The 240,738-nt window shown below is 39.3% G+C and overlaps 14 protein-coding genes, 2 long non-coding RNA genes and 1 other non-coding gene across 48 annotated transcripts; 9 read left to right on the top strand and 8 right to left on the bottom strand.

Annotated features, from left to right (window-relative positions):
• Positions 1–11,139: 11,139 nt before the first annotated feature.
• LOC138180708 (uncharacterized) lies at positions 11,140–41,735 on the top strand. Its single transcript, XM_069114794.1, has 8 exons — positions 11,140–11,434; positions 22,543–22,791; positions 23,422–24,142; positions 27,584–27,735; positions 29,569–29,806; positions 34,843–35,064; positions 36,301–36,496; positions 38,956–41,735. The coding sequence occupies exons 2-8, from the start codon at positions 22,564–22,566 to the stop codon at positions 38,963–38,965; spliced, it is 1,767 nt and encodes a 588-aa protein (XP_068970895.1). The 5' UTR covers positions 11,140–11,434; positions 22,543–22,563; the 3' UTR covers positions 38,966–41,735.
• A 41,436-nt stretch (positions 41,736–83,171) lies between these two features.
• On the top strand, positions 83,172–83,243 carry TRNAP-UGG (transfer RNA proline (anticodon UGG)). The gene has a single exon. It is a non-coding gene; the product is annotated as a tRNA-Pro (tRNA).
• A 7,776-nt stretch (positions 83,244–91,019) lies between these two features.
• LOC138181307 (GS homeobox 1) lies at positions 91,020–92,173 on the bottom strand. Its single transcript, XM_069116053.1, has 2 exons — positions 91,909–92,173; positions 91,020–91,786 (listed from the first exon to the last, which is right to left on the bottom strand). The coding sequence occupies exons 1-2, from the start codon at positions 92,171–92,173 to the stop codon at positions 91,020–91,022; spliced, it is 1,032 nt and encodes a 343-aa protein (XP_068972154.1).
• A 16,558-nt stretch (positions 92,174–108,731) lies between these two features.
• LOC138180582 (uncharacterized) lies at positions 108,732–112,935 on the top strand. 7 transcript variants are annotated; one of them, XM_069114589.1, is made up of 3 exons: positions 108,732–109,624; positions 110,242–110,397; positions 112,777–112,935. In XM_069114589.1, the coding sequence occupies exons 1-3, from the start codon at positions 109,222–109,224 to the stop codon at positions 112,797–112,799; spliced, it is 582 nt and encodes a 193-aa protein (XP_068970690.1). In that variant the 5' UTR covers positions 108,732–109,221; the 3' UTR covers positions 112,800–112,935. The 7 variants fall into 7 exon arrangements, 2 of the variants coding, with proteins under 2 accessions (XP_068970690.1, XP_068970689.1); XR_011173342.1 differs by having other exon boundaries at positions 109,482–110,132; XR_011173340.1 differs by having other exon boundaries at positions 109,482–110,155; positions 110,240–110,397.
• On the bottom strand, positions 110,695–117,269 carry cmb (combover). Of its 6 annotated transcripts, none has more exons than XM_069114584.1 (18): positions 116,965–117,269; positions 116,671–116,864; positions 116,058–116,175; positions 115,844–115,983; positions 115,637–115,735; positions 115,428–115,541; positions 114,870–115,244; positions 114,459–114,788; positions 114,151–114,393; positions 113,939–114,071; positions 113,734–113,874; positions 113,225–113,657; positions 112,290–112,406; positions 111,955–112,212; positions 111,691–111,865; positions 111,428–111,613; positions 111,235–111,354; positions 110,695–111,145 (listed from the first exon to the last, which is right to left on the bottom strand). In XM_069114584.1, exons 2-18 carry the CDS (start codon positions 116,818–116,820, stop codon positions 110,990–110,992), a joined length of 3,288 nt encoding a protein of 1,095 aa, XP_068970685.1. In that variant the 5' UTR covers positions 116,821–116,864; positions 116,965–117,269; the 3' UTR covers positions 110,695–110,989. The 6 variants fall into 6 exon arrangements, with proteins under 6 accessions (XP_068970685.1, XP_068970684.1, XP_068970686.1 ...); XM_069114583.1 differs by having other exon boundaries at positions 116,671–116,847; XM_069114585.1 differs by having other exon boundaries at positions 116,671–116,823.
• A 611-nt stretch (positions 117,270–117,880) lies between these two features.
• On the top strand, positions 117,881–139,840 carry ATP8A (ATPase phospholipid transporting 8A1). 13 transcript variants are annotated; one of them, XM_069115762.1, is made up of 24 exons: positions 117,881–118,326; positions 125,143–125,575; positions 126,693–127,047; positions 130,296–130,534; positions 130,618–130,716; positions 130,786–130,896; positions 130,984–131,231; positions 131,306–131,586; positions 131,660–131,954; positions 132,031–132,260; positions 132,338–132,714; positions 132,793–132,930; positions 132,999–133,151; positions 133,226–133,423; positions 133,500–133,599; positions 133,670–133,914; positions 134,014–134,139; positions 134,220–134,360; positions 134,447–134,565; positions 134,636–134,770; positions 134,838–134,942; positions 137,247–137,344; positions 137,902–138,094; positions 139,626–139,840. In XM_069115762.1, exons 3-23 carry the CDS (start codon positions 126,708–126,710, stop codon positions 138,045–138,047), a joined length of 3,924 nt encoding a protein of 1,307 aa, XP_068971863.1. In that variant the 5' UTR covers positions 117,881–118,326; positions 125,143–125,575; positions 126,693–126,707; the 3' UTR covers positions 138,048–138,094; positions 139,626–139,840. The 13 variants fall into 13 exon arrangements, with proteins under 13 accessions (XP_068971863.1, XP_068971865.1, XP_068971862.1 ...); XM_069115764.1 differs by lacking the exon at positions 125,143–125,575 and having other exon boundaries at positions 117,881–118,105; XM_069115761.1 differs by lacking the exon at positions 125,143–125,575.
• Positions 126,100–128,409, bottom strand: LOC138181147 (uncharacterized). The gene is made up of 2 exons (XR_011173449.1): positions 128,273–128,409; positions 126,100–127,088 (listed from the first exon to the last, which is right to left on the bottom strand). It is a non-coding gene; the product is annotated as an uncharacterized LOC138181147 (long non-coding RNA).
• Positions 139,841–139,917: 77 nt separating the features above from the next.
• On the bottom strand, positions 139,918–143,838 carry LOC138181146 (uncharacterized). The gene is made up of 5 exons (XM_069115775.1): positions 143,130–143,838; positions 142,759–142,992; positions 141,727–142,683; positions 140,673–141,296; positions 139,918–140,581 (listed from the first exon to the last, which is right to left on the bottom strand). The coding sequence occupies exons 1-5, from the start codon at positions 143,483–143,485 to the stop codon at positions 139,918–139,920; spliced, it is 2,835 nt and encodes a 944-aa protein (XP_068971876.1). The 5' UTR covers positions 143,486–143,838.
• Positions 143,839–143,969: 131 nt separating this feature from the next.
• Positions 143,970–181,507, bottom strand: LOC138181145 (uncharacterized). Of its 2 annotated transcripts, XR_011173448.1 has the most exons (15): positions 181,174–181,507; positions 153,903–154,140; positions 153,116–153,224; positions 152,987–153,011; positions 152,712–152,892; positions 152,175–152,521; positions 151,328–151,394; positions 150,895–151,203; positions 150,519–150,627; positions 149,798–150,132; positions 148,806–148,922; positions 147,810–147,896; positions 144,836–145,459; positions 144,222–144,567; positions 143,970–144,153 (listed from the first exon to the last, which is right to left on the bottom strand). XR_011173448.1 is itself a non-coding variant. In XM_069115774.1 (14 exons), the coding sequence occupies exons 1-14, from the start codon at positions 181,209–181,211 to the stop codon at positions 144,400–144,402; spliced, it is 2,754 nt and encodes a 917-aa protein (XP_068971875.1). In that variant the 5' UTR covers positions 181,212–181,507; the 3' UTR covers positions 143,970–144,399. The 2 variants fall into 2 exon arrangements, 1 of the variants encoding a protein (XP_068971875.1); XM_069115774.1 differs by having other exon boundaries at positions 143,970–144,567.
• A 6,573-nt stretch (positions 181,508–188,080) lies between these two features.
• Positions 188,081–196,628, bottom strand: Tsp74F (Tetraspanin 74F). Of its 3 annotated transcripts, none has more exons than XM_069115663.1 (7): positions 196,315–196,628; positions 190,489–190,584; positions 190,211–190,405; positions 189,943–190,113; positions 189,718–189,810; positions 188,860–189,000; positions 188,081–188,578 (listed from the first exon to the last, which is right to left on the bottom strand). In XM_069115663.1, the coding sequence occupies exons 2-7, from the start codon at positions 190,564–190,566 to the stop codon at positions 188,531–188,533; spliced, it is 726 nt and encodes a 241-aa protein (XP_068971764.1). In that variant the 5' UTR covers positions 190,567–190,584; positions 196,315–196,628; the 3' UTR covers positions 188,081–188,530. The 3 variants fall into 3 exon arrangements, with proteins under 3 accessions (XP_068971764.1, XP_068971766.1, XP_068971765.1); XM_069115665.1 differs by lacking the exon at positions 196,315–196,628 and adding an exon at positions 195,663–195,681; XM_069115664.1 differs by lacking the exon at positions 196,315–196,628 and adding an exon at positions 191,111–191,129.
• Positions 196,629–197,910: 1,282 nt separating this feature from the next.
• Positions 197,911–198,949, bottom strand: LOC138181101 (uncharacterized). The gene is made up of 2 exons (XR_011173441.1): positions 198,516–198,949; positions 197,911–198,214 (listed from the first exon to the last, which is right to left on the bottom strand). It is a non-coding gene; the product is annotated as an uncharacterized LOC138181101 (long non-coding RNA).
• Positions 198,950–199,071: 122 nt separating this feature from the next.
• Positions 199,072–202,486, top strand: Tdrd3 (Tudor domain containing 3). Of its 2 annotated transcripts, none has more exons than XM_069115655.1 (11): positions 199,072–199,423; positions 199,533–199,617; positions 199,700–199,899; positions 199,997–200,144; positions 200,203–200,436; positions 200,506–200,636; positions 200,714–200,959; positions 201,039–201,684; positions 201,772–201,885; positions 201,966–202,065; positions 202,140–202,486. In XM_069115655.1, the coding sequence occupies exons 1-11, from the start codon at positions 199,383–199,385 to the stop codon at positions 202,301–202,303; spliced, it is 2,109 nt and encodes a 702-aa protein (XP_068971756.1). In that variant the 5' UTR covers positions 199,072–199,382; the 3' UTR covers positions 202,304–202,486. The 2 variants fall into 2 exon arrangements, with proteins under 2 accessions (XP_068971756.1, XP_068971755.1); XM_069115654.1 differs by having other exon boundaries at positions 202,137–202,486.
• A 439-nt stretch (positions 202,487–202,925) lies between these two features.
• Positions 202,926–206,198, top strand: SAK (polo like kinase SAK). 2 transcript variants are annotated; one of them, XM_069115653.1, is made up of 11 exons: positions 202,926–203,134; positions 203,203–203,298; positions 203,408–203,734; positions 203,824–203,916; positions 203,996–204,277; positions 204,344–204,883; positions 204,956–205,261; positions 205,327–205,390; positions 205,463–205,608; positions 205,670–205,849; positions 205,931–206,198. In XM_069115653.1, exons 1-11 carry the CDS (start codon positions 203,078–203,080, stop codon positions 206,108–206,110), a joined length of 2,271 nt encoding a protein of 756 aa, XP_068971754.1. In that variant the 5' UTR covers positions 202,926–203,077; the 3' UTR covers positions 206,111–206,198. The 2 variants fall into 2 exon arrangements, with proteins under 2 accessions (XP_068971754.1, XP_068971753.1); XM_069115652.1 differs by having other exon boundaries at positions 205,327–205,608.
• A 735-nt stretch (positions 206,199–206,933) lies between these two features.
• Positions 206,934–210,324, top strand: M6 (neuronal membrane glycoprotein M6). 2 transcript variants are annotated; one of them, XM_069115661.1, is made up of 5 exons: positions 206,934–207,361; positions 207,857–207,993; positions 208,079–208,261; positions 208,339–208,489; positions 208,579–210,324. In XM_069115661.1, the coding sequence occupies exons 1-5, from the start codon at positions 207,358–207,360 to the stop codon at positions 208,893–208,895; spliced, it is 792 nt and encodes a 263-aa protein (XP_068971762.1). In that variant the 5' UTR covers positions 206,934–207,357; the 3' UTR covers positions 208,896–210,324. The 2 variants fall into 2 exon arrangements, with proteins under 2 accessions (XP_068971762.1, XP_068971760.1); XM_069115659.1 differs by lacking the exon at positions 206,934–207,361 and adding an exon at positions 207,428–207,712.
• A 37-nt stretch (positions 210,325–210,361) lies between these two features.
• PIG-L (phosphatidylinositol glycan anchor biosynthesis class L) lies at positions 210,362–212,208 on the bottom strand. Its single transcript, XM_069115662.1, has 5 exons — positions 211,358–212,208; positions 211,208–211,289; positions 210,897–211,093; positions 210,698–210,828; positions 210,362–210,613 (listed from the first exon to the last, which is right to left on the bottom strand). The coding sequence occupies exons 1-5, from the start codon at positions 211,668–211,670 to the stop codon at positions 210,473–210,475; spliced, it is 864 nt and encodes a 287-aa protein (XP_068971763.1). The 5' UTR covers positions 211,671–212,208; the 3' UTR covers positions 210,362–210,472.
• A 121-nt stretch (positions 212,209–212,329) lies between these two features.
• LOC138181100 (mitochondrial fission process protein 1) lies at positions 212,330–213,894 on the top strand. The gene is made up of 4 exons (XM_069115666.1): positions 212,330–212,453; positions 212,534–212,646; positions 212,740–212,867; positions 212,951–213,894. The coding sequence occupies exons 2-4, from the start codon at positions 212,592–212,594 to the stop codon at positions 213,236–213,238; spliced, it is 471 nt and encodes a 156-aa protein (XP_068971767.1). The 5' UTR covers positions 212,330–212,453; positions 212,534–212,591; the 3' UTR covers positions 213,239–213,894.
• A 3,968-nt stretch (positions 213,895–217,862) lies between these two features.
• Positions 217,863–240,377, top strand: Lim1 (LIM homeobox 1). Of its 3 annotated transcripts, none has more exons than XM_069115658.1 (8): positions 217,863–218,155; positions 222,131–222,323; positions 232,731–232,963; positions 235,181–235,402; positions 236,433–236,674; positions 236,905–237,190; positions 237,617–237,784; positions 239,037–240,376. In XM_069115658.1, exons 2-8 carry the CDS (start codon positions 222,151–222,153, stop codon positions 239,150–239,152), a joined length of 1,440 nt encoding a protein of 479 aa, XP_068971759.1. In that variant the 5' UTR covers positions 217,863–218,155; positions 222,131–222,150; the 3' UTR covers positions 239,153–240,376. The 3 variants fall into 3 exon arrangements, with proteins under 3 accessions (XP_068971759.1, XP_068971757.1, XP_068971758.1); XM_069115656.1 differs by having other exon boundaries at positions 218,026–218,155; positions 235,202–235,402; positions 239,037–240,377; XM_069115657.1 differs by lacking the exon at positions 239,037–240,376 and having other exon boundaries at positions 218,026–218,155; positions 237,594–237,717.
• The last annotated feature ends 361 nt before the right edge of the window (positions 240,378–240,738 follow it).

Genomic DNA, 240,738 nt, shown 5'->3' with positions numbered 1-240,738 from the left:
GCCTCTAATAATGTCGAGCTAATTTCCAACTTTTTAAAAACGATCAAATTAACCTGATGAGAGGTATTAACGAATTTCATCCGCTTAAAGCGATATAAAAATAATTGTCCCAAATCAAAGGACTGGATTTATTTCGTAGACGTGTATCCTTGCACTATGTAACGATCACATATTTCGTTCATAAAAGATATAATATTATCCATAAGAGGAATGAATGAATTTGCCAGCTATGTGTCAACCACAAGAATGCTGCTATACTCATCGCGTCCTACAAGGCTGCAATTACAAGTTCGTATACAAACCAGTTGGCTGTCTTGTTCGCATAATCCATGCTGTCGAGCGTGTATTCAATGGAGACATATACAGAAATCCCGATGGCGAAACGGTAAGCTTTACGTAATTGGTACCATTTACTTGAAAGTGATTCCAATTATAATACATAGCTGTTCATTTACTGGAAATTTACGTGCTTCTTCCACGAATAAGGTTCCGAATAAGGCTTGGAAAGGACAAGATATTTCGAAGTATTTGGAAAATAAAGATTTCCTTTGAAAGATTATAGTTTCCAAAGATATGAAATAAAAAGCATTATAAGCAGCGAACACATGGTTCTAGGCGTCGCTCACAGTAGCACAGTCCATTATTGATCAGACGGCGTTGAAGAGAAGCTGTAGGACCGCTTAATTCAATTTTAATATTTTACACGAATTGTTTTTCAGTCAATTCGAACCGAGCTAATAACAAACTTAATTTAAGTTATTCTGTAGAATAACTGAACATAACATTTTTTAGAATAACTGAAGCACAGCAGTTATGACATTACATGCCTAACATTCTTCCTTTATTATTTCAATTTTTCATTCCTGAATATCGGTGTAAGGTTCCTGGAAAAATTTTCATTCTATTAGCGGAATTCACATTGCTTCCAAGAATATTCTCTTTGAATCCTCGTAATATCAAATGCTATTGTAGAACAGCAGTAACTGCTAAGTTATGTCAAACACGATGCATTTGGCTCTGGATAAAAGTTGCAATAAAATGACGTACGAACCGCTATTTTCATTCGTCGATGGCGACATAGGCGTTCACATTGCCACCAGGCTGGTATCAGAGCAAGTGTATTAGAACATAGAATAGCGTTATCGTTCGTAATGATAAAGGCCATTATTCGTCGGACAAAGTGAAACGTTCTATTACATGTCCTACATGGGATACTCGATTGTCGGTGAAATATTATTGGGTCGCTAGATCAATCGTAAGCTATTGACGTTTCTGTATTAATACACGCAAAATACCTTACAGTTCCAGTTGAATACAGGGCAACGTGCAACTATGAATACTAATCTTAATTACTGTTGAATTGTGTCTGGGATCAAACATTGACACGTGTCGTTATTTCAATAGACGGAATTTGGCATTCGACCAATTCTCTTAACTGTTAAGTACATACTGTTTTACATTCTCGTGCATGCAATGCAAGTGACAGGTTTCGATCGTTTCCAACGTTAAAAAGTATAACCGTTTCATGTTAGGAAAATTTTTATTTTACTTTGCATAAAATTTTCAACTTCTTTCGAATTCTGCCAAACTCTAATTTTAAGCCATTTGAAATTAATTGCCGTTCCAAATGCAGTGATCCATAAAATACAAGAATCGTCGACAGAAATTCACCACCCGTAAAAACAAGAAAGGTCATAGACCGGAAGTTCTAATGATCGATGGAGTCGGAGCGGCAATTTCATCTGAAGCTCTTAAGGGTCAGTGACCCTTGTATGTACTCATCGAAAGGTTTAAGGTTACCGCAAATATTCGTCCGATTTAGAAACGAGCGACAGAACGAACTGCCTAAATTTCTTCTTTTGCCTCATAACAGCAAATGTATCTGACTATCATTCTGACCCAATTTGATCTTATCATTTTACTGACGGATAGGTAAAAAAGTCATTACTCCAGTTACAATATCGTTGTTAGGTGGATCGAGAAAATAACTGCAGGCATAAGACTTGATGAAAGGACTCAACGGGAATCGCGTTCACCGTTCGATGAATCGATGTTTTCTCATAAAATACTTCGGTTAAGGCCATACCAGATAATGAAGAAATTTTCCTGAATTCTTTCTACCAACCATTTCAACGCTCGTGGTGGTTATTTTAACGAAAGGGAAAGAATATCGACGGTTAAACGGGCTTGATTAAAATTTCGAGTAATATGGTGCCTTCAAGCGCGGAAGGAAGGATTATCCTATCCGGCGCCTAAGTTGCTTTATGAAAGTTTTTCCTTCGGTTAACTAAATTTGTGATGCTGAAAGACGTATCCAAACTTTCCCTGAAAAAATTGCCGCGTAGTAAATTTTCGTAAATCATCTGCTATTTACGTACTGCAGATTTTTTCGTACTTTAAGTATAGTAAAGTTAACGTATGAAAAATTAGTATGCTCAGATGTATACCTGCTAGAGTCGATGGAATTTCATCGAACAGAAAATCTATTGGTAGAGCTGTTCCCTCCGGGAAGTAATTGTTAAAATAACCCGATTTTGAATTTATATAGCGTTAGTCGTTGAATATTTTGCTTATAACGAAGGTGAAAAATGATCATTAAGTCACTCGTTTATTTATAAGAACAATGTATTTTGGAGAGTTAAATTTGAGGCAGAAAGTTTAACATCTCGTGGCCCTATTACGAATAAAGTCCTTTCCGGTGGAAAACGTTATCAAGGAATTAACGTTATTCGATCGATGTTTGCAGTTGCCAGTACGTGCGTTTCCAACGCGACGCGCGACGTTTCGAAAGAAATGCTCATTCGTGTTGCAAACAAATAGAACTCGTCGATTTTTATATTTTCGTTTACGGCTAACTGCTGTTACGGATGAACAACGATTAAACGAAAAAGAGAGAGAGAGAGAGAGAGAGAGAGAAATCAACAAGGGAATTGCACATTAATTAACAACCAATACATATCCAGGAAATTGGTATTGCGCAGCTTTAAATGAAGCAAGCCTGTTTAATTTTTTAACTATTTTGGAACGTCTGTTCGTCATTAAACTAACTTCGAGAGTGTACGCTGCACTTTTTCCATCCGATTTGGAACTTAATTCATCCTAAAGTAATACGTTTTTAAGGAGTAAGATAGATAAAATGCTTCTACAGATTCGAAGTGGCGGCTAATCTCTTCTTGGAACAGTAGAGCGAGGAATAAAGAAACGAATTAAAAGATAGTGCCTACGTCGTCGACCCTGTACGATCGATCAGAATTCTGTCCTTTCGCTTTGGACTGAGAACGGAAGCTGACCGCAGACAGATTGCCGGCTGTACCAAAAGAATAAAAGAAAAAAAATCTGGCTGTCAGTACACGAGAATTCCATTTTCCACTTTATTCTTTTCACTGTTCCTGGTATTAATGAATAATTTAAACACTGCGGTAACACGGATTTTTACGTCCCAATCTTACGACCATCCGGAATCTTGTAACTTTATTTCCTCAGTCGCTCAGCGATTTCATATCACTGCTAAAAATGAAAAATCTTCTCCCTCGCCTTATCTCCGTGTTTTCCAGGATACATATGTATTTATCAGAGCGACGTCGAGGAAACGCGAGCGATATTATGGAAATATTACTTTATACGCTTTATGCGTTTCTGTACCCATCTACAAAGTAAGTATATTCATAAAGTATGCACGTGCAGAGTCAAGGTAGTCATCAAGTTTGAAAACAATTGAAGGGGCAAATTCATTCTGCCTGAAACTATGCTCTCCCCTTTAAATCCAATACACTCGCGTTCTCCTTCTTATCTTTTATACACCATACGATGGTATATGTAAGAATGGGATGTCCCGAAGGTGAGAGCGCTCCTCTATCTCGAAACAGATATTTCTACAATTTTCGTAGCATACATTCCCTACGTGCGACGGTAATTCGAGCGTATAACGTCGCCTGAATTTCCTGCTCCGACAAACAGCTTAAATGGGATCATGTCCGACATATCCGTCGGAGAACGATCATGTACCGGAAGACAGAAAGAAACTGCATATTTCACATTTCGGTTAAATTAATTCGTGAATTCAGGAACGTGCAAGTAAAAGGTTCTTCTTGGAAAACGAAGTAACGGCGGAAAATTATTCATATAATTGTCGTTAACATTTCTTCGATCAAAATGTTCGAAATAAAGGCACGACAGGTCTGCATAAAATTTTCCATCGATTCCCAAGGGATCACAGCTTGGAATTTTTGAATAAACTTTCCAAATAACATTTGCATCGAAAAGCGAAGTGGAAGCGATCTGCGCGATGTCAGCAGAATCGGTTTCACGACCGACCGAAAGAATGCGTGGAAAATAGGTCGGAGGAATATCTTTTATTCTCTAAGGAGCGTCAAGTGTGTTGGCCCCATGATAAGATGGTCGTCACAGTAGTTCGCGAGTCACCTTCTTTCAAATATTCACGACATTTCGAGATCGGTCCGCTCGTTCTTGACATCTCGTTTCTTAGAAACAATCGTGTTTCCTTGTTGGTTACTCGTGACGGGGTAACGGTCGAAATTTATCAGGTGAATAATTCCGTATCCATTGTATATTTTGTCGATAATTGCTCAGTTATTATATCTATCAGTCAGCAAAAATAAATTGAAAAATTATCACGCGACGTATTCGCGCGCGATATTATTCATTTACACGGAATTAGGTTGCTATTGTACGCATTTGCAAGGCAAATAACCGGAACAAATATATTCAAATCTTCATTTTCATGTGTGCTCTTTCAAAAACGTCATCCTTTAATCCTATTGCGGTGTACCGAGACTTAATTAAAGTGAAACAGAAAAGAGTAGATTCGAAGATGGTGACAGACGAATGGACAGCCTTTGCATCAAGGTTGAATGGAAGGTATAACAAAGTGACCGCTAATGGAAGAAGCATTTTAAGAGAATGAAAAAAAAAAACGATACTAATAGTATCCTCGATTCGACATCTATGGAGAAGCGTATACCTTTCAAGGGGTAATAATACAAAGAATGTAGTGTACCGTCGAGGAAGTGACTTTTTTTTAATAAAGATAAGCACGGAGCTATTAAAAGGGTTAATGAAGGGCGCAGGAAATTTGATTTATCTGCCGTTAATAGGCTAGATGATATTTATTCTTTAAAAAGGGGAACGATTGACGATAAAAATAACGACAACGACAACTTGTCGAACGGGATCGAATCGATTCTTCTAAGAAGTTCATTAATACAGTTTGTAAGTTGATTGTCTGTCCGTGTTGGGTGGAATTTAATTCCAAAGCTCATTTTCATGGCAAATATCTTGCCGGCAGGCAGTACTGTTTTGATTGAAATCGAAATTCGATTCCGAAGAGAATGAAACTTGTTTAGTGGCGTAACAAACGATTCATTCTTTTACGTCATCCTTCGCACATCCCATTCCATTAACTGCAATATAGTAATTTAAATCTAAAGAGACTTTGACAAACGTGATTGTCAGTTGATCCAAGGGAATATATTTGCAATCTTCGGTAACGGGAAATATTTACAAGAAGGATTCCGATCAGACTCCGTTCGACGTGGTAAATCGTTCAATCACTGATTCCAACCTTCTCGCCTTCGTTTTACGAATTCTGAAACGATGATGATAACCTTGAAGCAATCTGAATTTCGTTCCATACATAAAAGAATCATGCGCTATTTATCTAACAATAAGATTATACTTATACGTCTGTTCAAGTATCTTGGGACAGTCCCAAGGTATTTTGAGATTTACACGATAAAGAAAGTGTACGCTACTAATGTCTTCGTGTTAACGATTTCGTTGAAAAATGAATGTATTAGGTTTAGACGAAAAGTGTCTTTCTTTCGCAGACGTGTTTTTTACAACTGTCCACCTTCATACAAACGTGAAACCAAGTCTGTGAAATGTCGCGGTGTTTATCTCAACAGAACAAAATGGATCGTACGTAATTCGATAAAATAATATAAAACAAAAAACGTTGTGCGTCAATTATTTCCTCATAAAACGAAAGAAACTTTTCGGACAACCTAATAATTTAAAATCCACAAATACCAAAGTATTTATTTAAAAAAACAGCAAATATTGTAAGACTTTCTAGCATAAGTGGATAATCGAAGCAAATTTCCTGCCAATTCGAAATTCTCCCAATATGTGTTAGTAAAAGTTTTCTTTAATTTTACGGACACTTGACGACAGAATTTCCTAAGATAGTAAAATTTTAAGTAGTCTTTCTTATAAATTCTCGAATTTTATGCGGCAAGTATTATACCTAGTGGGACAGTAACAGTGCAACCATTGTTACTTTCTCGTTGAATCCTTAAGAAGTGTTTACAATTATCTCGAACCTAATCTCTATCACAAACAACGATCGTGTGTTTACAAACGAAGTGGGGGGCGTGCCAAAAGCTAACTGGCGATCCCGCAAGCAGCATTATGATACTACAAACAATGTTTCAACCTGCTGGAGCATTTATGATAGTTCGGTCAGCTGGCTTTGTTTCAAAGCCAAACTCCAAAGCTTACATGACAAAGAGAAGAATTAAATTATCAACGAAACGGATATCGGCTCTTACACTTGCAGTCCTAAGTCGTAAGTTTAAGCTGACAACTGTACGCGTAGTTTAATTAATTTTACTCTGACGAATTGCACGGTCGTGCTCACCGCGATACAGTTTCATCGCGTTCCACGTACTCGGTGCTCGGAAGACGTTCCAAGAACGCACAATAACAATCTCGAGAAAATTACTTCTTGTTTCAACTTCAGGTACATACTCATAGCTATTGGATACGATCCTTGGCGATCGTGCAATTGCGATAGAACTATACATAAGCAGCGTAGTTGAGAAATAAAATCATCTGCTAGCTGTTCCAATATGATTTCCAACGAGTTCATAAATTCGAAGACATACATACGATTCGGTATTATCGTCCAGTTTCCTTTTCTTCGGTGAACAATTTCAGTCTTGTCTATCATTTATTTGCAGGATAGATTTTAACTTAAAGACCAATACAAAATAATGGAATGGAAAGGGAAGAGGATAAATTTATGAAATTAGACTATTGAGTTAGTTTGCATGATCTTCAAGGCAGGAGCAAGCTTTAAACGATATTATATAGTCTTAAGGATATTTTAAAATGATCTTGGAATGATTTTGCATGTCTTTTAAATGACCTTATATGATCTTGACTGAAACATTCCAATGATATCGAATAATTTTCGAATAATATTCAGAAGCACAATGACAGTCAGTGGGATGTACTTTTGCTACGGGATCTGCAAAGAGAAATTTAGTTTCTCGTTAGCTGGTTATAACCGGATTAACTCATCGCTTTTCAACTCTTCCAGCGTATCTTAACGCTGCTTTCAATTAGCGTGGAGCGAAGCAATCGTTAAATTCTCTACGAAAATAATAAAGGTCGACAAGGTTTCGATTATTTGGACGAGCCGTATGATAAAGTTAAAGTTAGCCGTATGGTCAAGTTAGAATGACGTGTAACATGCTGCAGGTATCTACGAAGAGGAATATTCAGCGAGTCGTGTTGTGACGCCCCAGTAAAATGTCGTGGATAAGTAGAAAATGTTGCACGACAATGCGCGCAACACGACACACGGTGTGTGTACCGCTATCTTGAAATAAATTACTTAATTTAAACATCGCGTTAAGGTGGAATTAAATATTTCAATAGGGAAATTGATCTAATCTCTAAGCAATTAGACTCACTACTAGATATCTCTATCTGTGTGACTGTACGTTGCACTAAACTTGGCACTTTGAACACGGGCAACATCGACCTTTTTAACAGCATCAAATTACAACTGTCAGGGACAGAATTGATCTAGCTAAAAGCGCGCTTTATTAAGCTGTTCATTATCGGAAATTGTCGAGTCACGCTTGCAAAATTATAGAAGCACGCTCTTTTCTCTGGTTCGTTAATCTTTTGGTCGAAGTTATTGGTGTCAAAAATTACACATAGCCAGCCGCTTTTTATTTCATTTAACGCATCGCTGAAAATCGTTATTTTTATTTCAACCTCAACCCGATGCACCTCGCTGGAAACACTATAAACGCTGTAAACGATTCCAACTATTTCGCTCCGTTTCGATTAACAAATCGAAAAATCATTAAGATTACCGTCGAAACGCACTAATCGCGTTCGACTTATTCGAGCAGGAATTGCAACGACTTTCCTACAAGTGGAATTGGTTTCGTGAAATCCAATGCCGACGATAGAGAGTTGACAACGAACCTTTGCAAACGACAAGTCTAACTTCAAATTAACTTCATGTTTGGAATTGTGCAAGTGCCCTTGTTCGAAGTTCGAATAAGGTCAGATAATTTCCACCTTCTATAGCGTGAACAACGATTTAATTGGGCAACGTCGATACTAGACAGATTTTAAAAATAGGCGACCGTCGTATGAGATTGCAAGTGTTCCTCGTATTTTAAATCATTTAGTATTCGCGATGAAATCTACTTTCTTGTCGACAACGTCCTTGCTTGTACATCGCAGAGGGAAATAATTGAGGATGCCATACAGGTTACAGGAGATTGACTAGCATCGAAGGAAATAGTGCTGAAAGAAATTTGATACGAAACTTTTTTTATCCTATTACCGTCCTATCGCTCCTTCGTTTAAGGTTGAAGTTCATATTACGCGGCTGAAAAATGCTTTCGCAGCACGTAACCAATGATAAACCAAAACATCAGTTTCCAGATGAATTCCTCTGTCAAAAAGTTTGACATTTAGCGGTATTCTTCCTTTTTCCTTTTTTTCTTTTTTCTCAAGAATTCTGTACAGACGAGTTGAAAAGGTTCACGTTTGTAATGAAAACTGATGGGAAACTGGTGGTGAGAAAATGCGAAGAGTCAGAAACCAACACGACGGTATGACGATGAAAAACCTGAAAAAATGGCTACGTTTAAATTATAAAATTTCCTCAAGATCGTCTCCTATGAACGATTGCAACAGGCAGGTGGATATTTAATCAATTCAATGAAAATGAATTGTAAACAACGTACAGTGAATATTTATGTATGTTTCGCGATACGAAAGAAAGAATTTAAATTTCCAATGTCTGCGAAGTTCCGAGTAACCACGTGTATCCGATTGTTGCCTTCAGGCGGTAAAAATACCGATAGAAATATCTCAGTAAATAAACTCTGTTTATGCTGCATCAACGAAATAAACATTTCTTCTTCGTCTTTAGTATTAAATGAGCCACGCGTGCGTTATACGTACTTTTTACGATGGGAGAGGATTCGAATGTCACACGAGTATCCGTGTTAAAGGTATCGTGAAAAATTCGTTACATTCTAATATTAAACGCTATGGTACACGGAATTTTCTTCTTTTTCTTTTTATTCTATCTGTCGGAGAATAAACTAAACGTTTCATCTAATTATACGCAATTATACGTAATTATAAGAAGGAAATAAGTACACGAAACAGAAATGTGACAATAATAACCAACGGCATGTACACAAAGTGTATACGGTCGACAACATGTAGGAAGACAAAGAGGAACGCGTTTTTTGTTCGAACCGTTTGATCAGGCTGTAGTCGCGACGTACAAAGAACGTCTGTTCAACTATTTAGTCGTTAAAAGTCCCGCGGGCATCGAGGATTTTCCACCGATAAAATCACGAAACGTGAGAATAATTATATGAAAAATATACAACAAAAAGACGATTTGATCGCATTATCGAGAAAAAATAGACGATTAACCCTTGCTCCTACGGGATTTCCTGTTTGTCGTGTCGTGTTTTCGTAACATAACGGTATAGCCAGGGTAAAAAAATAACCACGCGTCTAATTTTATCGAAGCATGAAGCGTTCGCCAATAAAAATGCAGCGGGTGTACATACGTTAAAATTTCAACGAGAATGTAGATCCTACTTATTAAGATCGTAACGATCGCTCGATTTCGTTGCTTCCGTTTTTCATGCATAACCGATGCCACGGTAATTTTCTTTGATATATTACAAAAGTCCATCGATCATGCTGGTCAAACTGTATTCCTTTCGAAGCAGCGGAATCGACCTTTGGGTCGCATAAAAATAATCCCTTTATTGCAATACCTACTTTAAAATGCTACTTCCCTTCCTGGTTTCCGTTTCTTTGTAACGTGCTGCGATGTATTTTTAACGAAAGATTCGATTCTCTCATAGGTCCATGCAGACTGAAAATCAATTAGCTAGGGAAAAGATGAGATAAACAAACAACGATCGTGTATTTATTTTCGTACGCAATCATTTCGTAAGAATTCAGAGTGCTTACCAGAGAAATTGAAAACTGTGCCAAGTTACGGCGTGGAAGATTCATAATAGATGAAAAATTCTTACAGTATGAAAAAATCTGCTGCCGTAAAGACAAAAGAGCTATTAAACATTCCAAAACTCTTTAGGACAGGCGAAGTTTCATTCTGCTGGTGCCTGGAAACTCTAGCGCGGATAAAGCGATCGTCAACCGAGAAGATGCAAAATGAGGATAAATCAATTAACTTACCATCAACTTTGTTTAAGGTGTGAGTCGTGCTGCTATAACGCTATCGCATTGCTTGAGCAAAACGGAAGGAAATTCGCCGCTAGATAACATAACTTTTCAAGACAAATAATTCATCTGGTATGTTTATAATGTACATCTGATTAATATCAATAATCATCTCATTAATATCAATATTGTGGTAATATCGTGAATGTTATGTGATTTTTCAAGATCTTCGTACGACGTTGTTTCGGCAATGTAAAACTCCAAAAACAAAATAAATTATGCACATGGAATGTTCTTAAACAACGTCTGCCGGATATTCCACTCGATTCAAATAATACCAATTATATTCCTTTCCTTCGGTAAGTTAGTTCCTTCCACAAATTTAAATAAAACTCACAAGTTCTCATCCTACGGTATAATCAATAGCCATTTCATCCACGATTTTTCTAAAAGTTCTACCATACTTCCAAACGATTTTAATAAATTAAGATCAATCACGAAAGGATCGATGAGTCGTACAATCGTCGTAGAATCGCGTCTAAGGTTGAGCCCACAATCACGGGGCGTATCAGTGAGAGCGTCTCCGTTCTGCGCGTCATGCTATTCGCTGGCCTGAGCTGCGGGGCGCGTTCAGTCTGCTCCAAGCCGCGACTGCGATAACCTGCGCTGCGACCGGCTGCCGCGACGAAAACAAACCAACCCCCGGGATATCTTGTCGTCAGAATCGAATAGAAAGTCAAAATTGTATCTTCAATCAACATCGAGTAACTAGATTTGTTTGTCGGGCAACCTTTCGACAAGAAGCGAGTACGCCTCCGTTTGCAATCTTTTGCCAATCCGCGAGCTAAAACTATTTTAACATATGATACCAACGGGAGAACGTGATACCTCGCGATCGTACTCCTTGGTGGACATGAACACGTTACCACCGTTTTCGTACACGGAGGTAAGTCGACTTGGAAAGTTTCGTCTTCGAGCTGCTTGTCATAGAGTGCATGCCTCTCGGTGTAATTGATTTTGAACAGAAGAGTCGTTCAAATAATAATCGCCTCGAACTCTTTTCATGCTCATTATTTTTTAATTTTTCCGGAATTTTAGTCCCTCGGTGTTCTCTAAAGGAAACTACGTTTGATTCTTTCAATTACGTTTAACTGTTGTATTGCTACGAACATCGGCTGACCCTATAGAACGTTACTCCGTTTCGCAAGGGCAAAACACAGAATTTGGTTCGAGGTGAAACAGCTTTTCAAATGGCCTAACTACGTTTCACGTCGAATGGATGGCTTAGTGACATAGAACGGAAGATCGATTGTGACAATAGCGACACTTAGTGTTGACTTTTCGCGGGGATGTTATTGACACGAGAACGGAAACGGAAAGGAGTAAATAACTCAAACGAGCTGGTTGAGCAACCTCTAAAGCACGGCGACTCTCACCGACGTGATTAAACCGCTCGTTTTTTGATGGTCCATGAAAGAATTCGGGGAAGAGCCGTACGCTATAGTTGTTCAATGGAAAAAACCAAATGCCTGACATATAATTATGCCTCGTGCAGCAGGCCTCTCTTTTAAAGGCGTTTGTAAACAGAGGGAATATGTTTGGGCGTTGACCCTGTTCTTGATGCGCTTAAAGTCTTGTCCTAATTATGTTAATTTCCATTCATCGCGAATTTTCGCTGCTTAAGTTTCGCTGGTAAAACGGAAAATTTTTTGCAATAAAAGATTCAACGTACAAGTGGGTCAAGAACGTAGATATCTCGTGGCTTTAGGGTGGTCAGAGTGTAGAGCGAGTAAGGACACAGAAGCCAGGCGAGGATTTCATCGCAATGTAAAGGGAGAAATAGCAGAAAAAAATGTTTAAAGAAATTAGTACAGACTAATTCGAGCTTAATTCATCGAACTGCAGCATTGATTCTGCGAAATACTTTGTTCGCGATAGTGAATTTAAATTACAGGGACATTCGCATTCCTTCTAATTTTACCGCTACAACGATTGATTGGATTTAATTGCTAAGCGTGCGCGGGGAATGGAGCGGTCAAATAAAATTGTGTTTCTAGAACATATCCCTGTAACGATATCCTCATGGAAGAAATTTCAATGGATTTTTAAGAGTAATCATGCCATATTCGTAATTAACATTTATCTGTGTACTTACTTCTTTTTGACATTGAAGAGCGGTACTTACAAAATTCGGTCCTATATGCAAAATACATTGCATGCTTCTATTGAGAGAGAATCGCTATATCGTATTAATTTTCCTCTTCTTTTTCACGAAAATTTTTCTCTCACATCGCAATCCTTTGATCGAGCTCTACGCAGATGGTTCAACATGAATTCGTTTTGGAAAGATAACAGAATATTTTTTTCTGCTCGTGGCCTTTATAATATTATGCGTTTCTCGTTCAAAATCCGATCAAGATTCTCTTAATGAATTCCGGCACAAAAATTTCTTCTCTGACTAAATTTTCCAAATAAAATTAAACGTCTGGCCACGTTCGTTATTTCAAGCGACATCGTTAATAGTGATGTAAAGGTATTTTCATCAATGGTATTAACAAATATTCCTTTACAAAAATATAAACTATATACCGTGTACATCGTGCATATAGTTTAATTCAAAGAAGCAAGCTAATTGACCTCTCGAAAAGATTTAATATTTTCATGGATATATCAAGGAAATCAAATTTTTAATCCTATCTCTTCAATTTCAACATTTTTTACGCTACTTAATAAATATTCATTAAAATAAATCACGACGAAGAAGACACGGTCAAAGGGATCCAGTCCTTTTCTTCGTTTAATCACAAGCTTTTTAGAGAAAGCCTATTAATATCATTTTTTGTTTTTCATCTCGTCTTGAGAACGAAACGCGAAGCAGAAGACCTTCGCTATTAACATTCTACATCCAGGAATACGTAATACCGTGAAATGTGTGCCCCGGCAACAAATTACACTAAAAGATTCTCGCGATTTCCTAAGATTTTCCATAGCAAGCTTTGCAACGTTGCACCGTCTCTTGCTTTCTGAAGCGTATTTCGAAATCACCCTCTCTGTATGCAATCGATTCTTCAAAGTATTCATCCTCGATTCTTCGGTTCGTGAAATCGTAAACGTGGATCGTGAAACTAATCGACTAATTTCAGAAATACACGGTGTACTTAACTCTCAAAGTTCTAGTTCCGCGTATGTTCAATTAATATCGAAACTTACGATCCCTGTATTACTAGAATCGTATCTTTTGCTATTTAGCTTCTCTGCAAACGTTCTCGAACTTCGATGTTATCTCGTTCGATCGCATAGATTCTCGTCACGTTGCCAAAAAAAAAAAAAAGAAAGGTGAGAAAATAGCAATACGAGTTCAGTACGAAGAATATACTTCATATGCGAACACGCTTGACTATTCATTAAGATTCTCGTATAATAAACGTCAATTATCCATTCCACGATCTCAGTATACGATCTGCTGTTTTATGGATGAGCGGTCGTGATGCGGGACACCGGCGTTGCGACGCGAAATTTTTCATTTATATACCGAGAACTTTTCACTCGGTCGTCCGTTTAAAGAAAGCATATGTTCTTGTAGCAAGTGGCAAGTGCGTGTATATCTGTGACTAAAATGGCCGTAAGGTAGACAGCAGGTCTATTCACACGAGCTCATCTAAATCTAAAATGTTAGTCACCAACTCGTTGGTTCGCGCTGGATACGCCTTCCACGCTATGCCGGCTGACACGTGAAAGACTGACACTACTGTACCGACAACACGATTTTTTGGGACGCTCTATCGCGTCTGACCACGACCAATCGGCTTGATAGAAAATAAGTGCATTACGTTCTATTTTTGTTTGCACAATATCGATCGCGAATCGTCAGTACGCCAAGTCGTATAGAGTCAGTTACGTGTTACATTTACAGGGAGGAAACGTAAACGCGCAATCAGTTCATCAATGCTTTACAAATCTACTCGTTTTCCAGTTAAATAGCTTAAAATTTAATCCACGCGTAACATTGTACAATGTTTCGTATCACTAATGGGATTGAAACGTTTAATGCTCTCGGTTGACAATTTTCCAATTCACATACCGCGAACAAGTACGACGTTCCGTATTTTTCCTTTCTTGTGAAATGATAGCGTTTGGAAGTAATAGAGAGACTAAATTAGGTAAAGTATTGCGTCAATATAATCGTGTTCGTGAATTTGAATAATTTGAGTAACCGAATTAATTACCATCGTTAACAGGTATTGGAATATTCCACGTCAAAGAGGAAATGTGCCCCTGAGCGACGTAATCTTGCGTATAAGAGCAAACTTGACTCGCATTCTCCGCGCAATTAGAGGCAGACAAATGATTGTTGCAGACGCATCAGCTTTTATTCAGCATCTCAGAAACTTTGACACACGAGCAAGCAAACAACCTTCAGAAGTGCTCGTGTTCTTACACGCCTTGTCGTTTTTATACGACAAGGTGAAACAATAGGCGAAATATTTTCGCTTTGTTCTTAATCGTGACTGCAGTTCCACCAGCCTCAGGTTCCTTTCTTTGACCGAAAACAAATTCAGGAATGCTGCTCATAGATAAAAACAGAGCTAATTGAAGGCGTAGGTAGCAAGAACTTCTTGCTCGACAAACCCCACGAATCCGATTCAGGCCGCGAGAGCTCTTCAGTATTCACCGTAATCATGCGACCGATTATACACTTTGGTGCAGCATTGCATGATTCTAAATATACTCGGTTTATCGTTCCTTGGTGAAAAGTGAGTCATACATGAAAGCACAATGTATTATACTTCTCTCTAAATATAAATATTGCCTCTAATATATTCAGTGTCACATCGTAATCGCCATACTCTCAACGCGTTGATATTTCACATGTCATTTTGAGTAACCCAGAAGTGAAGATTTCCAATAGAAATAAACTACACATTTCCATTCATTTTTTGACGCTTACGTTCTTTTTCACTAGGACAGTATCGATTGTTTCGGCGTTTGCCATTTTTACAGATTCAGAGATACAATACAAAATTTATTTTCCATCACGATATAGGTTCCATTTTAATTACTCCAGCCCTTATAATCTCTTCGTCCTATCTCATGTACAACTTATATTATCATAAACAAATCGATTTCTGTTTTTCTTTTTTCTTTTTCGACACTTACGACTTTTATTATTTCAATGCTTTGCTTATATTTACAAAAAATGGAATAATGTAGTATAGCAAAGCGTGGGATACGTTATCTATCGTATTTTACGAAATTCAATGCTGTATTGTTAATGCGAACAAAGAATCAGCGAATTAACGGTAGTGAATTCATTAACTTCCATTGTAATTTTAATACCAGTTTACTTTCCGGTAGATTGAACGTTGTTTATCGGTGACTCGCTGGAATCCAGGTTCATCTAGCGGCCGTCGCGAAACCGTATTCCGGTGCGCATCTTCGGATTACTCAAACGCCGAGGAACTCACGGTCCTATGTACACCACGTTTGCATTATGCAAACTTCCTGGGATATGGTCGAATTTCAGCTCATATAATTACGTTATCCATTCAATTCCGTTCAGACATTATTAAAATAGTTGCGTGTCGATGCATTATCGGAATCCTTATCTGTTGTTATTCAGCACGTTCTTTCTACGAAATACTTTAAATAATCCGGTTAAATCACAATTTTTAACGGAAGATTACATCTTCAACAGCACATTGTTTCCCGCTGTTTCACAAACGTCGACCATTTTCGTAACGTTCAGAATGTCCGCGCCATACAACGCATTAGATTAAACAGCCATCGTTGGAATTATTTGTAAACCTACGTTAAAAGCGGAAAGTACGCCACGTGGATTAACGCAACTCAGCTCAGGTCATTCGTATAAATTCCCAGCGCTACTCGAGGTTGAATAGCTAATGGCCCGAGTTACATTTGTTGTAGTACTTGACTTTCGACTCGACGGGACTAATGCGATTCGAACGCAGTTTCTACGCTGTTCCGCCAACTTCTCATTCCGACGGGAACGTCAAAGAACGCGAAATAAAAGAGAGACTAAAGGGAACCGGGATTAAGATTCTCGTTTCGGAAACGGAGATTCCGTCTCGCTCCATTTACTGATTACGCGCAGGAAGATCCGATCCATTCAAATCCTTCATCTATCATACGACAATGTTCGATTTACAGAGATGAAAATCTTAAATAGATAAGGACGTGAATTTCCTTAACGCGTTCACCTGCGAAACGATTCGAATCGGAGTCCAATAATTTTTCAAGTGCTGGCTACTACTTTAGCTATCCAGCGATACTCAGCTTCCTAGAACGGATAAGAAGAAATAAATGGAGCTTACGTCATGATAAGCATCTTTCATCTTTTCCACCGGATTAAAATTGTTCGCGTAAAACTAAATGAATGCGTTCCGGTGACTTTTTCTAAATGAAAACCTCCACCAGCCGGCCAACCGTTTAAAGAGAGAGAGTGGCATTTAGACGTTTAACAGATGAAGCGCTCGAAGTTTCGGTCGATTGCCTGTGGCCTTCGCTCGCGCGTGCAACTTTACCCGATTGTCACTATTCCCCTTTTCCCAGATAAATATCCGACAACACGGATATGCCAGAACGTTATTCTACTCTTTTTCATCCCCTTTTTTCTGCCTTTAACAATGCTGTTCTACCCTTATCTTCGAAATGCATGAAGTTCGGAAACGATGTTCTGTATGAAAAATACGCTGGTAGGATAAACATTAGACAATGAGAGTCTATCTTTATGGTATTCCTTTTATTCTTCTATTCTGTACAAGTTTATCGAAAGCAGCTTATTTCTAGGAAAAAGAACTGTATTAAAATGTTATCGATTCCGATTGTTTATTTCATTATTTCACGTCTGAAATCTCGTTTTTACTATACCGAGAACGTAATATCTAGCCGATCGATCGTTACATCGCTCGTTAAGACAATTAGCGTTAAAATATCGCTCGATATCATTGATACTTCTTTTTCATTTTGTCTGGCCGTTGGAAATTTCTCTGCAAAGAATAGACTTCGATAATTTCAATTACCTCCCATTCTTCGAAAAGAAAATAGTTTCCAAACTTCGCACGAGGACTTCGTTACCATTAATAACGTCGTACTACTGGGGAAACGCAGCTGATTTCAATATAAATTTTTAATCGTTACAGCGGAACGAGTATTCGATTGAACCTATCTCGCCGAGAATTTAAAATCTCCGCCACGTCGAAGACGTTCATTTCCACCATGCCATTGAAATAAATTTCCTACTAGATAGAAGTAGTCAGCCTTCACACATCCACCTTGTTCGACTTCCATTTCTCAAGCAATTTCCTCGTAGCGGATGACCAGACCGTCCTCAACAGCCGCTAAAATCCCTAACAGTGTTCTAATATTCCGCCAAGCAACATTTCTGAAATTACGAAGAATATGAAGAGTAAAAGGGTATATTTGCCTTCAAAACCAAATAGGAAGATTTTTAGAACTGAATTTTACATCCTCGTCCCTGTGAAGAGTGGAAAATATAGCTCATAATATTATGCTCTCTCCTCGCATTCTTCATTTTCTCAAACTCCAGCGTATTGTAGTTTATATTATTACGTTATCGTATTCGTTGCTCGGGAAAAATCCTCGTCCGAAAGGATTAAATTACCAACTTTTGCGATAATGGAACGCATCGATCTTCCCGCAAATTCGTCGTCTTCTTCAGCTTTGCTTCTAACGAAGATCGAACGATCGTTTCACGCGTTCGTCACGCTGAGTTTTTCATTTCCGTTCGCCTGAAACGCACTTATCTTTGCCTTCGTGACGGTCGAAACCGGTTGGAAAAATCCGTCTTCAGAGTAATCCAGTCGCAATAGAAATTGAGCCGAACCGTGGCACCATGCACGCGCAGCCAGAGCTCGCTGAAATTGGCCCCGATTCCGTGCCGTTAAACTCATCGGCCCGTTTCCCTCGTCAGCCCCCCGCCACCGGTGGAGACAAATGGATTTCGGGGAAACGATGGAAGAAATTCCGTGGGATGAGCGTAGGATAGACGAGAAGATGAAGGATGATTGCGCTTCCTCTCATCGAGTAATTGTAATGGGCATTTCTGAAAAAATTCAAAATATTTTTTTGTACAATAATATATGAAGATTTCAGGAGGAAAAGCCGATAGGTAGAGTCCTGTTAATATATTTTCATCTTAATATCGCTTCATGAGTAAAAAGGGGTGTTCTGATACGACGTAATAAAGCTATAAATTCTTCTAAAGAAATCCAGCGAATTCTCGGCCTGCCGATTTCAACGTAATGAAAAGGCAAAGTAATCAATCGGCGGATTACATATCGCCTTCTAAATCCCAAATCACTGCCGACATATGAGATGTTTTTCAAGATATCGTATTACTTTCGATCCGTTAAAAGGAACTATCGCTAATTAAATTGAAATGGAACAAAAAGTCATTGAAATTTTAAAATTTTCACAGGCTAAGACACGATCGTGCGATTCGATTATCATTGGGCGTGGGACACGTTGGAAAACGCATTATGATGATATATCGGGATAATCGATGTGGTTCGTTATAATAACGAGTTATCGGAACAATTAACAATTGGAATACACTGGTGGCGTTTGGTTAATTCATTTCCGACTAGGGAACGGCTTGCACAAAAATGTAATTGTATCGACCACGAGCGGCATGAATTTCATTCCTGCCCCGGCTGCAATTAACAGGTAACAGTTCACGTCATTCAACCGTAATACTTTCTGTGTACAATATTCCTACATTGTTTCATTTAGTAGTTGAATTATTATTGCCGGCAATATTTCATTCTTTGTATACTTTATTCCTCGGTAGTACTTCAAGCGTCCATTTTACGATTAATATCGCAGAATATTCTTAATAATCTCAACGTTGAACACGAAAAGCAGCAAAAGTGCATTATTTCCTCTTATCGTGATCATCGTTACCTTTGTAAAACTATTACCTGCGGACACAGTATTTCGTTAACGAAGTAGGACGGTAAAGCGAACGAATGTAAGAATATGGAAAACGTACATGTGTGTATATAGTGATAAAGTAATCGATCGTGTTTAATCGATTAATATATTTCCAAGTCTGGCGCATATCATTTGCAGCGTAACGAAACGACGTTGCCGACGTGATTTCGTATTAACCTCAGCCATTTATCTTCAATCCAAGCTTATTAATTTTACATCGAAAAGTTTGATCAAAATCTAACAGAACTCAAAGTTTCGTGTTTTCGTAGAAACATTTCAAAGTACCGAGTTTAGCAGCGGACACAGACGCGTTCAGTAGAGGTTTCTTCCTATTTACCCCAGGTGAACAGTTTCACCATCGCAAAATGCTAATCGATCGAAGAAGTCGCTTAATTCTATACCTCATTCATAGTTAACAGACTCAAAAAATTGCTCGAGTACTTGTTCCGCTTGCAGCAGCCAATAAAACGAACGATGTTCTAACGATTCGGCGAATCGAGTCACGTTCATGTGTTAACGACGATGGTCAGTATGAAACGAAGTGAAAAACACGTTGCTTTAGTCCATACAGAAACGTACTATTTTTCTCCCTTGTTTGTCGCTCCTTGAGAAATTATTGATCAACTCGTAATATTACAAAGTTTGTAAGTTACGTATCGTAATTTATAGACTTCCTTTGTACAACTTTACAGTTTTACAATTTTACGTCAAATAAGATGATCAACTAACTTGTAATTTGCAAAATTTCGATACTCTTGAAATATTTTGTCAAGGTCAGCATTCTGAATAACTTTTTCCAATACAGAAAATAAGAGAAAGTTAATCGGAATGGTGATCTTGACACCGTATTTCAAGGCTATCGAAACCAGCCAAGAGATAACTATTCGACACCTGGACCCGAAACGATTATAATATTTTATGTGTAGATACAGTACTTTAATTAAGTTTTACAGTTTGAAAGATTACTTCAGATTTTTTTTAAAAGAATTTCAAATCACTTAAAAGTAAGCTGGATCCTTCCACTTAAAAATCGGAAAATATTGTAATAACATTTAAGTCTTTTAATTTTCTTCAATCCACAAGCTTTCTATGTACTTCGATTCGCGTTCAAGTAGTTCTACGGTAAATCACGTGCTGTTGGATGGATTGCTGTTCCACATTTCTTTTCTCATATTCGCGATACGATGCCATTTCGATTATATTTAAGAAAAGTTAGACGATTACGCAATGGACGCACGCAATATTCATTCGATTTACATAAATTATTGCCGTTTCCCCTTCGAAAAAAGGCATCGAGAACATTAATTACCAATGACCACGTATCCTCTGTCGAGCTTAATGCTAGCAGCAGCGGATTATTAAATATCCGATGACTGGCACGGAATGCAATTTTCTCGGATAAAAAGCTTCGCTCTCGGGTGTATCGCTTTATTACGACTTCGTAAGATCTGTCGAAGTGAACAAGTATACCAGTCTGAAGAAGCAAAACGAATAAAAAGCGCTTTATGTTTATATCTTTGTAACTTTGAGTAGATTTAGTCTCAAGAAATACATTTATGAGATCCGACGTGTTTATAAGTCCACGAAGAACTTTTAAAATATATTATTTTCGATAATTAGAATACGTAATTATAATTCACATAATATTATAGGGACCAGAGATTTATTAATTAAGGGGTTGAAAAGATAAACAAGGGAAGATTTTCAATAGAAACGAGAATCGTGTTTTTATTAATTTTGAATTTATCGGTTGAAAGAGCTTTTAGCGTTTGCCACCTTTAAAAAATGTATCGAAATAGTTCAATTTATCTGATCAGATTTAACCACCAATGTTGTCAAAATAATTAATTCACGATCTTTTATGGAAATTTTATGGATTTACAATGATACGCTTTGTGTAGAGTGGACGCTGTTCTAGCGTTTCATCGTATACATCAAATTTACATACTCTTCTACAGGAAGATTATTTTTTTATTTTTCCACCATTTGTTTCATTTATCGTTTCAATATCTCGATTCTCGATTGTGTTAAATTTCCAATTACAAACCGAACATTATCGTATCATTGACTACGTTCGGTAAAACGGAAGTGATTCAACGAACTCAATAACGTGAAAATTCAATTACAGTTCGTTTGATGGTTGAAGGATAGCTTTTATTAGATAAAGGACCTATTTCCTCCTGTTGATCGGTCACGTTTATGATTAATCGTTCGAATGGATCACTGCTCGCTTACTTATTCCTGGCGCTATTTCATGGAAATATTCGTCGCGATCACGAGTCAGCGAATCGAAACCGATGAGCGATGCAACGCGACGCGTACGTATCTGGGTCATCTTTATAAAAGCCGGTTTATTACGTACCTGGCGTGTTCTGTAGCTTGCGGGAAATTGATTCCATACTGTTGATTATCTTTTCCAGGCTAAGCGTATACCGAGGATCGTACGTTTCGTGTTCGTGGACACTTCGCATGCTGACCGAGTAAAAATATTCGATAAAAGAAGTAAAGTACGATGATTAGCTTTCCGTTTCTCGACATTTCGTCAAATGGTCTCGTTTACCAGTACTTTATGGGTCTTTACTATGCCTATCAGTCGAAAAAGACACGAAGTTCTCTGTTTACATGAAACTTCTTCGTAAAGTTTAATCGAAAAATTTAATAAAGCGAACGTGACTTGGCGAATACGCAATACAGAAAATATTTGTTAAGATCGATGTGAAGAAGCAAAAGAAATATATTTGACTCGATATGCGTTACAGCGTGCTATATAAACTGTCGTTTCTCCTAAGTTTAAATTTCGCACGTCAATATCATCTATTAAATTTTGTTACATCGTCGATTATCGATCGCATTAAAGTTGAAAAAGTTTGTTGAAAAACATTCAGAGAAATTGTAAACGATGAAATTATAACGACTCTTTTCTGCGAACTTTTTAATTCCAACACAGATAATTCCTGCAAATCTGGAATAATGAAATTCTAATCAGTCGCTGGAAAAACAATCAGTAAAAATTGAATCAGTAGAAATTACTTTAATTAAATGTCATCTAATTAAAAAGATTTTTTTACCTTCGTTTTTCAGGGATGAGAAAATGCCTCTGTGATGTTGCATCGAAGCACATCATCGCGACGCTCTAGAGCATCGCGCAATATGACGAATTTTGGTCATACGTCGCCGATCGCCGGACCAAGAGGACGACGCGCGAGCGTGGCAACCGATAAACCTGTCGATTTGCCACCGACGAGCCTACGAGGAACTATGGAACGTCAACGCTCTCCACGGGGCAGTATCGTGCCCGATATTGCTCTATCAATGGGAAACGACATCGAGGTTGTTCATAATTGACAATTCTATCTATTTAGATTTATCCCCTCGCATCCTGTAAATTTGCATGAACAACGAGACTCGTACGAGTCGTACGAGCGTGCTAATGATAAGACAAGCTGATGTATCGCACAATACGGAAGCTTCAAACACGAAATGATCTGCAAAATATTTCACGTACCCCGCATAGGTGAATTGGAGACGAGAAAGTAGAAAATCTAAATCGATACTGGCACACGACGAGTAACGCGTATCGACACTTAAATGTGACGGAGCATGGCTTCGAAACTTTCCAGAAATCCGCAAAACTTGTTATGGAAAAAATTTATTCTTAGCGAGCTCGACGTGTGCCAATACTCGAACCATCTTTGGAAATAATTATCGAACGACGTACCTTGTTCCACGTCATACTTGTCCCCCGCCTTGCAATGATTAATTGGTTAGAAAGGTGGTTGAGATGAACGAAATTGAGGTGAAAAATAGGGCATGGTTATATCGTAGTGTGTGTTCCACTCGAATCTCCTAGAACTTCTTGGCATCAGCGAAATTCCCCCATAGAGATTCACCACGCTGGTTATATTCTTACGATTTCCTTTTGCTTTCATCAATTTCGAGGATATACCCTTGACCTTTCAGCCCATCCACCACAAGCCTCTGCTGGAGCGAGATCAATATGGCGACACACGGAACATGTTCACTCAGAAGATCAGTCGCAGCCCGCGAAATTCTCTGGTTCCGGACGATTATTACAGAAGTTCCCGTAACGGAGTTCGAAGTCCTCGGAACAGTTTGGTTCCAGATACGAGCTTGGCACCTGACATGTTATACAGTTCGCGACATTCTTTGGTTCCGGAAGCTCCTTTGAGTCCCAGAAATTCCTTAGTACCGGACGTTACTCACAATAGAAGCCCGAGGAACAGTCTGATTCCTCTGAACGCTTCAAGGACGTCCCTGATGTCTGAAAATGGAAATCCTCCTTCTCGCAGTCCTCGACACTCTTTGATACCCAATTCTTCGAGAAGCCCCCGTGGAAGCATGACCAATATGGAACTGGTCGATCGTAGCCCGCAGAGAAGCCCGCGAGGTTCCATAGCCTCGGAGTGCTTGAATCAGAGTCCAAGAAACTCGATCATTCCATATGAGGTGAACAGATCCTCGCGAGGGAGCATTGGCATGAACGACGCGCCCAGAGGATCGATCAGTGCTAATGAGGAAGAGACGAGAAGCACACGGCGAGGTATCGATTCTGACACGATCGACAGAACTCCGAGGGGTAGCCTCAGTGGTTTGCAAGACAGAAGAGCCGCAAAGGCGAGCATGGTGGCGCACGATCCGAGAAGGGCCTCTGCCGATCAAGGTAAGAGTTTGTTTGTTCTAAGAGAATGCTAGAATGCTAATGCTGATCCGATTGGCGATGGGATACCGAAAATCGAACACGAAATTTTCTCTGTCTCTCTTAAAATAGAAAGTGAAAACTAATTATTTATAACTAGGTTTCTCTATCCAATGATAATTTCTACGTAATTTTGAAGTTGATAGTATTAGATCAGTGACGGAATTCTTCGTATACCATATAGTAAAACTATTTTTATTGAAATAAAATTTCATCACGAAATTAGTATATTTTATGTGAAGATTAATGGAGAGCTACTTTAGAGGTACTATAAAACAAGCTTCTCACAAAATAACGATATGTATGGTTTGAAATAATAAGCCTATACGAATTGTATTTTTTCTCTTCTTGTCCCTGTTTGAATATTTTTGCGAAGCAACACAGTTTCCTACAAAATAGCTATTGTCGCGTATGTTGATAAAGATATAATTTATTTCAACGGATATAGAGCTTCTACAGAATGTGCAAAAACTTTGGCGAGTAAATGTGAACAAACGAAGTCCAATAAAATTTAATAGCATATAAAAGCGACGAGATTTTGTAATCTTCTAAATGCTCAGCCATAATATCGTTAGCATCGCAGCTGCGTTTTTAATGTACGCGAATACGGGCATACTAAAGCTATACGGCATGTGCCTTGCTTGTATTTACGAACAAGAACAAGTGTTATAGGATTCAGTTTCATCCACGATATTCACCACTCCATGGAAACGAAAACCGTTATAACGCTTCAACGGCGTCATCGATATGGCGTTACATTCGATGAAATAATTAATCACGTTAATCCTCTCGATGCCGAGTTCTCTCGCTGTAGATCGACGTATGACGCTTTCCAGCAAACGTGATTGAATTACGTTCTCGCCGTATCCGGAGTCTTATAGCAATTCGATGCTCGTTACCAACTAATTTGACGCGACATCTCAAGAGGGCCGTAAATTTTATTCGTTTTGCCGAGCAGTTTCATAGATCGTTGATTCCGCCGCGTCGTAATCGAAGTACAGACAAGCGAATCTGATCACACGTTGATTAACAGGGATTGATATCAAATTTTCAAGTATAAACTGATGCAAGTGATATTACAAATTTAACATCGAGGATCAAGACGAGGATGAGCGACACTCAGGACGATCATTCCTCTAAAAATAGGATCTCTTGATAAGCTAATAATCCTATCTGATCGCCGGAGTTATTATAGCCGAGTGTAGTATGGATAATGATAGGAGCGAGTTAGCATCGTGACACTTCGTCGCTTTTCACGCAACCGCATTAATCTAGCTGAGCAAATCTTGTAAATGTGTACGTAACACACCAGGACAACGGAACACGGTTTAGAACCGAATAGGCATCGTGTGAAACTGAAGACAAAGTCATCGTTGAGATAGTTGGTCTATGAATACTATTATACGATTTGTGTAGTTTGATACGAGCATTGAAAATAGTTACACGGAATAATAATACGAAATAACGTAATGACCTAATTTTTGTCGATCATGTGGCATTATGAATCGGTGCTGTTAAAAAGTTTACGATCACGTATTATTTTCGGTAAACATACGTATATTGTCGGTTAAAGGAACAAACTAATTAAGAAAAATAAATTTTTCCATTATTTAGCAATGAAACATTTCTTTCTTTTATAGTCTTGGTTTTCAGGTTCCTTAGTAAAATATGTACACCATATCGTTCATGCGTATTGCTCGCTATTAAAAAAGAAATGAAACTCTTACGTTGAATTGTTCTATCGTCCTTGCTAAAGAGAAAAACTTTATAAGAAAAAGCTATGGTACTTGCCAACGACGCAATAAATAATGTATCGAACAAAAGTAATTTGCTTTGAAATAACCTTAGGAAACAGCGAATTATCGATGCGTTAAAGATTACGCGCTATTATTGATTATCTCTGAGACACTACGTGGAACTCTACTTCCATAAATTCCGGCCAATCGTAAAATAAAAACGTGTACGATTTATTGGCACGGAAAGAACAAGCTCACAAAGAAAATTAATAACTGGATTCTGTCGTGCGACCAATGCCGAGGATAAAAGGAGTTGAACCGTTTAAAACGAAATTGTTCGTGTTTTTTAAACTGTTATGTCTGAACCCGATTTATACCGATTACTCCGTAGTTTCTGTAAATACACTGTTTACAATAAAGAACATAAGATTGATCGTTAGTTTGTTTATCTAAGGAATAACTATTCATTGGTTTTAAAAATACAATGATCTTCGAGTTTACGCTTAACTGACAATTGCAAAGATTGATAGCTAGTTATAATTATTTCTCTTTTAACTTTCAAGTTTAACTTAACAATTGTCAAGACTGGTAGTTAGTTCACTAAAAATCTACATGATTACAAATTACTACTGATGTAAAATGTTGAATGCTTGAACTTTATAAATAATCCTTGAGAAAACTAATTATCTTTTCACTAATTCTTTGCGGTAAAAACGTGAAAAAACATTGGTTTTTTTCAAGTAAAAAGTTTTAAACACAGTTAATTATACGAGACTTTTATTGAAATCTCAGTTCCCTGCAGATAATTATTTTAAAAATGCCGGTAAAATCTCATACATGTTTTATTTGTTACTTATTTGTCTGGTAACTTTTGTAGCAACACCAGTATGTGCTCTGCCATACCGGAAACTTGTTACAATTCGCAGAGGAAATGAAAAAGTGTGTGGACGAAATTATTACCCATTTCTGTAGAATCAACCATATCATTCTATGGTCCATAAATTCATTCGTGTTTCATTTCGTATTGAACGTAAATTATAATATTTGCCTATCTCCTATGCATCATGGATCGTACAATAGCTCTCATATAAAAATGTTCTTGTTGTTAATATAAAATATAAAGATTTATTGGACAACAGACATTATTTCATCGCAATAACGCCAAAGGTCACGCCGTAAATTTAACAAAAATGGCTCTCCCAGATCCTGGATGGAAAGCTCCGTTGTAGTATTCGCCTTACTCATCGGACTTTACTTCGATGAATTACCATCTTCCCCGTTCTCCTCGAAATGCTTTAGCTGGAGTTTCCTCCGACAACATTGTAAAATTGCGAAATCTACTCAAAAATTCATTTGCGTTAAAACCAACGGAATCGCTGAAGCAAAGAATACAGAAACCTTCACAATGTTAGGGGAAAAGGTTGCAAATAATGATAGAAAATACATGGTTCGTTAAATCGTATCAAACGATTGTGGAAAAACTGAAAATCGCATTCGTAAAAGCCATAAATTCATGGACTAGCCTAATATTAATACGTTAGGTATTAAGACAATATTTTGAAAGTATATATATATATATGTCAATGACTTCTTTGACCGTTACTTAATTCTTATCTAAAAGAAACTTGTGGTATCAGTGACAAAAATTTTGTTTTTTATGTTTCCGCAGGTGTATACGAGAATCGAAATTCATCCCCATCTCGGCAAAAGGAGGTAAACTCGGGCAGCGCCAAATCTCGCGGAAGTACGGTTCAGATCTCTCTAGGATATGGCCCAAATACCTTCGAAGACTCTAGACGAGCCAGCAGCTCTGTATCGCAGGTACGATATTTTTCATTCACCTTTGACACAGAGGCGAAGTTCAACATTTATTATCCGGGATATTCGATAACAAAAACAAAAGGGGACGCCATCAAAATGGATAAAGCATTTTCTTCTTGTACACTATAAGCCAGTACCCCCGTTCTTGAAAGCCTTAAAACCTCTTGTATCCTCTTAAGAAAATTTCGTTAGGCAAAGTACAAGCCAACACTACAATTCCTTGAAAGCATCCTACGGATTCATTTCCGAAGGGTATTTTTATTCGTATCTCATATCCCAACAAAACAAACTTTTTCAGCGAAATTTTACATTTTTTCATCCAGGTTTTACCATGGTGAAACATTGTTACGCGAACGCAGAATTTTTCACACGCTCTAGGATTATTTCCCTCTATTTTTTCGAGGTGTATTCGTCGAACAAAGTATCGACCGAGCCTGTATACTCGAATAAAATACTCCACGCGATGATTAGTTCACAATTGTCTAAAACTTTTTTTTTTCGACGCGTCGTCAACGCTGTTATCGAATTTTGTTAGCGAGGACGATGTATATGGTCAGAGTTTGACGCCCAGCGATGACACGTTTGATACGTTTGACAATTTCATCATGAAATACGGTCGCGTGTTTTTCATCTTGTCGCGTAGTCTGCGACCTTGCATCCACCATCGTGTCGGCTTAAAATCTTTATGATATAACGAACTGCCCTGTGGTCATGTGTAGAAACAATCCCGGGAGGATCAAAGAAATGGCTGGATCGTAAAAAGCAGCCAAGCTCCAGACGGTCTATCCGGTTGGATCGAAACGACCGCTTTACAGCCACGAATTCGCGCGATCATCCTAAGATTCAGACTCATTCGAGTAAACTGAAACGAGAAGGTGACCCTACAGATATTTTCTGACCTCTGGATATTTGAAACCACGAGCCATACCTTGGAGTTTCTGTTTATTTTTCAAAGTGTACGAGAACGACATACTAAAGTTGAAATGGTCAGTGTTCATATTTTAAAATCACCTTTCCACTTGGCCTTTTCGACGGCGATGGCGATTATCATTTATATCTTCTTTCTAAACAAAAATGCATCGATAGTCTCGGTTCAGCTCGTATAATCACGAAGACGAGGCACATGAATTTTGATTATTCGCCAGAAGAGCCACGTTTAGAAATTGTATCATTTACAATTGTAAATGTGTAATTGTTTAACCGAGAAGAAAGGCAACAGGATATATATGGAATAATTATGTATCGAACAGGATATATATAGTAGTCGATATTTACCATTCACACGCAATTACTACCACACAAAGCTGTCGAACGTAGACCGTGTCCAATAGAAATATTACCTCAATGTTTCGTCAGCATTGTAGCTATATTTTTCACAGATTAATTATTCAAACGACACGCCGAAACTGCCGTATATAAAATATTCTATACATGTATATCATTCATCATGGAACAATGACTATTAATTACAATCAGTCTAATAACTGCGTAAACTAGAGAACCTCTAGATATTCGCCACATATACATATGTGTATCAATTCTACTATAATTAGACGATCACAGACATTGACTTCCTCCAACTTCAAGTTAGAAGCTTGTGGCTTATCTATCGTCCTACGCTCGAGTTTGTGTTTTGCGACCTGAAATCATCGCAAATCGTTTTGATTCTTTTCCATTTGACGAGCTTCAAAACTTAATAACTCGCCAACCTTCGATATTCATGTTAAATAGCTTCTTGTTGAGTAGCTCTTAATATAATTAGTTAACGACGTATACGATAGCTAGTACGGTAATTAGAAGGCAATTAACGTGAATGTTTCTGTTGATGTTCAGTTTTCAGGCGATGAGTCGCGACGGCTTTTCACCAGCAGCGCCAAAGTGCCGGAGAACACAATGGAGAACAGGAACCTCACCTACGGTTCCGTGGTGTTTCAATTGAAGGACGCGAATCTTGAAGCGAACAACATCTGCGACTTTGTGTTTCGAGGGCTGAAGGTTGTCTGCAGAACCAGGGTGGTTACTGTTTGCCTGATGTGCTTGTCCCCTGTCCCGGTTCTTATGTTTATTTACGGTAAGTGAAGGGAATTGAATGGTCGCTTTTACCGCATTCGCAATCGGACTTCCACTTCGTATGTATGTATTTTGCAAGTAAAGACCACAGGAGAAAATATAATAAAATTTTTGTTGATTTTCTGACTTATATGTCGCTCGGTGGCTAAATTGGAATATTTCAACGTGAAATCGTTGAAAAAGCAATTAACCTGAGAGATTCGAAAATTTTCACCTTTTAAGAACAGGTAATAGATCCATTGTGTTTCGTAAGAAACAAATAACATTAGTTCGGTTATTAGGTTAATGTAAGTTTATTAATATTAATTTGCTAATGTCGATAATTATTTACGACGCGGACGATGTCACCAATTTCAATGATCTTGAAATATATTCAAAAAGCTTCAGTTCGATTTTTGTTACGATTAGCCCTCATTCTGGCTACACCTCACGGCACCAGTACTTTTATATAATCCAATCTAATCCATTTACGATAATCATTTTCAACTCATACAGGAAAGAAAAATCAATTTGTTAGGTTTGCTATAGATAATTATTTGCTGCTGTGAAATAAGCTAAGGAATTAAATAATAAGACAGATGCAATTTGTATTAAGCTTTATATCGTATTGTTGTTATTCGAAATTGAAAGCACTTCAACCTTCATTTCCAAGATATTGGAAAAAGCGATTATTCGATCATCAAAATCATGCTATCGTCGAAATGGGAACTTTTACGAATATCACGGAAACTAACGCCAGGACGACGGAAATCGATGATGTTGTCCGCTTTGTAAATAATTACCGTAATATTATTAATATTCTGTCAGAAATACATATTTAGTCTCAAACGCAAAGTTAATTTTAATGTACAATTGGCTGACAACCTATCGAATTAAAAAATTCTGTTTTGTAAAATACAGGAAATCTGATTTATCACGTTTTTCATCCGTGGTCTGTAATTGCAATATACTTTTAACCGAAGGAAACTTTAATTCGATTTCCAGATATTAGAGTGCTTCAGATATTTTAAAACGTCATCGTTCATTTAATTTCTGTATGACATTAATTTCTCGTCGAAATATTCACATGATTAGATGTGTTTTAATAGAAGTAAATCCACTTGACGGTAATAGCATAGCATGGATACTCTTCTGTACCGTGTCAATAGCAGCGTGAACGTTTTACTAATCAGATGACGATCGAATAGCGTTTGTATGTGCCTCGTATATTGATAACGAGGCATTTATCACTGGTAACGCGTCGATAACGATATAACGTACACGATGGACAACTGGTTGATAAAGTTACTTTGAAAATATTGATTTTTGTTCAGCGTTTCTGTCACCATAATGCTCATCATAATATATGAAATTTACATTCGTGTTTTCTCAACGTATTCGTTGCCACAGTGGATTGGAACAAAACGTCTACCTTAAATCGTATTTTATTTATACATAGTTAGGAACACGAGTATTGTCACGCTCTTTAAAACAGGATAGTCTTTTTAAAGTTAGCTCAAACGACTCGAACTTCTTTTAGAAATCTAAGGGATATTAATTTACTAGATGACGTGCAATAAAAAATGTTTGGAAAAATAGCAGTTGGTCGGAATCGCGAAGAAAGTAGCAAAGATCACTTTTAACTTTTTTATCTGAACCTATAATGAAAATTTAAATAGTACGCTTTGTAGACGTTAATTCTATGTTGGCATTAATTATATACGTGAAAATTTTCATCAAAATCGGTTGATGAAAAAACAAGCTACAGGTATCGAAGAACGAGTTATAGGTCGAAAGTCATAGAAAATTGAGATTTTCATCAGTGTTAACTGTTTGCAGCTGATAACAAGGTTAATCGTTTTCGATGAAATTCTCAGCATGCTTATGACTGACATATCCAGGAAACGTGTTGTTTATAAATTTTCATTACAGGATCAGATGAAAATGTTGTAAAAAGTGACCTTTACTATCTTTTTCGCGGTACCGGTCAACTGCAATTTTCCCAAAATTTTTTTACGCGTTATCTAATAAATTAAATCCTCCTAACTTCTCAAAAATATTCAACTCGCTTGATCCAATTTTAAAAAAGTTATTCTGTTTTAAAGCGTGTGCCAATACTTACATTTCTAATGTTTATTCTGAACAATGAATGTTCGAGAATTATCTTTTTCCTCCTCTTTAGTTATTTCCCCACTTCAAAATTATATCTAAATTAACATCGTGTACATGTATGATGCTGGTAGCGAACGTGTTAATTATTAAGTACACAATAAATAACATCGATGCGTGGACAACTGAACGAACGTTGTTGTTTTGGTGTCGCGTTATCGAATGGTCGGTAATTATGAATATGTCAATGTTGGTCTAGTATTATTCATATATTTATACTGTTAGTTGGATGACAAAATAATATTTCGAACTGTATAATATTTGCATTACTTTTGTTATGAATTGTCAAGAAATAGTTTGCTACGAAGTTGTAAGAAATAGCACGAGATAGTAGTACCATGTACAAAGCATCAATCTACGAACACCTAACAGACCGCTTCGTGTTCACGTCGAATCAATACTCGGCTTATCAATAAATTAGTTGCGAAACTCGGAGAGCTGTCGTTACTTGTAACGTTATCACCAATCCTGGTTTCCACATCCATTAGTTTGAAAAGAGTTAACTTGACAACTAACTTGTCCATAGTACGGTAAAAATCCCACGAGATTATCTTTGTTGTTCGTATCGAGGTGAAGCTTCGTAATTAACAAATAGTAGTAACTTCATTTTACGACAGCCGCAATATAAATTAAGAAAAACGATTTAGTCTGCCAGTAATATCCCTGCGAAGTTTTATTTAAACTTTCAGTTTTCATATCGAAAGTATATCTCACGTTACGATCCGTTGACATGCACGAAGGGTTTTCCTCTTTTCTAAAAGCCTCTCGATTCCTAAGCCGATCATATCAAAATATATGCAACAATGCGTAAAACACACGTTTCAATTTGCATACGATTGGACGTTAATACGATGCAGGAAATGTACCGGTGATGTCGAAGCAGCTCGTTAATCTTATTTCTCTGATAGGTCGCGATTATCGTATTAACGCGATTCCGTATAATTTACCGGTATAGCACGACTCAATCTGCTCCGAACGATACGACACGATAAAGAACGAGACTCGACAAATCTTAGAAAACATCGAAACATTCCAGTTCTTCGATCGTTAACTATCTCGTTAAACTATCTTCTAACATTTACATTTATCTACCTACAAGTCATTATAACTTACTATTATATCCACAGTTCAGATATTAAAATTAATTAACAGGCCGTTGGAAAAGTCCTGGTTTCTCAAGTAAGAGGAACGCGAATATCAGATACACCAGCCTCGAAGGTGAATAATAGAAACTCGGCCGGTTAGATTCAAATCTGCAGCGAAACGTGGGTAAAGATGCAGATACTGACGGCTCTTGCCGCGCCGCCGCGCCGCACCGTCACGAAACAGCATTTTACGGATCGAAGCATGTTCTCGAGGTCCTGAGCCGAGACTCGGTGAAACGCGGGCATCGGTTCCAAGCTAATTGACCCTGCCTGGTTTACGACACGCAAGCTCGCGCGCTACTTATGACATGCGAAACAACACCGCCAGCGAGTTTCCCTCGCGGACTATGAATTCGCGCGAGTCGCCCAGGACAGCGCGTTCACCTCTTCTTCGAGTTATAGAACGTTCTTCGAATCGATAAAGAGTACGTGGTCGGAGAAACGGGAATAACCAACATCGATGAACCTTCCAACCGCGTGAATTCCAGAAAATTTAACAGCGCAGCGGGATAAATGAAATCTACGGTGTTTACTTATTTCACGTGTATCTATGAATAACACTCGTCGCTAATCAGTTAGTATTAGACTCTGCAGTAGTATAACTGTTACTGTACACAAATTACACAAAGTTGAGAAAAGAGCTATTTCTTCGTCGAGTTGACGCGTTGAATACAAGGCAATTTTACGTGTTTTGCCCTCTGCATCAGGGTACTTATCTCAGTATGACGTATTGTTAAATACAGTTACAGTGGAGGAACAATATTGTTTAATACCAGAGCTACCAAATCAAAATAAACGGCTCAGGGTGTTTGTTTTTGTAATTACTAAAGCATGTATGTGCTTCGGGAAAAACTAATGACTCTTATCGTGTATTTAATTATGACTTAAAATACGATTATATGCACTTGTTTGTTTTTATCATACCACTTTGATTCTAATCATTTATGCGTGGTATAGCGAAGTATATTTTTTGTAATTCTAAAATTAGCCTCATGATGCGTGTAATATTTTATTGTAATATTCAAAACATTACAAATTTTACAAATGTGATCGTTTCATTAATTTATATATTTTTTTTACTATTATATTATTTACTATTTATATTACTATTGACCATCAACGAAGTCATTGTCCGATCTAGTGTCAGTCGTCGGGAAGCTTCGCAATATTCGACATTGACGTGTTAATAATATCAAATGATCGATTTGTCTGACTCGATGCAAAGAATCCAAACTCAGGCAAGAATACAAGAAAAAGTTGATCGGTTCAATCAGGTTTAATCGCATGATTTCCAAAAAATTCAGAAAATCCTAAACCTCGATCTTCTTCTGATGTATCCTGATATTAAAATTACGAGGCTTTCAGAAAACGTAGAATTTGCCTTGTAAATGGTTGACACGTTGTTCGGAGGTTCTTTGAAGATTAGTGATAAATAATCGTAGGTCGCGAAGGGGCAAGGGAGTAAGAATCAGGCGTGTAAGAGTCGCATGCCAAGTTATCCTTAGTTAAGTATCGAAATAGGACGCGACACAGTGAGCAGAAGTCAGGCAACGTCATTACCATTACATTATTCAACGCAGTCAGCGCGAAAACTTTTTGATATCGATCCAAGCGATATATTTGCTCGTTCGACTGTAAATGAACACGAAAATAAAAACGATTATACTGGAGCGTGCGTGCCGTTAGAAAGGAAACGTCGGAAAATCGTTCCTCTTTCGTACAACTCGTCCTGATTTTGTTTCAGGTTTGAGTTTCTCGAAAGAATGTCCCAGAGAGCGAAGGATACCCATATACATGGTGATTGGTGGAACATTCGGAAGCATGCTTATGCCGTTGCTTATCTACTCGCAGATACGTTCAAGGAGACCAGAAATGCTCTCGGTTCCATCGACCAGATCGCAAATTTCTTTCAGGAAATTGATCATCATCGTCTTATCATGCTTCTTACTGGGGTGGTTCGTGATGGGTAAGTCGAAGAAAAATTCGAGATTACTATAATGCAAGAGCGAGAAATACAAAAGTTCTTTATTACTGCCATCCAGATAACATTTATCCCGTGAGAGTTTGTTTCTTGCGTGAAATACATCTTTCACGTGACTCGGTTTAATTGTTCTCGTATGTTAATGCTTTTGTCACGAGCGTCGAGTCGCACGCTTTAATCTTCCAAATGCCACAGTTCTAGATACAATATGAGCATAATCTCTGTCTTTCTGGATACGTAACAACAGGTTTCAAGAGTTTTTGTTAGAATACATGTAAAATATTTATTTTCTTATTTTCCTTGAGGATTACAGGATTTTTATTATATCTCGTTATTTTAGTCGGTAACGGGAAAATGTAACGTTACAATGAGAGAATTAACGAGATAACACGAATAATGGTATGGCAGTACAAATAACATTCAAATATTACTACTGTATCAGTGCTCACGTAATATTCAAAGGGAGACGATGCTATTAGGTTTCGAATGCATATGAAGCCTTGAATGGACGAAAATGCAGGAATAAATGTTACGTTTAATTACGTTTAATTACGAATTTAACGTACTGAAATAGATATTTTAGTAAACTACGCGTTCGAAACCTATGATTCGTGTTCGAAATAAAATTTCCATCGTTCGAGGGCGGTTTATTTTTGAATGACGAAAAAGAACGCTATAAATTATAAAGAATTTAGGTGTAGAGGTACTCGATCCCCGAATACTCGCATCGCACCGAACGGGTTTTTGAACGGCTCGAAACAATGCGAACAAAAGCGATCGATTGCGTTCTGCCGCCGGGTAATTGCTAGACGTCGGTGGTAAACTGCACCGATGCAACCTAATTTTCGTTTCGTGATCGCGTTATAAAGCATGCCGTACGTTTACAGACGCAATTGCGTCCGTTTAAAAACAGTAACGAGTTCAAAGTTTTACACCCCTTCTGTTCTCTCGTGTTCGCGACCAGGTCGTTGCTGTTGCTTCAAGTGTAACACGAGCTCGCTCGTTACCGCTTACACGAAACTTTTTACCGTTGTGAAAGTTTTCGCAAATCGTGGTTCGAACCTTACTTCCACGAACAAACTTGCAGTTTAATTTTGTAAAAACCTGCTCGCCATGAAGCAGATTTTTAAATTCTATTTATGATCCAGTTAGACATTTTCTAACATGCATTTTCAAACGACTCTTCCTCCTACGAGCTACTTGATCTTCTTTGTGTTACAGGAAATTACTGGATACTTCACATCATGTGGCCACCGTACACGTACATTATACACACTCCGAATGATCACTGTCACAGAACTCTTTATCTGTTTTCCTTGGCACATCTGGGCGTGATATATATCACTTTCGGAATCATACTGCTCGTGATAACCGTACTGGCGTCTTTCAGAATCCTAGCGTGTCCGTTGCTAGAAAGGTAAGCCTTGATCAATCGTAAATCGCCAATTCGATCGAATCGAAGCGTTCGATACGCCGCCCGCTGATTCCTCCTCAATCGCGACCCGATCTGCCGTACACGCTGGTCTGAACGTGGAATTACCACATTGTAGAATTCGGTCGATGAGACTGCTATTTGATCATGCGATAAATCCTACATTCGTTGCTGCGAATTTGCGTATACGAAGCGAAAAAAAGAAAGGAAATCTATTCGAAGGTAGCGAGATAGATAGTAGTACCGGTTAATCCCTCTGTTTTCCTTATGGTTCGTTTGGTTCCAACTATTCCCTCGAACGAAAGTTCAAGGGTTATAAAGTAGTATCGCTTCACCGATATCGATACTCCAGCACGCTCTTTGTCATAGAGAGTGATCGTTTCTTACAAGCACGGCCCATTGAAATGTATAATCGAATTAAGCGTAAACAGAGACCGATACCACAGTCCCTATCGATTTACCTTCTGGTTAACCGAAAGTTTTATTCAAATTAGACAGAACCAGAACGTATCTACATCCACGCGATTCTCCTATCCCTTCTCCATTATCCCAGAGCACGGAGCTCTTGAGCCAAACTTTAGACAGCACCGTTCGAATAATCTGGTTCGTTGCAGACAACCTGGCAAGACGTCGACGAACTTCTTGCCCCTCATGTAGCGCAAGGTATTCTAGGGTATCGGGTCAGCGTGAGTCGAGCGCGGGTGTTCCGCATGCGACGCGAAAGTCAAATATTCTATACCCGGAAAGCAATCAGCCTCTGTACGTATACGTACACTTACACGCTAACTAGATGTACGTGCAAAATAGTAGGTCAACGAATTTGGTCGCGTGTCAGCGCGGCAGCCTCATAAATACCCGAGGAGGCCGCGAAACCAGGAACGAACGGTGTCGTTGCAACGCGTCGATGAACCAACCGTTTCCCGTTTTGCGTGCAGCGAAAAACCGCCGGTTTTTTGCTCTTCTTGTTTCCTCCTGTCTTAGTGTTAAACGGAGGTTCGCGTGACCACAGACATCGACAGAGAAAGAATTGCACGACACGCATACCGAGCATTGTGCGCCAGTTGACCGGGTCGCCGCGTTTCCTCCCGGATCGATCTCGACACGCGGCGATATATTCAGATTGTTCAAGCAGTGTTATGCTTCAGTTTTCCAGCCTGAGCACCAGGAAAACTCGCTGGTGATTCAAGGTTACAGTAGAACTCCATCTATTCGAATCCGTCGGCAGACAAATATCCAGTTCCATGAAAAGTTAGTACTTTTGTCAGTAGATTTATTTTACTCAGTTATAATCGTGATATAACCGGTGTTTTTTTGGTTAATACATATTTTAGAGGTTGATAATTTTATTGGATTTTCGAAGTACGAAACTAGAAATTTCTGAAATTGAGGAAGGTACAAGAGAAGCGTAGTTTCATATATGATGCGTTGTACTACTTATTATTATTAAGTGGGATAAATACAAGAAATTCTACCTTCAAATTTTTCTCAAAATTCACTACAAACTAATCAATGATTTACATTATATACGACTCTAGTGGAGTTCATAAGTATAACAGAATTATGATTTCTTTCGTATAATAGAAATTCACAGTCACATAGATTCACATTCACATAGATAAACAGATTCAATCAACAGAAACTCGATTTAATTTAATATTAGTTAAAATTTCGTTCCAGTAAATGGAATTTCTCGCAGACGTAACGAATCTTAACACTTCGGTAGATGGAGAAATATTTATGTAGAAATTTTCTAGAATATAAGCAGAAGTGGGAACAATGGAACATTTGTGACAATAGTAGATGATAGTAGGATCGTTCGATCGAGACTGCTTGAAGTAATCCGTCTTATAGATGCCGGATAGTGTTCTAAAAGGTCGACGTCGCGTGATCTACAGCACGGATACTTACGACACAAACCTACTGTAACAAGACCATCCATCGAGAAATGAATCTTGGAAATTGTACGAAATATTACACATCGACTTTTACGAAACATCGTTCTTTATGTCATGAAACACCACTGTTAAACAAATGGCAGTAAAATAGTATATTGGTAATATTTGACTAATATTATATTATTTTACTACTTTTATTTTATTTTAGTAATATTTCATCGGAACAAAATTCAAATATTTTCCATTTCTCCAAACGTTCGCGATATTTCGCGAATATAAACTGCCGAGTTAACACTATGACAAACGATATTATATTAAACACATGGTGCCAACATTTCGACTGTGCATTTGGTACCTACGAGAAAGAATTTTTCATTGAAATCGATGCGTAACATTTTCTACAAAATTTCAAGTTCCAAAAGCCATCCGTCATTCGTCGAAATATTTCGAATAATTTTTTACTCGTGTTTTCATGGTTTCGCGTTTATTACTAAGCTAAACTAAATACTTCGCGATTTACATCGATTCGTATTGACTTCTTTCTTCCAGATACAGATAACAACAACGATTTAATTACGTAAATGAAGCGGTATCACAGAAACGACGCGTGCAAGTAGAATATGGCCAGAACATCGTCCAAGGGCACATTTTGAAATCTGTCGTAAAACGGAATGACGATTGCGTCAAGCATGACAGCGTTTCCAATGATCAAACCTGCAACCGAACCTACAACCACTATCACTATTACAAACTATTACCGACGGCTCAAAAACTTGGACCCTCGAGTTGCGACGGAAAGAAGAATTTACATTTACAGTTTAACATCGGCTGCGACGGCGAATCGAAAGTAAATTATGGAAATCGACAATTCGTAACTTAGCAAACTCCAGGAGAATTGGAATTATGCGAAGATAGCTGAAAGCATGATCGTGTCGATCGAACACCGTAGAATCTGGCAAATTACCATCAAACCCCAAGGAAACAAACGACTTTCAAAGAAGATTCTTATCTACCGACTATATTCACGCACTAAGCAGTAACTTTGACGAGGAAGAATCGATTTCGCGAAGATTGAACTTCCTCTGCCAAAACGAAAACATCTCTTCCAAGAAAGAAAGAAAATAATCAGAATACACGTGCAGCTACGGAAATTGTATGTAGGTGGTAAACTTACGTTACTGGAATCTATTCAAGAGAAGTTTATCGCTTGGGATTTTGTGAGAAACCCTGCCTGCATCGTAAAATTCGAATAATCTGGATGAGAAGAGGCGAAGAGGAAAATACCAGAAGATTCTTTCGAAGTAAAAAATCGTGGAAGATAAAGAAACCGTTGGAACAATTCACGAGAAGGAGCAGACGATAAAGAATACTGGATGTTTATTGTCACGAGACACGCGTAGGCGTATATACGTAATAAGCTGTTATTCAATTTAAAGCTGGGATCTAATCAGCAAATCAAATTCAACGACGCAGCTCTCTCCGACGAGCAGCGTTTCCGGGACGTAAAGAAAAGGAGGGCCACAAACCGTACACGAAGCGAACAGCAAAGAAGGATACATCAGAAAATTCCCGACAATTTCTGCCTATATTTTAAGAATTATGAAAAATATCCGGCTCATCGAAGAAGATCTTAGATCTTTCACCAGGATTTCACCAAAATCAGAAAAACAGCGACGAAGAAAAAAGCTTTGTAATGGTTCATCGATTCTTGACGGTAATGTTTATTAAGAAAACCGAAGGTAAGCGACGCTTTTATTGTTCCTTTTCTTTGGATACTTTCGACGATCTCGAAAGTTCGCGCTTGATGGAGCTTGTATCAAATAGGTGTAAATCTTGTCAATCAATAACAATTACGTCGTGACGTGTAATATTTACGAAGGTGGATGTACTTTTTGTCGATACTTTTATCCAGGTCCATTTGAAGAGCTTTCCGCATATATATCGACTGGCTAACACGTTTTATTGTCACGTGAAAATCCGTACAAAGGAGTTTTGTTGTACATAATACTTTTTATAAGTGTTTTTATCGGCGGTTATGGGGTTCCATTCATGTTGCATGTTATTCGAACTACGAGGTCGGTACAAACGTATCTGTGTAGCTAACACTGAAATCCATTTAACTGTTAACTGGTCTGTCACGCTAACCAATGTTTCTCTTTACCTTCATTCGTTTCTCGTTTTTTTCTTATTTAATCGCAATCGTTTATTTTAACCACTATATTCTTTCGTTTATACACCGCGTTCAATGTTATAACAAAACGTACGCATTCTGTTGAAACAAACCCTCGTAGATCTTCTTTCTCGCGAACAACGTGGGTCTGCGGTTAACAGTTAAACTCCAATTAATACGATGTCACAAGGTTACCAGAATACAACAGAAAATCGCGATGTTTAATGTTTCATCGATTTATGTCCATCATCTTCAACTCGAGGTGACGGAAATCGTCGTCACGATGTTGAACAGTGTCAAGAAAAAAAAAAAAAAAATTATGTGTATTTCGTTCGTGTCTGTTACTAATCACGAAGGCTCGAATATATCACTAACCTGATACAATGATAAAGCCTAACAAAGGATATGTTGTCTGTAAACTATTTTAAGGATGATGTATCGTTCGATGTATTTTCGTTCCTTTTCACGAGGTAACGCGATCAGGACGATCCGCGTGACTTTCGCTGAAAATTCTCTTAGCTCGGTGTGTGGCAAGTACATACCAATGACTGTCGACTATGGAAATAAAAAAGAAGCAAAATCTAATTGGAAAGAGGACAAAATGAATAAGTGTCAATTAAATCAACGCATCGGAAATTTCATTCCATCGCCGTGGAACACTAACGGTCGATGACACTTTGATGTATACATACACGTATATATATATTCTGTCTATATATCTACATATATACAATAAATACCTATACACGTACGCTCTTACGCTATTAAATAGTCGTTATTAAAGAATCGACCAAAACAAGATGAAGAAGAGCTCTATAGGTATTTTTAGAGACACGACACGAACGAGACACGTTCATTGATAGCGTGTGTTTCTCGTTCGGCACGCGTGTCATCTAAATGAGAGTATAAACGTATAGAGAAAGGCTCATCTTCAGTTCTACGTACGACGTCCATGATTGCGTGGCGATTCGAAAACGGGTCCATACTTATAGTCGTCCGTACGAGTAAATGTTACTAATCTGTAATCGTGTACACTTTGTCGATGTAAAAAAAAAAAAAAAAAAAAATGTGTGTGAACCATCTTAGTTAAACAACTGTATTCGTTTATCGCGTTCGCGATCGTTCTTCTGAGTTTCTGCCAAGATGGCGATTGAATCGTTTCAAAATCAACGTACAATTTTCAATGGAACAAAGAACAAAAGAATACGGTAGACGAATAATGCGAAGATGTTTACTTGCTCTATTAAATTGATATATGTTTGCCAGTGACTGTGTCGACGAGTTTATGACACTTCGTTGAGAACGCAGATCGTCTATTAAATTGCCGACGGGAAAATCAGCGGAATCGTTGCCCGATTTTCGCGAAAACCGTGCCTGGCGAACTGAAATCAACTGAAAATTTCATTTCCGAGCTGTCAAACGTGTACGTGTAGCGTGTTGTGATTTATGAGATGCAAAATTCTTTACCATCGTCTACTGACAATTTGGCTCGACAGGAAAACGCACTACGACTGAATCAAACGAAAAAAAAGATATTATTTGGAGAATCCAAAATCATTAACAAAATCAACAGATCATCCTATATGCTCGCATAACGATAAGATCGAAACGGGTAAGCACATACAGGCTGCAGGCGCCAGGCACGAACCTCGTCCATGTGCACAACGAAGTACAAAGAAAAAGAAGGAATCAGCCAGAAAATTTAGCAGAAATTCACACACATCGCGTACATGATAGAATTCAACTCGGAGGCGTATAAAATTAGAGGCACACGAAGTGAAAAAAGGACTTGAATATGTAGTTACGTCTGAAATTTAACGCGTAACACGCGCCAACGTTTCGAGGGATTTTCTAACGAGTTTCGTTGAATCTACTCGAAACGATGTTTTACAGGAGTCTCGTGGGATCTGCGACACTATGAACGAATAGGATTACCGAGAAACGAGAACGCTCAACTTCCATCTGCACTGCTTGCCGGAAACAAATATGTACTTATCTTCGATCATTCCATTCGCTTAAAACATTGACTATCGCGACATAGCAAAAATCACAGACGTAAGTGCGTTCACCATCGAATCTTTCGCAGTCACTATTTACGCGGTAGCTCGTATCGATAAAACTTGGTTCACAATCGTATTAAGGAATCAACGAAACGAAGTATTCCCATGACGTGGTTACATTGATTAGCTGAATAGCAGCGAAACAGTTTGCTCATTAGTTGTTTCACAACAATTTATCGTATACTATTAATCATTGCAGATTTTCGTTAGCGCCGTTCACGGCCGTACGAGTAAGTGTGAACGACTGAATGACACGAGTGAATGCGTTGTAACGCTGGCTAAAATTTTACAATGAAGATTATCGGGAAATCGTGAAAACGTAAATCTGTATTTGCCTCGCCTCCCTTTTTCTGTAGAAAAAGTTATATAGTTTGATTTTCGAATTCGCGAAATAAAAGTGGAGTGGAACAAACGGTTCGACCGAATGCGACGACGATTTTAATCGGGGCCGGTAACTCGCCATTTCGATAGTCAACTGAAATCGACAGGCGCAAATAAACCCACCGTTTCGATATTCTTCCGAGGGTGACAATATTCGCGGAAATATTTTTTCGCAGACGCGAAACCAGTGATACCGGCCTAAGGTACTCTGAAATTTCAATTAAAACGCTGCGCCACGACAAATATGAAATTAATCAACAAAATGATTTCGCGATTTGATTTAACATTTCCACGAATCCCGATGCCCTGTAAAGTGGATGTAATATAGATCTATATATATATATAGTATATACATGTATATCTGTCTCTGTACGTGAGTCGTGAAAGAGAAATCCTGTTACTCTGTACGGAACCGAGCTACAATAGGACACAAGGTTCCTCTTTGGCGATCTCCTCTAATCCGTAGCACGTAAGAATTAACAATTGTGTTGATATATTTAATATAAACGTGTCGTTGGATTTATATAGAATAGAGAGCTTATTTATTTTTATACTGGATGGTTTGATAGCGTCCTATATATTTAATTAAACAACGCGCAAGCGGCGAAGAGATGCTATTTATTATTATCGCGAGATTTCTTCGTTTATTCAGATTTCGCTATACGCGTGACTCGCGTCGGTTAATTTTGTCGTTGATTAACAGATCGTCGTATTAATTAAAATAAATATCATACGTGTACGTAATAATACATAAACGTAATACATATCTTGTAATTATGTGACAAATATAACGTTTTTCAGTGAGAACATTTTAGAAATGCGTGAAGTGCGTTTAGTCGTGTCGTAAACTATTTAAGTAGTGGTTAGAATTATTTGCACGCACTAACATCGCGAATGTGGTCCAGGCTTTAACGTAGAATTCACGTCGTTAACACGTTCCAGTGTTTCCTTCCTTGGTACCCGAAAATAGCGGTGGAAACCATCCAAATGTTACCAGATCAATCGAACTTTCATTTTGCGACCTTGAACAATATCCCAGTACCATTGTAACTTCTATATCTATATCCGTATCGCGCAGTCACTCTTTCCAGCGATACTACAAACTAATTTCCTGTCCCGTGCTTCATCATCGATATTATTACGCCTTCGTTCAAGAAACAGAAAAGTTGCCAGCGCTATTTACGGGGCCGAACCAACTATGTATCGCATATACATCGATTACATTTTTCTACACCATTTGCACTATACCAACGAGCATGCTACGACTCGTGTTCTTTCGATATAAATATACCTCATTAATCGTCCGTGCGTAGAGAATACGAGTTGGGAGATCGCATCGTGCGCGAAATTAACATCGAAAGCAGTACCTCTGAGGGCGAGGCGCCATAACTGGGCGCCAGCTCGTACACGCGTATTCTTGTTCGACCATTAGTTTCGACCGTTAATTAGGTCGACCGATTAATACGAGCGTGAAATAACGTTAAAAAAAAACGAACAAAGGCAGAAATGAAACGATATAGATGCTAATAAACAGTGCACGTTGCAACATGTCCACCAAAGTACTCTGCGATTACTAGATAGCGCCGTGCTGCTATTGATTTTCCACGGTTTATAGAGAATGGCAAGAAGAACGCTACGTCTTTTTCCTTTTCTGTTATCGGTACGATCTCGATTAAAATATGAACTGCTATGTGTAACGAATGGCTTCTTTCAGAATTGAATATCAAGCATACAAACAGGAAAGTGAGGAGTGAATGAAAATGGGATTCGTATTGAATAAATAAAACGTCCCTATTTTGTCGCGAGAGTCAGCAACACCTTGTACTCGCGTCGGGGCCGAAGTAGTTTCGTCTTGATATTCTTTCGCGAAGCCATTCGAACGAGTACGGCGCGAACGTTTGTTTGTCTAGTCTCTCTCGTTAATATGGCCATTTAACGTGTTCTCATTTGCCCGAGAAATTAACGCCTCAGCTCGATTCATAAAATCGTGTAACATCTACACACCTCCGCGTCTACCAAAGGCAGCTCGTTTCGTCGAACAGCCACACGAAGCGGAATTGCACGTCAAGCAGTCATAGCTGTCGAATTACCATCGATCGTGTCACTGGTGACATTTTTCCTTACCTGGCGCGAACACACCGTTTCCCAAGGCCCACGCTCAAGCCAACAAGCAAGAGATCATATTCACGCGAACCTGGCAGCGAAATATCGGCCAATCATCGGATATCGTCGATTCGAATGCGAAATAGACCTTGTCGCAGGACTGGCAGAACGTCCGAAAGGGAGCACATCGAAAATTATTTTTTTAAAAGCGCCATGTTTCGAGTGACTTTACACCGCGACCAATCGTGAACCTGTACCTTATTGTTAGAGCAATGTCTTCGAAACGACGATACGTACTCGTACTTTCGGTCGACAGAGAATATCTGTACTGGTAATTATTCGTTGTTTTATCAATTCCGCTGATTTATCGTGTTGCCAGGTGAACAATAGCTCGTATAACGTTTACACCTCGTTTCGACGATAGATACACGTCGATTACGCTTCCGTGCGTATTATACTTAATCGTTGTAACGTCTTTACACAAAGCGGTAGCGTGACGATATGACACGATTCGAGCGTGTATAACGATCTCTTGGAACGTGTCCCAGGAAGTTGTACATCTTTTGTGAACGCACAGTTGCACGGCTCATATATGGGATGCGCGTCGCTTTTTGTTCTTATATCCCTGTCAGTCAGTTTATGACTACTTCGTGTTATAACTATAAGTTACGAGGCTATATTTCATTGCCGCGACCAAGGAACAGCGAATAAATTCACAGAGAATACTTAATAACGACATGATCGCCAGTAAATGTAACTTTCAGAGGAGGCGTTCCGTCAATAAACGTTGCGGCTATTTAAAGTAAATTGAACCTCGAATTGCGATGTATTATCTGCATGTAGCAGGCGACGAGACTTGGCTCGACATCATACAGTACCGGAGCTTATCGCCTCGACATGTTTCGTTAAATTAAATTACCCTCGAAACCGGCGAATTTGCCTCTTCCTCTCCATAGCTTACAACGCCGACACCCATTGCGCAGCTGCTGCTAATCAAGCACGCCTATGATACAATCTATCGCGCGTATCCCAATTACGTGATACGAGCAATATTTCCGTGCTCGCGATAATAAAATTCAAATAAGGAAGGTTCAAAGGGAAAAGCGAAAAGGAAATGAAAAAGGCGAGAAGAGGGAAAGAGATCGAGAAGAATGTCGGAACGCGTTCCCTCTACTGTCGAGGGAAAAACGTGCAATCAAACGATGGAGCAGTGCCAGTGCACGCATATCCTTGGATCCGCGAGCAAACATACGCGTGCACGTTATCTATCTATCGTATCTATCGCTGTAGAATCAAGAATGAATCGAGTATGTAAGAAGAAATTCGTTTAATTCTGTACGTGTACACTTGCGATATTAACATTCAATTTGCGAGTAAAACAATTGTAAACGATGTGGTGGACTCATATTGTGACCCATTTGTAACGTAACCGCCGAGTACTGTGAATAAAAAGTGTCTACGTGGTACGCATGATGTCTACATTGAACGTGAAACGACCTCTTTAACCTAAATCATTGTCCATCTTCGGGCTTCACGTTCCCTTTTCTTGTCACATCATATACTCTGACCATTTCGTTATTACCATCAAACACCGTGATATGAAACGCAACGAAGACGAAGGACGGAGCTAGTGGAAAGTCTTCAAAGGTATACGCGTTGGCCTCTTTCGGTCAGAAAATATTTTTCTTTGATGCTTCTCGTGAAAGTACAAAATTGAATTAAAAAGAAGATAAAACGATACCGCTGGAATGTTTTAGAGTAAGTGCTTTTTGATAGCATGAGAGAAAGAGTAACGAAGCGGAATGTTCGCGTAGATTCGTGGACACGTAGCTGATAAAATTCGAAGTTTCCAACGTCGTCATAAATATAAAGATCATTGATTTAACAAAGAGACGAAGGGAATAATCGTGTTCGACTAACAGAAAAAATAATCTAATAAATACAACGCATTAATGCAAAGGAACATTAGAGCACACGATTCAAGACAGTGATGAAGTTAGAATTAGCATAATCACGCTGTTCTTTAATTTCAATGCGCTACCATCGATCCACGTACTCGAATAATTTTTCGAACAATTTTTCCATTCGTTCGCTTCTTTTTTTCATGCTTGTTGCTGTTTAGTAAATTTATGCCTGGAAAATTTAAAAAATTGCTATAATCACGGTACGTTCTTTTAAATTCGTTCGCGTAGATATAAGCAAGATAAAAGAGGATAATAGGATAAAAGTAAGTAGCAGCGCCTTTATCGTTGAGCTGCAAATCAGCGTAGTCCAGCGCTGCGTAGTTGCTCCAGACAAATACGGAATTCAATCTAAATGTAAATATAGGTCGAGCCGTATTCCGGAAGGACGAGTTCGGCCGCGAAAAGGAGGATACGGAAACAACGGAGGATGAACTCCGTCGAGTGTGCCGTTTCCGAAAGTTGCCGTAAACTTTTATTCCAACAGCCCTTCCACCTGCTATTCCTCCTAACCTTCAACGAAGGAATCATACAGGCATTATTTCATCTCTAGAAAAACATAATCGACGAAATCACGTCGAATTTTGTCGAAGAAAATATTAGATTGTTTTACGAGTTTTGTCAATTTTTATCATAAAGTTCCGAGTGAAATTCCTCCTGAATTCGAAACTAGATTTTCCATCCCGAACTTCTTCAGTGATTTGGGATTTGGTTAAAATTTGTTGATCTCTCTCTCTCTCTCTCTCTCTCTCTCCTGGATCCTCGAAAAATTATTGGTACGTCTTTACAGTTAAAGATTGCGAATAACTTATGGAAGAGATTTTCGGTTATCACTGCTGTTTTACTTGTTTCTCACGAAATTCAGATTCCTGTGTTGTCATTCTTTTATCATTCTGCCGAAAGATCAAATACCAATTAAGGAAGTAAACGATGAAAAAGTAATGTGATTTTTACATTGTTAAGAAACGATCGAATTGACGATAAGAGAAAGACGTAATTATTTATCGCGACTACTGGTTTTCGCTTCCCTGATGTATCATCAGAAATTGGAAAACAGAGTTGATAGTCACAAATTTGCTGATAGATCTCACGTAAGGCGCTTAAATTCCATTGGCGAAGGATCGTCGCAGCGTTTTACCGGGAAAATGTAAGAGGATTACCGATGTGGATGCCGATAGTTTGCAGAAAATAGCGCTAGGAACCTGCTCTCTGTGACATTGACGCTTCCTTATCACGAATAAAATGACTTGACGACGAATGAATGAATGCTTCGAGTACGAGCAAAAATCATTTTACTTCTTCCCAGAACTTTGAAAATCAGCCATCAAAGTTATCGTATTTTTGCGTAATTTTTACGTGACGAGCTCTCGATTTGCTCGTCGATTTTCGCCCATATTCTCGTCGCCCAATTTTACTGTATAATTTGAATTTTTATTCGTTCGGATTGTGGCAAAAATCACTGAATTTTCCCTTGTTCCCTGGGGACTGTGCAAACTGCTGTGAAAATCGAAACTGCATAGTGAAATATACACACACATACACCAGGCAACTTCTAAAAATTCTGACGAATTAATCACGCATTTGTCGCGTGAAATCTTTGTCGGCCAGAACAGTATTAGATTAGAATATTTGAATATCCAGTTAAATCAAAGAGAATCGTACGAATTTTTCTCCGTCGGAGAAACCAATGTTAACTGTGTAACCGACAGAAATCCCAGAGTCGGGCTTAGAGTCGGAGACTAAAAATCTGGACTCGTGTTTCCCTTCCAAGTAACTCGAGTGGCTGCTTTTGGGGTTGACATTTGACGACACGACGATTTTATTCGAACCATACGCACGTACACACGGCAATTCTACTCGTGTCACGTAACACATGACCTACGAAAAAAGGATCGCACAAAGGAAACCGCTAGGAGAATGCCTGAAAGAGGTGACATTAATTCTATGTAGACGTATGTATACGTGTATGTGTAAATGGTCGCGTTCGTCCTGACAGCCATTTAATCGTCGTGCATAAAGCTGTTGCGGCCAACCAATTAAAATTGTGGGAACCGCTTGGATCGAATAATTTTACTACGCAGTTGTTTATCATGTGATGTCATTATGTCGTGGAAATCGTGCGACGGACCACGGGTTTATCGATTATTATAACGATTTATTATCGCAAGGGCTTCCCCTCTCTGCAACGTAGTTCATGGTTTTCTAATAACGATAAAGTGGTCTTTGGAATTTCTGTTGTTATGAATCTCGATCGATAGTATGTATAATCGATAGTAGACGTACAATCGTCTGCTCGATGTAGAGCGGAGCGAGTTTTGACGCGCCAGTGTTTTACACATATTTTACCGGTACGTTGCATTATATGGAAAAATACATACAAGTGGGTGCTGTGCTCGTGACGAATAGAAATTGCGAGCGTATATTTACATACACGTATATGTATGTACACAATTGACGCTCTTTTATTTCTATATACCGTTGCGACGCGCGAGGGAAGAACACACATCTGCATCGACCATTAAAACTCGAATATTCATCGAAAATAGGGTGCCATAGCAGTTTCAAGTTGTAAAGTAGTTCGTTTACTTTGTGTTCGTTTGGTCGTTTATTTTCACAACGACGACGCGTTGGTGGCGCCAGTCAGGAGGGCGAAACGATGCCACCTTAATGTCCTTTGGAAGGGGCGAATCAACTCGATGGAACAGATTATGGAAATTTATTGCGCAGTGTTTCGAATAGGGTCAAGGTCGGTCAAAGTCGAGCACTGTTTTAAATAATTCGAGCGTAAGGCCGCTTGGACCGCCAGTTGCCCCGATTCCTTGTTTCTCCATGTTCGACTTCCGCGAGTAATGTCACTGTATTGCAAGATCGATTCATTATGATTCGAAACTTTTCGTTTAGTTAATAAAAGATCGCCAAACTTCGAGGTACCTGGAAGGTTTTCAAGCGCAGCAGGAATTCATGAAATTTGTAGTCGTTGTAGACCTATTTACGTCGAAGCGGAACATTGATAGTCAGAAAGCTAAAAGCGAGCAAGTTTCATATCATATATGTACCTACAGAGTGAGCAGTTCATCGGAAATTACAACTTCGAATAACTTTTGCTACTCGGATAGCCTCTGGCAACATGATAACGACTTCCATGCCTCTGGGTGCGTTCAGTGACCGTCACATCCGCCACAAATAATCTCACGAAGATCTCACGATAAATCGTGAAACGAGACTGTTCCGAGTTTTATGAGTGTCTCTTACGACATTGCGAGAGAAACAGTCACGAGCAAACGCGACAGAAGAGTCAAAGTACGCGCCATTCAAGGTGGATACGAGAAATCTGTGGAGGCGTATAGAGGATGGTTGATCGTGAGATTTATAAAACGAGACTGCTCGTTGTTGAAATCGTCAAGTATATTTAAAACGATGAATAAATCAATACTAATCGCTCGTACTAACAAATTAGCTAAGACAGTGTATAATCGCTAAAATATTCGCTGATAACTCGTTGGTAACTGATAGATACTTCTTCGCGCGATTAACTGATAACTGATTGATAACTGAACTCCTTACGATCCGTTTATTTATACTGGTTGGTGGAGTACCGGGAAATTCAAATTCGTCTTCGTTTGACGGTTGCACATAGCGGCGACATTGTTTTGCCCGGAATTTATTTATTATTAAGTAAACTCCAAAGTAAAACAACAACATGGTTCGAATTGTCCTTTAGTTCATGTGCCGCTACAAATGTAATCAAAATCAAATGATTACCCATATCTCCCAATCCAATAATGGGTAGAACTTATGGCTGGCAGCCGGTTGGATCTTATCGCGAAAAGTTAATATCCTGTTGAGCACGTCGAATACGTATTTCGAGCTTATGATTAAAGAGGTAACGCAATCCGGTGTCGCGTTACCAGCCATACTGGCTTGGACGCAACAATCGTGGTGCTAAACTCTACATGAAGCGGCATTGTACAAAAAGTTTTTCTATTACAGGTCACTTAGTGGACCATTAACTGGCTGTAATGGATGCTTTATACCAGGTAGAAACTCCGGCATCGTACTTTCTACCCAGTGAAACTGCTTCCTCTCGTTTAATGTATTATACTTGTTCTACGAGATCGATACCCTCGACAATGAATGTCGTCATGAGTCGATTTACGCGAGATAAAGTTAACCGTTTAGCAACTTAGCATGATCTGCATATTATTAACGAGTCGTTCGAACAATCTGTCGTTGAGACGAAATTGTATGAAAGAAATCGCGTTGGATATTTGATTTTTCGTTAATTTCGCCGGCGATCGTTTCGAATCTCTTATCGTTTAACCTCAAAGCTGTGCAAATTGGAAACGCAGACTCACCGTCGGCAAATTGAAATTTTCCGCGATTCTTTCTCTCTCAGGAGTCACGTACAGGCCGTCGCTCGCGCTCGCGTGTGTTATACTCGGAAACGAAGAAAAAAAGAAAGGAGCGGCGACAGTAAGCTTCGAACACCGACTCTCTGAGAATCGTAAACTAAATTAAGTCGAGTTATCGTTGCAAATTGTTTCATCGGTTCTCTGTAGAACAGAACGAGAACCGGTCCGCGTTGGTTCGAGTTTATCGCGAAATCTGACATCTGCCGAAATGCACAACGATCAGCTCGGATCTAATTCAGTTACGAAATAACAGAGACGCGGAACAGATCGGCGCAATAGGGAGGGTTAAACGGCGTTGTCAAAACGAATTAAGCCTCTCAGATGAATCTTAGACGTGAATGTTGGACAACGTCGCTTTCATCCGAAACCTCGAACCCGAGCTTTCCGCAGATGGGGCGGCGCGATTGCATTCCCCGATCCCGTCGTTTAACCTCTTCGATACATCGATAAAGGAAGGGTGGCATCTACGCTGTTTCAAAGAAACCTTCGATCGATCCTATATGAAAGGACACATTGTAAGGAACAGGTAAATGCCCCGCAGACATCGACAATGTGTACAACGTTTGGATATTGCGGCCGATTGTGGTTGTTCCTGCCTGAATTTCTCATTGTCCCCATTGATGAGACTTACTCGTTGATAAATCGACTCATCCTCAACAACGACGACCTCGAATCGAGATCAATTGGCCTCTATAGTTTATGCGACAGATAGTTTGCCTAAATCTTGCTCGAAAGTTCCATTAGTTGACCGTTAGCTAACAGGCGTATTCACGCTTGTTAGCGAATAATTTGATCGAGACGCGTACTTCCCTTTTTCTATTTTTTTCCAGTAGATAGTAAACGCACACATCGAACCGTACGTCGAGAATCAAACGTATCGATCGAGCGAAATTCGTTAAAAATTCGTTTGATTCGTAACTGGCTCGGCTGGAAATGGATCGTTTACGAAAAGGGAGAAAGAGATTAACAGGGATTTCTGGCGGAGCAGAAGTTAGCTTAACTTTTCGAGGTGTTCCTTAGGATGATCACGGTCGCGTAATTAAGAAGTTTAAAGTTCAAGGGAAAAGTACGTTCAAGGTACGAGAGGAGACTGGTTGCCAGTGACACTCGTGTAAACACGTGGCTGATGGCTATGTCGCGTCGCCTCTCGCCTCGAATATTTGCTGCTACAAGTTTTTCGCTCGACTGAATATCGCACTTCTCTCTGTACACAGTTGTCAAAGGCGCGAGCAGGAACACCAACAAACTCGGTAATTAATCTCAGCATCAAGGTTTCACGTTTCCAACTTTCCAGCACTTCGATGTCGGATCACTGCGCGATTCGAAAAAAGACAGTGGATTCTTAAAGGCTTATTGGGATTATCGCTTTAACGAACAGAAAATTAGCTTACAAATTTCAAATAAACAATTTAAATCGATTAAGATGTAAAAGAATTATCTAAATCCAACGCGATATTATGAGAAGTACAATAGCCAAAATGAGTTGTACGTTTCTTTACACTACGTATATTTCCACTCACGACTAAATTATCACATTTCCAGCCCACGTTTTAACCCGAACCGGGTCCATCTTTCCACACCAACCCCTCTCTTTCGACGAAACCTGTCGCAAAGGCGAGGCAACTGCCAACAGGGTGGTGCGATACCCAACGTACGGTCGTTCAAGAAAAAACTATATTTATGGTTGCAACCCCTTGTTTCCTAGGCGCTCTCTTGCCCCAGCTTTATTTCTCCTATTCGAAATCGCTCAAGCATACATCGAAAGACGATTTGTCGGGCGCGGCACGCCCACCGTGAACAACACACGCATTCGTATGATTCGCGATGCGACCGGAAAACCGGATCCCCAGTCAACCGGAACTTTTCACGCGGCCTTTGCCTTCAGACCGCAACAATCTCTTCGCTATCGTTACATCTCGTACGATATATACAATAGCGACGATATCTAGGATTATATTATTCGCTTACAAAGAGGTTAGTAGGAAGTTAATTCCGATAGGAATATCTTTGCAAATAATTTTCGAAACAATGTAGCTTTCTCTGGATTCATATGTTCGTTAAACCTTTGTGTTAGTAGACTTGTGTTAGTAATTTGAAAACTGGTTTTCAAACAATAGGCATCTATCTAGGGTAAAATATTGTATCACAAAATATAATAAAATTATCTATCCAAATTATCGTTGAAGAAAGATAATATATATCACAAATCTAAGTTAAATAATGTATGGACGATATTTGACGCTCCGTTTCTACGAGAAAGTAACGTAATAAATTAAAAAATATTAAACTTTTGGATATTCATAGCATTGTAGGATAGCAACTGTGTGATGTACTTTTCATATGCTTCCCCGCATTACGAACGAGGCGTTAGATTTAATCTATCAATTCCACTGCAACGCCAGTCACTGCAGTTTCAAATAGCATTGGATAGCATGTGTGACTACATGCACATAGCGCACCGTTTCCGATGCAATTTTGTTGTCTATCACGCTCAACGAGCGTGCATGCTCACGGGAAACGCGATTCACATTCGCGTAAACCATTTTGCGTGGATTTATGGTCGCACGAGCAAAGATTCACTTTAACGTTTCATTTAATACGATGCACGTTGCGATCGCAAACGTTGTTCTCATTTCCTCACCTTCTTTTACTGCTTTTTGCCATACATTGTGAAATACACGATTTAATTTCTAAATTGTAACATTTCCGTCAAACCTATAATCTTAATAGGTGTGGTTATGACTCTATCATTCTTGATGATTTTTTACATCCATATCACTCTTCCAGAAAATTGACGATATTATTCGCACTAAAAATACCACAGTGATCAAAGTATACAATTTATAGCTTTTTCTTTCTTTTTGTTATTCTTTAACCGTCGGTAGTTCTGATAGTAAGCAAAATATAAGTATCGCGTTACAGTATATAACTCCTGTTTTCTCCTATACATACTTGCAAAGCACGTACGCTTGGAAAACGCACGCTCCGTCGGCCATGGAAAAACAGCCGCCTTACCCGAGAATAATTCAATCTATGCTTGATATTTCGTGATGCCTTATGATGTCGAATGGCTCCGTAACATGCATGCGATCGCGTTCTAGCCATCGCTGCGATAGCAACATTTTCACACGGCTCTTATCCTTTTATTTATCAAATTCACATGTCCGATTCAGGAGCGACAGTGAAAAAATTCACTTCCAACTAAAGGTCACTTCTGTATGATCAGTCCGTTTATATGTTAAATAACGCAGTTTCTAGATTAACACACAAAGTCCGCGGTAAAATCAATTTTTGCCCTAAAAGCCTTTTTTTTTTTTTTTTTCTTCATAAACACGCAAGAATTCTGCGGCTAGGAAGTACAAGTATAAGAGAGACTGGAGAAAAAAATTTAATATACCATGCATGAAGGAAGCGAGCGAACGCAGCGAAGCAAGTAGAAGATATGAGAAACCAGAGGAAGATACGACGAGGATAATGCAAAGACACGCAAAAGAGCGAGAGGCGAACTAGTAAACAAAAGGAAGAAGCGAGAGAAGGAGAGCTGGTAAAACTTGCCCTGGCTTTATTGATTTCGTTCTCTCGCAGTCGGAGGGTGGCTATCATTGGGCATTTGCTCTCTTGCTTCTTCACCGGTAGCTCGTATCGGCGAGAATCGCCGGACAACGGGCTGAAACGAAACGAAGTGACGGAGGATGATCGTTAAGAGAACAAGGAGACTTTTGATATCTCAGCTTCGATAGCCGAACTATGATTTCTTACGCGTAGAAGCCATTCAAAACTCGTCCCACTTCCAACAGAAAATCATCATTCCCTTTCCTGAACTCGCACGGATATTTGCGTGCTTATTTCCTACCAACAGTCACGCAGAGTCTTTGAAGACGAGACCAATGTAAACCGTATACAGAGTTCACAGGAAATTACCGCTTTCCACGGGGAAAATTATAAAATACGGTCCTTCCTAGAAATCGTTATTCGTGGGAGTTTCATGGAAGCGGGAGCTTTTTGTACTCTCTAAGCGTAAACTTTTCAAAGAACACCCCTTATTACTATATATATAATGAGTGACCGAATATGAAATATTTATACTCTGACGCATTAAAGATAGAATCGCTGCAGAGAACATGGCGCTTTTGTTGGAAAATATAATAAAATCTAATAAAGGGAAGATGAGCAGGTGAATTTACTTTTACCGCGTATCGTCGCACAGACGATAGCGAAGACGCCACAAGACCCTTTCTCTCCCCTTCGTGGCACCTAATATTTGCATATTTTTCACCTTCCTCGTTGGAAAATGGCACGTTTTATTTCTGCGATATTCGCTGCTTTTCTTCCGCGGTAAAAGAGCTTTTGAACTCGTTCATGCCGTGACAGAGAAATAAATTTTCTATCGGTTGTTTGGCCGTCGAAGCCGCAAAAGGCTCTTTCCATCGATTCCCACTGTCGGAAGTGTTCTTCAATGGAATAAGATTTTCAATTTTTAATTTGCATAACCCGGCACAAAGTTCCAACTTCTCTCGCTCGCAAATAGAATATTCGTTTATCCGTGTAATTCCGTCATTTGTGCGTTCCTACTATCGGTTTTTAAGACAAAACGCAACTATTTCAACGTCGAGGATCTCTGTCTTGTCTGTTTCGTTGGATGGAATAAAGCCGATTCACAGCGAGAGCTGTCGAGAATACGGTGCGATGTACCTAATCGAATTCGTACGCCAACCTCAACTCCCTGACTAACAAGCTATTTCGCACGCGTTACTCTTGCTTCTGCGAACAGAATGCCACTACGCAAATTCTACGCGATACAAGAATTTTACAAATCCTCCACATTCTCTTCGACCATTTTCCGTTCCGGGTTAGAAATCTCGTTTCTGCGTTTCCCAATAAAGATAGAACGTTTTGATGAATGTTATCGTTAAATGCATATGTATAATTCGTACGCGAACCTCGAATAAGCGATGCATGTAGCAGCCAAATTTGCGTACAGACTATCGCGTATCTTCGCATAAAATTAAACGTTGCATCCTTCCGTTAAGCCTCTGTCACCGTTGTAGGGATATTGGATGTCACGCAGCGTTTTGTTCATTAAACGTAATATCGCGCAAATGAAAATGCATTAACGGTAATATAGGAATCAAACACGATCCAATTCTACGAATTCTAAAATTATCGTCTTTCGACTCCTTAACGATTCACGTGCAAGCAAATCTCTGTATGGTGTCACGCATAGCGATCCTTACGTGCATTTCAAATATTCCGATATTGTTTACTCGCAAACAGTCTGTTAAACTAAACATTGAATCAGTTCTCTATATCACTCGTCACCCACTCGAACTTACTCGTATATATTATTCGTCGAAACACAAAGTCTATCATTTTGTCCTTGTTCATAAACGTGGAACAAGAGCGATGACGCACATGTCGTGAAGAACGCAATTTTACCTGAAACAAAGTAGATTAGCCGCATGAGCAAACTGCGACAAGCAAAGCAGATCTACCCCAGAGAATGCACAGGTCTCTAATCCTTTGGGAAGAAACGTACGGTCCGTCTAATACGAGCCGAGGTTATTTGTCCAATTAACGTTGTTCGTCGCGCAGGAAGCCCCGGTCACACGTGGCTGCAGAATTTCCTGGTGTCCTGCATTTGCTAGTCTTCCGTCATTTGCCAGCACAATCATGGAAACCATACCTGGACAGAGAATTTACTGCGTAGGCTTACGCGAGATCATGGTTTTTGCCCCTATGTGAAAAATTGATTGCTTTAATTGCGATTACCTACGTATCAAAGCAAACTTTCAAGCGGCCGACGAATTAACTTCAGCCAACGTAACAGCCGGAGAAATCCAGGGGTATACTGTTTAATCAAAAGTTAATTAGTTTTTATAGCGAATACACGTTCCAGACATAGTGCATTACAGTCGGTAATTGAAACAGAACTGAGATAGCGTAGAGTTCGATTGGTTGAAACTTTTGAATGAAAAAGAACGAAGCGATGCCGGGTAATTTGCCATCTCATCCACCCGATTATTCGCCGTCCTTATCATCGTAAATATTAATTTCGTCGCTTTCTGGAATACGGTAAATTAAATTGGCGAATTAAATCGGCGAATTAAGCAATCTGTAGGTTCACGTATGTTAGATGTTAATGCAATCCTAACTATGTTGTCACTCTTTCTACTCGCGAAAGTTTTTCTAACTTTACCAGGAAGCGGGAATTAATTTAATTTACAGTTACGAACTCGGAAGATTACATTTCCCAATGTTATTCGATTACACAGGCACCAAACGAATCTTTAAGAACGAAAGAACACTCCAATCCTACCGCCATCTTAAAAACATCCTTTTCAAGAATGGCTCGTAGGAAAATTCATGTCACGAAGTACTCAAAGGAGGACACGAACAAATGTTCAACCGTGTAACGTGGCACTTTTAGAGGAAAAGAGAAAATTGCAAACAATTGGCTCCTCGTCGGATATTATTTCAATGACACTGAAGCGTTGGGCTCGAGTCAAATAAAGGAAACGGGAAACCAGAAGCGAACAGACATCTATAAGAGAACTAACATAGAACAACGTACCTTAGAGATAATTTTTGCTTTGAATTCGCGCGATTCATACGAACGCGTATTGGAAAAGGCAGACGGATAAAAGTTCAAAGAAAAGCATCAGGAAAAACGATACGTCTTCTTTCGCAACCGTTAACATTCCCTTTATCGAAAGACTGTTTTTCTCTCTGACAATTATAATAAATTGCCAACTGAGTAAGGTATCTGCCATCTCTTCTATTCCATCGATAGATTTTTAAACTCCGAAGAATCGCTACAACAGCGTAATTTGATCTTATTGTAATTCCGCAGGGACTCGTAATTTCAGTAAGACAATAATTGAAAGAATCGATGAAACCGCAAACGTCACACAGACACAACATTACCACTGTCTTACCTTTCACAGACGTTTAACGAAGATATATGGACACGAAAGGTTTCCATCCTCCTGTGCACGTACCTTTGCGCAACAGAGCAGAAAACGTTAAACTACCATCTTTCCACGAGAAAGGGAGGGAAAAAAAGAAGTTTGGCACGGGCGTGGGTCATTAACGAGATCGACCACGCGCCAATGGCTCCGGTCGAATGGCGCGTAGAGGGTGTCCCGGGTATTGACACGAAAAAACTCGGGGCCGCAACGAAAGGAAAAATCTTCGGGATCTCGCACAAAAGATCGACATATGTTCTTGGAGCGTGCTGACGGCAAAGGGTCGTGACCGCTCCAAGGCTTCACGAAAAATTTTCGGTGTCAGTGAAAGATGGACCGGTCGTCCGAGTATTCTCGGGCCGTTCTCGCAAATAGGTGTTAAACTAACCCAACTTCCTGCGACTTCTGCAAAGTTAGCGTTGTAGAGAACCAATGTCCCAGAAAATTGCCAGATTACTTATATTACCAACCAAGCTCGCTCCGGATGTGCATCTTCGCTTGGCTTTCCTCTTCTAAATTCTCGTCTCGCTTTGAACTCCTTAAAGTGTTCTGTTCTCCACCCGTCGTTAAACTCTTGGCTATACGTCGGACCATTTAGTCGCCAGATACGCGATCTTCAGCTTTTTGCAATGCCCATACGTACACACTTGTATGCGGTCTGTAGTTCGTGGTTGCTTTACGATCATAGTTACACAGGGTGAAACTGTTACGTTTGTTCGCGGCAATAGCGAGGTCTGTCCACAATGGCGCATTCGTTGCTGGAAAACGTTGAAAGGCAACGAAACGTTCCAAACATTCCTTTGATCCGCGTTTGATAAATTAAATTAACCGTAATGAATCACACAGAAGATGTTAAACAGTACGCGAACACTGCTTACGTTTCATCGACGCGGAGCTTTTATCGTGAACGATGATTTTGTTGTAGTTATATCTTTTAAATTAATGACAATGTAATGATATATCAGAGAAACTTTAATTATTATTCCCGCGTTATTCGTTTATTATTCAAATTACATATTATTCGAAATATTTATATTTCGTATTTACATATTACAATGCAATTATGTTACACAGGATAGCAAATTATGTGACCTATCGTGCCATTAATGCGACCAATATCCATCAATGAATATTTAAAATAAACCATAGAAACAGGAATGCCGTTATCAAACGTAGACTAGTCAAACAGCTGGTTAATTATACCTGTCCCGAATTAACCGGTTCCACTGACATAATCACCGTTACATACGTGTCCTGAAATTATGCAACTTGCTACCATGTATACGTATACGTACATGCGTTCGTTCACTGTCGAGGAGTTTAATGAATCGCGGTCGATTCACGCGCTCACTTAAATCAGAAAGTACGAATACATATGAACACGGGCTTCGCTGTTTCCCACCGATAAGCAGATATAATGGGGCAACGGTGTCGGGCGAATCGATTCCCCGGTTGCTTGTATCCCGACGAAACATTAAATCATACAGCTGAGCGAACGGCCATCGGCAATATGCTACTTGTTTACTAAATCACTTCTCATTGACTACTTCGCCAGGCAAATAACCGCGGACAATGACGAGGGACACTTGATTGTGCAGCAAAGCCGAAGACGCGTGCACCGACTGTGTTCTTCCGTTCCTGCTTTCGATTATACGCGTGTACATGTGCCGAACCGAGAGCGTGTTTAATACGTGTGTCTGCGTACGTATACGTGTTTGGATATCATCCCACGGGAAGCAAACACGATGAGCAAAAATCGTGCGTATTTGATGAGGCCCGCGATCTCAGGCCTGTGTCGTTGAATATTATAAACTCGCGAGATAACGAGTAGCAAACAGAAGTGGAAGTTAGGGCAGTTCCAAGGGGATAATGAATCGAGGGAATATTGGGTCTAGTTTGCGGATGAGTATGTCGTTTCGTCGCTCTTCATATTTCATTTCTGTAGGTTATCTTTTAGCAGAAAGCAACCAAAAACATTAAAAAAGAAAACAGTTACTTTTTATATCATCCGCATTCGATGTTTGTATTACGAAGCTGCGATGCACCTGAATCCATAATGTTCTCAAATACGACATTTGACTCTATCTATGCCCGATTTCAATGACGCTCAACGATTCCCTATATATGATTAGTACTCTTGGTTGTAGATAAAAGTAATTATTTGAGGGTAAATACCATTCACCGACGTTATTTATTTTATCAACACGAGAGAAGAATGTAAATTTGCAGTCCCTTCTCATCCCGATGACGCTACAATCAATAATCCCACTGGTAAATTAATTATACCGAGCCGGACTCTCGCGTAGAATCAACCGTCACCACTGGCTATAATCGAGATCTGCATGACAGAATGTCGAACAACGCCTTCTCCCGCCAGTTTTCTTCTTTCGACATGTGATCGCGGAGCAATTCGAAATCGACAATAGAAGAAACTCACGATCGAATCTATCCGCTACCAACTGTTACGTCGCATATTGCGCTGGCGATGAGTATGCAAAAACCGATGGAAAGGAAAGTTGCCTGGTCATTAATACGAATTTGTCGTAACATCGGCCACTGTGGATCGATGACGATTCCATTTCCATCACGACTTTTCGACCAATTTAGCCAGTCGGTTATCGACGAACGACTACGAGGATCATTAATTTTTTTTCTTGTATCCCATACTCTGTATACTCGCTTTCGTTGTATACCAGCCTACGTAAACACATTTTTTTGAGAACGTTTTTTGGATCTGCAAATGATCTGGAATTGTTCGAATATCGCAGCGCTGTAGTACACCACTATTCTATTTTTCTTCTTTTTCCTTTGGCTTTTGCTGCATTCGCTGACCTATTTCCATTTGCTCTCGGGCGCAATATTCACGCAATATACGCAACAAAAATTAAGCAACGACCAAACGATCCTGCTCGTAATACCTTCTAAGCGGTGTGCAATATAAACACTGGATGGATATATAACGCGTATTAACGTGTATTAACACGCGTGATCATAGGTTGCATTGGAAACCAGAAGCATGACGAATTGTCGGATCGTACACGTGCAACGTACACCGAGCAGAGAGGGTGTCGAAACTACCCCGCATTTCAGTGTTCCGCCTCCAATGGCGCCGCTATAGACGAATGCCGCGAAACTATCGGTTAAAACTTCTATTATACCGTGCAGTTATTTGCCTCTGCTCCTGCTCGAAACGATTGAGCAAGTTTTGTTTCTGTGTGAATACAATTTACATTGGATCGGGCGAAACTTACAAACACGGAATACCACCGAGTGTCTAGGAAAATTTCATACAGGTTGAATCAACATTTGCAGTTAACCGTACTTTCAGACGAAATTTCAAACAACGCTCTCTGAATCGTAAATTTTAGTTACAACGTTTCGTCTTCAATTATTGTCTGTTTTCTAGGAAAAGATTTTTAACGAAGTAATATATTTTCCGTCAAATAAATTGCTTATCCCGTAGACGGAGGGGAGGGGACTTGCAAAAAGATAATTTCAAAGTTTTTAACGAAAGGTCCATTCGATCGCTGCGCCACTGCATCATTGAAGAGATCTATGTGGATTGAACACGTTGCCTCATCTTTTTCAACTCGACAGTTTAGGGTCGAGGACACATATTATTGCCCACGCTTCGAGGACTCGTCCAGGGTGACGCGTATTTGTTTTCGCTCGCTATGCGCTTAATGTTCTACGGATTCCACGTGGCGTGTCGAAGAATGGCGCAGGCGTGCAGGTGCGTTTGGACAGAGGGTAGCTCGATGGCGCGTAGCAAATCGTCCTCGTGCTTTAATTAAGAATTAAATTTCGTCACCGTGAGAAAGGAAGAAAGAGAAGTCCAACTGCTTTCGCGCTACTGTTTCTCTCGTTGAAACATGGCCGTTGTCGCCGTTTAGTTTGTCGTGTGTCCAGCAAATGGCGGAACCAATTCGATCGATCCGCCCTTTGCGTTGAATCTTCCGAAGATTCACGAGCGATTACACCGACAAATAATTGCATTCTTCGCGTGCCACGAGCGTAAGAAGGAATTACGCCGAGCCAAACGGAAAGAGGACATCGTCGACGATAATAAACATACTCCGATCGAAGACGATGTTTTGATATTATTTATGTCACGATATCTTGTTTCTATCTCGATGGATATTTATCAATCGTGATACACGTTCGATCATATTTATCGTAGTTTCAATTATTATTCCATGCAATTATAGCAGCGGTTAGATTGATCTCGTTCCAATCAATCGAAATTTATTAAATTATTGATTGCATCAAATAGGGTATAGTGGATTACGTGTAACGGAAATGAATGTATTCAGCACAATATCATACGAACCGTCCTTTACAGTGTACAACTACTGTAGTTTATGCAGGTTTCGGATGCTCTTCATGCAGAATCAGTGATTGATATAACATACTAGATCGATTTCATTATACGGAATTATACATTCATTTGAAATTAAATCGTAAATAGTTTATCGTCTACGCTTGATCATTGAAAATTCCTACAATTCACGGAACACGTCCGAAACGTTATCGATATATATCGAAACGTCGAACGATTTGATCGTAGATCGAGAAACCGTATTGCCCTCGTACGTAGAATCATCATCAATAACGTTCAACGGGTCCTGAAACGACCTATAGCGACCTATAGACTCCACCCAGTTTCTCGCTTCACTGCTCCCATCTAACAAGGCAGGTTCAAGTGTCCATTGTCGAGTTATGAATACACGAAACATATTCAATCTTGACCCCCTTCCCCTGAACAGGCTCCCCCTTCACTGGTTTTTTTCAGACCAGTTACAAAATTATGATATATCGCGCGTCACCCGGACAGGCCACAGCGATGTATGCACTGGTAGCTAAACACGCGCGATTTCGCGGACGATCGCCTTCAGCTGCATGCAACTACAACGAAATTACATGTTTTTTCGTCTTCTGTTTACCTAAGAAATGGTGAGCATGCAAGATCGGTGACAGTGAAGAATGATGGAACTTGGAGAGAAGCGACCGCCATCCGCTATTTTTATGAAAATTTTTATGGAAATTCTAGAGTTAGTGTCGCGAGTAGAAGCAATGCGGCACGGTCGTTATACCAGCCGGCAAGCGAAGTATCCGTGTTCCGGGAACAAAAACATGTACCTAATTTAAGAAATTTTTGGAAGATTTTAGAGAGTTTCATTTCCCTTCTGAACATTGCGATGGCAATTAGGAACCGTTTTTCTTTACATTTTTCAAATGTACATGTTTTATCACAGCTATGCCCAAACGCTCGCCTGCGATGATTTACAAAACAAGTAATTTTCTCTCTATTTGTAGTGTCAATTAAATGTATTCTGTAGTCATCTTTCCAAAAAAATATTAAATACTTTTGTTTAGAAACAGTGCATAAAATAAAATACGTAGAATGAAAGCAACGCATTTGAGTTAGTCTTTGGAAGTTAATTCTTACTAGCGTAACAAATGTCATTGAGCAAGAAGTGAGAAATAGTTATATCACATAATGGAAGATCATAAGCAGAATATTAATTTACAAGTAACTTTCGCAATACAAGATTAAATCGAATCAAATTTTTAATCATTTCCACGATACGCCTGTTCTAAGTGCAACTACATCGATGCCCGTCTCTGCTTGAAACCTTAATTTCGTCTTTAACCTCGAGTACCCGTCTTTTAGGCGTCTTTGTTGAATTATCCACGATGTTTATTATTATTATCTCTATTATTAGAATAAATGAAAGCTTATTGTCATCCGAATGATTCCGACGAGACCTCGACCGATCCACCGCGAAAATTAAGCGCGAACAATTAAACGATCGTTCGAAATGTCTGGTATCGAGGCGTTTCACTTTGGAGTGTACCGCGTTCAGTCAGCAACGGCGTCCTATCACGTTGTGTTGACGAAATACGCTGTACACAACGTGCTCGATATAACGAGGTACTCCACCGAACCAAGTTTCACAATGGATCTGCATCACGGCGTCGAAACTGTTATATCACGCGTTTATTAAGACTGCAAAGTTCTACCGAAAGATTAATGCGATGGCAAACCGGGCCTCCCATGGCTACCTGGTCGTATAACGATCGTGGAATTATTGGTTTTCGAGGCACGATGAATATGCAGTGAACCGGTGCGCCATCCAATGAATCTGCAAGTTCTTAGCGTAATGAATCTAGGATGATGCGATATTAATGCTCCGAATCGGAGAGCAACACGACTGATTACACTCGAAATCCGTCAATATCTGGTGTAAATGGCATTTAAACGATTCATTCGCGAAAACGTTGAATGGATATCTCTATATCCTTCAGGAGTATGAATATTCGTATTTATTTTTGAAGGCATTTCCTTTTATCCTTTATCGTTCTGGTTCCTTTGTACACTGATAGTGCGAATATTGGGTCGTACTTTTGTTAAACGATAAAATGCTAAATATGAGTAAAAAATTTCTACTTTCAGTTCAAAATTAAATGCGACAAGTACAGAGAAAACTCTGATGATTTATTAACAGGAAACATGTCATTTTTCAACGAAACAACGTTAGGTTTTATACCGATGAAATGCATATACCGAAAAATGTTTGATCTTACAATTAGTTGAAGTATTTAACGATCATCTCCATTATTATTGTCGCTATGAAAGCCTCTCTTTCTACAGCAACAGACTAAATATTTTACGCGTCTACATAAACCTTCGTAATGAAATCGTTGCTATCTTCCAAAAGAATTATCATAAAACGATGGAATAAAAAAAAGTTACAAAAAAGAATTACATAGATACTATTTAATAAAATGCCAATTTTTATAAAAATACATTACGTAAATTTTTCATTCAACTTCGATACGAACTTTTCGAACAATCTATACCTTCAGCGTCCGCAAAGCGTTCGTCTGGCTCGATTTCGAGGTTCGATCAATATGATGGTAGCTGGCTGCGACACGTTGAATTCCAAGCGTACTCGCGGAGGCTCTGCTTGATGAAAACACCGAGCAAAGATTCCTCGCCACGTATTCCACATGCTTCTGGCCCCAGTTGTATCCGCTAGTTGCATCTACCATACTGCTCCCTTCGTTTCTAATTTAATAAATGTCATCTCTTGAGAGGAAGCTAGGGTTGCGGTTCATCCCTTAAAGGGACGGTGACATCGGCGAGGAGATTATTTTACTACTTACACGTATGCCAGAGTGAATCAATTCCACGGATTCGAAGAGCCCCGCTGAATTTTATTATTTGATAATTTAACTCGAACGCCACGGTAATGAAATTTTGACGATGATAAAATTTTTAAATAAATTATAACTAGAATATATACTGTTATCGCTCTTGTGAGAATTAATTCCAGAAAAGGAAAGTTTCTTTTTCTCGAAGCAAATTGAACAGTATATAAGAAGCTTTCCCGACAACTTCGACACGATTCTCTGTCATCCACCGCCAAGTTTCATTGTCGCGACGTAAGAACATTCGACAGTCTCGTGAAACTTTGACAAATAAAGATTTATAACAGAACTAGGGAACCGTCTAAATTGTTTCGAACTGGCCCGAAAAGATTTCTCCTGCGATTTTTCGTGGCGAGAGGGTGGATAGGTTGAAAAATAGGAGGGATAACGTTAATGCGATAAAACGGCATTCACACGGTCATAGGTGGTAGGTTTTCAAAAGTCTAAAATAATCCATGGTGATTTTCGACGCTTCACATTTCTTTGGAATCTTCCCCCCCCCCTTCTTATTTTTTGAAGCGGTGATATTATTAATAATTTAAGAACAAGTGCGTTAAAGAACGTGATATTTCAAAGTAAATAGCGATTTCTTTCCAAGTCTCCACGTCTGTGTTGATAAATCTCTCCGAGAAGTCGCATTATTACAATTTCCCTCGAATATAAACATAAATGATCGTGTTTCAATAGAAAACGACCATTCACAAATAAGGAACAGTTTCTAAGAAAAGAGCAACTCCTGGTAGGGATATTCGGAGTTCGTTGGAAAATTACGAGCAACCAGCAAAGTCCTTTCGCTTCGAGAATACGAAGGGGCAAGCAAGCTGCCTACTGGGCTTAAGAAACTCTGACAAATAAAAATTTACGGCTAAGAGAGCGTGCCGGCACTCCGACGAGAATCCCTCGAGTTATATTGCTTATAAAATTAGAATCTCGTAAACTGTTTGCTTCAAACGTGTATTTAATGGCTAATTATTACGGCCATTTCGTATGATTTCTTTCTTCCAACATTTTTTCCGCTTTAAATGGCAAAAGTACGTCGGGAACGAAATTTTGCAAATTCACTTCGGTTACACCTTTCTCGATAAAACGGTCGTCAGAATGGGATAGTCGAAACGAAATTATCGCGAACTATGCAGTCTGTATTACCACGAACCAGGTCAGACTACATTCACCGCTGTTCGGACATCTCAATTACGACCCATTGACCTATAAAGTGCTAAAGTAAACTTAACGCTCGTCGACCGCCACTTGCGGATTCGACGACTCGATTTGCGCTTAATTCGCTTAAAGTAGCGACATATACGGCCGGTGGATACGGTCAACAAGTGACTGATTACAATAGGTGACGTTGTGAACGACCCCGAAGTCGTGTTCGCGTGGTGATAGTTTGACGCCACTTTGATCAAAATCTGCACGCATTGGCCCAGATAAACTTTAAACGCTATGCGGGTTCTCGTTGAACTAGAAATCATTACACAGACAGTAAACACTATCGTTCGTATTATTAACAGTTTAACGAAATAAAGTGACATCGTATTTTCCATTGCGTTCCACTTTCTAAACGACGCCCCTCCCCATTAACCACTAAGCGTATTCTCAATGAATACAGAAATTACAATATTATCCCAACAGCGAATAACATTATCGCTACCACCGGCAATTTTACGAAATAAATTTATCTTTTTTCCGAAATAAGAAGAAAGAAAGACGCATTTATTTTGATTGTGTATCATTTATTCTCCGTAACGAAAATAAATCTCACCTCTTCCTCGGCGCGAAGTGAGAAGATGAGAAGATGAGAAAGTATTATCGCTTGCCTTTCAGCGGCTCCAGCACAGAAACGCGCGCGTGCAATGTCACAGATGCAAAATAATGATGTACCCACGCATGCGTACGTCGTTTGAAAGTAGGATAAGTAATCACGCGTCGTTATCGTCGCGTACGTCTTTTCCGCGCGTGTCGTCGAAAATCCTCGGGGGAAAAAAGAAGGAAGGACGAAAGGAGGCCGTGGCGACGCAGTCAAACGACATAAAAGGAAGCCGGTTTTGAAAAGAAGTAAATGATTCTTGGCGTAAAAGCGACGACCTGCGGTTTCACGTACTATGTACCTTATCGCTTGAACTTGACGTCGTCCTTCGTTTCCCAATGTGACGTTCGCGATACGGTTTTCTCGAAATGGTCGAAGGTGAACAGACTTCCTAAGGAATTGGACTACCGGTATGCGAAGAACGTGTTCCTCAATCGATTTCCTCGGCTCATTTCCTCTCTCGTCTTGGATTTTTCCGATCGAAAAATCGACCTTTCGTCGACGAAGCGCAAACTTATTAATTACTTTAAAATCTATTTTCCCTTTTTATTTCCGTTGCTCCGCGAATTCCCACCGACGTAACTCTCCTCACTTAGAAAATATTAATTTACCTCTAGCCTAAGTAGTACGTTGGCCATAATTTTCTTTCAAACATTGCCACATTTACTTTCAATAATACGAGAGAAAGAAGAAGATTGCCTCTTGTACGACAGTAAGATTCGCGCAATTAATATGAACGGAAGTCACCGAGAATGAATGGTATAGTCGTTGCTAGAGGCCTTAAACCGTTATTGACTCCTTTAGCCAGCCTCTTGGTTGCAGCTCTTTGTCACAGGATCGCGTTTTTCGACTGCGACTGAAACTCCCCGTCGACCCTGGCACTTCAGCAATAGCATCGTTCTCATTCACCGCCTACTAGCGAACTGTTCGGTTTCCATTCATCATCACGACGTTGAATGAAGTTAAAGAAGGCACTGGCTTTAGCGTGAGGATTGCCGAGAAGAAAACACCCTCTCGACAGAGGCAACTATCGTGTTTTTAGTAAGAGAACGACGTAAAGTTATCCCTTCCTTCGTCTTTGCTTTTTCGTATTCGTTCCTCCCACGATTTTTGCTCTCTCTCTCTCTTTCTCTTCTTCTGAATTTATCAATGAGTGTCTCGGCTTTCAAGTCGTCTCCTCCCGTGCGAGAAATTTGGATTTTACGTTTCTTCACCGCACACGAACGTCCTCTGGGTCTTCTAAGTTACAGGTACTCAAAGTCACAATGGATCGATCGACTCAAGAAGCTAACCGAAGATCTAGTGAATGAAATCTATACTAGCGGTGCTGAAATCGAGGAGGCCAGTCTTAACATCTGGTCAGCTCGACTTACTACGAGGATAATAATGGCCTCTCGGGGATCATTGAGCGTCCGAAAGACTTGGGCCAAGCATCGCTCTCTTTTTCTTTATGGTGGTTTATGACACTTTGCGAAAGATACCCGTATCGTTTGACCTGGACCCTGGCTAAGGACACGTGTTCCTCGGATTCAATGGAAAGTAGCGTTTATTAAAGAGTGCCAAGGAATCTATGACGGTCTTTTCTCCTCTTTCTTCCTTTACTTTGAGTGTCGTTCTCTGGTTCTAGGCTCTTCAAGTTGATCACCCTATCGATTTCGTATTAACGGCAGCACAGGTGAGAAATTCTGAGAAAATGCACTTGCGTCATTCGACCAACGGATGTCTCTCGCTTACGTTTTAATGCCTAGCTATTGTCGTACGCCCGTATCAATAGAGAACCTATCATTTTTTATCGCAGCTGAAGTAAAGCTTTATCTGGATCTACGACTCTTCAGCGACGCTTTTATCCCTTTCTGTGCATGGCATATGGAGAAAGAAGGAGGGAAAGTTCAGCGGGTACGAAGCACCATCGACGGAATATTTTGATGCACACTGAAAACTCGTTCATCGTTCGCGAGCAGCTTTTGATCTCGGTTTGCCGCTGCTTTGCTTGAATTCCATTGCGTAGGTTTTCGTGCAATTCCAAGAGGATCGTCATATCGATAGTACGTCGTATTCGTTATATTTAGGTCCTTAAACCCAACGATTTGCGAGTTAATACATTGCCAACGATACTGCTATCGATTTGTACGATCAATTATTAGGGTCGTGAAACCAGAATCGATATCTGAATCGGAAATAAGTGGAATTTATCGCGTCTAAAATATCGGTTAACGCCCCGACCGGAAGAAAGCTGATTTACGAGTCGTTATTCCCTTGCTTGGCGATTTCAAATTGAAAGAATCGAAACGCACGAGTGTGTTGGCAAAATAATTTAGACTCGTATTTCATCGAGCACAATTAGGCAAACCTACTATCGAAAAGTCCATAGTCGAGTTTAAAACCCTTCAAGAAACTGAAATACCTAAAAAAACATTAATGCTGACACTTTTATATATTATAATTACGTAACACAAATTTTGGTATAAATCGCAAGTGAATACTTCTAGTGTCAATCGAACACTAATTATAATTCAAGATTAATTTCAAACAGAGTTCTCTACTGTATATTTCGCTTTTAATTTTGCTTTAACGTTTTAAAAATGGACAATAACAAAAAGCTGTTTTAATTCGATAGTAGCTATCAATACAGAAAATTTCCAATAGGAAACCCGAATTCTTGCCAGTTCTTTGTTCGACGGGAATGTCTGAGGCAACTATTTCCCCGGAGGCTTCGTGAATTATCGCTGCTAGACGTCGCATCTTATAAAAGAGAAACAAATCCTTTTGTCAACGAGTTGTTTGCAAAAATATCGATGTTAAGAAGTTATCGGTGTTTTCGTGAGAGGCAGATAGTAGACAAATGTCGATGGAAACGTAGGCGACTCCAATCCTTTTGTGGTAAATTGATTCGTAGCGAAATCACGATTGCTTCACCGTTAATACTGACCTATCTTTATTCAGAATGCATTACACGGCACAGCGAGACAGTGATTGTCTGGGGATCGTCGAGTTTTACGACTTTCCAATAAGAATACTTCTCAGGAAAGAAACTTTTCCCTCTTGCCGACGTTCACGTTGCCTTTAAGACTTTTAAAACGAGAAGTTTATTGCAATTAGCACGCAATCCTTTTTTTAAAAAGAAATGAAAGGTTAACCTAATTAGTGTAGAGCGCTTGAAGGTAGATGACAAATTTTGAAATTCAAGGAGGTTGAGTCGGCACAGTTGGGGTAGACGTAATTTTATTTCTAACGTTGGTAAAAAGAAATAACGAATGTAAAATAAACGTGTAATTATTACAGTAAATAATAAATTCTGGAAACGTTTGAAAATAATTGCTAGACTACTGGAATAATCCAGAATGATCGTGACAACGGAATTTGATCGATTTATTAAAGACTCGAGAGCACTTTGAATCTCGTGGCGCATCGCGTTCGAGAATGGTAGTATTTTGATAAGAATTTTTCACTGCTGTCGCGATAAAGCGGAAATTGCCAACATAGTTGAAAGGAAATGAAACGAGCGAGGAGCCTGTACTGTCCGCTTTAACGTTCCTTTAACCCTCCACGCTCTGCTACTTCGGTTCACGTACCGCGACTACGTCGAGTTCGCTTCAAATTTCTCTATATTCATAATTCTGTAACGAAATACGTCGCAATTGTTGGTTCGCTAATTGTTGCCTTTGAATACGTTAGAAGGTGATTCAGCGACGAATTACTATCTCGTATTAAAATCTGTTGCTAAAGTCGAGCAGCGACTACAGTTAAACAAAGCAGACGTTATTGGAAATTCTATTTAAATTGTTTCGCGAATTTCCAACAAATCGTTATCTAACGATGAAAGACAGGATCTGAGTTGCGCCCCAGAAAAAAAAGGAGAGAGAGAGAGAGAATTCAGTTAGATTAATGAAATGGAACTACTGCGAACTGAGACAACATATTACTCATATCTTCGAGAAAAGTATTAGATGCAGCTGGACCAAAATCCCAAAAGAAAACCTCGATATCTTATCGTCCATATCATAGTGTCGAATTTCGCCGTGAAGAATCGTAAACGACGTCGATTTAAAGTGCATTGGGAATTGAAATCGAGGCGCGGAAATCAATCTCTCAAAGTAAAACGAAAAGTCGAAAGGAAGAAAAGAATGGGTGCGTTACTTGCATCTGCGGTCTATCGTACATTTCGCTCGGTTTCACGCGTTCTCCACAAAATTGACGGAATGTCGCAAGACTCTTGAGTGCATTCACCGATTTCAACCCTCCGGTAGCGTGCCCTTTTCACACAGATAGACTGTCGCGTACGAGCGCACGTGTATTCTTCGTATCCCCTCGATTCCATTATGATCGAACGGAGAAGAGGCGAGCAACTGAGAGGCAGTGTATTCCTCGAGAGGCGTGAAATCCTTCGGTGCCTGCCGCAGAATCTTTCCAAGATCCGGCGTATCAAATCTAGATGGAGGCCCAGTGTACTTTCGACAAATCGTTTGGCTCTGACGTAGGAAATCGGCGTGCATCGAGTTTCGAGATCTCACAGCTGCCGCGCCGCAAATCCTCTTGACCAGCAAAGATTCTTGAGAGTTTTCTTTCACGTCGGGATACGGTACCATGTAAATAAGTAAATCTTTAGTTGGCGAAATTCTCTTCGTCGTAGTTTGTTGGTAATCGATTTCCAGTTGACGTTGCTTCACAGGCAAGACTTGAAAGAAGCGAGCTTACATAAAATAAAAAATGTTCGTTGTAAAACCAATCTAAATTCGAATGTGAATTTTTCCACTTGGATATGAAAATTGGTACGCTGGAATTTAAATATTTGAACGTGAATTAAAATATCTGAATTCGAGTTTGGAGATTTGAATAATATAGATTCACATGTGAACAAATTATGGTGCCTATTGTGTCGCGCAGCGCAGTCAAATATTAAAATATAGGTTTCGCAATTGCGTTAAAAGAGATCGGCACGATCGATCGGCGAATACGACATTTCTAGCGACAAATTGGAAAATTCGTATGAAACTCGATCTATCAATGATCCTGCGCAGACAAATTTGTTTCCGTTCTGTTACGATACAGGCTTTGTAATTGCGTTAAAAAAGATCGGCACGACCGATCGCCGAATACGACATTTATAGCGACAAATTGGAAAATTCGTATAAAACTCGATCTATCAATGACCGTGCGCAGACAAATTTGTTTTCACTCTGTTACAAACTACCCTCTTCTCTTCAATTTGTCAGAAAACCAACGGGACATGATGCCACCGACAAAGCCGAACTGCGTAGAAACGAGCGACTTCGCTCTTGTGGCAAAATATAACCCCGAACTCCAACGCAAGATGTGTGGGGTGCTCGACGTTTTCAAGAGCCAAAAGAATTCTTACGGTTAAATGGTTCTGTTGGTTGTGTCTGGTGACACCTGGTGGATACCTGAATACCACGGGGTGTGACGTAATTTACCTGGTCGCCCCCGTTAAATGCATTCTAACCCTCTTCATTCTTACCTCCTTCTCACCAGCGTGACTAATTATAGAACCTTTGAAAAGCTTCAAATGTAGTACGAAATGAAAAACTTGTCATTTCATCTAATACTGTATTAGATCGAAAGTTATTTAGTACGAATGGAAAATCAATTATTTACACTTCCAAACGTTCATAAATGCCGCAAGATAAAGCGAGACAAAAGTTCGTAATCTAAATAAATATCGCCGTCGTGCAGGGGCATATTTAGGTTATTGCCCCATCATGAGCCGTAATAATTCATGATAAATATCGTTCGCAACTCGATAATTTCTACGCCAAACTAAAGATCCCTTTGTACACCTGCGCAGGCTCGTAAACCGAGAATTACATTTGAGAGATTTCTTTGACTTTACGACTTTCATCGCCGATGTAGTAGCCAACCTGACCTACTTAATTATTCGTACGCTTGTAAAATCGTGATCCTAAACATGATGCGGCAAATACCTAACGTGCCAGATTGTCGGTCACGAAACGGGTCTTCGAAACGTGATCTGGCCGAACATAAAACCGATAAGTTCCTATTTTCAAAACGTTCCGAGTGTAACGAGCACGAAAGTGAAAAAGAAGCGAAGAGAAGGGAAAAAGTGAAAAAATATGAGAAACTAACCTTTAATCGATTCCATCAACGTCGTTCATAATTTAACATTACGAACGGAACGGTCGGAAAATTGTCAATAAAACCGAGTGACGTATTAATCTAGGCAATTACGAGATCAAAAATCGAGAACGTGGGACAAGTCACAGGGTGGTGTGTGGCTGACGCTTATTAGTTCATGTTCCCGTCGGAAGAAAATCTCGTTGGGACGGGTTCAGGCTGTGTGCCGAGCAAAGAACACGGGCCATCGAGCTCCCGATGGTATCTTTATAGTGTATTATTGCATTAAGCACTTCTGTACACAGCTAAGGGTAGCATCGTGGATGGTAACAATGGGAGCACCCACGGGCCCCATGGATTCGGCCTATCCAACCATTCTGGCGCGCTTTATCGACGCATAATAGGTCGTGTCTCGATCAAACGCGCGTCGAGAATTTTTGCCAACGATACAACACACGTAACCGTATCCACTCCGCTACTTTTCACCGGCTAGGTCTTCGCATTCAGTTTACTCGAGATCCTTTATGCCTATGGTCACGGATCATCCGCGTTATTTGTGTGCTTATCGGACAGCGAATTATTACGGCCGTGGCCCTCCGGGGTCACGACGAATATTAGATCGGACTGTAAAAGCCGTTAAACGATACTTGAAATATTGCCGTCGGAAGTATTGATTTTAATATTTCGTTTGTTTTTATCTACAGTAAATTTTTTGGCTATGGACGCAATGCTATTTTTCTTCTCTCTTTTTGTGGCTTCATACATTCAATATGGAAAATTTGCACAAATTTCTGTTCAAAATATTTATACCGTATGTTTGTATTTATACAACATTTTTATAATATTCGTACGGCTATTTAAATGCCAAAGCGTGGAACACAATAAAAATTAGGAAAACAATCGGTATTTGCTAATATTCAAGATATTGATTAAATAAAGTAAGAAACTTGTTACTTCGGTCGAGATCAGGTATATAATGAAACACTGTAAATAAAGAAAGGATATGAATAAGGATATGATAAAAGGCACAATCTGCCAACAATATAATGAAAGTATGATAAAAAATAGAACACTATCCCAATAGGCAGTTCAGTATAATAAAAAGCAACGGGCACAGTAGCGTTGCAGAGCCGTTTCCATCGTTTACTTAGGCTGGTCCGGAGTACTTAGGATCATTTCACTCCTTATAGGCAAGGAAAAAATTATAACCAACGGCCTGGAATGATGCACGTCATAACTTCGATCTGTGTTTACCAGGCGAATGAGCTGTTCGCATAATACTCGCACGTTTAACGAGCCATTAAACGATCGTTCTTCGGCTTTTCAAAAGACGTGTAACGTCTCTAAACGACCCGTTTGCGTGGAACCATCACGATACGTCGAAATTACCAATATTTGCAGCGGCAACTTTCATATTTCAAAATGTCTGGTCGTTCAAACCCGGTCGAAATTAAAAACTCTGATATTGTATTTTCGTTTCGTTCGTGAATTCTACTTTTGTAAGAGAACTTCTCTCAATTTATCATTTCCCCAGACGATTAAGAACAAGACCTCGTAAATGTTTCAGTTCTCTCCAATGTAGAACGATATTCGCGTGTTCCTCCGCGATTTTTCCTAGCTAATAGTTCCACTGCTTCTTAATAACGAATTTTTCAATTTGACGTCCGCTACGAAAATTGTACCCTGTACCGTAACGATCAAGATATAAAAAATTAATCAATGCAGTTCCCGCAGGCGTATCATTCTGGATTTTAAACGATACCAAGAGTTCATGCTACCAATGAGAAATAAATCTTTTCGAGATCTGACCATGAACGTGTAATTTTCCCGGCTGCCAATCCCGCTGTCCCTTTCCTAAAAGAGGAAAGGTCTCTGTACTTGTGCTCCCGAAGTGACCAGTCGTTTCAATTCGCCGCAAAATCTGCGACAGTTGTATTATGCGGTCGATACCGAACAAATATACATTTACAATTTTCCAATATTTCCACGAAAGTAAGATATTAATAAATTTTCGAGATTTAGATTCAACCTTCACAATCAAACGTTATATCTCATTCGTGTAACAACAACGTTTTCACCTTCTGTAAGTCTAAATCTTCTTACAGACTGCTTCGATTCGATCCCTTTCCTTGGGAAGGAGAGACGTTCTTAATCTCGTAAACACTCAGTATGTTTCATTACAGCCCGAGGAAACGTCGTTAAGCGCTGTGACACATAAAGCCCATGTACACACGTTGCTTGCACGCAGACCAGACACGCTTAAAGGATCGTAATGTGCGAGTCAAAATGCGAGATGGTTCGCCGTACACCCCCTTTTAATCCGTTTAACGTGGCCAGTCGGATAACCTTGTACACACCGCAGAAATGTAAATACGAGAAAGGATCTCTCGGGTCGACGTCAAATATCTACAGGGCGTGAACTAGACAAGATCTCATGGTTGGTTTAGAATTTAGGGGAATGGAAAAGTTGACCCTCGTCGCGAGGATTTTATTGGCTTAGGTCCACAACCTAAGGTCCTTCTATACTATATTTCGTCATTGACATAGTAATGATTTGCGAAGAAGAATCGTCGTTTGAAAGACACGTGGTGGCGCCTAAGTGTGAACTTAATTTACTGAATTATGTTTCCCTTTGTATACAACACTTGGTAGCCTGTGTATAATTATATGTATATCCCAACAAAAGTTCGCAATACTAAAGACTAAACCATCGAGCGTATCGCCGGCCGTTTCGATCGAAACGAATTACGAAATCGGCGAACCAGCACCAAGTAGGAGCAAACGACTGAAACGACTCGAATAACTCAGTACGTTGTCGTCGACTGTACGAGCAATTCTTCGCTTCCTTGAAAAACGTCTCGACATCAAGTAGAATTAAGAATGCTCGTGTGCACCTCGTAGGAAGCTAAACTGTTCGATGTATATTCGCGTTTAATCTGCAGAGCGAACTGCGACAAACAATGAGAGGGAGAGAGGGAAAGAAACTAAAGCTACTTGATGTGGCTTTAACGGTTCACTTGCCAGGTCGAATCGTCGAATCGAACCTGGAACAAGCGGCGGTGTGCCCAATTCATAAACATATGCCACGTAACAATGCTATTAAGCCTGAGGGAGGTTGGCGGAAGGGGCGACCATTAATTAAGTGCACTCCTTTGGTCGAGTATCACCGAGTGAAAAGAAAATCGGGCAATCAGTCTCTCCCCTTAGCTCGAAGGAGCCTTACTAGCGATAATTCGTACCGTCACGTCGGCATTTAGTATGATTTACGAGTGCCACTTTCACGCGATGCGAAAGAATCTCGCCGAATTTCAGTATCGATGGCGAATTCCGCTTGGTTTGCCGCAGACATTTCATGAACGGAACACCATACGACTGGTATCGATTCGCAACCGAGCACTTTTCAGATTACTTCAAACGGAAGAGTACATTATACAAACATAGTCTTTGTTATCGTAAATCAGTGACATAAATAAGAACGATTGAACGTGCCACGAGCAAATAACATTTCTTTCGTTGTTCGATTATATTCTTGCATTGAATAGTAAAAGAAGGCTTGGAAATACTGTATTGTTACTGGTATGCAAAGCTTTTCTGTTGCTTCAAAATAATCTTGAAATTATCTTCGAGGTGAATTTCTTGCTCAAAGACGTCTCAAGTGACAAAAGTACAAGTATAGATAAATTACGAAACAGTATTACATTCCAAAAATCGAGGTAGTTACTATCGAATGTTCTTGAAAGGTATATGGAGAAATATACCATGTCCCCTTCGATGTCTTTGAGACGAAGCCCGAGGCTGAATTTGGTGAACAAAGAGCGTGGAACGTGCGCCCTTGCGAAACAACCTTCCAACCCTCGAACCAAGGAAAATAGGTCGATCGAGCGTCGCTTCGCCAGTAGACCCGGGTCCCGTCTCAGCCACGCGATAAGCTATCGGAGGCAAAGCAATCTACAATAAACAGTGGCGCTATGGAGAGGAAACATGTACATATACGCGACACCGCGCAAATATCCTCTTATCGACGATAAAAGAAGCGATTTGGAGGACGAGGGACAAGGGAACTGTTAAATCTTCGCGAGAAAGACGTCATAGTTCTTTGGAAATGAGATTATCGAAAGGTCAGCTCGGGAACGAAATTAAAAGTTGATGGGAAATGAAGAATATTGGGACATAGATCGTAGGAACAGCCGACATTAACAATACCGAGAAAGTATTCTCGTTTAAGAAACACCAGGACATTTAGAAGTTCCTGGAGAGATGACAACTCTTGAGAACGCAAACTACTGCACGTAATTATAGGGGTCATTTTAATCGTTGGATCCCGCGATTCCTGCATTTAGTTCATACGCGACATAGTTCTTTCGTCCTTATCCCATCTGCCTGTACCACTTCTTTAATATAAAAACTAAACTGAAGCAAATTAAATTTTATGCTTTCCTAGCGTTCCTCATATTATCACTGCACATAACAAGTACCATTCTGATCTAATTGTATTATAGAAAATTTAATTTGCTTCAGCTTAGTTTTTATATTAAAGAAATGGTACAGGCAAGTAATTTTATGCTTTCCTAAAGTTCCTCATATTATCACTGCACATATTATGGAAAATTATGATATATATATAGAAGATTTAAAGTTCCTGAATTTTTCTGAATATATTACACTCTTTAAAAGATTTTGATACACGATATGCCACCAAACTCTTTTGACAGCCATACCGTTTCACTTTTCTTTTTGCTTGCCTTGCAAACAGCGTATTTTCAGCACGATCTTCCCATCATTTTATGTTCCCAAAATTGTACTCTTGAGGCATAAGATTTTCCATTGAGCTCGAGAATTTTTTATCCATTGCATTTATTCTAAATTTTGAAAACAAGGAGAAAAGGACTCTATTTATCCCATTTGCTAGTACGAAATTTTATTTAGTGCCCAGTTAAAATAAACTTTTGTTGAACATGAACTATTAAGTATACAAGCAAGAGATCATAGGTAATGAAGAGAATCAGTACATTACTACAACATATATATATATATGAAATCTACTTACATAACATGTTTATCACTTGATAAGTTTAAATATCAGTTATATACCAGTTATCTATACAGTACGTAAGTGATAACCATTAACACAAAGCGTAACCTCTTACGAAAAGACATCGATTTCTCAGGCTATCTAATCGTCTGTTGCATTACATACTAATCGACTCATTATCCCACCTCAGTTACTATTGACCACTCAGCTATGAATACAAATGGGTTAGCCTATCACACGAAGTCATGAAGAATTCCCTGAACTTGTTTCTTCAAAATTGTCTACCGAGCTAAATCCGACTATATAACGAAAACACTTGCGATTCTATCTTTATCGTTCTACCAATGTCTCGCGAATTTTCTTCGATTTTTACCCGGTCCAATGAGGAAGATCACAAGCATGGATCCCCCGGGAAATTATAAAGTTTAACGATATACGATTTGTGACGTATAAGTATCGACTACCAGGATAGGCAGCGTCGATTGATCGCGGAACAATTAATCATCGTCACCGATTGGAACTTCTGCCAAAATAAGTGCACGAAACTTCCATACGGCTATAAATCATGCATGCTTGCAGCTTTGTCCCTCTAGACAACAAATAGCCGACAATATAATACTGTCTGTGATGCGATTAATAAACGTTCCCTGGTAACGTTTCCACTGCGGGTTATCAATGGTTAAAGCACACATAGTATCCATAAAAAATACGATGCCGCGGGAAAGCAAAGCTATAAAATGCAGGTTGGAACGCGACGATCATTGCTTCGCGACTCGCATTACAAGCTTAGCTTTTCTAATGAAAAAACCCCTTAATGAGAAAAAGGTAAATGAAACGTGGAAAAATCCGCAATCGAAAATTTCTCATATCTTTTAGATATTTTTTATTCTATTCCTTTCTTTAAACTCCCTGTATTCCATATTGTGCTCCACATATTGCGGAATACACGTGTCGTTGATAAAACGAAACGTGGAACGCGCGAACAGGATAAAGCATTTGGGAACTCGAATTTTCAATTTAAAGTTTAATTAAATTCGAAATCCGGGCATTCGTCATACGTTCAAGTTTCCTATAAAACTGAATTCATGCTGTAGTTTTATCTTGCGGCCCGCGAAAACTTGCTTTTCCTGAACCATTTGTGGATGGTATCGGGCGAAACTCGAAGAAGCGTCGGTATTTTCCAAGAAAGGCAGAGTCGACCGAAAGACTGTGAACTAAGAGAGACGTTGTTATCTAGAATTTATCAGTGGCAACGGCGCGTCCGTATAGAAACTAGGAAGAGAAAGACGAAGTCAAGGAGGACCGTAATTGTATGGCCCTCGTTACGTTGAAGCGGGCCGCCGTTTTATTTTCAAGAAGATGAATTCAATGGAAGGTCCTAAGCTAATTAAATGGCCCCTCTGGTTTCCGCCAGAGGGAGGAACAAAAGCGACCAAATAAACGACAAAAATTATGTCTTTGGCCGATACTTTCAGCCACTCCAGGGTAAAAATCAACAGACAATGAGAGCGAAAAAAGATTGTTTTCTACGCGTATTACATTAATGATGCTATTTTCAACCTTCAGTTAGGAATTTAGTGGAAGATAGGAATAGAACTACTTCCATATGTAACAGTTAATTTCATCCATTGAACTTCCATTAAAGTTCGTTTATTTCGAGCTATTATTCGAACAGGCAAAAAATATGTACTTCTAATTACCAACATTTGTACGTTAAATTTTGACGCTGCCAATTAACTCTTGTTCCGAGGACAGCACATTTATTTGCGACCGTCTGATTTAATGGCATGATTGGTCTCGCTAGCAAATAAAATTAGCATAGATATAAGTGGGCACGATTTTTTATAACCGGTTAAAGCACAGTCCCCTGACCTGATGCTCATTGTCCCGCTATTATGTCACCGTCGAAGAGGGACATTAATTCGACGTCGAAGGGTGGCTAATATTATGCAAATTCCTCATTAACAGGCCAACACTTGAAACGCGATGATGTTCGTTGCGTGTAACGTGACCGTTCATTGATTTTAGAGGCACGGACGGCTCGTTTAATTAAACTTGAAACATTAACGATTTTCACCGCTGCGAATAATTATTGCGACGCGCGTTCGCTCTAAGTCAACTGGTATCGTAAACTTATCTTAGTTCTAATAACCGGATATAGCGCTAATTGCGACTATTCGTTATTTTCAAATTAAAAAGAAACGTAGAAACTAACGAAAAGAAGAAGTTCGCGTTACAAGAGTTCCATTGATCGTTTCATCGCCAGTAAATCAAAGGACTGCAATTAACTAACGCGTATCGGCATGCTCTAGATATCTTTGTTCCGATATTCCGTTGACAACGATCATTATTATCGCATTGTCTAAGTACCGGCGGCTTGTCAACCGTGTCACCACTAATTGTCGCTTTCGTAGGCCCAGTGTTCCCGCTAATTGCATTCCTTACTCAATTTCCATTACAGAATGGCCTGCGCTGACGCGTATCTCCACGAGGACTGACAATTTTACAGGTGATCCCCCAATCTCTTGTGTGTAGCTTCGATCAAGATACCGTCGGACGAAGGTGTAGCCCGCGCTAAGTGGTGTCTTCTCGTGTGCTTCATTGTTGCCGAAACGGTTAAGTTAATCCCGATGTTCGATCTTGCCGATAGACTCCGGGGTTAAATAAGGATTAGCGCGGTGACTCGACGAGATTTAAGGAACAGGCATGGCCGATCTTCGAGGACAGACCCGATCAGCAAGCTGTCGCTTCGCTTCTTCGTCCAAGAGCCAACCAATCGTGGACTCGATCGGATTTCCTCCGGAGCGATGCATCGCCGTGAAAAAATAGCTGCCCCCAGCCGAGGGAACATCGGTAGATCGGTATCGGGACCCGTTAAAGTGACGTTAAAAGGCGCGTAGGAACGCGCGTGGTCACTCGAGTGATCGTCGAGTCGAAGCGTTTTCCTATCTTCTACAATTTGTACACTTCTTCAAGAATAAAGAAAGCGAGTTCCGAAAACACGGTGACCGATTTAACCTGAATCTCACGTCTGGCTCAGCGTGCTAGGTAAAATCAATACTCGCACGACAGCGAGGAAACAATCTTCAACCACAGAAATACTCTCCACTTCTGTTAACAAGAAGCATCGCGCAAAGTCGCTGGATCTGCGCTCACGTAACGTTACGAAAGACACTGAAGAAATCTATAGAACTTGGAACATTGGTAAAATTCGTCCGTCGGAAAGTTCGTCATCGATCGAATAGTTGCCGCGGTTATATCTCGGTTCCTCGATTGCCTCGAGTCCTACTGGAATCGAAACAACGGATTCAGTAAGCCGCTGCTAGATTAGGTTTTACCTCGCCCAGGCTTGTGTGCAATCATGAAACGACTACAAATCTCCCGACCCTTCGTGACCAGCTGTAGTTGCACGTCGGGTTCGTAGCCTGTTCGAAGGGTGTTCTCGCGTTGCTTGATCGAAGTGGCCGCACACAATACGCGCTTTTTTGCGACATCACCGCGAATGATGCAAATAGGATGTCCTTTTACAAAAGGGGAGATCGAAATTAAGTAGCTATTTCATGGTGCTAATTATGACAAATAGGACGAAGACTTTACGATCTGCTATCAATCTCGACGGGGTCTGTTCTTTGTTTTCTTTCTACATCTTTCTGCGTAACTACATACCGATTCGTTTTTTGAACATGCTCCGGACGATTCGACCTAGTTTCTTAAAAAATTGATTCCCATCGGTATTTCACTTACTTGTCCAATCAACCGAATGGAACATAGTGATCGGTGTGATCGCGGTATAACTAGACGTCAAAAATAGGCAGGTGCACCCTGTAATCAAGTTATTCGGTTGCATATGGCACGGACACACGTTGCATATCTCATTATATGGTTCGCAATTTCGACCCGGCCGTCTGATGAATTTCAACCAATTTCAGTCAAGCAACCGACGTATGTCGTCTCCATTCCTAATTCAATCGCGTTGCTAAGTTTATCTGACATTCAGTTTCGATATGCGCGATAAAAGACGTTATAAGTGAAGTACCTACTTTTACTCCCACTTTTACTTCCACATTTATTATCAACCGTTCCAGAATATCTTTCCAAACTTAAAATCTTCACTATACTATATGTGTAAGTAGACACAACATTACGCATTTATGGTTCTGTGAGTACTTTCACTCAGATGACTCAGACTACGTCTCGTGTGCGTGTAGCGTTAATATACGAAAGAGACGAATATGTGATGAAATACATAATTAAAAGCATGCAAGCAGATAATTAAACACACGATGATTAGAAATATTAATTATTGTAACATCGATCAAATATTTAATTACTATAAAATTATTCACATTTGATATATATCGTAGAATATATTCAACTGAGAAGTTGAAATTACATATCAAACGTGGGATTTTAATTAAGATGATTGAAAGATCGATCGTTCAAACAGTTCGTTTCGTAATAGGCAACGTCATACCAAACGAACAAATTAATCTGTAATAAATCTGTAATCGCCAAAGTATGTTATGCTGAGCGCTCACGTACCGTAGTAAGTGAGCATCTTTCACAAGCGGCTCAGTGGTCTAGGGGTATGATTCTCGCTTTGGGTGCGAGAGGTCCCGGGTTCAAATCCCGGCTGAGCCCACTTTTTTTTTCTCTTTTCGTCAATTGTTATATTTATATTGACGCTATCAAGTTCCCTTGTATCGTACGTAACACGTTTATTTTTCACGAATTAAAACTGCAACTTTTTACGATCGGGGAATGCATACAAACAACGTACATTCTATTTCCGTACAGTTAGTTGGCGTTTACAATTTATTACAATTGATCTACCAAATTGAAATAAATTGTTTGGCATTGAATTAACAATGTTGTAAAAAAGAAAATATAAACTGATTTTATGAACAATTAGTTATTACGATACAATTATTTCTTCGAATTGTTTTTTTCCCACGTATGTGTATTGAAAAACTGAACTCATGTATAAAATAACACACCAGTGATTATTATCTCGTATGATGTATTTATTGTTTGCAAAATTTTCATTCGTCAGCCATTCAAAATCCGCGTCGAGATTTTCGCATATCATCGCGTACCTATCGGGAGGAAGCTGAACAGTTACGAGCGGCACACTCGTAAATCAATCTCCGCCACAGCAGCAGATGCTCATTTGCATTTTAGCTTTTTGCTATTTTATTATCCCGGCGTTTCGAGATAATCATCTCAGACACGCAAATATTAGATTATACATATGCACGCGTACGAATGTCTTTAACGTACATATCCCATGATTAAAGTGAAAAAAGTGCATCTCTCATTTTCTATTCTAGACAATAAAATTATACGAGCTTCTCAAAGAACAAAGCGTATTGTAAGAAACACAGATCGTGTAACGTACATAATGAGGCGACGCTTGAATTTCATAGATGGGAAATCAGGCAAAATTATAAATGTAAAGTGGTATCTAACTTTATGTTATTACAAATGAAAATCACAAGAGAAGAACACGATAGGTATATTTTTGTTGATTCATACTTTTTACAGTTTATAGAGTATATATAACATCATATGTACGTTTAGGATATACTCATATATGTATATATATATGATTTTGTTATATTGTATGTGATATTTATGTACCATATATGATGCCTGAAGCGTGAAGGAAGCGGAACATTGTAATCCCGTAGGGAAATCAGTAGATATTATTACGTTGTTTCTCTGATTTTAATATCACTTTACGATTAAACAAGAGAATCTTGGTATAATGTCATTGAAAATGAAAAAGGATCTGTTAATCTTTTCAAAATAGGTTGAAATTTTACACAGGTCAAAGATACAACTAAGGCAGGCAATATTTTAATATTTTTCGTATTATAATATTATGACGAGGAATAGTTTAGAAATATTAAACTGGATGAAAAGATACGTATGTAACTCCAAAATCGAATATATAGACAATTTTGGTAATATATAACATTTATTGACATTATACGGAATTTTAAAGCTGTTCTTTGTAAGAAATATGACTTATCGGAAATATAACTTATCGTATGCTTTCCCTATAGCCTTCAAATGGTTTTCTTTTTCGTTCTCGATTGTTAACTCTTCGACGCCAGGGTTACCAAAGTACCCGATCGTCACGCTCAGCTACATTTTTCGATTAAACCGATTCGACGGAGCCTACAGTAATTTCCTGAAACTTGCGAGGCGAAATTAGACGAACGCAGATGCTTAAGACACGTGTAGTTCACGGTTTAATAAGAAAATCAAATGGTATAAAGGGAAAACGATAAAAGTAGGCACCTGCTATGTATAACGATCGCTTAATGACTCGTCGAAACTGTGTCTCTATTATATTCTTCGTAGAAACTCACAGAAAACCGGGTCACCTTGCGGAAGTTACTACTCCTATACCAGATATACTGAAACCCGTCTATCGAGTTTAAGAAATTCCCTCGTAGTTGGTATTTCGCCTGGATTCTTTTCTTTCAATCGAGTTCAATAATATAATAGAAAAGCGCGATAACATTATATTTAGTATGAACTAAATAAAAAGAAAGTACTTCCCATAGTCTGAAAGAATAAATTTACACCTATAAACAAGGAAGACAGGGTGATTTTTAACAATTGAAAAGTTAAAATAATAAACGATATACCTAAGTGTCAGAAATAAAGATTTCTATTAGAAACAAAAATCTCTTTTTTGTCAATTTTAGTATATTGTATCATTTATCACTTGAATATTATAAAGTTTTAGATTTAGAGCGAAAATAAATCGTAAAAAATGTATCCGATTGGTTAGATTTAATCTTTTCCAACTACAATTTAGTCAACATTATTCTGGCAGTTTTAACTTTTTTCGTTATATTCCACATAGAATTTATATTCTCTTTCTCACTAAAAAATATCGTTTTTTTATTTTTTTGACATTCGTATCGTTTTCCATTTCAACTCCTCAATTCGAAAGTCCCTTCCGATACGTGTATTGCTTTCTGGCGATGACAAGTTCCCGTGTTCGCAACTCGTCAATGACTCCCACATTGTGCTCGTGAATTTCATCGCAGCTCGTGTGTGCGTTCTAAATCGAATTCAGGTAAAAGATTCCCGTGTTTGTGGGCGGTGCAGCGAAATTATTCTCGCGTCATTGATCTAACATAGTGCGCGTAGCTGTGGTGGCTAAACGTCGCTGGAAATGCAGCCGATTTCACAATGCGGTCTGCTTCACAATGAGAAAGCTCCTCCGTCGTAGATCTTTGCGTTTCCCAAAACGTGCGGGTTTTTGTACGTCGTCGCTGAAAGACGACGAGCGTCAAAATGCCGAAGAGACGAACAAAATGAAACGCGCTTCGTTACACCAGAATTCTCCAGAAATGGTGATTGAATTCTAGAATATAAGAATTTCAATCTCTATCGTCAAATACGGAAAACGGTTCAAAATGAATGATACATTAATTAAACATTCTGTATTTTACACATATTATAATTCCCTTGGTTGTTCTGAAATTTTTCTGGTTTTTCAAGAAGCGTATAAATAAGCTTGAAATTTTAATATTTAACCAGTTAACTGCGAAATTTAGTTTTAGAAATCTCTCATAGGGTTAGGTCATGGAGTGCGTAAATAAATACAAGTGACGACTAGTATACACGTCAAACGCATCGAAATAAAGTTTTTATTCGACTTGTGTACTCGTCAAACGCAGTTAACCGGTTAAACATGTTCGTATAAATTTTTAGTTTAGAAACGTATACCGGGAATGAGGATTCAAAAACTATCTTGCGATATTTTTATGAAAATATAAAAAATTGTTAACGAAAATATACGTACAGAGAGGTAAACTAAACTAAATTTCACTCACTCACAGCAATGTCGTGAACAGATGTGTACGCCTGGTATATTCAAAAATGTATGCAAATTAACCGAGCTCATAAACGGGATAACAGTGTTGTACGCATCCATAATAAACATAAATTAATGATACGTCAAACCGAGTTTAACGTAGTTCGTGAACCGAATGTGTATTAAAGAGGTCAAAGGTGACACGAAAGTAAATGTTTTAATCCCAATACAGATTTGCTGGAAGTTGAAAGAGACACTTTCTCGTTCAACAACTATGACGTATAAATATACATCCATTTGGAAAATGATAAAGCACCTTGAAGCGGAACAGCAAACCGCGAGACAGACATTAATATATTAAGCCGTACATTAATTTTTTATTCGAATTTAAAATTCTATCCAGTCACGTTCTCGAATAAATTCTACTTTAACATAATGTTAAACATCACATCTATTCGACGAATGGTGTTTCGATATTATGAAAGGAAGCAGACCTTTGTAAAGAAGAAATTCGTTATGGTGCTTGTGCAGTGGTCGCGTTCCACGTTTTAAAAGAGATTCCCGGCGTTGACGTTGAAATCGCGCTTCGCCATTGTCCCTTTGCACGGCAAACACGAAAAAACGGTTTCAATTTTTGAGTGCCCGCACCGTCGCATCGTGTCGGTTCCCTGTTCGTCTTGTCACCAGAGTGCTTTCCCCTTCGACGAAACAACCCCCGCCATTCTGGTTGGATCTCGAGTGCTGTCGCGCTGACTCTTTTCAACTTTGATCGAGCGCCTCTTCAGTGCGCATAAGATGAAATGAATTAGCGCTCCGGAACCGGAAAGCCTTGGTGTTCACCCTCCCGCTTATTTCCCCTGCACCGCGTTTCTCTCTCTCTTTTACTCGATCGTTTTAGCTCTCTCTCTCTCTCTCTCTCTCTCTCTCTCTCTCTCTCTCTCTCTCTCTCTCTCTCTCTCTCTCTCTCTCTCTCTCTCTCTCTCTCTCTCTCTCGTTCCCTTTCGTATCGTCGTTTGTTTCCAGACGCGAGAACCGTTGCGGTTTCCCTTCCCAAAAGGTTTTGCGACTACAATTTTTCTCTAGTGTCGCGAGCTGTTAGAACTCATTAATATCACTCTCAGGGAACCCCGTTGCAATGCTACGATTAGTTTCAACATTCTCTACCAGCGTAGAACTGGAGAGCGTTGTCGTCAAAGCGAATTTGTCAGACATTTTATTTCTTTTTCGGTAAGTTCGCCGTCGCTTTATCGAGTTTAAGCCCTGGCGTCCGACCTTTTATCTTGGGTTGATTTATTCAAGGTCGCGCAAAAACATCTCGTCAAATCGATTCCAATATCGTCCCTCCCCTCGTCGACACAGCTAAAGCTAATGGCAATCACCGTATCATCACGTAATTACAATTCCAATAGCAATCAGGGCGACATAATCGGCAACGTGGTCACGTCACCGCTAATGAAATACCATAAACCGTACTATCGCGTTTAAAACGATTAAACCAACGTTTCATAGATCTCACGAGATTTTCCACATACGTTTGTGTGGAGATCGTGTTTATTCAAATGTATTCACAGTGGTAGCCGCGTGCACACAGGAAATGGCACGAAGGAGAGATACGTATTTAATAACGTTAGAGCGTTGCGAGTGAGCTGGGTAGCCGGTTCCCAAGGTCAGTTTAATTCGCTAATTGGCTTCACCAAAAGTTTCCATGGTACAAAGTCGAAACCTGTCCAATAATCTGACTCTTCGTTAGCTGAAATCCCCCTATTTCCAGGTGTTCCTGGAAACTCATCTAACCACGCTTCGTTTCTCTCACTAACTCTCTGTCCATCTCGTTGACTCTAGAACGGTTCAAATATTAATAAATTTGTAAGAGAGCGCGCTTTCCTGTATCTGCATATCAGTTGCATCGCCCCGGGATCGGATTGAATTTGAGGCGTGAGGAGACTGTGCACCCGGGAGTCCGGAAAATTGAATTGCAGCTCGGCCGCCGGCATCACAGCATTGCAGCGATGCAGTCACAGAATCATTTATGCCGATACAGAATTTAGCGGAGGTTTAATGGAGCAATTGAACCGCTCTGGAACGACCGACCTGGAAACCTATTGCTGTTCGATGATTAGAGGAGAAATCGAACAACGGGCTACTTCGACGATCAAAAGAAGCCTCTGTTTTTATCATTACACGATAGTCTATTTTCGTATTTATTTTAAATCGCAATAAAATTCCATGTAATACAATTTAATACAATGTCACATCTTGTGGTTGATTTTATCGATTCGAGCGATTCGCGGAACGTCGGAGCTTGACGTGGAATGGCACGTTAAATAAGTTGATTACCGGTCTCGGGAAAACCGTACTTTGGAAGCGAGACAAATGGAAACCCAAGAATTCGCTGCACGCTAAAACGACAACGTGATTACGAGGACTGCAACTGTACTAGCGTTTCGTCAGTTCGTTTCTGGCAAGGAAAGACAAGCTTCTTTTACCTGGAAAGTAAACGTAACTCGCGGGACAGAGTGCATCATTATATATCTTGTAAAATAGGAACGGTCGCTTCTGAATTCCAATGCTCAACGTTTCAGTACCTACCACAAAATCTTTCATGCATTATGCCCGCGTTTCATGGGAACTGAAGGCTCGCAATTTTTCAACTGTTACGAAAACGACTCCCGGTGAATAGCAACGATACCTTGAGACGTAATCGATTTGGCTCACTCGACAAGATGCAAATTCCAGTTAAATCCAGGTTAAGGTGACGCGCGCGTTAAAAGGGCGCGAAATTCGCAGCGAATTAACGCCACAGCCACCACTAAACATTCAATAACGGGACAAGGTGTTCTTCAAAAGTACCGGCCGCCCTTGCGCTTCACGCGAGACCTTCCCTTCTCTCGACTAGAATGAAGGAAGCAAAGAAAGCAAAGAATCGACGCGCGACGTTGACAATTTTTTGATTCGTAGACTTTTTCCCGTAGTCGGTCATTCATTCTCCTCGCGGATGAATGAATCTAGGCACAAACCGAGGAGTTCGGTGAAGATCCGTGAATGAGTGAATGGGTCCGAGAACGTCGAGGACCGAAAAAAAAGACAGCCGGTTTTCACATTCGCTCGCCCGCTGCGAGCACGAAGGCGACACAAGTGTCCTATTGTAGATCGACGAGGATACGAGAGTGCCTCCGGCCATTGTCGTCTCGCTCCTTAACACCATTAACTACGTTTTACCTTAAATTTAACCCAAAGTGGGGGCCCTCTTGACAAATTTCTTGGATTTACAGCATCGCAGCCGATTTCACATCGACAATGACTACTATTCTCCGGTCATCGCGACTTTTGATTTCCAAGATATTCTGTCCTTCGCCTTCTCGCTTCTCCGTGCTATATATTCGTACCATACATGCTCCACGTCCGTCCTTAATCCGTTTCATTGCGGCTTCACAGTCGGAAAATCGTTTTACCGGAAGCTGGACACAGTACGATAACTCGCATGAGTTAAATGGCGTCCTTTACATTTGTAATGCCGCGCTGAGAGAAATTAATGGCTATCAACGTTGCTGGACACTCGTATGCTGCCTATTTATGAGAATCCACCGGTGAAATTTCGTCAACGAATTTCCAGACTCTAATTCGGCGTGGAAACTTGGTAATTTGTTCCTGTTTATATGTCGATTATTCGTATCGAACGAAGACCTTCCAAAGGAACGAAAACGTTGCAAAATAACGTAATATTTTATATTAAGAGAAATAAAAGGCGCTTTCTTCCACTAAGATTTGTACAAGCAATAAATTTTTCGACCTCGATAGATAAAAAGAACGTTATTTCCAGCCAACTTTTCACGGATAAATAAACAGAACGACGCGAAGTTATATTGCCTTTTTTTATCAGCTTCGACAATAACTTACACGACACACAAGGATCAATAGTCGTAAGTGTAACGATGATTCATTAGGTATATCAGTGAAACTGAATGTTAAATAGTATCGCGAAATTGACACGAAGTTATCGTGTTTTACGTTATGAAACATTTATCGATTGTCCAGTGTTTAACATACGATTTTTCATGGGCTTGTGGAATTAATTAAAACTCTCTACAAATACACCGACAAGATTGTTATGTTAGTATTCTTAATTCATCGAGTTATTATTAAGAAATGAATTTCAGTGGAACATTGTATCGTTCGAGAAACGAATAAACAAACGGGAACGATACGATATCGTCACGTGGTAGAATTTTTCGTCGTTAAAAACGATAACAATACACTACGCAAAATATTTCGGGACGAAGGTACTCATTGTGAAAACTTGGCGATAAGTTTTAATGATCTATTTTATTCTCTTTAAAAATTGGATTAAAAATATACTGCGTTCACACACATTCTCTCTCTCTTTCTCTCTCTCTCTCTCTCTCTCTCTCTCTCTCTCTCTTTGTCTCTCTATCTTCCTATTATTCGTACAAAAATATATCTACAATATTTACAAGGCTCAGATAGAATTGTATTTACAACGACAGCGTAATGGAAAAACACAGAACGTGGTCGCGAAAAATCCTTTAGCACAGCGATCCTACCCCGTATTTTGTTCTTTACGAGTTGACGATTCTTTCTACGGTATGCTTGGTGCATCCAATGGCTCTAAACACAGGCCCGACAGTAGTGTCCTGAATCGTATTCTGATAAAAGGTCGAGCCATCGATCCGTCGCTTTTTATCGTCCGCTTCCTCGGCCATATCGCCCATATTCCTCTTCAAACCTCTAGATAAATTGTGAACGTTCCTCTCGTAACAATCGGCTATCGCACCGACCCTCGAAAGATTTAATTTCTCCTCCGTTTCCTGCAAGAACCGTTGCGCACTGTCTGTCACGGGCAACGTTGGAACCGACTGCTCGAAACGATCGGCTATGGAATTCGACGATTCCTCGTGGCTGATCGTATCGGCGGACTTGTCAGCCGCGTTCATTTTCTCGTTTTTCATCGATTTCTCATCGTCCTGCTCGCATTTCCGACTCGATGTATCGTCGCTGCAGCCCTCCTTCTTCTTCCCGCATGTTCTCAGACAGCAACATTTCTGACTCTGACCGGAAGGTAGATCCTCTTTCTTGTATTTTACTCTGCGGTTTTGAAACCAAATTTTCACTTGTTTCTCGGATAACCTTAGATTCGTCGCGATCTCGATTCGTCTGAGTCGCGATAGGTACATGTTTGAAGCAAACTCGCGTTCGAGTTCCAATAATTGGGTACTCGTGAAGGCTGTCCGAATCCTCTTGGAGCTGTTGTTGATGGAGTTCGGTGACTTCGGCGGAGGCGTCGGGGTGCTGTTACGCGAGGGTGATTCGCACGGTGCTGAAACATCTTAAGGAATACGATCGCATTAGCATTGAAACTTTCCTAGAACATTTACGATGGATTCCGCTTGCAAAAAGGAAATTCTACTTCGAAGAATTTTATATCAAAGAATAGCAGGAGATATTTACCCGAAAGTTTGCTCGTAGAAGTATTTAAAGGCGATGGAGGACTCTGGCCAGGGACCGGTCGCAAGCTTCCCAAAGCGGGTGGACTAATTGGAACCGGAACGGGCATGGCCGGTGGTCTCGGTACAGGTCTTATCGGCTGATAACCCAGACCCAGGTTGAAGAAATTGAACATATAGCTCGGCAATTGATTACCGTAATACGGCAACGGGTACGCAGGTGGCGAATTATTTCCGATTAATGAGTCCACGAGGAAACTTCGCGACATGCTGTTAGTGTATCTTCTATAGGCGTTAAACTTAGTCTGTACGGTCCTCTTCGATCAGGATGAACAACACTCGACTCGAAGCACTAAATAATCCTCCAGCCACTGAAGCGTTACTGTGCACAATCTCTCAATCGATTCGCTGGATTTCACCTGGTCGTTTGAACGATATCGTTGCATTCAATATCACCGAGGCCGCTGCTAACTTTAAGATATTCCTTCGTGCGAACCTTTGAACGATTAGAGTGGATGTTCCGGGATGGTAAATGGTACGAAAAAGACTTTCAAGACGAGATCCTCGCAGTTCGATAGTATAACGTGCTCTGCACCCAGAAGAACCACCGCTCAAGCATATATACGGGGTGTTAACTCCACCCAGGGGTTGGTTTCTTTCAGGGCCCCTTTTGTACGGGGCCCCGCCCTTTCTCGAGGGTGCCCCCTTTCGATTCACCCTAAACGCGCGCGGGGACCAAGCGGCTCGCTTCCCCTGGGATCGACACCGAGTAGGGCATTTTCTCGCAACGCTAATTCGACGGGTGGCTAATATATCCGGAAACTTTATACTACCTCCGTACCCATCTTTCAACTATTATTGGCCTACGCTAGGGCTCTAAACCCCTGCGACGTCTCCTTATTATTCTCGGCCACATTCGTTCCTCGCTATGATTTTGAAGTATAATTTTAAATTGGCGGAAACGATCGTCGGATCCGGCGGATACGTATACCATAGGATTTCATTGAAATATCGTGAGTATTCTGTTTATATGTTTGTACAACGTGCATTCAGTGTGACTGCTCGTGCTATTCTTCTTGTTAATGGTTTGAGCTTCTAAAATTGGAGTCTTAAATAAAGAGAGCGTAAAAACTTAAGACTGCATTTTAACGAGTTAAGAAACGTTGAAGCTTCACGCTCGCTTTTGCCGCCAGTTGTCACTTGGATTCTTACGGAACGGGCTAAAGAATCTTTGCGGGCAATCGAGATAATCTGGTGGAAGGGGACGGCGTAGTTAACACAGGTATCCAGCTTGTTTAAAGAAAGCGTCATTAGTGGTCTTCGCGGAAAAAGAATTTGTGGGCGTTTTATGCCAATCAAAGGGAACAAGCCGGGAACTTTCAACAAGCAGAGAATTTTCCAGGTAACGTTTTATTCTCTAGTAACTAGTTCGTCGAACGCAACTTACGTCAGTAAGATATTGAAAATATTTCTCATAAAGTGATAAAGCAGATGTCATCGATAAATAATAATTTATATGTTGGAAACGTCTTATCAAAGTCCCTATCAATCGTCTTCAAAATATTTTTGCAATTGTCAATGATGGAGGATCCGCCTCGTTAAATTTTCCATATCGAGTACAATTTTCCGTACCGAAGTCTTTTGAACGGTAATTTCATTTCTGCACCGACATTCAATAACTTGGAAGATCCAAAACAAATTTCGAATGTACCTGAGATGCTGCAGCTTCTTTCTCTCTTTCCAGTCATACGATTTGCATTCCAGGGAAATTCTCAATCGCTCAACGATCGTTTACGCTTCCAATAAAACGCATCCGTTGCCTTATCAGACAGAACGACCATTTTCATCATCCCATGTTGAACCAACTTCCAATGTTAACTTCGTAGATCGTTTGCAACATTTAACAAGCCACTTCTGCGATTTAATCCGGACGAGATTCAGTTCCGCTCCAAATTCTGTGCATCGTAAATTATTCCGATGCATAAATAACTTTGTTCACGTTGGGAATCAGGAACAGATAAATTTCATACAACGAAGCCTAGAGGATAGCGAAGTTTCGAATCTCTTTCGAGACAGAGTCGGCAGATTGTCGTACGAACGTTCGCAGTTGCGCGCTTCGCTATTCTATGGCCGAGAATTTTAACGATCTCGGTTATGCAAACTCTTAAGCACGATCGATGAAAATGGGTGCCAGCTTTCAGTCGTCGTCCTCTAGATATGCGGCTCGCAAATAATTTCTCGATGAAATACTTTTACCAACTGAAGCGTATTAGATTTATCTTTTTAACGACATAATTCGCGTACCTCTGCAAACTATAACAACGATTCGAAAATTGCCGATGAATTCGAGTTTTATTATCTCCCCAGGCAACTCCATACCTTTAATCGATCGTTTATTAATTTAGAAAACGAACAATGCTACCCGAAATAACCGAGTAATAATAATATACCCGGAACAAAACGTGCCTAGGAGCAGGCACTCATATTGCGAAGCCGCGAAGTTAATTTCTTGATTACTCCGTGAATGCTTTATCGACCGTGTCGTACGTGGCACCCACTCGATGTTCAGAAACCGGAAAATTAATATTTAACGTCGAATACCTCGTATCGCTGTCGTTCACTATTTCCACTTCGTCATTCGGAGCATATTTTCGTTGCGAGCAGAGTCAGCCCTCGGCACCTGCTACCTGATACGTAGAAACCAGCTACGAGATCGTACGAATTGTCGCGTTCTGGTTCATATCATCACGTGTATCTCTTACACGATACGTGTGATACACGATAACGATGGCGTCGTTTACACGCGTTAGCCAGAAACCGATTTATATCTGTAACTATGTACACGTATCCTTTTCGAATCATCGCATCGTATCGGTTGTAACTCATGATGGCGTCGCGAAGAGGTAACATATCGGTACACGGTGGCAGAAATGTTACATACACGAGCAGGGCAACGACTTGTGAAAGTTATCGAAAATTCCAAGTGGCTGATCCTCGAACATTTAATTGTACTTCCTTCGTTAGCAAATTCACACTAATCCAAGCACTTATCGCGAGCATAAGCACCCGAGATCCTATGAAAAACGAATTAAACGCAATGCAATGCTACAGCAGGCACTCGAGGAAAGATCAGAGAAGACGTAGCCGTAATTTTAAACCCTTAATAACGCGACTAATCCTATTACGATGTTACCAAGGCAAAGCGAAGAGGAGCGTGCACCGAGCCCCGGAACTCCTATTAAAAATCGGGGTAATGCTATATCGCGACCGGCTTGTGAATAATACAATGCGTATCTCTCTCTCTTCCAGCATATGTCCGCCGCATCCGGCTGATTCGAAGGGTTGCCGCACCCTCCGCGAGGGGTTGGAACCGCACCACCCTTCGTACGCGCACCGAATATCGCAAACAAAGTTAGACGGGCCCGTACATAGCGTTCACGTGCATCGTTACTCGCGTTCCCCGAATCATTACGACCGAAGGATATTTTAATTTCACATACGACCCCTCCTTTAACCACCCCATTGGCTGGCCTTTTTATTTGGGGCGTATCCCATCTCCAAGAAATTCGAGGGCAACCAGCTACGGCTTCGTATTCCATTGAAGGCTGATGAAAGAGAAGAATAGCATATATTTTGACCAGATACTTCGATTCCTTTTTGAAAAACCAATGTTAATAGTCTGCGAATTACAGAATGTACGTGATATGTAATAACCTCTCGACAGTTTTAGAACTCCTTTTATCCTCAATTTAAGAATTTCCAGTACTTGACTGTTCGCTGGTAATTTTTTAATAAAACTAATTATCTATTTTTTAGTTAATACATTAGCAATATATTCTCTTTGCCGTATAAAATGTCAAGTTAAGTAATATTTTTGTATCTATTAACCATTACTTAACTATTCCCAGTTTTAAGGCAAATATAATATCAGCCTTAAAACTTTTGTGCGTGGGTATTCCTTATGGTCTACTCCACGTAGATTTCACTTCTTTAGTTATGTTCATAGAAATATAAAATTGTACAAAGATCCAATCTAGATATTAGTCTCGAGGTGCATACATAGATACTCGAAAGTAATTAAAAAATGGATTTCAAACGTAGAAACAAATCCGTGCAATTGAACGAAATATCGATAGTCTGGTGATATACCTTATATTGACTATTATTGGTTGAAAAAGTCACCCCTAAATTTCTTTGTCCCTTAGGGCATTCCAGTATCAAAGTATCGAGAACGTTGTTCTCGAAGAGAATTCTATATAGGTGCCTCAAGATTTTCAATTTTCTTCACTTTGTCATCTGTTCTCCGCATATTTTGTGAAATATTGAAATTTCGTCGGTATTTTCGAGGTACTACCATCAAACTTCCAACGTAATTTACCTGTCTTACTTTAATATCCTATTTATAGCCGTCAATATCGTCCTCTACACATATGTATACGTATATTCAAAACTTCTGTTCCGATCCAAAACTGCTTTTCATCGCGTTTAAAAATTGATGAATTATCTTCAATCGATAACTAATTACCTAGTAATTAAACCGAGTTGCAAAATTTGACAAGCTATTTTGAACATACGTTTGTATCTCAGAGTGGCTTATGAAGGTAGCAGTCCTCTAATTGCAAGCTTACTCCCAATTTCGCCTCACAGTCTCTCCCTCTTTCTCTCTCTCTCTCTCTCTCTCTCTCTCTCTCTCTATCTCTCTCTCTCTCTTGTAATATAATTCCGAGATAAACTTGGATATTTGCCGAAAAATATCAAAGTCGGATGTTAATGAGTTCCTCTTCGGCGATATCAAGAGTTGCCAGATGTAAGTTTCTTGGCGCGTGAACAAGAACGCCTTGGGGTCAATGACGAGCCAAATATTTAACGGTACGTGTTAACTCATTCGCGCGGAAGAGAGTTGGAAATAAACTGCGAAATTCAACGAGAACCGAAATCGAAGAAGGCAGTCTATTATTCGTAACTACGCCGGAGGATCACCGAACAAATATTTTAAGCGACGTTTGCGTTAAGCGAAGAGATATGAATTGGAAGACAACTTTCCATCCGAGCGCAACAGGGGCTTCCATGGTGATCAAATCTGTTCCTTCGTTTTCGTTCTTTTCTTTTGAGACTTCGATTTACATTAAACTCGTATAACTTGACAACTAACTTTCTTTCAGAACTGTCTAGGAAGTTGTTCATAAGGAAGGTAGGTAATTATAAAACAGGAAAGTAAAGTATTTGATCCATTTCCGCGTGTTTCTGCAGACAGATAGCGGAAGACGAAGAGAGTAGTAATGCCTAGCGGAAGATGCTTGGAATAATGAAGATCTCACTCGAGAGACTACCATCAATCAGCTTTTACTTGTCGTAAAATCTTCGTGTGCTAACAAGTTTAAATACATTTGAAAAGAAATCTTATAAAACTCGAAAAACTCGAAACAAGTTTGAGACATGGTAACAACCTATCATGGATGGAAATCATCCAACGGCCTTGCATCAACCTATATTTTAATATTCTGTTTGAATTATTTATCGTTAAATTACGTTTCTTTCATATCTACTAACCAAGTAACATTTCTGCTTATCAAGAAACATAGTTTCGATAAAATGTCGACTTCTCCCCATCGGCCGTCAGTTACTAAATACAGCGCTAGCTGGAAGGATGCCAGGATTTTCCGCTAGCGATATTCGAGACAGATTTGATTTCAACTTCTTAAACTTCCCAACCCAGCAATAAAACTCGTGATCGATGCGATTTTTCTTGGTACCGCTTCGCGTTCTCTCGGCCAATACGAACGCAAGATCGATCGAAACGGAAGAAAAGAACCAAATCCAAAAAGAAAAACGATGACACGCGCATTATTGTGATTTGTCCACATTGGTCTGACAAACAAACGACAAGGATCGATCGTAGATTGAACCAAGAAGTCCTTCGAGATGGAAGCGATAAAGCGTGACGTAATGACGACATGGATCAAGCTGAAGGATCTCGATCGTGCTCGACGAAGCTTCACCGGCTTCGTCCAAAGAGATACATGCATCAAAGAAGGTACGCGTTTCGATTGCAGTCGATTCGAAGGAGTCCGTGAATCAATCGGGCTTCCCGATTGCAGCGCAGATGAAAGAGAATTGCTTGGACGATGTCGTCGTTCGGTAAACTTACTCCTTTTTTCTAACCATTATTCTTCAGAGCTATTTTGTTCCACCGGTCTGCGTTCGATCTCGAGGCAAGGATCTGAAATTAGCTCGGCTCATTTCACCCAACAGAAAAGTGCATTCTTAAGGCAGAATGCACGATCCCAAAGGAGCATCCTATTCAACCTCGACTCAACCCACGCTATTGGTCATCTATAAAAGGGCCTGATGAAGAGAAAAAAAAAGAAGGAAGAATGAAACGGTGGCGGGCACAACTAAGTAATCATGGGAATGGCAAATACGATTTCGGGTCTCTTCTTTTGCTGCCATCCAGACCAAATAATTCGACTATAGTCGGGAAAGTAAAGTTTTGGCGAAAATCCTTTTATTCGTCTGTTACCCCCTTCATTGTTGGCCACTCGTGGAATTATATCTCTATGAGACATCGCCCGCTACAATTTCTACTTCTCTTTCTTTTTATTAGCTCTGCAAACACTCGAAATCCTTTCGAGACGCGGGCAGATGGATTTAAGCAGAAATGATCGATCGTTTAAGATAATTCTAAATTTAAAGAATCCATTTTGAGCATTTCGTGCGCTATTTTTATATACTACCGATGCTACGTACTCCGCTTCTTTCCGATGTTTGAACCAATAAAATGTACATTTTATTTAATATTTATTGAAACATCGCATTCTAAGACTGCGCGTAGGAGTTCCTCGTCAAGTCCATTGTTCTTAGAAGGAAAAGTTTATCCGGCGGACCGCGAATCCCTTTTGGCATCTGTCTGTCCAGGCGGCTATACACGAAGGACTCAAGCATGTAGTATGTACTTAAATACATAGCGATCCAGAAACTTTCGTCGAACTCGACAGTCCGCAACTCGATAAGCCAGTTCATGGGCTACAACCGAGTAGCGGGCCAACTGGTACCAAAGAAAAGAAAGAAGAACTCGCTCGTGGACTCTCGGCCATCGATGTGGATCATTCTTTATAGCTTTTTACCAAGAAACTCTCTCTCTCTCTCTTCGAGCCAGCGAGCTTTTTCGCCAGAAAATCGAACACATTTGTAACGCGAAATCATCGAGAGGATAGGGGAGAGGTTAAGTGACTCGATAAATCTAAATGGTCCCGATAAATCACGTAGATTAGCGCAGGATGAAGCGCTATAACAGGAAAACCCCATGGATTTAAGCCGAATTTACCATAACTGTGCATCGATGACCTTTTTGTTAGCAGCGCTATTGTTTCGGTCGCATTGTCGGTAGCAACTAGCATGCTAGAATCGAGATAATCATCCTAGCGTGGATTATTCGATAATTTCGCTAAGTTACGTTCCGTGCTTCTCTCTTTTTCCTTTTCCTCGTCGTTATTGCTTCTGCGTCCTGGTATCTACCCTCCTTTTTCTCAACCATCAACGTTCTTACCGTTGTTTCCGCCTTGGTACTAGTGTTTTGACACGCGCCGAGGAGCTTTCACGAATAACACGGTCAGCTACGGATCTCGTTGAGCGGTACATAGATATCGCACGGTTTGTTGAACACCGTGAATCGGCCACGATCTTCTTGTTTGCTTCATCGTCTTTCAACGGACGTGAGAGTATCATAGAACGTAATGACCGAGCCTGCCGTCAAACGTTAAGAGACTGTACCTTTTTGGTTCTCGGATAAAGGTTGACTAAGCGCATTTTCCTCCGTAAGCCATGGAAACGCGTATAACTGGTAGATGCAACAATTTATGAGAAAGATCCTTCTACCAGCGGGCCTGTATAGTCACGCGTCCGTATAAATTACGGCTATGTCCGAGTTGTTCGTGCCTTGCATTGTTATCTCCCCTTGAAGAATGTGCCTTCTTAAAGTGTAATCTTTTCCGTAAAACTCACGGTCCTGAATAGATCCGACGTGTTTTCGACGTTTTACAACGTTGCAAAATCCATGAAATTTACTTGGTATGGCATCGACGAAATATGACCATGCTGGTACTAGTACAGTCGGAAAAAGAAGAGCGAATATCGGCTATTTGATTCTCGGTGGTTCTATTCGGCATAGAATAAAGCACGAATTTTGCAGACGCGACGCGACGTTTGGTCGCCAAGTTTAACGCGTAATCCGCGCGAAGCAACGGATTACAAAGGAAGAAAAAGATTTCAAGACTAAATACGACCACGTTAGCAGAAACCATAAACTCCAAATATCTTTCAGAGCTGGTTATTTCGCCGTGGAATTACGTTTTTGTGCTCCGATAAATTTCGGATTAGAATGTCGACGCTGTTTTCGCCGAAGGCAAACGTGTGCTCATTGGCGAACATCATCCACGGGGAATAGAATAAATTTTCTATATGAAAAGAATATAGAAATAAACATTTGCATGGATGCGTTCGTTCTTTGTCGGCAGCTTCTGTCAAGCTATTGAAATTTCGCGAAACAACCTTGTGCCGACCTGATATAGGATTAAAAAATCCATTTCGATGAGCGACAATCGGATTGCGTCGATTCGGTGCAAAACCTTTGTCCAAGGTAATTCGTAAGCGAGTCAGATCAAAGCGAAACCTTGCCGGAGGTCGCAAAAGTTAGAGCAACGTTTCATTGTCAAAGGGAAATAGGGTTGTACTTTATTCGACGTATCGTACATTCTTCCGTGAAGCTTCTTCGTATTCTTTCACCCTTAGCTAACAATCGCGAAAAATGAACTTTCGATGACAAGGCGATACGGGAGCTATTCTTCCTGCTCGAAATTTCCCTCCACACTTGGTCGGTCCTGAACCATTTTATAAATTCATCAGGGTGTCTGGGGAAAGGATGATCGAAAATCTACCCTCGTTATGCCTGCTCGTCACAAAGCGTACACCATATTATACAACCTTATTTATAAATATCTCATGTCACGACATAGAATCTTCAATTCTATTATAACATTCGTACGATACTTTGCAGAGATCTTAGGGTATCTGTGATAGTGTTCTTATAATAGTGCTCCTATCTTTTTTGGAAAATATTTATACATGGTATACCAGCAGAGAGTAATCTTCAGATAGTGTCTCAATGTTGCTGTTTCTTTGAGGTTCTTCCCGGTTTATATATCTTTTAGAATTTTATAAATTAGAATCAAATATCACAAAACACGCATGGCGTAATATGGAATGTGCATAGAAACATGAGAAGAATGGAAATTAAAAACATAAATAAGTTATTTGAAACACTACGAAGAAAAGAGCAGATATTACGAAGTTACTAAAAAGTTAGTCAGTGACAACATCCGTAAAATAATTCTAACACGAGAGATCAAATTTATACCAAATTAATTAAGAACTTTTTACACATTTTTACGATAAATACCTTTTACATGTAAAAACAGAATTAAGCTAAGATTACAAGCATCTTTAAGTCCTTCCATGCGAAATACAATTATATTATTTTATTAATTAAATACTTCCACGTGTTAAGAGGCCTAAACTTTTTATAGAGTGCCGTAATTACTACGAATTCTTCGTACATTTCTGTTACAAAAAATGAAGCTCGCCGAGTGTTCCTAAGGGGATTGGTGGATGTACAACAGCGACGAAAGCTCTCAGGGTTAAACCGTTTCCGAATGATCCAGGAAACTTTATTGGGTGGCTTTCTGCGGCGCACAATAACGATAGATTGCGATGTAACTTCGTTTCGATGCGTGCCGCGGGAGCACGCTTCCGATCACGTGCCGCATAATAAACGCGTGCCAGGATAATAATTCCTGAAGACACCGGCTGATGAAAGCCACGTCGTCGCGCTAACTGGCGCATTGTCGGCCCGCGTCAATCCCGTGATTAATCCCATTATAGTGGCAAGCGTGAGGCTGGACGCTCGCATGAACGTAAACGTAACAAGGCAACAGGACCGGCATGCGTTTTTAGAATCGCGAACGTGCCTCGAAAACGCGAAATCACCGGTTGGACGATGCCAGCAATAGCCATGCGAACCGGATTACGCGGCCAATGAATGGAATTGCTACCATTAAATTGAAACATTTAAGCGAGCAGGACGTTCTATTCTTCTGTTCTCGTAATTGATTCGAACTTGAAGTACACTCGTCGATCGTACCGATAAAATGAAGTTTTACTAGCTGAAAGGTCGCAACTGCATCCTCCAAGTGCAATCGCTTGTTCAGGATCTGGAAAATTCGCTCATAATGTTCCTCAAGCTTTCACTTCGTTATCTCGACGAGGTCAAGGGCAATGTCATAGACGCGCAGAAACAATGTTCCTTACTCTTCCTTTTTGCCGATCTCTAGATTTTCTACTTGCTCGTAGAACAAAGAATGGTTTCTCACCAAAAGAAATATCGTCGTCGATAGAGTATCGAATCGTTGGATTCTTATTCGTACTACTGTGTATACTACTGTCAGCGTAATCCGTACTTTTTACCTGTTTTTTTTTCTTTTTATAATAAATTCGATGTCAAACTATCTTCTTCGAAAGAATATTTGTCGTTGAATAGAAATAGAAAAGCACGCGTGGAATCAAGATTACGTCGAAACGGATCTGCTGAAATAAAAAGAAAATAAAAAATGTACGTATGCAAATTATTTTTATCGTTCATGATATCGTATCACCCTGGAGCTAACCAGGTGCACAAGGCACGTACGTTACGATATACAAACTTCTCTTATACGTACCTCCCCCTGGAAACAAGGGAGACACGAGTCCATAAAATCCCATAAATATCCCCAGGAACCTACCCAACGCGGTTAGTAAATCGTGCCTCTGAAAGGAATAAAATATCACTTTTTGTAGCAATTTTACGGCAATTTTCCGATCCGATGAAATCGCATCGCGTACGGGCCGATGTGCTGCCAGGTGTCGGAGAAATATCCGTCCTTTTCCTTCCATTTACCCCGCCCCCTCCTCGTCACTCTTTTACGACAGACAGCGATTTTTTCCCCGTTCGTGCTTGTTCGTCCTCCAACTAACAACTCTAACCACTCGATTAACAGTCGGCCAATGGAAATCTCCTATGGTTTTCGCAAATACAGGTACGACACGACTATGGCGTTTTCAATGGAAGAAACGTGCATCCCATTGAACGATCAATGGTTCGTGATCAGATTGGACAGAAGGAGAGGACATTTCTAGCTTTATGCGAAGCGGTTAATCGCGCGATTCGTATGTTAAATAGTTGAGATTCATACTCGATTCGTAGTGTGCAATGCGCTCAAATGATCTCCGTTATTAGGATCATTGTATATAATTTACAAAACGATATTAATCAAGCCCGTCTACTGTAAACGGGTTTATGATGAACCGAGCGTGTATGCGCGATAATTACGTCGTTAATTTATAACGTCCATGGGACCTCGGACGCTTCGGAAAACAGTCTCGAGATTAACGTCACGTGTACTCTCGTTCATGGGTATTAGGACAGAAAATAAGGAAAATCTGGGAAATTACGAGGAAATTATTAAAACCTTTAAGAATTAAAATAATTTAAATAACTCTGTCATTCGTGTTATTAATTTTTCCATTATATTTGTTAGTTTATTTTAAATTTTCAGATTTTATATAAACTTTTCTATTACATCTGTGGCTCTATGCTTTTCCGAAACCTTCCGAAAGCTAAAGAATCTTGAGGTGTCTGAGTCTTCTAAGTATACCTATAAATTTCTCTTATTTCGTGTCGTACCTAATTCAGTTAAAGTTTTTTCCACGAGACACAAATTAGAAGATCGCGCCGATAACTTTGATAACTAGCTTTTACAAAGTTTTCAAATTATTTCTACGTGAAAGCAAAATTCTCATTGACCAATTATTTCCTTGACAACTTGAATCATCATGGTCTGATATCCTGTCTCATGGAAAACCAGCATGTGTTCTAATATTTATAAACGAAAGGTACATTTACTACTCTGAACTTTATCTCTTTCGAAGAACGAAACCAACGAAACCAACGAGCAACCAAACTCTAAACGTCTAATATTGCTTCACCGCTTTAACGTTGCGTTGGTGTACTTTTAGATGGCAAAGCATCGAGGATATCGCTAAACCGACGTACGATTTATCGTGCCAATTTTCGGATGTTGGAATATCGCTGAGGGCCGAGAAAATCGATAACAAAAGCATCTCGCACGGTTTTCCGTTTCCCTGAAACACAGACGGAAATTTAATTTGCTCTGTTACCGTGCGAAAGTCTCGACGCCAGAAAGTTTCCAAAGGTTGGGGCTAATTTTCCCTTCGTTTCTCTTTCTCTATGTTCATCTCGTCTCACAGAGACTTTTTCACTTGCCGATAGAACAAAATTTGTTGGTTAGTAGAGAAGGGAACATCGTGAAACTTAAATGCCAAGCATCTAAAGCGGAACTTATATCGGAGCGCGAGTTACGAACCTACGTGTCGCATTAAAATGAAACTTTTATAAAACAAGATGTCGAGCTACTTGTGCGAACGAAATAATGCCTGCTATATTTGCCTTTTCCAACGGATAAATATTCCATCCATCGTATAATAAAACCGTCGATATAGATTGAAACAACAAATTCAAAACGAAATATCGTCCCGTGTTTCATCCAAAAATACGAAATTTCGCGACTAACTGGCTGCCGGCGAACGCAATAAGCTGTAATTTTCCATTCATTCAACGGTTTCATGTCCGAAGCATCAGTTTACGTACCATTTAATTACTAGAAACAAATATATAAAACCGTTTCGTGAAGTTCTTGATATTTTCTGTTCATTTGATATTTATTAAATATCCTGCATCGATGAAAACATACAATAGCTGCACAAGGCATTTAAACATACTGCTATCTAATAACGAAGCTTCCTATTGTCTGATTTTACGTTTAATTTTTATAATAACTGCAAATCTTTATAGTTACGTGAAAATACTATTAAGTAATACGAAATTTCATATGCTTGAACCGAATCAATCGATATGTAAATGCTGTAATAAATGCAGTGGTATACAAATACTTTTCATAGCCACTGTATCTCGTTCGGTTAAAAACCATCGGAGAACGATTCATCGGGGAACGATCCATCGAGGAAGACTAATGGGGTAACTCGCGAAAAGTACATTTCTCAAAGGCAGGGAAAATTAAATGGCTTCTCGAGACGAAATACGTCAGAACGAAATATTGGTATTAAATAGCGGACGTCGAAGCAAAAACTTCTTGATTCGTTGAAAAAATAAAGATAAAACCATAGGTACTCCATAGGACCGGAGATCGTTAATTTAGTTAGCTACTTCAAATTAAATTAGTTTAAATCGGAATATTCGCGAATAACGTTCGTTACTTTCGATGCTTTTAATTTTCTTCCTATTTGAATTCCGCTTCGTGGCGTTTCCTCGACGAAAACAGCAGATTGTACGAGCACAGGGAGAGAGAGAACTCGGCCATTTAACGTCTCTCCCCAGAGTCGTAAACGCGAATCGAATCGGTCGTATAACGTTGACAGTGTTTGAGCCCCCTTTTACCAACGTAAACTCGAACGACACGCCGAGAGACACCATTTCAGCAAAAGCATTTCGATATTGTGTTCGAGTGGCGTTGAGTGTCGTCGAGTGGCGGTAGGGCTTGTCTTTAGTTATGCCGTGTTAGTTACGCAATGCTTACTTCGCGATAAATTATATTCCGCTGAAGAGAACACAAACGATGGACAGTCAGCATTTGATCGAACGAATTCGTTCTCACGATGATAAATCGTTTTACTGATGATAAATAAATTTCTGTATCTCGTGATAAAATTGTGGCATGCAAGATATCGTTAGAATATTGTAGCAAGAACTGCTTGATCTAATTCGCTGTAAGAACAGAATTCGTTCGAGTTTCTTCAAGTATCATCTTGATTTCAGATTATATTACGTTGCCTGTTGGCCGATTCGTTAGAACGACGATTCGTTTGTCGATACGTTCGAAGCGTTTCGAATATCCTTGCGAATAAAGTCAATAAATTCGTCAAAGCGAGCTTAAAATAACACCGTCCGTAGAAAAGTGAGGCGTAATATTGGTCTCTTTTTTTTTTTTTTTTTTTTTGTTGAAAAGTCCGTTTGGACTACATTGTATCGAGCGCATTCTGCATCAAACGTTGACTCGTATCACGTGTGGTTAATTTAAACATTCTTTTGCAATTTCCAACGAGTAATATAACTCGATTATATTATACAGTCGATAATAAAATCCGATTAACCACGACAGAGATTTTCATTCTCTAATAAAACTCGGTACGTGCTTCTGATTATCTTAATATCTTAATATATTAATATAAGAAATTGTACAGTAAAAATCAAGTGTCTACTTTTATTGATCTAATAAGGATGTTTCCTACTAATTAATTTCTTCTGGCTCCATTTATCAATCGTTCGTAACGCATACAACACAGTCTCTAGATGTATAATCAATATGTACGTATCCGATCGCCTTACTTCGTTCAAAGTCTTAATTATGATTTCTTAATTAAAAATCATTAGTCTCCAATTAATTACGGCGCATTAAATTATATCATTATCCGTTTTCACCGAGTTGAATTTTTCACTACGGTTTCGCAACAACCTGCGATGGAAATTTCTTAATTAATTTGTCAACAACTTCGACAGAATAGTTTCGGATTATGAAAACAATATTTTTCCTTCCTTCTATAAACACAGAATAATTCCCCTTGTAAAACTGATCACCGACGTTCGTTCCTCTCGGTCGTTCTCGTTGTAAGTGACATTTCTGTGAATTATACGATTGCCTTCGCGAGCATATGCCAGCATTTCCACATATTCACACGTATAAACCACGAGAAAGTGACAGGCGCTGAGGTTTCCTCTATTGGCAAGCTGCTCGTATCAGGACCTACTACCATCCGCCTTATTTACTCAGGCCTGCGGTTCTTCTTTCAATTCCGGCATCAAACGGGATATAATCCGGCGATATATGAGTCTCATTTGTAACTTGTAATCTCGTACGTATACCTCTATACGTTTATAGGCACATAATTTAGAATTAGGCCTGTTTCGTAGCTTGTAGAATTATGGATATAGAGATGTTAGAGAACGATTCTCCGTGACTATAACTTCCTTGTTTAAAAATCTGTAACATATCAGCAATTTGAGTTGCTCATGGTTTTAGTAGTATTACGACAATCACGGTGAAAATATGCTACGTGCATTTTTCTTAGTTTTCTGACTTTTACGTCATTCGGTAATCGTACATATGAAAAGTATTTTAATATGAAATAATCGAAGACGGAAACAACCTGATAGATTGGAAGATATAAGCTTTTTTGAAAATCCACGATGTTTTGTAAGAAACGAATAATATCGATAGTTTAGTTGTTATGTTAATGTAACTTGATTAGTGTCAAATTGTATCCTCTATAAAAGACAAGAAATATGATTTATCACGATTTTCATCTGCGGCCTTCGATTGCAAATGGATGTGAAATATATTTGGAAAATATTTCGTCCAATAGATGGATACATTTTTAATAAATCATGTCAGAAAATGTATGATTAGTCGTGTTAGAAATCTTTGTTTCGTTGAATTTTTGATTTCATCAATAATAATATCATATATAAAGATTCTTTTCACTTAGAGCTACGCAATTTTCAAGTAGGTATAAGCCATCTTAACACGTGACATACTGTGAAGGGTTCCACAAAGTACCCCTCGAATCAATTATCATTTCATTCGGACGAAATTACCGATAATTCTAATGCCTAACGGATTAGAGATCGATTTTCCAAAAAAGAGCAAAAATTTTCATGAATTGACGTAAGCGGCTTAGCGGCGTGTGTCTACGACAGCTGTCCTGCCGATCTATCGAAAACCCATCACTCTATATGTATTGTTCATAGCATCAACATTAATCCCATAAATACCGAAATTATCCGCGAGGGGCCCTTTCAAAGGCAAAAAGGACAGCGACGTACGGTCATTTACCCAGGTAAGGATCTCTATGACTAGACTGAAGGGACATTTCGCGAACTCGAAAAATTTAACTATGAACCAGTTGGATTATATTCTATTTCAAACATAAATACATATTCTGCTCTATAGATCGCTTTGAAATTAGTCACAAGAAATAAAATGTCATCGTTCATTTTGGAAATATCAACCTTTTTATAGATATAACAAGTGATACGGTATTAACATATCGACAGAGTTGCAAGTGACTATTACCACAATTATGATATTTGCAAAAGCAAGAATTTAACAAAAACTTCTTATCCGTTTTAACAACAGTTGACTGTGCAATTTGACAGTTAGTTATCCTTTGGTCTTGCTATTAACTGTTGTGAACTTGCTTCGAAGATAAATAGAAAGTTACCATAGAAATTTGTATCAATTTATGGTAACAAGAATTTATAGCGTAACAGCAGACAAGTACCTCGTCGGTAACAAGAAACATTGGTAATACCGTACTTTACCAGTTGTCGAACGGGTTTCCCTACTATACCAACCACTGATTGAACTTATCATCACAGATTATCGTCATTGACTAAATACAGAATAGACCCGACCAACGACTCTGGATCTGTCATTACATGAGACCAAAAAGCAGATATGCTGTATAATGTCGGGTCTATCTTGTACTTAATACTCTAGGTTATCCATCTTTTGTCTCTGGGGATTGCTTTTCTTTCTTTCTAATATTAATATTTATGCATTTAAGAAAATGTTTCAATTGTATTTATTTAAATGCCAAAAAGACATCAATATACCTAAACGGTCCATTCTTTCAGACAACATATATATTTTCAATCGTTTATTATACGAAGAAGTTGACCAATGGGGTCACGATGACGTCAGAAATCATAAATTGTATGAAAACGTCGGGATTCTATTTCGATTATTTGAAAATCAAATTTTAAATAAATTTATTAGTCAGAAGCAACTTTAAAAGCTTGAGTCAGATTCTGACACAAGCGATATAAATTTTTCATGCGTGGGTCGATTGTTGAAAATGAGTTGGTGGGGATTTAAAGAAACTAACTAAATCGTGCGAGAAAAGCCGAACGTTGCCGATTCATTGCTCGAGCGAATTCGGCTTCTGACCCGAACCATTTTCGTTACTGTTCTTGGAAAGTGTAAACGTTTTATCCGTTTCCGTTAGTTTGTTTTATGTTTTCTTGTCTACCACGTGATTAACCATACATATCTAACAATAAGTGATATATAATAACGTGCTTTCATATCATTCGGTATAATATAGAAAATCGGTGCCTAAAGAAGAATTAAGTATGGCTGTAACAAGCGATGCTATGTATAACGCAAGAACCGTCGCTCCATCGTTCATGTCGTCAAACGTATATTACGGTTGCGTACCGCATTGTAAAAAAGAAAATCAGCATAATGTTATGTCCGAGCATATCGGAATTACAAAACCATCGTCATTCCATTACTACTCCTATGATACGATTATGGAAACTGATGAGGACGGAAGTGATTATTCTATGGCATCAGGCTATTTGAATAACGATTCCGTAATTCTAGAAGCGACAGTACAGAATCGGTTAAGAACTAACGATGAACTACCATTTGAACAACGGGTAGCTTACGATGCGGATGTTCTACAACGGAAGAATCGGAAACGATGCAACAGCGATCTCAGCCCTACAAGTCAACTGAAAAAGTTTCGGAGAGGTAGGAATAGATTCATAATTTTATCTTTTTCCATTTCTTCTGTGAGGAATAAATAAGAATATTTCAACGTTCTATTTGCTAGCACATTTTACAAGACCGCGATTTCGTCAATTTATATTTGTATATGCTTCAAATAGATCTTGTTAGAGGTCGTTGTTTGTTCCTTCTTTCCTTTTAAGCGGGAGATTTTCCAGCGCGGGAAAATATTTATTATGATTCATTCATTGTATTTACATTGAATAACAAGAAGTTTTAAAAAATTGTGAAATTTATTTAATGTCGCTATGATATACCCGCTAATAATAAATATTAAAATATATGAATATTCAGTTTTCCCTCCTGTGGGGAAAGGGTTGTATATTTACATGTGACCACAGAGATTTTCATCCGATGCTGGCATTAAATTTATTTTGAAGCTTAATGCATCCTGTCATCTTCTGTACCATGGATAATGGTATGCAATGGAAAGCATGGATGCTAATATTTTTTCATAAACTAATGACACTTAGTAAGTTTGGTCTTTTTTTGATGGTAAGGACACAATTTGCTGAGAAGATAAATGGCATAGGAGATACCCAGTTAAATTAAGGGTTAAGGCTATGGGTTTCCTTTCAGAGGCGGTGGTAAGGACAATGTACACGGTGGTACAGGAAGTACAAAGGACTGTGGATCAAGTACTGGATCTTACGAATCAGACGTATTAGATGTAAATACTGTTGATAATAATATAGAAGAATCTATGATTACAAAAGAAAACTGCTGCTGGACAGCAGGTAATCACGATATTTTAAATAATTCAAATTATATACAATTATTCAATAGTGGGCATAAATTAATTGAAAACACTGTTGAATATGAAAAGATTTTATTTGAAACACATGGATGTTCTATATACCAGTTTCATCGATTGCAATTGATTGATAACAATTGTATTGAAACAGAATTCTAAATAGTGTAATTAAACAATAACATTTTTAATGTTTATATTTTTTGTATTTGTTCACAAAGCATACATTCGCTATGCTCTTATACATGCCACTACATTGTATCATATAATAAAAAATAAATACTTATTTTCCTAAATTACAACTTTTATTATAATTTACACAATACACATTAAAGATAAAAAATTTGTATGTCACATATTTTATACTTGTAGTCAAGTTATTGACATTGAGAAGTACTTCAATTAATGTGTAAATGAATAAATAGTACTTACAGAAAAATCAAAATTGCACCTAGGATTAAATGATATAATGATTTTGATTGTATCACAATTCTGTTAAAAAGAACATATATTAAACTTAAAACATATGTTCAGTTATTGTGTATACAACTAAAGATACTTTTTAATGTAATTCAATATCAAAATATTATTGCATTGCCTTCATTCCATTCATCTTCAGCTTTAGCAGCTAAACTTTCCAAATCACCTTCACCATCAAACCTCGCTTGTGCAGATTCAGTTTGTCCAGTTGCTTCAGCTTGACCTTGTTCGGTCTCTTCTTCATTTTCAGGAGGCTTATTGTACAGGATTGTATTTCATTTAATTATGTCTTATTTTATTTTATTTAATTAAATAACCTTTATTAAATATGTGTTCAAAATACCTGTTGATTATCGGAAGATTCAGGTCTAGATTGATCTGCTTCTGCCAGATCTTCATTATAACCTGGTTTAATGGAAGGTGTTAAAGGCAAAGTACTTGTAGAATTACCTGAAGATGTCCCCTATAAAATATACAACAAATATAAAACATTTTTTTTAAAAGCTTAAAAGTATACTATGCTTCATAATATTTACTGGCATGTCCAAATGATCTATTAAAGGTACATGTGCAGTAGGAGATGATGAAATTCCTGCTTGAGATGATGAAACTAATTCTGCTATAGAATGTTTTGCTGGTCTTAGACCTAATATTACATCTGCCTCAGAATCTTCATCGCTAGACTGACAACTTTCACTGGCAGTCTGATCAGTTGTTTCATTCTGTATAAAGTTAAACAGATACAGATATATTAAAAAATCATTATTTGATTACAGATACATTTTATAAATGCACAAACCAATGGATTGCTTAAAGATTGTGTATCTTGTAGAGCACGTAACGATCTCCATAAACGAGGCCGCAATCTGTGGTCTTCGCTTATTGCCTTAATTTCTCTTAATATAATAACTAGATAGTCTGGTCGTTTTTTATTCACAGAGATCAGTGAACTTAATACTTCTTTCATTTCAAAGCTATATAACCAAATTAACAAAAATTTTATTTCAGTATAATTTTTTCGTAAAGAAAATAATTGAAAAATGGTTCAATAGGATAAATATACCTTAAGTTTTGAAACAGGTTATCATCATTTATGACAGATGGTAATCGAAATGATGAATTTGTTTCCTCCCAAAGATTATCAACTTGTTGTTGAGACATTTCATTTGTTAAAATATTACTACGCATAACGGTATTCTCCCTTTCTTGTTGCTGTAAATTAGATTGTAATTGCAAATTTGAAGAATATTGTGTTTCTACTCCACTTAATGAAGGTAAAGGTATATTATCGATTCCTTGATCCCGATTGCGTTTGTCTTTCCTTTGGTTAAAATGTATAATATGTTAAAATATATATTACATTTCCAAATATTGTAAATAATTTATATGTTTACATACATAAGAGAAGTATTAACACTTGATATAGTATTTCCCGAAGTTGAATTTGCAATAGCTCCAGAGGTAGCATCAGTTACAGTTTTTGCACTTCCTGAGAGTAAGTTTTGTCTGGAATAGCTGCAAATGTAGGAAAGAAACATATATTTATCAATTCACATATATAATTGTATTCAAGCTATTCATACCATGCTTAAGGAAGCAGAATGCGTGATGTAGTTAAGATGATAAAGAATGATATGTTTTTAAGTATATCGTTTATAAAAATGGAGAAAAGACACAACAAAGATATCACAGAAAGAAAAAAGTTTTGGATATTACTGACTGAGTGTTTATTGTTAGTTAAGATCAAAATATTTCAAAAATATATATATATTTATATATATATTCTCAAACACATATTACATACCCATAATTTACGTACCAATATACTATCCTCATTTAGATTCTTATTTATTAAACGTTGGTCTATAAAATCAAATCTTTTCAGGTTTTATGTGTGATATGGCTTAAACGAGGGTAGTAATAAGTAAGAAGTACAAGACAAAAAAGTGCAGAGACAGATCGTGATGTTTATTACTTTATGTAATGATACATTAGGTTTACACAAAGATAGGAGATGGATGTGCACGATCTCTACTGAATATAAAACACCTAAATTCATTAAAAAATATTTTCTTTTTTCAATGATATTCGATAGAAAAAGAAACATCAATTATTTCATGTTGAGAAAAGATCTGTAAAATTGAATTACTTAAATCATAAAACAAATTATATTTCCAAATTTTATCAAATACACTTTTCTATTATATGATTACATGACTGAAAATCTTGAATTGTGTATGATTCTGTTGTATCAATATAAATGATACTTCCACGGCACGAGGACAAATGAGATTCGTGTCAGTTGACATATGTATATATGTATATACTATTACCTTCTGAAATTGTCCCAGTAGTTGTTTGCTCTATTTCCAGGAGGAACTTGATTATTCAATTGTTGTTGATGTTGATGTTGAGAATTAACAGAAGATGTTGCAACGACGTGGGATAATGCAGGAGAAGAATTTGGTAGTGACACCAGATTCGGTAAAGATGAACTTGGTGGTAATGCAGAATCTAATGTTTCACCAAGATGATGAATATTACGACTTAAATTAGAATATTCATCATTATTCTCGCTATTATTCCGCTGCTGTAACTGTGTTTGTCTCAAATGAACTTGTAGTTGATTAATAGCTACACGCATAGCTTGTAATTCACGCTGCTGAGACCATAACAGTTGACAACATTGTTGTATCGTAGTACCCATCATTTGAAGTTGTTGAGCTTGAGAACCTAGTAATAATTGTCGATAATACTCTGATGAACCTAAAAGATATACTTGAAAGTTACTATATTATATAAATATTGAATAAAAATTTTTACTATTATACATATGTCTTACCATGTCGTATTTGATTTAACGGAGGCGGTGGATAAGTCCACCAATTTCCACCAAATCCATTCTCAATTGCCGCTGTTTGAGGCCCAATGTCCATTAAATTTTCAGAAGATACACCATCTACGCTTTGATCATTAGATCCACCTATACATCAAAATGTAATTTTAAAATTAATATAATGTAGATAATATATGTATATGATGATTACCTATCGTTGTTGGAGGAGGCCAAACATTAGCGGGAGTACCTGTATGACTAACATGTGAACTAGAACTTCTGTGACTATTTAAATCACTTGGTCCTCCCATATCGCGATTAATGCTAGATGTTTGAGATGATTCCTATTGTTCAATAAAATGAAACAATAGAATAAATATTGAATGCTATTTTGTTATGTACAAGGAAATATAAAATAAATACCTTCCGCACAATATCATCAATTTGACGTCTCTTTTCTTGGACCGATTGAACTTCGCAGTTACTGTTATTACTTTGCTTTTTTTCAGAACTGATTGACGTTGTAAGCGATGGAGGAGGAGTTGAAGTCGGGAACACAGATGTAGAATTAGAATGCATTGCTGATAATGGTTGCTTTATTCGTTGCAATTCCGCTCTAGTAGATTGTAATAAAGCTGATTGTTCTCGAAGTTCTCGCGTGACTGCCTGCAAATTAAGTTTCATAGAGACACAATATTACATATAGCTTCTAATCGCGTTTAAATTTATACTTGAATTTCTTCGAAAGTTGGCCTTTCCCCGGTGTTTCTGATTTTTTCGTGACCTGTTTCATCCGTATCGCTTTGACGTTCAAATGAAGTATTCGTTCCATTTTCATCTTCGTTTTCATCCATATTAGCTATAGTTTCACTATTTACATCTACTTCAGGTTCAGGATCAGAGTCGGAATCGAGACATTCACGTACTTTCGTTGCTTCTTCCATTAATGACTTCAAGTGAGCAAGTTGTGCTTTCATAGCTTCTAATTCAGCAGCTTTGTCTACTTCAAAATTCCTTGAAGAACTCCTTCTCGAACGTCTTCCTTGAACTCCTTCAGAACTCTAAAATATTGATGAACTCTAAAAATTGTAAGTACATCATTTCTAACTACATTAAATTAATATAGGAAACAATGTACTAACACAACTACCCCTATCAGACAGAGATTCTGCAGCTTGTAATTCTGCCACAAGATGGTCCATATTTTTCTTCTTTGTTTGAAGTTGTGCCAGTTTTCCCCTTAATGCAGCTGTTTCATTTTCAAGTTGCTCGACGTTCGCGGGTAATGGTAATGCCAAGCTGATTGAATTTTGATTTTCTTGCTGTAAAAGAGCTTGTTGAGCTTGACGTGCTTCATTTAATCTTTCTTGAACATGTAATTGTATTCCCACCAAATTAGCTTGATGTTCTTGTAGTTGTGCAAGTTTCCTTTGTGATTTTTCCATTTTTTTACGTAGTTGCATTTCTCTATTTATATCACCATTTTCTTCTCCATCCTCTCTACTATTTTCACCATTCTAGGAAAGAAATAGTTGAAAACTATTATAATTCGTCTATCATAGACTAAAACAAAAGCTAGCTATATATAAACCAACACATATGGAATATAATTTATAGATTTTAAATTAAAAAAGCATGCACAAAAAGTTATGTACACCCTTTAATCAGTTAGTAAATAACAATTCTATAAGTTCAATAACCTCACAAAATACCCCATGAGTTTGATATTGTTCCAAGAGTTTAGTTAGCTTTCTTTCACTGTCATGAAGATCTTCCACCATTCTACTTAACTTCTCATTTTGAGCTTGTGCACGCTATAGTATAATTATATGTAGAGGAAAGTACTTAACAATATAACAGATAAGGTAACGTTACGTTACCTTATGTCTAATATCTTATATATACTTACTGGATCACTGGACTGATCAAGCGAATCCATCAGGGTTGATGTAACTCTGATATAATCTCTAATTTGATTTAAACGTGATTCTACTTGGCTTCTATCAGGCTGCAATATATTAAATAGAAATTATCAGTAGAAGACTATTAGAAAAAGAGTTGTATTTTAGGTGAAAGAAATATAGGAGACTCTAGTATTGTAAAAAATGTATATTACCATTTTATCGACATTAGAAGGTTTTGTTCCTTGAAGCCTTGGAGGAGATTGAGTTTGAGAATCAGTTGGAGGAACCATCTTTTGCAAAGAGGGGAATTCTTCTGCACTGTAATTGTATGGTCGTCGACCACCAAAGGATACTAAGATAATAACATTTTTGAATTATTAATAAATACACTAAAAAGATATAAAAACAAGACCTATTAATATATACCAAATTCGGGTATGTCTTGATAGGATGTGGACTGTACTGAAGAAACTGATCTTGTGTTACTGTTCTTTGTTATTCTTGAATGCTCTTGTTCACCGACTGGTTTCCAATCCAGTTGATGCTACCACATATAATTTATAAAATAAAGAATCAATTAAATACACAAATAATTGTCTAAGTTTTCTAGAAATGATGACTGAAATACTGAAACTCTACTGCCTCAAAGTAGGATTGTATCTGGATATATATTCTTAGAGAGAACTTCCCCACTATTCAGCTATCTATTAATAGATTATCTTTTAAACTACTATATACAGAATGCTGTATAAAGTTTTCATTTGGAAAGTTCAAGTTACACAAAATTTAATACCTTATTTTCACCTATTTATAGTATTAGATATTATTTAACAATATGATATTCTCTGGAACTCTTTAAATGAAAATATGTAAATTAAATTATGGCAGAATTATTTAAACTTATTCAAATCTACTAAAATTTATTAAAATTCAACTCCTTTACTTTCTAGAAAGTATTTTGACAAAAAAAAAAAAACATATTATACAAAATAAAATATTAAAAATAAAAGGTATCATTCATATTTTTTTATTAGTTTACCAAATTATTAGAGTGCTGTGTATGTCCATGATAAGCAGAACGGAATGCAAATTGATTAGCAGCTGACCGTTCTCTATTTCTATCATTTCTCCTATTGCTTTTCGGGAGTGTGCCTGTGTTGCGTGGACCATCGTTAACACCGGGCGACATGTTCTTTGCACAAAATATTCTTACAATCTTGAAAAAGTACCTTTCTGTTTGTTGTTTTCTCACAGTTAACCTTGTTGCACGACTTTTATCGCGATGCGACTTTAAAAGAACGTGATTTTATGTGAATAGAAAGGTGTCATTTACCTGCAAATATTATAGAGCCGATTGTGCGAAAAGATGCATTTCAAATAAGTAATACACGACTAACTCAGAAATCGTCTTGATAAATTTCATGAGCAAGGCGGAAGTGTAAAAGTATGAATCGATATTCGCGAAGCTTTTGCGTCAAAATACTTGGCAGACTAATAAAAAGAATTAGGTACTATAAATAGGGTAGGCCATTGACGTATTTACTACGATGATTATAAGAATATATCGATTGCAATTTCAAAATCACTCTTGGTTAATACTTCGTGGCTGCGGCCATTTTTAAATACTTTGACATGTTTGGTTAAACAAGAACAGCACTTACAAACTCGGGCTTTCAATCTTATTATTTTAAAAACTGTTTATTTAAAAATAATTGTTTATGTTAGTCTGATTATAGTACGGTAAATATAAACTGTCTTAAAAGTCTCTCTTAATTGTTATACTATATTTTAGAACGAGTACCGATACATACTTACAATTAATATGTAGTAAAAACAAAAAGCAAATTGTTTCTTTTTCACATAAAACATTATTTATTAGTAATATTTGTTGTTACAGTAAAGTTAAATTATATCATATTTTGTCTTTCTTTAACAATTAAATTTATCAAAGTACAGAGTATTAATATTTTATATTTTATACGTTGATACCATCTATTGTTCAAATTTAAAAAATATTTCCACCAAATTCTGCAATACCGATACGCAAATAAAGCGTGGTGCGTATTAGTTACACGAGTCTCCATAGATAGCGCTCGCATTGACATATAGTGACATCTGACGATAACAAGAGAATTACTCAGAGCGTTTGGCGCCATGACACTTACAGAGGGACGCTGTTTCGCATGTATGGCCTGGGGGTTAATAATAAATAACCGATTCCGTCACATGTACGTTACTTCTACGTGTTTTACATCTAGTCTTTAGAATCTAGGTAGCGCCTATGACAGACGACGTAGATTTCGATAGTGTCGCACCCGCGGCTTGCATTTCTTCGAAATATCGTGTGCGAGCTACTGATTCGTGCAGATCCTTGAAACGTTTCAAAAAGAAAGAGAAAGTCAAAGATTGAAAGTAACCAGAACACAGAATCCGTTATATCGGCGCTGACGATCGGTTGATTATTTTCAGATATCGTATGTTTTCGTTCAGGCTAAGTGCAGGACTCTACGTTTTCTTTTGTATCACCTTACCCGGGTGTGAAACGGGTGTGCATTAGTGGTTACTTTTCGTGTGTTAGCGTATGCTGTGTAATTTTCTTGGAGTTTGCTTGGATTTATCTTTTAACGGTGTGAAATGCTGAGAAGCTGGCAACATGCGTACGGCACTATAGATACGGACACACGGCTTAGTACCTGTGAGTATTTACTTAGACATTTCATTTTCTTATTGACACAAATACGTTGTATAAAGAATATTAGAGGTTATATTGTGTACGATCAACGCTTAATATTCATATAGAACATATCTACTGCGAGTACAATACAAACGTATAATACCCAATATTTATGTACAAATGTTGTGAGAATTATTGATACATGTAATATTGGAATATAAATTATCACTTTATTTTAGTTACATTGTATTTTAATGCACATTTTAATTCATGTTAAATGTTTCGTTTAAAATTTGATTTTTTCATTATTAAGTATTGACTAGGTAGTGCAAATATGTATTACAGAAAATGCTAATAAATTATTTGCCTCGTCCAATTAAGAATTCATTGGATTTCTTAAATACAATAACAATGTGATATTAGTCATATGTAATCAAATAAAGTTATACTTTTCGAATGATCTTATAGAAACATCCTCTCAAGCTATTAAGATTTCAAGCTATCACTCTCTTCATACAAACAATAGGCACACAACATTTAATATTATTATTAATACAACATGTAATATCAAATATTACATATCTATCGCATTACGGAAAAGGAAACTTGCGAAGAATCAGCTGTGGATGAAACGCAACTCGAATGACTCAAGCTGGAGGCGTAATTGCATTTAATCCAAATTAGAATTTGTTCATGTCGCGTACACCCATCGTTTCTGATTAGATTCAACGGTTACACAAGGACGAAACCGTTGTTCGCCCGAAAGGACAATAAGAACTATTTTATCGATGCTTTATGCTTTTACATCATCGACGCGACCGACGATTTAGGTTTAGATTGTTATAGGTATATGTAAACTACATTTATGGAATTTTCGCGCGAATAGGCTGAACGTTGCACTTCAGTTTGACTACTTGTTGCATAATGCATCGATCTGGGTGACCTAACTCAACTATGCAATGTCTTTATGCATTCGCTCTTGTTTGCATTTCACACGTGTGCAGTAGTGTGCACTTGTGAGGCACTCGTCAAACAATGCACAACGATATGCGAATTGTCGCGCGATAGCCGGTACATATGTTCTAATGTATGAAAAGTCGATACGTTTCGTTTCTTTCATTCAACAATATCGACTGGTGGCCTTGTAATAATTTCACCCCGAATGATCGATAACACGGTTAGCGTGTTAATACTAAACGGAAGGCTCGATGATATCATTTGTTGATGGCCTAGCAGTAGCGCTGGCACTTTTGAGTCCCCAAAGAGACATTGATAGAGGATCCCTCTGAATCCGCGTGGGTGTATGTAAGATAAGTGATATAAGCGGTCAAATTACCAGTGATACGTAATACTGAAAGATTCCACATCATCAGTATTTGTCCTTGTTAGAGTATTAATAGCCAGTGCAGAGCGATTTTTAGAATTTTATATTAGCAATAAACCACGAAGGCAATTTGCTCCACGCTATTTTGCTTTTGACTGAGAAGGATGTTTTTGAGATGAAGTGACGGATGATGGCTTATGTTTGGAAATCATCCGGCTATCGAGTATCATTTATTTGAAATAAATATTTGAAGAATAGCGCTATGATTCCTGAGGGTTATGATCATAAAGTGGGAAATTCATTCCGCCTTCTGATAAGAGAACTGTGAAAGTCCTGAAAGACTGGAAGATGTATAAAAGAACATGGTACAAGGAACAAAACAATATTTATTAATATTTTAAATTTGTATAAAAAGTTAGAAATTGGTTATTTTGACCATTCTGATAAGAGAACTATGAAAGTCCTGAAAGACTGGAAGATGTATAAAAGAACATAGTACAAGGAACAAAACAATATTTATTAATATTTTAAATTTGTATAAAAAGTTAGAAATTGGTTATTTTGACCATTCTAGTAATTTTATTGTCGAGGATGCGGCGTGATTGAGAAAAGAATTCTTGTAGCATGGCTAAGATTAGGGCAAAGTCTCGTAATTGTAAGAAATTGCGAAATGTATTTCACTTAAATCCTCTAATCCTACATTGATTTTTATATGGAACTCGAATTCATTCGATTATTAAAATACATTTCTAATTGATTTTCGTGGCTATTTTTAGGTGTTGAACCTCGCTTAAACAAATCAACTTTTGGTATTTAATAGTTAGTTTTATTTATTTCTACAAGTAAAATGTATTTTAAAATCGTTCGAGACCGATTATTGTTGCAACTGTTCGATTTTGACGATCGACCAACGAAACGCGTGCACTTTGTTTAACTGAGCTGAAAAACGCGGAACAAATCTCCTCTCACGTGAATCGCATATGTTGCTGAACGTTGGCCAGGTTTTCATTACGTTTTCGTCCCGATTTCATAAAGTTATTTCTGAGAAGAATAGCTTTTCACGAACACATGTCAGTCTGACAAAATTCCTCTTGGCAAAAAATCTCCACCCCCGATAGAGTAGTCATTTCCTGTTGGATGGTATTTAAATCTAGTCTAGCCAATTGATCGTATTATTTCAACTAGTTGGAAAAGAAGTTCACGACTTTCGAATTGGAATAATGAAGTTCTTGGCTATTATCGAATATTCGTTACAAATGTATCCACGAGAACACAATCATTAACGAATATGAAATTAATCTTCATAGTCGATTCGGTAATATCGGTTTTATTTTCGACATCAAATTTAGAATTTATATTTATATCAACAGGTAGCTCGGTATTCGTAATCGAACAAGCGTCGTTTCTATCACGTGTGCGGAACAGATGTTTCCAAAGACAACCTGTTTCAAAGCAGTTTGTAGATACTTGATCACGCTGACAACTAGAAGGTTCAGTCAGTGCCAATTACAAACGTGATTTGGATAGTTGCCTACATGCGTGATTAAAATGCAGTTCACCAGCGTTGGAATGTTCCTAACATTATATTCGTTGGTCATAACGCTGGCAGTGAAAATGCTGTAATATCGTGTCTTGATAATCATATACATATACATACATATCTTTATATACATATCTTTGATGTTGCAATTAAGCTGTTAGTTTTCATATTTCTGTTATAAATATGGCATTGAGAAAATTTTCTCTAGTACATCTTATACAGATATATGTATAGTTTACGTAACGCGAAGACATAAACTTCCTGCTGATAATGATTTTTCATTAGACAACATCGGTGGAAACAACAGTCGAAGATATAAACGATGGATTTCTGACAAATGACTGACCGTGCTAGCATGGTTATACTCTAGTTCCGTTATTTGTGATATCATTAGATCTTGTGTTGCACGATATCTGGTCGCGACGCTCGATGAGATTCCTTCTTCGATTGCGGCGTAAAATATTAAAAACGAGTAGGGTTCCGCTTCCATTGTTCCATTTGCACGCGAAGTAAGTGACCTGTGCACGATCCTTTCATATAAATTCATCAGAAAAATCGTTCCTGTTGTCGGTTACATTGTGTGCGGCTTGTCTGCTTTCTTTCTTAATTCATTTCCCAATTCCGTAATAGAGGAAGGACATAGGAGCTCATTTTGAGGGTGTGGCGTCACGTGTGTCCTATCGACGGAATCAACGCCGTCACCGATCGCAAACATAAAAGCTGGCTTCGTAAATAGACGAGCCAATATATCTCTCGGTATACACATACAGTAGATGATCAGTGGGAGATGGGAAGGGCCGCTCCTCCTTGTTATGGCATTCCCCCGACTTATCCGCTTTTATTTCCGTCTCGAAAAACACGGTTGCACCCATAAGCCAATTACACGGATCATGCGATCTTTTTCATTATAACTCACCATCTTATCTTGTTTGCATCTGATTTCAAATAGATTTTATCGAATAGAAAAATTGTTTCGTCATTTGTCATGTTTCTTTCCTCCTTTCATAACCATTCAGATCGATATGGGTTTCTTTTTGATGTATTTGTTCGATATACGAGAAGACAGAACGTTTACGATTATAAATGGAATTTCCCGCGAAATTCAATATGCCTGGGTGCATCATCATTGGCGTAGATAGAAAGCCAACGATAATACGGCAACACGCTGGACGAAAGATGAGAAACACTTATCCGTGGAAAACGTGTACAGTCGAGTGAAAATCGATGTGTATAAAAGCACTCTTGGGGATTAACATTTCGGTGAATAGTTCGAAAGTGTAACGTCCTTTGCAAATCCTGGCAACCCACTTCCGCTAAAGGGCGGTCCTTGGTAATAACGGGACTTAGATAGGGATCGACTATGTTTTTACGTCTCGTGACCCATGACTCGAGCCTGGTCACTAGTATATGCCTATGTAATTATGTGAAATCGATAAAATTCAATTATTCGGCGACTCTTCGATCAATTTATTTCAATCGAGATATCGATTTGTTTCTATTATAAATGCTATCGCATTCCTTATTAGTATATTCTTCCTCTTCTTTTTTAATATCCGTTTTTTAATATACCGTTTATTATACAATTTATTCTACAATTTGTTTTGCGAAAAGACCTTGGTTTTATTCCATGAAAATCTTCGTGGAACGTGGATGTATTTACCAAATATACGCGTGGATTTTGCATTTTATCAATAATAACGCGAACGTGCCACGATAAGTAGCATATGGTAATAACGCAATAACAACGTGTATACGTATCTCATTACTTTTGATACATCTCGTTCCCTATTGCCTCTTATTTACCAACCTGTTTATTTCGGCATTGTAACTTCATTTTTTGTATTTGCTGTTTTCTACCACATACGAAGGCATAGTATTCCCTCCGTATTACAGCATTTCATAGAACGTAATTTCAGCAATCCGCAACGTATAAATTGATGGATAGTTTGATGTAAGTGCCACTCAGTCCTCTTCTTCTAGAAGCTCTAATATAAAAACTGCTTCTAACTTTCCTATACTACTAAACTCTATCTCTACGACATTATGAGATCAATTTCACCCATTCTATCTAATTACTGGTAATGATCAACTTCTAGTAGTTCAAACACAAAGAGGCGTGCGAGGAATAGTAGTCTGACGTAGATCGCTTAATTCACTTCCGCACGATCCTCCACGTAATGGAAACCACTCCCTCAACCTGTTTGTACTATCAGGCTACTTTCTAACATCGTAATAATACAATATATTTCGTTGATTTTATCCATTGAATTTAATCGTTTGTTATCATTAATCAATTCGATAAACTTTCGATAATTAAATAATTTCAATTAACGATAAACGATAAAACTTTCTTGGAACAGGCGATGATTTTATGGAACGATTTTATGGCCTAATTTGTCGATCGAATGGTAACTAAGTCTAAGCGAGCAAGTGGCACGCGCAGAAGATCGTAGGCGGTTTATATCAGGGAGAGACGAGAGCCGACGCGTCTGTCAGGTAATAGTGTACGTCCTTCCGTCGACATGAAAACCCGCGTCCAAGAAGGGAGACGAAGAAGTAGTACACGTGTACGCGTGTTGTTTTTAGGGATAACGGGAGAGATGGAAGAATTAATGAACGGTGTCGTCGGGCGCTCGTTACACCATTCGACTGTTTCTTGCCATTGCCTGTCCAAAACATGCTTATTAAACTAATCACGAATTAATTACCGTTATCTGGCGCGCGGTGTTCACTGGTTAATCGAGTCGTGGAATTACACTTCAAAACGTAATTTTATCTTTTTCGAATACTGTAACACAGCTGTGCTAGTGCAGAATACTACATTCAGTGCTTTATCGTACGCAGAGAAAATTTCACAGATCTTAAACGTGATAGTGAGCAAGTTGTCGGAATGAGTTATCGGACTATATTCATTTTCAAGAGCTCGTTATCAACTTGAGGAGATTTCAACTGTAAAAAATCATAAGATCGACGTGATAAAATATCGAACGATTTTTACATGTAAAATATTAGACCACAAGCAGCGAAAGTGTACGAAGTCGACACGTTGCGTGAAACTTATCAGCGTAAAATTTTCTAAATACCATGGTGCCTCTTGGCGGTGAGATTTCTATCTGAAACGAGAATTTTATGAGAACCGACCACGTCAAGAAAGTATTTTCCACGAGTGTTTGGTCGTCCTTCGAAAATTTTCGATTTTCTTGCCTGGTTTCGCCATATCATCAGACCATATCTATCGATTGTTCGTGAATTTCATTTTACACCCGATATCACCAAATGATACGTTGCAACATGATTGCGTTGATCTTGGTTACATAGACCTCGTAAATTGCTCGAGTAGTTGCACGTCTTGTGTTATTCTGTATCATTGTTACACGTTGCCGATTTGTGCTTATAATAATACGAGGAACCTTGATTAAGTGTTTTGCTGTAACTTTCACGTTCGGTCGAAACTACGGTATTTCGCTTCATTGATTGGTCGTTATTTACTTGTTTGGTATCAAAGAGCATAGAGAACAATTCCGAAACATGGCTCCGGATAATCAGTAGTTTCGTGTGATGGTTGATTAACGCGGCCAAAAATTTTCACACGTCCTAATCCTAAATAAACTTGATGCCGGTGTTTGTACGTGGCTATGATTGATCGTCATTCAGGGAAGAATATCGAGACCTCGCGTGGCAGAGACTTTACGGAGTGCAAACGTATTTTTCACACAGTGCTCGTTACATCGCGTTATTGACAAGGTGTTCTTTTCGCCGACACGCAAAGGGACGCTTCAGTGTAGATCAATCGTTTCCTCGTTACAGAAAAAGAAAAAGAAGAAACAAAAAAGAAACGAAAGAACGAAAATATAAAGTGATCGTGTGTCGTTCGACGCGTTGATTCCTTTTCCTGCGGTATGAGCACAAGCTGGATCTATTTCCGTCGTGAATTTGTTCTTAGAGCTGTTTCGAATATTCTATTCTGTCGCAGGAGAATTGCGATACCTGTTGTACAACTCGTCTGGCCAGAGAACCACGTTTACTACTGAATCTTGAATCCCGACGTTGAACAAGCGAGCGTGACGAAACTGAAACTCTGACATAGAGATTCGTTACACGGACGACGAAGAATCCCATGTTATATTTTTCTTTGCTGCTAGAAGCGCATATCGCGTTAGTACGTTGGTAGTGTGGCATCGAAGTGCCTTGCTAAAGTAGATAAGAAACGAATAATACCGATAAGTTGTCAATACCATTTCTGGTCATATGCGTTCCAATGAAGATAAAGAAAAATAAATTATTTTTGTAAGCTTACGTCAGTAGGAGCCTGATAAAATATAATCAAAGTTTCGACGGCCGAAAACCATAAAACGGGTCGAAGGACGGCCGCCAGAAATCCGCCTTGGCCTACTCGATTGAAAATTGTGAGTACATAACTGCACGCTAATGTCTGGACCTTCTCCTAAAAAGCTCTTCATAAATAATACATCGGGTGTATGAATTAATTTAGAGAATAATTGTGTCATTGAAAACGATACGTGACCAACAGTAAGGATTCGTGTAAGCACAAATTCAACGCAAACTTCTACGAACATTCCTCTTCGTGTTATCTGGTTTCATTGTATAACTAAGTAGAAGTATTCTTACAATACATCTACTGCCTGTCTGTCTTCGTCCGATGTGATGTTCGTTTCTTCTAGCGAGTTTTTACATCGAGCTCTAATAGATTCACATTGTAACCACGTATGTAACCCATACAAACGCGATGAATTATCATCGTATAACCGTAAATTGTCGCAAAGTGCTCGTGTCGTGAACTGTGCCTCGTGCACACCCAGAACATCAATATTTGCCTTTGTTTTTAATGGTATCGTTGAATCCACAGACTTACCATTTTTACAACATCCTCAAAGTACTTCCAGACAATGATCAAACTCATTTCGAGTCCTTGTTACGTTCTGAATTATTTTATGTTGTTCGTACATGTATTCTTATTTATACGAATTATTACAATATGTACCTCTACAATATGTATGTCCTTACATTGTATATTCTTAACATCGGCATTACATCATCGCAAATTATGTTCGTCGAAAGACGATCGTATTTTACCGCTTGATCGTAATCTTCACCTACGCTTCGTTTTATTTTCAAAATAGATATGTTTGTGTAGCTTTAAGTATCTGTCCGCCTTATTATTACATACCAAAGAGAAGAAAATGCATTATCGAATCGGGATACGAATCATGATAATTTGATCTGGGATAATTTAATATATATATATATAGATAATACTTATCATATTAAAAATATGGTTGGCGTTTGTTGATTCACAAATTCTACAATATACTCGGTTAGATAAAAATTAAAATTTAGATAAACCATAAAATCATACCATAAAAATTCGAATCCCGATTCTCCTACTGACTTAATAACTGTTTCAATAAACGAATCATCTAAATGTCTAACACACTTTTCTCCTTAAGCTAAATACTAAAGATAGCCAACATTAGCTACATTAATGAATTCGATCTGATTTAGGCCCCGCTGCGTTCAATGCAACCAACTGCCAGGGGGAGCCCCCAGGTTCCCAGTCCTGGCTTGTTACGTCCATTTACACCTCCGGATCTTTCTTCTATACCTCATATGGACGGTACACCCCCACAAAACAGCGGTGTTCGTAACAGTTCCTCATCCGTGAGCGGTCAAACCAACGATGGTGCCCAGCAACAATCCGGTCCATATATCATCGGTAGTCCCATCGATCTCGGCAACATCGATAACGTCGACAATATTGGCCTACGTATAGATTCCCTGACGACTGGGATTGGGAGCCGAAGGATACGTGAACACATCGAACTGCGGGAAGCTGGAGTGCAAGAAACAAGTTCCGAAGGTAAAACATGTCCACAGGCTGTTATTTCCTGCAATTGGCGACTGGAAAGATTTTCTGTTATTAGTAGACTGCGGATCTAGTTTATGCATTTATGGAAAATTTAAAAGTACAAACATCTGCAGAATATATGTAAGATGAAGAAATATACAAGATATCAAAAGTAGAGCAGACGTTATAGCATTTAATAGATGAAACACAGCACTATTCAGATTCTATTCTTTTAATCGTGATAAAAAATGACTTTACAAAAAATATCCGGAGTCTAGTTATTCACAATACTATGAATATAAATACGCTATAAATAAGCTCGTAATATGATAGCTAGCCACAAAGTCGTATTGTTCTTTGTGGTTGTAAAGATACATGCCAAAAGGATATATGTTGATAGGATTTCTAGCCGCAAGTTCAAATCTCTAGTATGAATGGCGGTAAATATTTGGTAGCGAAATTAAATTTTAAGTTTTTGAAGTAGAATTTATTTGATGTTTAGATCCTACATATTGTAGAATATTTACGCTGAATAATTCTTGTCGTTCCTATTGTTTAATTCGAAATACATTCTGAAATATTATAGAAAGTGAAAAATCTAATAAGAGTTTCCCGTTTCCTTTGTATTTTACATCGTAATATTGTTCCATTAAAATAGCGCGAACGGATTGTCCAATAAAGTATAACATCAGTAGCGCGGAGCTACCTCCAGTCCACCCCAGCGGAAATGTCCTTGGCCTATAGTCTCGGAGCGTTGTATATTGACGCAACTTTACCGTACGTACATGTCTACGTATTCATGGAAAATACTGGTGGAGTGAAGCTCGGTGCTGATGCCAACTTGTTGCCGGTAGCAAGCGCATGCGTTTTCAGGGTAACACGTGTACAGGGCTGTCACATTTTGTGGACACCCCCTTGTCAGTAGTGTACTAAACCACTTGAGAGCCTGTGTCTCTAAGCGATCCAAATATCCAACGTTTTAAGCCAACATTTTCGATCTTATACGTTCGAAGTATCAACGTATTCATCTATTATATTATTTTCATATTGAAAATCATCCTATTTGTTTCCTTTAGTTATAGTAATATTTTTTATCCATCGTTATTTATTTTTTAATTTTAGTATGAATAGGAATACAATTAAATGTTGATGATCGTAAATGAAGTCGTACTAGTAACATAAATTGCACGTATAAATTACCTAACTATTGGCAATCTAATGGGCCGGATATACATACCTCGGTAAAGAAGTCGCTGATGACCAGTGCCACCTACGAACTAGAATCAGTGTCTCCCGAGCAAATTTGCAGGCGTGACATGGTTACGCGAACTCGCGACTCGAGAATTTTTGCAAGAAATACTGCGGGTTTTAGAGAACAGTTAGATGTAGATTAATTCGTAGGATCGTGTTGCACGTACATTCGTATTTCCGTTATATCGGTAGGGGTGTGGCGACAGGCGCGAAGCTTCTTCCGCCACGATGACGCAGATATGTAGTTTGTTTAACCGATCGTTATTTCGAGCAGAAAGGTGTTCGACAGGTGTACGTTCCATTTCATAGGAAGTTTTATTATAGGAAGACGTGCGTAGATCTTCACAGAATGTTGGCTATCTATATTGTTTTCTTTCATGGATTAAGCAAGTTCCAAGTCGGCTGAATAAAATGTCAAAATCGTATATCAGTTTTGATCGTTATTTTCTAATCAGTAACGAATAATATAATCACAGAGAATACGTTTAATTTGTATTCTTTAAATTCAGTGCCTATTGATGTTTCTTATTCCTCCATCGTCATCGATTGTATTCAATTTAGTAGCCTCGCAATAGGCTGTCTTTTTTCATTTGCAACTTTAATCACATTCAACTACTTGTTACACAACTGTTTTGGTGTGGTGACGTACGAATGGATAATATTTCGCCGGAAGTAATTATTACATGATGGGTGTTGAGAAACTATGGGATATACGAGCTCAAATATTTTGCGTGCACGCGTGTCGTGGAATAATGTATATACACTATCAAAGAATAATCATTTAACACTCACGTATCGAGTTTGATACTATACAGTTTTTGTTTTGCGTAATACGATCTAGATGCAGCAGATACGACTAATATGTGTATATTCGGTATTCACAATGTATATACACAAGTGATAATACTCATATCAAGACGCTCACAGTATTGGTATAACCGGCTGTCCTTGAAATGAGATTTTGACACATTTTATTTAAATTATAAAATAGATTCGAAAAATGTATATATTTTATATGCAAAGTCGTTTAAAATTCAGCTCTGCAATAAGTATATAGTAAATATTTGTTAGTAATACAATGATTTTGTATTATTTTTTACGAACTATAATTTTACAAATCATTAACATTTTGTTTCACAATTTTATAGTATATATAGATAATATAAATACATATAGTTATACGTATAGAATTTTTTAAAAATTATCAACATACACGAGTTAAGTTGGAGATTTAATGATCATTAAAATGTTAGTGACATTGAAATGAATTCTTCTTGGGCAATATTACTTCTTATTGACCGCGATAAAAGAGTTTCTTACGGAATTCCTTTTTAGATATGCAGCTATAACCTCCAAGATGATAATAGAGTCCCGAACTACGTCATTTTCTTCTTAAATAACATAGTGAAATCACTAAGTTCTCTCTCGTCTCTAGACACGTCTGAATTCGTGTATTATCATTTATTTTTCGATATAATTGAACGAAAAGAGATGTGAAACGTTACTGATTTTAAATCGTTTGATATTATATCATTAATACAGCGTCAAAGACATTAGATTGTGTTTGTAATAGTGTTGTCTTGTCACGCGATAAATATGGATCGGTGTGGCAAAGAGAAGTGATGTGAAAGACATTTCATTTAACAACCAGTAACATGGAAATAGCTCGTACGAAAGTAATACAATGGTTCAACGAACTCAGATCCCGATTTCATCTTTATTTGTATGCTCAAAATCGTAAGTCAACATATTCAGAAAAAATATAAGTGGTTGATTGCAATCAAACACGCGATCATTATAGTTAGATAAGAAATATCTTCAAAGTTATGTTATAAAACGATAAAAACGAATTAATAAATAGCATAGTATGTATTATTAAGTAATATCGTATTACTGATTAATTCTTTCATATGTAACAGTCGTAACTTATTTAGTTTATTATACTTTTGAAGGAGATGTTTCGATGAGAGAAAACATAGTAATATAAAATGATGTATATTTTATCGTAGTTGGTCCCATAAGGGCGGAAAATGGTGCATCCCAAGGTGACGATCAGCGGTCTTCGTATCAACATGATAGCAGTGAGGAAAGGGTGGTTTTCATAAATGCTCCCCAGCAGCCAGCGAAATACAACAACAATCGCATTAGTACCGCGAAGTACTCACTCCTTTCGTTTATACCTATGTTTCTTTTCGAACAATTTCGTCGATATAGTAATTGCTTCTTCCTATTCATCGCCCTCATGCAGGTAATCATTAAACAAATCTTACGTAAGTAAACAAACGTTTATATGGTACTTTTTATTACGCATTATCTTGTTTTTAATTTTAGCAAATACCGGATGTATCACCTACAGGTCGATACACAACTTTGGTTCCATTAATTTTTATTCTTAGTGTATCTGCATTAAAGGAGATAGTCGAAGATATTGTAAGTATCCCTAATCATAAATTAATTTTTATTATCCAATATAAAATATTATAATATCATCACTTACAGAAAAGGCACAGAGCAGATGATGAAATAAATATGCGTGAAGTGGAGGTTTTGAGGGATGGCCACTGGCAATGGATACAATGGAGAAATATTGCTGTTGGTGATGTGGTTAAGGTTGCATCCTATTTTTCTCAAGCTGGATGTGGTAATGATTTATAATTAACATATTCCTGCTAGAATCGCTTTCTTTAATATGCATAGGTTCACAACAACAAGTTCTTCCCTGCTGATTTGATTTTATTATCATCATCGGAGCCACAGGGTATGTCTTTCATAGAGACTGCCAATTTGGATGGAGAAACAAATTTGAAGATACGACAGGCCCATCCTGACACTGCCAGTCTCTTAGATACTGTTGAATTAATGAATTTTCGTGCAAATATTCAATGTGAACCACCAAACAGACAATTGTATGAGTTTAATGGAGTATTGCGAGAAACAAATAAACAGTATGGTTGTTTCTTACAAAAATTTGAGAGATGTTATGAAGTTGTATGTAAGAAATGTATATTTCACTTTTTAGACCTGTAGCTTTGGGACCTGATCAAGTATTGCCTCGTGGCGCAATGCTAAGAAACACACGGTGGGTGTTTGGTGTAGTAATTTACACAGGCCATGATACAAAACTTATGCAAAACAATACTACAACTGCACCCTTAAAAAGGTCTACCTTGGATCGACTGACCAATACACAAATACTCATGTTATTCTTTATACTTCTTTTGTTGTGCCTATTATCTGCAATATTTAATGTTCTTTGGACCAGAGCTAATAGTTATGGATTGTGGTATTTAGGTTTACAAGGTGAGATATTGGCTTATTTTCTCAACTTTCTCGAAGATGATCACAAAACTAAATAATTGTTTATTTATTTCAGAGGAAATGACTAAAAATTTTGCTTTTAATCTCTTAACATTTATGATTTTATTTAACAATTTAATACCCATTTCATTGCAAGTCACGTTGGAAGTAGTGAGATTTATTCAAGCCACATTCATTAATATGGATATTGAAATGTACCATGCAGAAACAGATACACCAGCAATGGCACGTACAAGCAATCTTAACGAAGAACTTGGTATAGTTAATTATGTCTTTACTGATAAAACCGGAACTCTTACGAAAAATGTAATGGAGTTTAAACGATGTTCAGTTGGTGGCAAATTATATGAGTAAGCGTTTTAAGTAATTTCATTTATTACCTTTTATCTTATTTACTTGTTTTTAAGTAAAAAAATTTGTTTACAGTTTGCCAAATCCAAATATAAATGGCAATGAAGTCGCTACTAGTATTAATAGTGAGTTAATTAGAGATATTGTTGAAGGAAGATCAGTACAAGATTCTTCTCGTCCTGTTGATAAAAAGGCTGCAAACCATGAAAAAGTGGTACATGAATTTATGATTATGCTCTCAGTGTGTCATACTGTTATTCCTGAAAAAATTGATGAAACTGTAATTTATCATGCTGCATCTCCAGGTAATGTATCTATATTAATGTATCTATATCTTTAAACGCTATTCATAGTTTAATTTTATACACGATTATCTAAATAGATGAAAGGGCGTTAGTAGATGGAGCTCGTAAATTTAATTACGTATTCGATACTAGAACGCCCGCTTATGTGGAAATAATAGCTCTGGGTGAAAGACTTCGTTATGAAATATTAAATGTAATAGAATTTACTTCTGCTAGAAAAAGGATGTCCGTAATTGTCAAAACACCAGACGGAAAAATCAAACTTTTTTGTAAAGGAGCTGATTCCGTTATTTACGAAAGATTATGTCCAGCTCCCTTAGATAATAATGACCTTGAACAAAGTAGTTTGGACGATTTCCGAGACGTAACTTTGGAACACTTGGAGGCATTTGCATCCGAAGGTTTAAGAACGCTTTGTTTTGCCGTTGCAGATATACCTGATAATTTCTACCAGGTGAGTACCCTTTATTGTTAATTCAATTACATCTTATTCATTTTGAATAAAATTGTGACATCAACCGTTTTTTAATAGTGGTGGCGTGAAACTTATCACAATGCGACAATTAGTTTAGGAAATCGTGAAAGTATGATCGAAAATGCTGCGAACCTTATTGAAACAAAATTAAGATTATTAGGGGCAACTGCTATTGAAGATCAATTACAAGATCAGGTATGTGTGTAGTTTGTTTTCCGATATATGTTTCCAGAAATGAATGATGGGAATTCATAATGTCATAGGTACCAGAAACAATACAAGCTCTTTTACAAGCTGATATTAATGTATGGGTATTAACTGGAGATAAACAAGAAACTGCCATAAATATTGGCTATTCTTGTAAATTGATTACGCATGGGATGCCATTATATATAATTAATGAATCATCTTTAGATGTAAGAAAAGATTAAGAGCACTATATTTTCTAATTTTCTTAAAAATGAGTTTTAAAATCAATATCTAATTACAGAAAACAAGGGAAGTTATAATACAGCGGTGTCTTGATTTTGGAATCGATCTAAAGTGTCAAAATGATGTAGCTCTTATTATAGATGGAAATACCTTAGATTTTGCATTATCCTGTGATATTAGAATGGATTTTCTAGATTTATGTTCATCTTGCAAAGTTGTTATTTGTTGCAGAGTTTCACCAATGCAGAAAGCCGAGGTGATCATGTTGTGAACTTATTTTATTTTTATTTGATATTTCTTAACAAAAGCAATAACGTAATAAAGTTTTTCAGGTAGTTGATTTGATAACAAGTAACAAAAAGGTTGTAACACTTGCTATTGGAGATGGCGCAAATGATGTAGCTATGATCCAGAAAGCACATATCGGCGTTGGTAAGTTACCTATTCGTTGACTTCGTGACAAACAAGAAAGATGTATATTACTAATTTTTATCATTTGTAGGAATTTCCGGAGTTGAAGGTCTTCAAGCAGCTTGTGCTTCTGACTATTCTATTGCGCAATTTCGTTTTTTAAAACGTTTGTTATTTGTTCATGGTTCATGGAATTACAGTAGAATGTGTAAATTAATATTGTACTCATTCTACAAAAATATTTGTCTGTATGTTATCGAACTGTGGTTTGCCATTTACTCCGGCTGGTCCGGACAAATCCTTTTCGAGCGATGGTCAATTGGTCTTTACAATGTTGTAAGTTATAGGCTCATATTGTGCTATCATATAATTACTAGAATATATAGTTATTGTATATTACATGTTACAATATACAAGGTACACTATTTACATTAGGTATTTACAGCAGCTCCTCCACTAGCTATGGGTCTCTTTGATAAAGTATGTTCCGCGGAAACTCATTTATCTCATCCAGGATTATATGCTACAAAAAATACTGGAGAATCGTCGTTTAATTTTAAGGTATTGTATTCTTTGTATAGTATTAGTCATATTTGACATTATGTTAACAATTTTGTACAATTTCGACATTGCTTACATAGGTATTTTGGATGTGGATTGCAAATGCTTTAATACATTCATCTCTTCTTTATTGGTTATCACTGCTGGCTCTAAAAGAAGGCGTGATATGGGCAAACGGCCGAGATGGTGGATATATTGTTTTAGGAAATTTTGTATACACTGTATGTTTCAATTTAATAATTGTTTTATTGTGCTATCAAAATGAAATCAGTTCTTTATAAAAAGAATATATTTTATTTTATTATAGTATGTAGTTGTAACAGTATGTGGAAAAGCAGGGTTAATAATAAATTCTTGGACGTGGGTCACTCATTTGGCAACATGGGGATCTATTATGCTTTGGTTTTTGTTTATTCTTATATATAGGTAAGTTACGCAATATATCTATTTTATTTACATCAAAAAATAGTGAAGTCATTTATTAATTCAATTACAGTAATTTTTGGCCTGTTTTAAACGTGGGTGCAGTGATGTTGGGCAACGATAGAATGCTGTTTTCTTCACCTGTATTCTGGCTGGGTTTTGTACTTATACCAGCAGCAGTGCTACTTGTGGATGTAACAGTTAAGGCGTAAGTATATATCCAATAATTATCATAATATGTTAATTACACGTATTTGAAGTATGTCCTGTTACAGAGTAAAGAATACAATATGGAAGTCCGTAACTGCAGCAGCTAGAGAAAATGAGATTCGAAAATCAGACCCCGGGGATATATTCAACAGTCATGACTACAGAAGCTCGTAAGTTTTTTTTATATCTTTTTAATGTACATTATAGAAATTCAGAATTATTATAGCGACTCAGAATTGAAAAACCGTCACGAAACAAAGGCATATGCTTTTAGTAATTCATATTGGTAACTTATCAATAATATTTTTTCGTATGGGGTTAAAAATTCACATACATTTAGATACATAGCAGTATATGTACCTTGCATGAAAAATTGGTAGAGTAACAAAAACAAAATTACTTATTAATGTTCAATATGCATGGCTTATTGAATGTAACATTTTAACAAACCACGTTCACACTAGAATAACATTCATTTTTATACGATGACAATTCCTATATAACTTTCAGAACTAACAAATCACTTAGAGATGCATGCATATAGCGGTATACAGTATCAATCTTGTTAAAAATGGTGTTTACAATTTGTTTTCATAATAGTATTTTTTTTTCCAAAGGCCGAACAACTTTCCGATGTTTTACTATATTAGGATTTCTTTATAGCAATTATATTTTTAACATTCAATTGTCTCAATTGAGTAGAAAAATGAAAATTGCAACAGGAGATCGAAGTCATATTCGAGGAGGCGATGGTTAATTCGATGTTGGACCTCGATTTGGTCGCCACGAAGGCGAAATAAGATCAAAGTCTTCCCGATTGCGCGCGCAGCGCGTGATCTGTGGTTCATTCATCATACAGGGCATGTTTCAAGTGCACCATTCCGTATTCCATGTTCCTAAAGATTTTCTACAAATTCCCGTCCACTGTAAGATCAGTAAGCATCCTCATATTTTTTATACACCTTACCTATTCCTACCTAGTATCGTCTACCGTCTAATACTGTACGTGTTTACTTTTTTTTTTATTGTATTAAACATTATACGTACTAGAGACTACTTACTATGAATTTGTATTGTTCTTTAATACAGATGTAGTATAAAGTCTATTATATATCTGCATATAAATAAGATTGATAATGTTTTCTTTACTTTCTACCTAGTAGAAATAGAATTTCTGTATACTTATGCAATATGGTATAGGAGCAAAAAGAAAGCTGAGGCATTTCATTAATTGTATCTCTGTTTGCTCGTATGATTAATTGTCATCTTCATCTGTATTTAATTTCATACTTTATTCTGTATTAATACTACAATTTTTCGAATTTAATTCGAGCGATTTACAGTATAGATTGGTGATTATACTTCGTATGCGTATATAGTAGCATCGAAGACCAAACCTTTTTTGAAGTATCATAGCATACGAACATAGAGAAACTTTAGTTATTTATTTCTTTTTATTTTATTTTCAATCGTTTAGCACTTGGATACTAGTTGGCAAGAATAAAGTTGCATTGAAATAATATGCAATAAAAGATATTGTAAGTAATACGGGCAAGTGGTTGTTTCGAAAGTAAACTAATTCTGGTAGTAATCTAGTTTGGCAAATCACTTGAAAAAACCCATCGGTATGAAGCAAGTACTCTGTTTGTTAATGCGGTTTTCTGGTATGTTTTATTCGCGGTATCCCGTGAAGGCCTGTGCATGCCATCGCCGAGCTCGCGAGGTGTAAGTACCCCCAGTAGTATGTACGTAACTCGTAGTGTTCCTGTAATTCTACACTTTCAGGCGAAAGCACTGCTGATTAACCAAACTGCATGATCGTTCAACGGTTCACTTGCAAGGGCACCGCGGTATGAATAATATTAGCACGTGTATCACAGTCACCTTTTAATGCAGCTTTAACATTCTTTCTGTATCGAAACATGTAAGGATAGAAATTGAAATAGATCATATTGGAAATTAGTTGGATGAAAATTAGTAGAATATATAGATACAAATCACGATCTTAGTAAATATTTTTTTATTTTGTTACTATTTCAATTAGTTTCATTTACAGTGTTTATTCGAATTTTCAAATTCCTAGAGGTATATATGTGTTGATATGTGTATTAATTAATAGTATGAACTTTCCCATTAATATATTAAAATTAATTTTTATTAATATAATATTACGAAGGACACGATTTGTATCCAAGTTGTAATAAAAAGCATCAAGGAATATTTAAATAGAACTGTTAAAAATAATAGAGCATCGATTAGAAGAATTATGAACAGAAAGATCTGTATCGCCAACTGATAGTATCTCTAGCACCGCATGAATCAGTTTAGATAAATAACTATTAGGTAGCCGGTGAAGAGAAGGCTACACGCGAGACATATCATTATTGCGGGAAAAGAATTTGAAGTGTAAGGATGAGGACGACCAATAGATAAACGAGTGTTTCTAAAACAATTTTGAATGCACGGCTTTCCAGATTGACGGAGACGGCACGGCTATTGAAAAACGTAAAAAGTGTTTTCACCAGGCGATCAAACGCCGCCTCCAGAGTTAATACCGATGTGGAACTATCACGTAAGTTGTTTTATCTAACGAGGGCCTGCAATCAAGAAAAGCAGAAATAAAAGAAAAACAAGGACAGTCAGAACGATGGTCCTTTTGTACAAATTCTTTGTCTTCTAAGCTCGCCGTTTGTAGTATTTTCTTTACTCGTTACTAACAAATATATTTACTTAAGAGCACACGCTTTGTTATTCACGACTTTTGCCTATTTAATATAAAAAGAAATTTTCTTCGAAATAAGCAATCTTCCACAATATTTGCACCTAGATACGTTTTAACAATGTATATGCGCTGTGTTATTATTAAGCTACAAGCTGTACTAACAACATTATTCTGACAAAACTTGTACTTTCACTAACCTTTAATTGTTAGAGTAACTCGTACTTGTCTCGAGTAACTCGTTGTCTTACGTAACGATGTCTTAACTTGTAGTTTAAGAATCTTTCTAAAATCGTAAAAAAGATAGAACTTATCCTCCAAGACCGTAAACTAACATCGATTATAAATAAGTCTAACATCTTCCTGTAGATAGTGCATGTGTGTTAATTAATTTAATGTTGTAATAACAGAGATTAATAGGCTACGATCTTTATTGTTGCACATGCTGCACGATGCAGATGGATTTGCATTCTCTCAAGAGGAAGGAGGCTCGGTGACACAGACGGACGTAATCAGAGCTTACGATACAAATCTTCCGAAACCTGGCGGCATGTGATCTTAATTCTTCTAGCTAGAGAAACCACACAGATGTATATTCTATAGGTACTTTTTTCGATTAACGAAATCAAAAATAGAAAAAAAAAGAAAAGAAAAAAAGAAGAAAGGGAAGAAAAAGGAAGTTTTTCTGGGAATTTGGTACTCGCCAAGCCCTACGTAACGCCCGTCTATTGTGTTTTACAACTGATTCGATATTTCGCTTGTTCTTTCCTTGCAAAAGGGAGATGTTACGATTTTCGATGACGGGCCTTGTAACTAATAGTATTAGAAAGACTATCAAACGATAATTCTAAAAAGATGTATCCCCTGTTTTCTTAAATTATTAAGATCGTGTACGATTAAGAAAGAAAGACAAAGAGAAACCTTATCAGTGTCCTACGCCCTACGTAATTGTTTTTGATACCCTCTGAGATTTACTATATCTATTATATACCTCAAATCTCGTCTTGTAAGATCTCGTACTTCTTATAATCATCGTTTTTGTCTTGTGCATTTAAATGCGGTGCATTTCTGAACTCATTTTACGCTAGATCTAAATCTTAAGAGAACCATTACGCACTCTGAATGTATATTCCGTTTTCATAGTTCAACGGGAACGTAGTTTTTTTGTGGAATTGGATGAATTTAAAAAACGAATAATTATTGTAAATGGAAAGAAAGATTTGTTTATGCGACTGGCGATACGTAAGGCGATACAGAGAGTTTGATTTTCGATTGCGAACATAAGCAAAACGTATATTCTAAATATGTACTGTCAAAACAAAAAGTATATGAATAAGAAAGTATTCGAGGAATTATCCTTCGAAATGTTTATCGTGTAAAAGGACTAACTAGCGTTCTGTCGATTGTCGTGATTTAGATGTTAAAAGAATATTGTTCCCAGTGGATTCCATGTTATTCGTTCATTTAATTCGTTTCTTTTTTTTGTTCGTTGTTAAATCAATTTTAATATACATATTTTGCGATTATAAATACGATAGTTGCGTTGTTATCTAGTCAAAAGAATTTGATGTGAGTGTGTTTCCATTCAGAGATTTACTCTTCCGGCCATTATAAATACTTTTTTTTTATGTTTACGACTGATAAATAGAAATTTATTATTAAACTTATTATTAAAGAAACGATATGTGCACATATATAGCAACAATTTTGTGTACATTATATTCAGGACATAATATACATATATATGATTATATTCAGAATAAAAAGAACATAATTCAGAAATATTGTTTATATTGTTGCAATTGTTCAATTTTTCAAACTTATGATAATTGTTAGAGAAACATTTGAATAATTGGTTCGACTATATGTATGTATAAGTGGATTTGAAATTTTTATTAAAACGATAGTATAATATAAATATGTAAGTACAAAGCACATGTAGATATATTGTATCAGTAAGCTATGTATATAAAATGTATATATTTCTCTCTCCCTCTTTCTCTCTCTCTCTCTCTATATATATATCTATATATATAAATTTAGTTAATTTCTACAATTCTTTTACGTTTTGCTTTATTTTCTCGTTCTTCTTCTTTCTCTTATTCTTTTTATTTAATCTATCTTTGTATTATAGCATACACCATACCCCTGATTGATGATGACGAGATTAATCATGCCGATGAATTGTCCGAGGAGTACTTAAATTGCACTGAAATCTTCGACCACTCATATGGAAGACTTAACAATTACTACCGTCTATAAAAATTTTATGTAACCTTTTTTTTTTTTAACGTATTTACAATTCTACCTCGACTCAGATTAAATGAGTACTCGAGTGATATTAATTCACTGAAAAACTCCTTTTCTTATTCGTCTTCCCTTTTTATTATTGAAAATAAACTGCTAGACGTTTTAATCTTTTTTGTTCAAGTTATCATTGCTGGTTCCAATTTTAAACTAATAAAGAAGTTTTCCCGATCCTCCCTATATCGATTCTTCAATAAAAATTCCTTCGTGAACGAATGCACCGGATATTCGTATCCTTGAGCTCGTTTCTGACAATCCGACAACCAAGTCGCAACTTCGATCACGCGTTTCATCCTTGGATCCATATCTCTTAATCTCTTCTGCTCTGTGATACGAATTTTACTCTTTAAAACAGCGTTGTACCAACGATAGAAATATTTCCACGCTAAATCCTGTTGCCTCGTCGTCCACGTTAAATCTGTCTTTTCCTCGTAAATCGTATTTTGATTCCTTTTATATTTTATCCTGTTTAAAACGGAATTGAGGAAATTCTTGCTACATCCTTGCTTTTGTTTCAGATCCGGATTACTTTCCAATGATACATCCTTATTTCTGTTAGACGTTGCAGTTAAATCCTTTGAGGGGTTTATTCTATCATTCGTATGGATAATACTATTGCCTTGTTGATGGCATTTCGCATTATTTAATTGCAGAAGTCTCAGCAAAAGGTCACCCACGTGCGGCATGCAAGGTCGATTCTTTTCAACTTTAGCCCAAGATCGTCGGTATGATAAAGCACATGGGTTCTTGTAAATCTTGCAAAGTCTTTCCATAACTTCGTATCTAAATCATCAAAACATTTAATTGAACAGACAGAAGTCTTTGTAACAAAGTAAGATAATTATTTAGGTACACGATGTTGGCGTGTATGTACCTATTCGCATGATGAATACGTAAGTAGTCCCATGTAGTTCGCAATCTGAAAATCGGAGGCGACTGCAATCCCGCCAAAATCGATCTGCACGAGTGAAAATTCCCCATAGCGAGGCACTTTTTGGCAGCGTTCACGAGTCTCGCGACAATTCTGCTTCTCATGGGTAATTTTCTCACGCCCAAAATTTCACTGCCAATTAGACAAGAAACACGATGACTGAATGCTATCCACGCTGCTAAATTAGGCGCGTTCCTGGAGCTCCTTTGAAAGACCAAGATCTCGATCTCCTCGGCGGGAATTCGGACGAAGAGGTCACGATCTATGAGCGTTAGCTGCGTCGCCAAAATGCCGCTGTTTATGTCCCAAATTGTTATTCTGAAGTCCATTCTCAATAATCTTCTTAATTGAACAGTAGTATTATTTTCCTGGTTTTCGAATTTCTGTCTTCTCTTGGATCCATTTCCAGAGAAGATTCGTTCTAGGAAACTGGGTTTTTCCTCAGGATCAATGGTAGAATCATCTTCGCACTGACACTTTTTTCTTCTCCTAAACAACTTCCTCTTGGTCGGTCGTTCCTTCTCCTGGCGAAAATTTCTCAGATGGTTCAAGTGTAGTCTCAGCTCCCTGTCGCAATACAATTAACACGTTCAACGCGATGACGATCACTGGTGACTGATAAAAGGCTTTTCGTCCCGTGACGTCGGTCGTCGCTAATTGTCGTATGATGAATATATAAAATACACATGACTGTGGATATTTATGAAAATTTATATTTTTATAGATGTGGCCAAGGAAGTGGAACTTAAGCACAAAATTTGTTTCACCTACCAAATACCATAACGAGTACTCTACTTTGCACATTTTATGTATTTTTGCATAAATGCATAAAAATTCGTGGTCTCTAACAATAGTACAAAATTCATTATGCATCTTATTATCCATTTTAATTTAAAATAATACGAACCGCGTGAGCGCAAAGGCATCTGATATAAGCCTCGCGGTAAGCGTGTTGATAAGATGGATTTTCTAATTCACTATTTTCTTTAGTTACTACCTGTAAGCGGCGGAAGCAGGTCTAGGTCGGTACCAGTATTCTGGTGTCCAAAATAACACAACTCGTCCCTTCGCAGTAGTCCCGATCGACCCAAATCTACCAGACTGAAGTTCGGTATACGAAATACTAGCTGCCAATTGTCGACGAGATACAGGAAGTTTCAGTTCCGACTCGACGGGCTGTCGACGAATAGTGACCAGACTGAAAGATCGTCGACCTTGAAGAGTAGTACGTTCTCCAGGTTGTACCGACCAGGGACCAAGGGCGTAAAGAAAATGGGGTGCAGTACAGAGACCGTATCTCCTAAAATGTTTGGAATGTTTCAAGGACTCGCCTCTTTCACCTCTTTCTTTGCCCTCCCACACCTTCACAGCATTCTCCATGAGGACGTAAATATTCTGCACGGTCAATTGCAAAGGAAAGCACTCGGGATCCGTTTGAATTGGACCAAGAACCAACCCTGAATGACACTTCTCTGGAACTCCAAAACCAAATCGAGATATTCTTCGCGCGAGACATTTCTTCGGACTCCTCGATTCTTCTTCTTTCGCGAACGCTTCGTTGTACCAAACGTTCCGTTTCTCCCTGACTTTGTCTTCGAAGATCTTGGCTTGCAAATTACGAGGACAAGTCTGACAGGTCGCGTAGAATTTGGTCTTGTTGTAATATTTGCGATTGTGATCTCTGACAAACAGTACGTCGCAAAGACCATCGTTCTTGCGTCTCTCTGTGAAGCAACGACACGTAGGCCAGCTACGAGACCCTTTCTCGATCTTGCTCGGAGAAAAATCTTTTAATTCGGCCTTAATGTCTTCCAAACTGGCTCCGGCGAATCTTATAGGAACAGGAGTGTACTGACCGTCTACCAGCTCGCTGTAGGATGGTCCGAGGTATAAGTCCTTGTGACGCCATGTTGGAGGTGTATAATCACCGGCGCCTCCATAGTGAGTCCATATTCTGTATCCAATTATAGAATGTATTACAATGAAGATTTCTTACAAATGGATAAATATCAAGTAACAAAAGAATCACCTGCACACTGCTCTTCTTCCATCTTTTCTGAAATCTTTCCGAAGCTCGATCTCCGAAGAAAGGATGTATAAAGTCGAGCTGCTCGCCGAACTTGCAGCGGTCGTTTCCGATAACGAGCTTCCATTTGTCTTGTTCGCCAGTAAACTTTCGATTTGTTCGCACCATTTCTTCCAGAAAATGTTTCTTCCTTGTATACCGCCGAGTTCGTAATAGCTTACTCTTCCATCGATGAATCTAATGATATTAGTAGCGGTCAAAGCGCTATTTAATAAGTATCATCTCGTTAAGAAAAGTAGAGAAAGTTGTGAAAGCTGTTCATTTGTATCGAGCATTTCTATTTCATGACTTTTTATTTTTCAGCAAATTTCTACCTTGCCTTCAGGGTTTTGCGATGTCTCCTGTTGAACACGCTCAGACTAACGCATCGTAGAGGATATAGAGAAATCAGTTCGAAGCTCTCGATGGTAGGATCGAGGGTGCGCGGACAGAAAAACCGCGAGTTTCCTTTGAACACGTCAGCAGCCACGATTAACTTGGATGGCGTGAGACCAAGTGAAACTTGTCGAATTCCATGACCGTTTCTGGTGGTTTCAGCAAACGGAGATTCCACGAGGATGACGTCGGAGAAATCAGAATATTCGGAAGCCAATAACTTTTGAATTCTGTTCTGTTCTTGCTCCAAGTTTCTCGTTCGATGACGAGATCTGGTTTTACACGCTGGTTGCATAGAGCCGAATTTAAAAAAAAAAAAAAACGCAGGAGGTAGAATTGTTTAAACGAGTCTACGAGATTCAGCACGGCCTTTACATTTTCTTGAAAGGATGTCCGATTAGTACGACTTCGTTCACAAGAGGTTAATCACTTCTGAACGAATCTGTTATCACGACGTAATTTCTGTCAGGGGCAGTTTGTAATTGTGCCAAATTCCGATAGACCAATAGAATCGGAAGCTTGAAGTTGTATAAAAGTGAAGTAATCGGAAGATTATCAACGTTCAGCCACAATAAAACCTTGGTTATCTGAATTAATGAATATTTGAACCAATTACCTTCTATTTGCATAGTGAAATAGGCATGTTTTTGTATTCCTTATTGCGAATAATCGTGTCTTTCTCTGACCAATGTCTGGACAATCGAGGTTTTACTGTTTTTATCATTTTTATATAGTAATAGGATTATTTTACTAGGGGAAAAAATGTAGAAACGATCTAGTTCCATTAGGTATTATCGTTTTTATTTTTCAGTTCGACGGCTCCATCGAGTCTCACGACCTGTACATTAGTCGGCGACGGAGGGAACTCTGTTTAAAGACTCGGGCCTACGTGGTAAAAGGTGTCGCGGCGCCTGTCATTTCGGTTAATTAAGGGTACTTTAGCCGTTTCTTATTCCTTAGACGCTATAATACGATAATAAATAACATATAAAAAAAGACATACAGGTAAAAGACGTAAAAAAGAAGCTCACCAATAGGGGGAGCGATCTTTCATCTAGAATAAAAAGTCGATGTAAGTTCAAAGAGCGTGCAAAAATGTACAAAGTGGCAGAGGTACATGGTGGACTCCTAAAACGGTTCGTTTCGACTTTTTTTCTTTTTTTTTTTTCTTTTTTTGCTTTTTTTCTTTTATGAACGGAAGCTAACTCTTTATCGATTATTATGTTCGGGGTTCACTTTGATGGTGACTTTGTTGTTGAGAGCGGACGCGAGCTTCTCGACGTTGCTCTGTGACAACTTTCCCGGCTCCGAGTTCGTTGTCTCGTTGTTGGACACCACTGTGTTTTCAGGGATTGGCTTAATACTTGGCGGTGCCTCCTGAAACAAAACAAACAATTGTTTTTACGAAGTTTATTCCACTTCACGTTTCTTTAACGTGTTCTTCATCGCTTTGTAATCACATTTGTTAACGTCAAACGTGTAATTAACGTAATTTATACCTTTATCGTCTGTTGTTTTGTGGCTGGCGACTTAATTGACTACCTACACTAAGCATCGCGCTTATCAGCCAAACGACATAATGACATTTTACATGTTTCGACCTTCGTTTACCTTTTGAAATTGATAAAACAAAAATTCCACTCACCCCGTCAGTCTTTCTTCTTAAGTTCGATCTTTGTAACGTTGCAGCCAATTCGTTCTGCAATCTGGACACCACTGGCCCATTCGCCAATTCATCCGTGCCGTTTCTATCTGATCGAGACTGCTGCGACAGGAAGTCGAGCTTAGACGGTTGTTTAGCTTCCCCTTCGTAGGCGCCTATCCTAATGGCGACTTTTCCAGGGGCTGGCTTCAAGTTCGGTGCGTTTGCAGCTGCCGGAGACACGGCTGCTTTTGTCATTTCCGGCACGGGACTCGGCGACGTCTCCTTTCCATTCACCTGTGGCTTGTTTCCGGTACCGTGTCGAGGGCTCCCGTTCGACGTGACCGTAGAATTATTTTGTATGGGGAAGTAAGTTGGCGGTGGCTTTGGAATCACTGGGTTTGGAGCCTCTTTCAACTTAAATGACTCTATGCTTTGCATCTCCACGGAATCCTCGGCGTTTTTGGTCTTCGAAAGAAGCGGAAGCGGGGGTGGAGCCGGTGGTGCTGGAGGCGCTACAGACGCTAAAGGCGCCGGAGGTGCTGGAGGTGCTGGAGGTGCTGGAGGTGCCGGCGGTATATTGTTTGTCGGCACTGTCGACGTGTTCAATACCCTTTTTTCTTGTTCCTGGTGACAGTTTAATGAGATTAAGATAAGCAATGACAAATTTAGGAATTTATACAGCACAAAAAGAAGTCGAACGATACATATTTAATTTTATAGATACTATGTTTTAATCTATTCAATCTACCGAAGGTTGTTTCGGAATTTAGTTAAGATTATGAACGTATATATTTAATTTTTTCCACTTTAGGTATTCTAGACGATTCTTCGTTCAAAAATGTAGATTCAATGCTAATCGGTCAGATAAACTTGATAACTAACATTGTAAGGCGTAATAGTAACCAACACGCGACTCCTCCGTTCACCGTTGCTCAGCAAACCGTTCATGTCTTCGGTTTCAAAAGCCTAGCATTTTTCCTTCGATTAACTTTCCTTCGCTAGTAGCAACAGCCGTGGCAGCGGCGCATAACGGTTCAATTTCAACCGTCTTTTTGTAAATCACTTCCGACTCGTTAACGAACAGCCTTTCGAAGAGCACTCGCGCACGGTCGTGGAACTCGAGGTCGCGACGAGAACTAATCTTCGTTGTCGTCGTCGTCGGTACTTTTCGCGAATTACGCGCGTCTATGCGAATTACCGGCTGCAGCGAACGCCAAGTGCGGCACCGCTTTTTCGTTAATCACAAGCGAACCGCATTTCGCGGTGTTCCGCAGTGGCCACCTTGAAACCAATCGCACGCCACGATTCGAGTCGGTTGAAAACAGTCACGAGCGTAACTCGCGCTCTTATGTAAGCTCTATTATTTTACACGTTGCAATTCGAAGGAAATCAACGTGCAACGTCGACCAACATAAGGAAAAATCCTTGTGACAGACGATCGCGTCCACTTGTGTTCGAACGAGCCGGTCACCAACGATCGACTGTTCCGCTACCGTCGAACGTCCGTTTAACAGCACCGATCACCCGCCGATAAGTCGATTATGTAATGAGTCATCGATTCTACGATAATTCACGCGTTTCTAGGAAGCGCAGAAACGTCGCAAGGTAGAAATAATTCACTCTAGTCTTTCTACGGCGAAATTGTTGTAGAGAACAATCGATGATCGGTCGATTAGTAGATCGTTAATTAGCGGAATCGTTGCAGCGAACAGAGCCGATTTAGAAAGCACTAGCTGCTTCCCCCGCACGAATACTTCTATCGTATCGTAATCAGTTGTCAGGCTTAATTAGCTAACCGCGATTCAATTAAGGGCGTGATTTAGTATTGCCCGGCCGCGAAACGACTAGTACGGATCCAGTGTTCGTATCGCGCGGCAGATTCAGCCGGACTGAGAACAGAACGGTGAGACTTACGTGACTGTAAGAGAGGAAGATCGGTCTCTATATCGCCGCCGGTCGTCAGTTCGAACGATACGCGAGTGTATAACAGTTAATAAACGCAGCTTGTACATAAATTCAGGTGCAGCTGAGCGTATTGCGTTGCACACACGTTCAATGTGTTTCGAGACTCGTGCAGACAATGACTGGCTGCGAAGTCTTCGTAATCTTGAGACTCGTTATCTATTTACTTTGGCAGATCTTCGGAAAGAAGGTTGTGTAATTAAAAACGACGCAAGAGAGCACGGTATAGCGTATCGCCTCGAGAACTGGAAGAATATGCCCCGAAACCACGTTATTTGCTTTGTTCCGCGTATTTTTCTCCAAACTTCCCCCTTTACCGCCTTCTTTTTGTATCAATATTTAATTTCCACGCTCGGTTGCCAAGCAGCGTATTATAAGTATATCGCCGAGATACATACGTTTCCATCGCGAATTCATTTCCAAGAGTGGCTAATAGGATTTTTAATTAACCGCATACGTGTATATCCTTAGTTCCGCTCTTTCCATCGTGCGATACGTATGAGGAGTATCGTCCTCCCTGCTCCCCCTTCCTTTGATTAGTTCGCGATCGCAACCGAGAAATTTTATTCTAGACTTGAAGTCTTTTCGTGTAATCAGAAGCTGTAACGTCTTCCTCGTCGAAGAAAGGAAACGGTGAAAGTACTAAACGTTGTACTTGAACGGCGTGCATTACGCGTACGATTATAATAGAAACTTTAATAAAAAAGAAATTTCTCCATCTATACAATTTTTCTTCTACTTTTACTTCTTTTACACCGGCCACTTAATTATCTTAAATCTTCTTTTGCGATTCAATTAATAATATCAGAAACGAAATCGTTCGAAAAAGTATGTAACTAAGGTATGGTAGATGTTGCCATAAGATATATTCTAATTATCGCAATAAGAACAACAAAACAGTCACGTTCACGCAAATATCACGAGGTTATTAGATAAATCAAGGAAAATCACGTATTCAAGTATACAAGTAGATCGTTCATGTACCGCAAAGATAAGCTTATCATTTTCTTACCTGCTCCGGCGCCTGATCGGAGAAATGAACTTTTTGCTGAGCGCTGTTGAACATCTTTCGATGGGCACGCTTGAACTCCTCCATTAGCTGTAAACAATTTAATACGTGTGTTATCGCGTCTTTACTGTTCCTTTATTATTAATATTATTCCTCTGACCGAGGATTAAGCACCGAACTTAATCGATCGAGAACAAAGAGGTCACACGGTAAAATTTACGGCGCGCTCAATGCGCGTTCGGTCGCAAACTGAACTCGCGAAACGCGTACGAGCGAGCTGCGCGCCTGTGAATCGTCGTTCGAACGCTCATCTACGAAAGTTCGATCGTTTGCAACATCGCGCTGTAATTTTTAATTAGGCTGGCTCTCTACTCGTTATCGACGTACAAACGCTTTTCAGTATCTGCACGGCGTATTAATCGCTCCTTTTATTTCTTCTGCATCTATTAACGAGCGTTTCTCCTTTATCTATCGAGAAAAACAATCCTTGGTCGAATCGTTTCGTTTTCATCGCCGATCTAACTCCGATTAGATTTTTACGAGATTACATCGTTCACCCATCGAACGAGAGATCAACCGGTCGTAATTTCAATTTCAACGTTTTACGACGTAGCGAGTGAATGAACTTTTCGCGTGTTAAGTGTAACTGACAAGCGTTAGGATGTCACGGGAGGAATCGTGTGGGTGTTCGTGATACGAGAATCAGGCTCTCGTACGAGGCAAGTGAACGCCTGATACGAATGCTCAACTTACGAGTACAGCGACGTTATGAATGCACTGGTATCCTGCAATTCGACGGAGTCTAGTTAAAGTTCAAAAGTCGCGCAGTAAAAGATCGTTGAATTCATCGGAATTCTATTGTCTTGGATCGTGCACTTGAACCAATTTCGACGTTTATGTTATATCGTGCTACGACATGTAGATTTAAGAAAAATCAAACAAAGATTAACAGAACATTGCTCTTATCGCAGTTTGTGTAAGATCACAAATATTGACTACCTTATCGTGCGTAACTTTCTGTTCTTGCGCCCTCAGAGCTTCCGGGTTTTGTGGCTTCCGTGGCTCCGCAGTTTTCTCCTTTCCTGCTTCCATTTTCGCGGCGTTGTTCATGTTCCTCTGAAAGAGACGATGCATTAAATGCGCTTACATATCACGATCGCCTATAAATATACTATAGGTAATCAATATTTCGTGACGCAATATTTGATCGATTCAGAATTAGTCACACTGTGAGAAAGTCTCGATCGAGTTAGACGGAATGAGTGATAAGCGATTTGTCGACGATAAAGAATCTATATGCGTAACTCGGTTGTCCAAGAAATAGAACGTCCCTTATGATGAATGAAACCTTACTAATGTTACTATTATCGCCACCATGGAAACATGTTGAAAGAACCAAAATCTTATCTATTGGGAAGAAAACAATTATCTTTGCAGATGACGTACGAGATATCGCAAAGTGTAAAAGAAAATTACCCATACTAAAATAGAGACACAAATATAAATTTCCATATAATATAGCTTGTTGGTTATTAAAATTTTCGTTTCTATACAACAAAAGTAAATTATTTACTAAGCATGAATTATTTACTTACTTTATATCGAAATTTATAACCATGAAATAATCAGATTTATTTATTGTTTATTGTTACCTGTTTGACATAATTATTTTAATCTTCGATCCGATAAGATCGTATATGCGATATGAGTCATCGGTCGCAAGAAAAATGCCACGTTTATAAAATAATACCGGCATTGAACGGTGATCTAAATTCCAATTGAAACAACAAAAATATTGCCGCGCCAGATAGGCGCCACTCTCGCCACAAAGACTCCGAAGGCGAGAAAAATCCAAAGAATCTCCACGGAGAATCGGTCGATATAAAAATCCAAATTCCGGTAACACGCCCGGTAATGCGCATAAACAAGCAGGTAATGCGATCCAAGCGGTGTATAGGTTTCACGAAGAGGAAAAGTCGCGGCTCTCCTACCTGCTGCGCCCGCCTCTGCAATTCCTGAGTGATGGCAGTGCTTAGATCGGTGCAGGCTATCGGCGATGTCCTTGTGGCGCAATTGCGGGGCGTTGCGGTGGCCGCGGTGGCCGCGGTGTCATTGGTTTTATTGGTCCCGGTCGAGGTGGCAGTGATCGAGCCGAACGAAACTGTCGACGGTGGCTCGCAGGAGGACGTCGATAAGGACGAAGAAGTCGAAGCGGAGTCCTTGCTGCAGGAAGACTCGAGGCTCGACTCCGTTTCCGTCGAGCCTGTACTGCCCATAGACATTGTGCTACCCATTTGCATACCCTTCGCGTTCATTGGCTTTGTGTCTGTAAGGATAGAAACGCATTTCACGTTATTTTATGATACGCGTTTTAGAAGTTGACTTTAACACGTGTTGTTAAAGTCCGAAGTATTGCGAGGTATTACGAAAGGATCTTAATAATTTAGAACGCTGTTTCTTATTTAGAAAGTGTTAGCGTTTGACGCTACTGCGATTCTTGACTTTTTCATGTCATGATCTCGCCTTTGTTTCAAGCAAGAAAAAGACTTTTAACGTTTTAAAAGTATCTTCGATACGAGATCGAAACGAGAAACCGCGTGTATCAATGACACCTTTGCTTCAGGAATTTTCTAACGATAGAAAAATGACGATTTACCATATGTGTCGTATCGATAGATCTTACGTGTATTTTCTCGAATTATTTTAACGTACCTCCGGACCATTTATAAGGAAGAGGTGGCGGCGGTGCTGGTGGGCATACAGTTTGGTGGATCTCCACGGTCGTTATCGTTTTCCTATCTCCGTCCTGTGTGCCATTTTCCTGTGACAAAAGTTTAACAAGAGTCCTCTCAGTCCAACGTTCGAACGTACAATCACCGTACCTCTACGATCGTTTCTCTTTTTAATTAAGCCGCGTCGCTGGCTCTAGGCTACTGTACACTGATCATTACGTTAATTCAATCAAGATAATCGCGATGATTATGAGAAGACTCGGAGGTAGAAAGCGCTGATCGAATACTCGTTAATTATCAAAGAGCGAGCGCTAAATATTAGAAGAACAATACCTATTAACACAAGAGCAACTCACTTTGGATCCATGATAGGGAGGCATATCATCGGTTGGACCATCGTAAATGACGTCCTGTTGCCGCATATTGTCCCTTCGATAAGCCAAACGACGATTCGCTTCGTCTCTCGGATTAGCGTCGAAATCGTGGACTTCGTAATCGATTCTTGGCGCCACAGGATCGTACAGAGGCTCGTTATCGATATCATCTTCGTAATTACCACGCGAGTTCGGACGACCTGGTGCACCTACGAACCTGTGGTTTTGGTTCTGGCTCTGATTGATACGGATCACCGTGGTGTTATTTGGCCTTCGAGACCATTCCTGAGCCTGCGAATCGATCAATTATCATCGCTTAGCGTCTCTCTATTTTTCAATCGAACGAGTATCACTCTTCGGCATTTTTAAATTTTTCATAAAAATTACGATCCATTTTTTCAATAAGAATTCGTACCTGATCCACGTGAGCCCATTCCGCGGAGCTGCAGCTGCTGGTGGACAGGGCAAGCGGGCAACAAATCCTGCAATATTCACGGTCACGTGTTACCAGTAATTCTTGCATCAAACGGTACTACTTTCTAATTCCAATTATACAACATCGTGAGGAAGCAAGACGTAAAGGAACGAGGGTTAAGAACAGGATGAACGTTTATGAGGCGGTCAGGAATTCGTCCTGTTCCCCGGTGCTACGATCGTTATCACCGACTGTCCTATTAATAGACCGACTTTCTCCTTGGTGCAAATTCGTCGATGCCACATGATAACGGTCGGTAACGAGAGAGAGAGAAAGAGATACTTATCCAATGCCATAAACCGCGCGAGCTACTGTATCTAGCCCGATTCTATGGCAAAGAACAGTTTAGCTGGTCCTTGTTAATTGTAATTACGTACAACGGTTCAGGCTATGGCATAATAATCGTGTTACAATATGGTCGTTTAAACGTTACATCAGAGTTATGCACGTAACTAATTACAGACACTTCTTTACCATTGCAAGGCATTTATCTTGATTAGACGGGAAAGTGAAACAAATTTCTGATTCTGTATATATTACTCTGCCTATTTGTTTTGGTTTTGTAATCTACGCAATCAATTACCTAACGTTAGAGAAATAAAATGACATAAGTAGACCATAGATGTTTGCATTGCAGGAACGAAATCTACATAGAGATTTCTTTTGCTTCCTAAATGTTAACGAGAGGATCGCTTTACTTTACATATTTCGTATATTTTTGCATATTATATAGATTTTTGAGTGTTCGAGTTTTTCATAAATACCATTTGCTCTTCGTCTTACTAACCTTCCATTTCGGTTGCAAACGTCATCGCGAGGGTATCGATGATGCATTCTAGGGTCGTGATGATGTTGCGGCGAGTAAGAAGGATTCTGCGGCTGTGGGCTGGCTGCAGCCATACTCGACGTTTCAGAATCGTAACCGCTCGAGCCACGGGTCCATAATGGTTCAGGGCAGTCGTAAAGGTGATTCGGCGTGGGTCGTTGCACTATGAGGTCGAGAACGGCGGAGCTTCTCATTACCTCGATGGCTCTTTCGAACGGAAGATCAGTGAGACGCTGGCCGTTGCACCAAATTATAATGTCGCCGGCTTTCAAGCCCGCTGCTCTAGCTGGTCCATCGTCTCTGGTGCCCTAAATGAATTTTATTCAATTAATTCTCGATCCTCTGTTATATCGTGCTATTTCGTATCCACGGTAATTTGACCGAACAAGATCAATTTTACTATCGCCATTTAAGTGGAAATTGAAAGTAATTGAAATTAAACACTGGAGAGTTACGAAATTACTATCAAATGTCAGCGAGAAACTATGTATAATTAACCTGAACTGTGAGGCCTGGCACGATGCCTCTGCAAACACCACACCCGAGGCGACCCTTCTCGCCGACGAGAATTCGAATCCTGACTTCGGTGCTCGGAACGGCACCCAAACCAGTTTCGTTGTACTGTAGCTGCTGCTGTTGCTGCTGCACCATGTGCCAGGTGACCGGATCGTTCGGGTTGCTTTGCGAATCATAAAGTACTTTTATAACGAGGAAACACTCCGCGGACTAACGCGAGAGCCTTGCAGAATTTTTAATGAGCGATCGGTACTTACTCTTTCACAGGTATCATTCCCACGCCTGAAACAATAAAATACGAGCAATCAGTTTAAGTTGTTCGCGTGTATTCCGGAGTTGAGAGAATTAAAAAAAAGAAAAAAGAGGAAAAGAATGCGAGTAATTACTTCGAATCTTGAGAACGAGCACTTGCTGGTTTTTTGCCAGAAGTGCCACTTCCTGATGGACTGCGTCCTCAACCGGATACCCGTTCACCCTTATGATCTGATCACCGACCTGAAAGTAAAAAAACAAAGTGAAACGAAAAGTAGAATACACAGTTAACGAAATAGAGCAGAAACCGTAGTTTCGTAATTACGGAATCGATTTGTATCTCTTGACGAATGTTATACGAATGGCTATACCACCAGACAAAAGTTTGAAATCGCTACGTGTTTCCCTCAGAGAATTAAAAAAAAAAAAACAGAAAAAAGTTCGTCACGTCTAGGAACTTGAACAGAAATCAGTTTCTTTTAGAACTAGTTTATCTCGAAGTAACCTTCAATAAAGAATCTGTCGTTGTAAAGGAAATTTACAACTATCGATATCGGCGACGTTAATTTCCAATGGATATTAAACAATCGACGAATTAAACGGTTAAAAATTAATAAACTTAAACTTAAACGATTAATGAAATTAGTGAGGGACAAAATGTAAGTACAACCAGGAAACAGATCCCAAATTTTTGGCCGGCACGGTAGGTGCATGTGGATGTTTGCGCATTTATGAAACACCGTGAATCGCAACAATGCACATAATATGCAGAAATACGTAAAACAATCAAGATATAGTAATCATTATAATATTTAATGGATTGTGCTTCAATTACGTGCATAAAAATTTGAATTTACACAAATATCTTCAGTGTACCGATAGCAATTGCAGAAATGTAACTACAATTTGTGACTTCATTACCCTTAATCCATTTCTGTGAGCTTCGCTGCCAGGTTGCACGTCGCTCACGTAAAATCCAGCTGCGTACTCTCTGCCACCACGGAGAGAGAAGCCAAATCCAGACGCTCCACGCCGTCTCAGCCTGACATTCCTAGTCACACCGATGACGGCCATCCTGCCGCCTCCTGTTGGATTTCCAGGACCTCCACCGGTCGATGGTACCATCCCAGCACTACCTGTGCCGGATGCACCACCCGACCTGCGAAAACCAATTAAAATTCAATCTCGTCTGATCGATGTTATTTGGCATTGGATTTAATTGCACGATAATTAACGAAGTACAAAATGCTGGAAAAAGAAAGTGGATTCGGTGGCACGAATCGAATTACGAGTCACCGTCATTACACGTATTGTTCGGTGAATCGTATCAGCAGCTCGGACGGAAAGTGGAGCGCGATTCATTTAGCCGAATGAATTCACGAGTACGCTTTACCCGCGATATAATTTTATCCTGGATTTAACCGTGTTAACGAGTCTCGTCTTTTTCGTTACGTAAAGCGAGCAACATTACTTTCTCGGTATTATTCCTATGCGTTCCACGCTCTGCGAAATCACACGAGACCAGAGTCCCTCTCGCTAATAACCGGCGACTATTCGCAACTCAGTAAAAAATCTTAGTCGTATTTAGCGATGTTGAGATATGTCGATACGTCACGAGTATAGTGCGGATGTAAAATTTTAAGATACAAAAACGTAATAGAGCGTACTAAAAGTGGAAAAATATAGATAACGTGTATTAGGTATAATACTTGCTTTCAGATTCTTCCTTTTGTACCGTTTCTTTGGTTGTATTCGTAAAAATACGAATTTGCATATACGTTCGCAGTCACGAAACGCAGTCGGAAACGCGACACATCACGGACAGAAACGTTTCTTGGCCCGAGGATACAATGGGAGTGGTGTGACAGAAGGAACAGTTAGTCATTGAGACTGAATTATATGTATAAAGGGCATCGTTTTACTCTAGCCATCCGTTAAGGGTATTTTCCCGTATTTATTTCGCGAAGTAAAATAATTTATGTTTATATTTATGTAAGTAAAATAATTTATTTTTTTATATATATTTTCGTTATTATCGATCTACTAGCGCGCCTTTGTATACCGTTAAAAAATCCAAAAAGAAAACGTTGGATATGTTTGGTGTCTACGGAATAGACATGTGCACCATCGAATATAATATACCGGGTATTGGTTGCATATCTGTGGTAGACGCGTCGCGCGTCTGGGATAGCTTACGGGGATGGCGAGGATGGCAGTGGTTTAAACGCTTTCCATTGATTTCCGTCTCCTCTGGATTTTACTGCTACCCAGGTAATTACCACCGGTAATAGAATATCCTACGTGTTTGTACGTTCCTATATATCTCCGGGAAATTCGCAATTATTCAAGAAGAATCTTAGAATGTGGCGGATAAGTTTAACTTTAAAATTTGAAAATGAAACTAAGTCTTTGTTTAGTTTGTGCTTATCGCTCAGAATAAAAATTTGAAAACCGTTCTATATTCATAGCGATTCGATATAGAGAAATTGTATTTTTCACAAATGCGTATAATTGTATAATGTGCGGTTTTAGAAGCTGCCTTTGGGTTACCGTATGCGTTACAGAAATATGAAATATTTCGTAACATTTAGCAAGATTCGCAGAAAGAAGAATTAAAATCGCGGACGAACGTTTTCCTGCTTGGGGACGGACGGCAAAACGGCCGGAAAATTTGTGCACGGTCTGGAAAGAGGAATTACAGCAATTCTGTGTCAACGACGCGGCTCACCTTCGCGAATAATTGTCCTGCAAAAATGCTCGTTTCAGTCGGCGGTCGGAGAGCCGCGCAGTCCGACTCGAAACAATCTTTGTTCGGATCTCGCGGTCTTTTTCCACAGTCTCCTGCGAAATTAATGACCACACCTGGCGCACTATTGGCCTGCGCAATCGTCGAGGAAGGAACGACGAAGCGGAGGAGTCGAAGCAAATTCCACCGCAGACGACGAAAAAGACGAAAGATAGAAAGGAGACGCAGGGTGGGGCAGGCGGATGAAACAAGGAAAGAAAGACACTTTATGCTCCCTAATGACGCCGGGAATCCGTCTTGTCTCGGACATTGAAAAGATTACGTGCAGTATGAAGGGACGTCGTAGGTTGTCGGATGCAGCGGAACACGAGAATGACACCAGGTAAATGACAGTCATTAGAAAGAACGAGACACTAGTTTAAAACTACTCCGACTAGCTGGAGAGCTCGTCTTCTTTCTCTTCTATCTTTATTCCACCTTGTACTCGTTCTTGCTCCCTTCCTTTTTGCTCTTCTTGAACGTTACCGATGGCGAAAGAGAATTCCATCGTCTGCACTTTCCGACGAACCTGCAGGGCTTTTGCTTTCCTCTTTTTAGAGGATATCATTTCGGGCAGACTACGCTCTACACAAAACGCAAACCGACGAAGGCTTTCTATCCGAGTCAATTTACATGCGACTATTTACGACGTGATTACCATTTTGCCTCGGCAATGGGTGCACCTTGCGTTCGCAATTATCGGAAAATTACAAATTTCCTTATTGGACGGTAATAAGGGACGTGCATATATATACCGAAGCAACGAGACGTTGGCGACTCGGCTCGATATCGTGTCGAGTTCGATCTTGAAAGACCAGTCTCCGATCTGATCGGCGATCCGCTAGATAAGGGAAAAGTACTACAAAGAAGAGGAGCTCTACCCCCTGGGGCGGCAAGGTGAAATACCTGTCGACGACACCTACTAAGATCCACGAGATTTCTCGGCCGGTGGGATCACTGACACGAAAGGTAGGTACTCGTTACAAGCTGTTAACGCATTTTTAACGTGTTCCTCGCGACGTTCTTAAGGAAGTCGTAGTTGCTTTTATTAAAGACCCGCTCTTTCAAACGCGTCGGAAAACAGTCACGCTGCAGTAGGTTTTCAACAACTCCCTCCGATGCTTGCCTCCACTTCTCGACAGCTCGGTAAACGCGCCTCTATGCCCTCGTTTCTGAGCATCTCTCCAAAATGCGTTCACCTGACGATCCCTTCAACCCTTGCTGCTTTTGTTCGACTGCTCCGTATTTCTATCGTCCGGCCAAGACGGCACAAATGTTAAGCCGACCTGAAAAGGATCGTGCGGACACAAAAAGTGCTGCTCCGATAACCGTAACCAGTGATTTATATGCATGGAAATGCAACGTGGAGTGGAGAAGGTGAGATGATAGGGAAAAGAAAAGCTCAAAGCTGTCGAGATTCTATCTACGGAGTTAGTACATTGTTAACAATGGTTTCATTAATCCTTTCATAGTCCGATATCGATAAGACGCGTCGATGACGCGATAACGAGCATCCCGCGAGCGATCTAGAAACCGAGTAGAGGTCGTTGAAAAGTTTCAAGACCGCGAGGAACGTAATCTCTTATGTAATCTCGAGGACAATGGACGCGCGTAGATTCTCAAGGAGGTTCCCGCGACAAGAGGCCAGGCCATCGATATACTCGGGCATACCGTTATTGTCGTCGATATCGCTACTTAACGATCCAGCCACGAAAGTGTTACGACTGTCACGAACTTTCCTCCACACCTTCCAACGCTAATACTGGTAGCTGCTACCGTCTGAGAGTAGCAGCTCGTCAAAGAGAGCTCTCGTGTACGGCCATTACCGCGCGTTTACTTCGTGTCGAATCCCGCATTCGGTTCATATTTTATGCTAATCAGTTCCCTTCGCGACGAGGTAACGAGTAACGAAAGGACGGAAAACGAGGAAGAAGTTCCTCAGGCTGGTTAACGTGTTTAACTGTTTTTGGAGGGAAAGCAGAGAACGTTGTACAATAATAATTAACGTTACGCCTTTCCACGAAATTATTTCGTTTCTTAATAAGCCACGGTGTTACGCTAACAACCTCGTGTGGCAACCTCGTACGAAGTTTCGATATTCGAGAAATCTTCGCGATTCGCTTGACGTAAGTTATCGTTATAAAAAGTCCGATTTTCCGGATTATGATTCAACGAGTCACTCATATCGAGCAGCTGTATCATCGGTACCATTACAATGCTCGACAGACGCGCGCTTGAATACCGATCGTTCGTGCATGTGTGCACGTAGTGAGATAACAGGACCCTCGAATTATCGGCTCGGGATTCTATTCACGCTTTATGATAATTATGAAACGCGCGAAGGGTCCGTCGATTCTGGGTTAAGTTCGTCGTTCGATACGGAGAAAGCTACGGCGATATGCGCGCGAGGTTCGAAAGGAAAAAGAAAGAGAAGAAAAGAAAAGAAGAGGAAAGACACGAGTATGTTCATGATGCCCTTCCCAAGCCTGAGCAGACTTTATTGTTCTCTTTATTGTGTACCTCCGGTAAAAACGTGGCGCGCGCAATCGATCGGACGATGCGCGCAATTATTGACTCGCGTTCAGTACATTTTCACTCGTCTTTTTTCTTTCGATTCGTGACACGAGTTTCTCGCATAATTGCGCCAGCTCGTGCTTTCGTGTTGGTCTGTGCACGCGGTTCGAAGGGATGCCCGGAACGTCCAGCGCGCAAACAATGTAGAGAAAGTCGATGGAAGTTGCAGAGAACACGGAAAAGACACGCCCTGACGAGTATTCTTGTCCTCTCGTGTCTCGTTCCTCGCCTCCTGTTAGATCGCTCGTAGAAGACGTTGGGTCACGACCGAGCGTCCACAGCCACACGATACTTTCCATTTTATCTGGGTTTCAAGGAGATCGTGAAAAACTGTGCCTCCAAGTCGCAGGTCGATCATAAACATCGAGCCGCAGAAACGTTCGGGTCAGGTTGAAATATTAATTTTAATCCGACCAAGCTACGAAGGTAATACGATTAATATTTACGACTCGGAGGAACGGTAAATTCTTTCGATACTGCGAATTTTCCATTGGCAACGAAAAGAAACAGTTGTAACAGTTGCTTCTACGAAGCTGAATCGTAGCACGTCGAATCGAACGACGGAGTATTAAAGTATCGTAGAATCGTCGTACAAAAGTTTTGTGTAACGTGGAATTGCTCGTAAACTGACAATGAAAGCCGATATCGGTGTTTTCAAACGAATCTTTCGTTGACTCGCGAAACGGTTTTGTGAATGAAGTGGCCTATTACGTAAAGAACGAGATAAGCGTTGCTGGAGGGACGGAATAATAACGATTAACCGATTCCCGGTAATAACGAGGAAACCAACTGGTTTCCTAATTGACGTTTCGCGTAGCGCAATGGGCTACCTCGATTACAAGAATTTTCCTCCGAGCTCGCTCTTGGTGAATACGTTCGTAGCCCGTTCATGTAGGAATACACGCAGCCGTGTAATGAACGGCGTATACCGCGATTAATGGCAAGATCAGGCGAACTTGTATTTCAGAAAAGTCGCGATTACAGGTTTTTCTGGTTCCTGTTTCGTCACGGTGTGGAGCGCGTTCGAGAAACTTTGAAAAGAGTAGCAGACGAACATCATGTTAAGGCAAAATTAATCGAGGGAATAAATTATCCATCTTATTTTACCGTATTGCTACGCTTGATGTACACACTCGAGCAACAAGCTCCGTGTATGTATATTTAAAACGTATTTACCTTTTATCTTGGCCATAAAAAAAAGGTTCGTTTCTTGCGATCTATAAAGTTTCGCTTTACTAAGAAACTGCGAGAATCGCCGTAATAAATCGCGAAGGAACTGTGAACAACAAATTTCAAAGTTATCGCATTGTATTCGTTGATCGCACGTCGTAGACATCCGTGCGTCGTCCAGGGAACAACGTAATTGATATCGTTAAGTGTACACGACGCGAAATTGCGCTCGTTTATGCTGTCTCAAGCACAACTGGCTCTGTTATCGTGGATCACGCGTCGCGTCACAATTTCGAGCAGAGTAAAATTCATTTTCGTTACGGCCGAATTGCCGCTTTAACTACGCTCGAGCCGGAGAGCCTCGAGGAACACGAATCGAGATCGTGTGCAACGAGCACGGATAGACCAACAGAGAGAGGAAAAGGGCAACGCTTCGGAATCGGGCGTGTTTCATGTTTCTTCCCTTCACGCGCCACCGATCTCGTTCCATTCGATCTCGAGAATCCGCGCCTTTGATCGATCTATCCTCCCGTTCGCGGTCGTTGATCTACTCGCGCTATTTTCAGCTTTGATTCTAGTATATTACGCCTTGGATATAGCGAGACGATTAATCGTTTTCCCCTCACATAATGCTAAAGGTATTCTGTGACTTTCTCGGTGAATCGTGCTTTTTCATTTTATTCGATTTTCACGAGAAAACGATCGGTATTAACCAATTACGTACCGCACCTGCGTTGCAAACGTAGTTTTGTTCTGCTATGTTCAGAATCATTTATTTAGAAGTCGATACCCGTCGTGGTAATGCGGTTCAATAAGAAGATATCGCATAAAATCATTAATATCCGTTACTTTTATTTCAGATTTTCCAAATTCATTACCTGGTAATTAGCATTCTGGATGGTGCGCTGAAACACGGCCCGGTATTTAGTACGTAATGGGTTAACATTACCACGTTGTATCGATATCAAAGAGTTTCGATTATACAGCTGTTCTAACATCTTCAGAACGATTTCTCTATCCGTCCTTTTTGCTAATCGTCCTCGAGGTGAGTGAAAAATTATATAGCGCCTCAGACGGTTGGCGAAGTCGATAAACCGGATATCGGTGATCAAAGAACGGAATTACTGTAATCAAGTTCCCTCCGCGTTCTTTTATTTGCAATTAACTCTATATTGAACGGTCGGTACTGGCCTTGAGATATTTCCGATATTCTCATTTATTGGATATGCCCTTCGCACCGGTCGGGGAAAAGAACGGCTACGCGGAAAAGTACGATGGCGGGCCGATCTCTTTAAAGTTCACTGGATCATTGTTCCTATCGGTGACTTTAACGATCGGAAAGAACAGGCACAGTCTGAACGAAACTTAACATCCACCTTTAACGAACGATTTAATCGAGTTCATAGTCTGGATAAGGAGGAGCATGATTTATTCATTGCTATCGACGTTTATCTTCCACATTAAATAAAAAGAAAGAGAGGAATGCAAGATGAAAAAGGATCGACGCCATGATCGACCGTTTCAAACACGTCCAATGTTCAATCATGATAAATGATGCGACGTATCGATCAAAGAACCTGGAGACTCTCTCTGCGGTAAGTGAAAGAGGAATGTTACGGATCGCGCTTTGTTTCCGCTATTCTTTTGGAACGCGAACGATTTACGGGCCTCGTTAAGTGTTTCTTTTCGTCGTCGTCGTCGTCGTCGTGCTCGTCCTCGTAGCTGCAAGGGGAAAGGAGTAAACGTCGAAAGATACGGACGAAGAGAAACACAATGCTCGTTGCCATGTTTGCGGTGAACGGTAACGGTGATCATCTGACAGCCGTAAAGTTTTCAGTTCGTCTCTAGGCACCCGATTATGGCGTTTAATGCGGCACAATGCCGATAGAATGGTAAATTATTTCTTGCTGCGTGTCTAACGGGAATACCTAGGCTAGGTCGGTTGATAATTTTCACAGGTCGAGTCTGAACGGCGCCTCGTCTCTCCGACTCCTCGAAACTTCATAAAATGCAAATGTATTCCGGAGCGAGGCAAATATTTCCTCGTTAGCTTCGAGCTTCTTCGTTGTTCAGCAATTTGTGCTTGTTATGCGAAAAGCGTATCCGCGCGGTTCGAGTAACTTTTCAAAGGGTGCAACTCGTGGCTCGTTAACAGAGTTACTTTTGTTGTCTCGTTCCGCGTTCCGGGAACGACATTTTTCATCGGGCAAAAGAATTTACGCGTTCGAAGCGTGTACGAGGTCGAACGGATTGCGAAGGAAAGGCAACGATGAGGCAATGTTTGCAAAATTCTCGACGCTTTTTCGAGCAGCGTGAAATAATCGAGTGAAAACCCGTATATGTTTCAATTAAAATGCGGGCAGGATCGAACGATTTCCCTTTGCTTGTTAGGAAACGAATCTGAAATGTAACTCGTGACCCGACAAAAATTACCGCTTTTTCCACGCGTTTCTCGTTAACTTTCCTGTTTGAGCGATGTACTCCGCGGTTGATCCGTTCTTACGAATAGAATCAGTCACGTTGTAACGCGAACATTGATTCTTCCGTGTCGGTATCCATTCGCTTTTTTTCGACTTATGAAACAGAAGATTCGCTTTCACGTGATGGAAAGTAACGCGTTACGACGTACCGTGATCGTATCTGTTCATTAATTTTTATTTTTATTACGCGGCGAATAATTAAACGCAAGAATCCTCGGTGTCAGAATGGCGATTACGCGACGAGACTCGCCTGGTTCCCTGTGAGAAAGTAGAACCTCGTGCATTCTGTTTTGACTACCGCGGAAGACAGATGACCGGTAAGAGAGATATCCTTGTCAAAAGCCATAAATCTCGGATGGCCGAACTGGACACCCACGTATTTATTTTTATTATATCAGGAACGGTCATACGTATCGAGCATAAATACAGATAAAATCGACCTCGGTCTCGCCTGATCGATGAGACCAGGGGGCCAATAAATCCTTCAACCCGATTCTTCTTGGCTTTGAGTTTTTCCCTTTTTGCACCAGCAGCTATCGGAGTACGGATCGACAGACGCACGGTCGTTGACATACGCTGGTCTACTATAAAAGTATCCGCGGAGAAACACGCGAGCCAGCAAGAAACGCGCGTGCACTTGGAAGAGTGTGTCAGCGGGTCAGTGACACCCATTAGCGGCAACAAAGTTCGATGTTTAGCCACTGGTTATCGACCTTGCACCGTTCACCTAATTGGAGTAGAACGTAGCCGTGACTTCCATTATCTTTATCAAATCAATCCAAGCTGTCGATTAACTTTGATTTTGTTCCACGAACAACTTTCTCCGACATCGATCAACCGGTGATCTTTTAATCGATGATCGTGACGACTCGTAGAAACCTTCGATTTATTAGAATACAATCTCGATCGTAATTTGTATTACCGTCAAGCACACGGTCACTTTCGTTTAAATACGGCCTACCTACGCTTTCTTAAAGCATATGCTGCGCGATAATCCGAGACGACAGAATACAGGTGGAACATACACATTCGACTTTCCAACTTAAGGATGATAATATCGTTTATCATTGGACGAGCATTAAACGTATCCATTGGAAATCGAATGATTTTCTATCGATGTTTCTCGTTCGAGCAACTCCGATAAATCAGACGAACAAACAAAAAATTCCTGTTCTGCAATTGGTTTCGTTGGATTTTAAGCGCTGGAGAGATACGTGGCACGATCGATGCGAAGCTCAGTCGCGTTAATTGCAGTCATTTTGCTCGCAGTCGACCATCGAGTTTACGGCGCTTTCTAAATCGACGCGAACCATTGGAAACGTCGCGTCCCATCACAGATTGGCAAATTACTGGACGAACGAAGGTGAAATAAACGTAGTTGGACCGTTTTCCGGCTATCAGAGTGATTTCATTGAATTGTCCGTGACGGACACAAAGATTCGTGTACAGAGTTTCACCGACAGGTCACAAAATTACAGCCGATTTATTCCGCGGACTAGCTCGCAAGGTTTTCCGCAAAACCGCAAATCCACTCCCCGCCATAACGCTTTCTATCGTTATCCGTGTTTGTTTCTCGTTTTGCTATCAGACGATTGTTTCTATCGGTATTTTCACCGAACCACGACGAGTTTTTTTTCCTGGAGAAAGTTTAAACCTATCGAGTTTTGCCCGATTTTAACGAGCATCGAAAACATCGTTTTAATTCGTTGTTATAGCCGAGTCTTGTTATATCTATATTTGTATCGGCGAATTCCGGTCTAACCGGGGTTCTTTTATTTTGTTGGATATATTATTCGTGCTGCTTCGATGCGCACGATGCATTCGCTGCGGCCGGAGAAGTGGCCACCAGAAATTAATTGTTTGGAACTACAGTTATGCATGGAATCTGTGTCAGGATGGACTATAATTTTCAACGCTCTAATATGATCCTAGAGCGACATTTGTAGGTAAGATGCATAGATGATGGATCTTCGTTCATAAAAATAGTGACACGTTGAGTCAATATCGGTGTCTTATTTAACGCTAGGTTCGTCCTATCTCCCTGAAATAATATTATTTTGCAGATCTTTTTTTTTTTTTTTTTTTTGCGATTACTAAGCATATACAGAAATTTATATTCCCTATCATACGACTTCAATCGCAACTATGTTTATGTAAAATATGTTTAGATAACACAATACAGGTTAGTAGTTCTAGTGTTAAATCAACGTCATGGATATGGAGATAGAAAATATTTGCCAACGGATTGAATAACCGACTGGGAGTAATCCTGCACGGGATGTTATAGAACTAAACGGGAACTAGAGTCTCCTTTTACGTCTAATGGCGAGAAGGGACCTTAATTTAAGCACTGTCGACTCCGTTTTCTCCGGTTTGTCTTATAAGGAAAGGAAAGTTTCAGGCGTCAATTCGTTAATCCAAGCTCTTCGGGCTAGAATGTGTACACGTAAGCCTTTTCAACTAATATACACATAGCCCGGTCTGGTTATGTAACGTCACACGTCACGTGCAATGATTCCTGTCTGTTATAATCGTCGGGTGTAATATGCAACGCGAGATCGCGAGAATTCAGCGTCGCCTAAGCTTCCTGGCCCGTTCTCAAGATCAGCAACCTCGTTTCGTGACATAACGTCTCGCCTTGGTAAGGTAGAATGGTTCGTGTTCGAGTTTGTAATTCATTAAACGACGGATCGTTTGTTCCGATTAATCGATCGCGTGGTTCTCCTTTAACGTTCTGCTTTGACGCTCGATTAGAACGGGTATCGTTGAAACGTATCAGACGCTACAGACGCGGCTGGCTTTCAATGGTAGTACACGATGTCATTGACACGTAAAAATCGCGCGACTGAAGCAAGCTTTCTCGTATAAAGGAGAACACGACTGTTTACACTTGTGGATCATAAACAATTAGCATCGGGAAAGGTGTGAGCCAACCTTTACCAGAGTTGATTGCTACGAAAACGTCTGCAATCTACTTTGGCAGATACGACGGACCGTGTGACTGTCGGCCTCCTTTTCCCGTTCGTTCTGTTTAATTACCAAAGGTCTTTAACTAATTGCTATAATATTGCCCCATTTTTCCTCAAACGAAAACAAAGAGATCCATGAGAGAGTTTTCAGAAAGAAACTGGCAACTTGGCCTACGGCCTACCGGCTTTCTACATATTTGGAACGATTTTACTCATCCTCGATGATGAGGTAACGTGAAAGCGTCTCATCGAGCCTTATCATCCTCGAGATTAACTCACCGATGAAATAACCGCCGATCTGTCTCGTTTATATGAGGTAACGACAATTCTATTCTGCTAATGTTGCCTTGTGCTAACCTGCCGAGAGAGCTAACATTTTTAAATGACCTTTCCCATGACACAAGTGCGCGCGTTCGCGTTGTTGCTTCAACCTACGGGTAAATATCGAAGTATCTGTTAGCACGTAATGCACGTACGTTCGCATACGTTTGCGAAGTATCCTCTCGTTTGTACGAGTTAGAATAATCTCTCTGCCTCTTTGTCTTTCTCTCTACGGCGCCACAAGTTGAAACCTTAACTCCGTGAATCCTTCCCTCGGCCCAATATTTGAGGAATGGCTACCCGCTTAAACCCGCTTCCAAACATCCTGTGTCAATACGACATTCGAAATTTGAACGCTAAGAAACAGCAAAAGTTTCCATACTACAAGACGAATCCTGTTTCTCTGTAAATATAGAAAGTAAAGTTAACGATCAGGTAGTTGAACTCGAGGATTTGAATCGTACTGTCTTCCGTCTCAAGACGATTATTCCGTCAATTGACCCGTGCGGGTCGCGAATGAAGTTGTTTTCTCTAAACACGACTTAAGGAAAATAGCGAAATTGCCTGCGGTACGTTCTAACGAAGGCAGAATAAAAAATAGCCGATAGAGACGAAAGCTATCGAAAGTTATCGACAGCTTCATTGTACGCTAGTATGGCGCGCTTTTCAATCTCGCCAGTGAAGAGTGAAACGTAGAAATACCGTGGCATTCGCTTGGGAATTTCTGATACAGACGTATGTATAATATACGAGGCGGAGGGAGAAAAAGACGCGTATAGAAAGGACGATAGAAAAGGAGGGGCTGACCGCGTATTTGCTTCACTTCCACGAGAGGTTAGCCACCACGTAACCGGCATCGCAATCCCTAATTATGCAACCTTCTTCTTCTTCTTTCATCCAGTCATATCTCCCGCCAATATATTCTCTCGGTTAACTCGGTAAAGCAACGTGAGTTTTCTCACGCACCTGAGTTTCCGAATGCCGAGCTCGGTGCCACGGCATTTCCAACGTTTTGCGCGCTATTTAACGCCCGGTGTTACTACAGCTGCAATCTAGTCACGAAGGACATGCTGCCTTTTCTTCTTATTCAGTTCGTTTCCGATTGCGTGGCGCTTCTTTATCCCCTTTGTATTTCCGCGGGAAAGTGGACCAACGCGAGAATGTCTTGAATTCTCATTACAAGAATGTTTCCTTACTTTTTACTCTTTGTGTTTTCGTTCGAAGTTTTTTCTACTCTCATTAACTACTCGTCTTAAGATCATTAGAAATATTATACATATACAATTGAAGGTACTATAATTGAACGGAGATTTGTTTCGCCTACTAAGTACTGTAACTTACACTGACAGATAGACATCCTTAGTTTAATAATAAAACACAGAAGAAATGAGAATCAAACGTGTCGTGTACGCGTATTTCAAAATTTGTATCATTCTTCCCGCGCACGCGCGGTGATGCAACTCGTATCGTAAGACATATCCAAACGCAATAGTCAATTGACTTTCGCGGTCCTCCGATTCGGTGGTTGCGGGAACAATTTCCAAACATTCGATTACGTGAGAATCCCAGCTTGTGTGGCAACAAAGCGATAACGATCACGAACCTGTCTCGAGTTTCCATGTCCCGATTGACATTGAAACGCGTACAAGGACGACGCGATCTTTGGAATTTCCTTGCACACGCGTTCGTGTTTCTTCGATCGTGTTACGCGGTGTTTCGTTACGTTCGCCGCGTACAGGTTATGTGTGCTTGTGACCGTATCGCTGACACGAGCCGGGCAAATCGTGCACATTTCGTTGAAATGCAGTGCATGAAAAAAGATGTGATTCAAGTAACAACAGACGTGCTAAAGTGGCACGAAATGTTCCACGGTTAGGTGATAAAGTTTCTAAACGTGACAGATTACTATTTATGGTATCAGCCAGAAGATCGGTGTAAAAGTAGCATTAAAAGATGAGTTGGTTATCAAATGTACTGTACTGTCTTGATAACTGACGACTGGATACACATGTAACAAGTTAGTCAGGGAGGATTTACATTAAAAATTTGACGTTAATATAGAATTGTTTAGAAGGATGGACTTACACAATGCTAGCCAATGTGCAATTCGAGATATCGAGATTTCAAAGTCGCTAGGTTATATATATTATATAATATATTGTAGAAACAGTTGAATGTAGAGATTCACGATAAGCAAAATGAAAGAAATACAATGGCTAGAAAAAGTATTTGTAAATATTATATCTGTATTTTCCAATGAAGCGTTTTTTATTAGGTTCTATATTAAATTTTCATAGTATCAAATGTTTTTTGTAGTCATACGAAAGTACTATTACTATAAACTTAATGTAGTTGAACCTAATTAATTAGCATGTAAACGCTATAATGCAGTGGTGTATAGATGCTTTCTGCACTGTACATATACATATAACGGAATTCCATCTACCCAATTTCCATTTATTGAAATGAAAGTTTAGCTAGTGCTCGATTAAATGACTCGCTATTGAAGATGAATCAATTTATCCGAACTTCTCTATTATATAAGCGAAAAATCATAGGTAGTGCGGAGGGTGAGTGAACTCAAATTACATGAACTTTGGCTGTCAATGAATATACATGCATACGTTCTATTACTTTACTATTACTACAACGCCGTTTCGCCCTAGGCATTTCAAAGAAACGATGGGGATAGCGGTGGCCAGGTAACAAGGCAGAACGTATATTCCTATAATACTTATAATTCAAGGAACATGTTATATAGCAAAAATTGCGTATATTATCCTGGGAAAGTCACGCGTAAACTTTTCACGCGAATAGATGTTACGTTACACGTGGCTCCTGGCACTTGTTTTGCAACGTGAAAATATTCGCAATATTTATCGCTTAGCTTAATGGTCCTCTATCGAGCGTTCTATTCACGCAAAACAAATTGCATAAATTCTCTCTCGCAACGAACGATGATTTATAGATTCTTTATTAGACGTTTCTCAAACAGTTTCAGAACGAAGACTTCTTTTTTATATCGTTTGACGTTTACGCACGAGAAACTCCATTTAAACGCATACACAGGTTAAAAAGCAAAGAGAACAGCGTTCGTTCGTTGTAGTTTTTTGTCGTGCCACTTCCCTCGCCTAAGTGGTTCAGCCTTGAGTAGGTAAGCCGGGTAATTGTAAACAAATGGGGTGATCGACCTCGATGTCTGAGCCTTGAGAGTCGCTCTCGGAATTCTTGATATTGGGAAGCATTGAACTGTGCGATTCAGACGACGCGACACGCGCTAGACACGACGTGTAATCGTCTGGCGGACGACTGATCCGCGATTAATCACATTCAACGTTTATCGTGCATGCTTCGTGCTCCTATTACCGTTTCGTTCGCGTTAACGTTAAAAGGCTGATACAATGCTCGGTTTCGTAAGTCGCGACACGGCTGTCGGAAAAATCTCGCGGCAGGAAAGTGTAGGTTATGGGATTGACAACGAGAAAATCCCAGAATTGTGTTGACACGTGTGTTTTGCTGCGAAAGCAGAGCACGAGTGTTGTCGAATATCTAGTTACGAATAGGAAATATCAATTTCAAACGTATGCTTGTAGTTCAATCTCCCTTCAAGTATAAAGAATTCAAATATTATTTCTTTTACATAATAATTAATCTTCGTAATCAATCGTTTACTTGTTACGAAAATTTACGTATACGTTTATTTAAAATTACTTGTTACGATGTTTAAGTGATTTTTTCTAAATCGAACGATTAATTAGTCAACTGGTCAATAATGTGTTTTATTTGATTACATATGTATATAGAGAAATATTTAAATTATATCTATGGAATTACATAGAAATTCTAAACGACGAAGTTAGCAATTAACAAGAGAAAGCCACTTGCAAAATCCACTCCAGCGATTTCTCTACATAAAAACGCGTTATCAACAGAGGTGGATCTATTTCCGCGAATTATGCAGATAGTAAGTTCCTCTAGAAAAATTGATGATTTTCCTCTATTTTACCTACAATCGTATAACGCAAACGAATCATAAATCTGACTTCATCGTCGATGTAACAAATTCTTTGATTACAGAAAAGACGCTTCTGTAATAAGGAATCTGTATAAATCAAACTCGTATAATTTCCAAAGGAAAAGCGTCTGATCATAAAATCAATCGAATGCGAGCCTAACATTCAACCTTACAGTGGTTAGACAGGAAATTCGTCCTTGGAACAGTATTCACTTATGATAAGCCGGGATCAACTTATTCGAAGGAATCCGTATAAAATCACAGGATTCTACGAATCCAACTTCGCTTGAGATATCGATGGTCTTAATCCGACTTAGGCTTGGTGTAGACGTAACGTCGCGTCCTGGTTGCGATTTTTCACACTAAAACTACATCACTTGCATTGAATTTAAGATCCCTATGATCTGGAAAGATTTATATTTCTATTAATAACGCGATGAACACTGTCGTAGAATTCTGTTATTGACAACGTAAAACTATCGAATTACGCAGCGCAGTACCGCTGCGAAATTGCAACGATATTGCGGTGTTTGCCTGCGTTAGACTTTTAGAGTCAGCCTCCTTCTTCAACGTTTCCTTGAAACGCATCTACTGTTAACCACTTTCGAGAATCGCCGTTGGAAAATTGGCTCGGTTTTTCCATGGATCCGGTCACCGTGGCGCCGGTAAATAAAAGTGAAATTGTACCGTTGGTTCGCGTGGCCTTTGTAATTTGCGACTGTAAACTATAACTTTCACTAGGACTTTCGTCGGTTCTGTCGAAAGAGCGGCGTCCCTCGTCCACGTTGAAATATACGCGAGCCATTATTGTCATCCGTACGCGGGCAAAAGCGAGAGCTGTGTCGTAATTGCTCACGATAAAATTTACGTTGCTGTACCTTTCGAGTATTTACGCGTTTACCTTATGCCTTTAGCAAGAAAAACGTTTGAACACAGTTAGATTTAGAATTCTGTAGTAATCCGGCGAAGTTAATGAACGATCGACTTAACCGTTATGTTATCGCCGTGGTTAATTAAAAAAAACGCGGAAATTGAAACACACGAGAGGTTTGCCATCGGAGTTATCATAAATTTTAACACTGATCTTATTCAGATAGACTTTTCGCCTCAGAGATTTCAGATTCAGTCGAAAATCATTAATTAGTACGCTGCGTTGGCGTGGACCGTTAAGAGAAAACGAAATCGTTGACGATTCATAATTTTGATAGAATCTAATGATATACAACTTGAAACGAGTTACACGTCGTAATTTTTATTTTTCATAACTTCGATTTCCTGCTGATTTCATGCGAAATACATTACTCAATTATCAGGAAAAGGAACAGAAACAACACGATGCAATAAAAGCTGACCAAGACTGTTATTGCACGAGTTATGGAAAAATAACTAATTAGAAATTATTAAAATTTGAATAATTGGCAAAATTATCTATAGCATCGATACAATAATCATAAATGCAATACAAAAATTAATAATCTGTTTGTTGATAAGTATCCTAATATTTATGAACGAGGATATATATGTACGAGCCCTCCGCCCCCCCCCCCCAAAAATCTTAACACAATTACTCTGTTATCTTCAAAGCGTAATATATTTATTATCGACTTCATTTAAAAAATCATGTAATCTAAAATTCTTAGTGTACATCAATCACCAAATATCAAAATTTCAGTAAAGTTAAAGCTCCAAAGATATTTGGTCGGGAGTGTGTAGATTTAACCTAACGATTTCTCTCTGGTTGCAAATAAAGAAATAACCGAGCAGTGTCATCTGTTGTTCGTCGAAGAGCACTCGATGAAAATTTTGCTCGTATCTGGATATACAGATAGACCTTGTCCAGCATCCGAGGTTCCGAATGTCGAAAGGAATGCTCGATCGGACAGGTCGATGTCTTGGGACGCGCATACCGGTACCAACGGTCGCGTATCCATGGTACAGCCGCATCAAGAGTACAACCCGAGATAATCGCGCGGCGAGTTCTTAAAGGACGACGTATCTCTATACTAAGCCAATTTAAATACCTTTCCGCGGTATAGTGGCTTCTTTTCCTAGGCCTGGTTGGAAGCTCGCCTCGGCACTGTATAATTATACGTGGGTTAATAATGACTTACGAACTGCAACCAGGCCTTCTTGTTCGTTTGTTTAGTGCCACCGATACGTGGTTGCACCGAGGCCAGCCACGATGTTGCATTAAATTGCATCGCGCTAATCTACCGATCGTTCTGTCTCTCTTTCTCTCTCTCTGGTTCCCTATGCACGCCGCAATACCAGCAGAAAGATATTTTTTAAGCTACCACAAGGTAGGGGGAGGAAATTTTCTCCCGGGTCACGAATGTTGCTCGATTGTTGATTCTACTGGTTGAACGTTTTCGTTTTCGTTGGTAAGGAAAAGGAATTCCATCGTAGCTGAATCATCGAGCTACTACGAGTCGCTGGATTCTGTAGCTTTAGCCCGTTCTATGGCTTTCATACGTCTTTTACCGCTATGATGTTGATTTATCCAGCGAATTATTAGACACGCATTAACCATGTACTTTTCCCAGCTACCTATCCATTATACATCATAGAGATATGTTTACATTTAATTAGCGCGATATGTAAATACGTGGTTATCGTGGATAACCAGTTGCTCGTGAAATTCTGTTAGATTCGCGCAAACGAGCATTAACATGACCGTTAGTAACAAATATCACGGATGAATGGCAAATCGAGCTTTTAAACGATGATTACGTACGTCAGGTAAGTGTACTCGAGTAGCTATCCAGCAATTTGAAGCTTGTAATATCGAGCATTAATACCGAGAATCATTACAGAGAAGGGAGTTATTAAAGAGAGCTGGCGCTCATTCTTTTTCTGTCGATCCGTACAACTTCGTGGCTCAACATCGTTGCATCTGATGTGCCGGGACTATCACACGCTCAAGTTTTTCTTCGAAAACGATGCAAGTAGGACGTTATTCTTCCTTTATTCTTTTCTCTGGCCTGAATTTGCTCGGCGATGTTTGGTGCGTTAAATACAGCGGATCTGTCTATCTTTTTCCTCTCCTTTTCGTAGAAGGAATATATATACCTGAGAATGTACGCGTATCTCGTAGAAATCACGATACTCTCTTCACCTGCTCACGTTGAATCGCGCCTCGTATTCCTTTTACACGTTTCGCATCTCGTCTGCCATCACTGGTGTAATTAGAGTAACAAGTAAGAAAGCTGATATTGCAAATAAATGAGTCAAAGATATTGGAAAATACAGATTTTTACAATTGAAATATTCTGTAATATTTGCTAGAATCGGAAGATTATTTTATTACCAATATTTTACCAAATAATGAATACTCTTTTCTCTCTCTCTGTTAAGTTTAAATTGTGCTGTTAGTTGAAAGAGAATCGATATGTATTTTATTTTCTTTTTTAATCATATTTCGTTCCAGGTTCTTCGAATGATCTAATATGAACGAATATCTTGAGAATATAAATGAGCGTAAGTTCTGTAAAATATACGCATCTAGAGTGTACAGTGTGCCACTATTCGAAGCGTACACACGTGGCTTGAATGGAAATTACTACGCGGACAGTGTAGCAGGAAATGTATCGGGTCAAAGGATAACATTGTGTTTAACTATTGATGCTTTCAAGATCGAATTTTTTTGAGGTAAGATTAATTTCTTATTAATAATAGGAGCACGTTTCTTCTTACATTTTATCGAATAAGATATCCTAATAAAGGATAAAGCTCCGAACTTATAAGTTACAATTATAAAACCCAATTTACAATTTTAACGTAGCAATGCTTTAATTAGGACTACTTCGAAAAATACTGAATATGTAACTCTATAATCGCGTATTTCTCGTAAACAGCATCACGAAACTAATGTAAAAGTTTCAACTAAATCAATGACACGAGGAGGAAACCTTACACTCTCCTTTTCAGTTGAATATTACTGAAACACTTACACAATTCCCCCTTAGCGATATGTTTTATGTAATTGAACTACTGAACGCTTGCAAAACTTTAATCGCAAATATCTTAAAAACGGAGGCTCATACTGAAAAACCCTATTAGGATTTTGCAACGTTCAACATGCTCTATAATTTGCACCTAGTCATTCTAACAACGATTTTCGTAGCCGTCCCTTCTCCGTATTAACTACACGTGTTATTTGAGACGAAAATTATAAGAATATCTATAACGTTCGGAGTATTCCGGAATAATTCCCATAGTAATTAGAAAATTCTTCGATCGAGAGAAGATGAGAAATATAAGACGATCTTAAATTTTCAAAGACGTTCGATGAATACAAAAAGTTGGTAGGATCGTTGGAGCAAAGAGAAACATGGAGTCCCGAGTGTAACGCGCCTCTCTCATTATCGTCTTCCCCAATGCATGACGCTATGCTTGATGCACTGTTATTGCCGTGTATCGTATACACGGCCCTGGCATAATGACTGTAACCCGCCGCATAATCCTCTACTCCTCCCTTTGTCGTCGTACGCCTCGAAACACACCGAGGCACTTGAATCGATGAATGTTAATCCGTGTCAAAGAGCACTTACCGCGGAAGCGTTCGGGTATTTCGCGGCTTGATATCGCGAACACATCGTCATCCGTAGACGTTTCCGTAGCCGTGGATGCTGCTGCGAGTAATTGCATCGAGGATCAGTTTAATCGCGGAAAGCACGGTTTGTTTGTCGAAAGGGGTAAGAATGAACAATGTAAATAGGATTTGTGACGCCTATGGAAGATATCTTCTTTTCCTCTGAGCTAATCAGTGATAAGTGCAAGCAACCTCGAAATAGGACTTATCTCTGTATAATTCATTGCAACATTTCATTTGTAATCTCTCTTATCACTTTATGTTATTGAATACTAACTGTAAGTACGCATCTGTTTAGGAGGCAGCAACGAACCTTTTTCCTCGCCACACATTTTCGTCATTTACGCGTACGTTGCAACCACAGACGAATGTACTGATATAAGATGAAAGCGTCTTCCTCATCGTTCGACATTTTAATAATGAGACAAAATATATCTTACTGTACGCTTCGTAGACTGAACATCGGTGTAAACGTTCACACCTGTTCTCACACCTAATAGGCCACCCTTATGCTTTTACGAAGCGACGTTTCGTGGACAGCGAGTCTTAAGGATGCTAGAATAATTTTTTGCTTTATTGGAAAAGAACATAAAAATTCTCGCAAGTATAATTTTCTTACGTACATCGTCAGAGTACTACTATCAGGTAAGGTTAAGGTTAAAGACATAAAATAAAAGTGAAAAGAAGAAAGATGTTCGAAAGCTGGAAAAGTTAGTAGAAACTAGTAGAATATCTATGTGCGCACGGAAAAAGAGGAATCAGTCTCCTAACAGGATGAAGAAATAAATTTCTATAAAGCATCGATAAATGCCAATCTCGCGATAAGCAAGAAACGAATATTCTTCGCAACAACGATAATCCGCCGTTCGATCGACATGCGCATGCTCATAAAATTTTATCGCGCTGTTATATCCTCCCGTGTCTATAGATGTTCCACGTTGTTCATTATACAGCATGTTTTCATAATCGATACGCTTCTTATCAATGTACTTTAAATTAATAAGACCGAACACAACCGCGTTTATAGGAACAACCGTCTACTATATATCCACTCTGTGGAAGAGAACAACGATTTTCTGCTGTGTCTGCTGAAACCTCTCGCAGTTCGGGCTCGTGATTGATCAATTCCTTAAAAACGAACACCGTGACTTCTATAGATCATAGGATACACAGAGGCCGAGGAACTAAAAGTGGTGGTAAAAACGCTTGTGTAAAAGGAGGGTAAGTGGGCTTTATGCTCGCGAATGACTTCCTCTCGATCGATCTTCCGGGTTCGTACGGTAAATGCTCGTAACCGATATCGTTTCCCCGAGCTCCGACTCTCTATTGTGCTCTGAATGCTCTCTCGTATGAGAGCATACAGAGAACGACAGAGAGGGGACGAAGGATAGGGACCACGTGCTCTCCAAGTATCCAAGTTAGCGCGGCTACACGGTTTACATAAATCGTGGAATTTCTTCGTGGAGAAATTGCTACGATTTTGTCGACCCCTGGTACGTTCGTAAGTATACAAATCATGGACCAAGTGGATTTCAGATATTATTTTAAAATATTTCCGCCAATATTGCGGAACAGCCGTAAAACAAGATAAATCCTCTGCCTCTGAACGTTTTTGTAGCGCAGTGGATCTTCCGGGTCTGTCGAGCTCGACCATGGAGAGTTTTATGTTTTGCGATCGAGCGAATGTTAACCGTATTATGCAGACTTTTTCTCCCGATGGAAAGCAACGAAAGCATTCGCGATAGAAAATGAAGAACACGTGAGAAGAACGTGACGAGTTCATTTTTGCTAATCTCCTGGTTTCCTTGCCACTTGGTATCTGGGATAGATAGAAAAAGAAACTGGTAGATTCCAGAGATAAATCAATTTTAGTAGAAAATCAATTTTAGTATGTTCAGTGGGATGCAAAGATGCATATTTAATTCGACAACGAGATAAAAAGACAGTTCTGATAAGATCGATAGATCGCTAAAATTATAAGATTGATTAATGAATTTTCAAATTCCTTATAACGTTCTTTTTTACCTGAAAATATTTAAATCTTTAAATACTCTAACTATCTTCGTTTCCGACATTTCCTTGAGTCTTGGTGAGTTTACGACCAGTGTCTCGAGAGAACATCATTTTCCCTATAAAATGACTCATGACGATATTTCTTCGATGTAACCGCGCGTGTTAACCGGAGATTAAGCAATCAAATTGATAGTTTTGAATCTCGAAGTCATTTGCAATGAAATTGGAAACCTAGTCTATAGACGGTATAAACATCGGTACATCGGGCAGCACGCAATTAATTACTGTCACCCGTTTTATGAGAAACAGAATCGACGTTACATGCATCACTTCCGTCCAGTCGATCTTCCGGGTTCCACGTAAGTAACGAGCAGCCCGATTCACCGGTATTCCGTAACGACCGACTAGTAAAACGAGTTTCGATTCGGTACGACGTTAAACCGAGTGATCACTCAGCGATCTCTCTGCTGGATAAATGCGTAAACATTATTGAAAAAGATGGAAGTATCTTTTCATTCATATTTACCGTGCACTCATTTATGAAACGGGTCGATCCTTCCTAAGCTAATCGTGAAAATACCTAAAACGAACGAAAAACTGCGCTAACGCGGACAATCTTGTCCACGTTATTGTTTAAAAGCTGAATTCGTAATCTTCCCTTTCTATTTACGAATATTCCAATATAATAATATGCCATTTTATTTTCCAATGCCCTATATATGATACAAAGCGTGTGGTACTCGAAGCATACGTATATTCGTTTCTAAGAAGAAAAATCGTTTAATATACTACGCGATATGCTATACACATTGACGTAAAAATACACTATAAATGTTATAAATTGGTATCAATCGTAAAAGTCGATAACAATTTCACTAAAAGCATTTGCACGTTTGTAAAATTAATCAGAATAAAAACTCTGCTTTTATTTCTGCAGGTGTGGCAGTACTGGTGTTAAAACATTCGAAATATTCAATTACCCACGCGCTATAGAACTGCATTTATTTAAGTTTTATTTAATACTCAATCGATTTACCGTAAACCGTAAATTCCTATTATTCGAACGAGAAATCCTAACTAATTTGAAAAGTCAATGAGCTCCAATTACGTGAACCACTTATGACTCAACCAGTTCAAATAAATGCGGTTCTACTAGAAAATCTTGAGGCAAGATTTTTCCATGGAACCGCGTTACGCGACACGGTTCAAGTTCGTGTGGGCCACTTCCGATCGATCGGTCTTCCGGGTTCCATGTAAGTAATAAATGCTCGACTTGCCGGTAACCGATATCGCCCAACGAGTAAAACTCGTTTCGGTACGGCATAAGAGGGGCAGGCAAACAGGGCAGAGGCACTCTCTCATGGATGGCCGTGTAACCCTATAGGAAACCTTTAGCGAGTTTCACTTTGCACGGCTCGCCGTTACCGGACTCGTCCGTGGCTCCTTGTCACCGTGGTACGTAGGGGAACGTAACGCGGGTTGCAACGAGTTTGAGCTGCTTGGTCGGCCAACGCTTCGCCTTTTGCTATCCGTACGCAGCTATCGAGCGCGTCGCCGAGCGAGAGCGCGAGCTAGAGTCGCATGGCCGCGTGTGAATGCACTTCTAACAACGCGAGCAACGCACCGGTCTAATACGAGCACGACTATGGCCTTATTCTTTCGTCAAGAGTGTCACGCTTATCTTGGAAAAATAGAGAGGACGACCGGTTACCGAGTTGTATTCTTGTTCCCCTTTTTTTCCATCGGTTGCTCCAGTTACACAATGTTTTCTTCTCTTCTTTGAATGAATACTACTTAGAATCTTTGACTTCGTTATGCTCTCTTTTTATTAACTTCGAACGCTTCTCATCCGAAGTGTGGTAATAACCCTTGGCATTTTATACGAGTAAAATTTTAACGTGTTTCTGATGAGTTTTTAACAGCTTCGCGATTATAGGCAATAGGATAGAATGCTACGAAAGTTTTGTACCGCAGCTAGTTGCGCGCAGTTCACGCGCGATTCGTTGCTACGAATCCTCCGCGTAACTACGGAACGGTGCGAGCGTTCACTTTGAAGTCTATTGTAATCAAAAAATAACTGTTTCCACGGATGCCTAACAGCAATCGTACGCTTTCCTCGGTGTACAAGTAATACGTGGCACGCCGTCTCGTTCGCGGTAGCTGTCTACGACCATAGAATTCGTAGCGACATACGATCGCCAGCCGGAGATATCCGTGGTAGGCGCGAACGAAAGTCGATAAATTCTTCGTAATCCCGTTTTCTATATGTGCTTCGCGCTACTCATATCGAGCATCTACTTTTTCCACTGAAATACCAACGCTCGCTGCGACTCGTATCGAGCTTCTCGATCGCGCCTAAAGCAGAGTGCCTCTGTTACGTGTCGTCGTCGCAAAAACCAAGAAGGATAAGGAAGAAGAAAAAGACCAGGTACAAGAAGCTACAAAACAACGAATACGCACGTACGCTACATGTGTGTTTGATATAAAAGAAAAACACTGTTGGTCGGTAGAAATATCATTGCTCACGCATATCGTGAATTATCATCGTAACGTGATCGACGTGATCTAGGAAGATGGTGATTTTTTTTTTTTGTTTTTAAATCACGAATCAGTATCGTCGTAATCGGATCAATACGAGCAAATACTGCTTGCCGTAGCTTCTGGTTGATGTATCGATTCCACGTTTCGCTTTTACGTGTGGCAAGGACACGAAACAAGACGGAACAGCGTAGGTCCCTTTTCAACTTGGGGATGCACTTTGGATAAGCCGTGAAGGGATCGAAGACAGGAGGGTAACGCGGCTGGAATTAATGCGGAATGACTAAGCGACTGCTTAGAGGCCGGAACCGAGAAACGAGCGTTTCATGCGCGTATGCTCTATTGATAAAATGTTCTTCCTCGTTGGTACTGGTATATCGTCGTAGTACGTATCCTCTGCATTTTCGATGTCTCTTACGCTCGTTATGTAATCCCGCGCTCTTTCACGTTGCCTTCCTCGTGTTTCGGCGTCTTGCCATAGGGCAACCAAGGTATGCAGTCGCAGTGTAAGGCTTGAGAGGGCGTGTTCCCTTACTGGTCGGAAGTTTAATCCATAGATCGTGTGTTACCACTGTAGCCTCGCTATTCCGTGTTACGTATTACGTTGGATCGTTACGTTGCTTTGCTACGGGCGTTCTTCTATGGATTTGTTGTTTATTATACGGGAAAGATGATATCTTTGAGGTGAATATTCATTTCCGAGCTCAGAATCGTCTGCTTCCGCCCGTGATGCCTGTGGTATCGCGTGTTTGCGTAGAACACAGGATTTTTCAATTTTAAAAGTCACTTCGAGTCAAAAAGAATTTACAGTACGATTGTGTTACGATAACATTCTTACGAATAAGATTCAGATAAGATTTTTGAATTTTGATAACATCATCTGTAATTACGGGACTAAAGTTTAATAAAGACGAATCGATTGAAATTAAATCGACTGTGTAACCCTTATCGATGTAAGTACGATACTACAATTAATTTCTAACAAAATTAACACGTAAGAAGATTCTTCGAGTAAAGTCATTATTATATCGAAGAAATTGATAATTGGTAAGAATTGATAAGAATTGCACGAGTTCGCTTATCTCGGTTAACAAATTAAAAGATATATCGAATGAAACAAAATTTCCGATATAATTCCAATTGCATTACGATAATCCAGTAATACCAGTACATAATGTTGATATCACAAATGTTCGCTCCAAAGTAAACTAACATTCCAATCTAAAATTCTCGCTAAACAACGAACTAAAATACGATCTCGTTGTTGGTAAAGGTGTCGATATGCAATGCGGGTAACCGATAAACTCGAAATACGCGTTTCGTTGCTATTTGTGATCAGTTTTTGTGGCCTTCGGTAAATCGGGTGCGTCATTCTGATATTCAAATGAACCTGGGACACCAGTGGTGAAGATAGCTAACGACGAGCACGCGAAAGCGAAGGACAAAGACAGAGAAAAAGGGAGAGGGAGCGAGAAGAGGAGAACAGAGGGGGGTTAGGAAGAGAGAGAAAGAAGAGGAATAGAGAATGACCGCACTTAGGTCCTTTCGTTACGGAGCAGAGGAATAAGCCTCGGTCAATGGCTGCGGTATCCGCAGGTTCAAGGAAAGCGGGCTGGTCCGATTCGACATCATGCCGTTCATGGGGAAACCGAACAGGTGACGCGCTCATGAAAATACAGGTTAATAGAATACCAACAGCCACGCTTGGAAACGTTTTAAAATGGATATGGTAAAACATCGATGTACATAGAATATCGACAGGGAAAAATATTATAAAATAGCAAAATGGAAGAATTTGAGGATATTGCTATTATTAGAAACGAAAAATTGTCGCGTGATAGCTTCTATGATAAATCAGTTCGAAAAGCGTTGAAGAATCGTACGTGATCGTTGAAATAGAAATCATATATAGGAAACAGAGAATCATATTAAAAGGTAACTATAATACAATAATTGTTTCGGTGTTATTCACATCATTATGGCAACAAATCTCACGGTTGCGAGTGCTTTTATAAAACCACTAATAAGCGAACCTAACCGAGGTTTGTAGAAGCTTATCGATCACATACGCGAAACAAACTAGCAATTTTCTCGTCGCGTAGAAATTGAAAGATTCGATTACGAGCGAAGTGGCGGGCACAACGCCCTATGCAAACAGCGATCGCTCGATGAAAATGCCATCACGTTTCTTCTTTTTTTCTTTCCTCGCCTTTATGCTACACCCTCGAACGTAGATTATACGCGTATCTCGCAAACGTGGAACCCGAGATCTCAGATTCTTCCATGGTACAACCGTGGTACAAGCTCGATTCCACGTCGAAAGAGTTTTCGAATACTGTGAAATCGATTCGCGGAGGCACAGGAAGTGGGCGCGTTTCTTCGATTCGCCGTAACGTTCCGTGAACGAACATCGAACAAAAACGGGGTAAAATCATAAGCTTCGAGAACGAGTGAATCGGACGAGATGCCGGCTCTCGGATCGCGCCGACTTTCTTGCCTCCGTACCTCGAGGACACTTTGACGAAGTCCGCGTGTATCGCCGCCAGTCCCCCCGCTGCATAGCAACAAACCGATCGATCGAACCGCGAACATTTTCACGGAAAAATTTCTCGGTCCGTGTACGTCGGCTAGTGGGGCGATTGGCGGTGTCGACGAAAGCGAGAACGAGAGCCACACGAGAGGCTTCGAGCCTCCTCATGGGACGCGACTAGCTATCGATCTAAATGTTTCCCATACCGGTGCATGAAGGCGGCAGTCGACATGTTACTATCCATGGGGTGGTTCCATAAATCGCAGCCCTTCTACGGCAACACGGCTTTTTAACACACGCCCGTTTTCCCGCCGTGGCAACCGTTTGATAGCGTGATTTCCGTGGAGAAAAGGCACGTTGCAGGACGATCCCCGGGACAATTATCGTGCTCTTAACGAATACTCTGTACGTACTCCCGAACTCGTTTCCCCGGGGGAATTACCGGCGGATGAAATCGGTCGTGGATGGCAACAACCGTTTGCCAACACCTGCACGACTTGGCAGGTTGAAACCGTCGGCTGAACTGAAGTCAGAATGCGCATTCGTCGGTTTCCATGGTAGTGGCCGACAATGCTGGTGGTGGTGGTTGGCGACGGTGCAGGAGGCGTCGGCGGCGGTGATGGTGGTGGTGGTGGTGGTGGTGGTGGTGGTGCAGTGGAGGAGCCCGGTAGCACCGACGATGGTGGGGATTGACAGAACAAACCGTCTGGCCGGCTCTGGCTGGTCTGGCGCGTTCACAACCAGGTGCTGCCATGGAACCTAAGGTTCTGTTCACATGATGTCCTCTGGTCCAATTGTTTCCGCCCATCGAACACGCGGGACACACCTGACTCTGCTGCGGTTTCGTTTCGTACGCAGTCTCGTTCGAACGTTACTACTTCAAATTGTATATATAGGTCGGACCTTATATCGGCACATTTCGAATATTCGAATTCAAATTTCCAAGCTTATACATTCGAACGTTTAATCGAAAATTTCAAATTGAAAACGTTCATAGCAGATTCTAGGATCGTTATAAATATCGAATATGATTTAGTTAGTCTTCGAATCGTTGGTTCGATCTCTTTAACGTCTAGATCGTTCGCCGTGATGCAATAATAGAGAATCTTGGTCGTTCGCGGCGAAGAAGTTACGGGGGCAAGTCGTTTTATCGAAGCGAACGATTATTCACGGTGTTCCCTTTTTCGAAGACTCAACACGTGCGTTGAACTTTAATAACTTTCTTGTGGGCGCTTGCCGTGGTTACAGCATCGGGATAGCGAAACCACGCAAATACGTTTTCCAACCGGCCATCCTTCCTATCTATTGCCTATCGTGTAATCACTTATAAAGCAATCCGCCCTTTTCCTTTGCCTTTTTATCTGACGAACAAGCCTCGCCTCGTGCATGAGCGAGCGATTCGCCAGCCATGTACACGCGGTCGTCGAATCGATAAATGGATCTCGCCAGGTATTTACATGGATCTTTATTCGTCGTGTTTATCCAAGATATAATAAATCACGCGGTAGCCGGACTCTTCGTTTCACCCCTCTCAAATTAAAAAAAAAACACTACTTTTTCCTCGTCGGAACAGCGTAAATCCTCTGGCAGAGCGTACAGTTCGGATAGAAATAACAGCGTTCCATAGCTGTGGAAAACTTTATGCGTCGAAGCAGACAACGTTTCTCCGGATCGTTTCGTAGACAACGACGAGAAACTGTAAGCTTAAATGCAGCTTCTTAAAGCATCGGCTCTCCTTTACATCACCTTTTTTTTACTCGTCTTCGCCATTATCTTTCTGAAACAAACATCGGCACTGCTCCAGTCCGACCGATCTTTGCACGAAAATACCAGCTAGGCTACACACGTCTCTTGCTCGCAAACACAAGAAGCTCGCTCTCGCTCCAAAAACTCCACACGGAAATCTCGACGAAATTAAAACACATCCTATCGCGTTTCCCTACCATCGAGAATCCGTTCCACTTGCTCCGTATAACCACCCTAGATCTAGTGCATGTAATGCACTACACAGTCTAGTGTACATGTATACGTTCTAGTTTCATTCATCAAGCGACCCTTTCAGCGTCCTTTTTATTTCCCCTATCGCATAGCGAAGAAGTCGAAAAGAATAGGTCACGAACACACAGATACAGAATCTTTTCTTGGATTCTTTTCGTTATTACTACCCTTCCCTTTCCTATTTACATAATTCCACTCTTCTCCCCTTGGTTTCTTTCGTTACTCCCTGTGCGACCCCAGCCCAGGAGGTGCCTAGGTGGAAGCATCAGGACTCGCGTGCGCCGCCTCGTTCCGGTGCTCCACTTTCCGACCCGCGAGATTTCTACCTTCGAAACAAGAATGCATTGCCATTGGATCGGGTATGGCGTGGCGCGCTGCGCGGATGCACACACCGAGCGCAGTTTCGACCGAGTAAATTAGCGCCGTTGTATTTTTTGCGATGAGTAACGGTGAAACACAAATATTTGCCAAGAGTGTGCGCAAAAACATCCCCCGTGGCTCGGTTGATTAATTGACACGCCAAATAAAGCGTGTCCGAGACGGTCCACGCTCACGCTGAATTAAGCATGATCATCGCTAACGTAATTTAAGTTCCTCCGTTTAATTCGACCCGCTCGAACGATTCTCTTATCTGGCTCTTTATAACCGAACGCTTTACCTTCCTTCCACTTGCTTTACGCACGATCTAATTGAAAATTTTCGATTTTCCGTTTTAACGCTGATTTACAGCGGATCTGTGTTCTGAAGAAAATATCATTTACGATAATATTTACAAGAAATAAAAACTCAGTGAGAAAAATCAGTGAGAGCTTATTAAAGCCTCTGACATCTTTATTTCGTTCGAAACCTTGTGATATAAAAAATCTTTATTAGTTTACGTTATAATGAAAATTTCATTGATTATAAATCAGGATTCATCGAGAGCTGTCATAAATTTCGCCTACGTATTCTGAATTTCTATCTTGCGTGAACTCGTAATTTTGAGCGATTAATTCCATCTTCGATGTAATTTGATTATATTACGTTTTTCCATGAGGCGAGTCGACGTCTTAATACAAGTCCTTGCAACTGTATACATTTTGGTCTTCAGGTGTTTCATTCGTCAGAACACGCATCTATTATAACCATAACCCGAGTCGTAAATTACGATTTTTCGTCCAATGCTTAATAAGCACAGGATCTAGAGATTGTTCGTTGCGACGATTCGCTATTATTAGTATGGTGCGTTCAGCAAAATGTCGTATCGCCTACAATGGCTACGTGACGCAAACGCGCGATGACATTAGCTTGCATAATAGTATGGTCGGTCTCAAGCCAATTGCATTGGCCTACTCGCAGTTGCCTTTCCGAGTTCGACTACAATTTAATTTGCAACCGAGCACCTCGCCGGCTGAAGTAGCACCGGAGTTCTCGGTTTCACCTGAACCACTCCACCGGTTCCGGCCTATTCGGATTTAATGCTCGAGACGAAATCAATACGTAGAGATATCTCTCGTCTCTACTCTCGTGCTGTATCTATGCACCCGCAACCGGGGTAGACCCTCTTTTTCCCTCGTAGGCTGCCTCGTCTCTCGACAAGACGGTCCAAGTCAGCAGGCCGGAAAGTATGTCAATAAAGAGAAAAAGAAGGAACGGAAACGACGAAAGACCAGGCGCCGTAGGAAATTCAATTTTTAAGCTACCCAGACATGCAAATGTCGTAGCTCGCCCGTGTTCCCAGTGGTCTAATTAAACGCTTTTCAAGGCTGATATGTCTACTTCCATTAAATATATTTCGTATCTTTAGTTAGCGAATTTTTATTGAAAGTATTGAACAAAATCTGTGCTTATATGTGATATTTTCAGAAATCAAATCGATTACCTCCTTTTTTTATAAATCTCACGATTCTATCTCAAGGAAAACGTTAAAAAATAATACTTGGAACATCGTTACGTTTCTCTACTTCCTTCTTTATTTTATCGATGTATCTTCGAGGCGGCTGACGTACAGAAGTTATCACTGGCACCTAAGAATTCCCTTTCGAGTCCGTCCTCATAAAGATCTGATCAACTATATCGTCGAAGCAACTACTTGTAACAGTTCAAAAAGAATCTCTAAAGGTTGATCTAGAAATCCCTGTACGACTGTACTTACTTTTTGGAACTTCGCAAACTTTACTTTACCCCTTGAAGAGGAACAAGAACAACTACCAAACAGTTACTCCCCTTGGAATTTTCGCAACGAAACAAATACGCAACATTAGCGTAGATCAGGAGACACAGTCGAATCATTTGTCTCGATTTCGATCGTTCCTTCAGTCGTGGACGATTTTCAATTGTCAGAGCGTGGGACGGCGCGCAAGAAACTCCAGAAAAGAATGGAGGGAAGTAGCCTGGTCTATGTATACGTGGGTGCGCTGTTCACCGAGATCGGACCACGAGACGAGTAGTATTATCCCTCGGTAGTGTGTTGCGATTCATTCGTCATTGTCCGAGGACCCTTTGTGGCAACGCGCGAGAATGGCTCACGCCGTATGGGCTTATTCGGCGCAGGGAATGGTTAACAGCGCGTATCGTGCACGCACACGTGCGTGGGATTGCGACACGCGTTTATACTTGCAGAGTTTCGTGCATCCAGAATGGCAAAATGGCGTGAAAACTTATCGTGTGCATATGAGCCGCGATGAGCACGCTAATCTCGAGGAGCGAATAACACAAGGACGGAAAATCGCGGTGAAAGTCGAGCCTGAATTAGAAAAACGAACAGAAGAAAAAAAGGGAAACGAGCCGAAAACTTGACGGGGCGAGACTTCTTTCGGATTTTCAGCGCGATTAACCGAGCGATTCTGCGGATTGCTCGAGTTGTTCGCGCAGTAATCGCGCGGCGAAAGTTTCAATCTACGGTTGAATATGTGAAAAAGGGTGGAACATATGAGAGTCTAGATAGGGTCTGGGTTCTTTGTGGTTACGCTCGGTATTTCATCTGTTTGATTTTGGGGCGACGAGTCATTGGTTATGCTTCACTACTACTTCGATGATGATAAGAGGAATTCGTGAGATTTACGATATGTTTCTCTTCTCTCGTAAAACAGTGATCTGCTCTTGACCAATCAGTGCAACAGATTGGAAAGATCGATAGGTAGGAAGTAAGAGAGAAAAAACGTGAAGGATGGTTAAATGGAAAATTGTACGGCACGCACGGGTCGTTCGAACGCCTTGGGAATGGCAGCCAGTCACGCCTCGACGCAAAGACTCGCGTAGGGTGACGCACGCTAGGGTGAATAAACCGAAAGGGACGGAAGGACGTGACGAGTCGTACAACACCATGATACATACATACGTACACGCAGTGGAAAATTACGAATGTATACATCGACCAGCATGGAAGGAATAATTAGAATCACGGTATGGAAGGTGCGACTAGACCCAGGAAAATTTCATTAAAACTCGACGATAGAGCAGTTGTGGAAATATCGCCTTACTATGACACAGGGATTTAAGCGACAGAAGAAATTTTCAACAGGATTGTACTCGACGTCTCTGGCTCACAGAATTTTTCCGTCGACTGTACACCTTGCCCTGGGGCCGTGGAAAATTTGGCAGAAACTGTTCTCCCTGCACATGTACCTCCGTGAATGTTTTAAAACGCAAAGGAACAATGTTTCTCCGTGCATTGTATCGCGAATCGAATAGAATTGTTGAAACATGCTCGAGTACAGGTATATATGAATCGTATAATTTTGATAGGTATCGCAAGAACTTTATCATAGACTGTACCATCGTTCGATAATTAAAAGGAAACTAAAAAGCAGGGCTGATAAAATGCGACGAAGGTTTATTTTGGCGAGACGCCTGGATTACGGGAACCCGTCGTGCTTTAATGCAAGGAGACTTGCTGCCTGACAATAAAGGGGTGAATAAGCTGTAGGCAAACATACAGTGGGAGGCAGCAGACACGCAGACTTTCAAATGCTAAACTTCGATTAGAACGTCGGGCAATCGTTCGATAAACCGTTTAGTTTACCATTTTCATTCTATTTTGCAATTCTACGTTGCGAGTCTACCAACTTTTTTTTCTCCCGGTTCCTCCGTTCGATAAGTTCGTTGAAATTTACTACAATGAATTCTTTAGGTAACGGAATGTAATTTGAATAATTGACAAATATCATAGGTTCTTCGAACGGAAAAGGTAGAAACGTTGAAGCAGGTCGAACAAAAATTTCTTGCCTCTGCTGTACTACCAATGACCGTCTGGAATATCGACGCGAAGGGTTGCCTCTATGCGACTCGGATTGGTCCACCGTGTCTTTGTACCGGTTGGAGATTCGCAAACGTACTGGTTGTTCCCAAAACAATAGCTATGTACGCTCTCTCATTACCGAAGATTGTAGCAACGTTACTCGACTTTTTTTCCTCTTTTCCAGTAAAACACGAACGGTTCGGAAGAAAAGACGAGCAATAAGGCATCCTGGTATCGATGCGCCTTTATTTCTCGCAAATAGATTGTTTTGTAACCTTTAATAAGCGGCATTTTGCAACGCGCTTCTTCTTCTCATTAGTCCTCCTTATACATATACATAGTAGCGTCTAATCAGTTGTTGAAATTAATTTAATTTCTTTACAGTAGAACAATTATTCAAGATATGAAGATAAACATTCTTAAAATTTCTTTTCTTAAACTTATGTAATTTCAAGGGCATTTCAAAGTTTCGTAGTAATTATTAAATTAGTTATTTTCATATTATTATAGCAGCATGACGCTCTTCGTTCAACGACTTTCAATTTACGTTTGAACTACAAATATTTACTACCTCTTGAAATTTGTTCTACCGTGAAAAGTTCGTGACAAATCCTTTACCCTTTGAACCATTTCGTGCCTGTCTGTTTTATCGTTAGATAGACAGGATATAGGGAATACGAAGGGGGTTGCCTGAATAGGATTTGCTACGGGGAAACGTTCTGACGCATGTACATTCCGTTAACCGAATTAAAGAACGCGATTGGGTATCTGGCAAAATTTGACGAACTTCTTGTTATTCGAACGGAAGTATTCTCGTACAGTATCTCGTCAACCAATCGATTTATAAACCAGGAATGTCACCAAGATTCGCTTCGCGAGAATAGCAATAGAATAAATGAAATTCAAATTGGTTTTAATGAACGTTTGTACACGTTTTATATTTATTACGCGTGTAAGGAACGTAGTGCATTTTACCATACGAATTATATTTATACAGTACACTATATATAATATTAAACTTAGAATACTTGGCGTATTCTTAAAGATTACAAAAGAACAACCGTAAAACAAAGGTACATCGAGTATAATACTAAATGTAACAAAAGAAAAAAGAAATAAAGGAAAGAAAAAGAAAAGAAAAAACGAAACAACGGTGAGAACTGTACATTGGAAAGATGCGCGTGAAGATGCATTTTGATTCTCGTACTTCAGCTTAGGTACACTCAATGACGATGACGTTGATTATGAATTCATGAGTCGCTCGAGGACGGCTGACATCCACTTCTTTCTCTTCGTTAGCTTGTCATGAAAAACGAAGTTGTCTTTTAAAGCACATCACTCTCTCGTCATTCTATCATCTTGAAGAGAATGCACGAGAATACCATGCCAAAGAACTGTAGAAAAGAGAAACATTAATAATAACATTGGACATCGCGAAAAGAATCATATATCTGTGCATCGAAAGTTTCTCTAATGTTTTCTACACGTGTAATTCTCAAGCAATTTAATTAGAGACGCTTGACGTTTCGTTAATGTCAGAATTATGGCAACAGTCGAAAGTGAGTAAAAAGGAAAAGCTCGCGCATCGGCAATACACGATGGAAACATATTTCTTAATGGATTCTGGCTGGTGTTGGAACCGATTAAAATGCAAATGAAACAGAGAAAGTCCTACCATCAGGCACGCGACTGCAATACCGGCGCCACCCATGATTGTCGCGTGCTTCTGCATGTAAATCTGCGTTCCATTGATGCAACCGACGAGATAGGCATTCGAAGGATTCACCGTGTCTGCTCCAGCGTTGCAGTTGAATCGCTGCAACAGAAGATCGATCGGGTCTCCATGAGAAACAATTCGGCTTGAGAAAGTCGATCGAACCGGGTGAAAGCGTGAGAGGCGATGCGGCGAACTCGGCGCGATTAACGGATTACCACAGGACGAATGCATTTCTAAACTGTAATCGATAGGTCGTAGCCGTTTCGAAATTCCGTGGAGAACTATCCGAATCGGGCTTTCCTAACAGGCCATCTCGAATTGCAAATGCTATGAACTGGAATTCCGGATCGTCAGGTTCTTATCGTTGGTCGGTACTATAGTAGATATCTACCGAATCGGCTGTTGGTATTTCTCGCTAATTTTCATGGTATAAATAAAAACCAGAAGTAAAAGCAAACTTTCTTTGCGTCCATTTCTATTTTCTCTTTAAATAACGAACAAATACGTTGAAGTACGTATATCTAGAAGCAAATCTGAAGCGTAAAGACCGGTGTTTGTAAACCATTCGGTCATGAATTATGCAAGCAAATACAAATCGAAAGCAATCGCACTAAAACGCAAGAGAGATCCTCTTTTTCTTTCTCGGTTCTTAGAATATCATTGTATCTCATCAAGGTAATAACGCTAGACTGCATAGAGACTCGCGCTCCACGAGTTCCGCCCGTGAATCACTAATTACTGCGATTACGTATGCACGAATTCGCTGACGGCTATTTCGTCTGCAAAGACGAGCTCGTTAAGAAAATTAATCTTTACCTGGCCAGGTTGAATCTCGCGGCAGCAACTCTGCGGTACGTTGAGTCCCAGATTTCCCCAATCCCTCCAGCCATTTACTCCACAGCAATGGAGCTAAAAATCACAGGAACGAGGAAAAGAAAAAGAAATATTATTCCAAGTCAGACGTAATATCTTGCACGATGCTCGAAATAATTATCCGCATGAAATTTGTTGCGTATCAAGTGTTTCTTATTTCGCGCTTACCGTCGACTGCGTCGTGTCCCAGGCCTCTCTGACTACTTTATGAGAATCGTAAGTTCTCATCGAACTCGACATTTCCCTCTCGAGTGTGTTCACAAGTTTTTCACGGAACACATACGCGAGTACTCCGCCAATTAACATGGTCACGAACAGAAGAAACACGATGATGAAGTACTGGAATAATTTTTTTGTACATTATATAATTTAATCGGTAGATTTCTTCTAAGATCGAAGACTGAGTCAGAGCGAAAAGAAAGACCACAAGATTTACCGTGAGAAGCATGCATTTTACTTCTCGGGATGCACCGATACAACCAAAGAACGATACTATAGCGACAACGATACCACCGGCCAGTAGAACGTAAATAGCTCCTGTTAGCAAATCGTTCCCTACTAGTTCACCTATCCATGATACTTTATCCAACAGAGCCCACGTTGCTAATCCAGCTATCACGAGGCCACCGATCTAGAACATTGTTTATACGTTGTTACTTAAAATAGAAGATCGTTAAATATCATTCTGATAGTTTACATATATCTCATACTTACGAAGATCACGAAGTTCACGAAGAACAAGGAATATTTCATACAGCGACCGCAGCTGTCCATTTCCGTTCCGTATCCCATTTTTCCTTATGTCTCGATCTACAAATGAGAAAAGTAAATATAAATGCAGGAGATGATGTCAAACTGTGAATGTTACGTTCTAAAGTAAATACAACGCGAGTCGTAGAGGTTGTAAATTGTAAACGTGAGTCATCAAAATTGTTTTCGATCGATTCACGCATGTTGCTCGAATGCGATAAGCCTGGAATGTAAACACGAATTTACTAATTTATCGTCTGATTTATAACTAGACGAACGTTTTAAAATTACATTAATGCAAACTCCTTAGTCGATACTTAGAAAGCCTTGAGACGTTGTTTTGCAAGTGCAACGGTTGTTCCACATCCGTATAAGGATCAAACGATCGCGTAATCTTTGTCATTGTAATTCTTTAAGACGCGGTCAGACATCGCCTGAACAATTTAGTAATTGTTTCCGCGCTGATGTCATGGTATGCAGAAAACTCTTTCGTGATTTCATAAAGTTCGTGATCACTCAATTTTTTCTTTCCGTCGACCCATATTCTTACTAACAATTAATCGTGATTACGCCACCGTCTCGTCACCTTTAATTTGGAATCTCGATCGGCTTCCAAATCTCCTTGAATCTCAATCAGCGAGGCAGAAAATTCTGGATTTCGCAGATCAATGATCGTACAGCATCCGGAAACGCGTTTGAAGCTGTGTCTGAATTCTCGAGTAATACGCAAATGGGACTGTTTTGGCAAAATCACTCAAGTCGATACGTCTTCGTTCCAAACACGTGTCCATCAAACGTTTATTACACGACCTCTGAACTTTGCTTATATATAGGTCGAGACATCAATGCATCGTGATTTCTCAGGAAAAGAGATATCAAGAACGCAACAATATTCACGTGTCCTTCTGATTAGACTCTCGAATGACTTTCAGGCGTAAGTTATTTGTTTCAACGGATTATCGCAAACTTACTCTATATCCTAATAGCAAATCTTAAACAAAAATGACGTAATCCAAAAGTTTCACAACCAACAACTTCAATTATGTAATACTGCCAGCCATAAGTATTAAGATACTTGTTAAACATTTTGTAACTTCTACGTACATTATTGAATTTGTAACTACTTGTGTGATCATAATAGTCTATCATTTTGTAGGTCATACAAAATTTACTTCCTTGAACCATTAGCTCTTGAAATATCTCCTTAAATTGCGTATCATATTTCTCTTGATTCATAGCAGAACATTATTGAATAAATCAGCCAAGAACAATAATCTGTAGTTTACGATCTATAGATATATCGTATACCATAGTATCTCGACTGCCTAATAGCCTCGTGTATGGTAGACCGCGTAAATGCATTTTTAACAGCCAGACGCCTCATGTTTTCAAGATCGTCATCGATGCGATGAGTAAAACCCTGCACGATTGTTACGTGAATCACCACCGTGAATTATACACCATTGCTCGTAACTAACTCGTGGATCTCTTTCATGCAACGTAAAAGATCGCGATCGATCCGTTTTGCATGTCCTGATCATCGAGTTCTCTCGGTCATCCGTTCAGAAACACATCAACGTAGGTCTTACACCATCGGTCGTTTTGCACCTGCTAAATACGATGACGATAAACGATGACCTTCTCGTAGATGAGGGCGTACCGACGACTCTTCTTGAGGCCAACGGAACTAGGTCGTTTCGAACCGGTGGCGGTGGTTAATACGTTGTTATGTTTATCGTCACACAAATGGTATTTACAAAGGTAGCTTGGTGCTATGCTACCTTGTATTGCGTATTGTTTGAAAGCGTATCAGGGATCTATTGTATTCGAGGTATGCAGTTCAGAGAATGGTGTGCCGCAGTACGGTTACTCTTAAGCCGTTATAAACCGGATTTTTGCTCGTTTATGAAGTAAGAGAATTATAATTAGTTGGAGTTTTTTTCAGCTTAACACTTTCACGATCGTTCGAATAATTTTAAATTTATTTAAGTAAATTCACAATTATTGTTTGCAATTAATAACGTAACGAAGGCAATGTACATATTTTAATAAATTACACGTTTAGGCGTTTTTTAATGTGTGTATAATTAATATAGAGGTACGAAACGTCGAATAGAGTCAGATAAATGAAAGCGAAAGTGTTAATACGATATCTAAGAAGAAAGTAGTACTAATTGCAATAAAAGGATTGCTTGAATCTACGCAAACATCCTTTAAATTATAAAGCGTTATATAGGGTTAAGATAGGATTAGTATTTTATTTCAAGCACGAATATCGTAGTCTGTAATATTCTCTTTTCTCTACGATTCTTATCGCGTCTTTTCAAACACGTGTAATATGGAGAAATCCTCGATCTGGAGGAATTGAAGTCTTAACTGATCACAGAGGTTATTCGGTTATCATCGCGCGTAATCTCGAACAATTTTCCTCAACGAATTTGACCTAAATAGGGGAAACTCGGGCTAGTTCAGGAACGGTGTGATAGAAAAATGAACTGCGTTATTTATACGTGGAACGACGGTTTCCTGACACGTCCGTACGCGCGAACATATCGATTTCCGCCTTGCAATTATACACATTAGCTTCCTTACACAATCCTTATCGGGAGAACTGTGCCGCTGTTATTTACAAAGCATTCTACGGTCGCCATTCGACGCTTCTAGCGTTTTTTTATTTTTCATTGCATCAATCTGGTATCTCCATCGTAACCAGGCATTTTATTATGAGCATCGTGAGCTTATGCGACTAGAATTTCTGGTTTCGGATGCTGATATTTAATCCATCATATAAGCCACGATTCACTCGAGTATTATACCGACGAAGACCAGTCGATCGGCAAACAACATTCGCTTTAGAATTCGATTCAAAAGATCGGGACGATAATAAAGAGATCCTCGGCAATAGTCCTCGATGGCGTCTCGGCTATTGTTCATCAAGGATAATAAAAGCGAACTTACACCTGGAGCATGGAAACCGCGTTATTTCACGTTTTCGTGTTGCGAATGAATTAAGGTCGTATATTTAATTGTCGTGTGTATGCTGTTCGTTACTCTTGATTTACTTAAACTTACATCATAATTAATGCACGGGGGATTCCCGTCACGCAAAAAAAAGGGAGGGGGGAAATAATTCTCTTACGTCATATCGCGTGTAAACCCGCCCCTTTATCAATAATCCTCAGTTATCGTAGTCGAACATTTCAACTTTTTGTTGATCGCGACCGATGTCACAAAACACGACCCGTTCGTAGAAGGCTACTTAAAATTTTAACGTTCCAACCTTCTCGTTATCTCAACGATCCGTTTAAATTACGTCAAATTAAAACAGCTTACTGAATTTACTTGAAATTGACGCAACGCCGTTTAATTCGTTGAACGATTAAAAATCGCCTTAAACGCGTAAACGTTATGTAACGACATAAGTGCAACGATATCGTACGCTGGACGGTCAACACCGGTTTTGTAACGTGCTGTAGTGGTAGTACTCTTAAGAGTAGGCTTGGTCACGCACCGACATACTGCCTCAAAGACACGTTATACGAGAGAGAAAGTGGCGTCTCCCCTCGCATTAAGTAATCCACGGCTACTGTAAAACGTAAAAATAATAGAGCAACCGAAGAGACGAATGACGTCATCGGGACACTTCTTCCTTCCTCGTCCTGGAGGGATAATGGGCAACCGGTCATCAAGGCGGTACTAACTTAATTAGGGCGCTGTAGTTTCCTCTACGCGTCGTAATTGCGACCGTTCGAATGACTTAGACTCGTATCGATCACACTTCCGTCGAACTCTTGTCTCCCTCGGCATCGAGTAATAACGCGTTTTTCCCTTTTTACGAACGACACGAGTTCCCCAAACGATTACGATCGTTTGAATTTAACCTGCGAACCAGGTCATTCCTTAACCAGGAGTATTTATAGTTTCGGTATTAAAAATTAACCCTCCGTGAGCAAACAAGCGGAATCTACCCTTAATCTTCCTCGAAGAGAATTATTATTTTTATCGGAAAAAGCATTAAACATTTGAGTCGGTGAATGATCGTGCAATATAGTAGAGATGTTGATAAATATTGTAGAATATTTTTTAATTTCCTGGCAGCGTAGAATATTAAAAAAATTGCCTACAAAGAACTAAGACAGACAAATTAATTTCAGTTAAGACAATTTTAGTTTTGGTAAGTTCTGTAATTTATTTTTAATAAATAAAATTATTATGTGTCGAAAAGATTGATAAATTCTTTTCGGCTTAAGAACCGATTTAAATTTGTGAACTGGCTTCACAGTGTACTAATAACGATAGGTTAATTACTCGTAGTAATGATTAGAAAATCGCGAGTCGATTGTTTAAAAAGCACAACCGTGTAACATTCCAATTGCAACGTTCCTATGTTAGATGGTCATCGTATGATTCATAAACGTAAAACGAAAACAAACTTATTCGAATTGACATCATGCATATACTTGTGCCATTGACGCATAGGACTGTCGAGTTTCTCGTCGTGAATCGTTTTCTCCAGAAGACATTAGAAACGATTTATGTGGAAAACGCAAGGCAACGATAAAACATGCAGAACGGTGAAACGTTGAAGCGTTTCAATGAATTAGTTCGAAGGTTAAGTTAACGACGAGAAAATTGTTAAAAATTCCTTTCTCGCGATCGAGCTCGTTCTTCACAATGTCACGGGCTAGGAATTCCCAATATTCGAATAAATCCCAGCTATTTGTTATGAAATTCTGATGTCAGTGTTCAGAAATTTCACGCATCTTTCATTTCGATTAACATCAAGTCGAGCGATATTAAAGAGCTTAAATACGGAATCGAACCGAATTTTAATCAAATACACACGGGAATGAGAAATATGGAAAAATATGTCACAATATGTCATATGACGTCTGACCTGGAAAGAAAGCGAGGGTCGATGGTTAGGAAACGAAAAGAGGAACGATCGAAGAAAAAGCCGAATGGAGGGTTCTCCTTTCGACCGGTCGAAAGTTACGTCGAAACCGAGGTCGCCAGGTTTTACACGGTCCGCGGAGTGTTATACGATCGCCGAAACTCGCGCGAACATCGTGAGCGCGTCTACGATTATGCCGCCCGCTTTTTCCTTCTCTTAGCTTGTAACGGCGCATATAACAAACGTTCGCAACAACGCGCTTCGTTACAATATGGATGCTGGGACGTTCTTGACCGCTACGATACACCATTTATGATGATCCCTTTAGCACTCAATGCGAAGGCGTTACAGTTTTCTACGGTTGTTATCGTACGAATTTATAAAGAAACGTATCACGCGTGCGCCGCCACGAGAACGCGTCGTTCACTACGATCGACCGTTCGAAATCGAAATTACTCGCGCGATATGACGAAACGCAATCGTAGCTCGAACCATCGCCACTTGCAACATCGCTGACCATCGTAACTTCATGGAATTTGTATTCATGGAGGCGCAAGTTAATCCGTGCATTATCGGTCGGAATGTATTTGAACTTCCTGACTAATTCACGATCGTCGGAATGGATCGTCGCCACGCTGTGCTTCTATCGGAGGAAAAAGCTGAGTTCTATAATTTCTGAATTTACGACGAACGATCGTACGGATAATGCGATTGAAATGGCAAAAAGATTTTATAACCAACAAACTGAGAACGATAATTGACGATTGAAAACTGATTGACATCATCGAGTATAATCTCTTCTCAGTAGGAATTCAAATTAAATACATATAATCAATATTAATTGATAACTAACGTTGGTAAAGGTCATCGAGGAATATTATTATATGTGTACTCACATGATTTTATGTTTACCGTATGTCAGCCTCTCTCTTTCGTCGTCACCGGTGTTGGTAGCGACCGAAAGATAAACAATTTCTGTCGTCGATGAAACGTGACACCGTTTCACTAGCACGGTCGGATGTTATTTCAATAGCAGCGGAATGCAAAAATCACTTATTGTTAATCCCACGGTTTCGTTTAGTGATATAGCAACGACGAAGCGCTGCAGGGTGGAAAATTGTCGCTTTTAATTCAGGCACGAAGCTGCGGCTCGAGTATCTGTGTGGACACGCGCGATTTCAGACCGGGTCTGAGTGAAACTGAAATGGTAAAACCGACACGACTTCTTTCTCTCTCTCTCTCTCTCCCTCTCTGTTTTCCCCTCTCTCTTCCTCTCATTTACCGTGTTGCTCAGTCTCCCCGATTATTTCCCTCTCTCTTTCATATTATTTCCCTCTCCGTTTCGTCTTTTTCTTACTCTCTCGCACGTTTCGTCCTGTTTCTGTTCTTCGTTAGTCGAATCTCCCTTTTCCACTACGAATGATCGTTTACCGTGTCCCCATCGTCGTACCTGTGCGTACCCATGCAGCATAAGTCCTCGCCTCTACTTACGTATATGCTGCGTGTATCCATTGTTTGCGATCCAACGTGCGGAAAATTCACGCTTTGAAAGAGAGAGGGGCAGAGGCAGAGCTACCGAAAGTGGAGTACGAGGTACGCGTACGGCCGCGTCTTCGACCATAGCATGTCAGATATATGCAACAAGGCAACGAGATACATCTCGTATTCTTGCATCGCGTCGTATGCTAATTATATATGTAGTTAGGTAAAGTAAATACATAATCGCCCATGGTGTACGTACAGAACTCTTATATCAGCTATGAGAAACGAGATTCAATGAAATTGTATCGTTTGTTATAGGCCGTGTCTATAGATATAATGTAGGTCTAATTTATTTCCACTTGCTCGATAATCATCCGTGTATTGTCGTTCTCCCTGGGTTTGATATGACTGACGAATGAAAACGACACGACGGGTGTACGTCACGCGATCGAACGACGTAATGTATTGTACTCGATCGAATTCTTACGATCATTCGATGTAAGTACATGTGATTAAGAAATATTCTCATTAATAAACTGTTGCGTATGGAACTCCTGGATAGTATTATGATTCTTTGATATGTGGAATTGTAAATGATTGTTTGTGTCTGTTATCATGATATAGTAGGATATATGATGTGAAGAGCACATACGTAAATATAATGTGCATATATATGTATATATGCATACAAACTATTTTGCTCTTAAGAATTCCATGAAATATACGAAACGACAGATAACGTTCTATGTTTGTACTCCTAAGTAATGCCAATGATTTAGTCGATGCCCAAGTTATAAATGGTTGTTTCGCGAAAAGATGTAATGGTGGTATTTATATTCGATCTAACACGCCTTTAACGTCTTAATTATTTTTCATTTAGGAGATCTGATCCAGTAGTATATAGTTAATTTCTCTCACTTCTATAATATATAAATGTAGAATTAAACAAATAGTTTTAAATTCATGTATTTTTTAAAGCAATAATTATATTTTCGATATATCTCGATGAATCTAGATAAAGAACAACGAAAATGGAACGTTTATTTCTATTCGATAAGCATTTATACAATTTTTATGGGTAATCTATGATAATCATGGAGTTGTGTACACTCAGTTCGTATTGGTGCATTGGTAATATGAGTGGGTCATATTCTTAATCGTGCTTATACCGTTCCGTCATCTCCGAAGTTAGTTCCTGTCTGATCTAATTTCATCGTTTGTTCAAACAAGACTCCACCCGAGTAATAATCATCAGCTCAAATTGATGCCTTTCTTATTCTTCGCCACCGTGAGGTCTGTTGGTAGTAGTGATCTCTGTAAAATTTATCGATCGTAATTGATTTACGAATTGTATGAAACATTCTGCATGGTCTTACTTGAGGTCACACATATTTCGGATCTTATTTTGAATTTTATTTAAACTTACACAATAGTTATAAGAAAAAAATTATAATTCAATAGATTAATAAACAGTTTATCAAGTTATTTAAAGGTTAATGACATTGTACTGTCTTATTTAATATTTTTATAAAAGCTAATGATGGAATTTTAATATTTCAATATCGCCGATGATCCGTGGAATTTCAAATATGTATTCAAAAAATGTTACACTTACTTTTCCCCAACACTCGATTTTAGAACTTAGCGTGTGCGACGTGTATTCATGACACATTTTCCGCGCGTGTGTTCAAGCATGATTTTCAAATAACGATGAGTTACATTCAATTAGTCTACTTATCTACTTGAGCTCTTTTGCGCGATTTCTTCTAAAATCTGCGTGAGATTATGTTTCACTCTAATTCTGTTTTAAGTATAATTACTTTGTAGCTATATATCGTTACATAACCTACTACATATTACATTTGGAAAAGATTTTAAATCTATATATACTTACATTATAAAAATAACATTACTTAAAAAATTTTTAGATAAATATAAAAATTAATGTTACATTCGTTTATAATCTGTAAATGATATGTAAATAAATGGTCATTTAAGACTTTATATATGTATTAAAAGTTTAAAAATCCAATAAAATGTCACATGAAATGCCAAAAATATCATTTATTGCTAGACAATAATACCTGTAGTAGCATCATGTTCAAATAACGACCGATGTATCGATACTGAACTATTGCAACACAGTACCGATATATCGATCTTAAAATCACAGTACACTAAATGTTCAAGATGGTGGCGAAGAATTCGAGGTTTAATAGGCGCGGTTCCTTTTGTTCGTTATTTGGACAAGCAAAGTGGTATTATTACATATAATAAACGATTCCGTATATTTATAAAAGTAGCTGATTTCAATATTGGAATTGTTTGTACTTCGACGATTTGTTCTCTATTGGTTTAAACGTCAGCTGACACATGTTTATGTACAAGTCGAATGTACGCATGTAACGTATATAAAATTTCACCTGGGAAAGTCGCCGAATCAAAACGATCGTTCCATTGAAAAACCTAGCTAGAGAGCGAAATGACGGTGCAAACTATGGAAAAGTTGAAAGATAAGGGGTGGTACGTATAAAAAGTGACGTATTTCGTCGTTTGTGAACGTCGGTGTTTAAAAACACGAATAAATTTTTATAAATTTGAATGTACAGATATATATAAATGTTTGGATTAGGTACATTACAGATCACGGGTACAATACTGCAAGAGATTCTGATAGTGTTACTGATATACAAAAAATTATCAAGCGATTATTAGATGTAAGAACAACTCCTTATATAACTTTCTCCTAAAAACAAATAATTATTTGCATGTTTTAAATCTTTTTTATGTATTGTACAGCTTGATTTAAGAGAGATTGGTAGTGGTCAAGGAGATATAGTTCAGGGTAATATCGTATTACAAATACAAAAAGTACGTAATGTAGCTGCTCCTAAAAGCAATGAAGAATCTCGAGCAGCTCCACGCTTGTTAAAATTCTTTTTGACTGATGGTAAAAATAATTTTCAAGCTATAGAAGTTGAACATATTTCATTTTTAAGGTATAAAACCATTGCTTGATTAATTATATGTATAAATAATAATTGTCTCTTTATAATTTATGTGAGAAAATTGATATGATGAAATTAATTATTGCAGTTTAAATACACCTCCCGGTACAAAGATACTAATTGGTTGTGGGAATGTAGCAATGTCCCATGGAATTATTTTGCTAAGGCCATCGAACATAGCACAAGTACTTGGAGGAAAAGTAACAAATCTTGTAGAAAAATGGGAACTGAACAAAGTATGTTGTATCATTCAATTCTAATATACATGAAACTAAGAAATATATTTTGTAACAGAAATTAGCACTACATACCAGAATGAGATCTATGGAAGAAGGTGGTCCACCACCATGGATACCATTTGGGAAAAAAATTATAAAAGTTTCTGAACATGACAAAAACTTTAAAGCTTTAGCAGAAAAAGAAAAGTCTAGTAAAGAGAATACAGAGTTCGAAGCTCAACGTAAAGATGCTATAGCAGAAGCTGCTAAACAAGGCAGCAAAAAAATTTTTGGTGGAGGAAATAAGCAGGTAATTTCTATGAAATATCCATAATATAAATATTTAAAACAATTTTATTCTCGTGTAATTGTTTTATAGCTTCTAGATCACAGTGTACAAAGAATCATAGATCAAGGCTTTTCTATAGAGCAAGCAGAATATGCCTTAAAAGTTAATCGAAATAATGTTGATAAAGCTTTGAAAAGTTTGCAAAAAACAGATAAACACAAGTATATCTATTTTCTTTTATTTAAAAATATTAGTTTTTACTACTTTCTGACTATCAATCCTGTTTCAATTATTTTAGTACTTTTAAAGAGCCACGAGAATCGCGTGAACCACGAAATAAACGATTCGATAAAAAGGTAGAAGAAGGTAAACCAAGTAGTGGAAAAATATCTCTTTTTGATTTTCTGGAAGATAAATTACCTTTACAATCTGAATCTACGGAACCAACCAATCCACCTCAGAATAGTTATACTCAACATACGGAAAACAATTATGACAAAATTGAACTTAAAAGTAATGAATCACAAAGTGGAAAAGGTGGAAGGTATGCTTTATCATGGGTAAAATTTTTACAATAGTGTAAATTATAAGCATATTCGTTGATAAAGGTCTTCTTTATGTAGATCTCAAAAAGGAAGTCGTGAGTATCAAATTCCTCCAAGACATCTAGAGGAAAATAAGGGTAGCAAAAAATCAAACTTTAATAGTCCTACTACTCAATATTTGCAATATAACGGCGGGAATCATTCTCAACAAAATAAACCACCAAGGTTTCAACGAAATCAGGATAATCATAGTTATTCTCAACAAGATAATTTACATAAAACGTATCAGAAACCTCAGTTAAATGATTCTCGAAATTCTAATGTACAAATACGTACAGATGGGGCAAACGTTATGAATAGTAATAATTATTATAAAGCTCCACAAGACCAACAAGGCAAACATTTTGGTGCTGGCAGGAGTTATAATCACTATGAGACCGATACCAGAAATAAACAATCTTATGATTCTTATGCCAGGCATAATCGAGCACAAGAAGATGGAACACATAGAGCTTATCCTGCAAATACAACTGATAAAAATTACAAAAACCAACTAAACAGATTTCAACCAAACGAGACTTCTGGTGGCAAGGGGATTGTAGAATCCAATAGCCAAAGGAGACAAAGCCAATACAATCAAAATACCAATGTTCCTTCTGTTGGAAGTACCTGGGTTTGGCGCGTAGGTGATAAATGTCTTGCTAAATACTGGGAAGATAATAGGGTAAGATAATATAATTATTTATACATTAAAAGCTTATACTACTAGTAGTACTTACATTTAATTTCATTTAATGTTTTCAAAATATAGTATTATAACGCAAAAGTAACTGGGGTATCAGATAGGACATGTGTTGTTCAATTCAAAGGGTTTGAAAATTATGAAGAAGTGCTTCAAGTGGATTGCTTACCTATAACAGATGATGTATGCAAAACATATGTAATACTTAAACATGTGTCTTCAATACCATATATAAATAACAAATGTCTTGTATTTACTTGTAGAATCAAGCTGTTCAAGATTATGTTATGGATCAAAAACAATCGGATCAAAGATTCAGTAATAGGCAGCTGCGATACGACCAAGCTCAAAATCACATAACTGGTAAATTTATAATTTGTTTACGATGATTATTTATATTTAAGGTACATAAAGGTATATAAAAGTTTCTATAGCAGGTATGGAATTTCGAAGAGGTGGAAGTGGTGTTGTTCCTGCAAGTAAAGCTGCTTATAACAAAAAACGTAATCAGCAAAGAAGCACGCAGCCCATTTATCAACCACCGGCGCAACGATGTCAGAATTCTATGCCTATGAATACTCAAAATAATTCTTTACTTTAATGTATTGTCAGTCTTTTTTTTCGTAAAAGTACTAAACATCGCTGAATTATTCATTGTAGTTATATTATTTTTAAAGACTGACCTCATGAAAAAGAATAGTCCATACTTGTCATGTATGGTAGTTTAAATCATAGGTCAATCAATTAAAACGCGATGTAAACGAATCCTGTGCCACAAATAATTCATAAATGAAAGATGTAATAAGTGTACAATTATAGTATGAATTATTTCCTTACACAGTGAAAGTGAAACTAATAATTAAAAATGTAAATCTAAGGTATTTATTATAAGAACTAAACATCAAAATATTTATATTGTAGAATAATCATATGATAATATCGAAAGATTGTGCAGCATTTCAATATTTCGTCCAATTTCGCTAAAACACTAATACAATTCGCATAATGTAAAAATTGTGCTGTATATTATTTGTAATTAATTTGTAATTATAGTTATTTAGAATGAATTATAGTTACGGAAATTGAAAACACGTTTAAATTCACAACAGATTTGAATATTTCTATTACTGACCTACCTTTAATTCATTATAAATTAATCATTTTATGAACATTTCGAATAATAATTAAGATGTTCTTAAAGCGCCATCTACCGAGCCCAAAACTATATAAAATTTACATATGGCGAACGCGCCATGTTATTTCTATTTATTAATTTATTGATATATTTACAAAATACATTTAATTTTGAAGAAATTGTATGCAAAAGAAAACTACCATATAGTGATCGTGGTGATTGAAACAATTATATGGTTTTATGACTCGAAGGCCGGTGATGCCATCGCTATCGGGAGTTTTTGGTGAACAAATAGAGGTTAGCTTTTTGAATTTATCCGCTTACATGTTTTATTGTAACGTCTAATTAGTAATTTCTAATCGTAGGACTACGAAGTATCAAACTTACTTGGGAAAGGGGGTTTTGCTAGTGTGTATAGAGCAAAATGTTTGCGCAGTGGTATAGAAGTCGCAATAAAAATGGTAATTTAAATAATCCTTTAAATTAAATATACGTACACATATAAATTTACATGTATTTAAAACAATTATTGCAAACAAACATTTAAATAGTTATTGTAAATAATTTTAGATCGACAAAAAATTGATGCAAGCTGCTGGGATGGTGGATAGAGTGGGTCAAGAAATAGCAATTCACTCGAAATTAAAGAACCCAGCTATTCTTGAACTATACACAGTTTTCCAAGATGCTAATTATGTTTATTTGGTATTAGAATTATGTCATAATGGAGAACTTCAACGTTATCTTAAAATGCAAGGCTCTCGTGCATTGTCTGAAGCACAAGCTGGTCATATAATTAGTCAAGTAGTGCAAGGATTATTATATTTACACTCATATCAGATACTTCACAGAGATATGTCTTTGTCGAATTTGCTTCTGACTAAGGATATGCAAGTGGTAAAAAAACCTATTTATTAAAATTATATGATTTTTGAATGTGATAATTAAACTAGATGCATTAAAAGTAGTTTAATCTTAATTTATAGAAAATAGCAGATTTTGGTCTAGCTACCCAATTAACAAGGCCTGATGAGAAACACTTAACTATGTGTGGTACTCCTAATTATATATCACCAGAGGTCTGTCAAATAATTTGTAATTATATGTAAGGAATATAGAATAATTAGAATATAATACTAATTGCTTATATTATTGTAGATAGCAACAAGGTCATCACATGGTTTGGAAGCAGATGTATGGAGTTTAGGATGCATGCTATATACTCTATTAGTTGGCAAACCTCCATTTGATACAGATGCTGTTAAAAGCACTTTAACACGTGTGGTAATGGCTGATTATATCATGCCAGCTCATTTATCAGATAATGCTAAGGACCTAATAGATAAGTTATTAAAAAAAAATCCAAAAGATAGAATCCGCTTGCGTGATATTCCGAAACATCCGTTTATCACTAATATAAAAAAAAATAAATTATACAATGTAAGTAATAAATAAAAAGATCGTGTAAAAAATCAACCAGCTTATTATAGATATTTGTATTAATAGGAAAAGAATAATATGAGCAAAGGATTATTGGGAGATGGTATCATTGATTCAGGGGTTGGAAGAACATTGTCTTCATATGGAAGGCCAAGAATGCGTTGTAGGTCGGAAGAGAGAATATCATCAACGCCCATCATGTCTAGTGCCCTTGGACCTATGTTTAGCGCGAAAAGTGATCCTTCATCAGAGCCTGTTGTAAGAATGCATTCACAAAGAACAAATGCTATAGATTATCGCGCTAAAGAATATCCCGTATTAACTGGAATACCATTAGTACCACAAAGTAAAGTTTTCTCACAATGTGAGCTCTATACCAGTTCCAATGCATATAAGGAAATTGACAAACACAAGAATGATAAACATAGGAAAAAAGAAAAAGCTGAAAATTGTTCTGAAAATACAGAAAACGGTGGAAAATTATCAGTCTCACCTTTGTCTTCTAAAAGATTGCAACCTGTGAGACATAAGACAAAAACTGCAATTCTTACTATTTTAGATAATGGCGAAGTTTGCGTCGAGTTTATTAAACGTAGAAATGGCATGGTATGTATTAAAAAATTAATGTTTAAATAAATTTTTCACGTGAGTATGTATATAATTGCCTTTTTGTTGTAGGAAAAAATAAGTGAAGTGTGTCGAATATCGAACGATGGTTTAAGAATTATTCTCTACAAACCATCATCATTAACGAATATCGGTAATCAACCACTCCCGTTACCGACTCGTGGGGCAGATAGCATTTATTCATACGAAAATTTACCTGCCCATCATCACAAAAAGTACATATATGCGTCTCGTTTCATAAAACTTGTAAAAGCAAAAACTCCGAAATTAACGATGTATACTGAACGATCAAAATGTCAGTTTATGGAAAATGGGCCACATCCAAATTGTGAAATTCACTTTTATGATGGAGTAAAGGTATAAAAATAAATATCATAAATTATAGGTAAATATTGAAGACATTAAGATTTTTATCCTTATAGATTGAACGTGTTGATGGTATAGTAAAAATAATGGAAAGGAGTGACGGTTCCACTTATGTCGAGGGTGAATTTCCATCCCATTTAGATACATATTACGAACATTATTCAGAATGTTATCAGCGTTGTTTGTTGATAGAGTCTACTTTAACATCTTTAGAAACAGCTACTGGATATTCCTGCTTTCCTATTCTTATTGGACGTAAGCCTAATGCGGCTTTGAGTGATTCTCCTTGTTTACAAGGAAAAGAGAATATTTCGCAAGCAACGAACAATGCACCCGTCGTAAGTAACAATATACGTATAATTTCTTTAATAAAATATACATAATTGATTAATATTGTAGATGCCATCTTTTGATGCTAGTTCTGTTATTTCGACGGTAGCATCGCGGTCACGAAAAATGAATTCTATACGAAATATTGGTAGTAGTTTTTGCAAAGTATCAATTCCAGGTATAGGTACTGCGACAAAATTATCTTCTGGAGACATTCATGTTGATTACAGAGATGGTTCTACTTTAACTGTAAGTATATTTATAAATTCCATTAATAATATTAGAATTAGTAAAATGAGAACACAATTTAATCAAATTTATTATTTTAAGGTAAGTCCTCAGAGCAATGGCAATAATATAATCTATAAAGGTAATAATGGTATGGTTATAAAATATAATCAGAATTATCAACAAAACGTGGAAGTACCACATATTGTTAAAGAAAAATTATGCCACCTTCCTGGAGTTATTAAATACTTTGCTCAACCGAGGAGTAAGAACATCCGGTAGTTTTTAGCTATACATTTAGATATAAAATGTTTTGTATAAAATATAGAGAGTGGGCCAAATAAAATATTCTAAGCTATTTCTACCCAAATTAGTGCAGACACAGACTTTTTTTTAAACTGTTACATATCTGTGCAACAAATTTTTCTCGGGCGACTACTGGAGGAACGAACGAAATAATATTTGCCATTTGGAACAGGCAAATAAGATATACATAGTCTAAAAAATAGTGACGAAGAATACTTTTCTGATTTAAAATTTATAGAAAATTTTATTAATATATGATAATATTAATATAACTTTCTATTTTAAAAAATAGGAGGAGCTCCTCTTTGTTCCCTCAGCAAATTACTCCTTAGCTTTCCTATCCCATTTAATTAAAGAAAAAGTGGAGCCTTGTTTGCATTTATTTCAGAGAAAATAACTTGGAATACCTTATTTAACTCGCTCTTTGAAAAGTAATTTTCTTATAATAAGAGCAAAATTATATTTTTTATATTTACATAGCATATATACAATATCTTTTAAGTAGTTGATTTTTTAAATATAAGGAGGTAGATACATCTTAATTTTTTTTCTATATTTCTAAACTTATATCAGAATTTTATTATATAAGATTCTATAATAAAAGATTTAATATCTTTTATGCTATCATATACAAAATATAAAATCAAATGTAATTTTCAATCAAATTTAAAATAAAGGTATCCAAGTCAATAAAAACTACAGCTATAAATTCATTACTAGAATAATAGTTGATTGTACTAAAAAGGAACAGTATGTTTGATTTACTACGTGCCCTACAATCTATAATCGAGAGGACAACGATCCCATTCACTTTTCCTTTTGTCGCCATATTGGTTTGTTTTAAAAGCTTATTTAAAAACAAATGATATTCTCCAAAAATACATATATTTTACTTAAAACGCAATAATTGCTACACAATATTAACATATACTGATTTATTCTGCTAAATTAGACAAATAAAATAGAAAAAAATATTTTCGAAATATTCTAAGGGCCAATTAATAATAGTAGTCTGTCAGAACCCGTAGAATCTCTATTAACAAATGGTGTAATGCGCTGATGTGTAATTACGAGAAATGTGTGGGATGTTGTTCACTAATACAGTAGAATGACATCCAATTACGACATTAATTGAGAGAATTCTAGCATTGTAGTCTCAGAATCTACAACGGACAGTGCCCACCTAAAACGAACTTAACCTTGAACAACATTAAAATCGAAAGATGGGTAAGCAACAAATTTACAACAATTGTTTATTTATGTACGATAGTGATAAAAGGTCTTCTCCCTCGAATAGAAATCTTTCCTAGTAACGATCCAATACCGCGGGTAATCGTACGATATGCATGATAATCTTATCTGTCATACATATATGTGGAAACATTACTCATTCATCGTTCAATCATCGCTTCACACTTCATTCAAACGAATGTTAGAGTCATTTATGATTAAAGATGAGGAACGCTCAAGGTGCAAGTGATAGTTTACCGTTACGTAGACGGTTTAATAGTAATATTAGTATAGATAGATTTTCCGAAAAAAGTCTTCATATGCTTGATTATGAAGATCGATCTTGTAGTAAGTTCTTTATAATATAAACTTACGTATATGTTAGTATACAAACTTTAGAAGTCAGTAATAATCTGTTTTATAACTTTTGAGACAATATCATTAATTTATATATACTAAATCATTAATAAATTATCTTTTTAACGTCTGTAGGGAGTATATGCAATGATTGTATGGCCAGAGTACCATATGCAACTCTTATTGCAACAATAATGTGTTGCTTAGGAGTTGGTATATTCTGTGGTACAATGTATAGAGGTGTTACATTGGGCTCTTTAATGATGGATCAGGTAAGTTGTCACTATAATCCTATTATAATGTTCTTTTTATATACATTATACATTTAATATGTTTGTTTATAATCATGTATTTAAGGTATTTCATTTAAGACTTGGATGGTTAGAACCTGTTCAATTGACTTTTGCAACACTTGGTGCTAGTATGGCAGCTTTAGGTTTTATGATATTATGTGTTGGTTGCCTTGCAACTGGAGCTACAAGACATAAAGTATATAGAGCCTGGAGGTCCAGAGTTGGTGGACGTATCTCATGTGCTGTTGTATGTAACTTTAATGTTATTAGTTATAATATCACAATATGAAGTAGCATAAATAGAATATTCTTTACATTTTTTAGTTCATGACAATTACTTATATATTACAATTAGGATGGCTCCTAATATTTGCATTTTTGGTTATAATTGCTTGGATTTTTACTATATTCTGGGGTTTATGCAGTAATCCTCGTGTCCAGTCTCTTGATCAATGCATTGATTTCACTCAATTTAGTAAGTACAATTTATTTTTTTTTAAATGCATTTATTAATTAATTAATTACTATGGGTAGATAAAATTTCATATATTATATTTCTTGAAGGTTTTATATTTCCAAATAATACAAGAGTAGAGGATATGAAAGTATGTGGACCACAAGAAGTGAAATTATTTTGTAAAGATTTTGTTGAAAAAGCAGAGATCATGTTTATTTTAGCAACAGTAGCTGCCATGCTGGTTGTATTAAGTCTCATACATTATTTAATGTGTTTATCTGCTAACTATGCACATATTAGAGATCATGAGAAGTTTCAAGAATTACAAGAACTTCAATACCTGCAAGATCCAGGAGATCCAGATTCTCCTCAACCCGGTATGGGAACTTTGAGCTCGCACCATCGTGTCAAGGATAGATTCTAGGATACGGCCCGCGAGATCTTCGCGATGAACCCCCTATAACTTTAATATTCTTGTTTACGAAACATTGAAGACATCTACTCTACAAGAATTAATAATGAATTTGATGTTATTCTTCTCTATGTACCTAAATTCAGTATTCTACTAATTGATTAATGTTGTGGTAGTTTACTGATCGAGGATCTTGCGGGAACACTTTATGCCGTCCATTTTCTGCGACTGTCTTGTAAGCATTTATTTTGTTTTAAAGGTATGAATTCGTTAAGTAATGTTTTAAGATAAATAAGATTTCATCTTTCATAATATTAATTCCTTCGATTATTTGTTGAACTTCTATGTATGCAGTGTAAGACATACGAGAACATTCCATATTTCGTACATATTTGTTGATAAAGTATAGTTTATTTTGAGCAAAACTGTATATACGTGCGAGATACGAGTAATATAAGCGCACAGAGAGTATTCTTTCTAAACTATTTGCTATACAAAGATATGCCTATATATACTTATAATTCGTACTCACAAATTTCTACTATGCATTAATATATTGTTTCATATTACAAGTTTATTTAATATTATCTTTATATTATGTAAGACTATAAATGCAGACTGCATCATTACGTTCTATTTGATGTCATTCTAACAGAGATTTTTTTTACATAAAAGGTGCAGCTTTTTTGTACCTCTTTAGGATAAATAAGAAAATTACTGATATGATGTATTACTAGCGAAGTATTTTAATTATGTTTGAGGAAAGAGCCAAATAATTATATTTTAAATTTTCTACTTATATTTAGTAAATGATAAAAATACTTAAAAGATCTATAATTTAATAATTATGATTTTTTCCAACATGCATAGTTCAGTTTTATGTCACAGATCTATTGCTATTTTATAAAAGATCAAATTATACTGTAAAAAATGTTAAATGTTAAAAAGACAATATGAAGATAATTCTAATTATACTTTATGCACAAATCTTAACTGTGCCAAATCTAATACGATTTAAATTATGAGAAATTATCACGTATATTGTACGTTATCGCTAAGAGACAGATTTTAAAAATGGATATATCTAAAATCTAGAATAGCAAGTATAACTTGCAATAATTTCGTACTTGCTCAAATTCTTTGATAGCAATTCAAAGTTCTGTTGGATGCACATATGTTGAAAAAAAATTCTATATATTACATATACGTAATAAGAACATATCAAACTGAGGATTGTACTTTATCTACACAAATTTGCAATAGAATAATCAAATAAGTGAAATTAATGCACGAATTACATATAATAAAAAATGTGTTTATTGTTTTCCTTGAGATACATTCTTATTTCTTGAGATACATTCTTATTTCTTGAGATACATTCTTATTTCTAAACAATTGTATATTTCTGTAAGATCGAATAAAAAAATACTTTCTACTCAAACTGTATGTTCAGTGTTGACAAATATTTCTGAAGTTTCTTTGAGAATGGTATAATGTCTTTATTATATGTACATTAATAGATAAATTTAATTCTTCAATATGTACAATTAATTACAATTTGTACAATAGTATAAATTAATGTCTATAGATTATTCATCATCAAACTGGAGATCCAATTCCAAATCAAGAGCACACACTTCTTGTAAGGTATTAATAAATGTATACCGCGAAAATATCATGTACAACTTTCGAAACCAAACATATTGTGACTTGTGTGCAGCCATAGCCTTCTGTAAAGGTAATTCCTATATGTTAGCAACTATGATCGAAATGAGAGTTTTGCTAGAAATTATATATGTTAACTGCACACTTACTTTTATATTATTTTTTTGATCATATGTTATTAAATACCAATATGAAGCAGATAACAAACTAATTGGCAAATCTAAAAGTTGTACATACTTTCTAATTATATTCACAGATTCTAAAACATATAGTTTACAATCTGGAAAGAGATTCAATTATTCAAAGTGTTTTATATGTCAATTTAATACACCAATAAATAATACTAACAATATGGTACTTTTTTTTCTATGCATAATGCAGCTATGGCATAGTATAAAGAAATGTGATTCTTATGTTTGCTTATTCCATATTTATCAAATGTTACAACTGCATTGATTTTATAAATCTCTACATGTTGCAAAATACATTCTGCCACTACCTCTGTTGGCCATTGTACATTTTGATCATCAGGTAACTCTGTACTCCTATACATGTATTTATTGAACTAAGATAGAAGATTAAAAAGGTAATATTGAACAGTATTCAAATAATTACCAAGAAGTTATTTTGTAAATTAGATAGATGAAACAATTTCTTACATCACTATAGTTACATTATCTTCTGGAATTCCTAATAGTTTTGCACATTGCCATAATTCTTCTTTCCTCTTCTTATCCCCACCTAAAATGATATGTAGAGATTTTTTAACATCCAGAATATGGTAATTCATGTGGGATTAATAAACGTACCATTGCTAAGACAGAGGAGGTAAATCTTACTAGCCTTTGATCTTGTAACCCAGTACATCAGTGGACCAAAAAACATGACCTCATCATCAGGATGAGCTGTAACTAACAGTATTCTGGCAGGTGGACCCGGAAGCTGCCACACTGTGTGGTTAACTCTCTTCAAGATTGAATAAAGAGAAATACAAACGCAAAAATACGCAGTAACAGCTATTAGCAACTGCCATGAAATTTCATTGATGTAAAACCACCACCAACAAATTATTTCATTAATTTGTATACTAAGATATTCTCTAATTAAATTGAGATCTATCATGTTGAATGGTGATATATGAACTATTTTCACTTACGAATATTACGGTCCTGTCATATTTCTGGAAGAGTAAACTATTCCGTTAGAATTAGAGACAACATTTCTTTTGTTTAAAGGACTTTGCAAGGTTATGTTATACGAGATAATAGGATTGAGCGCCATACTTGAGTACGTTAATACAAATTCACTATTGTAATGCTTGTATACTCTGCTCCTGAGACTATTATTATTTGTTAAATTATTTTCTTTTATAAATAAAAAATCTAGATATTCCTTAGTACTTATTCAAATTACTTTTACTAACGTTCAATTATGTGATTAATGTGTAGGAATTTTGATATAATTATTTCAAGTTTTAGTTATTTTATATATCGTTAATTGTTGTCTTTCATAAAATTAAAAATTCACTCAATAATGAAGTCTATGGCAATATTGATTACGTTCTATAAGGATTCATGTAGTATTTGAAATAGAACATTACTAGAAGTTTAATTTTTAAATCGTCTTGTAATTTATAAATTTATTTCTTTTCTACAATTGTACGTACAAGTCAAATTATATTTGTTCATTAAACTTTGTCTTCACATTATTTTGAATCCTTTACCACGGGTAAATTGTTGATATTACAACAGAGTTACCAAGAAGTAAAAGTCTCTAGATTTAAAATTTTGACTATAGATCTCTCGAATCTTTTTAGAAGACAATAATCTTTTATCATGTATTCTGTAATTGTATGAAAATAATTATTTACTTCAAGTAATTTCACAGAAGCGCACTTAATTATTTGTAAGTTATGCAATTTATATTTTGGAAAAAATCGATACTACGCCAATGAGCGTCATTTATTCTATCGAGTAACTTTACAGATGCATGAAACTAGGTTATGTTTAGTAATCTGAAAATTTAATAAACAAAATTTCTACCATGGACATAAAAAAAGAAGTGGATCTTTACCGTGATACACCAATCAGATATTTGGGTAATGGAAGACTATTGTAGTCGCTTTTTTAAACAGTTTCTTATTATTTTCATTCATTAACATTATGAATGACATTTTTGATTCTCTTTTCAGGATATGCAAATGAAATTGGAGAAGCTTTTAGATCTATAGTTCCAAATTCAATTGTATGGCTCAGTTACGCTGTAGCCAGTGGCTACGTTCTTGCAGACACAATTAACAATGGCTTTAAAGCTTATCAAGTAAGCAATTCATAAGAAAAATATTATTTAAACATACTATACATATTAATAAGACTACTATAAATATAAATTGTATGTTTCAGGATAATGTAACTCCAAAAACAGCAAAAAATACCCTACTTTCCATGACAGACACTTTATTGTGGCAGTCATTTGCATCTGTAGTTGTGCCTGGTTTGACAATTAACAGAGTTTGTGCTGCTGTTCAATTTGTACAAAAAAGAAGTAATAATGTGTTCTTAAAAAGCAAATGGATTCCAACCATTATTGGTTTAGCATCCATACCTTTTATAATACGTCCTATAGACAATATAGTAGAAGAAACAATGAATGTAACATACAGAAGGTGGATAGGATACTACCCAAAATGACCATTAATTAATAATATATGATTATTCAGAGCTGTTCGAGAATAGATCTTAGATTTATTCGGCTTTCGAATGAAACGAAAACATTTTCGCTTATATATTACTCTAGCATAAAAATGCTAATATAATATTACTGAAAGTTATTTATTTTATTATACTATACACGTTGAATTTTGTATTGCATTGCTCAATATCTTGGAACATGTATTCGAAAACAAATCCGAATGCTTTGTTAAAAACAAAAAATAAAATTCGCTATTGTTATTTTTGTTTTTCTCTCATTTCATTTTTGTGTATGCCAATTTGATCAAAGATGGGTTTTTTCTACTAATATCTACAACAAGAATAACAAATGAGCATATAAATATTATAATTTTCTAATATTACGCTGATACATCGAACTTTTTTATTAATCATATATTACTTACGTTACTTATGTCGGTATCTATCACTTCAAACTAGAGCGCGCGAAGTAGAATTGTCCAATATATAGTCAGACGCACTGAACATGCTTATCAAGCTCAAAAGTCTAAATCGAACGCAACAAGTAACACATATTATTACATTATATTGTTTATTTTGAAACAACTGTACCTTACATAATAGAAAATATGTTTCATAATGAAAAAATAAAACTCGTCGAAAAAAAAGAACGACTATTTAAAAGATATTACATAAATGTTTCTTTTCCTTCTTCTATTACCCTCGTATCTTTTATATTTTTATTTGAAATATCAGTTCATAATTTTCTCTCGTTTGATCGCGAGAGTTAAATAAACGATGGAGATTCGTTGAAAAATCAATAATAATTACCGTAGACGGAAAATCGTAACTCATAGGCCACGTTCATTTTCCCATTTATCGTCTTGTCGGGTCAAACGAGCTAGCCGCAGAACAATGGCTCGACATTGCATAGGAACGAATAGCCTGTCATACCTGTGACATATATTTTTTCGTCACAGGTACAATCACTACGTCAACCGACAAGAAAAACTAATCGTATTTCTTTGTTCGCGGAACTGACTTCGCGATTTTGCAAGACGAACTACGCGCCAAATACGGATAGAACATTTTGTTCTTACTACGAATCTACGATTTCAAGTACGATACACATCGTAATGTGTACGAATCGGGAAGGGATTCATTTTTATTCGATTATCATTAGACTGTGGTTTTTTTAAGTATTTATGGGGAATTTGAAGGTGCAAAATACACAGATTGTGTATAACATACAAAACTATATAAAATATAAAAATATATGGTACTCGTTATAATATCAAGGAAACTAAACAATTGCCTACCTAAATTCCATTTTTTAATTATACGAATTTGCATAAATATCTGCAGCCTAATTATCATATCTTCTATATGTTTTCCATTTGTTTTCCTTTTTCTGTGTACGGAACACGAGCGCATACGGTACTACAGTGAATTTCTCATTTTCATAAAATTAACTATCCTTCCATTCGATCTACTAAAACGCCTTGTAGACGAAATACTTGGAGGTTAAGTAGAATCTGATTTGGGAAGAGGCATCAATTTCTCGCTAATTAATTCTCATACAGTTATTACGTATTATAGCATTTTATTGCCTCTTAAAAGTTGGCGCAATACGATTTAATGCTGGTCGAGTTGCGGATAAAACGTGCAAAAAAATCCAACGCCCGGGGATTCTCGCGATTATGAAATTCCGTATATATGTCTTCGTCGTAAGATTTATAGCACAATAATAACAGGATGCACAAAAACGGAAGCATTTTAATTCTAATGTTAAAGTACTATCGACGGTTGGTAATCGGACAAATTACACGATTAGGAGGTAGTGCATTATGCAAATTAATAAAAGTCGACGATGAAATAAAAAAGGTGTGTTAATAACATTTTTTAAATCGTTAAAATCATCGAATTGTTGACAACTTTAGTCGTGTAATTATTTTCGATGAAACATTTTCTTTTAAACGAACAATTGTAAAACTGAGTACAAAAACATATGAATTAGTCAGAAGTTACAAGTTGATCAACTTCAATTTTTGAAGATTTCTTAATTTCAGTATCAGAATACATGGCTAGCTCTTTTAAATCAATTTTTTAGATACCAAACAATTAACCTCGATAAAATACGTCAAATTGTCTCCTATGTAATTGGTATATACGTAGATTCAAATAATTGTTTCATTCTAACCGAATCAATTTCGAAGTTTCGATGTATCGTTTCGATCGAAAATTGTTTAGTAGATGGGTGTGCAAGACTAAATAAAATAAAGAAAATTCGATTTTATGAGACTTTTTCGAAAGGATATAATTGTCCGTAGAAGAAGGATAAAATAGGACGGAGGACTATACTTACACAGGCGCTAGGTTACGAATTGACACATTCATGGGTCGGTCGATTTTTCACGGGACCCTATAATAATCTTGACAGCTTTTCAGTAGTCTATGGTCGACCCTCGTAATAAGGTTAACCAGTCCACCGTGATATAATTTATAGAGGCCACTTGTTTACGGCTAATTATGGCGGCACGCGGGCGACGAGTACATTCTTTTTTTCTCGTATGTCGTATGTCACGCGTTTCCGACAGCCGACAGTGTCTCAAGTTCGATGAAATTTAAGAACGCATCGATGTAAACGTACAACTGAAATCTGTTATCACGATCAGCGAATATATAGAGAAGCATAAACCGTGAAACCTAAATTCTTCGCACTGTTCTTCGTTATAACAAACGGGAGCGTCTATCAAACACGACGAAAATCACGCGCGGACTCTGTTCGAGTGGCAGCCGAACGCTATAAACAATGCTAATCGGCCAGTGAGCTTAACATATTTCTCTGGTGCAAGATCGACAGAAGATAACTCGTAACCGAGAGAAAAGCAAAAGTCCACCGGTATCGATCCTTTAAAACCATCGAACAATAGCTCGAAGAGGTCCTTAATCGATAGAAAGCAACGCATTGCCTCGGTACACGCCTCCGTCACAAAACGAGCCTCGCGATAAGGTTATGTCTCGTGAGTCGAACAGAGGGCGCGTACACACATGCATACGGACAGGTATGTGTGCTATCGGCGCGAATAACGGAGCGAGGAGGAAAGAAGATCCGAGGAACGTCCGCGGGAAGGAAAGCGACGGTTTAACAGGAAAAATAAAAAAAGAAGGAAAGATGCCGTGGCCTGAGAGGAGGATCAGGTAAAGGCGAAGAAGCGAGAGAAGGAAGTAAAGGAGAAAGGAAGAAGGGTAAAGAGAGAGAAAAGTAGACTGGCGAGGGGGAGTAGGAGCGGGGGAGGGGGACAGAGGGATACGTATTTCGCGGGCTCGAGTGGTAAAGATTCTCTGAAACCTGTGGCATTTCGCGAGGTACTCTTCTCTTCGGTATACGCCGAAGGGGGATCGATAGCGCGTCAGAGACGAGGAGAATCAGGCGGCAGGCTATTTCGAGCAACAACACGGCGGCAGAAGCAGCAGAAGCAGTAGCAACGACAGAAGCGTCCCGTCCGCCGCCAGAGATCCGCAGCCATTCCACGGCCATGTCTGACGGCGCACGGGGTTGGCTACGCCCGAGCGGGGTCTAGCCAGCCAATCGGAACGGAGCGCGAAAGGTCCCGCGCCGTGGTCGTGTCCAATGGGCGTAGCCCGTTCCAGCTAGGCGCGCGACGTCTTGTCCAAGTAGAGGGGGGCCCTCGCGGTTGTCACAGGTGCAGCCAGTTGGCTGGCGAACTCGAGGCGAGCGTGCTCGAGGATCGTCGCGTTTCACGTTTCGCGTCGTCGATCAAAGCGCAACCGTTTGTCCGGTAATCGTTCCTTCCACTCGTACGCATCTTCCTCGGTCTACCATCTCCATCCAAGTTACGTTCTAACGTCATCGTTTACGTCGATCCGTGAAACGCAATTTAAATAAAAGAAATAAAGAAAAAAAAAGAAAAGACAAATAACTGGAAAGAGTGCGGATCTCGAAGGAGAATTCGTTGGCAAAAATCAGCGCGCGTCGTGTGGTTGCTTGCACGGCGAAAAGTAGGCAACGGGATCATCGCGCGAAGGTAAAACGCGCACAGCGGCTCTTGATGCGGCCCGTCGCGCGGACGCGCACGTCGCGTCTGAGAGATCTGTCGCGATACCGGTCTCATCGGCGCCATGATCCATCGCGGAGTGTCTAGATCCGAAGGGAGAAGACGATCTTAACGCAACACAGGCTTCATCACGATGTGCCGGCGGTACCGGCTGATCAGCTGAGACACACGAACGTTGAAACCGTTGAAAAATCGAGGATTGAAAACTCTTCTGACCGAGTGATTCCTCGTCGAATCCTTATTAAGACAAAAAAAAAAAAAAAAAAAAAAGAGAGACTGAAACGTCCAAACGTTTCAGCCTCGAGATAAAAATCAAGCCAACGTACGAGTTACAACGGTACGGAAGAGACAAGACGACAACGACGACGAATCATCTATAACCTGATAAAGTGATTAACGAGAAACGTGGTTTTACGTTAGACGCGGATAAACGTAAGATAACGCGGACGCGATTGAAAACTGGGAAACACAGGAACAGAACTCGAGAGGAAAAGAGGAGCGAAATTTGTCAAAATATCGAGTGTGTGCTGGGAAAAAAACTGGCAGCCAAGGGGGGAAGTGTGAGAAGTGCGATTTAACGGCCGTTGGGATAACACCGCAGTAAAAGTGGGTGCACTGGGGCCCTCGGGACCGTTCGGCCGATACGGGCCCGTGGAAGGTGGGCCTGGTGGTGGTCCCGGGCCCGGCAAGGGAGTGGGGACAGGGGTGGCCGCAGTCGCGGCTGGGGAGGTGGAGGGCTACGGGGGTGCCGGGGGCGGGGGAGGGGGCCCCGGGGGGGTTGGTACCCCCCGGATAAGGGTCGCGACCCTCAGCGGGCCCTGCTGCGCACCCCTGCCCGTCACCCAAGCCTGTAACATAGGTAAGTAGATCGTTTCAGTTTTACAACGTCTATCTAATATATACATTTGATTCGTATCGGTCGCTTTTATGCGAAATCAGAGGAAATTTCTGCAGAACCTTCGAATTATTTTCCAAACGTTCTATCGAACGTTCACAGAGACGTTTCGGACTCGTCGATTGTTTTAATTTCGAAGTTACATCGGAAGGAAGAACGCGCGAACCTTAACAATAAGAATTCGTGAATACAGAGAGGATTTGTTTCGTTTATCGTAGAATTTCACGTACGAAGAATGTTTAGGAGAAACGTTTCGAGGATTTCGATGTATGAATTTATTCCGCAGCTTGACTCGCAGGATCGTGCGAGAGTTTTAACGGAATTTCGTTCAAGCCAACGTCAAAGTCGTCGTTTCATTCGTTCTCCAAGAGATCTCTAAGAGAGATCGCCGCTGCTTTTCACGAGTAATCGGTGCTTTACGATCTTCTTTCGTTGAGAAATATTTCGATTATAAACAGCGAGAGGATCGGAGGATAACGTTGGTTTAACACCTCGTAAGCGCCGGCGCCAGGTCGAGCTCTCATACGGACCGCGGAAGGTCAGAGGGTTTTCCTCACGGACTCCTCGAGTTTCGAGCCGAGAGAAACGGTCCCTATGATATTTTTCTCCAGGCTTCTTTTTTCTCCTTTTTTCCTTTCGTAGACAGTAGAAACGCCGTTCGTTCGCTTATCGTGATTGATCGTACCGTAATTTGGATGTCATAGGAATGCGCGTTTTTTATCCGCGGGTGATGGATTGTCCCGCGGTTCGGATCTAACGAGGATAAATTTGCCTCGGACAGGGTTGAACACTCGTCGAAATACGCGTCATTGTGCGTAACGAACGACCGATTCGAGGAAATTGTAATCCTCGTCGATGCAAATGCAAGCGGGACTACGCGCTCGGCCGACAGATTTCTCTCTGACCTCGCTAGGAAAAAATGAAACGAACCGCGAGAGAAAACGGATCGTTACGGGTAAAAATTACCGACCGATAGCGAACGAGTTCACGAGCCAAAGCTATATTACGGTAAAAAGAGTGTAACGACTTCTATGAGAAATACACGATTTAAAAGATCGTTGAGAAACGATCGATTTTAAGTGACCGATACGGCTATCGAATTGTAGCGACGGGAAAGTAATATCCATCGTATGTTAACGTTCTGACGACAAACCGATAAAACAAGTTATTTTATTAAGTCTAGTACCAACGCAGAGTTATCGAATGAAAATGAAAAATTGTCGATAGCTGTCCGATACCGTACAAACGTTTTTCTTTTTTTTTTTTTTCTTCTTCGTAATTAGCACAATCCGCGCTTCGAATTTTCCCTCTACTCCTTTACGTCCTTCTGATGTTTCATTATGCGGCGTCGTATTCTTTCCTCTTATCCTCCGTGGGCTGCATCCGTAGATAGCGCGAGAACTTAAACCGCGGAAGGGTTTAAGAGCGACGCATTAGCATATTCCGAAGGGGCGAAGAAAAATATCGACGTCGAAGGTATCAGATCGCGTTCCACTCGATGGATTTGCGTAGCGTGGCGATCGTATCGATTGGGAATTTCACCGCGAGCTTTACGCGTTTTACGTTAATCGTCATTCTCGTTTCTACAACTGTTGCGCGTACGAATCTTCAGCCAACTTGGAAGTTGTGATTCAAATTTTTCGATAGTCGCAACATCGTTCTTCGTACTCGTATCGACGTTAAGTTTCTGCAAAACGTCTCGACGTTTTGCAACGTGAATACGGACAAATTCAAACGTTAAGAACAGAGCGAAAGAGAGAGAGAGAGAGCGAGAGAGAAAGAGCAGAACTTTTTGATTGGATAAAGCGATCCTGGCGAAAGGTGGCACGCGTCGTACGGTTGATAGAAAAGAATCGGATTAATGAAAGCCCGTTTCCGTTCGGGCTTTCGTCTCACGTACGCTGAATCCTAATCTGGTTTCGACGATTCGAGGAAATCGTCCCTCTCGTGTCCTCCGTTTCTTTTTCACGCGCCACGGCCGTGAAATCGTTTCTCGCGGTATCTGATTTAACAAATGGAAGGTGAACCACGTTAAGGAGATGTATTTCAAAGACGTGCAAGCTATCTCTTTCAATCTCCTTCGTTGTACATGTACATTTTCCATATCTTTCAGCGGAACGAAAACTTTGTCAACTTTTTCTCTTCCCTTTACGGTTTATCGTGGCAAGTAGATTTTCCGGATCAAAGTTTTCAGTTTATCAGGGACGTGCATCGCGTGTTTATCGCGAGTCGAACGTTTGCGATCGTATTCGGTTCGAGCATCGCGTACAACTAGAAAATATCCCGTGGGAACTGGATTTTGCCGTAGGAATTATACTCGTGTAAGTCGATTTCGCGTGCAAACGATTTAAATCTCGAGGTAACCGCGGGGTGGTTCGACTCGGTTCGGCTCGGCTTTCTCCTTTTTCTTCTCGCCCTCCCGCAAAACGGAGGGAGATGAGATGCGCAAGGTCAGACCTTATGGGGTGGGAGAAGGGTTGCTAGGTTGACAACCCCGCCGGCAGGGAGGAACTCCGCCCATTGGCGGAAACCGCGAAAAAAAGAGAGGAGCGAACCCCCTAGAGGGTTCAGCAATGGCGAAAAAAGAAGTCAGAGGTCGCCGGTACGAGAGAAGAGGAGGCGACGTGGCACCCATCGAAATAGACGAAGATAGAAACGGGCTAAACGAAGTAGGCGAAGAAAATGTAATAGAGGGCAATTTCGTCCTCGAATGTTAATTAACAACGAATTGTAATCATCGAGCGCCTCGTTTGGCCAACGATACGCTCGCTTCGTGGCTATTGACAAACAATTATGATACTATAAAGATACAAGCGTGATCATTAAATTTGATGGCATAACAGATTACGTTGTTACTTTGGATATCGTCGTCGTACATCGTGTTATTTAACTTTCCCATCTTTTTCTGCTCTGTTCTCTTTCAAAGAAATTTGTCTCCAGACAATGGTGTTACCGAGTTACGATACGATACGACAAGCTTGTTTTTCGTTATCCTTCTTTTTATTTTTTTACTCTATCGTCGTGGCATATTGCTACCGATCATCTTCGAGTCTTATTTATTATTTTACTCGTCAGGAGACGCGAATCGTTTACGCGAGATGTAGATAAGGCTATATGGATATCAACGACGAGGAGGTTGCACCGTGTCGCGGCTTGCTTTTCCGTTGTCTTTCGTACAGTTCGATAAGCTGTGCGCAGTAATCAAAACGTTCGAATGACAAAAAGCGTCGGTGTATAACGCGCAGTTTGTTATGCACGTGCGCAGCCACGGCAAGTACGGCCAATTTTCTTTCGCCTCGGAATCTATAATCGAGAACGTTTTAAACCGATACTGCGCGTGTCCCGTTTTCTTCCACGATCTTCCAACGTTCCTCCGATTAAAATATCCACGTCGGTGGTCGAATTTTTCTACCGTGAGAAACGCTACAAAATTTTCTCGAATTCCGCGTCGAAAGAAACGTTCAATGTTCCAAATGTGTTTCTTTTTTCTTTTTTATTTCGCGATGGCGCGCAACATCAAAGTAGGGTATGTACTCTGATAACACACACACACGCGCAACAGACTGAACGCTAGTTGAAACACGGTGTCGCAGAAATTTCCTCGTTTTCCACGTTTCGTTTTTCGCACGATGACGCGGGCGTTCGAACGTGCGCGAAATTAAAACGCCTCGTCAGGTCGCGGCAGCGCCCGTTCCATCAACTTTTCCCGGTGCTCGACGTTTTCACCTGTACCGGTATTTTTCTGTCCAATCCTGCCGCGTTTTGCCAACGACGTAAATTCGCTAAATTCGAGAAAATGAACGCTCGCCACGGCCAGATCCAATACGTATGAATTATTAAAAATCCTGTTCATACACCTAGTATTTATTTGAACGTTAACCACGTTAACCGATCTCGTTAAATCCTCTGTATTCACAGATGCTCTCTTTCTTTTCGAAGCAGGGAGACGTGGTCTGGCGATGATCCTGTCATGTGCAGGATGCGAGAAACCAATTATGGATCAGTACCTGCTGAATGTTTTGGACCGGGCATGGCACGTCGAGTGTGTCCGCTGCTTCGATTGCAGAACCACGTTACAGGACAAGTGTTTCTCCAGGGAAGCGAAGCTGTTCTGCAGAGAGGATTTCTTCAGGTAGGTAACTTGCCTACGCGTCTATTGTCTATTCTCGCCGTCGCGCTTCCGCGTTTACGCGCCCTCCTAATCATTAATAAACGATCGTGCCATTGAAATCGTCTTATTCGATAGAACAGAAGCTGCTACGACGAGTTAGTTTAGAGACGAATGGCTGTCGAATATCGATTGGACGATGCTTTATCGCGTAACGAACGAGACGACTCGAATCGTCTCCAAGGGGATATTTTCGTATCGGAGTAGATTTTAGATATTCGAAGGTACGCGTATATCGATTTCCGACATTTGATCGCTGTGAATGCAACGCGTTAATTGTTATTTTTATCTTGCGAGCTATAAATTACCAGCGATTGTTAATCTCTATTTTAAAATTTCTAACGCGATATTTAAAATTCGAAACGTATTTCGAGAATTTTTTCAAAGCGTGCAGCAACCGTATAAGTTGATTAATTGCTTCGACCGCGTAAGAACCTGTACAGGTATTCGAAATAGGTAAAAAAGCTTCCGCGGAAACGATACAAACAGGTATACCATTAGTTAGCGATTCGTCAGGCCAAATCGTCCCTCTGCTTGTCCGTACGTACCTGTAATTAGGTTTCTATTATGGTTGTTGCCATCGATGGAACGCAACACGATCGATCGTTAGAAAAGTCACGGGGCAGTGGCTTTTTCTCTTCTTTCCTTCGAACAGAAGAGCGTACCGGCATCGCGACAAACTGTTTTCTGTTTGCATAATTAAGTAAACTGTTGTATCACAACTGGTACTAGTCCGTCGACACTGTTAGGCAAAATCGAAAGATTTACGATCGATGCATTGGCAGACAATCGCCGAGACGTTTATCTTTTCATCTTTTTTACACATTGTCTATTTCTTTTTTTTTTTCTTTTCCTTTTTGCGCTGAAACGTGTCGATGGTGGAGCTGCATATAACCCGAGAGAAAAAGCATTTCGCGACGAATGGAAAGGAGGCCTTGACATTTTCCCAGACAACTGCTGCGTTATTTCGCTCTATCAAGCTTCCGAGCAAAAATCACTCGGTCGATCGAGAGCCGTTCCGCGAGCGAAACACGCCAACGCTATCGCGATTCGTTACGCGGTCCATCGACGTTCTATATTCGTCCTACTATATCCTCTGGCTGGTAGTCGATTTCTTGGTTCGCGATTCCACAGACTTCGTGACTCCTGTTTCTTGCCACGTTCCGAGGAACGAACGCGCAAATAACATCAATACCTTTCGATCGGCTCTCGAAAGCCACCCTTTCGTGTCAAATCTTTCGTAAATCGTGCAAGAAATAAAACCGACGATCAACGTTTTAGGAGGAAATCTGTGCTTCGGGTTGCCTTTTTGGTTCAGACTTAACGATCAAACGACGGTGAATTTGTACTTTCAAAGTTGAAAAAGTAAAACGAAAAGTTAGGTTCGTGCCGGAAAATCTAAAAGAAAAAAACCATGCGATATGGTAAACGTTGCTAATCTAGAAACGATCTGTTCGCGTTTGTCCCCGATGATTCGCGGATAAAATCAACGTACCGCCGTTTTATCGGCTTGTCAAAATCCGCCCTTTGCTCTGTCAAGTCTTCGCGATTTTACGCGAACGACGATCACCGAGGCAACGTTAAGAAGCTGCTGTTCTCGATCGAACCAAAGAATCGCGAATCTATGCTTTCAGAGACACTCGCCGGGTTTATTCAAAAACCGTGCGAAACCATAAACGGAACTAACGCAGAGGCGATCCGCTCGTATTTGTTCCTGGTGAGTCAGAGAGCCGAGACGAGACACGGAGCAGGATCTTAGGAAGATCGTCGGTCACGTCGTAAAATCTTGTTGCGAGCGTTGATTCACCAACTTCCATCGAATATTTATAGCGTGGTAGTAGAATTAATGATCGTTGGTTCGACGTATCTAGTCGTCTTGGATAAATCGCGCGAGAAAAAGGAGAAAAAAGCGTGACCGATGTTCCAATTTGCGCGATTATCAGCGCGGAGGGAGCGAGCTGTAGTCGCGGAAACTTTTCGTTCTCGCGAGAGCGAGAAGTTCCCTGCGCCGGAGAACCTTGGCATTCGCGCGAGGAACCGATCTGAAGGCGCGAACATCGGTTTGCGCTGTGTGCGAAACGATCGTTCTTGATTTTTCCATCGGATCACGATCTCGAGAGGAACTAGCGCGAAGAAGCGGCAGCGAGTCGCTTGGATTAACTGGCGGCGCGGACGAAAAATGTGGAAAGTTTTACGGCGAACCAGCACCCAGGCGACGGTCATTTTTTCTCTCGGTTTTCGTTCCTCGTGCCGCGATCACGGAGCCTGCAACATTGTGTCCGTCAGCCAACACGTAACGAACCGGAGGATACAAAGGGTCGCGTAAGAAGCTAAAAATCGTAAAAAGCCTGTGACGAAAGTAACGAATCGTGGCGCGCGAAAGGGTTGCAGCGTGGCGATACGTGAGGGACTCGATCGAGGATGATGGTCGTGTGAAAAACAGTGATGGTTAGGAGCAGAAATCTTTAGTTTAACGCTGGTCACGCGTAAGTGGAAACTCGATTATGTTTGGATAACGAAGATGAGGATTGAATAACCAAGAATTTTCAGCAGTCACCGACAAACTTTCTGGATAAAGATCGTGGATAAAGTTTTAAAATATGCAGTTTCAACGTCATTTCGATTATAGTATTCTATATATTTGTATGTATATTAAAAGATGACGAATTTCCATTGGCAATGAAGAATAGTCGCGATCACTGGATGCGATAGTAAACGCGACTGTCCTTGCTTACCACGAAATAAAATAGCTATAATTATAATTTTAATAGATAATTTCCAGATCGTTTCTATTTTAGTTAACAGATACATTAAACTAGAACGAATGAATTTCCACTGGCAGCGAATGACAATGACGATCACCGGTGCGATAGCGTGCGTCACTGTTATTGTTCTTGTTTGCGAAGAAATAAGATCGTAAGAATTACCTTGCCGGGTATTTGGAGATGCGTTTCTCTTTCGTGACTTCTGGAAGCGATGAACGATCCCCTTTGTAGCCAAAGATCGGAGTACCGAGTGCACGCAGAAAGTGGGGAGGGCGTTTAAAGGGGGGCCCTTTGATACTTATACGAACGGGTGTATAACGAACGTGTTGTATACTTTACGAGGCACTTTGCATTTCATCCCGATGAAAAATTCATTAGATGTAAGACGAACGGTTGGCTACGCTCGAGCGGCGTAGAAAAGCTTTTCGGGTCAAAAATAACTCTCGCTCCGGCGTCCCGTTAATTAGCGTTATCCTCTTTGCTACCGTTACACGTCGTGCAAACGTTCGATCGGTGATTACGCATTTTTTTTTTTTTTAAATCAGCCTTTAAGATCCAACTTGCTCACCGAGGCGAAAGTAGAGGAAATCAGAACGAAATTTCGAAACGTGCAAACGCGATATTCACGTGTTCGCAAACGGTGTTCGTACGACGTGTAACTCTACGATCTTCTGTTCGAGCGAAAACAGCGGTTGGAACAAGTTCGTCGACGACTTTCGAAACGTACAAAAATATTTTATATATCGATATATCGATGTGTTTCGATAAGGTGTTGGTAAGAAGCATGGAAATTTGAACTATGTTCGCGAACTATGTTTCCTTTGTATATCTGGAGACCGCTGTTACGAAGGGAATAGATTTAGTGAAACAAACAATTTCGAAATAAGGAGAGGTCCATATTATCGTGCCCTTGAACATAAATTTTCTTTTGGATTACAAGATCTAGAAACAAAAGAGCTATAAGTCAATTTCTATCGCTGTTTCTTGTAGCCTTCAGCTAGAACTACAAGATTAACTTTTTGGTAATGTCCTTTGCTGTAAATATATCGACGTGCTCCCTATCATAGCTTCTTCCTCTACTGTATCGTAACACTGTAAGAATGAGCATCTGGATCAACATACACTATACTTGTACCTATACTTATTTCAATATATTTTTCTATTACAAATTCATCCACTCGTTCTTCTATCAGTCAACCTCAACAGGCTCCGATACGCGATACTAACGACCAGAGTTCCAACGTCTATACAAGTTCGCGATATCGCGAATACGACGAAAGAAACGAAACCTCGGCAGAGACGCGTCTCATCCGTTAAATTTTATACCGATTATTTTGTTTTTCGCGTTTTATACAGGGTGGTTGGTAACTGGTGGTACAAGCGGAAAGGGGGTGATTCTACGCGAAGAAAGAAGTCGAAAATATAGAATAAAAATCTTTTTTTCTAATTTTTTTCTTTTTTAAATTTTTCCATCGAGACAACAATCTACAGTGAGATCCGTTACAACGAGACGTGATAAAGTGCACGCGTACCGAGCGAAAATTCAAAGTCGATTTTCTCGAAAACAAAGCCTCAAACGAAAAATGTTTATTCTATATTTTCGACTTCTTTTTTCGCGTAGAATCACCTCCTTTCCGCTTGTACCACCAGTTATCAACCACCCTGTATATCTTCGCACGATGGGATACGTACTTTGAATTTCCTATGTACGTACAAACATCTACCGACCACGAACTGTTCGCCAACATCGATGAGAATACAAAGTTGATAGTGGAAACAAACGTATCGATATCTGGAATTCTGCACAGCTACGAAAGAAAGGAAGGGAAACAAAACGAAAGTAGCAGAGTCTGAACGACGAAACCGGTAAACGTAGCAAGAACGTAGAGCAGAGAATGCCGATCGATTCCCACGACGACGCGACGAATCTATCGATGTCGTTCCTCCAATCGAACTGTCTGTATCTCCCACCTACTTTCAACGAATCGCTGTTGGGAATACTGTAACACCTCCGGGAGGTCCGAGGTATCGGTCGAAGGAACGGTACGCGCGGTTATGGTAACCGGCTCTACGAGTCGCAGCAAGGTCCTTAAAGGTCGATAATGGCCCATGGGGGCCCGAAAGGGTCCAGGATCAAAAGCACCGATGTCCCCGTTTCAGCGCCGCCTCGACTGCCGTAGCTTGCGGTCGATGGCCCGGTGTGTACCCACCAAGAAATTATTACCTTAAAATATGGTCCATGCCGTCGTCGAAATACGCCCGATGAAAACATTAACTCGGGGCTAGGGGGATGGCGGCGGTGTCACCAGAGAGCCGAGACTAGCACCCTGCTAATAGTCGGGCAAAGAGTTGCCGAGGGACCGGATTTCGCTTGCTCGAAAGTCTGTTTCTTTAAGCGGTTACTCTCGTTTGCGGCAGTATTCGACGAATTAGTCTACGTTTACCGTGGACGCGTGTTTTGACCGAACCGTCGTTGCGACCAAGTTGCGAAACGGACATAATCTAATCTCTAAATCGAAGAACGCGATATCGAAAATTCAGCGAGAAGCTGATTGCAATTTTTTGTAAATCAAACGATTAACGTTTGATCGTCAGAGGACGATAGCTACGTTATTGTCCCGTTTCTCCGAGATTATTCGTTGCGAGAGGACGACGTAAACGGTAGGAAATTCGAAGGAGAACTTAAAGAAGAAGCGTTTATAATATCGTTTTTATCTACTTTTCGGTTTATGGAGTTAATCGGCGAGTCTTCCGAGCGGCACGTATTTCATTGTTCCGGCGTATTTGTTAGGATGCCAGTTCGTTGAAAGAACGCATCCGCTGTAACGTTGACTGCGCGGAATTATCGTCGCGTATGTGATAATCTATCGCGGTATTGATGACGGCGACTGGTATAGCTAGGAGAATTTTTTTCTTTTTTTTTTACAACGAAATAAATCATACGGCGTGTCGTAACCGAGCATTCGCGTCGAATGTCAAGCATCGAGAGGGAAAAGAAGCGATAATAAATGGATATTGTTAATAAACGCGATCGACCAACGATACGGATCGATATCGTTATTTTCGTGAAGAAAGAAATTCAATCTGGAGCCCTAAATATCTAACGATAGATCGAAAGTTGGCATTAATTAACAGTCGTATCTTGGGAGCGACTCTCTAAACTGAATCTACCGTTGCCTGGTGGCCTCTTTCCAGTTGGTACGAGGCAAGTTCCGGGCCGCGGGGGAAAACAGACTGAAACTAGACGATGGACTCGGTTGGAAATCAAAGCAAAACGATCGAAGCCAATCATAGATCGGCGCGGCTTTTCTCGGGCCGGTTCGAAAGGGCGCCGACGAGTGGTCTCCATTGTCCTTGCTTTCCACCCGCGGTGCTGGCCTCCTCGGGAGTAGACCCGTCGAAACTCGAACGTGGAAACATTATAAATGCGGCGTGACGCCCGCTACGAACCGTAGGAGAAGTTTGTTGGGCGTGACGGGGCCGGCGCGGTCGAGAATAGAAAGAGAAACAGGGAGAACAGAGAGGGAGGTAAAGAGCGAGAAAAAGAGAGAAAGAGTGAAAGAGAGAGAGAGAAAGAGAGAGAAAGAGTGTGTGTGTGTGAGAGGGAGGTATGGAGTTGTTTCCCTTCCAGGAAGGTTCGGCAATAGTATACATATATCGCGATGCGTATTCATACGGGGAACGTTTTTGCCAACCACCGGATTCTTGCGTCACACTCTCGAGACAGGCCCTCGTTCTGTCATACGTCGTACGTAGGTCATAAGTAGTCGCAGTTTTTTCCCCGCTCGTTCTTTTTTTTCTTTTTTCTTTTCTTTTTTTTTTCACCCACTGCCTTTTTACCAATTAGCCGATCCTCGTGACGGAAAGTCCAACTACAATTACGTAAGCAGCGTGGCGTAGTAGCGCGAGTTGCTTTAACGACTCGTTTATCATGTTGTTACGCGCGGTATTTACCCAGGAATTGTTGCACGGAGAAAGTGGCACGAAGCCGGACCGATGTACCGCGAAAGTTCGATGAAGAACGAGGATGAAGACGAAAAGGAACGGCTGCTGGAACTTTATGCAAACGGCGTTTTACGGTGTCGCATAGCCAGCGCCGGGGCATTAGCATAACTGTTATGAATCGTTTCTCAAGCATGCCTTCACCCCCTTCGGACGGTAATCGACGATATTTCACGAATTAATCGGCGCCAGCTTGAAACTCGTCCCGACAACCGGACCGCGCCGTACGCGTTACGATCCATCTGCGTGTGATACAGCGCGATAAAGCGAAAATCGCGTCGACTCGCTTGACATTCCACCGTACGATGGAATTGCCAGTGGAAAGACACCTTCTCGTCTTGCTTCTTCGTTCCTTCGTGAAAATCGTTCGAAGGATAGCCGAATAGGAGAGAGACCGGTCGGTCGAATAGCGGAAACGAGCGTTTGTTCGCTCGCGCCACTAATTGGATTCGGTTAATTAGACTCCCGCCTGGCGAACGATATCGCGCGACTGTTTATTTCCTTTAACGTCGTAACCGAGACGTCGGCGCGTGTGCACCGACGATGAGAACCAACAGCGGTGAGAAACAAGCAAACGAAGGTACAGCGACGTTCACGACGTCGGTCGGATCGGTTTCTAGAAACATAGCGAATGCTATGGTAATTAAAATTCTTTTTAATCGATCGAGAGGCGCGATTCGACCCGCGCTTCGGTCATCATCGTCCGATCGACGTTCGATCGTGTGCCGAGGAAACTTTCATCCGAGGATCGATACGTCTCTTCCTCGTTCCTCGCTTCTCTGACCGTTCTACCTGTTCGGTTTGATCGGTTTATCGCCGGGTTCACGAGGCGTAGCCGCGGCTGATATGGCTCCCCCGTTTCGTTCGATTCGATTGGGAAACGACGGGAACGTTACGACGAGCGTCGTCGCGACGAACGGATCTAGTATACCGAAGGGACCCGTGTACGCATCAGGGTCGTAGAGGACCGTGTGGAACGAACGCGAACCACATACATAAACTCCGGGCTCCGTGGCAAATCGTGGCCCGGACCCACCCCCTTTTTTTTTATCCCAGCCCCGCTGTCCTATATTTCTTGCTACACGCCAGAATTCCTGGCTCTTTACGCTCTCCTCTTTAAGGGAGCCCGAAGCCCACACCCCCTTCTTCTGCCTCTGTCCTCCCCTTCCATCCTGCTGACCTGGTCGCCCTCATCGAACCGCTTTCTCACACACGAAAGCACCACGTAAGCCTTTCTATTAATGATTTTTACGGCCGGCCTCCGTTTCTTTTTCTTCCACGAGGAAGAAAGGACCTGGACCGGGCTGCTGCCCTTCGCGCGCGCTCAAAAACAAGAAAATCGTTAAGGGCAGACGCGCGTCCAACGAGCGAGAAAGCGAGGCTAGGGAGGGGGGAGGGAGGATGTAGAGGCAGGGGCGAAGAGTAGAAAGAGGAAGAGAGGGATAAGGAGAGAAGGAGCCGGTGATTCGGTGACGTATGCATTCGGGGAAGTTGACACGGGATCGGCTAATCGCTATAATTAATTAAATAATTCCTGTAATTAGACTAGAGGGATTGCACCGCGAGGCGAAACGCGCAGCGTCAGACAAGGATAGACGTAGCAAACGGCAGGACGAGTTAGAAGGAGACGCACGACGCGCGAGAGAGGGAAGCTCTGGCAGCGTAATGACCGTTGGTCAAGAAATATCTCTGGCTTCTGCTTCCGTGAGAAGATTGTTAGGAACTGCGCGTAGGACTGCTAATTTGGACAGGTTGATGAATAGTTTGAAAAAGTGTGCCGGTTGATTATAGGATATTCCGCGTAAGTACTTGGCGTAACAGCTACGGACGATCGTGTCGATCGACAAAAGGGAATCCTTGTAATTTATACTTTCCCCTCTGCGCTTCTTCTTTTCTCTGCTTTCCATTTTAAGCAAAGCAAAACGACGTCGATGTCGCAGCTTGGTAAAACGATGCACCGACGAGCGCCGCTTACTCGCCGTTGATTAACGTTCGCGTCTTAACGTCAAACGGAAACGACGATGGAAAAAGGCTCCTGTAAATAACGAACGGAGATTCCGTGAACTTTTCTATCGCGTTGCGGTGATAGGTTTTGCCTGTCCTCGGCTGAATAATAAAATAAGAATCGACCATATTAGCGCGATGTAGGTCGCGAGTCACGTTGAACGCTTCTACTTCCGGTCGGGAAACGCGATAGCAATAAAATAATAGCAGTGGCGAGGGTGGCGAACCGGGTCAGCCGATATTATACGCACGGGCGACAGGAAAATTCTGGCCTACTGGGAGGAGTCAGCCACGGGAATTTGAATGCGTTTGTTTCGTAGCCGCGTTCCGAGGCCGCGTTTCGAAGCCGCGTTTCGAAGCCGCGTTTCGAAGCCGCGTTTCGGTCGGAAGTGCAACGCAGGCATCGATTGAGATGTATTTACTTTCGAAACGCGGCTGCCCTAAGGGATCGCGGTAATTGCTATAATTAATCGCGTGATTCCTGTAATTAAAAAGATCGGAATTACTAACTGGCAAGTAACGTGGCTCCGATGCTTCCGTAATGATACAGTCGCGGGAGGATCGGTCGGACGAATCGTTCCGGCTAGATTTATTAACTCGCTCGTGAACCGTGTTGCGGCCATGCTGGAAGACCACGGCCGGTTCGACGCGTGTTTGCACAACGAGCTTTCGTTTCTTTTTCGAGCAAATCGTCGGTCAATCTGCCCCGTCATTTTTTTTCTTTTTGCTTTTTTTCGTTCGATCAGTCCTGTTCCATTGGGAAAAACAACGCAGTTTACTACGAAAAAACATCTCGTTGGCTAACGACGAAAGAAAGAGAAAAACGAGAAGAAAGAACGATTAATGCGAAATTAACAAGTAGGACACGGCGGGAGTAAAGGAGTAGAAAGAAAGAAAAAAAAAAAAAAAGAAAGGAAAGCGAAAATCGAACAGGCGCTGGCTGGTAACCGCGACGCGCTTTTACAGCACCGAAGGGTTTTAACTTTTTATGCCCTATCGGGACGTTAAAGTCCCATCTCTTTAAAAGCGCCATATTTCTTTTATCGACGTTTGCGAGTGGAGCGGCTTAATGACAGGACTTGTAAGTTTCGAGTCCAATAAACGTCGCCGTCGTACAACATTGACTTTCCTTTTCGTTCGTTCGTCCGAATGGCATCGACGAGTGTCCACGTGTTCGTCGTTACCGATGCGAAGCGGCAGAAAAGGAAGGAACAAAGGCTACGAAAAAAACAAAGTTCCGTCGTATTCGCGACGATCCTTACGGCGATCGAACGCGTATAAATCGAAGGAAAGTGAATTTTACGTATCACGGTTTTATGTCGTTGGGGACTAACGCGTTACGTAATATCGCATTAAGAAGAACCGAGCGAAGATGAAAAGAAGAAACTCGACGGTCGAGATTCTTGAAGGCGCGTCGAGAGACACGCGGCTACGGAAAAACCTCTGCGCAAGATTAATCACGAGGCGTGTTCTCGAACGAGCGAGATGACGCGTGCGCTCGTTATCCGGTTTTTCAACGCGGCCGACGAATCTAAAAGTTTCCCCTGTTCTTCGTTGTTCGTCGTTATTCACGTGGTTTGTCGCGGCGTTCTGTTTCCAGGCGATACGGCACGAAATGCAGCGGTTGCCTCCAAGGGATAAGCCCTCAGGATCTCGTGAGGAAGGCGAGGGACAAGGTTTTCCACCTGAATTGCTTCACCTGCCTGGTATGTCGGAAGCAGATGAGCACCGGAGAGGAGCTCTACGTCCTGGACGACAACAAGTTCGTCTGCAAGCAGGACTACCTGTCGGGCAAGCCGCTGCCGGACACGCATCACGTGCACGGTCATCATGGTGAGTTACAAGTGTCATTGTCCCTCGTTATCCACCGCGAAGAGAACGCAGCATCGCGAGATATTCACGATGCCGCGCTGCTTTGTTTCGTTCGTTTGCTCTGAATCCGATTTGCGGCATTGTACAATACGTACGGTTGGCTCGCGGGACGTTATCGATTGTACCGTCGTTTATTCCATTCTGCGAGCTAGGGACTTTGTAGGATTTAAAACGATCGCGCTTCTCCTATGGAGAGTAGGAAGTCGATGTGCCGCCACACGTGCTCTGTTACAGCCTATCGCGACCGTTTTGTAATTTCTATCGCTTTTGATCGTCAGGGGGATGCTTATCTTCGCCAACAACTGCTTCTAAGAGGCTGACCGAACTACCAACAAGTTACACCTCGATTTTTCGCTTTGTTTCCTGGCCGTAGTTCGATTCTTCCATATTATTCTCCAAGTTGATCTTATCGTTGCGAAGATTTACACACTCCACGGGGATAAATTCGTACCTTGTCCCGTCGTTTTCGCGCGTAGGAAAATAAAACCTCGATTACAGCACGATCGAGATTCTTGATTTTCTTCTTTCTTTTTTTCTTTTTTCGAAGAGAAAAAGGGGGCCAGAGGGATGACGACTAGTCAGGGTGGGAGCACAGTTCAACGCGTCCAACGCCCGAGATTTCACGAAGTCGAGCTCGTTTTAAAAAAGGGAGGCTGGGGGTAGGTTTTTCACGGGGGTTTTACCCCCGTGTCGGAACGGCAAGCTGTGAAAACAGCGTGTATGTAACCGACCGTCAGCTACCGGTCGAAAGAGAAACAGAGAAAAGGAGTCTAGAGAAAAAAGGGCGAACGCGCGAGCGAGAGAAAGGGAGACAGAGAGAAAGAAAGAGAGAGAGAGAGAAAAAGAGAGAGAGAGAGAAAAAGAGAGAGAGAGAAAGAGAGAGAGAAAAAGAGAGAGGGAGAGAGAGAGAAAGTAACAGCTCGGTTTCACGAGGATCTCGCCGGTGTATAAGCCGTGAAACGAAAACCGAAAGGTCGTTAGGCAGGGGCAAACCTTTTGTCGCTTCGATGCCGACGTCGAAACCGCAAAATGTCCGGCAAACTCGTTTCTTTTTCGTTTTCTTTCGGATGACAGGAGCCACGGTGCTTTTTTCCTTCTTCGAGATGCGAATTCCGCGAGGCGTCAGACCGTTCTAATCGTTCCGTTGACGTGTCGTTGCCCGCGATCAGTCTCGTCTCGTTATAGAAACGCAAAAACTCGATGAAACGTACAGAGGATTTATATCGCTCGGACGAGAACGTTTTCCAGCGTTAATTTCCGTAGCGCGTTCGAAGAAGCAACTGGCTACTTGCGAAAAATATATACGCACAGAAGGTGGACAACGATTACTCGTTTCGATGATCAAACATCGTGACGTCCTGGATGTTCCGCGCGTTTCCGATATTAATCTCTATCACGGTGCAGCTATTTGTCAGTTGTCGAATTCACGGTGATCGTCTGCGGCGAATGTGAAAAGCGCAGCAATTACGCGACGAGCGTCGATTAATCAGCAACGTTTATTGATAACTTTTAGCATCTTTCGTCGTTGAATGCGCGACACTGCGGTGGGAAACGCGGCGGAGGCCGGGGAAAATTGCGAAATTTCGAAAAATCATAATGAACTGTGCCGGCGCTGGTACGCGCGTCGTATACGTCCAGAAGTGAATAACCGTAATCACGTTTAATTGCTAATTTCGTATGGAACATCGACAAATTTACTCGTCCTGCTGATAAATTATGTTCTATTTACTATAGCGGATATTCGCTGCTTTGAACGTCTAAACTTGACGTTGATCGACGCAATTATTTTACACAAACGAAATTTTATAGACGCGATGATAGTGTGCGACAGCGATCACGATTTATTTCTTGCGTCGTTATTAGCTATCGCCTGTTGTTTCGAGGCACGCCGTTTTCTTAGTTTGAAAAGAAATTCTCTGTGTTTCGAAACGTTGCTCTCTAACAAGAATAAAATCAAAGTAGTTCCATCGAATCACTGATTTCCAAAGGAATTGTAAATCTTTTCTTCTGAAATCTAGTGGTTTCTTAAACGTTCCAAGCGTAAATATATTCGAGGCTCGCGTGTAGTATGTAACGAACACAAATCATTGAACAGAAAAGTGACTGGTGCTCTTTTCCAAGTCAATGATTCGACGAGTGATGTGATTAAAACGCACGATTCGGATCGTTCACGAGCAGAATCGTCCAACCTGTCGACAGGAGGAGACTCGTTGATGGGTTCAGGATCGGAAGACGAAGACGAGGATGGTAGCGCTCACCATCATCACAGTGGTGTCGGTGGCTCTCATTTGGGACCTCATAATCTGGGTCCAGGTGGTCCTGGTGACCAAACGGTTGGTCATACTGGAGATCTACCTCTTGGAAGCGATCCTTGCAAGCAGGAAGACTCCGAGGATCAAGGTAAGTGTCATTTCCATCGTAACACTTTCAATAGTAAACGTTTAGATCGTTCGTTTTACGCGAGCGAGCGATTAAAAACCGATCGAAGTATATCGAAACACGGTTATCAGAAATTACTATTATTGTTACCGCGACAAACTCGATTTTGAAAGGACGATCGATCGGTACCGACTAACGACTTAATCGCGGCCAATCTTCCCCTTTCGTGGAACCCTCGAGCGAGGGTGGAAATTCAGTGGCTTGACCTGGAGCGTCAGTACGAATTACTAAGCGCGTCAGGTCTTCCCGGTCTATTATTCGCTTCTGCTCTTTTATCGCGAGCGCAACAATGACCCCTTCCATTTTACCTCTCTCGAAGCACCGGGTACAAGCAACTTCTATGCTTCGGCAAGAGGAAAAGAGGGGTGTCTTCGAGAAGGGTGGCCCCTGTAGCGCGGTGTGACACTGTCCAAACATTTTCTTTGTCCCGTGGTTAAGACCTCCCCGGGTATATATAGATTATCGTGAAGAGTTGGGCTCGAAAACTACGTGTATGTGTGTATAGGCGTGTGTGTGTGTGTGTGTGTGTGTACGTTACATGCGTACACATTGCACATCGTTCGTGTGCACACCCACACGTACACCTCATAGAGTGTAGCTTTCGAGCGTAGAACAGCCACACGATAATCCGATGGGGGTTTCGTATCGCTTCCGGGGGATTGGCTGCGATTGTTGTTACCTCGATCCAGCCGATCCAAATTCCGAGATACGTATATTATGCACGCGTGTCCCTGTCTATAGATTGTTAAGAAAGCGTCCGCGGAAAATAGAAAAAAAAACGTTGCTATTCATTCGGCCTGTAAGCGGGATCCCCTGGAGACCTCCGCGCGAAGGGAAATATTTAGAATGAAATTCTAATCGGCTGCCGATATACCGCGAAACCGGTGAAATTAGGTTGAATAATCAAGAGCCACTTGTTTCGCGAGAAACAAGCGTTTACCCTTGGTGTGTGGGATCGATTATTAAACTGCTTTGTTTGCATTGGCCAAAGGTTCCCTGGACGGAGATCCCGAAACGAGGGATAGCCAGACGGAGAACAAAAGTCCAGACGGTGGTGCCGGTGGTGGTAGCGGCGACGGCGGTGCCGGTTCGAAGAGGCGAGGTCCGAGGACGACCATAAAGGCGAAACAGTTGGAGATTCTCAAGTCTGCCTTTTCGTCCACTCCGAAACCAACCAGGCACATCAGGGAACAATTAGCAAAAGAGACTGGCTTACCTATGAGAGTGATACAGGTTCATAAAATCTCATTCTTTCGTACTTACGATTGCTTGCAATCGATTTTAACGCGATAGTTCGTCTGCTACGTTTACTACGTTTCTGTCGTACTACGTATTCCGATACTTTATGCATAGCAGCACGGGATTCTACCTTCTTACGACGAGCAAACGAATTAAAAGAGCGATTCCTTCCCATAAGGCCAGTAAATTGAATGAAAAACAGCGGGTCGTATGGATGTTCGCAGGTCTGGTTTCAAAATAAGAGGAGCAAAGAGCGTAGGTTAAAACAACTGACGTCGATGGGCAGGAGCCCGTTCTTCGGCGGCTCCAGAAAAATGAGGGGCTTCCCCCTGAACCTGAATCCCGGTGCTTTGGGCGGCGAGGACGGACCGCCGCCCGGTTTTCCATATTTCGGCGCGGAGAAGTTTGAATTTGGTTACGGCGGGCCCGTGGCATTTCACCATGAATTCTTTGGTGCTCATCCGCCCCCTCATCCACATGGACCGCCCTTCAGTGGACCAGGCAATCCTGGTGAGTCTTGACATTTGATCTCTCTACGAAACGTCTTTCTATTTCGTTCGATTTCTTTTTACCGGGAAAGATCGTAAAAGAAAAGAAAAGAAAATGTCGTTCGCGATCGGTGATTTTATTTTCGTGGCTGGCGTAACACGGCCGATCAATGACGCGGTCGTTGGAAGGTCGTTGGAAGAGTTTCGAAACAATCGCCGCTGAAATAGTCGATTCACGTAACGCGTAGATATTCCACGTTTTACTTCGTACGATCTATTCATATTCGCGTTCACGGAATCGAAAGCAGAACCTTGTCTCGAGTTCTATCGCGACTATAATAAACATCGTAGCGGGTAGGTAGGTCGCGATAATTATGACAGCCGGGTTCGGAGATAGCAGGCCGGATACGATCCTCTCTGAATAGTACACGTAATCTGTTTCTGACAGGTTTGGACCCGGCGAGTTTAGCGGGTATGGCGGCCGCAGTGGCGGTGACAGGGGAATATCCACCTCCGGGTGCGGGAGGCGGCCCTCCGGAATTTCTCACGGGCCCTCCTGGACAGGGCCCCCCTGCACCTCCTAGCGGTAGTCCTGGAGAGTTCCTAGCACCTTCAGGTACGATTAGATTCTTTTGAAAGGTTACGCCTTTCTGACCACTAGAAAATTCATTCTTTATCCTTGCTGTACCTCCGTCACAGTCATTTTCTGTTTCGTTGATTATATTATAAGTACAAAGGTAGTCACTAGTATTATAGTAAAATTGCGATACGACGTAACGAGATTTTGAAGCAATAGTATGGGGTGTTAGAAACGTAAACTTAGCATTATTATTAGGTCAATCCCACGAGTAATATCGTTTCTTACTCGCTTCGAATTCCAAATAAACGCGCGTATTATGCTTCGTTCATGCGTTTATAGCAACTTCGTCCTTTGTTTCTTAAAGAGTATCATGTAGATGGTCCGTAACGCGTGTACGAAACAGTCGGATCGATATTTTTCACGTTGAAAGAAGTTATAAAATACGCGTCGGCGGAAACTATTCTCGACGAGCTATATAAACTGTAAAAAAGCGGTATAACTAAGGATACTGTTAAAAGGAATCGCGAGGTACACGGTGATTGTATCCTGAATGTGAGAAAAAGTCGAAAATGGTTTCTAAGCGGCAACAAACGAGCTGCGTGAGTTTTTTGATTCAAAATCACAAAAATTTGTTGAAGATAAAATCGAAAAGTTAGTCGAAAAATGGGAAAAGGTCAAAGAGAGCGATGGTCAATGACATGGATGACCAAAAATAAATGTAGTTATTAATTTTGTCCACATATTCGGAGACAAAAAACGACGTTATTTATGGGACGACCTAATATAACAGAGATATTCGAAGTAAAATACACGAGAGACACGGTCGGGGATAAAAATAAGTGGACATGTAATTGAAACAGGTATCGATGAAGTTTCGTTAAATCCGGCCGGTTTACACAAATATGTAAATATTAATTTCTATTATTTACTAAATAATCTATGTACTATAAGGCTATGTAATAAATAAAACTCAAGTATAACGCTAGTACTAAGATCGATTAAATTTCATTGATACCTATTTCCCCATCACATATTTTTCTCTTCGATTCTATAAACGAGATAAAATCTCGTATCGTCTATCTCGTAAAGTAAGATATACGAACGACATGAAGTATAATATCTCGTAGACGAATTATCCTGTAAGATCAGGATCTTTCTAACACTCCATAATGTTGGATGAAAGACGAGGTTGGTTTCGTATCTTTTTCTTTTTTCTTTCGGATCCCACGTTTCTCGGGATAAATCGAGCACCGAAAGGAACCGATTCGATGGGTTTGATATTTCTCAGGTGGAGCACAGGGTAATCCCAGTGCCGGTGGGAATGGTGGCGGTCCAGGTGGCGGCGGCGGCGGGGGTGGGTTCCTGGAGCCGCACCAGATGCAGAGCGAAGGGCTGGCCTGGTAGTACGAGTTTTAATTAACGTTCATTTCTTTTCGTGTTTTGTTGCTTTCCATCAGCCGAGCGAAAATCGATCGAATTTCGGCGAAAAATCGACCGGTCGCGCGCACCTGATGGAGAGACCGTACGACTTTGTTCCGGCTCCAGAGACTTTTGCCCGCGAACAAAATGTGGCGAGAGTCGTTCACGTCGAGCCACGTCGATTTTGCATCTTGTACGTTACGTTTCTGTAAGATACGCATATGATAAGACGACCGATCGTTTAGCTTCGTTTCTTTCACGGTTATCATTGTCATTATTAACATTATTATCTGTATTATTATTAATATTATTATTATTATTATTATTATTATTATATTATTATTGCCGTTGGTCAAACACCAGCGCGTTACTATTTTATTATTATTTTTATTATGATTACGAATCATTAAATATTATTATTAATATTATTGTGTATAAAATTTCGAAATGTCCTATCGTGTAATATTATACCCTCCCTGTTGATTAATTTTCGACGTTACTTTAAGAGACATCCTGTAGATATCTGCTGTTCTACACCTGAGAAACACGTACGAAAGACACGTAAAAATCATCGGAAAAATAACACGACGTACATCTGGATATACGTAAAGAGACACAGCATTACAGAATACGAACAGGTACACCGCGTACAGACGACACACAGTACACATGCGTAATTCTACACTTAAAAACCGCTGTACTATTTATCAATAAAGTATAAATATAAATAGGAATGTGTAACCTGTAACTGTTAAGGCGGCGATCGATGTAAATAAATATAAATCTGTCTTTTTTTGCGGGAAGCGCGCGATACAATTAGTCGACTGATTTCCGTCACTGAACTGTGTAATTGTAACTTGCATTACCAACGTCTTACGAGAAAAAGAGACACGCCGCCACGATGCATAATGATTATAAATATTATTATAATAAACCACCTCGTATTTCCGTATACGTACAGTTGTGTGCATTTCTTGCCTTTCGTTATCTTTTCCTCTCTACCTGTAGAAAAGGTTGTGCGAATAGGAATCAGAACATCAGAGATCACGGAAAAATGGTAAGTAAATCTTTGCGTTAAAAATGAATAAATTGATATACAGTATCTTACGAGAGTATTCGAACACTCGTGGAAACGATTAACGAATATATCGCTGTTATAACCATATCCGATCATCGTGATTACGTTGGAAAATCTTGAAAATGTGCGCATGATATACAAAATATTTAGCGCAAGTATACGTTTCGATACGCGTCGACGTTCAACGCAATTAACTTTAACGTTTGTTATATGTTTAACATTCTCGCTGTGCGCTACTTTGTTACCAAACGTTTTGAAATCTCAAAATATCTCACGTAACAGCTACGGTATACAAAACTTTTCTGTGCCAAGCGTTCGAATACTTTCGTCAGCCACTGTATCACGGTTGCGCGACAAATTACATTAGAACATCCTTCGCATCTTATTTTTAAGTTTCTCAAACTTGTCGTTGCAGTTGTTAAACCTTCGCGTTTGCGTGGCGAGAATATCCGAACGTTTATTCCTAACACGTTTTCGTCCCCATCGAAATCTC

This window comes from Bombus flavifrons, chromosome 6 (genome assembly GCF_040668555.2).
Source record: "Bombus flavifrons isolate JBK064 chromosome 6, iyBomFlav1_principal, whole genome shotgun sequence".
NCBI classification, from domain to species: domain Eukaryota; kingdom Metazoa; phylum Arthropoda; class Insecta; order Hymenoptera; family Apidae; genus Bombus; species Bombus flavifrons.
This window is presented reverse-complemented; position numbering and strand designations above follow the sequence as displayed.

Excerpts from the sequence above, each read along its gene's own strand:
- LOC138180708 (XM_069114794.1), top strand. The coding sequence starts at position 22,564 with ATGTTGCATCGAAGCACATCATCGCGACGCTCTAGAGCATCGCGCAAT. Across the intron at positions 29,807-34,842 it reads GGTTCTTATGTTTATTTACG|GTTTGAGTTTCTCGAAAGAA; the intron begins GTAAGTGAAGGG and ends ATTTTGTTTCAG. Across the intron at positions 35,065-36,300 it reads ACTGGGGTGGTTCGTGATGG|GAAATTACTGGATACTTCAC; the intron begins GTAAGTCGAAGA and ends TTTGTGTTACAG.
- LOC138181307 (XM_069116053.1), bottom strand. The coding sequence starts at position 92,173 with ATGTCGCGAAGTTTCCTCGTGGACTCATTAATCGGAAATAATTCGCCA. Across the intron at positions 91,787-91,908 it reads TTCTACGAGCAAACTTTCGG|ATGTTTCAGCACCGTGCGAA; the intron begins GTAAATATCTCC and ends GTATTCCTTAAG.
- LOC138180582 (XM_069114588.1), top strand. The coding sequence starts at position 109,222 with ATGGCTGTAACAAGCGATGCTATGTATAACGCAAGAACCGTCGCTCCA. Across the intron at positions 109,625-110,241 it reads ACTGAAAAAGTTTCGGAGAG|GCGGTGGTAAGGACAATGTA; the intron begins GTAGGAATAGAT and ends TTCCTTTCAGAG.
- cmb (XM_069114582.1), bottom strand. The coding sequence starts at position 116,820 with ATGTCGCCCGGTGTTAACGATGGTCCACGCAACACAGGCACACTCCCG. Across the intron at positions 115,542-115,636 it reads TTGATCAGTCCAGTGATCCA|CGTGCACAAGCTCAAAATGA; the intron begins GTAAGTATATAT and ends ATTATACTATAG. Across the intron at positions 113,875-113,938 it reads GCCTCCTCCAACAACGATAG|GTGGATCTAATGATCAAAGC; the intron begins GTAATCATCATA and ends TTTGATGTATAG.
- ATP8A (XM_069115760.1), top strand. Across the intron at positions 133,424-133,499 it reads CACCAATGCAGAAAGCCGAG|GTAGTTGATTTGATAACAAG; the intron begins GTGATCATGTTG and ends AAAGTTTTTCAG. Across the intron at positions 134,361-134,446 it reads TAGGAAATTTTGTATACACT|TATGTAGTTGTAACAGTATG; the intron begins GTATGTTTCAAT and ends ATTTTATTATAG.
- LOC138181146 (XM_069115775.1), bottom strand. The coding sequence starts at position 143,485 with ATGCAACCAGCGTGTAAAACCAGATCTCGTCATCGAACGAGAAACTTG. Across the intron at positions 142,684-142,758 it reads GGAAGAAGAGCAGTGTGCAG|AATATGGACTCACTATGGAG; the intron begins GTGATTCTTTTG and ends AATTGGATACAG. Across the intron at positions 141,297-141,726 it reads CCTGCTTCCGCCGCTTACAG|GGAGCTGAGACTACACTTGA; the intron begins GTAGTAACTAAA and ends GTATTGCGACAG.
- LOC138181145 (XM_069115774.1), bottom strand. The coding sequence starts at position 181,211 with ATGGATAGTAACATGTCGACTGCCGCCTTCATGCACCG. Across the intron at positions 154,141-181,173 it reads ACTGCCGCCTTCATGCACCG|GTCGGGTGGTGCATCCGGCA; the intron begins GTATGGGAAACA and ends TGGTTTTCGCAG. Across the intron at positions 151,395-152,174 it reads GTTTGCAACCGAAATGGAAG|GATTTGTTGCCCGCTTGCCC; the intron begins GTTAGTAAGACG and ends TGAATATTGCAG.
- Tsp74F (XM_069115663.1), bottom strand. The coding sequence starts at position 190,566 with ATGGGATACGGAACGGAAATGGACAGCTGCGGTCGCTGTATGAAATAT. Across the intron at positions 189,811-189,942 it reads GGGACACGACGCAGTCGACG|CTCCATTGCTGTGGAGTAAA; the intron begins GTAAGCGCGAAA and ends TGTGATTTTTAG. Across the intron at positions 188,579-188,859 it reads TTGCAGTCGCGTGCCTGATG|TTCTTTGGCATGGTATTCTC; the intron begins GTAGGACTTTCT and ends TCTTTTCTACAG.
- Tdrd3 (XM_069115654.1), top strand. The coding sequence starts at position 199,383 with ATGACGGTGCAAACTATGGAAAAGTTGAAAGATAAGGGGTG. Across the intron at positions 199,618-199,699 it reads TTATCAAGCGATTATTAGAT|CTTGATTTAAGAGAGATTGG; the intron begins GTAAGAACAACT and ends TGTATTGTACAG. Across the intron at positions 201,685-201,771 it reads AATACTGGGAAGATAATAGG|TATTATAACGCAAAAGTAAC; the intron begins GTAAGATAATAT and ends TTCAAAATATAG.
- SAK (XM_069115652.1), top strand. The coding sequence starts at position 203,078 with ATGACTCGAAGGCCGGTGATGCCATCGCTATCGGGAGTTTTTGGTGAA. Across the intron at positions 203,299-203,407 it reads TAGAAGTCGCAATAAAAATG|ATCGACAAAAAATTGATGCA; the intron begins GTAATTTAAATA and ends AAATAATTTTAG. Across the intron at positions 205,262-205,326 it reads ACTTTTATGATGGAGTAAAG|ATTGAACGTGTTGATGGTAT; the intron begins GTATAAAAATAA and ends TTATCCTTATAG.
- M6 (XM_069115659.1), top strand. The coding sequence starts at position 207,589 with ATGAGGAACGCTCAAGGTGCAAGTGATAGTTTACCGTTACGTAGACGG. Across the intron at positions 207,713-207,856 it reads TTATGAAGATCGATCTTGTA|GGAGTATATGCAATGATTGT; the intron begins GTAAGTTCTTTA and ends TAACGTCTGTAG. Across the intron at positions 207,994-208,078 it reads GCTCTTTAATGATGGATCAG|GTATTTCATTTAAGACTTGG; the intron begins GTAAGTTGTCAC and ends CATGTATTTAAG.
- PIG-L (XM_069115662.1), bottom strand. The coding sequence starts at position 211,670 with ATGATAGATCTCAATTTAATTAGAGAATATCTTAGTATACAAATTAAT. Across the intron at positions 211,290-211,357 it reads CCTCCTCTGTCTTAGCAATG|GTGGGGATAAGAAGAGGAAA; the intron begins GTACGTTTATTA and ends ATATCATTTTAG. Across the intron at positions 210,614-210,697 it reads ATCAAAAAAATAATATAAAA|AAGGCTATGGCTGCACACAA; the intron begins GTAAGTGTGCAG and ends TTACCTTTACAG.
- LOC138181100 (XM_069115666.1), top strand. The coding sequence starts at position 212,592 with ATGGACATAAAAAAAGAAGTGGATCTTTACCGTGATACACCAATCAGA. Across the intron at positions 212,647-212,739 it reads TACACCAATCAGATATTTGG|GATATGCAAATGAAATTGGA; the intron begins GTAATGGAAGAC and ends TTCTCTTTTCAG. Across the intron at positions 212,868-212,950 it reads ATGGCTTTAAAGCTTATCAA|GATAATGTAACTCCAAAAAC; the intron begins GTAAGCAATTCA and ends TGTATGTTTCAG.
- Lim1 (XM_069115658.1), top strand. The coding sequence starts at position 222,151 with ATGATCCTGTCATGTGCAGGATGCGAGAAACCAATTATGGATCAGTAC. Across the intron at positions 235,403-236,432 it reads GGAAGACTCCGAGGATCAAG|GTTCCCTGGACGGAGATCCC; the intron begins GTAAGTGTCATT and ends CATTGGCCAAAG. Across the intron at positions 237,785-239,036 it reads AGAGTTCCTAGCACCTTCAG|GTGGAGCACAGGGTAATCCC; the intron begins GTACGATTAGAT and ends GATATTTCTCAG.